At 42.4% G+C, this 255,663-nt stretch overlaps 11 protein-coding genes across 25 annotated transcripts; 5 read left to right on the forward strand and 6 right to left on the reverse strand.

Annotated features, from left to right (window-relative positions):
* The first annotated feature begins 2,738 nt into the window (after nucleotides 1-2,738).
* rogdi (rogdi atypical leucine zipper) lies at nucleotides 2,739-33,117 on the forward strand. Of its 2 annotated transcripts, XM_086132887.1 has the most exons (13): nucleotides 2,891-2,941; nucleotides 11,482-11,553; nucleotides 23,125-23,243; nucleotides 23,376-23,666; nucleotides 24,256-24,338; nucleotides 24,478-24,532; nucleotides 24,631-24,711; nucleotides 27,379-27,474; nucleotides 27,545-27,643; nucleotides 29,199-29,312; nucleotides 29,400-29,449; nucleotides 30,012-30,138; nucleotides 31,226-33,117. In XM_086132887.1, exons 5-13 carry the CDS (start codon nucleotides 24,277-24,279, stop codon nucleotides 31,265-31,267), a joined length of 726 nt encoding a protein of 241 aa, XP_085989013.1. In that variant the 5' UTR covers nucleotides 2,891-2,941; nucleotides 11,482-11,553; nucleotides 23,125-23,243; nucleotides 23,376-23,666; nucleotides 24,256-24,276; the 3' UTR covers nucleotides 31,268-33,117. The 2 variants fall into 2 exon arrangements, with proteins under 2 accessions (XP_085989012.1, XP_085989013.1); XM_086132886.1 differs by lacking the exons at nucleotides 23,125-23,243; nucleotides 23,376-23,666 and having other exon boundaries at nucleotides 2,739-2,941.
* A 2,219-nt stretch (nucleotides 33,118-35,336) lies between these two features.
* Nucleotides 35,337-39,964, reverse strand: smim22 (small integral membrane protein 22). 2 transcript variants are annotated; one of them, XM_086132888.1, is made up of 4 exons: nucleotides 39,859-39,964; nucleotides 38,480-38,621; nucleotides 35,860-35,927; nucleotides 35,337-35,646 (listed from the first exon to the last, which is right to left on the reverse strand). In XM_086132888.1, exons 2-4 carry the CDS (start codon nucleotides 38,607-38,609, stop codon nucleotides 35,599-35,601), a joined length of 246 nt encoding a protein of 81 aa, XP_085989014.1. In that variant the 5' UTR covers nucleotides 38,610-38,621; nucleotides 39,859-39,964; the 3' UTR covers nucleotides 35,337-35,598. The 2 variants fall into 2 exon arrangements, with proteins under 2 accessions (XP_085989014.1, XP_085989015.1); XM_086132889.1 differs by having other exon boundaries at nucleotides 38,480-38,616; nucleotides 39,859-39,952.
* A 1,798-nt stretch (nucleotides 39,965-41,762) lies between these two features.
* Nucleotides 41,763-63,042, forward strand: cog1 (component of oligomeric golgi complex 1). 2 transcript variants are annotated; one of them, XM_086132484.1, is made up of 16 exons: nucleotides 41,763-42,302; nucleotides 43,496-43,737; nucleotides 46,355-46,536; nucleotides 47,892-48,068; nucleotides 49,498-49,654; nucleotides 53,357-53,567; nucleotides 53,633-53,969; nucleotides 55,161-55,615; nucleotides 56,153-56,299; nucleotides 56,389-56,547; nucleotides 56,651-56,775; nucleotides 57,601-57,709; nucleotides 57,791-57,900; nucleotides 59,923-60,004; nucleotides 60,128-60,151; nucleotides 61,337-61,477. In XM_086132484.1, the coding sequence occupies exons 1-15, from the start codon at nucleotides 41,997-41,999 to the stop codon at nucleotides 60,134-60,136; spliced, it is 2,808 nt and encodes a 935-aa protein (XP_085988610.1). In that variant the 5' UTR covers nucleotides 41,763-41,996; the 3' UTR covers nucleotides 60,137-60,151; nucleotides 61,337-61,477. The 2 variants fall into 2 exon arrangements, with proteins under 2 accessions (XP_085988610.1, XP_085988609.1); XM_086132483.1 differs by lacking the exon at nucleotides 60,128-60,151 and having other exon boundaries at nucleotides 61,337-63,042.
* Nucleotides 63,043-63,302: 260 nt separating this feature from the next.
* On the reverse strand, nucleotides 63,303-76,208 carry rgs9a (regulator of G protein signaling 9a). The gene is made up of 17 exons (XM_086132485.1): nucleotides 76,012-76,208; nucleotides 74,599-74,695; nucleotides 72,689-72,739; nucleotides 72,476-72,582; nucleotides 70,894-70,945; nucleotides 70,683-70,741; nucleotides 70,374-70,450; nucleotides 69,359-69,440; nucleotides 69,196-69,255; nucleotides 68,405-68,434; nucleotides 67,759-67,820; nucleotides 67,386-67,499; nucleotides 67,063-67,178; nucleotides 66,843-66,930; nucleotides 64,369-64,507; nucleotides 64,092-64,174; nucleotides 63,303-63,891 (listed from the first exon to the last, which is right to left on the reverse strand). The coding sequence occupies exons 1-17, from the start codon at nucleotides 76,075-76,077 to the stop codon at nucleotides 63,735-63,737; spliced, it is 1,440 nt and encodes a 479-aa protein (XP_085988611.1). The 5' UTR covers nucleotides 76,078-76,208; the 3' UTR covers nucleotides 63,303-63,734.
* A 5,382-nt stretch (nucleotides 76,209-81,590) lies between these two features.
* gna13b (guanine nucleotide binding protein (G protein), alpha 13b) lies at nucleotides 81,591-110,366 on the forward strand. Its single transcript, XM_086132343.1, has 5 exons — nucleotides 81,591-81,945; nucleotides 91,710-91,939; nucleotides 94,395-94,445; nucleotides 101,155-101,355; nucleotides 105,798-110,366. The coding sequence occupies exons 1-5, from the start codon at nucleotides 81,591-81,593 to the stop codon at nucleotides 106,167-106,169; spliced, it is 1,209 nt and encodes a 402-aa protein (XP_085988469.1). The 3' UTR covers nucleotides 106,170-110,366.
* LOC147193302 (uncharacterized protein C7orf57-like) lies at nucleotides 104,808-115,328 on the reverse strand. Of its 2 annotated transcripts, XM_086132345.1 has the most exons (7): nucleotides 114,780-115,328; nucleotides 114,417-114,581; nucleotides 113,775-113,874; nucleotides 113,548-113,668; nucleotides 113,113-113,189; nucleotides 111,916-111,998; nucleotides 104,808-104,864 (listed from the first exon to the last, which is right to left on the reverse strand). In XM_086132345.1, the coding sequence occupies exons 1-7, from the start codon at nucleotides 114,895-114,897 to the stop codon at nucleotides 104,848-104,850; spliced, it is 681 nt and encodes a 226-aa protein (XP_085988471.1). In that variant the 5' UTR covers nucleotides 114,898-115,328; the 3' UTR covers nucleotides 104,808-104,847. The 2 variants fall into 2 exon arrangements, with proteins under 2 accessions (XP_085988471.1, XP_085988470.1); XM_086132344.1 differs by lacking the exon at nucleotides 104,808-104,864 and having other exon boundaries at nucleotides 111,843-111,998.
* A 7,703-nt stretch (nucleotides 115,329-123,031) lies between these two features.
* On the reverse strand, nucleotides 123,032-141,818 carry slc16a6b (solute carrier family 16 member 6b). 2 transcript variants are annotated; one of them, XM_086132928.1, is made up of 6 exons: nucleotides 141,696-141,818; nucleotides 134,104-134,337; nucleotides 129,037-129,180; nucleotides 128,204-128,332; nucleotides 124,888-125,775; nucleotides 123,032-124,791 (listed from the first exon to the last, which is right to left on the reverse strand). In XM_086132928.1, exons 2-6 carry the CDS (start codon nucleotides 134,333-134,335, stop codon nucleotides 124,532-124,534), a joined length of 1,653 nt encoding a protein of 550 aa, XP_085989054.1. In that variant the 5' UTR covers nucleotides 134,336-134,337; nucleotides 141,696-141,818; the 3' UTR covers nucleotides 123,032-124,531. The 2 variants fall into 2 exon arrangements, with proteins under 2 accessions (XP_085989054.1, XP_085989052.1); XM_086132926.1 differs by lacking the exon at nucleotides 141,696-141,818 and adding an exon at nucleotides 138,471-138,784.
* Nucleotides 141,819-149,988: 8,170 nt separating this feature from the next.
* On the reverse strand, nucleotides 149,989-183,180 carry wipi1 (WD repeat domain, phosphoinositide interacting 1). 9 transcript variants are annotated; one of them, XM_086132719.1, is made up of 13 exons: nucleotides 182,822-183,180; nucleotides 177,396-177,478; nucleotides 174,601-174,770; nucleotides 172,750-172,846; nucleotides 169,054-169,151; nucleotides 166,958-167,050; nucleotides 165,344-165,414; nucleotides 165,062-165,169; nucleotides 163,099-163,254; nucleotides 162,684-162,791; nucleotides 159,594-159,694; nucleotides 159,220-159,320; nucleotides 149,989-157,876 (listed from the first exon to the last, which is right to left on the reverse strand). In XM_086132719.1, exons 1-13 carry the CDS (start codon nucleotides 182,908-182,910, stop codon nucleotides 157,799-157,801), a joined length of 1,353 nt encoding a protein of 450 aa, XP_085988845.1. In that variant the 5' UTR covers nucleotides 182,911-183,180; the 3' UTR covers nucleotides 149,989-157,798. The 9 variants fall into 9 exon arrangements, with proteins under 9 accessions (XP_085988845.1, XP_085988846.1, XP_085988854.1 ...); XM_086132720.1 differs by having other exon boundaries at nucleotides 174,601-174,767; nucleotides 182,822-183,179; XM_086132728.1 differs by having other exon boundaries at nucleotides 149,989-150,698; nucleotides 182,822-183,179.
* LOC147193305 (uncharacterized) lies at nucleotides 151,769-155,703 on the forward strand. The gene is made up of 2 exons (XM_086132885.1): nucleotides 151,769-152,411; nucleotides 155,612-155,703. The coding sequence occupies exons 1-2, from the start codon at nucleotides 151,769-151,771 to the stop codon at nucleotides 155,701-155,703; spliced, it is 735 nt and encodes a 244-aa protein (XP_085989011.1).
* A 7,439-nt stretch (nucleotides 183,181-190,619) lies between the features above and the next one.
* Nucleotides 190,620-200,670, reverse strand: LOC147193306 (actin-related protein 2/3 complex subunit 1A-A). 2 transcript variants are annotated; one of them, XM_086132208.1, is made up of 11 exons: nucleotides 200,537-200,656; nucleotides 200,236-200,311; nucleotides 199,936-200,061; nucleotides 196,400-196,504; nucleotides 194,262-194,484; nucleotides 193,626-193,733; nucleotides 192,771-192,977; nucleotides 192,502-192,577; nucleotides 191,805-191,995; nucleotides 191,491-191,578; nucleotides 190,620-190,820 (listed from the first exon to the last, which is right to left on the reverse strand). In XM_086132208.1, the coding sequence occupies exons 2-11, from the start codon at nucleotides 200,252-200,254 to the stop codon at nucleotides 190,815-190,817; spliced, it is 1,149 nt and encodes a 382-aa protein (XP_085988334.1). In that variant the 5' UTR covers nucleotides 200,255-200,311; nucleotides 200,537-200,656; the 3' UTR covers nucleotides 190,620-190,814. The 2 variants fall into 2 exon arrangements, with proteins under 2 accessions (XP_085988334.1, XP_085988335.1); XM_086132209.1 differs by lacking the exon at nucleotides 200,236-200,311 and having other exon boundaries at nucleotides 200,537-200,670.
* A 637-nt stretch (nucleotides 200,671-201,307) lies between these two features.
* Nucleotides 201,308-220,587, forward strand: prkar1aa (protein kinase, cAMP-dependent, regulatory, type I, alpha (tissue specific extinguisher 1) a). Its single transcript, XM_086132211.1, has 11 exons — nucleotides 201,308-201,426; nucleotides 205,612-205,799; nucleotides 206,248-206,406; nucleotides 208,313-208,404; nucleotides 208,490-208,551; nucleotides 208,961-209,007; nucleotides 210,097-210,255; nucleotides 210,789-210,849; nucleotides 210,934-211,055; nucleotides 211,329-211,410; nucleotides 215,640-220,587. The coding sequence occupies exons 2-11, from the start codon at nucleotides 205,626-205,628 to the stop codon at nucleotides 215,810-215,812; spliced, it is 1,131 nt and encodes a 376-aa protein (XP_085988337.1). The 5' UTR covers nucleotides 201,308-201,426; nucleotides 205,612-205,625; the 3' UTR covers nucleotides 215,813-220,587.
* Nucleotides 220,588-255,663: the final 35,076 nt, after the last annotated feature.

A 255,663-nucleotide genomic window follows, 5' to 3' on the forward strand; every position in this document is an offset into this window, starting at 1 on the left:
GTGACCATAGATGAGGGTTGGGACGTAGATCGACCGGTAAATTGAGAGCTTCACTTCTAACTACTGAAATGTTTTTTCCTTTTAGTTTAAAATGCCTTACCTTAACTGTAATCCCATGTCGCACTGTGGTCAAAGATAGAATCCTCATCTGTTATTGCGCTTTGAGCCGCTGTAAATATTTGTAGTAGCATGCTAAACTGATTCGTCACACATGAGTTGCCCTGACGACTACTACTCGCACTTCCATTTCTTCTTCCTCTTCTTCCATTTTTTGTTCTTTTCATTCTTTTCTTTCTTATGCTTCCATTTCTTTTCACATTTCAACTTCAATTTATTTTCTTAATATCTTTTTGCGATTGACAAATGCTTTTGCTGCATTACCTCCACATTCTTTTAGCATGTGACGTCCCCGTGCTTCTTTTAGCGTAGCAAGGTGTCACTATACAATACAATACATCTTTATTTGTATAGCGCTTTAACATCAGCTGCAGCTGTAACAAAGCGCTTTACAGAACAGTTAACATAAAAGAATATAATACAACACATAAGACACGAGCAGTGATACAATCGTAACCAATGCGACAAATGTATTTTCCAACCACCAAGAGGAAGCAGAAGAATAAATGAAAAGTTGTATTCTTGGCAACTATTGTGGGGCGTATCACAGGTTTAGCATACAGCTTCTGTCAAAAAGTAATTTTGAATTAGCCGGAAATTTTGAATCCAACCGTAAGTCGCTCTAGTGGACTTGGTCTCAAATAAAAAGCGACTTCAGAAAGACCTTTTTTAGGGGGGCGGGGGGACTGTTGGGACTCGTACTCCAGAGTGACTGAAAAGTACGGTTGTCATTTGTTTTTGGTGTTTCTGTGTTAATTATGACCTTTCATGCAATAGGTGTGTCAGGTGTCTGGATGCAAGAATTCTCATGGATGAAACCTGCACAAGTACAAGGTGTTAAAAATTAAACCATCTTGCTCGCAAATGGGAATTATAGCCCGAAATATACAGAGGTCATATACCGTACAACTATTGCTGCGTTCATTCTTTGCAAGTCAGTTACCACTTAAAGATACAGCATGAATATGTAACTCAAGAACGCTACAGGCAGCATTTATTGTACACAAACGTCATAGTCCTTTTATGAGATGGACTTAGACCTGAAAATAAATACAGCTGACTAAATATCCACCTGGTAGTGGTTGCGTTTGTATCCAAAAGTGAATCGCAGATTCATTATGGGTAGGTTGTGGACAAGTAGTAAAAAACGATTGGGGGTTCTAGGTTAATGACTGTACAGATATACAAGTTATTGCTTTTCTTTTGTTTTATACAGGGTCAGGCAAAATGATCCGACACATTTGTAGGTTAAATAAAAGGCAAATAAAGTAAAGAAATAGTGTTTTTATTTTTGAAAAGTACATATAATGCCATTCTGTTTCATTATGTTTTAAAAATGAAATTATTTTCTGGAGCTCTGGCGGGCCTCCACAAGGTCGGCCGGTTGATTTTCGTTTCAATGCAGGTTCAGTAGCTCTGAAGTTGGTAACCCATATCAAGATCGTGTTTCGAGCTGGTACGGGATCATGTCCAAGAGTCAGTACCAAGATTGAAGTGCAAATGGAATGTTTTTGTCGTGTTGCAGTAACAGCTTCATTTGTTTTGATAAACGTTTCCACAATGAAAGCGCGATAAGGTGAGAAACAATTGGCATTAGAAAGAAACAAAGCAAAATGGCATTACAGTATATGTACACTTTTTTGTTTCTGTACCTTATTTGCCTTTTATTTAACCTACGAATGTGTCAGATCATTTTGCCTGACCCTGTATTAGTTTTTTTCAAACACAAATTATTTACTGAATGACTTAAATATTTAAATGATGGTGTACATATTTTCCAAGGTAATTTTATATCACCGCATGTGTATTTTAACACATTTTCTTTATTGTTCTTAACCTCTATAAAAGCGATTGTGATTTAGTGACTGTGGCAAATTGTGGGGTCTTGGGGTCAAAACAGTTGAGAAACACTGAAGAATAAAAAGTGCTCTTTTTATCTTGTTTGTTTTTGAGCTTCAGTGCAGGTAGAAATGGGTCACTACACTCACATGAACAGAATGAAAACGTGTATGCTTCAGAACAGAGAATGCATGTGGTATGTGTATTATTTTTATTTTTTACTCGTCTTGCATGAGCTACATGTAAGTATTCATACCAAAAAAAAAATAGGGGAAAAAATCCCAAACGCTTTCTCCTGGGTCACTGAACACATGCTTCGTTCCCTGATGCCTCGGGCTGCCTCTGGTCTTGACACATGATTTTTTTTTCCTACCTCGGAACCTTCGAATCGCAGCACAGGCAAGTAGCCAGCGATGGGATGCTGAAATCTTCCTAATAAGGATCAATGGGCGGTGTCATTTAATTATATGCATGTGACTACGATATGTTGGATTCATGGTTCTCCGCAATTTCTAATTCACCTTTTTCGTGTCGGATTCATCGACACATGTAATGTATTTTTTGTTGTGAATCGTTTGTTTTCAAACAGCAGCTTTTGTCCAGAGATTTCCCGAATAAAGTAAGTTGGCAAACCGCGTGATCAAGTTCAAATTAAAATGTAAACTATATTTTATGTATGTAATGTGACGTTTACACTTAGGAATTACGTTCAAATGTTGTTGTCAGTGTGCGCCAAGGCGTCCGTTTTCCATTGATAGTGTTCGCCTCTCTGGCGTCCGCGAATTCTCACTGCCTCTGAATGCAGCACCTCATCTGCTAAGCTAGGAAGAAAACGTATACACGTTCGGGGACATTAAAGATTCTGTTCTAAGGTTGTTATCGGAGTATTGCCCGCTGTTTTCTGATCATCATGCTCAATCCTCAGAAATCTCTCTCAGAACTACCCAAGATGTCGGCTGCCAGTCAAGTGGAGAGAGCTGTGCTGGTAAGATGATGATGTGTCTTGTCAGTCTGCAAGGCAGCGAATGCGTGAAGCTAGCCGCTTCACACATTCACATTCACTGGATTTGTTAAATTAAAAATGCCCACGCAGTCATTTGACCAAATGAGTGGTGCGGTGTGAAATTTGCTGCAAATCTGCAGGATCACGTCAAGAATGGAGTCAGGTCTCAGAGGGCGATAGAATGCAGGTCCAGTTACGGTAATTGTTTGCACTGTCACTTGTGTGTTGTGGTTGTGCTGGCGGCGGGCCCGGCCGAACCTAACAATCGTGGAATTGAGCGTGGAGCAACTGTGAAAAGCGGCATGCGACACTCGTGTCCACTAACTCGTGTCAGGCTTTTTGCAGACACGCAACAATTTTTTTTTAAAATCTAACTTCCGTCACTGTCACGGGCGCCTCCAGTAATTACATCAGAAATAAATGACAACTTCCTTGGGAGGACGCTGACAAGGCAACATTGGTCATTCGCAGTAATGCAATGTGCATGTTGTCGTTTTTGTTTTTTTTTTACAATAATTTATAGGATTTGCACAAATTAATTATTGCTCACCTGAAATGGAAGAGTTAGAAAGGCACACGATAATGACGATACAGGTGCATGCCAAAAAAAATTAATCTCGAGGGAAAGTCCGTTTATTTCAATAATTTGTTTCAAAACGTGACACTTGTATGTCATGTGAGTTCACAACTGACAACGTGAGATATTTCAAGCTTTTATTTGTTTCAGTTTTGATGATTAAGACAGAACCCCCCCTACCCCCCAAAAAATGCTGTTTCACAAAATTAGAACATTTCACGTGCTCAACAATAAGGGACTTTAAACTCAGAAATGTTGGCCTTCTGAAAAGTGTATTAAAGTAATAAGCCATCAGTACTTTGTTGGGCCCTCTTTTGCATTAATGACAGCATCAAGATGGCATGGAGGTGATCAGCCTTTGCCACAGTTCCGGTGTTATTGTTGCCCAAGATGCTTTGATATCGGCCTTCAGATTATCTGCATTCCACTGTTTCTGTTAGATTGGACTGTACAAGTGTAGTTCAATTTGAGTATTTATTTATTTATTTTATCCATCCATCCATTTTCTGATCCACTTTATCCTCACAAGAGTCGCGGTGGTTGCCGGAGCCTATCTTCGGGCAGTAGGTGGGGGACACCCTGAACCGGTTGCCAGCCAATCACAGGGCACACGAAGACGAACAACCATCTGTGATCATACTCACACCAAGAGACAATTTTGAGTGTTCAATCAGCCTGTCATGCATGTTTTTGGAATGTGGGAGGAAACCGGGGTACCCGGAGAAAACCCACGCAGACACAGGGAGAACATGTAAACTCCACACAGGAAGGCCGGAGCTGGAATTGAACCCGGTACCTCTATAATCTATCACAATAACAAAATAATATAACACAACATATAACATAAAAACACAGACAGTCATGCAATCCTCGCCACTTTTTCCTGCTTACGCTTTGTTGTTTGAAGCAGTTCTAGATCAGTGGTTCTTAACCTTTTTCGAGGTACCGAACCCAACCAGTTAATATGCACATTCACCGAACCCTTCATGAGTGAAAAATAAGTACAGTATATATGTTTTTTAAATTCAAGATATATTAAAAAAACGAATTTATTAAAAACAGAAAAAAGTAAATAAAATTTCAAGAGATAAGTATACAAATTTTTAATTTTAATTGAACGACATCCTATCACGACAGTCACATGTTGACTACTAAGCGAACTAAATTTCCCACAGCATTGATTGGACAAGAAATGTAAGGTGATCATTTGCAGCCAGTGATGGCCAAGCGGGAGTGTCATAACGAATTAACATGTTGAGTCGCTTGTGTCTTACCCTCCATAGCAGAGGCTCCGTCGAACCCCCGAGACAGACTCACCAAACCCCTGGGGTTTGATCGAACCAAGGTTAATGACCACTGTTCTAGATGAAAGAGGAGAGATTCAAGGTGTCCTATCACCAGTGGATCAGAGACGTCATGCGCAAAATATGCACGTCTGCCGCAAGCTAAGTTTGAAAGGAAACAAGAGGCTATAGTCACCATTGACGCAAAAAGAGATTGGTTCACTTCTCCTGTCCCATGTTAATCTGTTTCAACTCCAAGCGGCGACTTTCAATTCCAAATACTTAACTGCGCTCAGCGCCGACGCTCCTCTCTCCTCTCCTCATCCTCACCTCCACAAGCCATCCATCCAACCGCACCAGTGCAGACTATCCAACAGGGCCGTCATCTCTGTTAAACAAAACGGGGCTGCGAGAAATGCTTCCCAAGACAGGCGCAAAAAAGAAGCGCCCCAGGGCTGTCCAGCGGCGACAGTCAAGTTGCGCCGACATTCCTCCCAATTAATCAGTGATGGTACACGCATGCTGCCGAGAAGGCGCAACCACCAAGCACAGATTCTTCTCTCTTGACGAATGTCGTGGCCAAAAACGCTGAAAACAGTCCACCTCGGTGAAACGCCATTTGATAAAACAAAAAAAAAAACAACAAAAAAAAACTAACAAACAAAAAAAAGGAAAGCTCTTGAAAAGCACTTGCTGACTGCTGCCGACTAGGGCGCCATCTTGAAAAAAAAAAGTGTATGCCCGGGTGTCGTCATCACACAATAAGAGAGTGAAGATGTGGTTGGGCTGCTTTAATCCCGTCGCAGACACAGAGAGCAGCACAGGCATGCAGGCAAACAGGCACAGGTTGCAATGTGACACGGATGTGTGCCGTGTGTGAGTGGGTCTCGATATGTGTGTGCTTCTGCAATAAACGGAGACAAAGCAGCGTCTGAGTACAAATGCTAGGCTTTTGGGCCAACAAAACCTTTGCACGTGCTGCTGCGCTCTGCTTCACTGAAACCTGGCTCAGTGACCGCCACCCGGATTCCGCGCTACATCTACCCGGCTTCCGCCTTCTCCGAGCCGACCGCGACACGCAGCTATCAGGGAAATCGAAAGGTGGTGGGATTTGCTTCTATATCAACGAAGAATGGTGCACAGATGTCACGAAGCTCGCCGCACACTGCAGCCCGGACCTGGAGTCGCTGTCTTTAAACTGCAAGCCATTCTACTCGCCACGTGAGTTCACCTCCTTTTTACTAGTCGGTGTTTACATTGCGCCACAAGCTAACGCTAACACAGCGATACAAACGCTAGCTGAACAAGTAAACAAACTCGAACTAAAATACCCAGAGTCACCCCTGATCATTTTGGGCGATTTTAATAGAGCACATCTTAACCGTGAACTTCCCAGATATAAGCAGCACATCGACTGTTTCACCAGAGAAGGCAACATTCTAGACCACTGCTATACAACAATCAAAAATTCATACCGATCGATCGCCCGTGCAGCATTGGGTCTTTCTGACCACAATTTAATCCACTTAATACCTACAACAGACAGAAACTCAAATGTGTTAAACCGGTTGTTAAGACTGTGAAAAAATGGACAGATGAAGCAAAGCTAGCTCTACAAGAATGCTTAGACTGCACTGATTGGGGCGTCTTTGAAACTTCAACGGGCACACTGGATGAATACACAGACACTGTAACATCATACATCAGTTTCTGTGAGGACATGTGTGTACCAACGAAGTCCTTCCGCTCCTTCAACAATAACAAGCCATGGTTTACTCCCAAACTCAGGCAACTCAGGAAAGAGAAAGAGGCCGCATTTAGAAGTGGAGATCGGGCACTGTACAAACACGCCCGAAACCCATCTTCAACAGATCCCTGGAGCTGTGTGAGGTCCCATCCTGCTTCAAACAGTCTACCATCATCCCAGTTCCCAAGAAATCAGCAACATCGGAACTGAAGGACTATAGGCCTGTCGCCCTGACGTCTGTGGTCATGAAGTCCTTTGAACGCCTTGTGCTGAACCACCTAAAGAACGTCACCGGACCCCTGCTGGACCCTCTTCAGTTTGCCTAGCGGGCAAACAGGTCTGTGGAGGACGCAGTCAACATAGGTCTGCACTACATCCTCGAGCACCTCGACAGCACAGGGACCTACGCGAGGATCCTGTTTGTGGATTTCAGCCCTGCGTTCAACACCATCATCCTGGAACTCCTCACCCCCAAACTTCTCCACCTCGGTGTGTCCCCTACGATCTGCCAGTGGATCCTCAGCTTCCTGACGGGACGGACACAACAGGTGAGACTGGGAGCAACAACATCATCAACACGCACCACTAGCACTGGAGCCCCACAGGGATGTGTCCTCTCTCCACTGCTCTTCTCCCTCTACACAAACGATTGCACCTCAACAAGTCCAGCTGTCAAACTCAAAGTTCGCAGACGATACCGTGGTCATCGGTCTCATCAAAGACGGCGATGAGTCTGCGTACCGACAACAAGTGGAGCAGCTGGAGCTCTGGTGCAGCTGACACAACCTCGCGCTGAACACGCTCAAGACTGTAGAGATGATCGTGGACTTCAGGAAACATTCTTCTCCACAGTTGCCCCTCACACTATCCAACTGCCCTGTGTCAACCGTCGAGACCTTCAAGTTCCTGGGAATCACAGTCTCCCAGGACATAAAGTGGGAAGTCAACACCATCTCCATCCTGAAAAGGGCCCGGCAGAGGATGTACTTCCTGAGGCTGCTGAGGAAGCATGGCCTGCCACAGGAGGTGCTATGACAGTTCTACACAGCAGTCATCGAATCAATCCTGTGTTCTTCTATCACGGTTTGGTTTGGGGCCGCCACAAAAAAGGACAAAATTCGACTTCAACGGACAGTTAGGACGGCGGAAAAAATCATTGGCACCGCCCTACCCACTCTTGAGGACTTGCACACTGCAAGAATCAAGACAAGGGCACGGAAAATCCTCCTGGATCCCCCGCACCCTGCCCACCACCTTTTCCAGCTACTCCCCTCAGGCAGGCGCTACAGATCCATGCGCACCAAATCCAGCAGACACTTAAACAGCTTCTTCCCTCTAGCCATTAACTCCCTAAACAGTCACTGACGTAGTCACTCTTCTTGTACAACAAATACTGCTACTGGTCACTCTAAAATGGTTCAATGATTTTCTGCACCAACTGTACAAACTGTCATTGTATTGTATTCTACCACTGATCACTTTAGCTCTGCTTGATACTTTGCACATTGTCTCACAGTTGTCACTGGGTGGTACCACCGCACAATGGTGCACTTACATTACGAAATGTCCTTCCATACCTATTTGTCATGTCCTTGTTTACAATGATACTCATGCAGCGTGTTATACCGGAGACAAATTCCTTGTGTGTTCTACATACTTGGCCAATAAAGATGATTCTGATTCTGATTCTGATGTTGCAAAATACTGCAATACTTAACTGCCTCTTGTCAAATAAGATGGCGCCCGAGTAGGCAGCCGTCGGCAAGTGCTCTCATGAGCCTTGCTTTTTTTGTTGTTATTGTGTTTGTTTTGTCACTTTGTGTTTGTTGTTACGTCGTGTGGCCCTGATGTGGACTTTTTTCAGCATTTTTTGGCCACGACATTCATCAAGGAGGAGACTGTGCTTGGTGGTTGCGCCTTCTCGGCAGCATGGGTATACCAGCACTGTTTTTGACTGGAAGGAATGTCGGCGCCATTTGACTGTCGTTGCTGGACAGTCCCGGGGCGCTTGTGTCTTGCGCCTGTCGGGCAGCATTTTTCACAGCCCCGCTTTGTTCAGCGGAGGGATCGGTGCTGTTGAACGGTCTGCGGCTGGATGGATGTAAGGCTTGAGGAGCCGACAATGAGAAGAAAGGAGCGTTAGCACGGAGCACTGATACGGATTTGGAACTGGGAGTCGCGGCTTGGAGTTTGAAGCAGATTACGTGGGACAGGAGAAGTGAACTAATCTCTTTTCGTCAATGGATGCTACAGCTTCGTGTTTGCTTTCAAAACTTAGCTTGTAGCAGACGTGTGCACATTTTCAGCATGTCGTCTCTGACCCACTGGTGAAAGGACACTTTGATCCTCTCCTCTTTCATCTATAACTGCTTCAGACAACAAAGTGTATGCAGAAATGTGGTGAAGATTGCACGACTGTCTGCGTCCTATGTGTTGTGTTGTGTGATTTTTGTTATTTTGACTTCAAAATGGCGCCGCGAGAGTGGCTGCCTTTCCAGCAGCTCCTATATTTTGTTGTTCTGCTTCTTCCTTTCATAACTTTGCTGCTGTGAATTGGGAATTTCTCCATTGCGAGACTAATAAAGGTTTTCGTATCGTAATAATGAAAGTATGTTATCTTAGCTGTACACAATTATGTAAACTTCAAATACATAGTAAACCTTATTTAATATGGGCAACTTCCCCATGCTAATACACAGCTGAAACTACATCAAATAAATGTTAAATACCAGTAGTGGCCGACTATGGCGCTAATAAAGTGCACACGACCCAACTTCCGGCAGACTTGACAAGCCTAAGATGCACGAAACATGTAAATAAATGCACTATTCTTGTCTACACTTTTTGCTAGGTCGCTAACATACACAAAGGGCCATGTTAGCATCCACAAGTCGCATTTAGACTCAAATTAAATGCGTGACGAACTTCAAAGGGATGCGCCAGGAGCTGTCAATCAAATCGGCAACAAAGTTAAACAAGTCACAGAAATGGCAATAAACACAATGCGGCAACAAATATACACAGTACTGTATAAACTACGTATAGTAAATTACCATCTTGTGTACTCACTGTCGTTCAGAGACGCACAGGATTACTACAGCACTGAACACATCCTATCATGGCGGTGTCGTAATTCCGACTGCGCAACACTGTTGCAAATGAAGCCTCATGAAGCAATGAAACTTTCCAGCCAATTGATTTGCACATGATTCCAGTGATAATTTTATAGTTTACCCCCAGCGAGTCCCAGGGACTCGCTGATCAGAAAAGTGTGAGTCCCATTATGTATTTGGAGAGTCCCAAATTTAAATTCTGAAATGGTCTACTTATTCAATGGCATATGATAATAACACAAACAACAACATATACATACAATTATAAACAAATGCTGCAAAAATTTAAATAATTCAGTTGCAGGCCTGAGGATTTCGGAAATTCATGGTAAAGTGAAACTCCTCTAGAATGAAACCTACATGGGCGAAAATACCCCCTTATGTGAAAAAATCTTCATGCATTAACACCATTCCCATTCTCCTGACCCCCATAGGACGAAAAAAAAAAACCCTGTTGCGTTATACGAAATCATTTTCTCTGCTCTAGCCTCGTGAAGAGATTCACTACAACGAAGTCTAATTCAACAGCGACCTCTACTGCTTTGTTCGGAAACGGCAACAGCAACCACCACATTGGTTTACACAGCTCCGAGTTTCCTGAACGCAACATACTCATAGCTGCTCTGCCATTGGTTTACCGAGCATCATCCTGGCCTCCAATTGGCCAAGAGGGACCTCACTGTCTATGTGTGTAGATACTGTAGCTAGATCCGTGGAAGATAGAGTGGAATGCATCCGATTAGCTGCTCAGAGTAAATCGCTTATGGCTCGACGGACATTCAAATAAATGTTTCCTCGAATGCTTTACTTGTTATCATGCTTTAAACCTTGCGCTAACTGCAGCGCTAATTAGAGAGAAGGCTAGTTTCATCGCGCTAACTATGGCCATCAAGGACTACGAAGCGTCTCGTGGCTGGCTTAAAAGTTCATTGCATGACATCAGCTGAGCAACGCTGTCTTGGGTGGCGATCGAAGGGAGGTCGAGTTAGAGACAGTGAGATAGTGGAAAGAAAAGCCACCGGGTCCAGGAAGTATCTGTTATTGTTAGATTCAGATGCAGCATGAACGTTGCATTGCTAAAATGGCTACAAAACGGACCTTTGGATGTCAAGCAGCTAAGACAAGAAGTGCTCTGACGCTGGAAGAGAGGGTAAAAGTGATCAAAATGAAAGACGGAGGAAGCAAAATAAAATACATTATCTCAGAAATTGATGTAAGTGAATGCTGATTGTAAATTTCGCAATTTCTTTCCCTTTTTTGTTTCTACACTAACTATATAAGTGTCAAATAAGTGTGTGCTCATACTTATGCACTATTGGAATAAAAATAAAGAGTACACATACGATTGTGTGTGCGTGTACACATACGTTTGTGTGTGTGTGTGTGTTTACATCTGAGATCAAATTTGTAAAGTGAAAAAACCCCTGTTGTGAAAAATTTCTTGCTGCAAACATGATTTCGTTGTAGAGGAGTTTCACTGTCACAGTTTTTCGGTTCCGTCGGATAACCCTTAACCCGGTAACTAATTTTGGGGTTCGTAAACGTTCATCATGGGAACCCATTTTTCTATTTTGACTGATATTCATAATCAACAATTCTGAAACTCAAAAGTATAACGTTTCAAGACTTATCCATCCCTAACAATGTTCTCTGAGATTCTTAATGCTAATATTAACGTTATCGTATTGCTGCTTCTTTTGTTGAATCACATTGTTGTGACTGCTTGACTGTCCAAATAAAATATACTGTCATTTTCCTTTGTAATGCCTCATTTGCTGATTTTCTGATTCAATTTATACCAGGAGGAGGAGTTCAACTGGCTTCTTAAAGAAGAAGTACATGCTGTACTGAAGCAGCTGCAGGATGTCCTTAAGGTAAGAGTTGATAAGCTAACAATGTTGAATTTGTTCTCATCTCAATTTAAAAGGGATGTCAAGTCAAAAATGTTCTTTACAATAACATGTTCTTTGCGCCCCTACTCGTCTAAATGTGGCATTCTGATCAATTGTGCGTTTGTGGAATATTAATTAAGCACAAAAAACCCCCATCCGACTTTGTCTATCTCAGGGGTCAGCCATTTTGCCACTTGAGTTTGGTCACATGACGTTTGCAAGTTAAGCGTTAACTAACGTTCCCTAGCATTCCCTAACATTACCTAGCACCTAGCATTACCGTCCATCCCATCCATCCATCCATCCATTCTCTACCGCTTATCCGGAGTAGGGTCACAGGGCAACAGCCTGAACAGGGAAGACCAGACTTCCCTCTCCCCAGCCACTTCTTCCAGCTCTTCCCGGGGGATCCCAAGGGCTTCCCAGGCCAGCCGGGAGACATACATACCAGTGTGGCCTGAGTTGTCCCCGGGGCCTCCTGCCGGTGGGACATGGCCTCAGCAGGGAGGCATCCTAATCTGATGCCCGAGCCACCTCATCTGGCTCCTCTCAGCGTGGAGGAGAAGCGGCTCAACTCTGAACTTCTCACCTTATCTCTAAAGGAGAGCCTGTACACCCTGTGGAGTAAACTCATTTCAGCCGTTTTTTTCGGTCATGACCCACAGCTCGTGACCGATATATTGAGAGTTTCGCCTTTTGGCTCAGCTCCTTCTTCACTACGACAGACAGATACAAAGCCCCTCCCATCCCCCTTCTTAAAAAGAGGGACCACCACCTCAGCCTGCCAATCCAGAGGCACTTTCCCCGTTGACCACGCTATGTTGCAGAGACATATCAACCATGACATTACAGAACGTCTTTCTATACTTATGTCATGTCTTTGCTTTTCATATTTGCTTGTTATTGCAATACAGTAATCCCTCGTTTATCGCAGTTAATGGGGACCAAAACCACCCATGATAAACGAAAAACCGCGAAGTAGCGACCCCCCCCCATATAGGTACATGTACATAATATTTATAAGGCCAAATTTAATGGTATACATGCATGTAGAAGTAAATTTTGAAGTAATTAACATGACTTAATGCTGTATACTAATAGATTTAAACATGTATAAATTAGGTTAGTTTATGAAGAACAAAATACAGTAAACATTAAAAAAAATAATAATAATTTAAGTCCGCAAAAAGACCGCAAACGGTCCGCGAGAAGCTGCGAAAGTCAGCAAAACAACAGCGAGTCACATAGAACAACATATACAGTACTGTACTACATGTATATGATTTTTTTTTAAATTAATATCTTTGAAAAAATCTGCGATGCACTGAAGCCACGATAAACGAACCGCGAAATAGTGAGGGATCACTGTACTCGTGCAGCCTACACAACCGGAGACAAATGACTTGAGTGTTTTACATATATAGCTAATAAAGATGATTCTGATTCTAATTGACGTTAATACCATGTCATGGTTAGTGCTTGGTTATGCCACCACGTAAAGTGCACTTGGGTGAATACTGGTTCTGACAGGGCCACCACAACTCACTCATCAAAACATCATGTCAAACCCTGTTACCACTTACCTACAAACTCACTGTTAAATGGGAGTCATCAGTCATTTGAAAAGGACTGTGAAATACTTTTACACCCACCGGAGGGTGACTGTACTTGTTGATTGATGTCGCCTACATGTATCTCACGTCTACCCCATCAGGCTGAGGTGTGCACACCTGAGGGGGAAGGGTGCTACCTTTTGAACTGAAGTCAAGGAAAATTTGACTTATGTGGTCTTCACAGATCTGGCAAACCATCATGAGGTTGACATCCATGATTTAGTAGAGTCTTAAATGAGCTTCACATCCTTGTTTTTGGAATGTGGGAGGCGTCTGGGGGTAATTCATACAAGCACAGAGAGCGCATGCAAACTTAACACATGAATCCATGAGCCAGATTCAAACATCGGTCCTCTCGACCGGTAGGCAGAGAAACAAGTTCTAAAACAATCTTTCAACACAGGGACTGAGTCATTAGTCATTGAGTAACTACCAGTGACGACCGTATTTTCCACACTATAAGGCACACCTAACAACATTCAATTTTCTCAAAAGCTGGCAGTACGCCTTATAATCCAATGTGCATAATACTTTTTTTTCAGCGAAAACGTGCCAAATATTGCCAACAGTCATGCCGCTTTGTAACTGCGACTTCAGTAAACTAAAATACAGGTCCCGGCTACACATTAAGCAGGAGCCGAGAGTTGCTGTGTCCCGCTTCAAACCTCGCTTCGAAAAGCTGTGCATTGCAAAACATGCTCATTGTAGCCATGAATCCAGACATCATCTTTGATTTAAAAAAAACAAAAAAACAACAACAACAGCACAGATTATTTTATATATTTTTGTTTGCTGGTTAAAGTTTTTTAAAAATATTGTGCTCCTGAGATAATGTTGGTGATTAGTTTGAATGCATTATTAGTTATTGATTTTATTTTTCAGTATCTTATGGTTTGACATAGTCAGTCTAAAAAAATATTGTTAAATTAAGGATTTAATGTGATTTTTGAATTTCAGATGCACTTTAAATCTTTTCTGTTCCAGTTACGAAAGCTATTCTTTGTTGTAAGTTGGTCCATAAAGTTGGTCCATCTTTCTTTCTTTTTTTATTCTCTTATACGTGAATAAGGATAGAGTGTTATGCAAAGGACTACTTATAACAATTTTATAGACAAATTATACTATTTATAGTCGTGCGGGGGGGTGGGCGCGAGATGGTTTCCTCTTCCTTGGAGGGGCATGACAGAAAATAATTGAGAACCACTGTCTTATACGAACTGAAAACTTTTGTTTTTTTTTCTACATAAGTCCGCTTTTTGCTCCACCTTAAGTTATAGCATTTGGAGGAAGCATATCACTGGAAAGTTGCACAAGTTGAGTTTGTGAGTTTGTCACCTTTGCAAATAAATGACTATTGCAATGTTGGTTTAGTAATTTTGAATAAAACTGTCAATACAAACTGACAATACAATATGTCACGATTGCCACATGCATCTGCTGTGGGACATGAGCTGTTAAAAACCCAAACATCCACATCTTCAGTTCTGTTACACTAATGAGTTTTGAGAGTGAATAACGTCATCAATATATACTGTATATATACATATATATATATATAGGGCGGCCCGGTAGTCCAGTGGTTAGCACGTCGGCTTCACAGTGCAGAGGTACCGGGTTCGATTCCAGCTCCGGCCTCCCTGTGTGGAGTTTGCATGTTCTCCCCGGGCCTGCGTGGGTTTTCTCCGGGTGCTCCGGTTTCCTCCCACATTCCAAAAACATGCATGGCAGGTTGATTGGACACTCTAAATTGTCCCTAGGTGTGAGTGTGGGCGTGGATGGTTGTTCGTCTCTGTGTGCCCTGCGATTGGCTGGCAACTGATTCAGGGTGCCCCCCGCCTACTGCCCGGAGATGGCTGGGATAGGCCCCCGACCCTAGTGAGGATCAAGCGGTTCGGAAAATGGATGGATGGATATATATATATATATAAAACGGACACCCCTCGGGTGGTGTCCGTCCCTCATTCAGCTCGGGTCCTCTACCAGAGGCCAGGAAGCTTGAGGGTTCTGCGCAGTCTGCGCATCCTTGCTGTTCCCAGCACTGCGCTTTTCTGGACTGAGATGTCCGATGTTGTTCCCGGGATCTGTTGCAACCACTCATCTAGTTTGGGGGTCACTGCCCCGAGTGCTCTGACCACCACAGGCACGACTGTCACCTTTACCTTCCAGGCTCTCTCCAGCTCCTCTCTGAGCCCTTGGTATTTCTCGAGTTTCTCGTGTACCTTCTTTCTGATGTTTCCATCACTTGGGACTGCTACATCCACTACAATGGCTTTCCTCTGCCCTTTATCTATGATCACGATATCTGGTTGGTTCGCCATTACCATCTTGTCAGTCTGGATCTGGAAGTCCCACAGGATCTTTGCTCTGTCATTCTCCACCACCTTCGGAGGTGTTTCCCATTTTGACCTTGGGATTTCCAGTCCATACTCCGCACAGATGTTTCGGTAGACTATGCCAGCCACCTGGTTATGGCGTTCCATGTAGGCTTTCCCTGCCAGCATCTTACACCCTGCAGTTATGTGTTGGATCGTCTCAGGTGCCTCTGTGCACAACCTACACCTTGGGTCTTGTCTGGTGTGGTGGATGAGTGCCTCTGTGCTGTCCTTCAGGCCAGCCCTCTCAAGCCACTGGTAGGACTTCTTGAGATCAGCCACTTCAGTTATGGTCCGGTGGTACATCCCGTGTTGGGGCTTGTCCTCCCATGATGGTCCCTCTTCCAGCGCCTCATCCTCTGTTCCCCATTGTCTGAGACATTCTCTGAGTACGTCATTCGTTGGAGCCTTCTCCTTGATGTATTCATGGAGCTTGAATCTTTCATCCTGGACAGTGGCTCTCACACTCACTAGTTCCCGGCCTCCTTCCTTTCGGCTTGCGTACAGTCTCAGGGTGCTGGATTTGGGATGGAACCCTCCATGCATGGTTAGGAGCTTTCGGGTCTTAACGTCCGTGGTCTGAATCTCTTCTTTTGGCCACCTTATTATTCCTGCAGGGTATCTGATCACTGGCAGGGCATAGCTGTTTATTGCCCGGGTCTTTTTCTTGCCCTTGAGCTGGCTTCTTAGGACTTGCCTCACTCGCTGGAGGTATTTGGCCGTAGCCGCTTTCCTTGTTGCCAGTGCGAGGTTGCCATTGGCTTGTGGTATACCGAGGTACTTGTAGCTGTCCTCAATGTCTGCTATTGTTCTTTCAGGGAGTGAGACTCCTTCAGTGCCGACTACCTTTCCTCTTTTAGTCATCATCCGACTACATTTCTCAAGCCCGAATGACATCCCGATGTCACTGCTGTAGATCCTGGTTTTGTGGATCAGGGAGTCTATGTCCCTTTCGCTCTTAGCATACAGCTTTATGTCATCAATGTAGAGGAGGTGACTGATCGTAGCTCCATTTCTGAGGCGGTATCCATAGCCTGTCTTGGTGATTACTTGGCTTAGGGGGTTCAGTCCTATGCAGAACAGCAGTGGGGAGAGTGCATCACCTTGGTATATGCCACATTTGATGGACACTTGGGTAAGTGGCTTGCCATTGGCTTTAAGTGTGGTTTTCCACATCTTCATCGAGTTCGCAACGAAGGCTCTTAGGGTCCTGTTCACCTTTTACAACTCCAAGCATTCAGTGATCCATGTATGTGGCATCGAGTCATAGGCTTTCTTGTAATCAATCCAGGCTGTGCACAGGTTGGTATGTCGGGACCTGCAGTCTTGTGCAACTGTTCTGTCAACCAGGAGCTGATGTTTGGCTCCTCTGGTATCTCTTCCAATGCTCTTCTGTGCTTCGCTCATGTATTTATCCATGTGTCCACTTATCTTAGCCGCAATGATGCCTGACATGAGCTTCCATGTTGTGGAGAGACAGGTTATTGGCCGATAGTTGGATGGGACTGCACCCTTTGAGGGATTCTTCATGATCAAGATCGTTCGCCCTTCGGTTAGCCATCCTGGGTGAGTCCCATCCCTCAGCAGCAGGTTCATTTGTGCTGCTTGGCGCTCATGGAGTGCTGTGAGTTTCTTTAGCCAGTATGTGTGGACCATGTCCGGGCCTGGTGCTGTCCAGTTCTTCATATCTGAGACTCTTTCCTGTATGTCTGCCACTGTTATAGTAACTGGGTTCTGTTCAGGGAGGTTGCTGTGTTCCTCTCTCAGGGTCACCAGCCATTGTGCACTGCTGTTATGTGCAACCTCCTTCTCCCATATGCCTTTCCAGTACCTTTCAGTCTGTTGTTAGGACCCTGCCACTGAGCGTACACTTTCGCAGGTTGTGTTGCCAACAGCCTGTTTATTCGTCTGGCCTCATTCTCTTTCGTGTACCGCTTCAGGCGGCTGGACAAGGCTTTGGCAGTTTCGAGTGATTCAGGTATGGTCATCTGGATGTACCTCTCGGGTATCGGCCTTTTCATCACACCTCTCTGGGCCTCTGTCAATTGACTTACATCTTTCCGAGCCGCCTTGATCTTAGCCTCCAAACGTCTTTTCCATGGTGCGTAACGTATCTCATGGCTTCTAAGGTTGCTCTATAGCCAAGCATCTCTAGGATCACTTATGCTGAAGCGTATATCAGCTCATTGGTTTCCGTGATCGTTACGGTAGGGATCGCCCTCAGTGCTGCATTCACACTTTCCATGAGACTTTCAGGTGGTACTTCACATAGCCGTTGTAATCGGTTTCTAGGTTGCCCAGCTTTCATTCTTGCCATGATCTTAGCTTTCAGGTCAGTTGCTGCCTCGCTCAGCATTTCATTCATTGGGGCTGGCCTCCCAATCTCATCATCTGCATTCATTGGGGCTTGCCTCCCAATCTCTGGTATGACCTCCTCCTCTGATCTGGCAGCCTGGGGCCCTTCACCATGGAACCTGCGTTGTACCTCATCAATCTCAAGTTGTGACAGCAGTTGACGTTTGTGAATGTTCGAACACTGACTACCAGCTGTTTCGTGGTCAACCGTGACTGTGGGTTTTGAAGTAACCATTTTGCCCACATTCTCTGCATGTAACCCCTCTGACTAGGGTTGCTTGAGTAGTAGCATTCCAACAGAGCCATGATATCGCATCTCGCCCATCTCCGCTTTGTTCCAGTAGCCCATTTTTCATCAAGGTGCTCTGGTTCCCCAGCACCTGACGCAGACCTTTTTTGGCCGGGCGACGTCTGATGGTTCTTCGTTTTATTGTCTCTCATCATTGTATGAGGTAGGCATTAGCATGAAGGATCTTGCCCAAGGACCCACACTGGATGGTGTTATGTGCTCATTTTTGCCCCAAGCGGGATTCGAACCACCGTCTCCCGTACGCCAAACCGATGCCTTACCAACTGAGCTATCCAGCCGCCTTATATATATATATATATATATATATATATATATATATATTACAGCTGTCAAACGATTAAAATATTTCATCTAATTAAAAACAATATGTCACGATTGCCACATGCATCTGCTGTGGGACATGAGCTGTTAAAAACCCAAACATCCACATCTTCAGTTCTGTTACACTAATGAGTTTTGAGAGTGAATAACGTCATCAATATATACTGTATATATACATATATATATATATATAGGGCGGCCCGGTAGTCCAGTGGTTAGCACGTCGGCTTCACAGTTCGATTCCAGCTCCGGCCTCCCTGTGTGGAGTTTGCATGTTCTCCCCGGGCCTGCGTGGGTTTTCTCCGGGTGCTCCGGTTTCCTCCCACATTCCAAAAACATGCATGGCAGGTTGATTGGACACTCTAAATTGTCCCTAGGTGTGAGTGTGGGCGTGGATGGTTGTTCGTCTCTGTGTGCCCTGCGATTGGCTGGCAACTGATTCAGGGTGTCCCCCGCCTACTGCCCGGAGATGGCTGGGATAGGCTCCAGCACCCCCCGCGACCCTAGTGAGGATCAAGCGGTTCGGAAAATGGATGGATGGATATATATATATATATAAAACGGACACCCCTCGGGTGGTGTCCGTCCCTCATTCAGCTCGGGTCCTCTACCAGAGGCCAGGAAGCTTGAGGGTTCTGCGCAGTCTGCGCATCCTTGCTGTTCCCAGCACTGCGCTTTTCTGGACTGAGATGTCCGATGTTGTTCCCGGGATCTGTTGCAACCACTCATCTAGTTTGGGGGTCACTGCCCCGAGTGCTCTGACCACCACAGGCACGACTGTCACCTTTACCTTCCAGGCTCTCTCCAGCTCCTCTCTGAGCCCTTGGTATTTCTCGAGTTTCTCGTGTACCTTCTTTCTGATGTTTCCATCACTTGGGACTGCTACATCCACTACAATGGCTTTCCTCTGCCCTTTATCTATGATCACGATATCTGGTTGGTTCGCCATTACCATCTTGTCAGTCTGGATCTGGAAGTCCCACAGGATCTTTGCTCTGTCATTCTCCACCACCTTCGGAGGTGTTTCCCATTTTGACCTTGGGATTTCCAATCCATACTCCGCACAGATGTTTCGGTAGACTATGCCAGCCACCTGGTTATGGCGTTCCATGTAGGCTTTCCCTGCCAGCATCTTACACCCTGCAGTTATGTGTTGGATCGTCTCAGGTGCCTCTGTGCACAACCTACACCTTGGGTCTTGTCTGGTGTGGTGGATGAGTGCCTCTGTGCTGTCCTTCAGGCCAGCCCTCTCAAGCCACTGGTAGGACTTCTTGAGATCAGCCACTTCAGTTATGGTCCGGTGGTACATCCCGTGTTGGGGCTTGTCCTCCCATGATGGTCCCTCTTCCAGCGCCTCATCCTCTGTTCCCCATTGTCTGAGACATTCTCTGAGTACGTCATTCGTTGGAGCCTTCTCCTTGATGTATTCATGGAGCTTGAATCTTTCATCCTGGACAGTGGCTCTCACACTCACTAGTTCCCGGCCTCCTTCCTTTCGGCTTGCGTACAGTCTCAGGGTGCTGGATTTGGGATGGAACCCTCCATGCATGGTTAGGAGCTTTCGGGTCTTAACGTCCGTGGTCTGAATCTCTTCTTTTGGCCACCTTATTATTCCTGCAGGGTATCTGATCACTGGCAGGGCATAGCTGTTTATTGCCCGGGTCTTTTTCTTGCCCTTGAGCTGGCTTCTTAGGACTTGCCTCACTCGCTGGAGGTATTTGGCCGTAGCCGCTTTCCTTGTTGCCAGTGCGAGGTTGCCATTGGCTTGTGGTATACCGAGGTACTTGTAGCTGTCCTCAATGTCTGCTATTGTTCTTTCAGGGAGTGAGACTCCTTCAGTGCCGACTACCTTTCCTCTTTTAGTCATCATCCGACTACATTTCTCAAGCCCGAATGACATCCCGATGTCACTGCTGTAGATCCTGGTTTTGTGGATCAGGGAGTCTATGTCCCTTTCGCTCTTAGCATACAGCTTTATGTCATCAATGTAGAGGAGGTGACTGATCGTAGCTCCATTTCTGAGGCGGTATCCATAGCCTGTCTTGGTGATTACTTGGCTTAGGGGGTTCAGTCCTATGCAGAACAGCAGTGGGGAGAGTGCATCACCTTGGTATATGCCACATTTGATGGACACTTGGGTAAGTGGCTTGCCATTGGCTTTAAGTGTGGTTTTCCACATCTTCATCGAGTTCGCAACGAAGGCTCTTAGGGTCCTGTTCACCTTTTACAACTCCAAGCATTCAGTGATCCATGTATGTGGCATCGAGTCATAGGCTTTCTTGTAATCAATCCAGGCTGTGCACAGGTTGGTATGTCGGGACCTGCAGTCTTGTGCAACTGTTCTGTCAACCAGGAGCTGATGTTTGGCTCCTCTGGTATCTCTTCCAATGCTCTTCTGTGCTTCGCTCATGTATTTATCCATGTGTCCACTTATCTTAGCCGCAATGATGCCTGACATGAGCTTCCATGTTGTGGAGAGACAGGTTATTGGCCGATAGTTGGATGGGACTGCACCCTTTGAGGGATTCTTCATGATCAAGATCGTTCGCCCTTCGGTTAGCCATCCTGGGTGAGTCCCATCCCTCAGCAGCAGGTTCATTTGTGCTGCTTGGCGCTCATGGAGTGCTGTGAGTTTCTTTAGCCAGTATGTGTGGACCATGTCCGGGCCTGGTGCTGTCCAGTTCTTCATATCTGAGACTCTTTCCTGTATGTCTGCCACTGTTATAGTAACTGGGTTCTGTTCAGGGAGGTTGCTGTGTTCCTCTCTCAGGGTCACCAGCCATTGTGCACTGCTGTTATGTGCAACCTCCTTCTCCCATATGCCTTTCCAGTACCTTTCAGTCTGTTGTTAGGACCCTGCCACTGAGCGTACACTTTCGCAGGTTGTGTTGCCAACAGCCTGTTTATTCGTCTGGCCTCATTCTCTTTCGTGTACCGCTTCAGGCGGCTGGACAAGGCTTTGGCAGTTTCGAGTGATTCAGGTATGGTCATCTGGATGTACCTCTCGGGTATCGGCCTTTTCATCACACCTCTCTGGGCCTCTGTCAATTGACTTACATCTTTCCGAGCCGCCTTGATCTTAGCCTCCAAACGTCTTTTCCATGGTGCGTAACGTATCTCATGGCTTCTAAGGTTGCTCTATAGCCAAGCATCTCTAGGATCACTTATGCTGAAGCGTATATCAGCTCATTGGTTTCCGTGATCGTTACGGTAGGGATCGCCCTCAGTGCTGCATTCACACTTTCCATGAGACTTTCAGGTGGTACTTCACATAGCCGTTGTAATCGGTTTCTAGGTTGCCCAGCTTTCATTCTTGCCATGATCTTAGCTTTCAGGTCAGTTGCTGCCTCGCTCAGCATTTCATTCATTGGGGCTGGCCTCCCAATCTCATCATCTGCATTCATTGGGGCTTGCCTCCCAATCTCTGGTATGACCTCCTCCTCTGATCTGGCAGCCTGGGGCCCTTCACCATGGAACCTGCGTTGTACCTCATCAATCTCAAGTTGTGACAGCAGTTGACGTTTGTGAATGTTCGAACACTGACTACCAGCTGTTTCGTGGTCAACCGTGACTGTGGGTTTTGAAGTAACCATTTTGCCCACATTCTCTGCATGTAACCCCTCTGACTAGGGTTGCTTGAGTAGTAGCATTCCAACAGAGCCATGATATCGCATCTCGCCCATCTCCGCTTTGTTCCAGTAGCCCATTTTTCATCAAGGTGCTCTGGTTCCCCAGCACCTGACGCAGACCTTTTTTGGCCGGGCGACGTCTGATGGTTCTTCGTTTTATTGTCTCTCATCATTGTATGAGGTAGGCATTAGCATGAAGGATCTTGCCCAAGGACCCACACTGGATGGTGTTATGTGCTCATTTTTGCCCCAAGCGGGATTCGAACCACCGTCTCCCGTACGCCAAACCGATGCCTTACCAACTGAGCTATCCAGCCGCCTTATATATATATATATATATATTACAGCTGTCAAACGATTAAAATATTTCATCTAATTAAAAACGCAACTGTCAACATTAACTCATAATTAATCATGATTACTCACATTATTTTATCGTTTCTGAATTTCCTTATATTTCCATATATTTTTTTTGTCCTATTTTTTCCCGTTTTAATGCTCTCATCAACATGGAATCATGAATCAGTTTTCTCCGTGCAAAATGCAAATATTTACTGAAATAACAATTTCGATTTTCAATTTTACCTGAACATTTTTCACTTGGAGCAGTTATTCACACATAATCTCTCACACAATATTACTGTCCATCAACAACAGTGAAAAAAATATTTTGTCACAAAACAGCTGCTTTAATAGCTCTTTTTATGGAATCAAAACAGAGCAATATAAAATTATAAAGTGCACATCTAAGGTAAACTAGTACTCAGTTTATAGTGGATTTAAGCCATGGTTGCATACTTCGTTTTTCTCAAGTTTGCTTTGAACACAGCAGTCAGGCTATGTTGATTCTGTTGGTCCTTCTTGCGCGGAAGTCTCTCTATGGTTTTGTGTCGACATCATTTCGAATGACTACACTTGGTTCGATGACAACACTGGAGATGTTTTATTTTCAGTGTGGTCGCTAGGTCGCTACCACTGCACCGCTGAACTCTCGACGTGCCTCAGCGCACCGTCGCTGTCAGACGAACACAGAGAAGCTCCACCCCCATTACTTATATGGACACGGAACACGGTAACCTTCCACACAAAATAGTTCCAAACAAGTAACAATCATGTCAGTGGCATACATCGTACTCAACAGAATGCCTGCTCTTTATTCACCAGAGGCTCATCAACCTAGTCTCTTATTTGTCTCCCGAAACAGGAGGCTGTCGCTGGCAATCCGGAGTGGAGTCGTTAGATGCAATGCGAATGATTTCAGCTTGAGTCTGGCTGTGGACAATGTTGACAGGCTTGCATGCAGTAGCCATACATTTAGCTATGGCTTCAGCAAATTTGTTCTTCGTCATGTCATCCATTTTCTTCGCTTTGAAATGATCCATAGCTGTCTGTCTTAGACGAGGGGGCGGAGTACTTACATCAGCTGTGTGCTTCACCATTAAGTGGTATTTCAGACTCGACGTGCTATGATGATAGCTCAGTTTACGACATCCAGGTAACTTTGGTCTTGTCAGTGGAACTATCTGGCAACTTTTTAAAAGTAAATTTTCCATTCATAAACTCTTTAAGTATCCGTTTTCAGTGTCTCGCGCTGCCGTGGCTGGCAAAACAGACATGGGTGTGGACCTGTGCAGCGCGCTTGTTGTTTTATTTCTGGTATATTTATAGAGCAACGTAACATCCGCTGTGACGTGTGCCGCGTTAATCTCGCGAGAAAAAATTTAATGCCATTAAAATTCATTTAAATTAATGCCGATAATAACACGCTAAACTGACAGCTCTAATATATATATATTTTTACTCTATAAACTGATGAAGTTGTAGATGCACTTTTTTGCTCGAGCCCGTCCTTATTTATTAGTTCCAGATTGCCCATGTGTTCAGGAATTGTGCAGGTGAGGTTTACAAATCAAAGGTCAACCATCACTTTGTTGACACTTAAGCGTGGCCCTTTCTTTTGCACAGGTCAAAAGTCCTCCTCAATTAATATTGATCCTCTTTTGAGAGCATTGATTGCAACACCCCCCCCCCCCCCCCCCCCCGGTTCTCTCCTGATGTCTGCATTTTGTTTTGCTCTTTCACAGGAGGCTTCAAGACGTTTCACTATGCCGACGCCTGGCCTGGAGAGTCAGCTCAAACAGGAAAACTTCATCCTGGGCAGCTCAACGTAATGCCACTTACCATTGCTCATTTGTGATGGATTGTATTCGAGCTATCTATGGAGGTCATGACTTCCAACATGAACACATTTATTACATGTTGCTTTGGTTTGAAGTTATAAAAAAAAAAAAAGTGTTGTTTTACAGCATGGATCAGGTGAAAGGAGTGCTGACGCTACAGGGAGAGGCTCTGAGTCAGGCGGTGAGGTTGAGCTGGCCTGTGTTTTGTGGTTTCCTTCTATGAAAATGACATCACAATTTGCTCCAGCTCAACGACGTCTTTGTTTTGACTTGCAACAGGATATCAATCTGAAGGTGGCAAAGAGTAGTCAAGTGCAACACTTCCAGTTCAGGGAGGACAAGCAGTGGAAATTACAGCAGGTAAATGCGGCTCGATTCAACTCCATGGTTCAAGCCACGACATTTCAATGTTTTTCTACCAACCGAATTTTGGATGTGTGTCATGGTGTGCAATTATTTAGTTAATTAATATTTAATTATTACTACTTTTTCTTACCCCCCAAAAAAACATGTTGCTTGAGGGAGTAAAATTTGGGGTTTTGGTGAGCAGGAAGCGACAATCATGAAAATCACAACATCATGTAGTCATGTAATTTGTGTGAAATCAATTTATTTAGTTTCACTTTTTTCATTGAACTATCCATCCATCCATCCATCCATCCATTTTTGGATCCACTTATCCTCACAAAGGTCGCGGCGGTGCTGGAGCCTATTCTAGCTGTCTTTGAGCAGTAGGCGGGGGGACACCCTGAACCGGTTGCCAGCCAGTCGCAGGGCATGCAGAGACGAGCAACCATCCATGCTCACACTCACACCTTGTAACAATTTAGAGTGTTCCATTAACCTGCCACGCATGTTTCTGCAATATGGGAGGAAACCGGAATACCCGGAGAAAACCCACACAGGCATCGGGAGAACATTCAAACTCCACACAGGAAGGCCGGAGCTGGAAAATCGAACCCTGCACCTCCTCAATTTGAGGCCAACGTGCTAACCAGTCGACCACCGGCCGCCCTGTATTGAACTACAGTACCACAATAAAATACAATTTTCCACAATAGTTCAATTTATTGAGATGTACCTATTGATAATCACAATACTGTACCTGCTAACCAAGGTTTACCTGTGATTTAGCCTTCCAATCTATTAGTGATTACAGTATATCATAAAAATTAGTTGTTTACCTTCCAGGTTTTGGTGTTCATATTTGAAATTTCACAAGTGAAACTTTTTGTTACAGCTCTGCTCCCATTGATCTCACTACCTCTTGAATAAACAGGTTGACAAACATGGGCGATCAGTTGGACAAATTGTCATCAATTGCAGAAACACCTGTGGGAAAATACCAAGATTGTATGTTTTAATGATTATGAATAAGTGATCACAGAGCCCTGATCATGGCTATGGTTTTGCTTTACTTGCTGCAAGTATTGTATCTTGTTTCACACTGTCGTTAGGCTCCTGAGGCAGTTTGTAAAGTCAGCGTTTTCGTCAAAGTGCACACAAAGTGTTGTAGACTCACATAACGACGTTGGCATACATCCAGAACAAACTTAACATAGTTTGAAGAGCTTATGATGTGACATTGACAGTTGGCGGGCTGCATAGCACCCACGCAACCCCCAGGTCACTTACTACTGTAACCCGTCACTTTTCGGTAACCTTGCCTGCATGCTGAATTCTTGCGGGATTTGTGAGTTTACAAAACCCGGAAAATCCATTTTGTCCCGAGCTCAGATTGCGAACTCCTTTTGAGTGATGTCCATTATCAATCTGGGTCTTGCCAGATGATGAATCCAGGTGATTCAAATCATGCACAGTGGGAGAACTGAAATATAGGGAAGCTGACAGCTGCCACTCACCTCCATCAGACAGAACGCTTCAGACGTTTTTTCTACTCAGCATTGGCCGTTGAGCAGCAATGTGCCATGGCAGCTTGATACCCCTGGCCCTTCTCACGTCATCTCTCTCTGCAGCTGCCATTGTTTGGGGGGGTCACGGGTGGTAGTCAGGCCTGCCGAGTCTCCAACGCGCTTTTTTTTTAATACTCATCGCAACTATGATCTCACAATACTGTTCGAGTTTCAACATATTTTGTCGAAGGCAAACGCGATGTCGAGCGAAATGATTCATCTGGATTTAAATAGCTTGAGTCATAAGCATTCCACAGCAGTGATTGTTTTTCAAAACAAAGCAACTGCATGTATTCATCTAACTTTATTTATGTAGCACTTTTCATACATAAAAATGCAACTCAAAATGCTGTACAGTTAAAATATTCAAAACTTACAACATAAAGAGCCGCCTCCCCTCAACATACACAAATGTATATCCCACAAGCATGCCTACACACACACACAAACATATCAAACTTGCACACATACCATAATGATCCTGATATTAAAAAACATGGTAAGGCACAGAGAAACAATATGAGGAGAAAAAGCACCCGAGGGCAGCTGATCCACGCTGAGTGACAGCAACCATACACCCCCCCCTCCAAAGAGGAAACACTGGCTCTTGGGGGGAGGAGGGGGGGGGGATAAATGTAATTTAAATAAGCCAAGCTAAAAAAGTTGTGCTTTAAGCCTCCTCTTAAAAACAGCAACAGTCTCTGCGGACCTGATGTCGTCTGGCAAGTTATTCCATAGCTGGGGACCAAAATGGCTGAATGCAGCCCCGCCACATGTTTCGGTCCTCATCCTGGGAATAATTAGAAGGGCCAGTGCCAGAGGACCTCAGGAACAGTGCTGGTTGATATGATAAAAGCAGGTCAGATAAATAAGCTGTCCTTAGACTGTTAAGACATCTAAAAACTAATAAAATCATTTCAACCCCCCCGAACGTGAATGCTCTCAGAATAATCTGTGTTTTAAGCAAAACAAGATATTTGTGCATATCAGTTTGGATTTAGGCAATGCAGAGACCGAAGGGAAAGCTCCCTAAATCCCTTGCCCCCCTCAACTAAATTCACAGCCAACTTATCTCTCTCCCCTCTTTGCATGTATTCTTCCTTCCTTGTTTCAGATCCAGGATGCACGAAATCATGTGACGCAGGCACTTCAGTTGTTAAACAGCCATGATGAGAACTACGACTTCAAAACGGGGGCAGAGGTTAACAAGGTTTGTCCTGAAGAACAGTCTATCACCATGCACATATTATGCGAACCTCACCTTCCTGTTGTTGTTATAGCTAATGGATGCTGTGATGCTCCAGCTGACACGTGCACGAAACCGTCTCACCACCCCAGCGTCCATGACACTGCCTGAATTGGCCACCAGTGGACTGATGGTACAAACTATTTTTCACTTTAAACTCATTGGCTCCAGACAGAATTGGCAATTTCAGGCCGCAATCAATATTATTCGTCATCATAACTCATTTGAGGTTAGAATTCATAAGCCATTCGTCTATCTGTCTTTTTTCTGCTTGTCTGGGCTCGAGTTACGGGGGCAGCACCCCGAGCAAGGAATTCCAAATTCACCTCACCAAAGCTATCCCCAGCCCAGTCAAGAGAGTCTCCAATAGGGTCTCAAACTCACGCTAGTTTGAGACCCTCGCCGTGATCTCAAAGTTTAATGTTAGTGTGGCCCGCGAGAGTTTGATATGGGTGATGTATATGTTCGCACTATCTCCGTGCTAAATAGTGTGGTCTGTCTCATTCGGAGGCCCGCATGTAAAGTGAGTTTGAGACTCCTGGTCTGCAGTGTTTCTTGAGTCTTCTAGTGGGAGGTGCCAAAACACCTCGCCAGCGAAGCATCTGGGAGGAATCATGATCAGATGCGCGAGCCACCGTATCGGTCTACTGTCTAAGTGGCACGGCACCAGGCATGTCCAGTTTTGGGCACTGAGAGAAAAAACTCATTTCGGTCACTTGTCTCTGTGACCTTGTTCTTTTTAGTCACCACCCACAGCTTGTGGGAACGTACAAAGTCGATTCACCGAAGTACCGACAAAACAGAAATAGCAGGGCAACAACAAGCCAGGAAAACCAGATATGAATAGAAAGCGCCTGCAAACTTCAACTGAAAGTACTCAAAATGAAATGGCAAGAATCCAAACACACGAAACTTATATAGTCCAAAATGACTTGCGAACCAATAATAGAATCAAGCGAAACGAGCCACGATGAACAAGCAAGAGGTCTAGAACATATCACTTGAGCATAAACAAGTGAGCAAGGTCAATAATCCGACAGATTTGGGATTTTGGCAGTCCTTAAATACTTGACTAGTCTTGATTGGGAACAAGAAACAGGTGCGCTGCTGGAGAGGCACGCCTTCCTCCCCAGCTGATGCTAAAAGAAAACAAACAGACAGAGAAAGACCATCACAGCTTCGGTTCCTTCCAAAGATTTCTACTGGGTTGTGGCCACTCCAATGACCCTTTTATGCTTCTTCTTGAATCGCTTTGTTGCACTGGCAGTCAAACGCCTCACCAGTGTGTATTTTTTATTCTGGAAGAAGAGAACTGAAAATAAATTGTTAGCCTTTGCGTTTAAAAGGAAGAGAGAGAAAGAGAAATTCATTTTCACAATGACACAATGACATGAGGAAATGTATACTTTTGAATTTAACTGTCGGTATCGTAGGGAAAATAGTTCGACGAAGATCTACTCAATGAGTGGCAAAAGACATAATGCAATAATGAGAACGATATATTGGATTTATATCATGGAAGTGCCGTGAGTAAAGCTAATCCCCCCCCCCCCCCATCTGTACAAATAAAGGCAAATGTAAGTAAATAAAAACTGTGTGTGCGTGTTAACGATTGTCTGTTTGACTCTACAATGTACAGTAGTTTGCACAAGACAAACATGCCCTAACAAGGTATATTATTCCATCAGAAAATGTTCACTCCTCCCATGCCCGGTGACGTGATGGTGAATTTTTACATCAATTTAAGCAAACTGTGTCTCACCGTCTACCAGCTTCACGTGCTGCCGCCCAACACCACCAAGGTTTGAACACATGATGCCATTTAAATACTGTACTGCATAAGTTGCGTGAGCTGTAACGTAATCGTTTTTTTTCTTGTTTCTTGTTAGAATTTCAAGCCATCTGGAAGCTCTGTGTTGCACAATCCCGGGGCCATGTTGTAAGATGAAATCAATTTGTCTGTTGTCTTGTAGCAAGTCATTCCACCAATCAATCTATGAAGTTTATAGTGGTACACGCGGCAGCCTTTCATGCAGATGATGCAGGTTTGAATCAATTGCTCGATAAGCCCAGATTTTTAAAAAATTAATCATTTTGTCAGGATGGGCATCCATTTTGAGACCAATAATAATTTTGCCTGATTGGAATTCGTCCTAGACCAGGGGTGTCCAAACTCGGTCCTCAGGGGCCGCTGTCCTGCCTGTTTTCCAGCTCTCACACCTGATTCAAATAATCAGGATCGTACTCATGATGCTTCACAGCTGGCTGATGAGCCATTCATCTGAATCAGGTGTGTTGCAGCCGTGGGAGATGGAAAACAGGCAGGACAGCGGCCCTACAGGCCCGGAGCTGGACATGCATGTCCTAGACCATGGAGCTTTTTTTTTTTGTAGACAGCTAAATTGTGTTTCATGATCAACAACTTAAAGCATTGTTCGAAGTTTATAAACACTGCTTTGTGAATTTATTTATTTTTTTGTTGCTTCTTCTTGCCTCCTCAGTGAGCTCAACAACAACCGGTTTGAGGTGAGCCATGTGCATAAGGTGGAGTGTGTCGTCCCTTGGCTAAATGATACACTGGTGTTTTTCACCATCTCGCTACAACTTTGTCAGCAGCTCAAAGACAAGGTACGTGTGTGTGTGTGTGTGTGTGTGCCTCTTACTGATAGCAGTCGTTATTTAGTCTCCACCTAAACACCATGTTGTACCTCAAATAGGCTCTATTCTATAGTTACATAGATGGGTAATCCACATCCAGAATACAAAAACACTGCCACAGTTTGGCTTTACTCAACTCAACTAAGCCACAGGTGCTTCTACTCAACCGGAAGTTAAACAAGCTCATCTACCTACTGGTTGAGTAGAAACACCTTTGGCAAAAAACAAACTGTGGCAGGGTTTTAACTTCCTGGACCTGGATTTTCCATCTTTGAATACAATACGTCTTTATTTATATAGCGCTTTCACAACAGTGGCAGCTGTACCAAAGCGCTTTACAGAACACTCAACATAAAATAACAAAATAATATAACACAACATAAGACACGAACAGTCGTGCAATCCTAACCACTTTTCCTGCATACGCTTTGTAGTTTGAAGCAGTTCTAGATGAAAGAGGAGAGAATCAAAGTATCCTTTCACCAGTGGATCAGATACGTCATGCTCAAAATGTGCACACGTCTGCCACAAGCTAAATTTGAAAGCAAACAAGCTGTTGCATCCATTGACGAAAAAAGAGATTGGTTCACTTCCCCTGTCCCATGCAAATCCGTTTCAATTCCAAGCGGCGACTCTCAGTTCCAAATATGCATCTGCACTTTGCAACAGCGCCGACATCTCTGCTAAACAAAGCCGGGCTGTGAAAAATGTTGCCAATTATAGGTGCAAAATACACTCGGTCTGTCCAGAATACATAAAAGAAGTCCGCACACTAAATGCCATTATTATTTCCCTTGGTCTCATTTTTTTCCCATCACAAAATCCTGGCACTTGAACAGGGGACGTTTAGACTATTTATATCCACTCCATCTGTCTGTCCGTTCACAATGGATCTAAAAAGTCTACACAATTATGTTTGAATGCCTTTGCCGTGAAATCAAAAAAATGAGGCCAAGATAAATCATCGCAAAACTTTTAATGAGGTTTAAGAGATGATTCTTCTCTAATGATTCTAGATTCTAGAGATGATTCTAAGATTCTTCTCGTGTACCTGCAGATCTCGGTCTTCTCCAGTTTCTGGAACTACAGACTTTTCTAATCAGCTCACAGTCAACATCTGACCCAAACAAGTGTGAAGGACATGCTCTTATTTATTGGTTGATATTTATAAGCCAGTCATTCTATTTCAAGTGTTGCATGGTCGTCAGGAGCCAGTTAGGTGCGGCAGACGTGTTTGCTTTTCCCCATTTGTGCTTTCCAGTGTACCGACATTCCTCCGATGTTTTGCATTTCACAGGACTGACTAATACCTCTCCATGAATGTATGTTTTGGTTTTTTTCCATTTTAAACTTAGTTTTTATGTTCAAGCAATGTTGCTTGAACATAAAATGTCATCTGGTATTTTCTAGTCTTTTGTGGTGTAATGCTAATCACTACACTCAAGTGAAAAGAGTGGAAAGGGAAATACTGTACGATATGGACTGCATTCACAGTCATATGTCATAGTCATAGTCATATGGCTTTAGTGCTTCATGAATTCCCTAACTCGCAAAATTCTGGGAATTTTCAAAGTGGCAAACATTCCATGAGAATTACGGGGGATTTTACAGTCATTCGTGGGTATGCTAAATAAATAAATAAACCAAAAAAAATGGACACATTTCCGAAATGGCAAGTTGGCCTGTTACAAAGAAGCATTGTGAATATTTTGCAGTCTCATATTGGCCCAGAAAATACACATTTCATGTTAATGTGGTCGACTTTTCGTCCTGCACTACGCATCCCTCCATCCCTTTGACGTAGCACGCTACTGTGAATGGAAAGGCCATACTTGCTCCAGTCGCTACACACAGCAAATGGACTGAGGCCCCAACTACTGTCATCTTATGATGACAATTTTTTTTTTTAAATACACTACTTTTGTATTCTACATGTCATCCTTATCCTTTAGACAAATTGAAAACATTCTGGTGTTTTGCATCAATTACCCACCAAATTGCAGTCAATTCTCCTGAATTCACATGGGACTGACCAACAGAATATTTCTGAAATTTCTCAGCTACACTTTTTGTGTTTTCTTTTCATTTGTATGAGTCTGTGCATAAACTGGAAACTCTGGCAACACTTGTTGCCACGTTCTACGATTCAAAGGGGTAGCTGAAGTCATCCCCTGTCAGTGTCTTCACTGCATTCATGAAAACGACACGTGGTTCTGCCGTGGATTCTTGTTCGTCGGCAGCAGTCAAAGTCCGGCTTTACCTTGACGCCAAAGCTTGCAGGAAAACTGGAATGGTTCATGAGATGTGTGCAACCATGGACCATTACAACAATGCATGATGTGTGAAACGCATGTTCTGTGATCGATTACAAAGAATCGTTACTACCTTCACGACTGCATTGAGTAACACTATAGGGCACGTTTGTGCTGAGCGACTGGTGTGTCTGTTTTAATCTTAAAACGTGGTTCGTGGTGCAAATCTTTTGAAAGTTGTGAATGTGAATACAAATACTAACACAGCGTTAAGATCAACATATGCCCATTTTTGTTTTGTTATTAATCGCCTGATTGAGTGTAATTCATATTCTTGTTTATCAAATAAGCTAATCAATCATGCATGTATATATTATTTATTTAATGGTTTGCACATATGTTGTGGATTTCCTGTGAACCAAACAGTCATTCAAAAAGGCCTTTGTCCCAGCAGCCATTTGGACATATCACTTGAGGGAGTTCATCGGTGTCATTGATCAACTACTTAAAATGTTTTTTTAAAAAACATCAAAAAAATCGACACGAGAACTTTACAGTGACACATTTGTTTAACCTGCAGTGTCAAAATGACCTCTGAGATAATGACCTTTCGTGAACAAAATCATTCCAGTAAGTGTTACTGAGGAAGCAATGATTAAAATCTGTGCAATAAAAAAAATCTCTATATATGAGCAAATTGTCCATGTGTTACTTGACCGGCAGCACGGTGACCAACTAGTGAGCATGTCCGCCTCACAGTGCAGAGGTGCAGGGTTCGATTCCTTCCTGTGTGGAGTTTGCATGTTTTTACCGTGCCTGTGTGGGTTTTCTCCGGGTACTCCGTTTTCCTCCCACATTCCAAAAACATGCGTGACAGGCTGATTGAACACACTAAATTGTCCCTAAGTGTGATTGGGAGTGCAAAAGGTTGTTCGTCTACGTGTGCTCTGCGATTGGCTGGCAACCGGTTCAGGGTGTCCCCCGCCTACTACCCGAAGATAGCTGGGATAGGCGCCAGCACCCCCGGCAACCCTTGTGAGGATAAAGCGGATCGGAATATGGATGGAAGAAGGATACATACTTGTATTTTGGAATATGGACGTTTTTGGGGTTTTTTTGCACTGAAAGGAATTAGTTGTGTTTTGGGCATGCCCACCCACCTGTGCTGTGAGTGAGCCATTCTGTTGACTACTTCCGCCTCACGGTTATGAAGCAGTGGGAGTGGGGATAATTAACATAATAACCACTCCCACACAAAGTCAGCCTCAGCCAATGGCTTGGCACTGGCAGCTGCCAGACGTTTCAAAGCAAAAGAACCACTTTTCTGGGCGGGCAGAGCCCTATCATGTCAAAGCCAAAATACAGTATAAGCAAAGCTGCAATGCCAGCACAGATTAATTTTAGCTAACAGTGTAACCAGCATTCCGGTCATGTTTGGCTAAATTGTCTACATGGGCGTGAGGGTAGTTGTGTATGCTAATGTTATGTGCCACACAGCTACACTCATTAACAGGTGCAATATGGTCCCTTTGTGATGAAACGCTTTTAATGTGACAATGGAATGAAACCTGAAACTTAAATAAACCGATGATTACCTCGGTAAAGTTCTTGTGAATACACAGATTAGCGTTAGCTGTGTCAGGCCTCGACTGAGGCATCTGGTGAGACAGATCGGCCCCGAAAACTAGCTGATTTCACCATGGCAAGAAATATGCTAGGATAGGTGACCGCATGTACCCGCACACAAAAATTGAATGAATGAACCCCTCCATGAGCCGTCACCTTTCCGTGGTGGGGAGGGGCTGGGGGGTCCCAATCATCCACGAAGCTAAATTGTCTGGGGTTTTATACACTCATGGGGCTCAGCCTAAAGAGGCAACGTGGGTCCCCCTTCCCATGGGCTCACCACATATGGCAGGGGCCAAAGGGATCAGGTGCAAAGTGAACTGGGCGGCGGCCAAAGGTCTTTGGCGGTTTGATCCCTGGCTGCAGAAACTAGCTCCTCCGACATGGAATGTCACCTCTCTTGCAGGGAAGGAGCCTGAGCTGATGTACGAGATAGAGAAGTTCCAACTTGACAGAGTCGGATTTGCCTCGTACCTCTCGTACCAGCTCACCAGCTCGATCTGGTGTTTCACTCTGGTGTTGCCCACAGTGAGAGGTGCAGAGCAGGTGTGGTCATACTCATTGCCCCCCCCCCCTCCCCTCCCTGCTCAATGCCTGTACATTGGGGGTGACACCGGTGGACGAGATAGTAGCGTTCTTCCACCTTTGGGAGGGAGGGGGACGAGTCCTGACTGTTTGTGCCTGTAAATAAAGATGTATGCACCAAACAGCAGTTCAGAGTACCCACCCATTTTGGAGTCCATGGAGGGTGTACTGGAGAGGCACAGCTTTTGCCGTGGACCGTTTTCCGCACCTCTATTGTTGAGATGGACGATCGGAGTTGTGGCCGTAAGGTGGTCGGTGTCTGTCGTGGTGGCAATCCCGAACCCACTGGTGGACACCGGCAGTAAGGGAGGCCGTCTAACAGAAGGCAAAGCCCGGGGTCTGGATGAGATCCGCTCGGAGTTCCTCAAGGCTCTGGATGTTGTGGGGCTGTCCTGTTGGAGAGACGATGTCTCCCGGCCGGCCTGGGAGCGCCTTGGGATCCTTCTGGAAGTGGCTGGGGAGAAGTAAGTCTGAGCTTCCCTGCTGAAGCTGTTGACCCCGTGACCTGACCCCAGATAAGCGGTACAAAATGGATGGATGGATGAAGAATATGAAAAAACGTTTTACGAATGACCATTTGAAGAGTGGTGAAAAAAGTTTAACATGCTCCACTACTACAAGTGTGTTACTTATACCTGTTCCTACAATAAAATAAAACAAACCAACATTCTGTGAAGGAGTATACTCAAGAAGAATGAACCAACATTTATCACCTTTAGATTTTATTAAACATAGTTTAAGACAATGGGAATTGATTACATGTTATTCAAGACAAGAATCCATTCACATAAAGTGCAATCATAGCTAACTGTACACTTAGAGTGGTACTAAACCACAGCAGGTACAATAATCAGGTAGAAAATCACAAGAACGAAAAAGGTTTGTGTTGAAACAAAGTAAAATCCTATTTTGAAATGTTAAATCCAGGAGTTGATGCAAACTCAAGGTTGAGTTGTTTGTTCAGCTGTCATGGTTCCAAACATGTGTTCTCTATGCCAACTTTACGACGTTTAGGCTGTTAGAAGAGAAAAGAAAACGCAACAACACAATTCATCATCCCTTTTACATCCATACCACCACATCTAATGCTTAATTCAGTGTGCAGACAAACTATCTTCAGAACTACTTAGTGAACATTTCATGACATTTCTATTCATGGGTGCTGTTCTAACTTCCACCATGTGTGTGACAGACCCACAACACGTGTGCTCTGGGTGTTTTTTTTTACCTTCTCATCGCAGCAACAGCAGCAACAGCAACGGATGAGGACCAGAAGGACAAGTAGCACAATCAAACCTGCCACCACACACGGCCGGACAACATCAAAAATTCACCTGAGTCAGACTTTGCAGTGCAACCAGAGAAGTAGAAATTTGAAAAGTGGCTTCCACCACACTTGAATCTAGTCCTGTAAAGTATATTTATTATTTTAGAAATGCTACATGACAAGATTTTCCCATTGAATTAAACATTAGATTGTGATAGCCACAGATTAAAATAAAAAGTGAAACGCTGGAAAACATCCCACCTTACTGGTGTGCTTTGCAATAATTTACAATAGGTCTAGACTCTAGATCAGTGGTGGGCAAACTATGGCCCGCGGGCCGGATCCGGACCATTGGTCTTTTTAATCCGGCCCGCCGAAGATTGGTGCACAATTAAGGTTTGATTGCATTCATTTCGTTTGGACTTGTAATGACAGGTATTTCAACACCAGGTGGCGCAGTTACTTCAAGTTGCAGAGCACAGGGAGGGAGGGGAAGACGAAGAAAGAGGGAGAGAGTAATGACCATGGAAGGGAAAGTGAAATGTATCTGATTAAACGAAGCGGGTAACAAAGTACGAAACATTCAGGAGACGCCTGCAGTCGGAAAGACTCAAATCTACGAGACTTTGAAAATCAAGGAAGCGATTCTTACTCAGTCCGAGTCTGGCAATTTCCATCCTCAGAGTGAATTGCTTGTGGCTCGAGTAAATGAACATTTCCTAGAATGGTTTGATTGTTATCGTGTTAAAAACTTTCCGCAAACTGGACCGCTAATAAGAGTCGGAGAGCAGTCAAATGTGTAGAGCGTGAACAACAGGGGGCTCAGTACACATCCTTGAAGAGAACCGGTGCTGAGTGTGACGGTGGAGGAGAATATTACATTATTACTAGCATACAAAGACATTGTGCTATCTTCTTTATTTTCTATTTCTATTTCTAACTTTTGGCCCGGCCCTCCACAATATTTTCTGCTTCTCAGTTGGCCCCCCCAGGAAAATAATTGCCCACCCCTGCTCTAGATGTTTGACAACAGGGTTGGGCAAAAAAAATGCATATGTGCAAAATATAAGCTCTTTATATATTTCATTTTTCGTAATACATTCCTCAGTGCATGCATAAAAATCGATTTTTTTTCCAATTCTCGCATTAAAAAAATAGCCTTCAAGGATGGCACAAAACTGCAAGAATTCTTTTTTTGCATTTTTTTCCATAAAACTTAACCAAGACAAAATTGGAGTAGTATTGAAGTACAGCACTAAGTTTGTCATTCCAAATCCACCCAAAAATATTTTGCCTACTCATGATGTAGTAAATGGCAGTATCAGAGCCTGTGCGAGCTCATCTATGGTGAATGGTGCTATGGCTTAAAACTACACAGTGGAACCCCGCTATTTGCTGGAGAGAGGGACAAAAACAAAAGACACAATAAAAAAAAAATTCTATGAATGGTGCAAGTACTCCAGGGTCCACTGTCGTTGAGGAAATATTTTTACAATACGTTGATCCAATATGTTATTTCGGAAGTGTGTATCAAACTGGGAGCCCTCCGTACTCAGCAGAAGCCAAGAAGTACCTCTCACTTTTAAAAAGTATGGAGACCCCTGCACTCCAGCATTTCACAAAAGTGAGTACACAAGTCACATTATTGTAAATATTTTTGTTTTATCTTTTCATGGGACAACACTGACAAAATGCCACTTTAATAGAATGTATCATAGTCTGTGAGAAGCTTGTATCGTATTTGGTTTTATAAGACACCCAATATAAGACGGTGTTTTTGCATTGAAAAAAGTGGGGGTCGTTATTATATTTGGGGTCTAGACATTATACCCATTCACGACGCTAGATGGCGCTAGATATCATTGAAGTGAATGCTGAACTTGACTCCCCAGGCCAAAGTGAACCCGTCACGAAGAATAAAAATAAAAATAGCGGTAGCACGAAGAAGAAAAATTAAAATAGTGGTAAGAAAGAAAAGAGAAGATAATAATATAAGAGATAACAGAAAATTGAGAAACGCAGCAACAATCTGGAGAAAAGTGGGTCGAAGATCGGCCAGGTTAACTGGCAGTTGAGAAGTTATGATGTAATTTACATTTCAAAAACCAGAAGCCATTCATTTACGAATGTGATTGCACTTTAGTTTACATATTTAAATGTTCAGATATTAAGATTTGAATGAGGCAAAATAACATGCTTTTTCTCTCAAATATATTGTTATAATCATTTGTTTCAGATGTACTGTAATTATTTTCTGTATAAAAATTAATTTGGTGTTCAAAAAGTCTTTTTTCAAACTTGAGTCTTGAAAAAGAGGGGGTTGTCTTATAATCAGGGCTGTCTTATATTCGGGCCAATACGGTATATCAGTGCACAATAGGGTCACTTGAAAATAACTCCTGTTGAGTTATTGTGAGGGAACAGGAATGCACACTGTACTAATTGTACTACAACCCCACGGTGAAAATATCCAAATAGCAATTAGTAGAATGCTCTCAGAATCTCTATGGTCATTCCACGTCTATTTTGTTCAAAGGAAACACGGCAGTTTCAGTTTTTTTATCGTTAAATTGTCACTCACCAATAAAGACTAAGAAGACGACGGCAAAGCCAATGTCCCATTCAGACTGGAAAAACTGTTTGGACTCCAGTCTGGAAATCACATCATTGAACTGACTCTCAAAGTCCTCCTGGGTGTTTCTCTGTCCCATGGTACTGCTTTGCTTAAAAAAAAAAATATATATATATATATATATATAGTTAAAAAAAGTCCTATGCATGAAAAGAATTGTTAGTTTGGTTTTGTCTTCTTACACGGTACATCATATAACGCAATGCAACTATGGTTTACTTGTCATAATTATGATATATATTATGTGTTGTGTACGGGTATGGAATCTATTCTGAAGGTACTGTTTTAGAATAGTGAGGCCTTATACGTATACTAAAAAGGTTTCTGTTTGACATCCAAAGATGATTAGAATACAAGAGCACAAGTTAATCTTTGTTTCCAAGTACCATACTTACATTTGCATCCATCTGTGTCACAACATACTGTAGATTGATCCACACATTAATAGACAATTACTTTGAGAATCGAATAATTGCTTTGAGTTCTTGTTGAACTGACCATTTTCCAAATCCTGATTTTAGCCTTCTCAGATCTCTGTATTCCTTCATAAAAGCAGACCGTATACACTGGTCCACAAATTTTGACTAGATTTGTGAATCAGAGATGCAAGGAATTTTTTCTGGAATTTTGAACTTTTTTTTGTTTGCTTGTTTGTTTTTTAAACTAATTCTAAATCTGACCTTGTTTTTACCCCCAGCACATTAGGTGATGATAATAATATGTAAGATAGCAATATATTTAATATTTCTGAAATAAGGGTTAGGTTCAGCAACAGGTGGAAACTTTTCTGAAACGTCATAGCTATAAATTACGCATAAATAAATTGCATACTGTAAAATTGGACAACACCTACTACAACGACGCTTCAAAATGTTACCCTAGCACCCCCATTTCTGTGCGACAAGTGCCTGAACCAGGAAACGCCAGCAACACTTGTGTGAAATTGTTTTCTTTTATCTGAGTCACCTTTTTATGTCGAACCGAAATATTTTCAGTCTCCAAAAACCAAAGGACTTGGCCTCATGGTTGCAATATTTTCTGAAGACGGGTTGCCTTGCATATATTTAAAACACACGCCACTATACTTTTGAACCCAGGATTTGGGAATATTCTAGAGAAAGCGTCCCTAAATTTAAATAAAAATTAAATTTGACATGTAACAGTAGGCTATTAGCGCGATTCGTTTGTGGAGACCGCTACTCGATCGGAACCACTCTCAATTAACAAGAAAACACGGGATTGAAAGATTTAAATTAATCGTAATATGCTTCAAATTTCAATGTATACCAAATGGGATGAGTCTTTATTTGTAGTAGTTGTCTGCTTACCAGTAGCTGTCGTTCGTTTTGTTTTATTTCCTTCCGTGTTTAGAGTTGTACCTGATTCACCTGTTTGACGCAATAAACTCCGCCTCTGCTGCCTCAAATAAAATTAGAGCAGTAAATCTTTAACCAGCAGTCCGATAGTTAAAATGCGGGTTGGAGGTTGGTATGGCACAGCAGACGAGGAAGAAAAGGCAGGAAATTCTTTCAACAAATACTGTACAAATATTGCACAGTGCGATCAGGTGGGCGCAAAATTACGTTAGTTAAGTCAATTTAGCCCCCCCCCCCCCCATTATATGTCATATATGTTAAACAGTAGCATAGCAATTGTGCAAAATAAATTACATTGTCTCCAAGGTGGAAATAACCGTAGACGACGCCTCAACATGCTGGTTGGCATCATACGTCAACGTGTTCGCCATCTTGCGGCAGTCACTTGTCAAGACCTCAGCACTGAAACAGTCTGCCAGCCGTTACAACAGCTGCTTGTTCACCATATGTGTTTGTTGCACTATTATCAGCATTAAATATGTCCATATTTTTGGAATACACGGCGCACAACACCTCATGCACCTTAGACGAGCTGTCACAGAAAGCACAAACGAAAAAGTGCTGTTTTATGTGTACCTATGTTGAGACCGGCCGCCTCTCACATCCATACTAAAAATTCCAGAAAGTCCACAGAAAGCACAATATCAGTAGTGAAGTTATGTCAAGAAGGAAAAACAATGATGGCCACAAGAGGGTTACAAACGTAAATGCAGCAGTGACAATAATGAAGGAATGAACTTGTTTTTCTTCCTATGAAGGATGCCATTCAACACCTGGCAAGGACAGCCTTTCTCTGGCATCTGGATGACCAAATGGTAGGATAACTTCTGTGTATAATTAATGATGTGTGGGACAATGGGGATCTTCCAGATGAGTGTTAGCATTTTGCTGTTGTTGAATCCATCTCAAAACCCAGGAAAGATGTAGATAAATCCATCATCTAGCAGCTCTATTGTTCTACATTCTGTGATGTGCAAAATCATAGAGAGGATGATTATGGACAGGTTAGAGTACAGAAGGGATATTTTATACCTGCCTTAATTTTTTTTAGGGGTAAAGCTGCATTGAATTCAGTGGTAGTCTTCGACTGTGAAATTTAAAAAGTGATAATGAATCGTGACACTGTTTTAACAATCTTTTTGGATATTGAAAAAGCACATGAAACGTTGTGAAAGGAAGACCTGATATAATAAAGGTTTATGTGCTGGAATTCAAGGCCGAATATTGAACTGGATCAAGTCTCGAGTACATGCTGATTTTTTTTCTAGAATCTTTATTGAGGCACAGTCAAACATGCACTTGTTGTACAACAAATTGCATAAACATCATTGTAAAACGAGAAAATAAGCCACAGAAACAACAGCAACCACAACATAAGGCAGAGTAAACTTTAATTTGAGGCCAACTCGAGGTAATTCTCTAAGGAATTGCAATGTACAAGCACTTTTCTTCTTTGTTGATTTGAAAGCATTTACACAATAAACTCTTGAAAAAAGAAATGCTTGAAAATTTGGAATGAATTTGAACATTTTTAATTTGTAAAATTTGCCAAGTAACAGCATACGATTGCTCACAAAGGTCACAGACTTGACATCATGCACAAAACGTGTACAGTAATTATTATATTTTACATCACTTACCATATATGACCATTTTTTACACATATTTTTCAATGTCACTCATAAATTTTGACACTGGGCAATTACAAAATAAATGTAGATTCGTCTCTGAATCACTCTCGCAGATGGGTAAAACATTTTGCTTCTTCCCCACTCTGACGTATTTCCGTGATAAATGAACGCAATGCATCTTGGGATATTTTCCTAGCCAATCCTCCATAAGTGTGAAACTGATGTATCCTTGTTTTCAGCAAGCAGACAAGAACAACATCCGGGCATTCAATGTATTCATTTGGAACAGCACCCAGGCTGCGAATGATGACGTTGACGAGACCACAAGGACATAAGAACGGACAAGAACGCAAATTGTGGAACAACTATAAATTTGCTGACGTATAAAGCGGAAGTGTGCTTTTCTCATTTTCCGGGTTAAAGCTCCTTGTAGCTGTGTGAAGTTGTTTTGGAGTAGCAATGACTGATGCACCGGCATCGTCTCTCCGGATATCGGAGATTAAGGACCCGGTGGCTCTGTTCGAGCGCTACAGCACCGATGATATCCGCGGCATAGAGCGGAAAGTCCGCGGGGAGATCGAGCAGAAAAAGGAGGAACTGAGGCAGATGGTTGGGGAGCGTTACCGGGACCTGATTGACGCCGCAGACACCATCGGAGAGATGAGGCAGAACTCGGCGAGTGTTGTCCAATCCATCCAGGACATGTATCAATACTGCCACCGACTAAAACAAGGCAAAGTCCGCATCACCAGCCACACTCAGGAGGTGAACCGAACCTAGTGTTCCCCTGTTTTTTTGTTTGCTGCACCTAAACATCGAGGCACTTAGTTTAGAAATGAACACATTCTGGCATTCAGATCTTACAATCAACCCTTCTAGTGGCTCAAAATTATCTCCAAGAATCAACCTAGTCGTCATCCTCAGTTCTTAAGGTTGTCATCTCAGCATCCTACTACTGCGCTAAATTGTCCAAATTGTAAATGGTCTTTCACTTGAATAAGTACTAGTAAACTGTTTGTAGTAGTGAGGCGTGAGTTTAACGTCTCATTTATTTATTTAACCTTTATTTATTTAGGTCGGCAATTGAGAACCGATTCTAATTTGCATTGCCAACTCAGTTGCTGAAAGCAGAGTAAAACAAGGCAAAATAAAAGCAAACGCAAACTAAAACATATACAGCAAACTGTACATAAAATATATACTAAAAAGAATATAAAGTAATGCAAAAAATATGATCAGAAACAACCAAACAAAATTTTCACCAGTCAATATATCGCCCTTCACTGTGACACTACACATCCAGAAGGTGCAATTTTATTCCAACTTGTTGCACATGCAGATTTAGTGGAACAACTCATGTTAGTGAGTGGGTTACTTATATTTGACGTGCGTTCTGAGTACTACAAGTCAGGCGCGAGTAAAAATTTGATAATGCAGTTAGTCATATGATAATAGAAGCCGGTAGTAGAACTAATTACCAAAGAATGTGCCCTAGTCATTCTACTAGTGTTGAATTTTCCTACTTGTGATGAAAAGAGCTAGGATATTGGCAATTCAGTGTGATAGTAGGCTATTAACTAAATGCTCAGTTTGGCATACGATGAAGAGTTGAAGTCAAATAATTGCTCTTGAATGACGGGTTTCTGCTAGCTAAGCATTTAAAAGCATCTTCTTCTTTCCGGTAACATTCTTTCTTCTTTCTACCCACATTCTTGCTGCTGTAGGCTGTAAATTTCCCCAGTGTGGGACAAATAAAGGATATCATATCTTATCTTATCTTATCTTAAAAAGCAATTGAACACACCATTATTTATTTATATTTTATTAATATTTAACATATTGTGCAGTGATGTTTGGAAAAATAAGAAGACTGAGAAAATTGAAAAAAGGTTTAAACCACTCCGGCTAATCCATGCACTCACTACAAATTCGTACATGTTTGTGTCTTTGTCTCATAGAGTCAGTGGCAGGACAAGTTCTACACTATGGCCTCTCAGATCAAACTCCTTTTGGAGATTCCCGAGCGCATTTGGAGTGCCATGGAGGCCTCCCAGTACCTTCAGGCAACTCGTCTCTACCTGCTCTGTTGCCATCTGCACAATCTCCTTCAGTTGGAAGCTACTACAGGGGGTCATTACAGTCCTGCCCTGGCCCGCTTCCCGATCCTTGTCCGTCAAGTTGCCACAACTGGTCACTTCAGGTACTTGCTGCGTTTTCATTTACCTGTTATTGTGACACACAGGGTAATTTGCAGTAGTTGACATTGTGCACTATATGAACTTTCAATGTGTTTCGAATGGCAAGATAATGCATTCATTTGACAACGCAAGATAATTGTTTCTCAAAATGAATATATACAGTACTCATTAATCTGTGTACAAGCTAATAATAATTGTTTGAAATGTATTTAGTGGTACTAGTGGACCCTCTGAAATTGAATGCCCCTGAAATAGTTAAATTTCGTAATTAGACTCATCTGGAAGTACAGGTATGTTGCACAAAACATTAGTTTCCACCATCCTGCATGATACTGTGAGAGCTCAGCTAGCGTTACAAGAGTTACTCTGGGTGTGGTTTTTTTGTTTGTTTGTTTTTGGGGGTTTTTTGCTTTTAATTTTGATTATTTGTGGCTTTTTCACCCCTGATGTTTATTCAAAAGCACGAGACAAGCAATCATGCAAAATGCCAGCAAAACTTACAAATACTCCCTTCAGCAAGCAGCAATAGATTTCGTCTGCATGTTTTATTCATTTTTGATTATTGTGGACATCAATTTCAAAGGGAGACATGCTTAAAATGGATTATTGACGTAAGAATTACTTGAGAAGGCAAGACTGAAATTATGCGGTGTCCACATTTGTGTCAAGTCAATCAAAAATATTTTTGTAACACAAAGAATGTGAGGAATCTAAGTACGCATTTCCATCTGGATAATCAGGAAAATTACCTTTAAAAGCAAGTTTTGTCAAAAGCGTCCATACAGCTCGGAGAATTCAACTCAACTTTATTTATAGAGCACTTTAAAAAAGCCATTGCTACAGATGAAGTGTTGTACATGAAATAAAAATCAGTCAAACAATAACAATGACAATTAGAAACAACAAACTAATAGCACAAATACAGTAGACACACTAAAACACAGAGAAATGCAGACTGTCATGCTGAGTCAAAAGCCATCGAGTAAAAATGTTGTTTGCCAAACATTTAATGGAATGCCATTCCAAATGGAGGGATTGGCAAAAGAAAAGGTTCAATCCTGGGCCACTACTTAGTCCTCGGTACCTCCAGTAGTGTCCGGTCCGCAGACCTGAGCCACTGGGCATGTACATAGAGGTGGAGGAGCTGAAAGAGGCAAGGTGGGGCAAGACCATTTAAAAACTTGAAAACAAAAAAAACTTTTTTTAATGAACATGTACAGGGTGCTCCTGAATGGAGGCTAGAATTGGATTTATGTGGTCCCACCTACGAACAGCAGTTAGGAAGCAAGCAGCAGCGTTTCGGACCAACTGTAGACCCTTCAGGGATGACTGACTGACTCCAAAAAAAGTGCATTTCAGTAAACCAGCTGAGACGTAACATAAGGCATTGATTGCTGTTAAGTGCTGTTGGGAAAGGAGAGGCTTTTACCTTAGCCAGCTGCCTAAGATGAAAAAAGTTGAATTTAACAACAGCAACAATTTGATGATCCACTTTATAATCACTCTCCATTTTAAAACACAAATTCAGGATAACTTGTTTTCTTGTAATTGAAATTCAAGAAATTCAGGGCCATACAGGACTTGATTTCCTCCAGACAGGACAGAAGTGGCCTTAATGAGAAAGTGTCATTTTTGTTCAGCGGGACCTATGTCTGATTGCCATCTGCAAAGCAGTAGAAAGATGAAAGAAATATCACGTTTTCTTAAAATGGAACCCAGGAGCGGCAAATATAATTAAAACAGCAGTGGCCCCAAAATCGAGCCCTGTGAAACACCATGCGACAGAGGGGCAGAGCGGGATTCAGAGCAACAAAAAAACGTTCTCTCTGTCAAATCGGATTTTGGTGAGGTGTCTATTAGTTGTAAATGAATAATGGCAACTTTTTATTTTAGACATTCATGTGATGTAGGCACTTTACAACTTCCCAACTTCATTTCTAGAGCGCTTCAAAAAAGTTTGCTGCAGCTCTAACAGTGCTGTATTTGTTTACTGTTGGCTTTCAATACTGAGAAATGTGAGCAAAAGTTACGGTGTAGTTTTTACATCTCTTCCATTTTGTTTGGCAGAAAATGTAGCTCATATCATATGGGTTGTTACCAATGATGTTTTAATATTACACGATTGGACATAAAAAGTAATTTGCGTCAAACAGTAATGTGCGTCAAACATAGTTACAGTGACCCCTGCCGCAAATATAAAACAACGTAATAACGTTGATAATTGCTTTTAGTTATAATTTAAACTGTAAGTATACACAAACTATGATCCCAACAAGTTCAGTGTCATTTCAAATTTGTCTTACTTGTCTTCTCTCCAAATCTAGCTCTTCTTTGACTTACAAACCTTGTCTCTCAGTCTAGATTTGTCACTTCAACATAGTTCCTTGGCATTTAGATGCCATATCCCTGTCTAATACATAAGTGCCAAAACTGCTACATTTACTACAATAAATAGAATGATTTGTTGTATTTTGTTGTAGATGATTTGTTTGTCAAATATTCGTAATTGGATAAATTCAGGCTAAGCACACTAAATTCATGAGACTGCTAATCTTTTTTTGCCATATAACTATCATGAAGAAGGCTTTGTTACCTTTTTTTTCTTTTTTTTTTTACCAGGTCCACCATTCTTTTAGACAGCAAGTCTCTGCTGCGGGGTCGGGCAGTGTCTGACCAGGCCATCGCAGAGGCGCTCTTGTCCACGATGCTGCTGGAGGACAGCTCCCCACGCCAGGCACTTGCTGATTTCTTGTTAGCACGGAAGGCCTCCATCCATCAGTTGCTCAATCAGCCCCAACATGGTAATATACTGTATGATCTAACATGTTTTCCCCATTACTATGGTTAAATCTTAAGGGTGCAATAATATCAAACTCACAATACGATATCTTCACGGTATACAGGGTTGGTTTAGCTGGTTAAAGGGGTTGCAAAAAAAATTAATAATAATAATTAAATAAATAACATTGGGATGGATGCCATAATGTGGAAAATTAAGTGCCAGGATTGTCAAAGACAAAAATACGTAGTATCATTGAACACAAAATACATCACGCTCAAATGTTCTAATCATATTTTGCTGCCAAGTTGGTCGTCCGTAGTGCTAACAGGCATTTTCAAGTGCAAAGAGCGGTGCAGTAACACGAAGGACTGGGCGATTGATCAAAATTAAATCAGGATTTCGAGTTTGGCTTCTCACGATCACAAAAACATTCAACTGTAATCAAAGAGAAACAAAACCGGTATTATGCCGCATGATGCAGTGTGTATGGAAGTTCCTATGTTGTAAGAGCACCCTGAAGCTTGCCGCTTGCAGGAGCAAGCCTGAGACATATGGTGGTCTACTTTCCCTGAGTGTGCTTTAGATGGCTTATTGACACTCTAGTTGACAATTACCGTTTAAAACTGAACACACAACAAAAAAATGAATTGATGCATTGTATATTGAAGTGCTTTGTAAAACACAAACTTTGGTTGAGTTCGTTCCCGAAAATTGCTAGTTTATCGCTAAAACACAATGTACTATAAAACCCTACTGATGTGCTGGAAAGAATGAGCATTAGAGCTCAACAAATGTTCACACACAAATGCTGTAGTAACTGATACAGACGGGTAACATAACAACACTCACAGGCATGTATTCTTTCTACTCTGTGAAACATTTTTATATTAATAAAGTTATCATATGACATCCTATACCATGAAGAATTTTGAAACCCTTTGAGACTGTTTGTGATTAAGGGCTATACAAGTAAATGTGACTTGACTCGAAGCCACATACCACAATATTTACAATACTACTACCGGTACATACCTACTGGTTATAGTTAGATGTAAATCATCAAGAAATGACCAAATCAAAAGATTAACTACTTAATTTTAAGTTCACCCGCACCTCCCATTTTCATATGTCAGTATTAAGGAGGTACAAGACTTTCTCAAAGGTGACATCAGTGGTTCATCATTACAACTCCGTCATGGTGGCACATTTAAAAGAATCAAGATGCTCCTGAAATATGGCAGCATGAATATATGGATAACTTCGGTTTGCGGTCAACACATTGTTGAGCTTGGAGCGTTGCAATTAAAAGACTTGCCATTCATCCTTTGTAGAAGCTTCAAAAGATGTTTATTGATTTATTTATTTTTATGTCAGGAGCGGGGATTAAAGCTCAAGTGTGCAGCCTAGTGGAACTGCTGGTGACCACGTTATTTCAAGCGTATGCTGTTTTCTACATGCACCCCGAGGGGGCCCCCAGACCTGGAGAAACAACCCTGAGCTGTGGCCTGCTCTTTTCCATCCTGGAAAATGTTACCTCCTCTGCATCTGCAGGTACTAAATATCGCTGAGGTCCTGAAGTCTTGATGATAAGTAAAATACTGTATTATATATTGTCACTATGCAATGAAAATTTACAGTATACAGTGGTACCTCTACTTACGAACGTCTCTTCGTACGAAACGTTCACGTTACGAAACGCCTCAACAGGAATATACTGTATTGCCTCTTGTTATGAAATAAATTTCAAGATACGAAAGGTAAAAATACAGTATGGGCTGCTAATCGCAGCTGTGAGTTTCTTGAATGCAACATACTGAAGCTGCTCTGCCATTGGCTATTACCTAGCATCTTCTTGGCATCCCATTGGCTAAGAGTGTGTCTGTGTGTGTAGATAGATATGTGTCTATGCAGCGTCCTTGTGATTCGCCCCTCGGGCCATGAGTGTTAACCAGTCAAGCGATCGCTCACTATGCTGATGTTTGCCTTCGACATTTCCAAAGGATTGTTAAAAGCCGACAAAACCAAACGTCCTTGGATCAGTTCTGTCCAAAATGCCAGGCCAAAGCCACTTCTGACAGAGAACATGATCTAAAGAGGGCAAAAACCTATATGATGCAGTTAAAAGTTAAATCACCATCATTTTTTTTCATTCTCTTCTTTGTTTTTTACTTGACAAACAACTTATTGTGCAATAATCTAATTGTAACATGTATTTTTAGCTATTGAGATGCATTTTTATGCTTTAGAAAACATGTATGTCTGAATTTTTGGGGCCGCTTGGAACGGATTAGGGCGTTTACATGGAAAACGCGTCTCTACTAACAACATTTTCTAGTTAAGTCTACCTTTGCAAACATTTGCTAATGTTCAGCCAGATTAAGTGTGCTTCAATTTAAAATGAGGAGGTGAGACGGATAACAGCTCATCCATGAAGCATAATTGCTCTGTTGGCCACAAATTTATTTGGGTGGTGCTTTTTGATAAATGCCTTGACAGCTGAGACGGTTCACCTAACGAAACATGTATGTCACTCGCGGCAACTTTTCCACAAAAAAATTGTGTGTAATTTGAAATGTTCACAAGAAGGTTTGTTTGTGACTCTTTCTCCTGGCCAGTGTTCGGTGTTCAAATGAGTTGAAACCTGTTTCTTGAATTTGTGCTGTCCATATGAAAATATTTGAAATAATCAAGCAATTAAGATATCCTTTATTTGTCCCGCAATGGGGAAATTTACAATACAATTTACAATAGAGCACACAGACAAGAAAATCTAAAATCTTGGTAGGCAATGATGTAGCAATGCATCCTGTAAAAAAAAGAAGGAAAAAAAACACTTATGAAGGCGCCATCAATTAGCGACCGCCGTCACGGTAATATTATTAATGTCATCTGCCTTCAAATGCAGCTGCTGAATGATGAAACCCCAAATTGGGACACAGCTACAATCCTGCCCCTCAATTCTGTCTCTCTCTCTCCTTAGCGAAAGCTAAGAATGTGCTTCAGGAATACACAAGTACAGGAAGCTGGTTCAAGTATCTGCCCCCCTCTGTCACTGAGTTCCAGCCGACACTTCGAGCCCTGGCACAGCCAATCCAAAGAGAGCACCTGCGGGACGCCTTACAGCAGTGGATTGAAACGTATGCATCAGTCGTTCAAGTGCACAACAAAACACAAGCAATAAGAAATCCTGAGATCGGCAATACGCTTCTCAACATAAATCCCTACATCCCCAACGGATTCATTCGAAAACCCTTCCCATGTCTTTCTCTTTGTATATGTACTTCAAAATACTTCTTCTTCTCCTTTCGGCTTGTCCCTTTTCAGAGGTTGCCACAGCAAGTCATTAATTTCCATCTTTCCCTGTTCTCTGCATCCTCTACTCTGATTCCAACTACCTGCATGTCTTCCCTCACGGCATCCATGAATCTCCTCTCTGGCCTTCCTCTCTGTCTCCTACCTGGTAGCTCCATCTCTAACATTCTCCTACCACTGTCCCTCCTCTGTACATGTCCAAACCATCTCAGTCTGGCCTCTCTAACTTTTTCTCCAAACTTTCCTGTCTGAGTTGTCCCTCTGATGACCTCATTTCTGATCCCGTCCATCCTTGTCACTCCTAAGGAGAATCTCAGCATCTTTAACTCAGCCACCTCTAACTCTGCCTCCTGTCTTTTGCCTATTGCTAGTGTCTCTAGACCGTACATCATGGCTAGTCTTACAACTGTTCTGTCAACTTTTCCCTTCACCTTAGCTGACACCCTTCTATCACAAATCACTCCTGACACTTTTCTCCAGCTGTTCCATCCTGCCGGCATTCTATTCTTCACTTCTCTTCCACAGTCTCCGCTGCTCTGCACTGTTGATCCTAGGTACTTAAATTCCTGTCCCGTCGCCACCTCTGCTCCCTGTAACCTCACCGTTCCACTGGTCTCCCTTTCATTTATGCACATGTACTCTGTCTTACTCCGACTGACCTTCATTCCTCTTCTCTCTAGTGCAAACCTCCACCTTTCTAGGTTTTCTTGTAGCTGCTGCCTACTCTCACTACAGATCACAATATCATCTGTAAACATCATAGTCCAAGGCGACTCCTGTCTGACCTCATCTGTCAATCTATCCATCACCAAAGCAAACAAGAAGGGGCTCAGGGCCGATCCTTGATGCAGTCCTACCTCCACCTTGAAGTTTTCTGTCCGTCCAACTGCACACCTCACCACTGTTGTACTATTCTCATTCATGTCCTGTACCAACCTAACGTACTTCTCTGCAACCCCTGACTTCCTCATACAGAACCACAATTCCTCTCTTGGCACCCTGTCATAAGCCTTCTCTAAATCTACAAATACACAGTGCAGCTCCTTCCTACCTTCCCTGTACTTCTCCATCAGCATCCTCGGGGCAAATATTGCATCTGTGGTGCTCTTCCTCGACTCGAAACCATACTGCTGTTCACAAATCTCCACTTCCTGTCTCAACCTGGCTTCAACTACTCTTTCCCAAACCTTCATCGTATGGCTCATCAACTTTATCCCCCTGTAGTTGCTTCAACTCTGTACATCGCCCTTCTTCTAAATTGGTACCAGGACACTCTTCCTCCACTCATCAGGAATCTTGTTTGTGTCCAATATTCTATTAAACAACCTAGTCAGAAAATCAACTGACACCTCCTCTAAGCACTTCCATACCTCCACTGGTATGTCATCTGGACCACCTGCCTGACCACTCTTCATCCTTTTTAATGCTTTCCTGACTTCATCCTTTCTAATGTGATCGACCTTCTTCTTAATCCTCTCTGGCTCTTCATTCCTATGTTCCCTATTGTTTTCCCTCATTTAACAACATTTTTTATTTTTTTATTTTCATTTATTTATTTATTTTTCCGCATGTTCGTTTTGGCAAAAGTTTTACGCCGGATGCCATTTCTGACGCAACCCTCCCCATTTATCCGGGCTTGGGACCGGCACTAGGGAACAGTGTACCGCCAGGGGAGGGCACTGCTTTCTAGTGGCTGGGTTATGTACTTCAAAATACTAATGTGGGTATTTGATTGTGAATGTCATTTGCGCTTGAAATTTGATCTCTTACAAATGTAATGTTTTCTAAAGGCTGCACTTTAAGATTCATTATTCAAGCGAATATTCATTTATGTTGAACAAAAGAATTCACTGTGATGCCAGCTAACTGCAACACGCGTTTACTTGTGATGTCTTGCTGTCAAATCTCGCCTTCCCCAGGGACTAAAATAGCCCCTGACCGCTTGTCGAGCAGGGGTGCCCAACCAACCTTTTTTGACGGAAGAGCTACTTTTCGATCAACCAACCTCTTGCGTACGCACGCATTTACACACGCATGCCAGTATGAGCAACAGCCATAATGGCCGCTAAGATGAACGAGGCATGGGATGTACTTTTGCAGTGTTAAAAGTACCTCACATGTACCATTTAAAACTCTTCTCTCAGCCATCCGCATTCCCACTCTTTGCCAGTACCCTCGGTGAATTGTACATGAAATGCAGGGTTTTTTTTGTTTTTTTTTTTTTTTTCACAACAGCCACCAGCCTGGCATCCCATCCTGCTAATAGAAACGTGTGTCGCAGGATATGACATAAATCCTTGTTGACAGAAAAGTTGATATTTAATATTTATTCGACACATTTTTAAAGCATTGGAAAACATTAAGAATGTTTGCGTCATATTTGTTCACCTACAGAAACCATATTAATTAATTTTTTTTATTAAATGTCTTTTTTTAAATTAAAATTCATTCAGTACCAGCCAATTCTAAACCAAGTCTGAAAACACATATAAAAACGTCTTGGGAGTGAATGAGTTAAAAATATATTTCCCTCCCCCATCTTTTTCCATTTTGAAACATTTTTGAAAAAGCTCCAGGGAGCCACTAGGGCGGCTAAAAAGCCGCATGCGGCTCTGGAGCCGCGGGTTGCCGACCCCGACCCTACTCCATAGCAACGTGAAAATTGGCAGAGGACCAAAATTCTTTAAGCTGGTAACAAAAGAAGACACGCGCAGGTTCAGAATGCCTTATATCATGAGTGCCAGTCGCTATCTTGAATCAAGTTAATTTCCGTATTGAACAACCTTAGCAGAAATAAGAAATAAATCTGATCACGCCCTTTTCACAGCAACTCCTCTTCCTCAATGATTTGTTGCAATTGTAAATACCTAGATATATTTAAATATTATTGATATGATCGCAAGGACTCGTTTCACGTGAATTTAGAGCCAAAGTAATTCATCTGATTTTATCTGGCGAGTCGGATCAAGCGGGATTTACTGTCACATGATTGAAAATCCATGAGGGAAGTCTTTAATAAAAATGACAAAAATGGTGTAAAGAGAGATGAAAGATATTTAATAAGATAAGAAGCAAGACAGCAAAGTGGAAAAGAAGTTGATAACAACATGGTAAAATAAATGACAATAAAAGAAGAGATATAACTGGACTAAATGAATTCTACCCACACGCAGCTTGGGTAGAAATGGCTCAAAATTATCAATGCAGTTAAAATCCTCAAATATTTTCAATTGCTTTTTCCATAACCATGGAATGCCAATCATCATAATCAACCAAGCGAGGTTCTATTCCTGGGTACAAGAGAGAGTAAACCCTCTATGTAGGCACTGTTACGAGAAGATGGTAATGCCTCTGGCATATCCTTCTGATATTCCACTAACAAAGGGTGAAGCGCTCCGCCTCGCTTCAACACTCGGACACATTCATCCCTTTTCTGTGTTAACTAAATTCGGTACTGCAAAGTCATTTTATGACCGCTTTGGAAAACCTAAAGGCTTTGCAAAAAGGTCTGTACCGCTTGCTCTCAGATGTAAGGAGGACATCTGCCATGGTGTTGGTAGCCTTCTGATCTTTGTGAAGAACTTGAAGGGATTGGCTGCCATTCGAGATGCTATCTGGGACCTCCTCTCTGCCGACTCCATCAATCAGCACTGGGACACAGTGTGCCAGCGGCTGCTGGAGCGCCGCTTGCCCATATGGGATGACTTCCTTCAACAGCTCTTCCTTCAGCGCTTACAGGTTAGCATTCATAAAAATAAAAGTATACTGTCTTGATTTCATTCTATGTATTCGTGATCCACAAGGCGATCACCAAAGAAGAAACTGAAGGCATCTCGCTGAGCTGCGTGCAGCTCCTCACCTCTGCTGTCAAGGATCTGGAAGGACAAACCGCCAATAGCCGGGAGGCCCAGTATGAAATCGACGTGTCGTCCTATTTGTGGTCAGAGTCTCCAGGGGACCTGCCGAATGATGCGGGTTGGGTTGGTGTGGCGCAGAGGGGGGAGCGACAGCTAAAAAGTGGTCTGGCCATGAAGACGCAGGCCCTGACGCCCTGCGTTCAAAATTTTTGCTGTTCCCTGGACGCCAAGCTGAAAGCACGGCTTGATGACCTCCAGCACTACCTTCCGTCCAAGTATGCAGGTTGGCGTGGCTGAAAATCAGTCTTTGTATTCATTTATTTATTTATTTTTGAGTCAATTGTCATTTTCATATTTTATACACTCTCACGAGGAGACATTCAATTTATACTGCTCTATATATTTGTTACACACCACACAGAGGGTGGGCCTCACATACTGCGTACAATCACATGGTTACTGCCCACTGATCCAGGGAAAGCACGTAATTCAGGAAATTGGTATAGACTGTAAATATCTCGGCCCTTCAGATGGGGCTAACTCAGTGGTGGGCAAACTACGGCGCGCGGGCCGAATCCGGCCCGTTGGTCTTTTTAATCCGGCCCGCCGAAGGTTGGGCCACAATTAAGGTTCGATGTGAATGATTGCATTCATTTCAATTGGACTTGTAATGACAGGCATTTCACCGCCAGGTGGCGCATTGACTTGAAGTTGCAGAACACGGTGGGGCGGGGCAATCTTTTCGACCACCTAGTAGTACCTCTGTATTGCTCTACTTTTACTGGTCTGATCACAACCCATCTGCAGCGATGCACAGGCTAAAATAGGTCATCAACAACACTTTTGTCATTTAAAAAAAGTATATTAATACCGTACTTTCATGCTTTTGTTCTGTTGTTTGATATGGACTGTCAACAAATGCAGTTTTTTGTAATGTACCACAGCTCGTGCTGACCTGGCCCTTCTGTCAAATTTTAAAAGTCAATGCGGCCCCCGAGCCAAAGAGTTTGCCCACCCCTGGGCTAACTCAATAACAAATTGCTGGTGCTATGATAGCGTACTAATTCAGACTGCTACCATTGCACCTATTTATTAACATCCACCATTTCCTGGGAAAAAGACATAGTTAAAGTTACACTTGGATGTACGCTGTGGGTGTTTTATTTCAAATACAGTAACATTCAATCTGATCCTGTTTACACAGCACATGAGCAATTTGGGGCTTTTTGATAAAAAAGGAACATTACTATCGTAGTCTGCGATTGGCTGGCAACCGTTCAGGGTGTCCCCCACCTACTGCCCGAAGACAGCTGGGAAAGGCTCCAGCACCCCCCGCGAGGATAATGCGGATCGGAAAATGGATGGATGGATACTATCGTAGTTTTACTATACACATAACCCACTACAATTAATCGTGATGCTGAAATCTTTTAAATACATTTTTTTTTAAATGTTGTTGTTTTTCTTTCAACAGGCGCTGACTCCATATCAGTCACACTACCGGCATCAGGTCCTCCCGAGGGCTCGTCGGCATCCTCCTTCAACCGCTTCACAGACACGCCAGCGGTGGAGGAGGCTTTACGAGATGGCTGCCTGGCCTGCATTCACCACATTCTCTCCGCCGTCCGTTCCGAATTTGCGACCGTTTCGCCAGATCCCAGCCCAGCCAGCCTGAATTCAGTCCTTTTCATGGCAAGGCTGTGTCAAGCCATTGGGGAACTGTGTCCCAATCTGAGACACTGCATTTTGGGACAACAGAGCGGGTGCGAGGCCGCAGCTAAAGTGACACCGAGGCAGAGTAAGAAATTGCGCAAAGCCAAGGTGGCCCCGCAGTTCAGTGCTGCTCAGGCCAAGTGGGCGGAACTAAAGGAGGAGCTTCTCAACTGCAGCATGGAGACCTACCGTATCTGGATCTCTACTCTCTCAAAAGTCAGTCCATACCTAAAATTGTCTTTTCTAGATATTTTTCAGGTATCTACCTCTACGTCCGTTAAATATGCCGAACCGTGAGAAAACCAATACTCGTGTATTCGTTCTTGGTATGTTGTTTGTCATGTGACTGAGTTAGTGAACAGCCTACCCCAAATCAAATTGCTTCGCAGGGCCGACGTTTAAAAGGCAACAGCCTGGTACTTTTGGGCTGACAAAAAGTGTAAAGATGGGCAGCATTGAACAGATGGCGCATATGTGCACTTTGAGCTCAAATGTACTTGACTGCATTCTCATTATGAGAGAGTAACCGACCAGCTGCAACATGTGGTTGTCGTGGTTTTGAACTGGACTGCATCATAGCAGATGTTAGCACTATTTTGATTCACTTGTCCTATAGCTAGATGAAACAACAAAAATATTGAAAACAATGTCAGCATAATGCAGTACAGTTAAATAACAGTTTGCATAGCTTGTCTGCATTGATTGTCTCAAATTGTGACATTGGGATTTGAATGGTGTCCTCTGACTTTTCAGAGGTTGCTCGAGCAGTTCCGAACAGCTCTTCACGCAGATTCCGCCGGTGCCATCTTGACAAATGCTACAAACTGGGAAGATCTCGAAATCCAAGAGGAGGCTGAATCAGGAAGCAGTGTCACATCTAAAATTCGTCTTCCTGTCCAGGTTGGCCATTCGGCTTCAACCTAAATTAATTTGGGAGCATTGAAAATATGTTAGTTGATATTCTCACGGGAACTTTACACCTTCTGCAGGCATCTTTGTTCGTCCAATCGCTACTCTTCGACCTGTGTGTGGAGGTGAACCGGGTGGGTGGTCATGCACTGCCGCAACCCGCCCTGCAGGAGCTTCTGCAAGCCTGCTTGGATCAAGCCTTGCAGCACTATCAAAGCCTCACACAGCGAGTACCCCGGGTAACTCACAAAAGCACCTCATTCCCACAAAGTTCTCAAAATGATGACACTGGATTTGTAAACTTTCTAAGTCACTCATGATAAAGTGGGCGTCTGCTTTCAGGAGGGTGCATTTCCAATGACTCAAAACAGAGCATTGCAGCTGATGTTTGACCTTCGTTATCTTAACGCCACTTTGTCTGCAAATGTGGAAGAAGGCAAGACTACCAAATCCTGTCAAGATCACAGGTAATAAGAGTAAAGTAGGTGTCAAAGGAAACATCCATATCAAGATTAATTGCCGTGTGCACACAATAAAGTATTGGAACACATGTTTTAAAAAGCCTAAAGGAACATTGACAAGTAATTTAACATTGCTGGGTTCAAGTGGGAGCGGGACTGGGAGGATCCAGTCGTAGTTTTTACTTGGACTCACCTTGGAACTCACTCAAGTAGTTTGGATTTTTTGTTTAAACTGGACACTCAATTTGGATATTTCTCTCACACCAAGCATTTAGCACAGCGGGGGATACAAAGACGTGATCGGCATGTGTTACGGCAATTGGCCGGTTGGGTCCAAAACTCTACCTTTCAACAAATTCATTAATTCTTTTGACTACACAGTTGCACACTAGGGCTGATATATCATTATCCTATTGAAATTCAGATATGAACATTGGCTTGTGCAGGGTTCAATTCTCCCCGGGTCTGAGTGGGTTTTCTCCGGGTACTCCAATTTCCTCCCCCATTCCAAAATCATGCTTGGCACGTTAATGGAACACTCGAAATTGTCCTGAGGTGTGAGTGTGAGCATGAATGGTTATTTAATTGTGTGCCCTGCGATTGCCTGGCAACTAGTTCACGGTGTATTCCCCCTCCTGCCCGAAAACAACTGGGATAGGCTCCAGCACACCCACGACCCTTGTGAGAATAAGCGGATCAGATAATAGATGGATGGAAAGAAGACAGTATTATGCACCTTGGTTGTTGCTGATTGGTTAATCCTGTAAGAGCCAGTGGCAGTAGTAGAATTTTATCACTCCAAAAGGATCTAAAACCTGTGATGTCTTTCAGGATGCAGGAAGTCTGTGATTGGCTGGAGCGCCACATTGACCCTTTTGACCTGGATGTGTTCACACCGCCGCTGAATGCAAACCTCAGTCGTCTGTCCCAAAAAACATCGGTAATCTACTTAAAACTTTTATCAATAAAAAAAAAAAAAAGGGTGGACTTAATGTGATTTGTGTCCTTATTTTCTGTACAGGTGCTGTTTGGGCTGGTGACTGGCTCAGAGAAGCAGTATGCCCCGCGGAGCGGCAGTGTCAACACTCAGGAGCCTTACAACATCCTTCCGCTGGCCAACACTCAAATCAGGTCTGAGTCACGTGAACCTTCCACAGTACACTGAGTGTCAATTTAAAAATAGAGTGCTGACAAAAAAATATCTGCTGACAGAGTGAAATGTAAATGATAATCAAATTTAATATTAAACCCAATTTGATTCCACGAGGCAGTTCAAAGCACCTACAACAAACACTGATTCACAAGAAGTTTGCCTGTCGAATAAAACAAAGAACTGCAGTGCGACAAGGATGTAGAACACTGTATCTCACCGAGGATCCTCAGATTGCAAATTCTTATGTAAAATACAGAGCATGAACAAGGTCACTGGGGTCAAATGTTATCCCAGTGTTTTTTTACATATGGGTGTTCAATATTTTCATTCGTACCACGAGGTATATCGAAAAAGTAAAATATCATGAAACAGTTCAATATTTTTGTCAAGTCATGCAGAAAGTGAAGGTGCTATTTTATATTGATTGATTATAACTACAACTATAGAGTTAAGCTTTTATTTCTTTTACATTTTGATGATCCTGGCTTAAAGATAATGAAAGCCTAAAATTCAGAGTTTCGTGGGGGGGAAGAAAAGCTTATAAGACCAATTGAAACAAAAAGGATATTTTTACAACTACTGAAAAATATGCTCCTGTCTTTGTACTCAATACTGAGTTGGGCTTCCTTTTGCATGAATTACTGCATCAATGCTGGCTAGGAGATGATTAGTTTGTGGCACTGCCGAAATAATGGAAGACCGAAGACCGGTTTGCTTCGTGTGGAGTGACCTTTGTTTGGTCTGGTGCTCATCTTCCTCTTGCAACAGCCCATTGTTGCTTTTCTGTGGGGTTCGATTCATTAAGCCTTAGAAACTTGGAAGCACTGGACTTGAAGCAATGTGGATTCTGTGCCTCTCTATTCATCCTCCCGAGATCTTGATTTCGGAATTATATTCAAAATTGACTTACATCCTAAAAGAGGACTTTGGACCAACAGGCAACAGTCCAGTCTTTTTTTTATCCTGAGCCCAGGTGAGACGCTCCCAACATTGTCTCTGGTTCAGAAGTGTCTTGACACGAGGAATGTGACATTTGTAGCTCATGTCGAGTATTCGTCTCTGTGTGGTGGCTGTAGACGCACAGACTCCAGCCTCTGTGCACGCTCTGTGAATCTCCCCCAAATTCTTAAATGGATTTCACTTGACAATTCCCTCAAGACTGCTGGTGTACTTTTTCCTACCACTCTTTTCCCTTCCACAAAACGTTCTGCTTATGGCTCACACTGCAAATGCGCAGCTGTGGGTGTCAATTTTTGACAATAAAGTTGTTTTCAATTCAATTCAATTTTGTGTGTCACTTTGTGTCAGGACAGTCAACACTTGAATGAAGGGACTCTGGTGGACACTGTTGGCACTCTGCACGCTTGTGAACAGCCCGTTTCTTTAGTCATGGCATTTTGTGGATTATCTTGTGAAGATTATCGCAATATTCCAATTTTTTGGGACACAGAATTTTATTTTTCACCATGGTGATCAAAACGGCAAGAAACAAAAACGGTGTCCCACTTGCGACTTTGCGGTACGGTTCTTGCGGATTCACTCCGTTCGTTCATTTGTGACCATAACTTAATGTATTGCGGTTTCACCTCGCTATTTGAAGACTCAGACAGTTGTTCATATGTGCCGTTCAGTTCTTCTGAATGCCCCCCCCCCACACCCCCAAAAAAGGGAGCCCAGTGCGGGCACTATACAAGGAATGTAAAAAGATGTATTCATAGAATAAAAATCCCACCCAGAATAAAATTAAATTCACATTTAAAAAAAAAAAAAAAGGCCAACCTCTACATTACAGAAATTTGCCTATTATGGAACATATCACCTACAAAAAGTTAGAGAACACTATTTCAATCTGTATGTGATGAAATAATTCGATTAACTTAATGAAATGACTGACAAAAACTCGAAGTTTTTCATGATATTGTGTTTTTTTTTTATTTTTATGCACATGTCATTAAAATGTGACACTGTACCCAATCTCCCATCGATTTTGTCCTCCATAGGTTCGAGTTGCTGCCTCTCAGCATGTCTGACACGCATAAATCAAAGTCGACCAGCAAATGCTCCAGTGAACCGCACCAGTTGGTGAGGAACAGCTCTGCTCTTTGTTAAATTAGGACTGAAGTCACCGTGGAAGATTCTCAGTTATGGTTTGGTTTCATTGTTGTGTTTAATCCCGCTAAAATGTGGTCTGTTCAACTTTCCCAGACATTTTGAGTGCGAGACAACCAGGCAAGTCCATCAGTGTGGCTTTAAATCTGCGTGTTTTGGGGTTTGCTTGTTTTGTGTTTATCAAGGGGCTGTTTTTCTTTTGGTGTGTTGGCAGAATTTGATCATGTAATGACTTCAAAACTGATTGTAATTGGATGAACGGAAACTCTAGAACGCTCTTATGCTTTGCTATTATTAATCTTTTCATGCTCGTAAAGTAGCCTCATGTAATGGCAAAAACCTAAGCCGAAGCTATCAGAATATGCAGTCGGCCATAATCAACTTCTGGTTTTCAAAAAGCATTGTACCAAATGATTACCGGTACTTCCAATCCAAAAGAGCATAGTGGGCCTTGTGCCGTTAATTGGTGTCTCTATGTTCACAGTTGATGCTCATGGAATCCATTGTGTGATTATACAGTATGAGCTTTTGTTGTTGCGTTTTTGTAGCTATACAGTACATTTTAAATACTCCAACTCGAGTGCAGTTATGAGGGTAATTCAATAAAGAAGATGATTTTTTTTTTCAGGGGAAAGGACTTCTAAAACAGAAGCTTACGTAATCTCCCAGCACTGTCACTTTCAAACTTCATGCCTCTCGTGAACGCTTTTAAGGGACCAAACGGGTGAAAGTCTGAAGAGCAAGGTCGGGACTGGAAGGGAGGGATGTGGGAACAGTTCGCAGCCCAGTCTGCACCTTTTAGGCTGCTGTGTGAGGCCTTGTGTTGTCATGATGCAAGATGACCCCCCGCATTTGTTCTTCATGTCTTTCTTGACCTGCCTCGGCAGTTCACAGTAGTCGGCGCGAAGTTTGAAAGTGATGAAGTCAAAAGTGTTGCGAGCGAGTGGCTGAGACATCAGTCCAAAGATTTTCACGCTGAGGGAAGATGGAAGCTTGTGCTCAGGTAGGAAGTGTGTGACAGTGCCGGGAGACTACGTTGGTAGAGAAAAAAAAAAGTAAACTTCTATCTGTATTAGAAATCCTTATCCCAAAAGATAAAAATGACCCTTGTATGATGTGTTTTGCAACAGCAAAGGTGCTCAGTGGGCTGCCATTAGAATGAGAAAAGCAGTACTTCCCCAGAAAGGGAATTGTTTGTAACCTGTACAAAATCACAGCAATTATGGTTCGCCTGGATTTTGTTCGGTTTTCTGTCCATTTCACCAGTCAAGATGAAGAATGAGATGTTTTTGCTCCCTCTTGCAGCCTATCGCATCCTCGTCAGCCGACATTCAGGAAAGCTTCCGGCCAGGCAGCCTTTTCCGACAGATGGCAGAAGAAGACGACACCACCTCTCAATCTTTATTTAAACTCAGTTGGCTATCAGGCATGACAAAATAACGTCGCACTACACAAAACTTGTATTCTCAGAATCTGCATCATCTTTACTGGCCAATCGGGGGTGCGTTCGGAGATTCACTCTGACAGCCTGACACCACTTAGAGGGTGTTTGCGGTGCCGAGGAAGAGCGCTCTCCCCTCCTAATAATTTCTGAAAGCAGCCTGTTATAAACCAATCCATTTTCCAACTGGACCATCTGACGCACTGCACGCACCGGGTCCCCAGTTATCGTGCGCTGCATGACTCATTTTTTGAGGCGCTCTAAATAACCCAATGGCACTTTTGAACAGGACTCTGAATGTCAGAGCGGTCAGAGTGAAGCAGTGCGCTCAAAGCAACTTGTCGATCGCCCTTTGTCAGAAAAAAGCAATGAATTTATCTCTGATAGTTTGAGCCACATTTCATGCTGCACCCATAAAACATGAATCCCAAATGTGTATTATTAAGGCTAATTAACTTTTTTTTTCTCTCCCCTCTCAATGCTACACCTACAATCAGGGCCTGTTGAGCCCCTGTCTAGCCTCACGAGGACTGGACTTGGAGATCTTTGCCTAAAACTAATAATCTTGCAAATCTAAGAATTCACCGTCATAGCTAGTGCTTTTTTTATACAGCTAAAAAAGTATATTTTTAATGGAATATGATTGAGTATATTATGAATATCAATTTGACTGCTGGAAAATTCTGGCCATCACAACACCTGATTCAACCTCAAACATATGTTACCTTCAACACAAATATTGAGCAGAAGGCCATTTCCTACCACATTTTTAAATTTAAAATGTTTTTTATTTCTTACGGAGTATTCTAATTTCTAGAGGTGGTGAATTTGTTAACTTTAAGCGATAATAATCAAGATTCTATTAAAAGAAAACTCAATAAAATCATGGAATTTCACTTTGCGTGGCGTGTATTTTCATAATATGGGTTTCACAATTTCCACTGAACTGAAATAGGTTTCCACAAGATTCAAAATTATTAATTGTGTACAGTGAAAGGTTGAAAAGCCACGTTTTTGTACGTTGCACTCAATGATGTAGCGCCAAATTATATTAACTGGCATTGGTGTTCCTGAGCCGATGCGGCAACTTTGACACATTGATGTCGGTTTTTGATGCAGTGCCGTCCGAGGGATCGAAAGTCATGGGCGGGCATTCAATCTTGCTTTTCAGACTTGCTTCTTCCGTGCAGTGATTTTTTTTTTCAAATTTTCGGAACCTCTTGATATTATGAAATGCCTAAATTCCTTGCAATTGTATGTTGAGGATTAAAACTGTTGAACAGTTTTCTCACACAGTTATTCACAAAGAGGTGAACCTCACTCGATCTTTGCTTGCGAATGACTGGGGCAATTCAGGCCAGCTCCTTTTATACCCAATCATAGCACTCACTCTCATAGTTCCCAGTTAGCCTGTTCACCTGTGGGATGATCTAAACGGGTGTTTGATGAGCATTTCTCAACTTCTTTTGCCACATATCGCAGTTTTTTTGGAACGTGTTGCAGCCATAAAATTCTATGTTCATGAATATTTGTTCAAATCAATAAAGTCTTTATCAGTTGTAACATTAAATGTCTTGTATTCAAGTCAATATAGGTTGAACATAATTTGCAGATCATTGTATTCTGTTTTTATGTTTAACACAACGTCTTGGAATTTGGTTTGAACTTAATGTTGCTCTCATAAAGTATAGTGCTCCGCTGAGCTAAGTGTGAATTCACTGAAGGGTGGAGCTGTAAAAGCAGCCAAATATTCAACTGAGCAGAGCATTTGTCCATAGCAAAATGTAGGTATTATGGTCGTATACTAAACAAAATTGGCACCAAACGTAATTATAATGTTATATTTAATGTCTGTGTTTCTAATACATTTACACAAAAACAGGTCGGCTGTCTTTTTCCTCTTCATCACAGATAGAGAGCTCAATTACAAGTTTTGTAAATTTTTTTTACATTTCTGGAGCTTGAATGTGCCACATAACTGATCATATATTGATGTCATGTCCGGATTTGACTTAACTGTCAAGAATATACGTATACTGTATATTGTTTTTTAAAGCATCCAGACACACAGAGAATTGATAACATTTTGATACCAATTTCACAGTATTCCAACAAAGTATACTGTCTGCCAGCACAAGTTCAGCACCTAGAACTAAATAGGCAACTAGTGCCGTTACGAAAAACGTTATGTCATTATTTCAGAGAATAAATTATTTTTGTACTCATTGTACCCATACAGCAACACACAAGTATTCTTTTTCTTTATTTCTTTCTGTCAATTTTACTCATCATGGCCTTGACATCAACGGGGGCAGCGGCAGCAGCAGCCTTTGCCTTTTCCTCCTCTTCTTGCTTCCAAAGAATGGTTGGATGGATACCCGGGCTTCGGTTCTGAGCGTTTTGCTCTAACTGGGCTTGACTACATAGAAGTAGAAACACGATTACTCTTCCCAACTGTAAGTGACTTTTGGGACTGGATAATATTCACCATGATTTGGTTTGACATGAGTTTCTGTTCAACTGTAGATACAGTAAGAGATGCCACAATTGTGACAAGAACCGGCCCTTCTTACATATGGAATATTAGTGGTACAGGACATGTTTACATCATTCACTCACCTGAAGTTATGAGGCTGCGGGTTCAATGACTTTTTTTGGATGTCCTTGTACACTGGCGACTTGAGGTAACGGAAAAAAGTGTCCTATATGAAAGATATCGCGTGAGATAGAGAACCAATTAAAAAAGAAACTAGTTATTATTTAAGTTCAACACAACGTCCTAACTTCATTGGAATTGGGTTTGTTAAATTAAAAAAAAAAAAGTCAAATACAGTATCCACTACATTTGATTTTGGAACACGACTGCAATCATAATGACACCATGCGATGCGGTCACCTTTTTCATGAGCAAGAAAACGTGTGTCTGCGCAGCCTCCAGCACATAGCGGTGAGGATGGTCCAGGCCTTTCACAGTCAGACCCATAGTCCTGCCATCAATGTTGATCCAGCGGGGGGCGCCGGGGGCCAGAAAGGTCCTGAAACACATTGAAAATAATGCAGATGAAAATGACACTGCAGTAAGGAATATGTGGGTCTTTAGGGATTTCCATTTACAACTGGCAATTCTTCCAGGGTACACCGGCTCTCACCTATAATCCGCTGGGGCTGGGATAGGCTCCAGCTCACCCACGACCCTAATGAGGATAAGACAGTGACGTGCAAGAGGAACGAAGGGGATGGTGTTGTTAGCCTCGGTTATCCACCTGAGTGGGTGGCAACCAGAGGCCTCCCATTCACCCAAAGAACTTTAGGGGGCCAGGCAAGATGCCAGATGCATGTGCATCAACCAGCGAAATCTTCTAGCCCCATGTAATTTCTTTAGGGTTATCAAACAATTTTAAGGGGGATCAATCTTGGACACAAGCCTGTGTAAGAGTAGTTGTATATAATTTATCGCTCAGAATCAGAATCAGAATCATCTTTATTGGCCAAGTATGTAGAACACACAAGGAATTTGTCTCCGGTATAACACGCTGCATTAGTATCATCGTAAACAACAAAATCATTGAACCATTTTAGAGTAACCAGTAGCAGTATTTGTAGTACAAGAAGAGTGACTACGTCAGTGACTGTTTAAGGAGTTAATGGCTAGATGGCTTAATGGCTTAATGGTTAATCTGCTTTTAGATGCATAATCAACTTACTAGTGTGGTATTCCAAGGATTTAATTGAGGATAAGATACCAGCCTCAGGACAGCGCGGCCGTGACGCATCCACTGATGCTATCACGAACCAACCGTCAGCATGACTCCTCTGTTTTTCTAGCAATACCTGTACCTTTAGAAATTTGTGTATTTGGACACTTCCCAAGACAATCAAAGGGGGGAGACGAGCCAAGTGTTTCCAGAGCTAGTCGTAGATTGTAATGGATTACACTCGTTCACTCTCCTTGTGCACAAGTAAAAGCCAACTCTGCTTGACTCCTAGTCTCTCGTGCGTTTTAAAGTTTATCTTAAGGGTCTGATTGCCTGATAGACCTGACAGCCTATCAGGCGGCCAGGTGACAGTCACATGTTTGTTCAGCCATATCAGGTGCGCCGGACGCTTGTCAAAGGAAATGTCGGTACATTGCAGTCATCCAGAATGGTTTGATTGCTCAAATTCCCAAACATCAGCATCGAGAATTGCATGGACACAAAAATCAGGATAAGCCAAGTTTTTATGCTCAAGCGCAGCTGCCGGGTCTATCAGGCGCTTGGTTTTACTTGTGGACATGGCTGAGTTGGAAACAATGCAGCATTTTTTTTAAAGTCAGATATGACAGTAATTACGTGGACTGGTGTTTTGGGAAGGCGTGGCAGCTTTAGAACGTCTTGTTGCCGGGCATACATGCAAACACTGCACTGAGAGAAGGCGTAAAAAGTAAGAGGGAAAAAAAGACCGACTCGACAGCCAGGATGTGGACAGGGGCTTCATGTTGGCATGGATGCTTTAGAGTGCCTCATTGTCATACTGTGGAAAAGCCCTGTGATTACATGGTGGGATATAATCCCTCCACCAGAGGATTTCAGATATATTTTCGTGGCTCGAACATGTTGGGATATGTTGACATAAGAGAGATGCTAGATGTGATGGTATTTGATTGACAGCTGAGAATTGCGGTTTCAGCAAATTATCACAGTGTTTGAGAGCGGAGAGAAAATTTATATTTTCCACAATTTTGAAAACTCATTTTATATAGTTGGGGATTTTTTTTTTTAAATCAGTCAAATTTGATGCGGTTGGTAAATTTTTTCTGTGTTGCATCTTTTTTTTTTTCACTTTAAAGTGATGTGTATGTTTTACAATATCCATTTCCGATCCGCTTTAACCTCACAAGGGTCGCGTGGGGTGCTGGAGCCTATCCCAGCCGTCTTCGGGCAGTATACGGGGGACACCCTGAACCGGTTGCCAGCCAATCGCAGGGCACACAGAGACGAACAAACATCCGCTCTCACACTCACACCTAGGGACAATTTAGAGTGTTCAATCAGCCTGCCATGCATGTTTTTGGAATGTGAGAGGAAACCGGACTACCCGGAGAAAACCCACGCTGGCCCAGGGAGAACATGCAAACTCCACGCAGGGAGGCATTGTACCTTTGCACTGTGAGGTCGAAGTGCAAACCACTGGTCCGCCCTGGTTTATAATATTTTTAAACTATTTAATCGCTGGAATATTTTTAAAAAAAAAGTAAATTATTTCCTCACTCTGCTTTTATGCAGTTTTAGAGTCTCATCAGATGTCTTTCCATTTTTTTCAACTGGCTTGGTATGTGAAGATTACACTATGTTCTCTCACTTGTCTTTCAATTTTTTTTTTGTGGCTTACTTGAAGATGGTCTCAGCTTTAGTTGACATGGATGCTGCAGTTCCCCATTTAAGTTCCTCAGCTGCTTCCCAGAAGGCTAAATTCTCCCCTAGAATAAACAGAATTACAAGTAATACACTAGTGTGAAAATGTAAGCAAAAGTGCTCCCTCGAAAGCACTGGGAACAGTGAAAATGCTTAGTCATAAAGCAATATTAAGGAAATATCATGGAAAAACATACCGCTAAACTCCTTTTTGAGGAAGATCTTGAAGTCGTCCCGACCTCGCAGATCGGTCAATAACTCAAACAAGCTGAAGGACCAACGCTCGACTCGCATTTTTGTCGGGACGTCAACCCTGTTCACAAAAAACATTTAACCCATTCAGTACCAACCAATTCTAGACCAAGTCTGAAAAGACGTGTAAAAACGTCTTTGGGAGTGAATGAGTTAAGATATACTGTACATCCAAGGTAATCCTTGGGGCAGATGGTGAGCTACACTCTTTTTTTTAATTTTACATAATGTAGTATGTATCACATAATATTTGCTGTGATGCTCTCACCTTCTCATATTAAGATTCCAGTATGAGTCATTGTCAGTCTGCCAGGGATTGCTGGGTAGGCAGGGTGCCAGAAAGGGATCATGGTTTTTGTAGGTCGTGATGTACTTCACCAGTCTGTTAAGCGACAATTATTAGGAGATGCAAAAAATGTACATTTCCAAACATACATTTTATGTTAAAAGTTTCTCAATTGATCTAATTTAACTCTTTCAGGGACAGTGGTACTACAGCGGACATCTTATCATGTTATCAGATTACAGGGGGCATGAAAGGGTTAATATACAACTGTAATGATAAACTAACTCTCCTGATGGTGTTCATGGTGGTCTGTAACTTGGAATTTCCAAATAGAATTATTTCTGCAAGAACTTACGCTCCAAGCGAGACACTGGATTTGACTTTTGACCTCATGATGGCTTGTTGGTAGAACATGTTCTACAATAAAAGAAAAGAGGGAAGAAATTTCATCTGTGCTGTATGTTTCACATCCAGTACATTTGACAATAAAGTTTATCCAATCCAATCCAATCCAATTTTAGTTAGCATTTGAGAAATTATAATGGAGGCATAAAACTTCCGTTTATGTGATCCGTTCTCTGCAGACAAGATACACTGAAAGAAACTCTACACAATTATTACTATGTACCATTTCAATACTGTAATAGAAATCGTGTGCTTTTGAATCTGTTTCTGATCACTCAACTCAACTCAACTGTATTTATAGAGCACTTTCAAACAGCCACCGTTGCATACAAACTGCTGTACATGGAGCAACTAACATATACAACAAACAGTAAAGCAAATCGGTAACAAAGACGGTAGAAAGCACCGAACAGCAAAACCAAGAACAAATCTGAGTCATGCTGCACATTTGGTCTACTGTTGTTTTGTTTCTGCCCTGTTGGCGTCACTGAAAATGAGTGCTTGTCTTTATTGATCTCCTGTGACAGAATATCACACCATTACAGTATTATTATTATTATTATTATTAATGTAAAAACCCACAGCTCGACACTTACCATGCGTCTGTATTGGTCAAATGAGATTTTCTGGAAGACAAATATATTAGTTCGACAACAAATTGGAAAATTGAGTTTGAATTGGTCCACACTTACAAATAACTGATGAAAAGCTTGTTGAGGAATAACAAACACATTTTGTGATTACTTACTAAACTACTGCAATTATTTGGAATTTTATTGGATGCGTTTTGCTATGTGGTCTGCTATTGTACATAGATGGGAATTTACGCAACTGGAGTTCACCCAGAAAACTGTCACACTCTCATCATCATTATGAAAGGAAGCCTGAAAGAAAAGAGAGAGACAAAGCAAAGTGAAGGAGAAGTGTGAGCGGAAAAAGTGCGGGCACTGAAAACTTTAATCTGGAAAATTGTGGGAGCTGCAACACCCGACAGGTCTGACTCCTCTCTTTGGCCCAACTTGCCTCAATACCTGTATAGGCTGATTTAGTTTTCCCACATTAAAAACAACCCCCCCCCCCCCCAAAACAACAACAAAAAAAACTGTTGGCCTATTAGTCACATCACTTGGGTCACTTGTGTGCATTAACAACAGAAATGGAGGAAAATATACAAGTTATTTTCCCCATTTTTCAATGAACTGTAAAATCGAAACATACTCTTACAATTTAAAATTCACTTAAGAGACACAATGTCAATTACATTTAACAGCACATTATTTGACTTCTAAACACATCAAAATCTGATCTGTTACCATACATAAAAAGTATTGATTGAGTGAGTGAGTGAGTGAGTGAGTGAGTGAGTGAGCGAAAACTGACCTGTTACCTCATCTGTGGGATCAATAAGGCGGTCCGGTCCAATGTCCAAAGCGCTGTGAGTACGACGCTAGGCACATACATAGGAAAACATATTTGTAACATAAAAATGCATTTTGTAAAATGGCTTTTCTCACACACACACACACACACACACACACTTAGACACTGACCGGTGGCCTGTTCACAATCCAGTAAGCTCTCTCCTGGCAATCAAACACAACACGATCTGGCTTCTTTCTCTCTCTAGAAGCCCTAACACACATTAAAGAAAAAACAGGTGACAGTGTTAAGACCTTCAATAGTTGATAACACTTGTCAACAGCAAATATTAATCAGAAATGTGTTCCTACATGTAGATTTGACGCTGATATTGTCATGATTGTGTTCTTGTGTGTCTCCAGCCGGTGGCAGAGGAGGGTCTTCCCTCCAGCGTGCACACCTGCTACCAATGTTCATCAGTTAGCAATGTATTGAAGGACTGCCTAATTGCCAAGTCTCTGTTGGATTATTGACCTTGTTTGCCGCTCATGCTCAAGTGTTGTTTTCTAGAGCTTTCGATCTCCATCATTGTTGTTTTTGCTCTAAAGTCTCTTGTTTGTAAGTATTGATATGATTTTGTTTTTGATCTTGCTTTTGTTTTGTTTCGTGTACTCTTGTCATTTCGTTTATATTCTCGGCTTTCCTATTGCCTTGCCTTTTGAAAGCGCTTTTTGTTCAGGCCTTGTTTTTCCTGGCTCCTTGTGACCAGCAATTTCTGTCCATACTTTGTCGGTGCCTGCGATTGGCTGGCAACTGGTTCAGGGTGTCTCCTGCCTACTGCCCAAAGACAGCTGGGATAGGCTCCAGCACGCCCCGCGACCCTTGTGAGGATAAAGCGGATTGATGGATGAATACTTTGTCGGTGCGCTTTTTCATATTTTTGTTACAGATTTTGTTTGTGTCTACATTTGTGGGATCCAATCACCATTCAGTTTGTCTATGAACTGTGTCAGGTATTTTAAAAAAAATCAAAATTCTCGCATCTCAGTTTTTTCAGATATTTTCCACTAAATGCTTGCACAATATGAATTTTACAGTGCGTTGGAATTTAGAGCCTTGATGTTTCAGAAAATTAAAATTTAGAAAAAGTTTTTCCGTCCATGAAAAAAAAAAATCAAACTATGAAAATAAGATTGAATCACATACTTGTATTGCTCGGTGGCCTGCATCACAATAAAGTCCCACTTGTGGAATAGCCATTTATGCAAGCGGTTGTAATGTGCCTGTTTTGAAAATGGATGCAGGAAGTTAAAAAAGATTAGCTCTTTGTAGTGACCCATTACATGAATGGTCAACAATAGTCAAAAGTCAACAATAACAATTTTGATTATTTTAATCCAATGTATTTACAGATTAATCAAATAACATCACTCAACTCACGAAACATAACTTCTATGAGAGTAAAAATGCACAATTTGATGCCTAAATTAAGGACACTAAAGTTGCTTTCTGTACCTGTTCATAGGGTTCCAGCATGCCTTTCTTGCGAATGTTTCTCTTTGCCAGGTAAATGGCTAAAAGCCGAAAAATAATCAGAAAGTATTTTCAAAAACTGCTTGCACTGAGCTTGAAAATATAGGTAACATCAGATACTTGTATTTCATTTTAATCAAAGCCCCTCAGTGAGCTGCTGTATACTTTCAACAAAAAGTATGTGTTCACCCACCATAGTCAGTGTCATCTGCAACCCATTTCTGTGTAGGCCAAAAGTATGGAGTCTAGAATGGTAAACATTGAGAATAAAACGAGAAAGCTGTCCGTCAGTATGTTGACATACTCAGTGGCACACATAAATCTGGCTGCGACCGACATGTTGTCCCCGTTTTTATTTTTATTTTTTAAATAAACACTCCTAAGATGTCGTGATCCTGTTCTTGTGTGCCTCCAGCAGGTGGCAGAGGAGGGCTTTTCCTCCAGTGTGCACACCTGCTGCTAATTTGATAATCAGGTTAAGTCAAGTATTTAAGGACTGCCAAAATGCCATGGCTCTGTCGGATTATTGACCTTGTTGCTGCTTTTGCTCAAGTGTTTTCTAGACCTCTTGATCTTGTCATTTTTGCGCTCTAGCCTCTTGCTTTTTATTTATGTTGTCTTTGATCTTGCTCATATTTTTGTGAAATTGGACTTCCATCATTTTGTTCATATCTCGACGTTTCTTTTTCCTTGCCTTTGCAAGTGCTTTTTAAGGGATTGTTTTCCTGGTTCTTTTGACCAGCAATTTCTGTTTAGACTATCTCAGTGCATTTTTGTATTAAATATTTTTGTATGGACTTTTGTTTGTGTCTACGTTTGTGGGTTCCGATCGCCATTCAGTTTGTCCCCGAACTGTGTCATCAGTGAAGTCGCTGTTTAACGTGCACTGGGTGCAATAATTGGACCCTTGGCCAAAGGTTATTTGGCTCTTAGTTCCTTTCAGCACTTGCAAGTAGGTTTGCTGCTACAAGGTGCTTAACTGGTGAACCGGTGTACCGATTAAAGGCATAGGTGGCAAAAGTACTCTTGCGCTGTAATTTAATAGCAGTAAAGGTACCTGTGTGGGGAAAACCCCTGGTAAAATTAGGACTGATTCAACTCACTTAAAAGTGAATCTACAAAAGAAAAAGTACATTTTATTTTGATTGTTTTACCTGTTTTAAGAAGTTGGCACAATGGCTTGTTTTGGGAAGACGAAATCAATTACAGGACGCAGCTTTACAGAATTGGCGCCATTCTAACGGACTGGAACTGATCCTACAACAGGTCCTGCATGTGGATACGCTTTGTCTGTTAAATTCGCTAATGATGGCTGAAATATACATTCGACCTGAATATATTCTTTCAGACAACATACAAAAAGGCCACGAACCCTAACACTTTTACAAATACTGTAAATGGAATCGCAAAAGTTAGGCTGGCAGAGGCAAATTGGGCACTTCTAAACTGGAGCTGTCCTTGCCATCAATCAATTTTAGCCAGCAGGGCAATACTCACTCACTACTGACATCAATGCCGAACAGAGCCGGGTAATAAAACACTCTTCTTCTATTCTACTGGTTTGATTTATTGAAGTATCTTTCCAATGGCTGATTTTGGCATGCTTGCTCATATCTTGATGTTGGAAAACAATAACCCAGTATATATTTCCACCCACAGTCTGCTTCAGAAGCGCCCAAACCTCGGTGCACTCCAATCTCTCTTTGTGTCCATTTGACAAATGCAAATGATTTTGAACTACTTGATCAAGTATCATGAGGCATGTGGTGATTTACCTGGAACCGGTAAAGGCTGCTGTCATTGCACATGACAAGCTTCTTGTGGTTCTGCAGGGCATAGATGTAACCGTAGGCCACGAACATGGTGCCAAAGGCCTGGGCTTCTACAAGACCAACGGTAGTTGGACAGTTATTGATCAGTGATGGATATGGCAAACCTTTCTTAATGAGAGGCTTGTTGGCAAATTGATGTCATTTTTTTCCATGTACCTTCTACGGTGATCTTCATCTTGTTGGCAATCCATGCAATGATGTCTTGACCTGTTTGAAGAGCCGAAATACTCAACAAGAGCAAATAGACTAAACACAGTGAAACACAGAACAAAGTAAAGTCATGAAAGCTGAATTGAAGAAGACAATAATGCAACCCCGTGCACTGAAAATAAATAAATGAAAATTGATTTTCGTTTGGTCCAGCTTTGCTGAACAGGCTATCCTGAACCTTCATGAAATCTCAAGACTACTGACGCAAAACACCCAAGAATGACCGAAAGCAATATTTTGAAGCCCTGATCTGAATCTTTTTGAACATCTTTGAAAGAAGCTAAAACTGCACTGAAAATGGAGTCTGGAGAAGGGACCCTTAAATGCTGAGAATCGGCTCACGGGAAGTGGGGAGAATTTACTGTAGTGTATAGCTGCCGATATGTATAAAGGTGTCATTGAGGGTTACAGATTTGCAGTGATTACCTCAAAAGGTTGCGTGGCAAAATATTAGTTAAGGCTACCTTCAAAAAATAAAAAATAAAAAAGCCAGATTTCTTCACTTTGTCTTACCTATACTGTATGTGTGCAAATAAAATAGACCATTCATTTTATTTTGACTGGTATATGAATTTTTCTGCATGGATTTAGATCAGGGGTGTCAAACTCATTTTTGTCGCGGGCCACATTGTTGTTACGGCATCCCTTGGGGGGCCATTATGAAGGTGAATTTTGTGAAACCACATAAATGTTTAATCACCTCTACATATTACATACACAGCACACAATAAATTGATGGATAACTAGTTTTAAAATTAGACATCAAGAATAATGACTTGTTTAAACATTGTTTACATTCATGTAATAAGAGGTTTGGTCATGAGAAAATGTTTGCAATATGTTATTATGGATTACATATGACAATTTGAAATTTCATTTCAGACTTTAGCAAGAATCATGGAACTTGACATGCTGGATTTGCTTTCGCTGGCCACATAAAATGATGTGGCAGGCCAGATCTGGCCCCCGGGCCTTGACTTTGAAACCTGTGATTTAGATGGAACACAACAATAATCCAAGAATACCGAAAGCCACAATTATACAGTTTTACCTTGACGCATGTTTAAATACTTTCATCGACAGGAGGTACAAAATCCAACAATGTGCGGCCACCTGACGTGTGACGAAATTGACCTTTTCACCCCTCCAGATCTTTGCCCAGATTAAAATCCCACTTTAGTTTCTAAAGAAGAGTCCAGAGCCCATCCAATTGAAGCTTTCCTTATTTAGCCCGTTGTAGGAGCTTAGACAGCCATGACAGCTTGTGTTCGCTCTCAGCTTGGTAAAAAAACAAACATGTAAGGTAGATCATCTATTTTATTTCCCCAGAATTGCAGTTACAGTCTAAAGATTTCTCCACTTCTCGCTAAACCAGGCATGTCCAGCTCCGGGCCTGGAGGGCCGCCGTCCTGCCTGTTTTCCATCTCTCTGGGCTGCAACACACCTGATTCAGATGATCAGCTCATCAGCCAGCTCTGAAGCAGCATTAGAACGATCCTGATGATTTGAATCAGGTGTGTTGCTCCTGGAAGAGCTGGAAAACAGGCAGGACAGCGGCCCTTGAGGACCGACATTGGACACCCCTGCCCTAAACAGATGTGAATGCAAATGCTGAAGATGGTCTAATTGGCACTGAACCTGACTATTAATTCAATGGAAAGTGATCCTACCCCCTTAGAGCTCTTTCATTTCATTGGGATTTGTATTTAACACCTTTTCCTTTGGTGAAGATCATTTTCTGAGATTACAATTGCAAATATTGACAAGGAAAGACGATAACAAGAGGATTTTTATATGAAAAGTTTAGGGGGTGATCGAAAAAGTTTTAGAATACGACTGGATTTTTGGTGCTTTACCAGCAATGACATGTGGAATGGTGGTGACGTTGAGTTTCTGTTCGGAGCCTTTAAGTCCACTTTTTGGGTCTTGCATCTCAACCACAATCGTCTCCAACTGTAAATGACAGCCACAAAAATTCAGACAGTGACAATAAATCAGATTGAAGTGGGAGGTCAACACCAACTCCATCCTGAAAAGGGCCCAGCAGAGGATGTACTTCCTGAGGCTGCTGAGGAAGCATGGCCTGCCACAGGAGGTGCTACGACAATTCTACACGGCAGTCATCGAATCAATCCTGTGTTCTTCCATCACGGTTTGGTTTGGGGCCACCACAAAAAAGGACAAAATACAACTGCAACGGACAGTTAGGACGGCAGAAAAAATCATTGGCACCGCCCTACCCACTCTTGAGGACTTGCACACTGCAAGAATCAAGACAAGGGCACGGAAAATCCTCCTGGATCCCCCGCACCCTGCCCACCACCTTTTCCAGCTACTCCCCTCAGGCAGGCGCTACAGATCCATGCGCACCAAATCCAGCAGACACTTATCAGAATCAGAATCATCTTTATTGGCCAAGTATGTAGAACACACAAGGAATTTGTCTCCGGTATAACACGCTGCATTAGTATCATCGTACACAAGGACATGACAAATAGGTATGCAAGGACATTTTGTAATGTAAGTGAACCGAGTGACCAGTAGCAGTATTTGTAGTACAAGAAGAGTAAACAGCTTCTGCCCTCTAGCCATTAATTCCCTAAACAGTCACTGATGTATACTCCACTGCACCAGACAATTCAAAGCGCTCAAGGACATCTGCACAATTGCACACTTCTTGTACTACAAATACTGCTACTGGTCACTTTAAAATGGTTCAATGATTTTCTGCACCAACTGTACAACTGTCATAGTATTGTATTCTACCACTGATCACTTTAGCTCTGCTTGATACTTTGCGCATTGTCTCACAGTTGTCACTGGGTGGTACCACCGCACTACGGTTCACTTACATTACGAAATGTCCTTGCATACCTATTTGTCATGTCCTTGTTTATGATGATACTCATACAGCGTGTTATACCGGAGACAAATTCCTTGTGTGTTCTACATACTTGGCCAATAAAGATGATTCTGATTCTGATCACAATCAGACATATTTCATGAAAGAAAGGAGATCTCTTATTTTGAGGCATGAGTGGAAAAAATTTCACATCTGCGTTCCGGCTAAATACAACGAAGGATATTTTATACTTTATTGGCTCATTCACTTTCAAGGTCATTTGTTGTATTCCAGATTAATTGTAATTTTGGAAAATTGTTAAACGTAATGATATAAAAGATTGGCAGTTTTAAGAAAATAAAACACACTTTAAGCACTAAATAAGCACCAATACAACTGATAACATGAATGGTGATTCAACACCCACCTTTTTGAGACAGTGCAGACGTCGAAAATGTTGTACTCGGTCTGGACGGGCTGTTCTGATTGTCATACTTGCATTTGATGAAAAAAAACACTTGCCTTGACAACAATGTGGAAACTTCACAACAATAAATAAGAACTTTCCCTTGACGTGTATGCGTGTAGTAGATGTTAACACACTGGTCCTAAGTGGGGATTGTTAGACAGAAGGGAAGGAAGGATTTAGCCACCAATTAGCTGCAGAAAGCCTCTTCATCCCTCCACAGCCTGTTGGAGCAATTATTTTAAGAGGCGTGTAGTCACAAGAGAAACCTAATATTAGATGGTTTTGTGTTTTTGGTGGCTATGTGTAAAGGTGTATGCTACAAAACACTTATCAATTAACATTATCATTAAATTAACCCGTTCAGGGACAGCGGTTACTACAGTGGACAGCTTATCATGTTATAAGATAAGATAAGATATCCTTTATTTGTCCCGCAATGGGGAAATTACAATCAGAATTCAGAAAGGAAAAACGCTGGGTAGGGAGAGGGAAAAAAAAAACACGCTCGAACTATCCTCTTCCGAGGATAATTTAAGTCCAGGATAAAAAAGACCCTAGCACATGAATAAGCATTAGACAGTTACAACAAGTCACAAGACATAACATGTATAAGGGGGGGGATGAATGGGAAGGGGGGGAGGGGGGTAGGGTAGGGTAACCGCGACGCGGCTGACGATGACCAGCCGCACGGTCACCGTTGCGCTCCGCATCATCGAACCACGTCACGGGGGAAAAAGAATCGGAGCGATGAAGACGGTGATAACAAGGATGTGTATGCGCGTGTGGTTGTCCAGTTGTGTATGTGTATGCGTGTACAGGTCATAGCTGCTTCGTCGAGGTCTGCTCATCATGAAGACAGTCCCGGCTTATCAGTCCATGGCCGAGAAGGAGGGGGGTGGTGGTGGGGGGCCCTAGACTCCATGCGTATTTCCATCCAGGGGAAAGGCCAGATAGCGTTGTTTGTTTTGGAGAGACGGCTGCCAACAATTCCAGACAGCCTTGAGTCCTTGGTCTGTATCTCTCACTGGCGCCGATCAGCCAAACCTCAATTCCTTTTCGAAGCGAAAATTCCAACGTCTCCATGGTATTATCGATCGCGCGGAGTCGCTCCAAACCGCAACAATATTGCGGTTGAGCTCAGTCACCGCTTGAGTCTGAGTGTTGGACATTCGCGCCAAGCCATCCAGAGTGACCGGCAGCTTCTTCACTTCCAATAGAGCTGCTCCTGTCGGTTGAATTTTGCAATAGAACAGCAAGCTGCCAACACCAAACAGCAGCATACCTGTTATCAAAAGGCCAATAATGTAGATGTCTTCCACGTCCTCCACGGACAGTACTGTCAGGCACACCGGTCTCCACTTTCTCCATGGATCCAGGGCGTATCCGGCAGCAAGTGTCCCCGGAGGGCAAGCAGGCTCCCCACTGCCCGCTCTTTCCGTCGAAAAAATTTTGTCAATTACATCGAGAGACCAGCCAACTAATTCCATGGTTAGTTCTTCGGATGAAAACACGGTAGGAGGCTAGGGAAAAAAGTTGGACAAAAGACAGCACAAGAAGAGTAAGTGGCGAGCAGGGAAAAAAAAAGGTGGGGGGGGGGGCAGGGAGCAGAGCAGAAGCGTCCGCCTTCGTCGAGAGCCAAGCAGAAAAGGTTTATCAGGTTAAAGGGGGCATGAAAGGGTTAAAACCAGTGTTAGCCAAACACACACACACAAAAAAGTTTAGAGGGTAGCAGACGTATAATACTAGAATGAAAATATCAAAACAAAATCTTTTGAAACTTTACCCCCCCACACCCACACATACAAAATTGTTTTTTTACACCGGAGAAAGCCAAGTATAGGAACTACAGATGCTTCGATCAATTGGCCACCGATCATGACCGGTTGATTTCCATGGAAAATTACATGCAAAGTCCGAAAAATTATCAGCCGCAGCTCATACTTTGCAGCCTGCAGCCAACTAGAGACCAGCCTGTGTGCAATGTAGCATCCCCATCACCCTTGCCTTAACACTGCACGTTATAGACCAAACCAGCCACTGAATCATAACATATGTCAGTGCATTTCTTGCACTGCTTTTGTGTAATAAAATGATAGAAAGTTGATCATGTGATTCAGCAATCCAAAAAAGAATTTAACCCTTTCATGCACCCTGTAACCTGATAACATGTTAAGCCGTCCACTGTGGTAAGTGCCGCTCCTGAAAGGGTTAAAGATAAATCAATCATTGAAATAATAATTGGTGAACAACTCTTAAATAGAAAAGTGTACAGCTAATCGATGTGCTTGGTATCGCAATCGGTATCGGGCGATCTCATTCATGGATGAGTCGTATCAGAAATGTCAGTATAAAACCCTGGTCAGAACACCACTCGGCGGAATATTGAGGAAAAACTTGGAGAGAAACTTTTTATCATTGAAAAGAAAAAAAAGAGATTGGTTATGCAGGCTAAAAACACCAGGGTGCATCTCATGTCTTTTGTGTAATAACATTTCCATTCCCTCTCGCTCACTCAGGTCCTCATCCTCATCCTCCCTCCACCTTTCTCTACCCTTTGCCCATCTCAGTACAATGGGGTGCAGAGCCTTCAGCCGCTCTGCCCCCAAACTCTGGAACTCACTTCCACCTAATATTCGTAATATTGACTCTCTTCCTATATTCAGAACCCAGCTCAAAACCCACCTATTCGGACTTGCTTATCCACCTTAAATCTTTCTCTTCTTTGTTTATCACTTTATCTGTGGTTTTATTATTTGCTCTTGGTTGTAAAGTGTCCTTGGGTGTTGTGAAAGGCACTTGCAAATAAAATGTGTTATTATTATTATTATTATTATAAATCTTCCATGTCAGACGTAAGGCATGCAGCAAATTACAATAATATCCATCCAACCATCCATTCATTTTCCGATCCGCTTATCCTCACAAGTGTCGTAGTTGGGTGCTGGAGCCTATCCCAGCCGTCTTCGGGCAGTAGGCGGGGGACACCCTGAACCGGTTGCCAGCCAAATTACAATATTGTTCACAATATTTTGTCCTTGACATTACAGTAATGACAAATACATCATTTGATGGATTGTGGTCATGGTCCGGCTGATTGTAGATTCTAACAAGAAAACATATCTTAACTAAAGAATGTATCTCACTGAGTGGTGAAGGCTTCGTTCGCAAACGGTCGCGGAGATGTTCGCAAAAAAATTTAAGGAGGTTCCAAACTGTTTTTCTTGGTGATGGCGACAAAAAAATCTGTTTGCAACTATTAAAGCTGTTGGGAATGTCTGACGAATGTTTCCAACACTGAACAAACCCTGACAAAAAAAACAAAAAAAACATTCACCTCATGCATATACATTTGCAAACCAATGAGCCACCATGCAATGCATTCTGGGAATGAACATTTTTGTTTTTTTTGGGGGGGGGGTTGTTTGTTTTATTTACAGTTAGTCCCCGCTATTCGTGGGGAGCAGGGACCAGGCCAGCCTGTAAATCTCCATGTAACTGATGCCTACTGAAATGCTTTGGGGGAATAAATAATGTGACTTTACGCATTGTATACTTGTTCGCTAATCCGTATTTTTCTCTGTCAGGCATCAGCATCGGCCTAAAAAAAATCCATATCTGTTGGGACCTACTAATGTCATATTTTTTAATGAAAGGATGTATACCAAAGACATTTTTCAATGAATTAACTATTAAAATAATCGCCAGTTGGAGCACTACTTGCTTTTATTCATGCTGCTGACATCAGAGTGAAACAGACAATGTCAAAATGTGGTCGAATCCATATGTTTTCACAAACCAATACTTTATTTTATAATAATAAAGTATTTTAATATGTTATTTTTACAAATTATTCACCGATATAAAGTCTGGAAAATGACTTGCTCTCTTTGACAATGCAATGTTATTGACTCAACAATCGTGAGTTTTTTTTTTTCCTGAAAGTTGTTGGTTTTGGAGTTGCAAGCGTTACACCAAACATTTCTTTTACTGTAGTGTGCGTGACATGCTTGGTATTCCCTCGGAGACATATTGTCATCGTGTTCCCTTGTAAAGATAACATTCAAGACTGATTTGATTTGTAGCTAGCCAATCGGTGAATGAGATAGCAGCAGACTGAGAAAAAAAAAGCATAGCAATGAATAATAGGCAACATTTAGTAAATTAAGCTCAGCGAAACATTGCTTTTTACAAGTTTATAAGTATGTTGAGCGAGTTTCCGGATATGTGTGCATTTTATTTCATGAAACCTTGATTGTGGATGGCATGATAAACAATACCCTCTCAGTGACAGTGAAGGGGTTTCGGGACATGTGAATGCACACAAGGTGGCCCGGTGGTCCAGTGGTTAGCGCATTGGACTCAGAGTGCAGAGGTTGTGGGTTCAATCCCGGCTCCGGCCTTCCTGTGTGGAGTTTGCATGTTCTCCCCGTGCCTGCATGGGTTTTCGCCGGGTACTCCGGTTTCCTCCCACATTCCAGAAACATGCATGGCAGGCTGATTGGACACTCTGAGTCTAAATTGTCTCGAGGTGTGAGTGTGAGCGCGGATGGTTGTTCGTCTCTGTGTGCCCTGCAATTAACTGGCAACCGGTTCAGGGTGTCCCCCGCCTACTGCCTGAAGACAGCTGGGATAGGCTCCAGCACCCCACCCCCCCCGTGACCCTTGTGAGGACAAAGCGAATCAGAAAGTGGATGGAGGAATAAATGCATAAATATGCTCATCTTGTCACCTCACAGTGAGTTGTTGTGTCATCTGGCCACCACACTAAAATATTTCTGGCTAAGTCCCTGCATGCCAATGATTCACTCCTGGCAGAGCCTGGATGCTAAAACTAAATGAGTGACTCATTTTTATGTAGATAAGTCTGAAAAAAAGAAATCTAAAGATAGTTGTACCTTTTTGGATTTTACTTGAGGAGGCAAGGTGTCATCACTAAGCCGCTAATTGAGCCACTGATTAACTTGAGCAGTGGTTCATTCTCAACTGTTGTCACGCTGCGACCCACATTTTCCTATTGTTGCAAAGTTGCAACGCATTTTATAGAAGTTAAGAACAATAAGACTTTTTTAAAATGTTTAAAAATACCCTCTGTAAATAGATGAACGGTATGTTCATTTTTAAACGCATTTTCAAATTAGTGTGACATACCACCAAAACCACACTGCTATGACGTCTTCTTGCCAAAGGCTGAGAGCTGCGCTGTATTTCTTGACAGTAGTACAATTTCCTGATGTCTACCCAATGTTGGTGCATCTAAATTATTTTCCGAAAAAATACGAATACAAATACACATCGTTTTTTACGATGTGTCCACGACCCACCTAAAATGGGTCCACGACCCATTTTTGGGTCGCGCCCCACCAGTTGAGAATCTTTGAATTCCGGTGCGGTACCTCCATTTTTGTCATGTGACTTTATTTTTGTGTATTTCATATGGAAGTAAAAATAGACCTAAAAAATCCAAAGCATAAGCGGCAATAAAAATCCTGTTTACACTGAAGCATTGTCATTGAAAGTGGGGATTCCTATGGCTGTGAATGCATCAGTGGCAGCAGCTTCGGCTGCGCTCAGTCTTCCTCGTTGTGTGCATCGATGAAGTTGTTTCAAAGATGGCGGACTTCCTGCCGTCCCGCTCAGTTTTATCTGTTTGTTTCCCAAACTGTCTCCTCACTAGCGGAGAGGCAGAGCAGCTGCGGAAATCGAAAGAAATAGATAAGTGTCTTATTCGAGATAAGACGTACGTTAAAAGGCTAGTTAAAATCCTCTTACTTGGAGCAGGCGAGAGCGGCAAGTCTACTTTCCTTAAACAGATGCGCATTATCCATGGGCAGGATTTCGATCAGAGGGCCAAAGAAGAATTCAGAGCCACTATTTATAGCAATGTTATTAAAGGTAAGACTATGACAAATACATTTGATCTCTCCCGAATTGTTGTTGCTCTGTTTGCCACATGCTGTAGGCGATTTCGCGTGTAAACACTGATGGTGATGTTGGAAGCTATGCTAACTGCGCTTTGAGATGACCGGGGCCACTTTCTGTTCTCTGCTTTTTTGCTGCACGGGCGAGCAAGAAACGCCCTTGTTATTTGTGTTCGTCTCCACGGTGGGTTCGGCGGGGGACCAACCGTGACCTGAGCTCGTGCAATTGAAGAGCTCTGGAATAAAAAGCTGTCCTCGATTCGTGTTAGGCGTGTATTGTACGTTACGATGGTGGCGGACACTGACGGTTATCGTCTGCCTTTCTTTGTGGGCAGATAACGTGACAGCATCATGAATACAATGACGTATATTTACTGAAACGATCGCCACACGTCGCCATGGACGTTACTCTCCAACTAGACTCCGGACTTTGAATGGTGTAGCTCATTACTAGGGGTGGCATAAATAATTGATTCTTAGCTATAGATGGAAACATTGTAAATCAATTATTGCGTTCGAATAATAATTTAGTAAATAATGTATTGCATACGGAACAAGCAAAAACAAAATCAAAAACTTAGAATGTTTCGGATCTAATTACGATTACCCTCACCCCCACCTCAATATTGCGATGTAATATGCAATTATGTTTTTAACAAACAAGCAATTCATCTTTATCAAACAATAAAATATATATCTTAATGCCCTTCAATGGGGAAAGACAGATGCACGCAGTCGCTGATGCAATCTGTCGTTTTTTTAATAAACAAAAAGAGCAATAACACACACATTCATGGGAGTTGCTGTTAGCCACAACTCACGCCCGTGCGCTCCACACTCGGATTCACTACCGGAGCCAATATTTCCCCCAACCAGACTCCTCCCCTCTCTATGGTGTCACACAAATACAAGAAACAGATATTACAATATTATACATGACAGTGCGGCCCGTGAGTGGTTCGCGTGTCGACCTCACAGTGCAGAGGTCGTGGGTTCGATCCCAGCTCTGGCCTTCCTGTGTGGAGTTTGCATGTTCTCCCCATGCCTGCGTGGGTTTTCTCCGGGTACTCTGGTTTCCTTCCACATTCCAAAAACATGCATGGCAGGCTGATTGCCCACTTTAAATTGTCCCTTGGTGTGAGTGGGAGCGTGAATTGTTGTTCGTCTCTGTGTGCCCTGCGATTGGCTAGCAACCGATTCAGGGTGTCCCTCGCCTACTGCCCAAAGACAGCTGGGATTGGCTCCAGCCCCCCCGTGACCTTTATGAGGATAAAAGCAGATCGAAAAATAGATGCATGGATATACATTACAGTATTGTAGACACATTTACTAAATAATTTGACATGCAGTCTTGAAAGTATTGCCCAGGACACCACTTTATGACCACACAAAGTGTCGCCTTAACATATAATGCTCACTGTATTGTAAATCAATAAGAAATAACACGAATTAAAATGCAACTATAATAATGCAAATACATCTGTGGCTTTACCACTTATTGACTAAATGAAGTTCATCTGCCTTCAGTTTCTTTCATGAAATTGGGTGAAGCAACATCTGGGGCCACATGCGGAGGAATTTCTTCTTTTAATATGTGGTAACCACTGACCACTTTTACAGTGCTTTGCCATTTTCATACTATTTGACCAGAGGATACTCACTCAGTTCTTTCACAAATATGTATATTTTCAATGTTAGATATTCGCCTCAAAGTCCCATGAGATGGAAAACCCATGGAAAATTACACGCACCAAGTACCACTGGGTTTAATTTCAGCATTGACATCTAAGCGAATCACTAAATGTTATTGACTTATTTAGTCGACTAATCATCAACAGTAGTCGTTGTTAATCGACTAATCGGCTCATATGTCAATCGTGCCTTTTCACACCAGGTAGTAGCTGCTCTTATAATAACCATCACTCATTTGTGTTGATGATTCTCCAAATGTAGTCTTTTTATTTCATTTGCTTAATTTGACATTTTAATTCTGAGGCATTGTGTTCTTTTTAACTCAAAGTAAAGGTAACAAGTAATAGATGATTTTTTTCAAATCCAAATCCAAATTTTGTTATATATAACTCATAACGTTTACCACAAAGATTGGAGATTGTTTGAATAAGTGCTCTTTAAACAAGCATTTAAACTTTAAATATCATGAACACAACACTTAACAAGAAATATATTAAGACCCAGGAAAGGAGTTTTTTTCCATCAGTCATCTGAGCTTTAATGAACTTGAGTTGATAGGTGACTGTTGTGATTTTGGTGCAGCTGTGCCACAGGTTAGTGATCAGGGAATTAAATTGTAAAATGTTTCCATGGTGCAATTAAAGGGAAGTTCGCATCATATTTAGTATGTTTGGTGAAATGCACCCAAACCTTTGGATTCTGTTGCTAACACAGTTAGCCATGACACTGCTTAATTAACAGTGCTTCTGTTTACATACCCGGATGACCCGGATTACCACGACTGCACGTCACAGACAAGGCATGCAGCCAAAGCAGCAAATAAATAAATAAATACATAACTGATGAATCTTTGACTATTAAATTAACAGTCGGCCAATTTGATCGTTGACGTCATTGTGACTAGTCGACTAATCTTGGCAGCCCGAATGTTGAGACAGGCATCAAATTGGTGTCATAAGCACAATGAGGACGTGGTTAAATCTGATATCGGTATCATGCGATGTAAAATTTGCTAGGCTAGAAAATATGCCGAGATTTCTTGAAAACTTGTCTCTTGTGGTGGCTCGTAGGAAGGTGAACCTTACATGCTGGTCATGTCAAATCATGGTGTGAGCATTTGAATGTCTGCAATGTCCGCATGAAAACCTTTGTGAGATTGCTTGATTGTTGTGGATCATTTGTGAATTGTTTTGTGTGTGATAAGTAGGGCTGTGCGATATGGCCCAATTATTATTATTTTTTTAAACGCAAGAGTTTTATTTTGAGGCGGCCCGTGGTCGACTGGTTCGCGTGTCGACCTCACAGGGCAGAGGTCGTGGTTTCAATCCCAGCTCTGGCCGTCCTGTGTGGAGTTTGCATGTTCTCCCCGGGCCTGCATGGGTTTTCTCTGGGTACTCGGGTTTCCTCCCATATTCCAAAAACATGCATGGCAGGCTGATTGAACACTCCAACTTGTCCCTAGGTGTGAGTGTGAGCGCGGATGGTTGTTCGTCACTGTGTGCCCTGCGATTGGCTGGCAACCAGTTCAGGGTGTCCCCCGCCTACTGCCCGAAGACAGCTGGGATAGGCTCCAGCAACCCCCGCGACCCTTCTGAGGATAAAGCGGATCAAAAAATGAATGGATGGATTCCAAAAACATGTGTGACAGGTTAATGGAACACTCTAAATCAGGGGTGTCAAACTCATTTCACATTGTGGGCCACATACAGCCTCGGTAGATGTCAAGTGGGCCGGACCATTAAAATTATACGATACTCAATAACTGCTATCAATAACCAACATCATGTCTTTCCTTTGTTTTGGTCTAAAGAAGCACAAGAACATTAGGAAAATGTTGAAATTTAATGAACATATCTTTTACCAAACATTTCATGAAGCACCTAAGATTTCCTTAGACAAATGTGCAATTTACTTTTATCATTCACATATATGCATTGCTACTGATCCCAGTGATTGTACAAAAGCACAAAACTTTAATAAGTAATTGGTATTAAGATTAAACAAGATTCACAAAGAAAGGAATTTTGAAACAATTTACACATGTGCATATAAAATCTAAATGTAATCTGTGCCTTACAAACTAAGGAGAGTGCTATTAAATGTGTAAAGAATAAATTACTCACATATCCTTGATAGCGTCTGTTATGTTGTGTCTGTCTCAGTGACAGACTGAGACTGCTGTTGTCTTCTTTTCTGATCAAAACCATGTTGTCCTTCCTCTGATCAAAACTGTGTGTCCCCTAGTGGATACCCCATGAATTGCAACTTATAAAAAATATTCATTCTGTGTCTTTTATGCATTTTTTCACTTTTAAATGATGCTGCGGGCCTGATCGAACATCCGGTTCCGGCCAGTGGGCCATATGTTTGACACCAATACTCTAAATTGTCTCTCGTGTGAGTGTAAGTGCGGATAGTTGTTCATGTACTTGTGCCCTGCGATTGGCTGGCAACCAGTTCAGGGTATCCCCAGCCTACTGCTGCCAGAAGACAGCTGGGACAGGCTCCATCATGTGCAAGCGGCTCAAAAAATGCGTGGATGATGCATGGGGGGATGTATGTGTGTGTGTTTGTGTGTGTGTGTGTCACGCAAGTCTGAAGAAAATCAGCCACTGTTCTCATCTGCTGTGAGGTGACAAAGATAATTTTCATTTTTATTTGAGAGAAGCACTTCAAGTATTACAAGTGCAGTTAAAGCAAACCGTTTGCATTGTTTCAGATGTGTTCTGCAGTGTTTGACAGTAAAACCAAATCGGAAACTTGAGGGTCCCGCGATAAAATTTAAGTCAGGAAATTCAGCCAAATTGTTCTGGAAGTGAATTTCAATAGGTTGGCAGTTATGGGTACATCATAAACAGTTACATTTATTCCCATTCGCACAGTTTGTTGTTTGGTAAAAGTAACTTACTTTTCTGTGAAAAGGAGCAAATAGGGAAGTGTGATTTGAGAGGGTGGAAATGCGTGAAGGGGAAATGACACAGTTGATGATGTTTACACCAAATAGGAAACTTCATGTCAGTCTCCCTCCTGAATTTGGTTGCACCTCTGTTTTGACTAAGTTGTCTGACTCATGGTTAACACACAGATACCACCTTAAAAAGAGACATTTGAATAGTAATAATAAATAAATAGATGAATCTAACACTATCTTTACTTTGGCGTGTCTAGTTAGAACCTTGTGAAATGTTGGTTGCTGTTAACCAGTAAGCAATAGAAAAATGATCAAAACTCTTATGAAAGGGTGAAACAGATACAGTAAAAGCATGGCTACTTTTATTGCTATGGATTTACATCCAAGTGCTCTTGTTAACAAACTGGGCTTTTGTGCTCTTGTAGGAACTCCCAAAGTGGAACTATTTTGTGAAATTGATTCCACCAAAGTAAATAAAAGTAAATTTATATTACTGGTGATAGAGAATCCTGTTTTTTTATGAAAATGCATTACTTTGGACACAGTTATTGTTTTGCACTGAAGGAAGGTAACTATTAAGCCTTATTTGTTGTGAATAAAAGTGGTTTTGTTGTATAGATCGTTGCTATAATCACACTTATTTCCTATTGGTTCCTTTTGAAATGATTTGACGTGAAGACGTGAAGAAAAAAATAACGGAGAAGAAATTGTTTGGTTCCTGTATTTGGATGGATACTGACCAATAAACCCTGTGTAAAAGTATGACGGAGCCACAAAATGAGAAAACCCCCCCAAGTTGAATAGTTGAATAATCGGATCGTAGCACTCGGAATCGTATTCTAATCAATCGGTGAGGTGCCTTAGATTTCACACCCCTAATCAATTTATAGGTAGAACAGGGGTGGCCAACACGCAGCTCGCGAGCCGCATGCGGCTCTTTGGCTGGTTCAATGCGGCTCCCGGGCTTTCACACGACAATTGTCGAAAATGCCTCGGCGATGGCGCTGCCATTCAAACAACGGTGCTTAATACACAGAACGTACTACGTCAGCCTATCATAAATCCCGTTACTTGATAGACATGGAGGGCAACCAATCAGATGACTGAATCATCGCTCATGCGCAGACAACGGCGCTAAGTGCTAACCTAGTCAGCGAATGCGAATTACCTCTGTTTTTCTCAACTCAACTAAACTCAAATGTATTTATAGAGCACTTTCAAACAGCCATCGCTGCACACAAAGTGCTGTACATGGAGCAACTAACATATACAACAGTAAAGCAAAACAACAAATCAGTATCAAAGACGGTAGAGAGCACCAAACAGTATAACTAAGATCATAATTTGGGTCATGCTGAGTCAAACGCCAAAGAATACAAGTGAGTTTTGAGGCGGGTTTTAAAGATTTTGAAACACTTTCACAATATTTTGTTACTCCAATATTTTATTTACTCAAGCAGGATCGTTGATAATAGACACGCAGAAATGAACACAAGACACTGAACTTTGCTAGAATATGAGCGCCATTTATTCCGCCACAAAGAATCAGCACAGCAATACAATCACAAGTTGGTTCAATGCAATAAGTACAATCAAACTCTCACCGTAACACACTGGGAAGGAGAGCCAACATTCCCGGCAGAGTGTGCATCCAACCAGCTGGGCGTCCGTACGCAACCCGCAGTAGACTCTACCAGAGTTTAGCTCCCAATTCCTTTTCTACGCTCAAATGTTCATGTGCCACAGAGGGGAGGGTGGCAGGCCCAAACTCTCTGGCACCACTGAACAGCCTTCTTCTTCGATAACAGGTGTCATACACATCTGAGTCTCAAAATAATCATGTTTTGCTCAAGCAATCCCACACCTCATTCCCAAGGGACATGCACATCTGTTTCCAACAACATTGTTTTACCCAAACAATCATGCACTGCTTTCTCTCAGGGAACACTGACCACCCCTGATCGATTGGATCCATAAATCAACCGCAGCCACTATTGTAGCTTCTATTCTATACACCTTATAATCCAGTGCGCCCTATATGTGAAAACAGTTTCAAAATAGGCCATTCATTGGAAGCGCACCTTATAGTGCAGAAAAGATGGTAGCCATACCTACCATTATCTACCTTCCCTTGTATGATGCACAGAGGCACTGGCTAGGGCTGGACAATTAATCCAAATCTGATTGTGATTTTGATTTTGGCTCCTACCGATATTTAAAATAACAGCATAAATATAATAGAGACCACTATCTTGTCTTAGCTGTGTGTGTTAATGCACAGCATGTTTGCATGCATGTTTGCATTGAGGATGGAGAGGAAGAAATTTCATCTATGCTGCATGTCATACATAAAGCATATTTGACAATAAAGTTGACCTTGAGATAAGGATAATGCTTATTCTAGGTTCCAATGTGTGAAAAGATGCAGGGCATCAAATATGTGGATGTAGCAGCACGAAAACGAAAGAGGGTTGAATTTCACATGATATTTACATGGTCATGATGCTACAATGATAGGTTTGAGTAGTTGAATTGGAGTAGTTGCAAAAATCCTAAATTTTGAAAGAAATGAATTATCATTTCAATTATTATTTTAATCTCAACCAAAATAATCGTGATTGTTATTTTTTCCATAATCGTCCAGCCCTAGAGCTACACAATTGGAGAAGTAGCACAGAACAGATCTTTCTGCTCATCTATGACAAGTGCTGCCTAACTTCCCAACACTCCCTTTAGCAGTTTCCCTTTTCTTTTACTTGACTTGTTTAGCAACAATTCAACATGTTGACCTGGCTGAGGCTTACTTCTGCAGCGCAGCTGCTTCTGGCATCTGTGATTGTGTGAATATATTGTGCTTAGGTGGAACTTAGGTCTCTATTTGAGCACTGGCAACAAACAATTGTTGTCAACGTGCCCCGACCCCCAGGCAAAAACGTAGGCAAAGCACGGGACATTTAAAAGAAATAAACAAGATAAATTATGGCCAGCGGATGGCAGCCTTATTATCTCTTGTTTGGGATCGAAGAATGCGGAAGCATGTGAATATGGCAAATCTTTGATCAATCACACGCTGCTTTTAATGGTCACATTTCCAAAGTGTTTTTTTTTTAGCTAAATATGCAACAGTGAGTGTCGCAAAACACAAAAGAGAATAAAGATACATTTAGAAATGGAAGCGATGATGCAACACACACACACACACACACACACACACACACACACACACACACACACACACATACACACACACACTATCAAGTTCGTAAATTGTCAAATGCAAAAATGTTACACTCATGGCTATTTGGAAACACATTACTGCATTTTGCCATAAAAAGCACTTTTTCATTGTTGTTGTGAAGAAATGCTCCATTTCACACACTGGAAATATTATTATTATTATTTTTTTTTTTATGTAAGTGAAATGATTTTCGGATGTATTTCACCCCGTCAATCACAAATGCAGTGGCTATTAGATTTTTGTTGGTGATTGTCAATGCATGGTATGGTTAACATGCCGGCCTCACAGTGCAGAGATCCTGGGTTTGATTCTGGCTCCGGCCTTCCTGTGTGGAGCTTGCATGTTCTCCTCGTGCCTTTATGGGTTTTCTGCGGGTACTGCGGTTCCCTCCCACATTCCAAAAACATGCATGGCAGGTTAATGAACACTCTAAATTGTCGCTAGGTGTGATTGTGAGCATGGATGGTTGTTCGTCTCTGTATGCCCTGAGATTGGCTGGCAACCAGTTCAGGGCGCACCCCGCCTACTGCCCGAAGACAGCTGGGATAGGCTCCAGCACGCCCAACAACCTTTGTGAGGATAAGCGAATTAGAAAATGGATGGCTGGATGATCAATGCGATAGTCTGCCTCGCGACATGGGTACATAGATATTTTGACGTGATTACGCTGACATTAACCATTCGTTGTTTAATTACATACCCAACAATTCAATAACATGCATACTGAAGATAGTATGACTACATTTGCTTCACGTCAATCATTTGTGATTGGTTGATCGAGGATGCGGAGGCAGAACATCCGCCAACATATGCAACTGCCCTAGTCACATAAGGATACAAATAGTTTTCCGTTTACAGCCAAGAGTTCGGCACAGAGCCAGTGATGGTTACGCACTGCGAGAACAAGCACAACACAGAGTCATTCACTTGTCTGCCCAGAAAAAATATATATACTCCAGTGAAACTCCTCTACAACGAAACCTACATGTGCGAAAATACACCCTAGTGTGAAACAATCTTCATGCATTAAAGCCATTCCCTCTTTTCTGCTTCCCCCTACAACGAAAAGTCCCACCGTTGCGTAATACGAAATCCTTTTCTCCACCCTTGCCTCACAAGGTTCCCTACGATGAAAACAAGCCTCCCGCAAAAGTCTAATCCAACCTCAGCCTGCCACAGCCACTGCTACTGGTTTGCTAGGAAACGGCAACAGCAACCATCACACTGGTTTACACATGTGCAGTAGTACAGGAAGCATTTGTTATTGTTAGCACGTGGTTAGATATTTCACGAGTAGTTTCAGACACAGCACGAACGTTACATTGCTTGGTTTAAAATGGCTACAAAACGGACCTTTGCAGACCAAGGCTCATCACAAGGAGTTCACAAAAGAAAAGATTTAACACTTGAAGACAGGATAAAAGTCATAAAGATGAAAGATGGAGGAAGCAAAGTAAAAGACATTATGCAAGAAATTGATGTCAGTGTCAGTGAAAAGTGAATGCTGATCGTAATCTTTTTTCTTTCTACGTTGGCAATATGAAGTGTCAACTAAGTGTATGCTCTCATACTTATGCACTATTGGAATAAAAATAAAGAGTACACTTACCTGTATACGTTTTGTGTGTGTGTTTGTGTTTACGTCTAAGATAAAATTTGCTTTCATGAAAAGTCCCCTGTTGTGAAAAAAATCTGGGTGCAAGCATGATTTCGTTGTAGAGGAGTTCTACTGGTCATACATTTTTTGTGTAAACCGAATCGTTCATAAATAGAGCCGAGGTTTCACTGTATTTGTAATGTCCGTCAGTTTGTTATACACGCATTTTCACTGCACTACTTGTCATAGCATGTGATGCCAAATGTAATGAGAATTAAAATAAGTGTTTTCTCATTGCAGGTATTCGAGTCTTAGTGGATGCTCGAGAGAAGCTTCACATCCCATGGGGAAACTTGTCCAATCAGCGTCATGGTGATATGTTGATGGCGTTTGACACCCGGTCTATGATGGCCCACGGCCATGGTATGGTGCAGCCCAAAGTTTTTCAGCATTACCTGCCATCGATCCGGGCCCTGTGGACTGACCAGGGAATCCAGAATGCCTATGACCGCCGCAGAGAATTCCAATTGGTAAGTAGACAAAATTTACAGTTTATTCATGGGGCTGTACTGGTCCAGTCTTAAAATTTAGAAAATGCCAGATTGTAAGGAACAAAACTGTCTCGTCTTTAAAATGGCAGAGCTGCAACTTGCCCATAGGGTTTGTATTTCCGTTCCTGCTACAGCCGTATGAACTCAGTGCTGTGCTGTTAAAAAAAAAAAAACTCGGGCCTGATGGCATCACTTGAAAATGGCAGATCATCACCCAGCCAAGCTTTACATGTCATTGGCACATAAACTCAGTGTTGGAAGGTATATCATCAAGAATTGATTCTGAATGGCTTACTTTTAGATGTGCTTTGGGGGTCTTTGGAGTGTACAGACAAGCTTTGACAGTAACAGAGAAAGCCTCATCCTGACATTTGATGGAGCAGAGCTGCAGCTGCTATGCAAACAGAGATGCACACAGGAAAGCAGTTGAAAGGGAGCCTTATTTTTCTGCTTTCTGTCACTCTTCCCATACCATGACTTCATCAGGCAGAGCCACTGGTCCAAATGCTCGCTGCCACTGGAGCATATTGCTCCTCTTTTTCTGTGACTCAACTCAGCCCGTAAATGTGTCGGGTAACAAGTGCTCTCCTGTTTTGTTTCACAAATTGTACATCATAATACAACCTGGAATCAGTTTTTGCACAATAGAAAATTGAGCATCAACGCTTTATCCTCATGATGGGCGTGGGCGTGCTGGAGCCTATCCTTGCTGACTTAGGCGGTATACACCCTGAACTGGCAGTCATATCTAGGTTTAATTGAGAGTGCTCAATTTACATACCACGCATGTTTTTGGAATGCATGAGGAAACCTAAACACCCAAGAGAAAACACAGGCACGGGGGGGACCATGCAAACTCCACAAAGGAAGGCCGGTGCCCGGAATCGGACCCATGACTTCTGCACTGTGAGGCGGATGAGTTGAACATCCGCCCACTGTGCTGCACTAAACAAGACCTTTATCCTTCCATCTGTCCATCCATTTTCAACACCGCTTATCCTGTACAGAGTGGCGGGGGGTTGCTTGAGCCTATCCGAGCTGACTTCAGGCCAAAGGCCGACTACACCCTGAACTGGTCACCAGTCAGTTGCAGGGCACATATAGTGACAAAAAAACATTCACGCCACCCCCATTCACAGAATCGGAACCAACCCCACGCTCCCCACACACAACTTAGGTGAGTGTACTACACCATTAGTGACTCTAAACAAGATCTAGTTCAGTTTAACCCTTTCATCTCCCCTGTAACCTGAAAACATGATAAACTGTCCACTGTAGTAACCGGTGTCCCTGAAAGGGTTAATTGAAGTCTTGTTTGTTTCCCCACCCCTTGGAGCGGTTCAGTTGTACAGCTGTGAACAAAAGAATCTGGTGCAGACTAAATCAATCAGTACAAGATCTTGTGCTTATTCATGTTGTGCGTGCCAGTAGCACCCGACCAAATAGTATATTCACATCAATGCCTCGGCACACAATTATTTTGAAGTTGTCCCCGGCTGACTTTATTTTGAAGTTGTTGTGCGTAACAGATGACTTGACTCATCTCCTATTGACGTCAATACCACAATGTCGTATTCAGTTAAATTAAGCCCCATTAAAAAAATAATAATAATAATTATGCTGACTCTGTATTGTACAGCGCCTGTTGTCAGCGTTTAGCACCGGTGCCAACGTTGGAGACTAGCTTGCCAAGCAAGCAAATCAGCGAGTTCCGTCGGATCAAAGCCAGTTTAATAGACTTAAATAACAGTATGACAGTCACCTTTCCTGCTGATCACTTGTTGATAATCTAAAACAGGGGTGTCAAGCTCATTTTTGTCGCAGGCCACGTTAAAATGATTGTTTACCTTGGAGGGCCGTGATGACTGAAACTTTATCAAGAAGTCAACAATAATGTTTTGTTCAATTATTGTTTCAGTAACTGTAATGAGGGGTTTGGTAACAAGAAAATGGTTACAATATGTCACTGATTTATTGCATATGAAATTTGAAAATTTGGTCGAGATTTTCGAAAACATCATGGAAGTTGTCATCTTTGACTTGCTTTCGCGGGCCACTTAAAATGATGTGGCGGGCCACATCTGGCCCCCGGGCCTTGAATTTGACAAATATAATCCAAAAAATGAAAACCAGTTGGTTGTTCATTATTAAGCAGAAATATGTTTGTCTTCTGTATAACCAAGCAAATTATACTACAACAAATATATGTTGTGTGTAAATATAAAACCTGCGATTGGCTGGCAACTGATTCAGGGTGTCCCCCGCCTACTGCCCGAAGACGGCTGGGATAGGCTCCAGCACCCCCCGCGACCCTAGTAAGGATCAAGCGGTTCGGAAAATGGATGGATGGATAAATATAAAACCGATGGTAAATTGTGAAAATTTTCAGGAAAGACAATTAGTTTTTCACGCCCTCTTTTTCTCTCTGTCTCAGGGGGAGTCCGTCAGGTATTTCCTGGACAATTTGGAAAAACTCGGACAGTCGGTAAGTCTCAGAAGTCTCTCAAATGGATGCCACTTTCCAGTGCCGCCCTAACAGTAAAACCCCTCTACAAAGAAACCTACATGTGCGAAATTACCCCCTAGTGTGTAAAAATCTTCATGCATTAAAGCCATTTCCTCTTTTCTGCTTCCCCCTACAATGAAAAGCCCCCCTTTGCGTAATACGAAATCCTTTTCTCCACACTTGCCTCACAATGAGGTTCACTACAACGAAAACAAGCCTACCGCAAAAGTCTAATCCAACTTCACCCTGCTACAGCTACAGCCACAGCCACTGCTTAGCTAGGAAACGGCAACAGCAATCACCACACTGGCTTACACATGCGCAGTACTACAGGAAGTATTTGTTATTGTTCGCACGTGGTTAGAAATTTCACTAGTGTTAAACAAATACAATACATCCTGATTTATATAGCGCTTTCACAACAGCAGCAGCTGTAACAAAGCGCTTAACAAAACAGTTAACATAAAGTAAAATATTAAACAACACAGAATATAAAACATGGACAGTCGTGCAGTCCTAACCACTTTTCACCTCATACGCTTTGTTGTTTAAAGCAGTTTGAGATGAAACAGGAGAGAATCGTGTGGAGCGTTCACACGTACAAAGCCGCTGAGTGTATCAGCACCGGCACAGCGTCGGTGCAGCCCCACTTGCGTTCACACGGCAGTTTCTGCAGCGGAGCAAAATGACAGTAAACAAATGAGCTGTCGTGTTGGTTCTTTTTAAAACGTATACACAACTCAAGCGACTACTCTACAGGCACGTCCTTCTCCTTCTCGGTCTCCGTGCCTTCTGCTTGAGAGTGACCGCCCCCGAAAACGTAAATCAACGATGACTTCAATGACACTCAGAAAAGCAAACACGTAATGCGCCAAACAGAAAATCAAGAGAGGAAATCACAAAATAAATTATATGGGGTGCGGGGGGTTGTGAACACACAACAAAGGAATAAACTACACAAACAACTCCGAGACAGTCCAGTCTCCTACAAAAGGAAAGATATTACCAGCCAAGTCTTGTGTCGTTATTAAACAAACACATGACGGAAGTCCAACAGAGCACGAAAGCAACGCATTCTCGCCGTGCGTAATCAACTCTTCACAAGCATTTGCTCTGGAGCAAATTTAACCCAGTTGCGTTCACACGTGCAAATTCATATCGGTGCTGCTTCGCAAACGAGCATTTGCTCTGGAGCAAATTTTTAAACCACCTCCTTGAGGTGGATCAAATTTGCTCCGGTGTAAGCTGTTTTCCGGGGCTAGGGCGGAGCTAATTTGCACGTGTGAACACTAATGGGGCAGTCCCGGTGTAGCACCGGACCAAATCTTGCCGTGTGAACACCCCTCATGTCTCCTTTCACCAGTGGATCAGAGACGTCTTGCTCAAAATCAAATAGGTGTATGCTCATACTTATGCACTATTGGAATAAAAATAAAAAGTAGACATATGTTTTGTGTGTGTGTTTTCGTCTGAGATAAAATTTCAATGTAGAGGAGTTCTACTGTAATATAAAACAAATGTATGTTAATGTTAAACAAAATCAAATAAATGTATGCTCATACTTATGCACGATTGGAATAAAAATAAAGAGTACACATATATGTTTTGTGTGTGTGCGTGTGCGTGTGTGCTTATGTCTGAGATCAAATTTGCTGTAGTGAAAAGTCCCCTGTTGTGAAATATTTCTGGCTGCAAACATGATTTCATTGTAGAGGAGTTCTACTGTACACAGTAACACAGATTCTGAAAAATAGCATGATAATGTTCGGGAAAAAAATGCACTTGTATCGTTGTCATGACATTGGCTCTTAAATCACCCAAAGATGGCGCTCAAACCAAACGGAAGTGCAGAACAAATGCTTTTTGATTTTCAATCACACTCAAAAACGTGTGGTTGTGGTCAGTCACAAATTACCTCAAAGTAAAGAAGAGGCCATTTTTATTGATTACACTTTATTGCTTATTTCTGAGGTTGTTATAAGTCAATTGGCTGTCAAATTATATCTATCAGTTATTTAATCAACCAAAAGAAAGTGACATTTGCACTAAGCACTAGGTTTTTGTGCAGTTCATCACAATTTTTTTGGGCCAAGAAATTTCCAGTCATGCTTTCTTTTCGACCAATGTTGTGTTTAGCTTCTCTGTGTTACACAGAATATCACAGAACAAAAGCGACTGTTATTTGTCATCAAATCCAAAGACATGTCATGATCCATTGCAGCGTGCTAAAACCAGTTAAATGTCTTTGAATCCTCCTTCCATCATAATTCAGTCTTAAAATTTGATTTCTTCACATTCTGTTCACTAATTGGGCTGCAGTGTTTCCTGACCCCCACCCCGCAGGTGTACCGACATGTACCAATGTGACCGGAACCTCAACATTGGAAAAATGGGACTGCTGGGATTGAATTGTATTGTACTTATTATTCTTTAGTGACATTTTCAACATACAAAAACAAAGAAACCTGGATTTGCAATATATATATATATATATATATATATATATATATATCAGTGAACAATTAAAGCTCACACAGAAGAGTAGAATGTTGCCCTACTGTGAGATTCTTTGTGACTAATCCTGTCTCCATCTAGTTGTACTTCACCTTCTTGGAAACTTGGTGGGGTGGGGCTAAAAATAGTACTGTAAATAGGGCTCGATATGCATTGGAATCCACAAAAGCCGCATTGTGTCAAATCAAGGCCTCATGATGGAAATGTACTAAAGGGGTGTTCACACGGCAACTTTTACTCTGGTGTAGCACCGGTGCTGCCCCCGTAGAGCGTTCACACGTACAAAGTTATACTGCTGTAGCCCCTGAAAACAGCTTAAGCTGGAGCAAATTTAACCCTGCTTAGGGGGTGGTTTAAAAATTTACTCCGGAGTAAATGCAAGTTTGCGGGGCAGCACCGATATAAAATGGGAGGTGTGAACGCTCCACGGGTAGACTCACTACGCGTGAGAAGAGTTGATTACATACGGGTATTCTCGGCGTTTGGTGACGCCATGGCGACCGTCCACATGGCCATGAATGACACGATGTCGTCGATTTGTTGCCCGAATGAATCGTAGAATGCGTTGCTTTCATGCTCTGTTGTACTTCAGTCATCTTTCCATTCTCTCTCTCATCCCTTTACGGTGTCTGATAGACCACAGCCATCTCGTTACCTCTGCGTCCCGCGTCCTAGACGCACAATTTTCCCGCGGGACGCACAGTTCCAAATAATGTGCGTTTTTGGGACGCAAGGAAATTTCTCAGTCAAAACAAAACAAAACAAAAAATCTACGACACACACACACACACGCAGGCTAGCGATCCCTCGGCTGTGCAGCAGACAACAGCCGTGTTTATGATTCGTCAATTAAAGATGATTAGACAATTAAGGATGGAAGAGACCTGCTTTTGTTCTTATAAGCCTCCTCTCTGTCTGTCTCTCGCTCTCTCTCTCTCTCTCTCTACCACGGCATGCCACATGCACGCACATGCGCGTGCACACACACACACACACAAAAGCACACACTAGCACGCATCGTAAACAACACTTAGCCACCGATTAAAGATCAAAGAGTAACCCACATAAAACAGAAAGAAGATGCACAGCCAATCAAAATTGCTTTGCATCTTCTCAGTCCCCCCCCCCCCCCCCTCACCCCACATGTACCGTATTTTCACGACCATTCGGCGCACTGTATTGTTGGGCGCAGTCTCAGTAAAGGGTGCTATTTCTGTATTTGACACATACACAAAACGCACTATTATTGGGCGCAGCCAGGCATGGTAAAACAGACGCCATCTTAAACATACGGCATGTTAGGGGCGTGCCTTTAGCGTCCTCTTACTCGCTCACCCTTCACTCATTGGCGACTGGCACCTGCTAGGGGCGTGCCTTTAGCGTCCTCTTACATGCTCACCCTTCACTCATTGGCGACTGGTACCTGCTAGGGACGTGCCTTTTGCGTCCTCTTACACGCTCACCCTTCGCTCATTGGCGACTGGCACCTGCTAGGGGCGTGCCTTTAGCGTCCTCTTACACGCCCACCCTTCACTCATTGGCGACTGGTACCTGCTAGGGACGTGCCTTTTGCGTCCTCTTACACACTCACCCTTCACTCATTGGCGACTGGCACCTGCTAGGGGCGTGCCTTTAGCATCCTCTTACATGCTCACCCTTCACTCATTGGCGACTGGTACCTGCTAGGGACGTGCCTTTTGCGTCCTCTTACACGCCCACCCTTCACTCATTGGCGACTGGTACCTGCTAGGGATGTGCCTTTAGCGTCCTCGTACACGCCCACCCTTCACTCATTGGCGACTGGTACCTGCAAGGGGCGTGCCTTTAGCGTCCTCTTACACGCCCACCCTTCACTCATTGGCGGACTTCCACATGCCTGTCTCCTTTTCTCTGTATAAACAGCGTGTCGGCCAGAAGTGCTCTCAGTCAGGCTTTGGAACTCGGCGCATACACTAGACGCTCCTGTCCATTATGTAGAAAATTTAAGGCTTTTAATGGCGCCTTTTAGTCGTGAAAATACGGAACTGTATATGTTGCTCTATGTGACTCACGGTTGTTTTGCTGACTTTCACTGCTTCTCACGGACCGTTTACGGACTTTTTGCGGACTTCAAAAAAAATTGTTTTAAAATATTTTTTTTAGGAATATGTTTGAAAAAAATCTGTGATGCATTGAAGCCGTGATAAACGAACCGCGAAATAGCGAGGGATCACTGTATAGGCTAATCGCTATGAAAAATATTATGAAACAGGATTGGTTATTCTGTAATTTACTGGTTGTACCATGGTAACTTTAGGAATAAAACATTTGTCACAACGTGTAGTAATGCTAATGTTAACTGTTGGTAGAACTCATGATGACGTGTGTTAGAGTCTTTCGTCAAATTGATAGTAGATTACACATGGCATCATTTTGGGAAGAGGATGTCAAGCCACATCAATACTTACCTGTATTAATGATTACCAGTAAATTAATCTTTGCAGTGTGAGATTGGAAAAAAATACTCAGATTTTGTTGTATGTTGTATTCATGATGCCATATGAGTACAACATATTTTGATCCATTTATTTAATTGAATAAACCTGGAGTGCACAGCTACTGATGGAATGTTCATTGTTAATGCATAGTTTTCAAACATTTATAATAATAATAATTTACCCTTGAAACATTATACTTTTGAGTTTCAGAATTTTTGATTATGAATATCAGTCAAAATAGAAAAATGTGTTCCCATGATGAACGTTTACGGAACCCAAAATTAGTTACCGTGGTATCCCATTGGGTAATCCGACGGAACCGAAAAACGGTTACCGTGAATTTCCGAAATCCTCAGGCCTGCTCCTGAATTATTTAAATTTTTGCAGCATTTGTTTATAATTGTATGTATATGTTGTTGTTTGTGTTATTCATATGCAATTGAATAAGTAGACCGTTTCAGAATTCGAAATTTGGGACTCTCTCAATGCATAATGGGACTCATACTTTTCTGATCAGCGAGTCCCTGGGACTCACTGGTGGTAAACTGTAAAATTATCACTGGACCACAGCGTTGATTTGTCTGGAGAAGTATAAACCCTGGTTTTTCGATATGTCACAAACAAGGCGGGGAAAAGGAAGTACACTTTACACATACACGTTTTATTTCCATATTATTCCATTCATCGTATTGCACGGCCGCAGAAGCGGCCGTGTGAATGCAAGTGGGGCTGCACCAGGGTTAACACGCTTCTCTTTCGTCAGCAGCTTTATACATGCGAACGCTCCATAAAATTTACACCGGTGTAAGATATTTTGCAACAAAATACATCGGTGCAGCACCGATGCAAATGTGTGCCGTGTGAACACCCCTAAAGACAGTTAGCCAAAAAGAAGAGCAATTCAAAATGCTGACTTCAAAATGTGGCTTCATATTTGATTATTAATCACTCCTTCCATTTCCTTTCCAGTTGGCAGCTCGGTTTCTGATGAATGACCAGTTGAACGTGAACTTAACATATAACTTAAGCGAACGATACCATGATGCAAACTTGAACAGTCAGAAACAATGGAGTAATAGCACACAGCTTAACAACTTGAAATTCATAATTTTTATGACTTCAAACACTTGCTACAAGCACCGTACATTCCCGACGTAAAGAAAAGACCCTGACGTGAAAAAAATGCATAAGGTAAAATGACTTCGATTTAAATTTGTCACAGGTTAAAGGTAACGATTGAAGAGGCCTCATCAAAAGCTCCAACCATAGCTTCCATAATGCAATGGTGGCTTATGTTGACCAGTGCGTGCCGTGATGCACTGTGAAAGTGGGTTTGGAAAGCAAGAATCGATGTGGAATTGGTCTGGCTCACACATACGCGCGCACACACACACACACACACACACACACACACACACACACACACACACACACACACACACACACACACACACACACACACACACACACCGCACATCAGTATGATCTTGGCCAATGCTGTGTCGTGTCCGGAATGCAATACACACACGCACTCTCCAAAAGCCCGTCATTTGTTTATGTTCTGTGGTATTCCAGGAATGCTGAGTTTTAAATGGGGACATGAACAAAGCAACACAAGAAGTGAAGGCACCGCATTTATCTCGACTACACAGCAACTGACGGGCACGGAAATGTGAATTTGGTTTTCTCCTTTCCAGGACTACCTCCCCAGCCAGCAGGATATCCTCTTGGCCCGAAAGCCCACCAAGGGCATCCACGAGTACGACTTTGAGATTAAAAATGTGCCTTTCAAAATGGTGGATGTAGGGGGTCAGCGTTCAGAGAGGCGGCGCTGGTTTGAATGCTTCGACTCAGTCACTTCCATCCTTTTCCTTGTGTCCTCCTCTGAATATGATCAGGTGAGTGACATTCACAGCCTTGAAAGATTCAGATTCAGGTAGTTACAGCTTTGGATAAAATTGAAGTTCTTTTGTCGACTACAATATCATCCGGGATACTGGTCCAACTCCAATTTTTCTGTACCGTATTTTCCGCATTATAAGGCACACCTAAAAGCATTCAATTTTCTCAAAAGCCGACAGTGCGCCCTATATTCCGATGGGCCTAATATAAAGAGACTGTAACCCTCTTTCTATTCCCCATTAAGTTGTTTCCCTGTTAGTGTTCCGATGCCATCTAGTGGTGATTATTAGCAGGAACCAATTGTAACCTAAAGGGGTTCTGCCGAACACTAATTGACAGGTGCTTTCGCCAACACTCAGACTACTACTTTGTGAGCTATAGGCAGCCATTATGAAACAAAGATAATACCAAAAGCATAGTTAATTACTGACTAAACGAAGGAAGAAGGAGACAAGCAAGCCTTATTATAGTTATACTATTTAGCTCCTTATGGATGTGAGCCTATGAGGTTTGTATGCCTTTTTGTTGAATCGATTGTCTTCATAACTTTTGTCTTTTCATTTATTGTTTTGTAATTCCATTTATGTTTCATTTCCGTGTTTGTGACCAGTTCTCATTGTTACAGCTACAGCGGTTGTGAAGGCTCTATATAAATAAAGCTATATTGTATGGTTTTCCCTTTAGCGTAGCACCACAAAATGGAACCACAGCCACTTTTATCACTTCTATGCGCCTTATAATGCAGTTTTAAAATAGGCCTTTCATGGAAGGAGCATTTTATAATCCGTAGCGCCTTATGGTGCAGAAAATACGGGGTTTTTTTTTTCAAAATTAGAGATATGTTACAGAGTCAAGCTCAGTCAAACATTTTACTGTAGTCATTATCAACTGCCAGGTTTAATATGAAGTTAACTATTTTTGAGAGACAAAAACAAATAACTGCAGAATGTGAGATACAAGTTTAATTTGTTCCTTGACCATGCTTGTAACTCAAAATACTAGTATCTCAACTCATCTATCCCAGCTTCCCAAAAACATAATTTCTAAAGAATAAAAATTGCTTTGTATTTGTGTGTTGCTGTTTATAATAACTTCAGTAACTTATAAAAATCTGTCGATGTTTAGCCAGCATCGACAGAAAACAAGTCCAGCACTCGTCAATGTAGTTGGCTCGCGGGGCAGGCACATCGATTAAATAGATTTATCATTACACCCCTTTTTATGAATTGTAAAATGCTATGCCTTTATTTAGATTCCACCCACTTTGGCTCATTAGTTTTCAATGTATTTCTTTGTAATTTTTTGAAAAATGATTGTTCAATTGAACAATTATTAGTTTTTTGATGCATCAAATTATGTAACAAATACATTAGATTAGTTAGATTATTGCAAAATCAATGAGAGTTGTGCATAATGTAAAAAACAAAGAATAAATGATGGTCATTTAACTTTTAACTGCGTCCTCATTGTTTTTTGCACTCTTTAGTTCATGTTCTCTCTCCTTTTGCCTGGCGTTTTGGAAAGAACTGATCCAAGGACGTTTGCTTTTGTCGGCTTTTAGCAGTCCTTCAAAAATGTCCAAACATCAGCATAGTGAGCGATCTCCCAACTGATGAACACTTGTTCTGGGTGATTCACATTTACGTAAAAATATCGGAACGCCTCATGGCCCGAGGGGCAAATGACGAGGGCGCTGCATAGACACGTCTATCTATTTATCTATCTACACATAGACGCATACGGTAGAGGTCCCTCTTAGCCAATGGGATGCCAGGAAGATGCTCTGTAATAGCCGATGGCAAAACAGCTATAAGTATGTTGCGTTCAGAAAAAAGAATGAAGCAAAGTCATCGCTCCCACTGTGCTCCAAAATCATTTTGGTGACCTAACTATTGGTGGGCTCACTGATTGTGTTGGAGTCGCGGCTCACTCACCTGCCTTCCTTGCATGCAGTATGACTATGTTAATGCAAGTGTGAATGATTGCCTGTCTCTTGTCAGCTCGGATAGGCTCCAAGCTCCCCCTCAGCGCTCAAGTGAATAGTTGGTATCCAAATAGAAAAATAGATGACCTCACGTTCAACATCTCAACTGAGAGGTTCCTATGTATCTTCCACTCAAAGAGCCAAAAATATACAGAACAGCATTAAAATTCAAGGCTGCATTCTCACAGCTCCACACATAAAAAAAGCTGAGTTAGAGACTTGTCGTTCCAGGAACTTGTCTTTAGTGTGTGAACAGAACAGTCGAAACAAAAGGCTGTGGCAAAGGATGCATGCCAAATTACAGCCTTGTTCTGTTTTGCTGTGGTTTAAGCTAAGCAAAAACAGAGTCATTTTCCTGATATCTGATTGGTTTGAATAAGCCTGCCGTTTTCTAAAAATTAGGTCGAAACATATGTACTTGTACTCACATGTTGCATTAAACTGACTATGCTGGCCCTTGGTGGCACAGTTTATATGTATCAAGAGTCTAAAGTTCCAATGGAACATGTACATGTATAGTCTGAATGTTTTGATGTAACGCATATCTCTCTATGTTCATTTATACTGAATTTACTGCAACAGTAACCCCCACCCCCCAAAAATCAATCTTAATTAGTCATTGGCCAACATTTCACACTTGGGTCACATTTTGAATCAATAACAAATTACCAAAAGAAGGTGAGCATGAAATGTGCTGTTGCTCATGTCAAGTCAACATCTGCTTTTTCTTGCAAGCTGGCATCAGCAAATCTTAATCACTCTCTCTCTTTTTATCATTGATTTTCCCTTGGGATGGATGCATGCAAAAGTTTCGAGTAGAGAGAAAAGATAATGGAAATTAGAATCTGCGTTATTATGAAAAGGGTTAAGGTCTCAGAGAGAAGACCACACAGAATTGACTTAAGACCTTCTCAAACTCACAACAGTCGCGCTGTGCGACGACCAGATTAGATCGTTCTGTGTCTTGGACCGGGCAAGACGTCACACTACAAGTCCATCACTGACCATTCCCTGCCCAATCATTGCGTGCCTCAGTCAGTAATCAACTCATCGGCGCAGGTCTCTCAGGGAGGCAGGACAATAGCGAGGTCGAGATGTCCCTCGAACAACTGCCACGGAACCCGCCATCTCTTCCTCACCTGCCCACCCCGACCACGAAACAGAATGCCCAACGAGCCTACAACAGGACTTAAACCGATCACCGCGTTGCTTGTCACAAAGATGAAATCATGCAAGTTTAAGTGCAGACTGCCTGTAAACAAAACTTATCACCTTTCCCAAGTCTTTGTATGACCGCAAGGACTCACCATTTTAGTTCTCCCCATCTGCCGTTGTGGTAGTCGTCAAAAACACGTGTTTGGGATCTGGAATATCCAACCTGTCCAGTTTGCATCTGTATCTCCTTTCATTAAAGTGAGATGTGACTTCACTTGGACGAAATGTTGACTGATGTTGCTAATTTTATCACCTCTCTGCACTGTAAATCCTTCGCCTGCCGTTGGTACTATGTTGGCAGGATGGCTGCGAAAACATGCACACAGGTATCAGTCACGTGATGTCTCTCGTTGGTTTTCAAAGAAGTGGGGTTGGAATGGGAGTAAATTCTCAGCACACTTTTTCTACACACTATACTGCAGTGGTTCTTAAACCTGGGTTCGATCGAACCCCAGGGGATCGGTGAATCGGTCTCAGGGGTTCGACGGAGCTTCTGCCATAGAGGTTAAGACACACCCGACTCAACATGTCAATTAGTTATGACACGGCCGCTTGACCATCATTGGCTGCAGATGATCACGTTACATTGCTTGTCCAATCAGTGCCGCGGGAAATGTAGTTCGCTCAGTAGTCAACGTGTGACTGTCATGATAGTCCGTCGTGTGATTTTTGTTTGTTTGTTTGTTTTAGAATGTTTTAATACATGCTATGTTGAGCAAAAAACAACAACAAAAAAACCAAAACAAAACAAAGTGGTCAGACGAATATGTACCACTTAGGTTCGGTACTTCTAATAAGGTTAAGAACCATTGCTATAGAGACAATATAAGGAAGATTTTTAATAAAAATTTCAATTTAGTATTGAGAGATTCATTGCCAACGGGGTGGCAAAACATTCGATAAACAAAAGGTGGCAGCTGCCATCCTGTAAAACCGCCTATGCATGCTTTGGATTGAACACAAAAACAGCAACTACTGTCTGTGAGTTTTTCAGCGACCCCTTGGGGATATGTTACAAGAAGAAAAAATCTTCAAATATTCAGGGGAAAGCTGTACATAGTTTTTTTTTCTCTTAAATTAAGCATGATATTGAACACATTTGAGGTGTGGCCCGGAACAGCTGTTCCAGTTTCTCGCGTGGCCTCTTGGGACAATGAATTGTCCACTTCTGTCGCACACCAACATCATCACAATAACCCGCTAACCTCAATAACCATGTACGCGTGTTTGCATCTCCAGGTTTTGATGGAAGACCGGCAAACCAACCGACTGAGCGAGTCCCTCAACATCTTCGAGACCATCGTCAACAACCGAGTGTTCATCAACGTCTCCATCATCTTGTTCCTGAACAAGACGGACCTGCTGGAAGAAAAGGTGAAACAGGTATCCATCAAAGACTACTTTGGCGAGTTCTCTGGCGACCCCAAAAGCCTGGCAGACGTCCAGGCCTTCTTGGTGGAATGTTTTCGCAAAAAGCGGCGAGAGCACCAGCAAAAGCCTTTATACCACCATTTCACCACCGCGATCAACACTGAGAACATCCGCCTGGTCTTTCGCGACGTTAAGGACACCATCCTGCATGACAACCTCAAGCAGCTGATGCTGCAGTGAGGGGAGGAGGAGGAGAAGGAGGATATACGGGTGTGCCACACTTAACATGGACCACAGGAAGACAGACAGATGCGGGGTTTTAGGGTGCCGTCTTCCTTACCCCGCCCGTCGGCCTTTAAGGGGAAACAGACATTGTTCCCCCCACCCCCCCTTTCTTATAGACTGAATCAAAGCCACCACTACTACCAACACCCCCCCCCCCCCCCTTTTTGCTTATTCATCATAGTCATTCTGACTTGTAACAGTTGCCATTCGCCAGTCTGGACCCTTCCAACCACTGTAAATGACCTTGACCCCCCCCCCCCCCCCCCCACCACCCAATTGCCGCTCTCCAATGGATCTCCTCACTCTCCTTATTAGTCGTGCAAATTGTCACACTGCTTTTATTTTTCCTTTAGCTTTTTTTTTCCCAATGCTGCTTTGAGCACTGTTGAAAGGGTGCGTAGTGGGAGGGTCCTGTTTTGACTTGGTGTTGTCGTTATGGCTGCCGAAGGGCATCTTTCCCCCAAGGTCTCGCTTTGCCTTTTCAAAACCACTTTTTTTTTTTACCTGCTCTCTGACGCACTTGCTTGCATCACAGGGGCTGTCCTTAGGTTTTTGGGTGAACGGGAAAAGATGAGGGCCTTATGTACAGACACACACTGTCAGCCTCATCTGTTGCGTAGTTTCGAATCATGTAATTCCTTTTCCTAACACCAAACAAATTTATATGTATACCTATTCATTTTTGGTTAACTTATATTTTATAGGGTTTCTACTTTTTGGATTTGTAACTGCTGTTGGGCTGTGTATAATCAATGGAGTGGGGTGGAATAAGGGGGGCTGTTGAAACATCACAGACACAACCACTTGTCAAACTGTCCAGTACAGCTTTTTTTTTTCTTTCCTGATTTGCTGTTTCTCAGGGCACTTTGTGAACCACTTAATTCTGATTTGAAGCCAACTGTCTCTTATGTTCGGCCTTTGCATTCACCCGTTCTGCATCTGGCCACTTAATATGCACATATGACTTGGAAACAAGCATGTCTCATGGCTTGTGACTTTTTTTTTTTTTTTAGGGACCAATGACATGAGTTTTAAGAACCAAGACCTTGTTTTTTTTCTGGGCTGTCTGTATCGTACACAAGGTAAACATGGCTTGAGGAAAAACTTGCTCGCTGCAGCTCTGGCTCAGTCGCATCCCTTTGGGTCACGTGTGCTCTTGTTCCTTAAATGAGCTCAATTGTAGCTTTTCAACATCTGTCTGACCTTTTCAAAATGTCGGCCACAATGTTAAACGAGATGCGAGATGAAAGTGACCCCGCGGTGTTCTTCAACTGGATGAAGATGAAGTTTCCACATGTGGTGTGAACAGCCAAGCCTAAAGTGTGCAGCTTTGTCAGTTTGAAATAAAGTGGACCCTCCAAAGTCAAATGCCCTCCATTCGAATTTGTTTAAATGTTAAAAATCCAATCCGACTGAATCTACCGCTATCATAAAATCTTTATCAAACGATCCATTTCTGCAACCTTGAACGCAATTTGACTGATTTTTGGAGGTCCATCTGCGACGAGTTAACCTTGTGATCCAAACTATGAATGTGATGTAGTGAATATAAGATGCTTTATTTTAAATTTAGGGGTTAACTAATGTCAATTTGTGCTTCCCTTTGACTCTTGGGCGAAACAAAGCCAATCCTTGTGTGAATGTTACCATCGAAAGATGTTTGTGAAAATACAATGCACAAGACACAGCTTGGAGCATTGGATTGTGTTGTATTTGGTACTGAGAATTAAGGTCATGTAATCTTGTGTGAAGAACTAATTATTTAAAAACGGAGTGAAATTGCAGAGGGCCTGTCATTGATTGTTTTTTTTTTTTTGGGGGGGGGGGGGCTGATCGTTTTTCATTTTAGCCCTTTTAAATCTTGGTTCCCTTGCATGCATCCGAAGTTGGAAACCAAAGGCTGAAAGCCAGGATATGTGTTCCCAAATGAGCAGTTTATCTGTCTGGTCAGGATTTTTTTCACCCCCATCTCTCGCTGCCAACGTTTCGAGAAGCCCATACAAGCATCCACATTGTAAATATGTTTGGTCATGTCTTAACAAATATTGGCACCTGAGGTTTAGTTTTGAGGTGCCATTTGATGATGATGATGTTGAGGGTGAGTCTTTAACAGTTCCGTTAGGATTAAAATGACGTGTCTTATATTTCATTGTGAACCGAGGTTCCGCTGTTTTACCGTTAAATGTTATCTCATCCTGCGTCAGCGTCTCTGTTGTGTCATCATTCTCTCATCCAAACGGTCGTCTTTCGCAAGAACGGTAAATTAACATACATGACAGCACACACTATGAGATACGTAACACCGTTTAACATTTGTATCCACGCATCAACAAACGTGGCTGCACATCGTCCAGTAACTCCGCATTACTTGTGAAAGAATTTATTGCAAGTTATTATTATTATTATTTTTTAATAATTCAAGGATCCAGTTTAGTCCTTTCCGTTTGTTCTCTTCAGCCGTTGTTGTTGACGACCATGCACGTTAGCTGACGTACAAAATGTTGTTTTCAACCGGAGCGCTTCCATGAGGATATTAGAAGAGCCAAGCAAATAGTTCGCTTGACGGTACAACTTGGCCCAGAAGACGCGATGAAAAGATTGGAGTCTTCAAAATGCTTGGAAGCCAGAAATAAAGTGGCATTTGTGAGGAAAATGCTAACACGTCTTAAAAGCTAGGTGTATTGTTTGTAACGCTCGCTAGGACCCGCACTTTTTATTGTCACTTGTGATCGGAATCTCATCTTTGGGTCCAATTTGGTAGGATTTGAAGTTGTAAACAGATTCAACCACGTTTACATTTCTTGTATAGGACAATGAAGGAACTATGATAAAACTAGTCCAATAAAAACTAGGAAAGGGCATTTGATTAGTTTTCTTTGACTGATTTTGAGGAAAATGAAGCATAAACTCATTGTAAAGCGGGAAAAAAAAATGATAGAGTACCGTTCATGTTCACGTGTGGGCCATCATAAACACGATTTCCTTGGTAGCCGTCAGTTCGTTTTTTCTCAACTGCTTGAAGGTGTAAGTTCGCCGTATCCTGAATGGGACTGCGTCTTTTCAAAACACGTTGGCCCACATCCATGGGATGAGGGCTCATATGAAAGTGCCAGGAATCGTATGCTTAGGCCTTCACCAGACAGATAGATTTTTCTGATTGTTTCCGTTTACTCTATGGCATTCCTCATATTGCCTGGCTAACTAACTTATTGGGGACCAGATCCACAAGATACGCACGAACGTTAAGTGTGCGTTAGTTAAATCGCATGACTGTTTTGATTCCAGGCATCTAAAAGAATGAAGTTCTGTTCAATAGCATCAATACTGTATAATCATGCCTGTCCTAACATATGGCCGACCACTTCGTCGGCGTCAAGACAAGCACGGAAGAAACTTGTCGTTTTGCCAACACTTGACACAAAGGATGACATCATACCAGAACAGGCCAACACGCTCAGACAGCAATTGTTCATGCGGAACAAACTTTAAGGGGAAACATTTGACTGGGGGAAAACTAATATTATAATTATAATATATTTCCCTTGACCAAAGTCTAAACAAGAACCGGTGGCGGTGCTAGGAGCAGCATAGTATTTCGCTTGTGCTCATGAGTGTATGCTCTCAACTTGAATCATGGATGAAATCGGAATTTTGAGAGGCGCAACATGCTTTTCTTGAAGCACGTCGAGGCCTCGGGCGGCCTCGAACCCACACCACGGCACGTACGCATAACCCCATATGACATAGCTGGAAGCCAGAGAAGTGGTCTTGCCTTCCAACATTGCGCATTTCTCATGGTGACTCGTGCCAAATCTGTCTCGGAGTCTCATGTAATTCCAGATTAAGTCGAAGATGCTGGTCTGTTTTGGTTTTTCAGCTCTTGTGAGAGCAAAGTGTAACAGTGTCAACAAAGAAATGTAACTTGCCCAAATACTCATGTTTTGTGCCTCTTTTGCTAATTCAGATTTTCACAAAGCTTTTGTAGTTTTTCTAAAATGTTACACTGGCCGTCTGATGTCCTCATATATCAAATAATTGTAATAAGCTTCTCCTGTGATGTTTTTTTTCCATAAAGCTTTCATTGTACAGTCTAACTTATGCTGTCTCACCACTTTGCTCCTCAATAAATCAAATTGTTTTGTTTGTTTTTAATTATCATTGTAAACTGTCTTTATTTCTTAACTTGCTACATTAACTGGCCACCAAACCTCATGAGGAAAGCCTGACATTTAGAATGATCTGCTCCACTTAAAAGTTCTCAGGTGTCTTCGATTGGATTGACACTGCAAGTGTCCATTTCCGATTTCATGCAATCGGATCCTATTTTTTTGAATGATCAAGTTACAAGTACCGGTAGTTTGTTTCACGTATCGGATATGGTTGTGTTTACACTGGTGGAACATAAGCAAGCACCTTGCTTAGTGAAAACCGCATGTGCAGATATGAGAGGCTGTCACGGACACGTACACACTGCTAAAATACTCACACATAAGACAGTTTTTTACACATCAGTGAAATCCGTTAGAATATTTTACTGAAAAATGCATTCCACGAGTAGTTTGCGTGACAGGTAAACCTGAATCATGTCCCTGACGGCCCCATCATATGCAGATGCCTATATTACACTTTCAGAAATTCACAAGCAACAACTCGGACATTAACATCCATCCGTCCATTTTCTGATCCGCTTATCCTCACAAGGGTTGCAGGACTGCTGGAGAATCCGAGCCGTCTCCGGTCAGTAGACGGGGGACACCCTGAACTGGTTGCTAGCCAATCACAGGCCACACATAGCCAACAACCATTTGTGCTCACAATCACACTCAAAGAGAATTTAAAGTGTTCCATTAACCTGCGACACATGTTTTTGGAATGTAGGAGGAAACGAATACCCGGAGAAAACCCATGCGGGCCCGGGGAGAACGTGCAAACACCACAGAGGAAGGGCCAGGCTGGAATTGAACCTTGCACTTCTGCACCGTGAGGCTGACGCACTAACCACTGGCCTACCGGGCCACCCTTGGACGTAAACAGTAATGAATAAATCATACAAATATTAAACGTTGAAAACAGTTTAGTTGGCCAAGGCAACCTCTTCCCCACCATTGATTCAAATTACGGCAACCTGAGCATCACATGACTGTTTTTTCTCTCTAGTGTACCATATTTACATGTTTAACTCATTCACTCCCAAAGACGTTTTTAAACGTCTTTTCAGACTTGGTCCAGAATTGTCTGGTACTGAATGAGTTAAACTCCCATCATTCAGCCGGCCATTTTCAGACCCTGCCTACCCTTTGCCGACGTCTAATATGAACATATTGAACATGCTCAAAATTTCTTTGCAAGGAGAAACTGTTTGCAACCTTTGACAACTGTTTGTGACTCAAGATCACAAAGACGTATAATATTTTAATATTTAGAAGTCTGAAAAAAAAGTCAAGCCCCTGAGACCGATTCACTGAACCCCTGGGGTTCGATCGAACCCAGGTTAAGAACCACTGCTCTAATGGTATCGCAAAATATTGCTTCAGTTTGGTTTGAAGTCTTTTTAATAACTTTTTAATAACTGACTAAAGTCAGATGCATATGAAAAAGCAAGAACATGATTAAAAAATAAATGCCTTTACATTATTATTATTAAAATGACTTTAAACTGTAAGTGAGCTGGACAATTATGTAGCACTTGACTCAGTCTCACTCGTCGTTGGTTTGTCCTCGTCGACGTAACCGAAACTCAATAGCTTCGACATGTTGACTGGAGAGGTGTTCTTGGTAGATACACTGTGAGGGGGGGAAAAAATTACTTAGGGTATAGCAATTATATTTTCTGACAAGAGCACTGGAGCCGATTCTGTGAAATGTCACGACTAAAGAGAGTGACAGACAGTCTGCAGACTAAAGGTGCACAGAGTCAGTAGGTCGTTTTTACATCATTCCATTTTTCGATCAACTTCAAATCTGTTTTTCGTGATGGTGATTTCCTACTGGATCATTTGTGGATTTTATGTCGAATGTCATTGTCATGATCTTGTTCCTGTGTGTCTCCAGCAGGTGGCAGAGGAGGGATTTCCCTGCAGCGTGCACACCTGCTGCCACTGCGTTGATCAAGTTAGCCATGTATTTAATGACTTCGTAATTGCCAAATCTGTCGCATTATTGACCTTGTTGCTGCTCTTGCTCAAGTGTTGCTTTCTAGACCTCTCGATCTCGTCATTTGTCGTTTTTGTGCTCAAGCTTCTTGCTTTGTCTGTATTTATGTGTTTTGTCTTTGATCTTGCTCATGTTTTGGATTTCGTGAATTCGGACTAGTCATATCCTTTGTATCTCGGATTTTTTTTCTTTTTTTGTTAATGTATTGTTTTCCTGGTTGTTTTGACCAGCGATTTCTGATTGTCGGTGCGCTTTTGTAAAAAATATATTTTTTTGTATGGACTTTTGTTTGTGTCTACGTTTGTGGGATTGGACCGCCATTCAGTTTGTTCCTGAACTGTGTCAAGTCTTCAGCCTGTCTGCATCAACTGTGTGTCATGTTTTAAAAATCGAATTTGCTGGTTGAGCGATACAGAACTCAACTACAAAACGTCCACCTTTTTGAGCAATAACCTTTTATCACTTGTCTTCCTGATGGCAGGTGTCAGACTGCCTTCTGGGCATCTGTCATGTCAGCAGTCTTTGATTGCTACTAAACCAAATTTAGGGACAACTTAAGGCCCAGGAGGCCTTTGCAGACCGTTTAAGTTAATGCTTGATTAGAATGTGACACTCAAAATTTGCAATATTTCAGTTTTGGACTATTCAAGTGCCTTTATTATCCATAGATAGGACCGCTCTGTTCTTGTAACAATAAATTCAGTTATAATATAACAGCGCCCTCTTGTGAGAAAAAAATACCTACGTCCTCCTGAATTTGCTTCCTCCATTGTTTTGACTAGACGCCTGCCATTGCACAAATTGTTTCTCAGGAACGGGTTTCTGCAAAACATTAAGTCACAATGTCTTAATGGCTCATTGTTAGGAAAAATTATTGTATTTGGTCATGATCAAGCTCCATCCATTACCCCCCCCCCCCCTGCCCAATTCTAACTGCTGTTTGTGGTACCTGCTTATGATATTATTGAAATAATTTCTCTTTTGACTTCCAGTGTCTTTCCAATGTGGCGCAAACAAAACATGCTTGAAATCTGATGTTGATTTGCCTCTGTCATTATGGACAATTGCTAATTTATTCCTGGTCACCAACTGCCTCATGAATGACATCACCACTGTACAGTGTATTTACTTGATTGCTGTTCTCTATAGTTTCTTATGGTGTGTGTGCAACGATATTTACCTTCTCCTTGCGAGGGCTGCCATCATCCCGCTCCCATGCAGACATATTGTCTGTCCAAAAAGGAGGTAGTGGCCTTTGTGAGAAGGCTTTCGGGCTCTTCCTCTCTTTTGTGCAAATGACACTAATGGGTTAAAAGCAGAATAAGCTATTGATATTAAAACTATCAGACCCAAAATGAACAGGGTAATTCCTGGTGGTTGAAAGTATCTTCACGTGTCAACATGCACCTTTGGTTACCAAGAGCGTCTATTGGACCGTCCAACAGGGAATCTGCGGCGTCGAACGAGTTGGGCTTGGATGTAGGTGTTTCATCAAAGTACAGAAGCCCTGTGGAATACGTGTTACTAGTGAGACAAAATTGTGCTCAAGTTCACAACTACATGCAAATAGTACGGCCCCTGACTGTCCACATGCTCATAGTACGACCACGACGAGTTAAAAGCTAGCGCTTGACTAATTGTACTAATCGTGCAGAAATCTGCCATCCATCCATCCATTTGCAAGACCGCTTATCCTCACAAGGCTCGTGGGCGTGCTTAAGCCTATCCCAGCAGTCTTCAGGGTACACCTTGGACTGCTTGCCAGCTAATTGCACCGCACACATAAATGGGCAACTATCCGCGCTCACACTCACACCTAGGGGCAATTTTGAGTGCTTTATTAGCCGATCGTGCATGTTTTTGGAATGTGGGAGGAAACTGGAGTACCCGCAGAAAACCCACGCAGGCACAGACGAACATGCAACTCCACACAGGAAGGCAGGAGCCGGAATCGAACCCTGCACCTCGGTACTGTGAGGCTGGTGTGCTCAGTAGTCATGCCGCCCGAAATCTGCCATATAAGTCTGTAATACAGCAAGATGGCAGTACCTTTGTGGCCCCCTTGTTTTGCAAGCTTGACGTATTCCGAATCTGTGTCAACAACTCCAACCCTTTTCCCTATCTTCGTCACATCACCGACTGTGCTGATAACTGGGGACAGTCCAGGGATTTGTGAGATCTGGCCTGTTGTTCCATGGAATCCTTTTTTACCACCTGCGATGTTAAAACACACACGTACACATATGCAAACTTACGACAAAGAGTTGATTGAAAACATTGCTACCTATCAAGTAATGCCAGATGGCAAATCGCGGCATTTTCCCACTGGGTAAAGGGTGTCCCTGAAGGCAATACACGCAACGGATGTTCGTGCGTGACGTATGCTAAACTCGTATCAATCGTTGTACTTGCCAGATTTCTCCGGTTGAACGTCGGGACTCTTAAGACCTTTGAGATTTCTAGTAGAGATGGAAACAAAACCCAGCACATCAACCTTTCCGACGTTAGCTAGGGTGAGCTCATTTAGCATCAATTGGAATAATGACGTTCAATGGCTCTTTTCAATCCCAACAGAAGTGAAAAAAAAAACATGCACTTGCACTTCAAATCACCAAAAGGAAATGAACACCAAGCTGTTGGTCTGGGTTCGTTTTCTTACTTAGAATTCATTTTGGACGCAAAGGAAAAGGGCTTCGCACTGATTCGCTGAATCGTTTGGCGTCTCGTTGCCGTGGAAACGTGGTATTCTTGCGCCTGCTCACTTGTCTCAACTCTAACATATGTTTGTCACGAATAAGGCAGCGTTTCCACCGATAGTTATAGACGGCATCTTCCTGACGGGTCCGCTGCCGCATGTGACAGCTGAGCAATCGTTTACTTTAATTGTTCTCGCTCAAGGACGCATGCGGCAGACAAATGACAGCGATGAGACAACATGAAAGCCGCGTCCTCGGGTTCGGTGCCTTGATTTCCGCATCGTATTCTGACGTCGGCACACGTGATCGCGCACTCGCGGCCGAGGTTTTCAGTTACGTGGGTTCACGGCTGAAATCGATGACGTTGCTTTTTCTTGATTACTTTTGTCAGTGCTGAAAATGTGTACACGCCAATGTTATTACATTCAACGAAATAAAATAGAAGAAGAAAACTAATGAAACGACATCTTACGTTAATAAAATGAACTTAAAAACTACTGTGCAACTACAGTGAAAATGCCCTTCATTTTTGTCTGTCAACTGATATCATTCATAAGCGTTCAGGGTTCATTTTAAATGTATTCATTATTGTATTGCAGTGCTTCTGTCCAGAAGAAGACTTGTTTGTAGTGTACTTTATTCCATAACATTTTTGACCTTTCCTTTTTTTTAAATCTTGCACTCAGCAAATACTGCATATATTAAAAAATAATACAAATAATTGAAAAAAGATCAACTAAAACTAATGAAAGCATAAGTAAAATGAAGCATTTCTGAAAAATAAAAAATAAAACAAAAATGAACAAATCAAACAAACTCATTGAAACTACATTTTAAAAGTCAAAACAAAATAAAAACTAACAATAATGAAAAATCCAAAATTATTAGTACCCTGGTACACACTATTGAAACACATTCAACTTTTGAAATCTTCTCATCCATGCAACGAAAACATACTCATGCACACTACAAAAACATCAATGTTAATATATTACATGAACATATTTCAGAATATTCCATGATAATATTTCTGAGGTTGTGTGTGAGGATTTCAGTTGCAAAAGTGTGTGTGTGTGTGTGTGTGTGTGTGTGTGTGTGTGTGTGTGTGTGTGTGTGTGTTGGGGGGTGGGGGGGGATGAAGGAACCCGGACCTTAGCCTTCCTTGGATGTTGACACAGGAGGAAAATTGAGATGGGCACGATGAATTGTAAGAATAAAGCCCAGGATAACCTCCAAAGAAATTGAAGGTGAACTCCACGGCGAAGGTACATCAGTGTGAGATCGCACTACCCATTGTTGTTTGAGGCAAAGCGGACTTTGTGGGGGACAACCAAGGAGGGCACCACTGATGGGGAAAAAAAAGATTTTAAAAAATTGCCAAACTTCATGATGAGTTGAACACGCTGTCTGGAGAATGCACCCTTTCACTCTGAGACAACTGGAATGGGTCAAAATACCTGCCGACAATTGTAAAAGTTGCAAGAAAGATTTATTTGATAGCAAGGTTGTTTTTTGGGCCTGTTAATTTTTTGTTATAATATTTTTTTAACCACATCAAAGCAATGTCTGTTTTTCAGTGGTTAATTCCCATTAATTCCCTACTTGTTACTACTTTTGTGAGATTCAAGGTATTTTTGTGACGCCTGTGGGTTTTTGTTTTAATCGCAAAGGGGTATCAACAAATTTGTCCCTGTGTAAACCTGGCACAGTGACGCCACAGTAGCATGATTTGGCTCACTTTTATGAGTTAACCTTTTTCCCCCGCACATGCAGTTATTTGAAGTCCAAATAGCATTCCATCATGACCGATGATCATTTGGGCGTGTATACAAACATCCTTTTGAGATCGTATCATTAGTGTGATAATTTGTGTTTAGCGCTTGTTTCATGTGGTGTATGGGTGGGTTGAACACGCCCACCCACCACTGCTGTTCCAAAAATAATTTATTTTAATCGCAATTCCAATTAATCTGATAACTATAAATGTAAGATTTGTTGGGAAGTCAACTGCTCCCCAAAATTAGGAATCCATGAAGACCAGCAAACAAAAATGTCTGCATGTGATACCGTGCCATGACTTTATGACGATGTCCTCGAGTCACTTGTTTGTTCCAAGTCGATGTCCTGAACTCCGTTTTGGCTTGAATCAGTGGATCTTAAATGGAACTCATTCAGGCACAGTGGTTACGACAGCGGACAGCCATTCAAACATTGTTTTCCCTTATGGGAATGAATCTTAATGTCACAGTTGTGCAATGCACATCAGCCAGACAATATACTGTCATCCACTGGTCAGGTTTGCATTAAAACATTTTTTTTTTCTGAAACAAGATGGCACACGGAAGTGCAGATGTGCCGTGCAGGGAAGGAATAACTATATTCCTTTCATTCTAGGAGACCATTGCAGATAGACATATTGGATCACCGGGCGACAACTAAGGAGTAATATAATTGTTTAAATATCCAAGTATTGATTTTGTGATTTGAGGAAATTGCGATTGATCATGTGTCCACTAAATTGGACATTGTGCATCATTAGCTACAGTTTGACTACTGTTTATAGTATTACTGCAACTTCGTTGCTTTTGAAAATACTTTATCTGCAGTCACTTCCATCCATCCATCCATCCATTTTCCGATCTGCTTTATCCTCACAAGGGCCATGGGTGCGCTGGAGCCTATCCCAGCTGTCTTCGGGCAGTAGGCGGAATACACTGTGAACCGGTTGCCAGTCGCAGGGCACACAGAGATGAACAACCATCCGTGGTCACACTCACACCCGGACAATTCCGAGTGTTCAATCTGCCTGCCATGCATGTTTTTGGAATGTGGAAGGAAACCAGAGTACCCGGAGAAAACCCACACAGGAGATCATGCAAATCAGAGTCGCGATCGAACCCACGACCTCTGCACTGTGAAGCCGATGCGCTTAGCACTGGTGCACCGGGCCGCCTCTGCGGTTACTCACACACTGGAAATAATTTAGATTTTTACTGTCGCAATATTTTATGGATTTTAATCTTCATATGAGTGTAGTGATCAGTGTCTTTATGTTTTGTCGTGGTCAGGTGCAGAGCATGCAAGCAAAGCCTACAGGATAGTCCACCATCTGACTCAAGTGAGGATGATGTCAGCAGCGTTGATGATGAATGGTTACCAAAAATAAAAGAGAAGTCGCAAATGGCAGCAGTAGTGACTGTGAAGATGAGGATGCTGAGAAAAATGAGGCTTTTGAAGCTTAGTCCTCGCATGGTGGGATGCCTTCCAAGTGGCGCGAGGGGGGACGCCGGGGCTCCCGAGCCCCTGCTGCGGCTGAGTGCCCACTAGCCGACGGGGAAGGAGGAGGGACCTCACCAGAAGGAGAGACACCCAACGCTCGCCCCGCCGGAACGGAGGGAAGTGGGAGTAGCCGCCCCACAACCCTCCTTAAAGACATTACACCCCAATTATGCTGATAAACTGCTTGAGTTTTTTTCAGCGAAAATGTGCAGAATATTGCCAACAATCATGCCGCTTTGTGACTGCTAGTTCAGTTACCTAAAATACAGTACAGGTCCCGGCTACACATTGAGCAGGAGCCGAGAGTTGCTGTGTCCTGCTTCAAACCTCGCTTCGAAAAGCTGTGCATTGTGCTCATCGTAGCCATCTTTGATTAAAAAAAAAAAAAAAAGCACAAATTCTTTTATATATTTTGGTTTTGCTGGTTAAAGTTTTTTTAAAATATTATGCTCCTGAGATAATGTTGATTAGTTTGAATGCATTACTAGTTATTGATTTTATATAATTTTATTTTTCAATATCGTATGGTTTGACATGGTCAGTCAAAAAATATTTATTGTTAAATTAAGGATTTAATGTTATTTTTGAAATTCAGATGCACTTTAAATCTTTTCTGTTCCAGTTACTAAAGCTATTCTTTGTTATAAGTTGGTCCGTATTTCTTTCTTTTTTTTATTCTCCTATACATTAATAAGGATACAGTGTTATGCCAAGGTGTACTTATAACCATTTTATAGGCAAATTATACAATTTATAGTCGTGCGGGGAGAGGGGGGACGAGATGCTTTCCTCTTCCTTGGGGGGGGGGCATGACAGAAAATAATTGAGAACCACTGATCTAAGGGAAGACAAAAGAGCGAGCGAAGCAAATAATATTACGAATGAGGTGCCTGAGAGGGAGGAAATAATGGAGGCTATGAGTGAGATACGAGAGTCGGCACCGGGAGAAGATGGGGTGAGAAATGGATATGTACGGAGTGCGTGTGAGGAAGTGATAGAAAGAGTGATCGAGATCGTGAGGAAGATGTTTGAGCATAGAGCGGACCAGTGGGATGGAAGCGTAAAAGTGGGACTGATGGTACCGTTACACAAGAAGGGGGATAGGAACGATAGAAGCAACTACAGAGGAGTGTGCCTGCTGAGTATGTGTAGCAGAGTGTTAGGAAGAGTGTTAGCGAAGCGATTGAGTTGGTGGGCCGAACACCTGAGGCTCCTTGACGAAAATCAAGCGGGCTTTAGGAAAGGGAGGTCCACAGCTGACGTGATGCAAATGATGGTACGAATACAGGAGGATGTTGAAGATTGTAAGAGGAGAGTTAATCAGGAAGGGGTGAAGGAAATGAATGATGATGACTGGCCATGTGCAAGACTGCTAGATTTGCGAAAGGCATATCCGAGAGTGAGTAAACCGGCGTTGTGGATGCTGCTGGAACGGTATGGTCTGAAAGGCAGATGTCTGGAGACTATTATGGACCTGCATGAGACGAGAGAGTACAAGGTGAGGGGAAGGGAGGGAGTGAGTGGAGGATGGATGCCAGCGAGAGGGTTGCGAGAGGGATGCTCCACATCACTGATCCTCTTTAACATCTACCATCGGGCGGTGATGAGGTGGGCGTTGGCGGCGAGGAGCCAAGATGATAGAGACGCTGCATTAGTATCATCGTAAACAACAAAATCATTGAACCATTTTAGAGTGACCAGTAGCAGTATTTGTAGTACAAGAAGAGTGACTACGTCAGTGACTGTTTAGGGAGTTAATGGCTAGAGGGAAGAAGCTGTTTAAGTGTCTGCTGGATTTGGTGCGCATGGATCTGTAGCGTCTGCCTGAGAGGAGTAGCTGGAAAAGGTGGTGGGCAGGGTGCGGGGGATCCAGGAGGATTTTCCGTGCCCTTGTCTTGATTCTTGCAGTGTGCAAGTCCTCAAGAGTGGGTAGGGCGGTGCCAATGATTTTTTCCGCCGTCCTAACTGTCCGTTGAAGTCGAATTTTGTCCTTTTTTGTGGCGGCCCCAAACCAAACCGTGATAGAAGAACACAGGATTGATTCGATGACTGCCGTGTAGAACTGTCATAGCACCTCCTGTGGCAGGCCATGCTTCCTCAGCAGCCTCAGGAAGTACATCCTCTGCCGGGCCCTTTTCAGGATGGAGATGGTGTTGACTTCCCACTTCATGTCCTGGGAGACTGTGATTCCCAGGAACTTGAAGGTCTCGACGGTTGACACAGGGCAGTTGGATAGTGTGAGGGGCAACTGTGGAGAAGGATGTTTCCTGAAGTCCACGATCATCTCTACAGTCTTGAGCGTGTTCAGCCCGAGGTTGTGTCGGCTGCTCCACTTGTTGTCGGTACGCAGACTCGTCGCCGTCTTTGATGAGACCGATGACCGCGGTGTCGTCTGCGAACTTTATGAGTTTGACAGCTGGATTTGTTGAGGTGCAATCGTTTGTGTAGAGGGAGAAGAGCAGTGGAGAGAGGACACATCCCTGTGGGGCTCCAGTGCTGGTGGTGCGTATTGATGTTGTTGTTGCTCCCAGTCTCACCTGTTGTGTCCGTCCCATCAGGAAGCTGAGGATCCACTGGCAGATCGTAGGGGACACACCGAGGTGGAGAAGTTTGGGGGTGAGGAGTTCCGGGATGATGGTGTTGAACGCAGAGCTGAAATCCACAAAAAGGAAGGTTGAAGCTTAGGGACCGGAGTATTGATAGAATAAATTTACAGAAGGTTATCCCATATTTACTCTTACATTACTACAAAGCGGGTGGTCCGTAAGTCCGGTGGTTAGCGCGTCGACCTCACAGTGCAAAGGTACCAGGTTCAATTCCAGCTGCGGCCTCCCTGTGTGGAGTTTGCATGTTCTCCCCGGGCCTGCATGGGTCTTCTCTGGGTCCTCCGGTTTCCGCCAACATTTCAAATAAAACAAGCATGTAGCAAGCTGATTGAACACTCTAAATTGTCCCCAGGTGTGAGTGTGAGCGTGGATGGTCTTTTGTCTGTCTGTGTGTGCCTTGCGATTGGCTGGTAACCGGTTCAGGGTGTCCCCCCGCCTACCGCCCGAAGACGGCTCCAGCACCCCCCGCGACCCTTGTGAGGACAAGCGGATCGGAAAATGGATGGGTGGATTACTACGAAGCATTTATTCAGCAGTATGGCCTTGCAATGTTTAACTGAGAGAGACACTGAGAGAGACAGCCGGTTCCCAAGCTTGGACGAGATAAGCCATTATTAAGGAGTGGAGGTGCCGACTGAGAAATGTGGAGCCCCATGTTGTGTTCTGGATTTGGAGGCTTCACCAGCATTCTCAGGCTGAAATCAGATAACAACCTATGAGGAGTGGAAGTGGCTACCTTGAGACGGCGCGTTCGTGACGTGCTCACGCAAATGAGCTTGTGAACTCCTCTAAGCACGGGAGTTCATTGTGTTCCGACCAGACATCTTTGTGTGACCTTCATCAATGTTTCTGACGTATGTGTGTTGCCCTATTCCTTCCTTTTAGAAGATCGTGTATCATATGTATACGTTTGTCTTTGGGGTCTGACAAGTATATCCCACCAAACAAAGCACCCAAGAACCCCAAAAAACAGACTTGTCTGGGAAAGCAAAGACAATGATTTGGAGTGACATGTACCTCCTTTTTTCAGGGAGTGGAGAGTGAATATTGAGATTCAGGCAACCCTGAACCGGTTGCCAGCCAGTCGCAGAGCACACAGAGACGAACAACCATCCGCGCTCACACTCACACCGAGGGACAATTTAGAGCGTCCAATCAGCCTGCCATGCATGTTTTTGGAATGTGGGAGGAAACCGGGGTACCCAAAGAAAACCCACGCAGGCATGGGGGAGAACATGCAAACTCCACACAGGGAGGCCGTAGCTGGAATTGAACCCTTTTCACTGTGAGGTCAACGCGCTAACCATTGGACCACCCGGGCCGCAATATGTAGTCGTAGGCCTGTTTATTTGTTATGCTTGGAGATAATTTTTCTTTGGTTAAATGTTTTTGCAATATATTCGCCAGTATTGACACATGTTAAAAATACGTGAACACAGTGTTAAAGATGAAAAAAAAAACATGTTTTGTAGTGTTGTCATTGTTTTCAGACAAACATCTTTAAACATTAGTTAAAATGCACATTGTCCACCCTAGTGGACATGTCAGCAACTCCTTGAAAAATCGATGTTAAAAAGATTGTTTCCTTGCCCTCAGCGTAACAAAACAAAATCCTGCTGTTGGTAATCATTATTTGTGAATGAAAGGTTGAATATCAAATTTGTTTGACATTGCATATGGTTGTGCCTTCAGATCTCTTCTCAAAACTCTTGTGTCTTGTATTATGACTTACTTTTTGTTCTTCTACTTCCTTCCTTTCATAACTTGCTGCTGTAAATTGGGAATTTCTACATTGTGAGACGAATAAAGGTTTTCTTATTCTTATCTCAAATCATCTTTTACCAATGAAACTAATGTAAAATGCCCTTGATCCATTCCAGCCGTACCCCCTCAAACAATTGTAATGTGTACTTAAATGAGGAAAAATAGCAATAATACGTTATAAAAAACACACCATATGTCATGATAGCTTGCCCCCTTTTGACTCAGCATATAGCCAGCCCTGCATCACGGTACACCGTTACAACAATAAATCATGTCAAAACAAAAACCAAAAAAAACAACAAATCACCCTCCACAAAACTCTTAAGACTTGTTTTTAATTGAAAAACCACAACTATGCAATCAACACATAACAGGCAGCTGGCTGCAAAGTGTTTGTTAAAAAAAGACTGGCACTGAAAATAAACAAATGATCATTCGAAACAGTATGAATAAAAGGTAAACAGCAACTACAGAAGGGTTTGGGAACTAAACTTCAGGTGAGGGTGTGCACTGTCATGAGAGGGGAGGGGCAACATCTTTGTCCTGACAAACATTTCATTCACACATATTGCATAATGAAACATACATGCCCATCTCGTTCAACGTGTACCAGTGCATTTAGGTCTGTATTAGGTCCCCCACTATTTGTAGGGGAAATATCGGACCAGTCCAACAATAGTCAAAATCCGTGTATGAATGACAGCCATTGAAATGCATTCAAAAAAGATAAAATACAATAAAATAAAAATGAACCCCCCCCCCCCAAAAGTGTTGTAAAGCGGTGATATACCACCGACAAGCTTTCTGTACAAAAGCAAAAGGTTGCCTCTCACCCGAAATCTTATTTTTTAATCCTGAACCCCACCCCCCCCCAAAAAAAAACAGGTATGTGCGTATGCAGGGCTCCACTGTATTCTGAACGCTGATATTTCAGATCTTCATCGCTTTTCCAACACGTATGCTGTTGTGTAACAAGGTCATTCTAATGGCAATGAATACGAACAGAGTAACAAGGTACAAATAAAATCAATGCCTTCGAGTGAAAACAAGAACTAACGTGCTGAAGTTTGTAAGGCTTGTGCGAAATCTTGAAATGAACACTCGCTGCCTTTGGGATCCCCTAACACAAGTTAGCAGGAGCTCCCTGATTTAGTCAACGATTGCAAATATTGCTGTGACTTGAAGACGTGAAATACATTTTAACACAGAAGTCAGACAGGCTGTGTGTTTCGACGACATTACAGTTGACTTTCTTTTAAAATTCTCATTGCATCATATGCACTCAGGTAGCAAAAATCGCACAAGAACTGATGTGCTGTTTTATCTTTCGGTCTTTTTCTGCGCCGACATCTAAATCTTGATGATCACGGACATGCAGACGGGTTGCACGCCTTAACATGAGCAGGGTTCTTGCGTGCACTGCATAATTTCAGTCTTGCGTTGTGCTTGCTCATGCGGGGTCTTCATGAGTGAGGAGTGTGGCTCTAGACCTGCTCCGTGCGGAAAGTGCCCTGACACAACCTCTGTTGTGATTTGGCGCTTATATAAATAAAATGGAATGGATCTGGTGGCAGTTACAGAAGCCTGTGAAAAGTGTTTATAAGCAGACCGTGTGTCAGAGTCGACAAAGATTTGAAACCATATGCTCAGCATGGCTGTCTTTGGTCTCCTTTAGATTGAGCTTCAAGCTTGTCAGAGTGAGCGACACCTGAGATTGGAAAACGAGCAGCAGCTGTAGATAGGTGATGGAAATTTGGCGGCCTCCTCCTCCGTCTTGGATTTGTTGTTGTTTTTTTCATCTGCCGAGGCTCTTCCGGGCTCATATTACACAAGCGTTGTCTCCGGACATAGACTTTTTCACGGGGCTGTCCTCGACTGCCATATCCACCTCCAAAAAGTCCGGCAGGTCGTTGTCCTGGAAAGTTTTCTCTCCCTCCTCCGCAAATTCACCTTTCCGCTTCCGGCACATGCCAGACTTGACTGGACCGACCAGAGCGAGACAGACGGCGCTGAGCCCCATCCCGACGGCACAGGAGTAAAAAGCAGCACCGTAATTATTGGTGATGTCCACCAACACACCTGGGGAGAAAGGGAACAACATTTTAGGATGGAAATCCAGCCGAGCGATGAAGGTCAACATAATTTGCCATCTGACAAAGCCAAACAATGTTCTACCTCCTAGAGGTGGTCCGGCAAGTCCAGCAAAGCTCTGAATAAAAACGTAGACTCCCACAGATGTGGCCATTTTGTCAATGCCCACCACGTCCTCCTCTGCCAGCATGGGGATGTGCGTGGAGCCCACGGTGCCCAGGAAGTAGCCGTAGATGGCACAGCAGACCACCAGGCCCCAGAAGTCCCGTACGATGGTGAAAGCCACCAGCACCAGACACAAAAAAACAACACACCAGAGCAACACCAGGGTCTTTCTGCAAGTGACTTTGTTCAGCAACACGCCAATGGACAGACGGCCAAAGATCTCGGCCACCGCCATCACGGAGAGCATATAGGACGCCATGCTGGGCTCCACGCCGTGGCTTTTACTCAGTTCGACGATGTAGAGCTGAGGGGCAAAAAAGCCCAGAGTGGCAAAGAGGCCGAAGAGCGAGTAGCAAATGAAGGCACCGTCTTTCAGGACAGAGAAATCCAGCAGTTTGGATTGGGGTGACACGTTCGACTCAGAATACACCTTGAATGGGGAGGGAGGTGTGGACGATGACAGTTCCTGGTTCTCTTGGCCCTGCAGCTCCCACTCCACCTCGATTTCCGCTCCTGCCATCCCCAAATCCACATTTGAGGCAGAAAGGGACGTGACGCCTGAGTCCTGTGAACTCTGGGAACCTCCTGAACTGATGGAGGTTCTGGTTTGCTCATTTTCCAACTCATAAACCTCCTGCAGCTGTTCCAGAGGGAGTTGCTCGACCATTTCATTGTCCTCCTTTTCAAGCTCCGGCCGGATGAGGATTGGACGAAGAAGAAGGCCACAGGCAATAATACAAGATTGAAAAACTCCAAGGACAATGAGACAGCGCCGCCATCCGATGTGCTGCTTCAACTTCGTGAAGGCTGTGGGGAAACAAAACAAGTTTTGAGTTTCGTGTGTGTCAAGCATTCATATTGAGGTTTTACATCCTCAGTAGACATTTTTGTTTCGGATGGGTGTGTTATGATTGTACTCAGTCCAAAGTCATTATTTGGTCTTATTTCCCTCAAGGCAAGAAAGTAAGTGAACATGAAAAACAATGACGCAGCAAAGTTTAAAAGGGCAACACCGTGAGATCGTGGAAAGTGGACATATCGCCAGCCTCGGAGGTCACTCTCCATTCTCTCATCTATGAGAGCACTGTTATAATAGTAATTCATCATTTTGAGTGGCTGTGGTGTTTCCTGCTGACTGAGAGGCAGAAATGCTGTCAACAACTGCATTGTGCAGCCGTAGCGTTTCATCAGAAAACGCCCGACCCCAATTTTCCACTGGTAGCACTGGTGCGACCAAATTTCTCAGTACAGTGGTACCTCTACTTACGAACGTCTCTTCATATCAAATTTAGGAAGAAAAAAAGTTAGGAAACGCCTCAAAAGGAAAATATTGCCTCTTGTTACCAAATGAATTTCAAGATACGAAAGGTAAAAATACAGTCTGGGCTGCTACTCGCAGCTCAGAGTTTCCTGAATGCAACATACACATAGCTGCTCTGCCATTGGCTACTACGAGTGTCTTAGCAGCGTCCTCGTCATTCGCCCCTCGGGCCATTAGGCGGTCCGATAGTTTTACGTAAATGTGAATCACCCAGAAAAAGTGTTCACCAGTCCGGCAATCGCTCACTATGCTGATGTTTGCTGTTGGCCATTTTTGAAGGGTTGTTAAAAGCCGACAAAAGATCAGTTCTAGACAAAATGCGAGGCAAAAACCACTTTGGAGAGAGAACATGAACTAAAGAGGGCAAAAAATGATGAGGACGTAGTTAAAAGTTAAATGACCATCATTTTTATTCTTTACTCCATTCTTTGTTTTTTACATTGTGCACAACTTTCATTTATTGTGCAATAATCCAATTGTAACATGTATTTGTAAGATATTTTGATGCAATTTTATGCTTTAGAAAACATTTATGTTTGAATTTTGGGGGGGTCTTGGAACGGATTAGGGCATTTACATGGAAAATGCGTCTCTACTTACAAAATTTTCTAGTTAAGAAATTTCTTCCAGAACAAATTAATTTCGTAAATTGACCGACCACTGTATACAACAAATTCTCAACATGCCTACCATTATCGATTTTGAGCTGATTTTTCATTAACATGCACTAGAGAGGCATGCACTACCATTTGCCTGGGCATGCTTCAAACTGCACTAAACTGTTGAGATGTCAGTGTCATAAATTATATGTTGGTTGAGTGTGTGGTTTTGTCACCAGTTTTCAGCAGGCTTATAAAATATTTGTTATGTTAACTGGTTTGTCGCGCTTTGTTACAGCTGCAGCTGTTGTGAAAGCGCTATATAAATCAGGATGTATTGTATTGTATTTTTTTTATCATCCCTTTCAGGGATAGCGGTTACTACACTGGACAGCTTATCATGTTATCAGGTTACAGGGTGCATGAAAGGGTTACATTGTTTTTTGGATTGCTGAATCATATGATCAATTTCTTATCCCTATGAAAGGGTTAAAGTTTTTATTACGTTTGACTTTTGTTTTTCAAATCCAGTTTATTTCGATTTGTTTTTAGAGCTGGTTTGTTAGTATATAAAGTAAAGTGCAGTTGTGCCGTAAAGTAATACGGAAATAAATGAATGTAATATAAAATCAATGCCAAATGCTCATGAATGAAATAATGAAATTAATTGTCAAAAATGAAAACAATGGACATTTTTGCTATAATTACAGATAGTTTTATAAACTTAAAATGTAGTTTCAGTTTGTTGTAATAAAAAAAAAACAACAACAAAAAACGCCATCAACCACACATGCAAACAGCGCTTATAAGAAAAGATATGCTAGTATACCAGTCCATTATATTTGTTATAAAAACTACAGAAACTCTGTTTATTTTCACTTTTCATTCCATTTCAATCATACTGCAAATGTGCTTGCATGCAGCGTGTTTATCAATGGGCTTGCGTGGATGAGTGCGTATGTATGGAGCCATGTCGATATGACTCACATGTTGCTGTACAAATGGAATAACCTCTGTATCCGTAGTCCACATGCAAGTCCAAAGTGTATGCACAATGTGGAAACTATGAAGGACTGAAAAAGGTGACTTTAACCACAAGGTCTAATACAATGCCCGTGTTGGAGGGACCATTAAAAAATATGCACTTGCACAAACATGACCAGATAAGATGAAATTCTTATTCGCACACACTTAGAGGCAAAAAGGATCGCATATTGTGGTCTCAATTGGATTATAGAAGGAACACAACAAATGTCAATATTTTTGATACAATTGTTTCTGTCTTCTGAAAGTGTATGACCTACTGAATCCTCACCTGGTGCAAATGCAAAGATGGCGAAAGATTCCCCAGAAGACGCAGCAGAGGTGACGAGGGCCCGACACCTGGAGAAGTACTGGGCAAGAATTGTGACAGTGGGGAGGAAGGTAAGGCAGTAGCCAAAGCCTGTAAACAAAGAGGAGACAAGAAAAAGGGGACATGACAGCCACTGGCCCGCATGGTAGGAACACAGCACGGCTAGGGGGTTGGGTCAAAGGTCAAGGTGTCAGGTCACTCCTGTGTCAGAGCTGGTGGGTTGCTTGGGAGGGTTCAGCTTTACTACAGCAGCAGCTGAAAGACAAATGCATGTAAAGACAAAAAAAAAAAAAAAGAGACGGGGAGAGAAGAGAAAAGGGATTGTCGAGTTAGTTGTGGTCAGTTAAAAGGGAGACACGGCAGTCAGGGTGGGAGAGCTAGCAGTGCTTTCTGTCCAGAAAACAAAAAAAAGAAAAAAAACAAAACAAGTTCACATCCACATCTGATTTCACGAATTAGCTCATCATCTGCAAAGGAATTTAGAATCTATTACTTTCATACAGTCAATGTACAGTACTACGTCTGAAAATGTTTGTTGTCGTAATTTGCAGCAGAAGTTGTGTCCGTCTTTCATAGACAGCGAGGTACGCGTTCACTGGACAGTTCTGGAAGAAACGGATTTGGCTGTTGACACTGCTAGAAGTCCCTTTGGTTCAAAATAAATAAGGTGTCAGACGAGACATGTCTGCAACAGTACGGCCCTGTAAATGTCACAAAGCCGCAGGACAGACAGGCATACGACACACAGCTGGATGCAGAGATAGCTGCAGAGAAACGAGGCTCATATGAACTACCTGAGACTATGCCAATGGTGATGTACATCTCGTTGATGGAGTTGGTGAAAGCAGAGGTGATGGTACCCAAGCTGATGAGGACGCCCCCGAGCATTACGATGATGCGATGGCCAAAGCGATTGCTCAACATGGTGGACAGGGGGGCTGCGGGGAAGAAACAGCATGGGGATCAATAACTTCATCGTGGCTGAGACCACAACAAAGTATTTGTTTCCAGATGTATCAAGTCCATGTATCATCCATCCATCCATCCATTTCATCTTTTATCTTCACAAAGGTCGCAGGGGGCGCTGGAGCCTATCCCAGCTGTCTTCGGGCAGTAGGCGGGGGACACCTTGAACCAGCTGCCAGCCAATCGTAGGGCACACAGAGATGAACAACCATCACTCACACTCACACCTCGGGACAATTTGGAGTGTTCAATCAGCCTGCCATGCATGTTTTTGGAATGTGGGAGGAAACCGGAGTACCCGGAGAAAACCCACACAGGCCCAGAGAGAACATGCAAACTCCACACAGGAAGGCCAGAGCCGGGATCGAACCCACAATCTCAGCACTGTGAGGTCGATGCGCAAACCACTCGACCACCAGGTAGGTATCAAATCATGAAGCATAAAATACTTTTACTCCTACATTTTCACACAAATGTCAGTTTTTTTCTTATATTTAAAATTTCGGATTGTGTTCATTGCAGCTAGTCATTGTTAAAAAAAAAAAAAATCAACATAAAGAAAAAATAAAGGATATGGAGAAATAACGCCAGGAGAGTAATTTGATAGCATTTGGAAGAAAAGTATACACATTCCGACACAATTCTGGTTTGTACGCGATTCATCACACCTGCCCTCGGTATGCTGATGACTTTTGGCCATTCATCTGCAGCCTTCACAGATTCCTGCAGCGTAGTTTGGATGCAAACTTACCTTGCAATAAAAGTTATTCATAAGATGCCACTGAAGTTTGACTTTATGCACTCTTGGAATATTTAAGGTAACAAGTCATCATATGTTCCGCTACATGAAACACACGTAAATGCTCAGTTGTACATTTGGTTCTTTAATGCATTTCAACTGTAGGCCGACTAAATGTGATCATTTTCAATGGGTATCCACAATACAGAATATACAGTTGAAACAGGGAGCAATGAACATTTTTACTCTTTTGGGGGCAGGGGTTACTACAGTGGACAGCTTATCATGTGATCAGGTTATCATTATTGGTGCATGAAAGGCTAAATATAATATTATTGTCATTATGGCCTTTGGGTGTCCCACTTCAAGATATACTTTTTGTGAGCTTGTGATGTTGGTTGGTTAGTCCCCCCCCCCCCCAAAAAAACATTGCGAAAATAGCATTCCACAGCATTGCAATGTGGATTTGAATTTGATGACTTGTTCAACCCCCCTCCGTGAGTCGTCACCTTACCGTGGTGGAGGGGTTTGTGTGTCCCAATTATCCTAGGAGCTAAGTTGTCTGGGGCTTTATGCCCCTGGCAGGGTCACCCATGGCAAACAGGTTCTAGGTGAGGGGCCAGACAAAGCACGGCTCAAAGACCCCTTATGATGACAAAAATATATGGACCAAGGTTTCCCTTGCCCGGACGCGGGTCACCGGGGCCCCCCTCTGGAGCCAGGCCTGCAGGTGGGGCTCGTTGGCAAGCGCCTGGTGGTCGGGCCTACACCCATGGGGCCCGGCCGGGCACAGCCGGAAGAGGCAACGTGGGTCCCCCTTCCAATGGGCTCACCACCCATGAGAGGGGCCAAAGGGGTCGGGTGCAATGTGAGCTGGGCGGCAGCCAAAGGCGGGGACCCTGGCGGTCCAATCCTCGGCTGCAGAAGCTAGCTCTTGGGACATGGAATGTCACCTCTCTGGCAGGGAAGGAGCCCGAGCTGGTGTGTGAGGCAGAGAATTTCCGACTGGATATAGTCGGACTTGCCTCCACACACAGCCTGGGTTCTGGTACCAGTTCTCTCGAGAGGGGTTGGACTCTCTTCCACTCTGGAGTTGCTCAAGGTGAGAGGCGCAGAGCAGGTGTGGGCATACTCATTGCCCCCCGGCTCAGTGCCTGTACATTGGGGTTCACACCGGTAGACGAGAGGGTTGCCTCCCTCCGCCTTCGGGTGGGTGGACGGGTCCTGACTGTTGTTTGTGCATATGCACCAAACAGCAGCTCAGCATACCCACCCTTTTTGGAGTCCTTGGAAGGTGTGCTGGAGAGTACTCCTGCTGGGGACTCCCTTGTTCTGCTGGGGGACTTCAATGCTCACGTGGGCAATGACAGTGAGACCTGGAGGGGCGTGATTGGGAGGAACGGCCCCCCCGATCAGAACTCGAGTGGTGTTTTGTTATTGGACTTCTGTGCTCGCCACGGATTGTCCATAACGAACACCTTGTTCAAACATAAGGGTGTCCATATGTGCACTTGGCACCAGGACACCCTAGGCCGCAGTTCGATGATCGACTTTGTAGTTGTATCATCGGATTTGCGGCCGCATGTTCTGGACACTTGGGTGAAGAGAGGGGCGGAGCTGTCAACTGATCACCACCTGGTGGTGAGTAGGCTCCGATGGTGGGGGAAGATGCCGGTCCGTCCTGGCAGACCCAAACGTATTGTGAGGGTTTGTTGGGAGCGTCTGGCGGAATCCCCTGTCAGAAGGAGTTTCAACTCCCACCTCCGACAGAGCTTTTCCCATGTTCCGGGGGAGGCGGGGGACATTGAGCCCGAGTGGACCATGTTCCGTGCCTCTATTGTTGAGGGGGCCAATCTGAGTTGTGGCCGTAAGGTGGTTGGTGCCTGTCGTGGCGGCAACCCCCGTACTCGATGGTGGACACCAGCAGTAAGGGATGCCGTCAAGCTGAAGAAGGAGTCCTATCGGGCCTTTATGGCCTGTGGGACCCCAGAGGCAGCTGACGGGTATCGACTGGCCAAGCGGAACGCAGCTTCGGTGGTCGCCGAGGCAAAAACCCGAGCGTGGGAAGAGTTCGGTGAGGCCATGGAAGCCGACTTCCGGACGGCTTCGAGGAGATTCTGGTCCACCATCCGACGTCTCAGGAGGGGGAAGCAGTGCACCACTAACACTGTGTACAGTGGGGATGGGGCGCTGCTGACTTCGACTCGGGACGTTGTGAACCGGTGGGCAGAGTACTTCGAAGACCTCCTCAACTCCACCAACACGCCTTCCTTGAAGGAAGCAGAGCCTGGGGACTCTGAGGTGGGCTCTCCTATCTCTGTGGTTGAAGTCACCGATGTGGTTAAAAAGCTCCTCGGTGGCAAGGCCCCAGGGGTGGATGAGATCCGCCCGGAGTTCCTCAAGGCTCTGGATGTTGTGGGGCTGTCCTGGTTGACACGCCTCTGCAACATCGCGTGGTCAACAGGGAGAGTGCCTCTGGATTGGCAGACCGGGGTGGTAGTCCCTCTTTTTAAAAAGGGGGACCGGAGGGTGTGTTCCAACTACAGAGGGATCACACTCCTCAGCCTCCCTGGTAAGGTCTATTCAGGGGTGCTGGAGAGGAGGGTCCGTCAGGAAGTCGAGCCTCAGATTGAGGAGCAGCAGTGTGGTTTTCGTCCTGGCCGTGGAACAGTGGACCAGCTCTACACCCTTAGCAGGGTCCTCGAGGGTATGTGGGAATTCGCCCAACCAGTCTACATGTGTTTTGTGGACTTGGAGAAGGCGTTTGACCGTGTCCCTCGGGGAGTTCTGTGGGGGGTGCTTCGTGGGTATGGGGTACCGAACCCCCTGATACGGGCTGTTCGGTCACGATACCACCGATGTCAGAGTTTGGTTCGCATTGCCGGCAGTAAGTCGGAATCGTTTCCAGTGGGGGTAGGACTCCGCCAAGGCTGCCCTTTGTCGCCGATTCTGTTCATAACCTTTATGGACAGAATTTCTAGGCGCAGCCGAAGCGTTGAGGGGGTCCGTTTTGGGGGCCTCAGTATTGCATCCCTGCTTTTTGCAGATGATGTGGTGCTGTTGGGTCCTTCAAACAGGGCTCTCCAACTCTCACTGGAGCGTTTCGCAGCCGAGTGTGAAGCGGTTGGGATGAAGATCAGCACCTCCAAATCTGAAACCATGGTCCTCAGTCGGAAAAGGGTGGAGTGTCCCCTCCGGGTCGGGGAGGAGATCTTGCCCCAAGTGGAGGAGTTCAAGTATCTTGGGGTCTTGTTCACGAGTGGGGGCAGGAGGGAGCGGGAGATCGACAGGCGGATCGGTGCAGCGTCTGCTGTGATGCGGACGTTGTATCGGTCTGTCGTGGTGAAGAAGGAGCTGAGCCAAAGGGCGAAGCTCTCAATTTACCGGTCGATCTACGTTCCAACCCTCATCTATGGTCACGAGCTATGGGTCGTGACCGAAAGAACGAGATCCCGGTTACAGGTTTTCTCCGCAGGGTGTCCGGGCTCTCCCTTAGAGATAAGGTGAGAAGCTCGGTCATCCGGGAGGGGCTCAGAGTCGAGCCGCTTCTCCTCCACATCGAGAGGAGCCAGATGAGGTGGCTTGGGCATCTGATTCGGATGCCCCGTGAGCGCCTCCCTGGTGAGGTGTTCCGGGCATGTCCCACCGGGAGGAGACCCCGAGGAAGACCCAGGACACGCTGGAGAGACTATGTCACCCAGCTGGCCTGGGAACGTCTCGGGATCCCCCGGGGAGAGCTGGAAGAAGTAGCTAGGGAGAGGGAAGTCTGGGCTTCCCTGCTAAAGCTGTTGCCCCCGCGACCCGGCCCCGGATAAGCGGTAGATGATGGATGGATGGATGGTTGGATGGACTTGTTCAACCCCTAAGTCTTTGTCAAACTAATCAGCATTTATGTACAAAGTTACTTAGAATTGGTAAACACGCTTAAGTACCCCCAGACCTTTGTATACTTTTATAAACATCAGTTTGCTCTTTCGTCATGACACACACCCGAAACAGGCTTTTGGATTTTTGATGAATACTGTTTAACGCTTTCAGGGACAGTGGTTACGACAATAGTTTATCATGTCATCGGGTTACAGGTTATCATTATTGGTGCATGAAAGGGTGAATATGAGAAGAGAGCGACCAAAAATACCACTCTAAAACAACTCACCGGTAAAAGTGAAGATGAAGATGCAGATGGAGATGACCCATGAAACCCGACTGTTACTCTCCTCAAATTCCTCCATCAAATCCTGGAGAAAGATCCCCAGGCTTTTGAGAGCCCCATAGGTGCAGATCTCCACGATGAAGAAGGTGGCAGCTACAGCCCAGCCCCAGCCACCTTCGGGCACCTCCGTGTAGACATTTGGACCCAGGCAACCACGGGAAATGGAAGCCTTCATGACTGCGACAAGAAAAGAATACATTAGCACTATAAGGCCCGTGTAACGGATTTTGACAAGGCGAATTTCAACGGGTGGGTTTGCTATGGTGGAGTGTGTCATTGTACTGTGTCACGACGGTTGAACCATGTGTTTGGCATGTTATACATGGCAAGAGTTGTACTTTTTGGTTCTGTCTTTAATTTTCTATGATTGTGTCTTCTTTTTCTGGAGTTGTGCGCCAGTATCTTTTACCAACAATGACAATAAAGGCTTTCCATACTGTCCTATGCTGTCACGTTGCGAGGTGGTGGTGGACCCCAAAAAGCAGGCAAGAGTGAGGAGCAGGGTGTACTTGACAGATTGTGTTAAAACACAGAGAAAACAAAATCCTAAACAAACAAAGTCCTGAAAACAAAAAGAATCCAAAGTAGCAAACAAAACCATGACTGAAGCAAAAACTAACCATGACCGAAACATGACTGAGACTTGACAAACAAACAAACAATGACCCGACAATGAGTGGTCGGGCGGGAGTCCTTTTAAAGCCATAATGACCTAACGACCAACAGGTGTGCAGCTGCAGGGAGAGCCCTACAGTGCCATCTGTTGGTCACAAACCGAATCATGACATATGCTAGTCATAGCGAATAGAATTTCATGATGCATGACTATTTCACATACATTTGATGTGACATTTTGGGCAAGGTATGGCCATTCAAATGTACTGTGACATGGTCAATACAAACCAACCCAAATCCTCCATCCTCAAATCTACGAGCACTGGTAGCAGTGGCGGGCCGTGCATTTCAACCTTAGGCCTTCAGTGACGTCACATACATACACAATATCGGCTCGTTAAGCAGCACTTAATTTCAGGAGCATTTAAAACCATGTATTCACAATTAAGAGCAGGAAACAAAACTTACAGATATTGTCAAAAATAAAAAGTGTAAAAAAATAATATTTGGTGTTGTGTGAAAAATGAAATACAAATTCAAATCTACCCAAGGCTGGGCAAGACTAGCTAATAATGTTTCATTGAAAACAAGAAACAAAACCCAACTTAGTTTCTTTCTCTGATTTGACAAAAGACCATCATGGGACGAGACATAAGTGAGCCTTAACTAACCAGTGGAACATCTGATAAACACCAATTGATGGGATCGGCTTTGATTACTGACCTATTCATTCATTTTTATAAAATCTAGCAATTTATTTCCTTATCACGCAAGACAATCATGGGGCACCAAAGCACACTTAAAAAACACAGGACAACGTTGTTGGAATATGCGTGAAAAATTGGCTTAAAATGTCACATGAAAGCCAAATGTATTCCGTGCTCAGCAGCACTTCATTAACCTCTACTGCAAAAATGTCCCCAAATAAAATCGAATCATCCAAAACATGGTCGAGTTGAATCTCAACCACTGTATGCCAAACTACGGAAAGCTACGCCTATTAATAATGATTGGACCTTTAACTTGGGAAGCTAAACTTGATAGCATGACTGAGAAGCAGAACTTGGCAGAAATTACTGTACAAGACACGTAGATTTTATCAAGCGGAGGCTGGTGATACCTTGAAGAATTTGACAAATCAGATTTAATTTCCTTTCAGAATACACTTCTGTTACAGTAGCTTAAAAGTTTATTTTGTTGTTTCGCTCCTTTTTTGGGCCTTTTTAAAACTATTTTGTATATTTGCCTGGTATAAGATCGCAAAAGCTACACTGCTGATTTTTGAAGAGAAGCTAAAGTTTATTTAGGGTTGGGGACGAAATCGTTTCCGATTGACCGTGAACCGCAATAACATTTGAAACTGTTAGTGTGACCGTATTTTGCGTCTGTTGTGGTGGTAGTCAGCTTTTGGCTTCTATCAGGTGTGTGCCGCAACAGAAAACATGGAAGAAGCGAATCACAAATTCTGATAATGAGTCTGACTTATTTTGTAAGGAAGATGTTGCAGACAAAAAAAAAAAAGGCAGGACATTTATGTGGATGAGCAAGATAAACTGGTTGAGGTATTTCCATGGGACATAGTCAATGAACTGCAATACTTTGCTGTTGATAACCACAAACTTGCGGGGAATGACATTTTCTGATAATCTTGAAACTGTCTGCCGAAACATTAGCTTTACCTTTTTAGTAGGGGTGGGACAGTAATCGGGTATGCGTGGGCTGCTGCACGATAGAATGTGCCTTTATGGACTGTGCTTTTTTGGTTTTGGACGACGGCGACAAATTTGAGGCAAGATACTGAAAAAAAAACATGGTTTTAATGTGTTTGGTGAGTCCCCCCCAAATTCTAAAAAGTGATTAGTTTCTTTCCTGTATTTCAATCATGTTTAGTTGCCTCCTCCACTCACAAAGCGCAAAACCGTCTTTTAAATTTGGGTACGAGTTGTCAGGCTGTTTTGCAGGCTTATTGCCGGTCATTCCAAACAGTCCAGGGTTCTTTATTCTTTACACATGGTAATTGGTAAATTGTCCAGGTGTAGCTCTTTTCTACCTTTGAGCTTCTCAAAGGTTTTTATTACTGTCTTCCATTCACCGACTGATGATGCAGCATCAGGAGCAACTGCCAAGATCTGAAGTGCGCCATTGATCTGGTGTATGTAATCTACTATCAAGTGGATGTCTTTATTTAACATCAACTGTGACCAACACGAGGGGCTAAAATCCGAGCAGCTCGCTTCGAGGGGAAGTCAAGTCAAACATTCTCTTTCCAGTTTGTTCTGTGTCCAGTCCAAACACTGAATTCTGATTAATATGAACCCTTTCATGCACCCTGTAACCCAGGAGTCGGCAACCCAAAATGTTGAATTTATTGTGTGATTTTCTCGCTTGATTTTTTTGTTTTGGTGCATTATTTTTGCTTTTCTTAGTGTCAGTTAAGTAATCATGAATTTCCGTTTTTCGGAGGCTGTCTTTGAACGCCTCTCGAGTTGAACAAGAAGAGAGAAGGCACGGAGTCAGACACAGACGTTTCTGTGTTTGTCGAGACTGTTAACAGCATAAATAAAGTGTACGTCTTAAAAAACTAACACCACAGCTCTCCTTTTTCGGAGCTGCAATATATATCTATATCTATTTGAGCTATATTAGCCTCCTATCAAAATCATTTTCCATTCTCAAACATTTCTTATAAAGCTCCAGGGAGCCACTAGATGTCGATAAAGAGCCGCATGGAGCTCTGGATGCCGAGTGTTGCCGACCCCCACTGTAACCTGATAACATGATAAGCTGTCCACTGTAATAACCGCTGTCCCTGAAACGGTTACATTTGTGAAATATGACTTAAGCAGAAACATCCACTTGTTTTTTATCCATCTGAGTTTGTGTGTGTGGGGGGGGGGGGGGGGGTTGACTTGACTGTTCTACTTTAGGCCAGGGGTCTACTTCGGTCCTTGTGAGCCACTATCCAGCCTGCTTTATATGATAACCTGATTCAAATGATCAAGATGATCCTATAAAGCAGGCTGGATAGGGGTACACAAGGACCAGACTTGGAGACTCCTCTTTGAAGCAGAGGGAGAGAGATGGGCAGAAAAAAGTTGAATAATCTATCTATCTATCTAGCCATCCATCCATCCATGTCTGTTTGCTGAAGTAAGTCACCTTTTTGGAAATGGATGTACTGTGATGCATCCCACTTGGCACATAGTGGGTGTCGAGGTGGGATTTCTTCGCAATCTAGGCTTCCACAAGCTTAATATTTTGTTCTTTTATTTTGTGTCTTTATAGTTTGCAAATGCGGCCATTAAAGCAATGCGTGCTATGTGGTTCAGGACATCCGCAGTGCAGAAGGGATGGTGATGCAAGTATGCGGCATCTCAGTGGTTTGTGACCATGCAATGCAGGCTACAGGATGACTCGAAACAGCCCGCAGCACTTACTGTCCTCTGCTGTTTGTATGGAGTGACAGACATTCCGACATTTACCTTCATTTTACACCCACAATTCACTTAAATGTGAACCTCGACGCGGGCACTGGTGTGTGTGTAATTGTGCTCTGTTCTATACGTTGAACCTATGTAATAGACAAAGCGCATCCACACGAACACTAGTAACAAAGCAATCCGCCGAGCGAGAGCAGCCGACTGAGACCAGACAGCATCCAGCAGCGGCGGTCGCGAATATAACTAGTGACTTACCGGCAGAGCGGTGACCGGAGAATAGCTCTTGAACAGAGGAAGTGTTGCCAGCTGGTGGAACTAACACAAATCCTTCCTCATTGCTTTGCTGCTCTACTCGATCGTGAGGAGTCGTACTCGAGCCTGCCCATAAAACATCTGATTGCCAACGAGGTTACTTGTCGCTGCGGCTGAGATATGGACAGTCGCTAACAATTTGGTTTAAATGACAAATGTGGCGGCGGAAGCGGCGGCATCTTCTCATCCGCGCCTCTTGTAGCCGGTCTGGCAGTCAACGTACTCCTGCCTGTTTTGACAGCTCTTTACCGGCTCAAGCTGGTATTCAAACGCGGACGCGCAAACTTGTCCGTCATGAACGCGCAGAGCTCAGAAAGCGGTTGCGTGCAGCTCAGAGAAGCACGCAAGACCTTCCTCATGCAACGTGGGACAAATTTTGTAGCGTCCAGCTTTCTTAAAAATTATTATTCTTATATATGATGTGGTAAAACCACTACAATTCTTTTGTATTGGTCTTATTAGTTCGGTATTGCGTTCTTTTGAATATGGCGTGCTCTTTTGTATTGTTTGTTCAGTCGTCGATTTCGTTTAAAAATATATATATTCTATGTACTGTAGGTAATACTGAGATGCAGAGGAGTATCTAATTGAAACAAAAGTCCTATTCTTGCGACTAGCCGAGTGCAGTATTTCGCGATTTCAAAACTCGCCTCTTTTGTGTTTTGATGCTGGTTAGCTGAACCATACAGCAAAATGTAGTACGTACACGGCAACATCAAATTGAGGCGTTTGATCTATTTCTATAGCGCATTGAAATATGAATCCATGCCAAACTCCGTTTTCCCGGGTAAAATAATTAAGCGCACAAGGAGACCGAGGGTGCACTGGTCGAACAACTAAGACGCACTCGACGATTGACTTAGAGTGCATTATTCGAATGACCACTAAGCTGCACTAATACGCCGACTATGTTTTACGAGTGACGTTTTTCCACTGCTGTTATGCATAAAGTATGGCATTTCTGTGCACTCGTACAGTTGTATCAACCTTTTTTCAATGATGCCCCCCCGCGAAAGATTTTTATTTTTAAGCCAAGTACCAACTAACCGCCGCAAAGCATTTTGGGATGGGGAATAAAGAGTGCAGTGCCATCAGGGTCTGATTTATTAACTTAAAACATGAACTTAATTTTAAATAAAGGTCAGAAACTGCTTAAAACAGTTATACGGATGTTTCTTGAGACGTTTTATTGTATTTGGCCATTAAAATGTAATTTTTGGAATATAATTCGTATGTGCACAATATCGACTCAAAACCAGACTCCCAACAAAACTTCTCATTGAAATTGTTCCGACCTACCCTAAATGGTGTTAGTTGCTTAGCTCAAAGGGAGTAGGAAGATGTACAAAATACCAAAACCTACCTAGTCCTCCACCTTGTTCTGTATATCTTATCCATCCATCCATTTTCCGAGCCGCTTAATCCTAAATAGGGTCGCGGGGGGTGCTGAAGCCTATCCCAGCCATCTTCGGGCAGTACTTACTCAGCTCAAATTATTAGGCTAGTAGGTTTTTATTTACAATAATGTATTCCAAAATAAAAACAAAACAAATAAAATGAAATACGCTACTCTTAACATATATACAAATAATTTTACATATAAGTGCGACTTGTAACCCCATATATCGTTAATGTGAAAAACATGCCTGTCCATTTTGGTCATGTTTAAATTTTTTACTTTGATGGGCGGCGGCACGGTGAACGACTGGTTAGCAAGTCCCCTCGCCCCACAGTGCAGAGGGGTGGGGTTCGAGTCAGACTCCGGCCTTCCTGTGTGGAGTTTGCATGTTGTCCCCGTGCCTGCATGGGTTTTCTCCGGGTACTCCGGTTTCCTCCCACATTCCAAAAACACGCTTTGTAAGTTAATGGAACACTCGAAATTACCTAGGTGTGATTGTGAGCGTGAATGGATGTTCATCTGTATGTGCCCTGCGATTGGCTGGCAACCAGTTCAGGGTGTACCCTGCCTTCAGCCCGTAGACAGCTGGGATAGGTTCCAGCACACCTGCGACCCTTGTGAGGATAAACGGATTAGAAAATTGATGGATGGATGGACGTTGATGGGATGTCTGAAATGCAGACACCCCACTACCATAAAACTTTTTAAAAAATGACAAAAATAGCCATACATGTTTTTCACAGGATAGCCACAATTTGAAAACAAAATAAAAGCCCTTTATACACATGGACTGCTAATATTATCAATGGAGAGCACGTGTATAACAAATTTTGCATCTAATTCTACATGTTCCATTTTTAGTCATATTTGTACCCGATGAACATATTTTGTAACACTATTTTTTTAAACTCTTTTAAAATATGTGTGTGTCTGAGTGGGGCAATGAGAACCACTAACTTTGTACACTTTGTCGCTTTATAAAGTTCAGTCCACTGACTTGCACATAGTTTACGGGCAGAGTTGCCACATTTAATATGGCGGATGCGTTTACGTAAATTTGTACAGGGATCATTCCACACAAGGCGGGGTCTACCTATGTTGACGTCTATGAACTAAACAGGTTTGCTCCAGTTGAGAAGCAATAAACCGGCTCACGCCGGCTTTCGACGTTCGCTGGAGGAAGCCAGATCCGAGAATTAAATGAGTCATCACGTGTGAAGTGGTGTAGTTGGAACAAAACGTTATCCTCTTTGAAATTCATTTCCCCAAACGTGAGTCAGAGTCTGACACTGACGCACAATTACAACGATGCGCTGATGTGTGGGATGAAAAACAGCACCAGATGTTGTTCAGCGTAAAAACCCATCCGTGGTCCATTCATTGTAAGGTCCAACCAACAACGTTGCGCAGACACAATCAAACCAGGTTGCTGGCGAGTGTCTTCTTCACACATTTGGTAAAATAGTTCGTCAGACAAGTTTTAGAAAATTTTAAAGAAACTAAGATGCATTTTTACTCAGTTTGACACTTGATTAATATATTTACAGCGCCAGAAGCCCCCCCCCCCCCAACAATACCTTGTTAAAATATACAATTAAAACTCATTAAAAAATATACACCAACTCCACAACCATCTAAAAGTGTGTGTAAACTTCTGCTTTTTCAAATTAGGACATTTTTCAATAATTTCTCAAGTACATATTGTATGCAATTACTTTACAGTATATGTATTATTACTATTAACAGTGTATACAGTACGAATCACTCACCTGCTATTGGCTGAGGCTAATTCTTCTGGTATGTGACCCAAAAGAGCCCTAAACTACGCTATTGCTTCAGTTTAAGTCAAAAGAGAGCGATGAGAAGTGGGCATGTATTGAAATGTCGGCCAGCCCTCAAATCCGATTGGACCTCGAAATACCCATTCAAAACCACTGACAAATGCCCAAATTAGGTTGGGGATTAGGAGGAGTCTTTGAATGTGTGTGTGTGTGTGTGTGTGCGCGTGTGTGTGCGCGCGTGTGTGTGCGTGTGCGTGTGTGTGTGTGCGCGCGCGTGTGCCCGCGCGCACCTGGGCGGGGGGAGGGGGCGGAATCAAACCTTGATTCCAATGAAGTTGGGCAGTTGTGTAAAACGTAAATAAAACTGACTTCAATGGTTTGCAAATCATTTTCAACATACAGTATATTCAGTTGGATTTGCTAAAAACACAAGATAGTTAATGGTCAAACTGTTAAACTCTTTGGGGTTTTTTGTTGGGTTTTTTTGGGGTTGCAAATACCAATTTTGAACTTGATGCCTGCAAAACATTCCCAAAAAGATGGAACAAGGGCATGTTAATCACTGTGTTATATCACCTTCCCTTTAAAAACACTCAAATAAGCATTTGGGAACTGAGGACACTCATTGTTCCATTCTTGCTTGAGTACAACTCCATTGTCGTATTTTGTGTTGATAATGTGCCACGCATTTATCAATACTGTACAGTGAAACTCCTCTACAACGAAATCATGCTTGCAGCAAGAAATTTTTGACAACAGGGGGTTTTTCATTGCAGCAAATTTGATCTCAGATGTAAACAGACACGCACACACGCACGCGCACACAAACGTATGTGTACTCTTTATTTTTATTCCAATAGTGCATAAGTATGAGCATAAACTTATTTGACACTTCATATAGTCAGTGTAGAAAGAAAAAAAGGGAAATAAATTGTGAAATTTACGATCAGCATTCACTTTTACTTACATCAATTTCTGAGATAATGTATTTTATTTTGCTTCCTCCGTCTTTCATTTTGATCACTTTTACCCTCTCTTCCAGCGTCAGAGCTCTTCTTGTCTTAGCTGCTTGACATCCAAAGGTCCGTTTTGTGGCCATTTTAGCAATACAACGTTCTTGCTGCGTCTGAAATTAACAATAATAAATACTTCCTGGACTACTGCGCATGTGTAAACCAGTGTGGTGGTTGCTCTTGCTGTTTCCGAACGAAGCAGTAGAGGTCGCTGTTAGATAAGACTTTGTTGTAGTGAATTTCGTCGCGAGGCAAGAGCAGAGAAAAAGATTCAGTATAACGCAACATGGTTTTTTTTCGTTGTATGGGGGGCAGGAGAGTGGGAATGGTGTTAATGCATGAAGATTTTTTCACACTAGGGTATTTTCGCCCATGTAGGTTTCGTTCTAGAGGAGTTTCACTGTATGAGACATGTCTGGACTGCTGGCAGCCCAGGCTGTAACTCACACTCTTTTACCACAAAGCCATCCTGTTTGGATAGTCGCATCTGTTGCTTCAAAGCCTGTATGTATCTTTCGGTATTAATGGTGCCTTCAAATCTGTAAACGTTCCCCATATGTTAGACGCTCATAACACCTCCCTTTACCATCACAGATTCTAGTCTTTGAACTTTCCGCTAACATTCCTGATGATCCTTTTTCCTCTTTGGCCTGGGGCAGGGGTGCCCATTACGTCGATCCTGATCTACCGGTAGATCTAAGACTGGTCCCAGGTAGATCCGAGGAGTGTCGAGGAGAAAAAAACAAACAACCATTTGTGTGTCTTTGTACATGTTACTAATATATTTTTTGTGTTAATGTACGCTGCACCCTAATCATCCTATCAGTCTCATTTTCACAAAGAATATAAATAAATAAATAAAAAATAAAATAAAGCAGGTAAATCTTGAATTTACAGTGGCGCGTGATTACATTACCGGAAGTTGTTCGCGCTCAGCAGTCTGCAATTGCAGTTTGTGATTAGAGCGGTTGCGCTCTATCTTTTATCGTCATTATTCTCATTCAGAGTTTGCTTCGTGTACAATTCACAGAGGGCATGGGCAAAGAATAGGAACCTAGGAGGGCCCAGGGAAGCACTTTAAAACGGTACGTGTGAGCTACGTGTGAACTACGATAATTAACAGGCTGCAAAAGTGCATTGCATGCCTCAGTTTCAGGCTGTTTCTGTGTGTGTGTGTGTGCGCGTGCGTGTGTGTGTGTGTGTGTGCGTGCACGTGCCAGTAAGGGTAGATCCCGGGAGGTTAGTTGATCGAAAAGTAGATCTTCGGTCCAAAAAGTTTGGGCACCCCTGGCCTGGGGGGATACGACAGCCATGATTGTGATATACTGTAGCGACTAACTGTTACCTGCGAACGTCTTTTCGAAGTGTTCCTGAACCCATGTGGTATCCTTTCCATAATCATGCCAGTTTGTCATGCAATGCTGCCGAGGATTGAAAATCACGGGTATTTGATGTTGATTTTGGGTCTTGCTTCTGAAGTTCATGTCTTGTCTTTGTCATGTGTTCAGTTGTGTTTTGAAAATGATTTTCATATCATTATGTGTTTCACGCAACGTCTCGATCACTGTAATTGTGGTTTGTACTTCTGAATGGAAAACTATTCCAACCAATGCACTGTCGTTTCGATTATTTTAATCGCAAATAAACTCATCGACCTAAGTGACAGTTTGTGTGTTTGGCTTATATAAGATAAGATAAGATAAGATCTCCTTTATTTGTCCCACACTGGGGAAATTTACAGCCTGCAGCAGCAAGAATGTGGGTAGAAAGAAGAAAGAAGAAAAAACAAACAAACACCGTTCAATTAAGTGCAATATAAATACAAAATGGATAAATCGCAGTGCTATTTACAATTGTTTTTCACATCATTTAATTATTATTATTGTTGTTATTTTTATTCAGCAGCCTGACAGCAGTCGGTAAGAACGAGCGTCGGTATCTCTCCTTCTTGCAGCGCGGGTGTAACAGTCTCTGGCTGGAGGAGCTACCTAGTGCTGTCAGGGCGGGCTGGAGAGGGTATTAGAGGGATATAGAAGTCGATCAAGTACATTGCTGTCTCAGCGCAGATGGAAGTGACTGCTGTTACGCAGTCCAAGTTCAATGAGTGAAAGGTTCACACAGGCAACTGTCCTATAACTCCGGTGCGTTGTTATGTCAGAGCTTTGTGATTGTTTATGTAAGTGCATTACAAGGCTGACGAAAGACCTGTCAATGTACGGTGACATGATAGAATATTTTTTCATCAGTCATTTGAGTGTTTTCTTTATCCTAAGAATTTGCCCTCTCTCAGCAGTCTGTCTCTCATGTGTTGCCTAAGTTGCATTATGCAAGACCAAGCACACGCTGATAACCAAAATGCTTTCTGTTGAGGCCTAATCTATACAGCCAAAAGAAAAAATGAGAGCATACCTCTCATAAATGTAGAGAGGACTATTGGACTTGAATGTGGATGAAATGTGATAGGTAATAAGGACATAGTGTTATGTCATGGTTACCATCTTTTGAAAACAATAGTCAAAAGTGCAATACTTACTGTGATTTCTAAGGTGTTTTGATTTAAAAACACATTTTACGAGAGGAAATAATATAAAGTGAATCAGTTCTGTCCAAATTGGTGCCATCATTAAAACTGTAATGTTCATAAAGTAATGTTTTTAAACCAGTGTTTTTCAAACCCTGTGCCGCGGGAAATTATACAATACATATGTATGCCTGTGCAGTCAATCGCCTGGAAGAGTAACCATGTAGTACTCTTCCATACAGGTAGGGAGCAGCGGCAGCTAGGAAATTACCTTATGCTTCGAGACAAGCAAAGTTTCCGATGCGAGGCAATACAATGAAAGGTATCTTTCATTTAGATTTACGTTTACCGGAGATGCAACTGCAACGATGTTCCCTCTAAGCCAGGGATGTCAAACATACGGCCCGCGGGCCGGAACCGGCCCGCAAGGAGGTTTGATCCGGCCCGCAGGATAATTTAAAAGTGAAGAAAATGCATAAAAGACACGGAATGAATATTTGTAATAAGGTGCAATTCATGGAATATCAGAGAAGAAGACAACAGCAACCTCAGTCTGTCACTGAGACAGACCCAACACAGCAGACGCTATCAAGGACATGTGAATACTTTATTCTTTACACATATTATAGCACTCTCCCTAGTTTGTAAGGTGTAGGCAGGGATTACATTTAGATTTTATATGCTTGTGTAAATGGTTTAAAAATGCCTTTCTTTATAAATCTCATTTAATCTTAAAAGTGCATTACTATATTTTTCAATACCAATTACTTGTTAAGGTTTCGTGCCTTTGTACAGTCAGTGGGATCAGTTGCAATGCATATATGTGAATGATAAAAGTAAATTGCACATTTGTCTCAGGAAATCTTAGGTGCTTCATGAAATGTTTTGCAAAAGATATGTTCATTAAATTTCAACATTTTCCTAGTGTTCTTGTGCTTCTTTAGACCAAAACAAAGGAAAGACATTATTTTGGTTATTTATAGCAGAGTATGGTCTAATTTTTAATGGTCCGGCCCACTTAACATCTACCGAGGCCGTATGTGGCCCACAATGTGAAATGAGTTTCACACCTCTGCTCTAAGCTACGCAACTGCGCACTGGTCGCACACTCTCAGCGCACAAGAAAACCTATCCAGCGCAGTGGACGCACTGCAAATGAATTACATATGTCACCTTTTTTGTATCTATTTGCTGTGTAATTCAGTGAGTGACAGGTGTCCAGCCAATCACACGATACGATGCAATGACACTATGCAGCCAATCACGGCATTGACAGTACTTACGCATGTTCTCTGCTCCATAACAATAACAGTGCGTCGGTGATAAGTGACGTTAATGCTAATCCTTTATCATAGCGAAACGACCGGGCAGTGAAATTCACTGAGTGAATGTGATACGTCGACTCCCCAAACCAAAATAAGAATGAACTGCGGTTCTTTTAAGTTGGAATGGCTGTCGGAGTATGTGAAAATAGAAGAACAAGAAGTGAAACTGCGTGAGATATTGTCTTTTTCGAGTGAGAAAGGTATGCTCTGCAAAATACGCAGCAATGCTAAAGTTGAAAGCGAAAACTATGGATTAAATGGAAGATGGACTACCTTAAGCGACACATTCAGCATAAAAGTCATTTGAATGAATTATACAGACTCAAGATGGGAAAAGGGATCGGTACAATATTGCGGGAGAGCGCAAACGACCGGGAGAAAAAGACCGGCTCACACAGAAAAAAATCGGACCCTGAGCGAGTTAAAGTTCCAATTGACTATATTTTATTTGCCATTAAAACGAATGCACCAAATATTGGATTTATGTTGATTTGATTCCTATTCAATGTGTTATAATATTGCTTTAATTTTCAATGTTAAAAAAACAAAACACTAATAGTAACAATATAACACTTAATTGTTAAAATACGCCTTTTTCATATTTTCAGGTAGTGGTGTGCCGCGGGATTTTTTCAATGAAAGAAATGGGCCTTGGCTCGCAAAAAGATTGAAAAAACTGTTTTACACAACCATACAAGTACAATAATAACAAAAGCTACGTATAAAATCTTACCGATGCAAACACCCGATATTACATGAAATGGAGAAGGCAGAGGTGTTTGTAGAGTGACACCACCCAATGGCTTTTGACACAGTACAGTATGTATTACCGCAATGAATACGTCTTGTGAACTGTCTAATGCATGCATTTGTTCATTTGAAATCATTGATTGTAAGGGTCATCTTGTAAAGGTCAAGTTCAGGTTCTTTGGAGTTGCTGTTTGAATCCATTGTGTCTGTCCCCAGTGTTCCACTGTGTGACTCCTCCCTCCCATTCGGTTTGTAGTTGCCTCTCTCTAAATTCATTTTGGGCAGGGCATCTCCCCAATCAATGCACCTGTCTCACCCACACACCTGCCGGTCTTCACCTCGTCAGCCACAGTCTCCTCGTCAGCATAAAGGCCAGTTTGTCAGCTATCTTCCCTGTCGTACTCACTGCTGCCTAGCTTTCAAGCCTTCCTATACACCTTCGTTTGGTTTCTCTGCCTGCCTTTGGTTCCTGCCTCCTTGATCTGGCCCCCTGCCCTGACAATAAACCTGTACTGAGTTCATTGTGTCTGCCCGTGGGTCCTGTGCTCATCTTAAACCAGGGGTGTCCAAAGTCGGTCCTGGAGGGCCGCTGTCCTGTCTGTTTTCCAGCTCTCCCAGCTGTAACACACCTGATTCAAATGATCAGCTCATCAACCAGCTCTGGAGCAGCATTAGAACAATCCTGATGATGTGAATCAGGTGTGTTACAGCTGGGAGAGCTGGAAAACAGACAGGACAGCGGCCCTCCAGGACCGACTTTGGACACCCCTGTCTTAAGCTAAGTTTAACAGTTGCAGCCTTATTCCATCTGACAACGGCGAGAGGTGGAGTACACTCTGGACTGCTTGCCAATCAGTTACTGGGCATTCATACAGAGATGAACAACCTTCCACACTTCCAATTCACATGCCACCAATTACACAGAAGTCACACAGGCGAACAGTGACTCCATACAAGTGTATTTTTTTCTGACCATTTTGGCTTGTTAATGAAGGTTTATTTTATTGAATGGGTAGATATTACAAATCCAATGAAGTCCAAGATGGCGCCCGAGTAGGCAGCCGTCGGCAAGTGCTCTCATGAGCCTTGCTTTTTTTTTTTTTTTTTTTGTGTTTGTTTTGTCACTTTGTGTTTGTTGTTGCGTCGTGTGGACCGGATGTGGATTGTTCATCAGCAGTTTATGGCTCCGACATTCATCAAAGAGGAGACTCGGTGCTTGGTCGTTGCGCCTTCTCGGCAGCATGCCATTTGACTGTCATTGCTGGACTGCTCTGGGACGCTTGTGTTTTTTTGCGCCTGTAATTGGCAGCATTTTACACAGCCCCGTTTGTTCAGCGGAGAGATCGGTGCTGTTGGACGGTCTGCAGCTGGATGGATGCAAGGCTTGAGGAGCCGACGATGAGAAGAAAGGAGCGTCAGCGAGGAGCCCCGATGCGGATGTTGTACTGGGAGTCACGGCTTGGAGTTGAAGTGGATTACGTGGGACAGGAGATGTGAGCCAATCTCTTTTCGTCAATGGACGCTACAGCTTCGTGTTGGCTTTAAAAACTTAGCCTGCAGCAGACGTGTGCACATTATCAGCATGACGTCTCTGATCCACTGGCGAAAGGACACTTTGATCCTCTCCTCTTTCATCTATAACTGCTTCAAACAACAAATTGTATGCAGGAAAAGTGATTAAGATTGCACGACTGTCTGTGTCTTATGTGTTTTGTTGTGTTATTTTGACGTCAAGATGGCACCGCGAGAGTGGCTGCCTTTCCAGCAGCTCCTATTTATTTTGTTCTTCTACTTCTTCCTCTCATAACTTTGCTGCTGTGAAGTGGGAATTTCTCCATTGTGAGACCATTAAAGGTTTTCTGATCTTATCTTATGCTGAATAGAATGCAGGGTTTTTAAGCAGGTTGGCTGCTATATGTGGACGATGACTGCCGCTGCACTCCGAGCTTTTCGGTCTGAAGATGGACAGGAGACTGGCGCAGTGGTCCGGGACGCCCGGTGTTAATATGAACAACTTGTTGCCTCAGCTTTTTGCTTTGTGCTGACACTGCTATTTCCAACTGTTTCAAACTCCTCCCACCTTATGTAAGGCCCCAAGCTGGGGGGGGGGGGGGGGGGGGGGGGGAACAGCACCAAAGCATAAAGCATTATGCTGCCATGCTCGTTATGTTTGGGGTACACACCCTTTGAAATTATGCCTCAACATTTTAACATTGCTTCATCGGACCATTCATTGTGCAGTTTTACACGTGTTTGGGAGATGTTTATTTTTGACACGGTGTAAGAAATAAGAACAGTTTGATATGTCAGATCTAAAAGTAAAAGAAAGGAAAAGCCTCAACAGGCATCATAAACAATGGCAATCGACATCTTTTGTTTGCGGAATTGATTCACCTTTGTGACTGGAAACAAAAAGGATATATGTATGTTCCCAATGACCTCTGTTGAAAAAGACCAAACTCATGTTCAACTTTGGACTGTAAATTGGATTTTTTTTTTTTTTTGCTGACAGCTAAACATACTTCTGCAACAATGGTTAACACCTTTATGTAAGCACTAAATCTTTTGAAATTGGACCTGTGACGGATCTTGTTTAATTCACTAAATAAACCCACAGCCGTTTTCATACAATACTGTTTTGGCTTGTTTTTACAAAAAAAAACATTTACCAATTATATGCCACTTTGTTTATTTGTTTTGGTCTTGTGCAATCAGCAAAATACTTTGCTTTGTTATATAAATGATAATAGTCACATACAACATACAGTACAGACACATTTCCTGACCTGTTTTCAGGACACCAGCACTTGACCCATGTCAACACGGTAAAATAAAATACAGATAAAAATGAGATATGTGATGAAGACGAACCAAAGATATTATTTAAACATGTTGCTACTATAATACACCTTAATAAAATATTTGTCAAGTAGTTGAGCTTTGCAAATTATGGTTAACGGGATATTGCTGTCCCAACATGCACCTCAAATATTCATAAAATATCTAAGCATAAACTCCCTGATTTCCTTTTAAGTTGCCATTATTGAAAAAAAATTAAACCTCCAACCTCACAGGTGATATTTTGAGTATGCTTGGAGAAGGTTTGAAACCACTTTGACAAAATCTGATTCATATCATTGTGGTATTGTTTTGGAACATATTACCAAATTGGCACATTTCTCAAACTACAATTGTACAGGAAATCTTTAAAATTGTTAGTGCCTTGTTTCAAAGGGTTAAGTCTTCTATTTTTTTTCATCACAGACAGACAAAGTAGCTTGGCACCATGAAAATGATATTCCTGCTCATCTCCCTTGCTTGGCTTGTATGTGACCTCTAGAACCTCATGAGCTGGCCAACTTCAGTCCCATCCCGGCACCAACTAATCTACCAAAACACATGAACAGATTTATTAGTTTTGTTTCCACAAGATAGGAAATACACTTTTCTCATGATGGACAAACCTAAAAATGTAACTAAAAAAATCTTAAATAATTGCACAAAACTATAGGTTTGCTTTCCCTCTTTTTTTTGGTTTGTTATTACAACCTTTTTTTTCCCCAAAAACAAGATGACCACGCATGACATATTGCTGGGGTTTTCAGTGTATCTCACAAGACCTTGGTTGAGCAAGTCTCAAAGGATTAACACTTTACAGTAGTTAACACCCTTTTATGGTTGTGTAATATTGTTTAAAAAAAACTGAGGCATGAGGCATCTGACTCTCATTTAAGACTATTAAAAACATTTTCAAACAAATTTGATTACCGGTTAACTAGTTTTAGACTTGTATCACAGTCAAGGATGTTAAAATGTTTTTACGTTTTATTGAAGCTTTATGGTGACAGTTTGACCCTAATAGGATTATTACCATTTGCAATTTTTTAAAAAACGATTTGAAATGGCAAAATCTGAAAAAATGATAGCTCGTTTTTGAATCAGTCTGGGTTGAACTACTTTTGTGTTTTTAGGTTAAGTTAAAGAGTACTGTGTAAAATTAGAAAGTTAATAAACTGATAATGTAATATTGCTGCAGATTAGCATGCACCATGTTTGGAATATAGATGTACAACAGTATTTATAGAACAGCTATAAAAAAATGTGAGCGTCTGCTTTTACTGAAACTACAAATATTTGTGAGTACTTGAGTACCAACTAATATATACAGTGGGGCAAGTAAGTATTTAGTCAACTACCAATTGTGCAGGTTCTCCGACTTGAAAAGATTAGAGAGGCCTGTAATTGTCAACATGGGTAAAGCTCAACCATGAGAGACAGAATGTGGGGGAAAAACCCAGAAAATTACATTGTTTGATTTTTAAAGAATTTATTTGCAAATTAGAGTGGAAAATAAGTACTTGGTCAGCTACAAAGAAGCAAGATTTCTGGCTGTCAAAGAGGTTTAACTTCTTCTTATGAGGTCTAACGAGGCTCCACTCGTTACCTGTATTAATGGCGCCTGTTTTAACTCATTATTGGTATAAAAGACACCTGTCTACAACCTCAGTCAGTCACACTCCAAACTCCACTATGGCCAAGACCAAAGAGCTGTCGAAGGACACCAGAGACAAAATTGTAGACCTGCACCAGGCTGGGAAGACTGAATCTGTAATAGGTAAAACGCTTGGTTTAAATAAATCAACTGTGGGAGCAATTATTCGAAAATGGAAGACATACAAGACCACTGATAATCTCCCTCGATCTGGGGCTCCATGCAAGATCTCACCCCGTGGCGTCAAAATGATAACAAGAACGGTGAGCAAAAATCCCAGAACCACATGGGGGGACCTAGTGAATGACCTACAAAGAGCTGGGACCACAGTAACAAAGGCTACAATCAGTAACACAATGCGTCGCCAGGGACTCAAATCCTGCACTGCCAGACGTGTCCCCCTGCTGACGCCAGTACACGTCCAGGCCCATCTTCGGTTCGCTAGAGAGCATTTGGATGCTCCAGAAGAGGACTGGGAGAATGTGTTATGGTCAGATGAAACCAAAATAGAACTTTTTGGTGGAAACACAGGTTCTCGTGTTTGGAGGAGAAAGAATACTGACTTGCATCCGAAGAATACCATACCCACTGTGAAGCATGGGGGTGGAAACATCATGCTTTGGGGCTGTTTTTCTGCAAAGGGACCAGGACGACTGATCTGTGTAAAGCAGAGGTGGGCAAACTTTTTGGCTCGGGGGCCACATTGATTTCTAAATTTGACAAGTGAGCCGGGTCAGCACAAGATACGGTACATATAAAAAAACTGTATATGTTGACAGTCTACACCAAACATCAACAGAACAAAAGCATTAAAGTATTCCCACACTTTTTTTTTAAATGAGAACAGTGAAACAACTATGGTCTATGTCCTGTATGAACGTCCAAGTATGTTAACAACATACATGTGAGAACACAAGCAACAAAGTGCAACAATATATTGCCCAACAACTGCAGCACACAGTACAGGTATATGCCAAAATATAACAAAGTTAGGACTATTTGCTACAAAATGAGACGTGTAAGAGACCTCGTGGCTTTTCTTTCCACTCACTCATTGTCTCTGACTTGACCTCCCCTCGATCACCACACATGACAGTGTTGCTCAGCTGATGTCGTGCAATGAACTTTTGAAGCCAGCCACGGGACGCTTCGAAGTCTTCGATGCTCCTAGTTAGCGCTCTGGAACTCGCTTCCTCTCTTATTAGCGGTCCAGTTTGCGGAAAATTTTTAGCACGATAACAGTCAAACCATTCCAGGAAACGTTTATTTACTCGACTGTCCGTCGAGCCACAAGCAATTCACTCTGAGCATGGAAATAGCCAGAATCGGACTGACGTTTTTCAAAGTCTCGTAGATTTGAGTCTTTCAGACTCCAAGCGTCTCCTGAATGTTTCGTACTTTGTAACCCGCTTCTTTTAATCAGATACACTTCACTTTCTCTTCCGCGGCCATGACTGTTCCTTTTCGTTTGGATGCCAAGATCTACAGGACGTAAAAAAATTCACAATTCCAGTAAAACTCACTGCAATAAAGAGTCACTTGCATGTCACTGTTTTGGATCCAAAGATAGAAAATAGCGGCACGGACACAGTTATTCCGTTGTATCGAGCGGGAGTTGCTTGAGTTGGCGCTACTGCGGGCTTCCGTAAGGTCTCCCCCTCCCTCGCTGTGCTCTGCAACTTCAAGTAACTGCGCCACCTGGCATTGAAATGCCTGTCATTACATGTCCAAATGAAATGAATGCAATCCTTTACATCGAACCTTAATAGTGTACCAACCTTCGGCGGGCCGGATTAAAAAGACCAATGGGCCGGATCCAGCCCGCGGGCCGCAGTTTGCCCACCTCTGGTGTAAAGGAAAGAATGAATGGGGCCATGTATCGAGAGATTTTGAGTGAAAATCTAACTTCCATCAGCAAGGGCATTGAAGATGAGACGTGGCTGGGTCTTTCAGCATGACAATGATCCCAAACACAGCCAGGGCAACAAAGGAGTGGCATTTCAAGGTCCTGGAGTGGCCGAGCCAGTCTCCAGATCTCAACCCCATAGAAAATCTGTGGAGGGAGTTGAAAGTCCATGTTGCCCAACGACAGCCCCAAAACATCATTGCTCTAGAGGAGATCTGCATGGAGGAATGGGCCAAAATACCAGCAACAGTGTGTGAAAAGCTTGTGAAGAGTTACAGAAAACGTTTGGCCTCCGTTATTGCCAACAAAGGGTACATTTTTTTTTCCCTCTCCCTACCCAGCGTTTTTCCTTTCTGAATTCTGATTGTCATTTCCCCATTGCGGGACAAATAAAGGATATCTTAAAAACAAAGTATTGAGATGAACTTTTGGTATTGACCAAATACTTATTTTCCACCATGATTTGCAAATAAATTCTTTAAAAATCAAACAATGTACCGGTAATTTTCTGAGTTTTTTTCCCCACATTCTGTCTCTCATGGTTGAGGTTTACCCATGTTGACAATTACATGCCTCTCTAATCTTTTCAAGTAGGAGAAATTGCACAATTGGTGGTTGAGTAAATACTTATTTGCCCCACTGTATATATCAGTGGTCCCCAACCGCCGGTCCGCGGACCGGTACCGGTCCGCAGGGCATTTGGTACCAGGCCGCACAGAAAGAATTTACCTTAATTCCATTTTATTTATTTCGGAATACGAAAGATGTTTTATTTTGAAAAATTACCGGATTCTCCGTTACATCCGTCTGTGTCACGCTTGACACGCGTCAAACCACGCTTCTGCGTCACGTGACTGACTACGCAAAAAAAAAAAAAATGGAATTGAAAAACTGCTGGAGATCGCAAATGACGGCGGCCTAAAAAGGACACTTGAGACAACTGGATTAAAGTTATGGCTGAATATTCTGAGATCGCCACACATGTTGTTATTTCCGACATGCTACCTGTGTGAGGCGGGGGTTTTCTGCAGCAACGGCGACTAAAACAAAATTACGAAGTAGACTGGACATAAAACAAACACTTGAGGTGTCATTGTCTCCTATTACCACGAGATGGGACCGTCTGGTTGCAGAAAATCAAGCTCGGGGCTGTGGTGAGTCGTCATTTTCACACACTTTGAATTTGCATTGTATCGTATTTTGAAGGCATTAAACATTACCATCGCGATCAGAGTGTTGCGGCCAGATTATACGCTCCTTGTGTTTATTGTTATTATATTTTGAAAACGCCACAGTTTTCATGCAGCTCATACCATATTATTTTGTTGTATTATTTCCGCCACACCTTAAATGCCGGTCCCTGAAAATATTGTCTGACATAAACCGGTCCGTGGGGCAAAAAAGGTTGGGGACCCCTGGTATATATAATAACATTAAGCTTATTTCCCCATCTGAGCCGTCATTTTACAGTGGTGGAGGGGTTTGTCTGACCCAATGATCCTCGGAGCAGAGAAGTTTTCTGGGGCTTTATGCACCCCGTATGGTCACCCATGCCAAACAGGCTCGAGGTGAGAGACCAGACACAGCACGTTTCAGATGAATAACCCAAATTAACAGAGTTTGTCCTTGCTCGGACGCGGGTCAACGTGGCCCCGCTCTGGAGCCGGGCCCGGATGTGTGGCGTGTTGGCAAGCACCTAGTGGCCAGGCCTGCACCCATTGGGTCCAGCTGGTCTCAACCTTTAGAGCCCACATGGGCCCCTCTTCCCCTGGGCTCACAATGTGTGGGAGAGGCCATAAGGGTTGGGTGCTTTATGAGCTGGGTGGTGGCCAAAGGCGGTCTAATCCCTGGCGACAGAAGCTTGCTCTACGGACATGGAATGCCACATCTCTGGCAGGGAAGGAGCCCAAGCTGGTGTGCGAGCAAGAGAAGTTTCAGCATGATATGTCCTTTTTCGCCTCCATACACAGCTTGGGGCTCTGGTACTAGTTTTCGAGAGAGGGGTTGACTCTCTTCCAGTCTGGAGTTGACCATGGTGAGGCGCAGAGCAGGTTTGGGCATGCTTACGGGTCCGGCCTGTTTGCGCCTATGCACAAAGAGGACCCGCCCTTTTGGAGCCCTTGGAGGGTGTGCTAAGGAGTCTTCCCCCTGGGGACTCTCTTGTTCTGATGGTATTTCAATTTTCAGGTGGGGTGGGGGTGGGGCGGCAGATGGAAGATGTGGCTATGAGGTAGTCAGAGACTGTCATGGCGGCAATCCCCGAACCTGCTGGTGGACACCAGCATTAGGATACCATCAGGCTCAAGGAGGAGTCTTATCAAGCCTTTTTGGCCTGTGCGACTCCGGAAGAAGCTGACGGGTACTGGCTGACCAAGTGGAACGCAGCTTTGGGGATCACTGAGGCAAAAATTTGGGCAAGTGAGGAGTTCGGGGAGGCCATGGAAAACGACTTCCGGATGGCTTCGAGGAAATTCTGGTCCACAGTCTGGTGTCTCAGGAGAGGGAAGTAGTTCACCAGTTTTGCTATGTATACTGTAGATGGAGCACTGCTGACATCGACTCAGGATGCTACGAGTCGGTGGGGAGAATTCTTCCTCAATCCCACCGACAGGACTTCTTTTGAGGAAGTATAGTCTGGGGACTCTGAGGTGGACTCTCCTGGAGTTTAAGTCACTGAGGTGGATAAAAAGCTCCTTGGTGTCAAAGACCCAGGGATCAGGATGTTGGGGGTTTGTCTTGGTCGTCATGCCTCTACAACAGGGGTGTCCAAAGTCGGTCCTCAAGGGCCACTGTTCTGCCTGTTCTCCAGCTCATCAGGATCGTACTCATGCTGCTTCAGAGCTGGCTGATGAGCTGATCACCTGAATGAGGTGTTTTGCAGCCGGGAGAGATGGAAAACAGGCAGGACAGGGGCCCTCCAGGCCCGGAGCTGGACATGCCTGCTCTACAACATCAGGTGGACATCGGGGAAAGTGCCTCTGAAGCAGCTGACCAGGGAAGTGGTCTCCAGAGTGTGTGTTTCAACTACAGAGGGATCATACTCAGCCTCCCCGGTAAGGGGTGCTGGAAAGGAGAGTCCGTCGGGAAGTCGTATGTCAGATTCAGGAGAAGCGGTGCGGTTTTCATCCTGGCTGCGGAAAAATGGACCAGGCATTCAACTGTGTGACTCGGGGACTTCTGTGAAGGTGCTTCAGGTGTACATGGTCATGCCCACCATAATACGGGCTGCTCCGTCCATGTAGCATCAATGTCAGAGTTTGGTTACCCACAGTGAGTTAGATTATTTTCCATTGAGAGTTGGAGTGCGCCCAAGATTGCCATTTGTCACTGTTCATAACCTTTCTGGACAGAATTTCTAGTTGCAGCCAAGGCGTTGATGGGGTCCAGTTTGATGGCCTCAGTATTACATCTCTGCTTTTTGCAGATGATTTGACACTGTTGGCTTCTTCAAGCCGTGATCTTTGACTCTCACTGGAGCGGTTGACAGCCGAGTGTAAAGCGGCTGCGATGAAAATCAGCACCTCCAAATCTGATACCACGGTTCTTAGCCGGAAATGGGTGGTGTACCCTCTCCAGGTTGGGGATGGCACCCTGCCCTAAGTGGTTTTGTTCATGAATGAGGGCAGAATGGAGCGGTAGATCGACAGGGGGATTGGTGCAGTGTCTCCTGTTATGCAGATTCTGTATTGATCTGTAGTGTTGAAGAAAGAGCTGAGCCGAAAGGTGAAGCTCTTGGTTTATTGCTTTATGTATATCCTAACCCTTAGCTATGTTCATGAGCTGTGGTTCATGACTGAAAGAACAAGATCCTAGATACAAGCAGTCAAAAAGAATTTCTTCTGCAGGGTTCCCATGCTCTCCCTCAGAGATAGGGTGAGAAACTCTGCCATACGCGAGGGACTCAAGAGCCAAGCCGCTGCTCCTCCACATTGAGAGGAGCTAGATGAGGTGGCATCTACTTTGGATGCCTTCCCGGTGAGTTTTACCGAGCATTTCCCACTGGAAAGGGGTCCCAGGGACGACCCAGGATACGGTGAAGAGATTGGAGAGTCTCCAGGCTGCCCTGAGAACGCCTTTGGATCCTTCAGGACGAGTAGAAAGAAGTGGCTGGAGAGGGAGAAGTCCAGACTTCCCTGTTAAAGCTGTCGCCCCCGCGACCTGACTATGGATAAATGATATAAGATGGATGGATGGATCTTATTTCTTCTTACATCAAAATTGTTAACTCCTTCAAAACAGTAACATGAAGAAGCCTGAAAATTTGGCAAAACTTGTATTGCCCCTGCATGTTTCTCACCAGTTCATCTTATGGTGGGGCACTATGATTAAGCCCCAAATTCACTTGAAACTTCTCACACAGCTTTAGGTCAATGAAGAATGAAATACAAAATTTGAATGGTTGGTTCTGCAGATGAATTTAGAATACTGTAAATGTATGTATTGATAAAACAATTCCTTTTGACCCTTTTTTTTATTGTCACACAATCGAATCCAAAGGTTTAGGGGAATAACCCCAACAGTCTAAGGTCGGAGCAGGATTTGTTTAAAAAACATGTCTTTAGTAAAATATCTTAGAAGATTCCACAAATTGGCCATAACTCATTAACCCTTGAACCATTCTCAACATCTTGAGAACATTTTGAGCATTTCTTTCAAAGCATTTTGATCCTAACCCACACCAAGGATGATTCGTTTATGAGCTACCCTAACTACTTCTGTTGCATTACATTTTTCACCAAAAAATAACTTAGTTACGATTCCAACACAACCTGCTTTATGATTACATTGTGTAAGAAGATTGACAAGTCAAAGAATATCAATACTGTTTTTGTTCAAACAGTACACGAAGGCAGTTGAATTTGGTAGCTGTGCTGTTTTTTGTTTTTTGCTTTTTTTAAAATTCAGTCGTTATTCTTGGATGCGGGCGGCCCGGTGTTCCAGTAGTTAGCGCGTAGACCTAACAGTGCAGAGGTCGTGGGTTCGATCCCGGCTCCGGCCTTCCTGTGTGGAGTTTGCATGTTCTCCCCGGGCCTGCGTGGGTTTTCTCCGGGTACTCCGGTTTCCTCCCACATTCCAAAAACATTCATTGCATGCTGATTGAACACTCTAAATTGTCCCTAGGTGTGAGTGTGAGCATGGATGGTCATTCGTCTCTGTGTGCCCTGCAATTAGCGGGCAACCGGTTCAGGGTGTTCCCCGCCTACTGCCCAAAGACTGCTGGGATAGGCTCCAGCACCCCCCGCGACCCTTGTGAGGTTAAGGCGGATCGGAAAAAATGGATGGATTCATGAATGTGATTTTACTGGGCTTTTGCATAACTCCTGGATCCTAGACCTAGGTCTTGTTTTATATCATTTCTACTCCATTGCTGTTTCTTAAGACTGTTGAAACTATTGGTTGGAGAAAACATGATAAATAAATACATTCTTGTCATTTTTACAAAGTAGATTGTTACCGGCTTTACCACAACAGGAACTTGCTTAGTTAGCACTTCTGGATGCTCACAGGAGGAAACTCGTTCTCATCATCCAGACACACGGGTCCATCGGCCAACTCGTGTTCTGGGATGACTTCACCGTTCTTTGCTCCACCATCTTCAGAGTAGCCTGGAGTGGAGAACAAATGATGGAAAACAGAAACGACTCAAGAACATTTTAAAAATGACTTCTACAACTCTTCAATCCATCCAGCCATTAGTAGATATTTTAAGGTGATCATTTACTGTAGGCACACCAGGCCGCAAAGGTAAAGCAAACAAGAAATCATACAACAAAAGGATTACACTGAACTGGAGTACAGTCAATAGTTTTCTTATCAGTGTGAGTCAAACTCGTTGTATATTGGACAAACTAATTGGCAGACATTGTATGGCTACTAACCAGTGAGAGTTGCTGTGATAGGACTAGAAGCTGGTAAGGCAACAGTTGCAGCATATGAGGGACATGCCTGTGCTACCATCGGATCGTCAACACCAAAAAGCCTAAAAGAGAGAGAGCAAATTTCTTGATGAACAACTCATTGTCTCTGTACATAGACCGAGAGTATTTATATAGGTCTGTTTCATGAACTGGTGGGGTTTTTTTTCTGGTTGCAAATGCTAAGATTATCTCAATGAATGTCCTCCAATAGAGAGCAGTACAAATCTGACCACAATTCAATCTGAGACGCTTGATTCAAATTTTAATGTGGTCATCTTCCAAAACAACATTCCCCAATGAGATAAATTATATTTGTTCCACAGCCCAAATTTACACTATAAAACCTTTATTTACTGTGCAGGCAATGTGTATGTCAAAATTTCAAAATAAATAATTGTCACATACATATAAGTAGACTGTCATGATAAATGATGAGGCGTAATAAACTTTATTCTGTGAATGTACCTGACCTAGGGCTAGGCAATAATTCAATATCAATATATATCGCGATGGACACCTGATCAGTATCAATATAATAGCGCTGAATATAATAATTGTTGTGACTACAATGGTACCTCTACTTAAGAACGTCTCTTCATATGAAATTTTCAAGTTACAAAACGCCTCAACAGGAAAATATTGCCTCTTGTTACGAAATGAATTTCAAGATACGAAAGGTAAAAATACAGTCTGGGCTGCTACTCGCAACTCCGAGTTTCCTGAACGCAACATACTTGCTGCTGTTTGGTGTTGGCAGCTTTCTGTTCTATCGCAAAATTCAACCGACGGGAGCGGCTTAATTGGAAGTGAAGAAGCTGCCGGTCATTCTGGATGGTTTGGCGCGAATGTCAAACACTCAGACTCAAGCGGTGACTGAGCTCAACCGCAATATTGATGCGGTTTTGGAGCGACTCCGTACGATCGACAACAACATGGAGAAGTTGGAATCCGCGCTGCGGAAAGAGATTGAGGATTTGGCTGATCGGCGCCAGTGAAGAGATACAGGCCACGGACTCAAGGCCACCTGAAATTGTTGGCGGCCGTCCCTCCAAAACAAACAACGCTATCTGGCCCTTTCCCCTGGATGGAAGTATGCATGGAATCTCGGGCCCCCACCATCAACCCCCCCCCCCCTCCTTCTCGGCCATGGACTGATAAGCCGGGACTGTCCTCATGAGCAGACCTCGACGAAGCAGCTATGACCTGTACAAGCATACACATACACAACTGGACAACCACACGCGCATACACATCCTTATTATCACCGTCTTCATTGCTCCGATTCTTTTCCCCTGTGACGTGGTTGGACCTGCAGAGCGCACGTCCGTGCAGCTGGTCAGGAATGCCGCGTCGCGGTCACCCCCCCCCCCCCCCCTTCCCATTCATCCTCCCCCTTATTACATGTTATGTCTTGAGACTTGTTGTAACTGTCTAATGCTTATTCATGTGCTAGGGTCTTTTTTATCCTGGACTTAAATTATCCTCAGAAGAGGATAGTTCGAGCGTGTTTTTTTTTTCCCTCTCCCTACCCAGCATTTTCCTTTCTGAATTCTGACTGTAATTTCCCCATTGCGGGACAAATAAAGGGATATCTTATAGCTGCTCTGCCATTGGCTACTACCGAGCATCATCTTGGCAGCCCATTGGTTAAGAGGGACCTCTGCCGTATGTGTATATGTGTGTAGATCAGTGGTTCTTAACCTTGTTAGAGGTACCGAACCCAACCAGTTCATATGCACGTGCACTGAACCTTTCATTAGTGAAAAATGAAAAATGTTTTTTTTTTTTTTTTTTTTACAAATTGAAGACATTAAAAAACACATTTATTAAAAACAGAAAAAAAAGTAAATAAGATTACATGGCCTAAGTATAGTTTTTAAAAAATTGTATGACGTACTATCACGACAGTCACACGGTGACTACTCAGCGAACTGAATTTCCCGCAGCACTGATTGGACAAGCAATGTAAAGTGATCATCTGCAGCCAGTGATGGCCAAGCGGGCGTGTCATAACTAATTGACATGTTGAGGCAGGTGTGTCTTAACCTCCATGGCAGAGGCTGCGTCGAACCCCTGAGACCGATTCACTGAACCCCTGGGGTTAGATCGAACCTAGGTTAAGAACCACTGGTGTAGACAGATAAATAGATGTGTGTCTATGCAGCGTCCTCGTCAATGACCTCACCGGCCATGAGGTGTTCTGATAGTTTCAGGTAAATGTGAATCACTCAGAAAAAGTGTTCACCAGTCGGGCGATTACTCACTCTGCTGATGCTTGCCTTGGACATTTTCAAAGGATTGTTAAAAGCTGACAAAAGCAAACATCCTTGGATCAGTTCTTTACAAAATGCCAGGCAAAAACCACAGACAGAAGATGAACTAAAGAGGGGACAAAACGATGAGGACGCAGTTAAAAGTTAAATGACCATTTTTATTCTTTACTTTATCTTTTGTTTTTTTTACATTATGCCCAACTCCCGTTTATTGTGCAATAATCTAATTGTAACATGTACTTGTTACATGTTTTGATGCATTTTATGCTTTAGAAAACATTTATGTCTGAATTTTGGGGGGACTTGGAACGGATTAGGGCATTTTCATGGAAAACACGTCTCAACTTACAACATTTTCTAGTTCAGAAATTTCTTCCAGAACCAATTAATTTCTAAGTAGAGGTACCACTGTATTGCCTTCTGCTTGCTACTTCTGTAATTATTGGCGGATTCTGTTTATCTGGGTCTGTCTCGGTGTGGCCCGGTCCCAAATGAGTGGGCCATGGGCCGGTGATTTGGGACCAGTGTAGTTTGCCACAAGCTGCAAACTTATATTGGTACAGAATTGGTAGATGTATACAAGTTACATGGCAAGATGACACAGGTTGATCTGGTGTTCACTCAAAATAACAAAATAACAAACTAAAATTGGAAAAAAAAACTAAAAATTATGCTGAAACTAACAAAACAAAATAAAACGGGCATTTGCAAAAACTAATAAAAACTAACATTAATGAAAATTCCATAAACTATTATAGACGCAACCCTATGGCCTGACCTGTGATTGTACGCCAAGATGCATTCGCCTCCGTCCTGTGGGTTCACATTGTAGATGAAAAGTTGGCCATCAGCTGTAGCCACCAGCAAACGTGGATGCTTCTGGATCCTGCAAAAATGAACTGGATTTTGAAACAGTTATGCCCATCCAGGGGTTAACCCAAATAGTCAATTGTTTGACAATTTTAGGTCAGCATGCAGGGAGTGTCGGTCTGTCTGAATGAGACTAGAGTTTTGAGAAAAACAACAATGACGATGACCCGATTATCTTTACCTGAAACTTGCCGACAATTTTGAAGTTGTTCAAACCTGATAGCCACTTAATACAGCTTGTCATGTGAACCAGGGAAAGGTAGGTAGAAATGTCTTAAAATTTTTAAAAATCACATCATTACAGCATGAACTATGAGGCTTACATGGCAAGAGCACAAACATTCTTCTGGCCTGACGTGACGAGATGAACTGTGGCAAAGGCGCGGTCCTGGCTCATCATACCAGATACCTGAACAGGTAGGTAGCTGCTGGCTGCTGTGAACATCTTCCCCACATAGGCTGACCAAGTCTCATCTCCACTGTATGCGGGAAAAAAGTTTGCTTCAGATACAAAGAGAGGAAATTGGCATGTGTTTTTGTGTATTCTGGGTGTCTACCAATAACACAAAGACCGAGCGCCCTATTTCACATGCACGGCCGACATCATCCGCAAGGGGAGAGTTTGCAGTTTACCTGCCAATGTCATGCATAAACTCCAACGATTCTATTTCTGTTTCCACAACGTCAAACACGGCGTACTCGGATGTGCTGCACTCCGACCGCCCTGAATTTGATGCTCATGGGGGCTGCCACGTGGATTGGCCAGGAAAATATGATTTCCATCCTGCAACCGCGGACAAAGGCACAAACGCCCCGTTCCGAACAATTTTACCAAAGTTGAGCAAAATACCCAAACCAATGAAAAGTCCACCCATGCATACAGTTAGACTGCGCTTTGCACGAGACCTGCGCTGGGCACAAAATTACCGACCCAAAGGCACAAAAGTACCGACCCAAATGTGTTTTTTATAATTTCGTGATAAGTGGCAGAATGCACGCATCTCGGTGCATCTGTTCCGCTCTCGAGAGAAGATAAAAGAACATGTGATCTTGAAAACACAGTTGCTTCTCAAATTCTGAAAGGCAGTGGCGTAGTTTCCCATTAGGCAAGGTCGGCAATTTGCTTGGGCCACCCAAGGCAGCAGGGGCCACCCTGAAGGGCAGAGAGAGAGAGAGAGAGAGAGAGCCACGTGTGCTGCTGTTGGCTCTTCTTACATGAATAAATAATGAGCGGCAGATTATCAGACAAGATGAAGAAAAACTTTCCCTCTGGGAGGATAAAATGAAAGAAGAAAAGAGAAAAGACTACAAGACAGTGCTGACTAGTGAGTGTAATAAGTTGGAGTTGTTTCTGACTGTCTGTGTTACTGTGTACCTGCCACAGCATCCATTGCCACCACAGGCTTATGTGCAGGAGCATACAGAACCCCATTCGTCAGTTTTCCAGGCCATGTTGACTTGCCTTTCGCAGCTGCCTCAGCAAATTGGCACAGTAATCTCCAATGATAGTACGACTATCTGAAGGTAGTCAATGGACACAAAGACCTTTGCATCCCACAAGTAATCTGATTATGTGGGGCTTTTTTTTGTAAGTGTAACAGAATACAGTCACATCTTTTTGTATTCTGAATATTACTGGTACATAAATACAAAGGATGGAAGAAACAATACAATTAGATGACTAATGAACAGACTGTAGCCGACTTGAAATTTTTCGCTTTCAGTGTTTTTAATGTGTCGAGTCTCACACAGGGACGTGCGGTCAGGTGAGGCAGATGTGAAGAGCAACAAAAAACATACTACCAAAAATATTCAAGAAAATGATTTCCCATTTTAGTTCTTGGACTGTGCTTTCTTTTCAAATCAACATTCATTCAGAATAGGACAGATCAAGACTTTCGTTATTGGGAATAATAGATGGAGAGACTTTTGAAGTTCAAAGAAGAAAATCAGAGAAAAGTAACAAAAATAAAGGTTAAGACAATTTATTGTTTTATATTTGCAAATTGCAAAGGCTAATAAGATCACTCGAAATCCCGGAAACTTTTCTTTGTGGCTGGCAAATATTAAGAGTAAAAAGAATGCACATTTTTAATGTTTGGGTGCTAATTTTAGGGCAAATATGCCATTCTGTTTGGGTCAGGAGTATGCAAAATTTGATGTGGTTTACCGACAGTATGTGATTTTAATTACCGGTACAACTACGTGTGTGCTTGTGTAATTTTAATCACTGTGTGTGTGTGTGTGTGTGTTTGCGTGTGTGTGCATGCATGTGCGCACGCATACCTTGGTCCCACTTGCTCCAGTTTAAAGATATGTACTGTTTCAGTGTTGCTGGAAGCACAGAGGAACTGGGCGTCAGGGCTGAAGGACAAAGAGCTGATGTTGACGTACCTGCAGACAAAACACAAAACATAGACACGTAACGGTATACAAAATTTTAAAGCTAGTTTCATCAGAGTGATGACTTTAAATTGTTTTTTTATTTTAACTCATGTGCGTATATGTCATGCAGTGATTTTACAAAGTGATGCAGTATGTAGATGCAAAATGCGGTAGATGTCTGACCTCTTCATGCCACGACGGAACTCAAATAGACGGAAGCCCTCAGGAATGGAAAACACTCGGATTACAGTGCCCTAAAAGACAGTGAGGATGATCTTTACCCTCCTTAAACAAAGAACAACACACATTATGCCACATGCTGAGGAAAACGAAACAGGGACTTGCAACTGTAAATACTGCTGTCACCGGGTGTGTAAATTGCAGTACTGTACACATATGTACATGTAGCCTTGGTATAATGGTAAAGGGGCTTTCACTTGTATAGCGCTTTCCCACCGACAAGGCATTCAAAGCGGTCCTCATTAGCCTATTGATGACCCAGCATCAGGAGCAACTGGGGGTTCAGTATCTTTCTCAACGACACTCAACATGATCACAGGGGCTGGGGGATCAAATCCGCAACCTCTGGGCTGGAAACTGAAAACCATTGAACCATGCCACACCCACATTTGCAGTGGAACCTCAAAGTAGGTACGATCCTTTTTACAGGTTATGCACAATTATTATTATTTTTTTAGAAGAACTGTCTCTCATTTCATACGTTTCGTTATGTGAACTATCACAGCATAGATGAGCAGACAGATCTGTGTTGTACTTCTCGTAGGTTCTGTGCATAGCTCATTGTCGTTTTTTGTTTTTTGTTTTTTTAAAACTTTTTATTAGATCTCAGAAAGACTTAAAGGTTACTTTTGGGTGTATAAGCCACAAAAATGAATAAATAAATAAATAAATAACAACTCTACGTCTGCTCCTCGGCAGTAAATGTGACAAATGTGTGGGCAGCCAGAAGTTCCGGCTCGCTACCCACATGCTTCTTCCAATCACAATTCAACAGTACAATGCGTTCGCTTGTGTGGATACACTTTGGATTTTGAAAGAAAGGAGATTGTCTTGACCAGGCAGTTGCAATGTAAAGCCATTGCAAATGGCGAGTGAAATGTAATGGGGACACCACAATTTGTCAACGCATCTCGACCGACACAATGGCATCATACATAGGAACAAACCTGAATGAATAAACAGTGGTGGCTGCATGGTTTAGTAAATGAAGTCCGTTGAGAGCATGCAGAGAAGTGTCTTAGTGCCAGAAAATATAAGTTCTATGTATATCGTTTGTATGTTTGTATGTTCTCCCTGGGCCTGCGTGGGTTTTCTCCAGGTACTCCGGTTTCCTCCCACATTCCAAAAACATGCATGGAAGGTTAATGGAACACTCTAAATTGTCCCTAAGTGTGATTGTGAGTGTGAATGGTCATTCGTCTATGTGTGCCATGCAATTGACTGGCAACCGGTTCAGGGTGTCCCCCACCTTCTGCCACGCCTGTGACCTTCGTGAGGATAAACCGGTTAGAAAATAGATGGATAGAGAGGTGTGTGTGTGCGCGTGTGTGCGCGCGCGAATTCATATACTAAGTACAGTACTGTATATGTCAGTAAAATTAAATTATAGAAAAAGAATCTATTTTTACAGACTGACTTTTTTTGTGGTTAGTATTTACATATAGTAGACCTCTAACCCCCCCCCCCCACCCCACCCCCCATTAAGACTCATCAATTTTAACACAACACATATCAGATTTGACTTGACCAGATATTGCGTCTATCGGTCGGAATTACCCGCTCCGAGGCGCTGGCAAGTTTGGTGGCTGACGCATTGAAGCAAAGAGCTGCCAAAGGACTGTCGTGCGCCGGGACCATCGTCACTGTGCTCTGAAATGAACAACAGGATTTTACAAAAGATATATATTATAAATCACACTGGCATGCATTTATAAAAACTCTACTTAATTCGGGCCCGAGTAGTGACCGCTGCGAGGTCCCCATTGTTTTTATAGGAATTATTCCTCTTCTTATTCTTAAGCTGAAGACTTACACTTTTTAGGAGCAAAACATGCACGAAAACTCACCAAAATTTGTACAGTCATCAGGCCTCAGGAAAAATGTGATATTTTAAATTCATCATGCGTTACAAAAAAATAGCTCTTACAAAAAATAGCTCTGTACCGCCGCCGAGAGTGGAAAAACAAAATCCAATCGCAGTACATTTCACCTAGGGCTATGAAAATTGGGATGCACATGCAGCACCCGCTGGATGAATGGAAATCCTGCCGTGCTATAGTGAATTTGGTGGCTCCATTAAAAACCATGCAGTCAAAAGGTAGACCCAAGCCATGGTTTAATGACAGAATTCACATAGTTTAACAAGAGTGTTCCGTGTTCAGCTGTGTTAAATTCTTTTTAAGTTGCTTCCTTGATGTTTTTAGAGGATGTGGTTTGCCAGACTAAGCCATCTGGTTTCCTCTTAAGACTATTCCTCAGCATTTCTTTAAGGAAATTCTCCCGAGTATTGGTAAATCGGTCTTGACCATTATCATTAGCAGTATGTCTGAAGAAAACCCGGCCTTGATCAAGATGTACCGTCAAATTTTAGACCTATTTCCAAGTTGCCTTTTATTTTTAAAAAATCTGGACAAAGTGCTTCACATGCAGTTAAAACATTTAGATAAACATAACATCATGGAGGTCTTCCTGTCAGGTTTTAAAAAGATGCACAGCATAAAGTCAGGCCTGTTGTGAGTTTTTAATGACTTGCTCATGCCAAATGACACGGCGACTATGTTTGTGTGGTTTTGTTGGATTTAACTGCAGCGTTTGATATGGCTGATAACAATATTCTATTGGCTCGTTTGCAGCACCTGGTGGGCATGAGTGTTAGCGTCCTTGAGTGGTTCAGATCCTATTTGACTGACAGAACTTTTTGTGTTGCCTTCTTTGCTCTGAGTCCTGCCCTGCTCCACTGTCATACGGTGTTCCACAGGGTTCAATTCTGGGGTGTCTACTGTTTTCATTGTATCTGTCACCTTTGGGTTCCATCTTAAAGAAGCATGGCATTTCCTTCCACTGCTATTCAGATGGCTGTCCAATGTATGTCGCGCAAAGCAAAAATCACACTTTCTTATTGTGGCCACATTTTTATCTGGATGGAGGAAATCAAGACCTGGAAGGCACTGAATTTTTTAAATTTCAGTAAAAAGACAACTGAAGTTATGGTGTTCGCTCCCAGTCGTCCTTGTACATCCCATTCTGGTTGTTTTCAAGTCTATAAATATAGTTGAGTTGAGTTCGGTGCAATACAGTCTGGAATTACAGCTTGCGACCAGAGCCGTTGAAAAATATCAATTTTTTGTTTATTATCATTCAAACTTTGTTTGTTCTGCAATGCACCGAAGGCATTGTCAAAGAAAGGGAATCTGGACTTCCAGAAGCAGCATTTTAAAAGGGTACATGCGAGCTACTATAGTGATGATTCTGCACTAAAATGCTACAAAAGTGTCTCTGCCTCCATGTGTCAGGTCTCCCACTGAGGTAGGCAGTGATTTCCTTAGTAAAAACTCAGTCTCGTCTTGTATCCACTTTATTTTTCAGTTTTGTTGATGATAGCGTCCGTCGTTATGGCTGTTGCTCATAATGGCATGTGTGTGTACATGTGTATGTGTGCACGTGCAGTCACGGGTCGGCCGCGGGAGGTTGGCTGCTGGAAAAGTAGATCTTTGGTCAAAAAAAGTTGGGCACCCCTGAGATAAGGTTTGTATTCATCCTATTTGGTCACACCCCTCTAGACGTTGTTGTCTCACACAGTATTTAATAAAAAATAATAAAATAACTTTCACAAGGTGGTATATTTGTTTTCTGTCTTCAGATTTTTTTCTTACCATATTTTTGGCATCATAAACTAATATTTCTCCCATCGTAGCGCTGCCGGGGTATGCCAGGTAGGAGTTGGAATGATTGGTAGATAGAGCACAGAGGCCTGAAAAGAAGGGATTTTAGTGCAAAAGTGTACATAAGAAGCTAGAAGAAAAGAGCTTTTGTGTTTTTGCATTTTACACAGAGAACAACAGTGTCAAAACAATAACTGTTCACACGGAAACACTGACATGTATATGCCAAGCCAGTACCAGGTGTAAGCGCTGCAACTTCTTGTTGTCATGTGTTATCCAAAGTTATCCATATGTCATTAACAATTTGAGCTCCCTGGGTGTCTCCAATGGCCATCGCAAGTTGGGCACTTATTATCCTGAGTAGCAGACAAGCAACAATATTGGCTAACAAATTTGTTATTAAAGACAATTTGCGAAATAGCAAAACAGCGAATCCAAAATGCACGCTGGATGGGGGGGCTTACTTTATTTGAGTTATGCAAGTCTCCACCATCCAAAAAAATATAACTATCATTTTAACAATGCGCCAAAACGCCAATTTTTCTTCTTGGAAAAATAGCTCTGAAGTAACCCATGTAATATCACTTGAAACTATTTTTTAAAAACTTTTTCGACATGTGGCAGTCTTTGTTTCTGATGATCCAAAGCACCTAATACATTTTTTTTGTGCAACAAAATGGTGACAGGTAAACTTTTGAATTAGGACCCAACAGATTAAAAGCACAGTGTTTGCTGTTTCGGGCATTGTTTTTGTTTGAGTCCCCTTCCTTCCTCAATGTGTGCAGATTGTCCAGCAATAAATTACACAGGTTATGTCTCAGTGGACCCATCATTGATGTACCCGTTTGTTGAAAATTTTGTCAGAAAAGTGAAATACATCAATATAGAGGTGTATTTTTCAATTCTTATCTGTTTTTCCAAGCAAAACTAATTCATTATTACCAATCGGGCCACAAATGTAAAATTAAGGAAGCCTTCCTTGAAATAATCCATCCATTTTCAACACCGCTTATCCTGAACAGGGTCGCCGGCTGCAGCCTATCTTCCATTTTCAACGCCGCTTATCCTGAACAGGGTCGCTGGCTGGAGCCTATCTCACTTTATTTTGGACACGAGGGAAGCAACACCCTGAACTGGTCACCAGTCAGTCGCAGGGCACGTACAGAGACAAACAACCTTTCACACACACATGCACACCGTCAGTGAGCGGGAACCGATCCCACAAGTCAGACGAGGGTACCACTACACCATTAGCGACTTTGCTTCAAATATATAGAATGAAATTTGCTGCTAAAGGTATTCTATGGACTTGTCAATCAAAACAAAACCGATCTTAATTTGTCCAAGCAATGCTTGGGTGAACTATGCAAGTTGTGCAAGGAATTAACCTGGATGTCACTATTTTACACACAACCTTAAGTAATGGGTTTGTTTAAAATGAATAAATAAATAAATACAACAAAAACATAGTCCAACATAAATCCAACATAACTGTGTTACATAACTAGTACACATTCAACTAGCGGTAACACAAACGCATATTTGAAAGGATTAATGTCCTTATGTCTTGAAAGGCGCTTATAAATAAAATCTATTATTATTATTATTATTATTATTATAACTTCATTAATTAAATGCATGACACCACACAATGCATTCTGGGAACCGAAAAGAATAGTGTTTTTTTTTTAAACAGTACTGTAAATTCCGGGCTACAGACCGCACCTGATTAAGAGCCGCATGTTCAGATTTATGAAGAAAAATCAATTTTGTAATTATACTGTATGCGCCGCACCCTAAGATAAACCGCTGGCCAATGAGTGGGCAGGGGTTTGCTTCTGCGTCCCTGCCGCCGTGGAGCGCCTCCAGGTGCGGTCCCCTGCTGAACCCCCACAGAAAAAAACCCGCAAAATTTCTTCAGGTGAAAATAATCTCCATATTTTTATGAGCATGATAAATGCATTTGCACAACGAAATTACGCTGAAACACATAATAAGAGGCCAGACAAAGAGAGATCTTGATGTGCATTTGCGTAATTACGAGGAGAAATACTGCAGCCCACTAGGCTTTAAATAGAATAATGCAAATCATATAAATGGGAAAAGATATATGAAATTATTTCTATAGTCAGCCGCTTAAAAATGATCATCGGTGGCAGCTTTAGGCCTGATGCTGCGCGGCACAAAACACAGGTCAAATGTGTTCTCTCGTGGCCGCTTGTTTTCATTATGACGGAGGAGTCACCTTTTTTATTTACAGTCCGAGTGAGGGGCAAATCAAATGTCAGAGGGTCTTCGTCCATATTTATGATTTCATCTGGGCTGATGGAACTCTCCGCTATCTTTGTTTGTGTGAATGTGCGGAACGAAGCAAGTTTGTCCTCGTAATTGGGAGGGAGCTGCTGACATAACGTCGTGCGTGCCCTCATAGACAGGCTTCCATTTCATGAATCTATAACACCACGACGGCCCACCTTTAAAACCTTTAAAAGCTTTGGTTGTCTTTTTACACTGGCTCAGTTCTTGCCGGAGCCTCCACCTTCGCACCATTGACTCGTCTATGCCAAGATTACGGGCAGCAGCTTGATTTCCTTCTTTAACTGCCAGAGTGATCACTTTTAGTTTAAAAGCTGCATCATATGCTTTTCGTCTGGTATTCTCCATGTTGATCAGGGTTAGAAGAAAGATTGAAATAAGGAAGTCGTGATTACCGGTAATCATACAATTTCATTGGACCCCTGTGTACTACTCATTCATTTTATTGGTCGACTGTTGCCGGGTAACACATTTTTCCCCCGCTACAGCAAAAAGAGCGGAAGTTGTGATTAGTCATACAATCTCATTGGACCTCAGTGAAAGACTCATTCATTTTATTGGTCCATGTTTTTCCCGCGATGGAAAAAAAAAATTAAAAAGCCGCTTCATATTACACGCCGCAGTGTTGAAAGTGTGGAAAAAAAGTAGCGGCTTGTAATCCGGAATTTACGGTATATTTAAAGTTGACCCCCTGTATTCATGGGAATAGGGACCAGGCCAGCCCGCAAATATCAAAAATCTGCATGTGATTGACGCCCACTGAAATGTATTGAGGGTGAAATTTTTATTTTATGCATTATATATAAGGCGGCCTGGTGTTCAAGTGGTTAGTGAGTAGAGGTCCAGGGTTCAATTCCAGCTCCGGCCTTCCTGTGTGGAGTTTGCATGTTCTACCCGTGCCTGTGTGGGTTTTCTCCGGGTACTCCGGTTTCCTTCCACATTCCAAAAACATGCGTGGCAGGTTAATGGAACACTCTAAATTGTCCCTAGGTGTGAGTGTGAGCATGCATGGTTGTTCGTCTCTGCTATTGGCCGGCAACCAGTTCAGGGTGTCCCCCACCTTCTGCCTGAAGACAGCTGGGATAGGCTCCAGCGCGCCCGCGACCATTGTGAGGATAAAGCAGTTCAGAAAATGGATGGTTGAATGGATAGATGCATCTTTTTTTTTTTAATTAATGAGCCGATTCGTCAGTAATCTATACTTTTTCCCGCCTAAAATCTGCATCGGCTTAAAAAATATACATATCGGACCCTACTATGAATGCAACTGATGGATGTTCAGGGATAGTATGTTTTGTCCCTAAGTTTCAGTGGTGGTTATAGTGCTGAAACAGTCAGCGTTTACACCACGTACGTGCCTATAAGTCTTACCTGAAGGGTTGGACGGAATGTTGAGCAGAGTCTTGAGCAGCTTCATGTCTTTGATGTTGTGGATATAAATGGATTCTTCAAGGCACACAACAAGCCTCTGCAAAATAAAAACAATGACATTCTCCATGGTTATACTACATAAGCGGTGGTTTCTGTGTATTCCGGACCTCCATTACCCCTTCCCACAAAACTGGACCCGATAAAGACATTGTGTATTAGCAACATACAAGATAAAACCTCTTTTTGGACAACATTTACATAAATGGGATGACACAATATTGCTATCTGAGTAATCTGAGCTACTCGAATGATGGAACATCTGATTTTAGATGGTTGGTTTGCTTTAATGCTGATGCTGAGTAAAGCAGCCTGTTTAGCTCATTCACACCAAGAAGCATTAGCGAATGCAATTTTGGTACTTCTCTGTTCCCACATTCAAGGAGCAATTGGGCATCAAACCAGTAACCTTCTCGTTGTGAGACAGCCAGCTTTGATGTCACCCTGTTTTACACACCTTATGATAACATGCACATGACTCCACTGGAGTCAATTTCACTGGAGTTAATTAAAAAAAAAAAAGGAACATGCATGTTTTTTTAAATGTCATTTAATCTGGTTAATCACAATCCATCCAGCCATCTTCTATAGTGCTACCGCCTAGTTGAGTAAGAATTACCGGTAAGTAAAAACTCCTCTCGATTACAAAATATCAATCACCAATCAATTTTCATTTTTGAATATTTTAAACAGTAACAGAGCATTTCATACAAACGGAAAAGCCAATGTTTCCTTGAATGGTTCAAACAATTATAATACAATAAATTAAGAAGTAGGGAAATTTTCAAATTCAAAACTAGACAAAACAACTCAAAACATTAGCATATATACATTTTCCTAGAAGCACGCTTTCACAACGAAACATGCCACTTGCTGTCTGTGTACAGTGGTACCTCTATTTACGAAATTAAACGGCTCTGGAAGAAATTAATTTTGTCAGTAGAGATGCGTTTTCATACATAAATGTTTTCTGAAACATAAAAATGCATCAAAATATGTAACAATACATGTCACAATTAGATTATTGCACAAATGAATGAGAGTTGTGCACAATGTAAAAAACAAAGAATAAAGAATTAAAAATGAAGGCCATTTAACTTTTAACTGCATCCTCATTGTTTTTTGCCATCTTTAGTCCCATGTTCTCTCTCAGAAGTGGTTTTTGCCTGGTGTTTTGTAAAGAACTGATCCAAGGACATTTGCTTTTGTCGGCTTTTAACAATCCTTCGAAAATGTCAAAGGCAAACATCAGCATAGTGAGCGATTGCCGGACTGGTGAACACTTTTTCTGGGTGATTCACATTTACGTAAAACTATCGGAACGCCTCATGGCCCGAGGGGCGAATGACGAGGACGCTGCATAGACACATATCTAACTATCTACACACATGGGCAGATGTGGTAGAAGTCCCTCTTAGCATCCAATGGGATGCGAGGATGACACTTAGTAATAGCCAACGGCAGAGCAGCTACAAATGTTACGTTCAGGAAACTCGGAGTTGCGAGTCGCAGCCCACACTGTATTTTTACCTTGCGTATCTTGAAATTTCTTTCGGAACAAGAGGCAATATTTTTCTGTTGACGCGTTTCGTAAATTGAAAATTTCGTATGAAGAGACGTTCGTATGTAGAGGTACCATTGTATTTGAATTGCGACTTCTTCAATCTAAGGAGTGGAATGGGAAGAGAACAACAACGCTAGATCATGGCATTGAACCAGTTCACAGCAAGAGAAAGCTGACAAGGTGTGGTGATTCATTAGTGGTAAAACGTTTTGACACCACCCCCATCTTACATGTCTGTTGAGCTTGACAGCCAGTATGTTGTTGGGGTAGCTGTAGTTACAAATCTCTGTGCCTTTCTTGAAGTGGTAGATATTCATGCGTTGCGGCGAGGTGGTGCTTACAACAACGACCAGACTGCTAGAGAAGAGACGCTCCACGATGTAGACATCGGAAGCCTCTGCTGGGACAACAAGAAGCAGACATATGGGCAGCAATGAGGACGATTAATAAAGTAGTGCTTACCCTACAACAACACAAGCCAATGAGATCCAAAGATTTGATGAATAGCTCTAATTTGTTTTACATATGCTCTACATACAGTAATTATAAAGAAGTGCCCAGTGAGCACATATCCCAATGTGAGATATAGCCCCTTGTGAAGACAAGCGGTTTGGGTAATAAATGAATAGTATGGTGATTTGTGGATATCACATCAGGACTCGTTACTACTGTATGTTGTCATTCCATATGCATCCATCCATTATCTGAACCGCTTCTTATCCTCATGAGGGTCGCGGGCGTGCTGGAGCCTAAGCCAGTTGTCTTCAGGCAGTAGGCGGGGTACATCCTGAACTGGTCACCAGCTAATCGCAGGTCATTACATATTAACTGTTAAAACTTGACTATTAAATCTCACTTCTGTTCATTCAACTTCAATTATTCTCCTTCCAGTCAATCCCAGTCAGCACAGGTGTGCCCCTGGGCTCTGTTCTGGATCCTTCCTGTTCATCATATCTCTTGTTTTGATCAGTAATATTTTCCACAAATACAACATCCACTTTCAGTGTGCTTTGGGTGACAGCTATTTCTACTTCTCCAACAAGCACATCTCTTCTTTTCCCCTCTCTTACCTTACTGAACTTCTGTACTGGTTAGTGCAAACTTCCTAAAACTCAACAGACAAAATCTACACCAAAAACCCCCCAAATCAAAACAAAAAAAAAAACGTAACTGCTTATCTGTTACTATAGACCAGGGGTCCCCAACCGCCGGTATGCGGACTGGTACCGGTCCATAGGGCATTTGGTACCAGGCCGCACAGAAAGAACTTGCCTTAATTCCGTTTTATTTATTTCGGAATACGAACAATGTTTTATTTTGAAAAATGACCGGATTCTCCGTTACATCCGTCTGTGTCACGCTTGACTCACGTCAAGCCACGCTTCTCCGTCACGTGACCGATTATGCTAAAAACAAAACGCAAAATGAGTTAAAAAAACTGCTGGATATTGCAAATGACGGCGGCCTTAAAAGTACGTTCGAGACAACTGGATTAAAGTTATGGCTGAATACTCTGAGATCGCCACAATAGCACTGTTGCTATTTCCGACATGGTACCTGTGTGAGGCGGGGGTTTTCTGCAGCAACGGCGACTAAAACAAAATTACGAAGTAGACTGGACATAAACCACACACTTGAGGTGTCATTGTCTCCTATTACCCCGAGATGGGACCGTCTAATTGCAGAAAATCAAGCTCGGGGCTGTGGTGAGTCACCATTTTCATGCACTTTGAATTTGCGTTGTATCGTATTTTGAAGGCATTAAACATTACCATAGCAATCAGTGTTGCGGCCAGATTAGACGCTCCTTGTGTTTATTATTATATTTCGGAAACACCACAGTTTTCATGCAGCTCATACCATATTATTTTGTTGTATTAATCCGCCACATTTTAAATGCCGGTCCCTGAAAATATTGTCTGACATAAACCGGTCCTCCGGCCTCCCTGTGTGGAGTTTGCATGTTCTCCCCGGGCCTGCGTGGGTTTTCTCCGGGTACTCCGGTTTCCTCCCACATTCCAAAAACATGCATGGCAGGCTGATTGGACGCTCTAAATTGTCCCTAGGTGTGAGTGTGGGCGTGGATGGTTGTTCGTCTCTGTGTGCCCTGCGATTGGCTGGCAACTGATTCAGGGTGTCCCCCGCCTACTGCCCGGAGACGGCTGGGATAGGCTCCAGCACCCCCCGCGACCCTAGTGAGGATCAAGCGGTTCGGAAAATGGATGGATGGATAAACCGGTCCGTGGGGCAAAAAAGGTTGGGGACCCCTACTATAGACCATGGGTAGGGAACTGCGATTCCTCAAAAGCCATGTTTTAGATCCTGCTTGACTTCAACACACCTGATTCGAATGATCAGCTCATCAGCAAGTTGTGTAGAGGTCTAAAATGATCATTAACAATTGAATCAGGTGAGTTGGAGTCGGGAGGGATCGAAAACAGTCAGGATATGGCTCTCAAGGAACCGGAGTTCCCTACCCCTGCTATAGAAAATTCTTCCATTTTACCCTCTGCAGAAGCTAAGTCTGGCTGCACCTTATTATTTGTAATGTAAGTACAAATAATAAGGTGTAATAATGTAAGTAATGTTGCGCCAGGTACTACTACCAATATAGTACTATGCATTTTCGCCTTCGAAAATGACAATACGAACATTTCCAAATACTGGTACTTGGGGAAAAAAAAATAGCAATTATATGTCAAGCAGCGCTGGCGCACAGCACAACCCTTCCATCCAAGACACACAAATACATAAATAAAGGGTGGAGGTCTTAGGGCTTCAAGTTGTTGGGCCACGTAGTTAGACATTTCTTGGACTAGGCCAGTACAAATATATCCACTTCAATCGATCATGCCAAGGAGTTGCTTAACACAATAAATATGTATCTAAGTCTGAATGTGTACTAGGCTACGTGCACGGCAATCTAACTTTACTAGCAATTTACTTTTCGTATAGGACGGTGAATGCAGTGAACCCTCACTATCATGCCGTTCACCTGGGTCGGAGGTTTAAGACCCATACTCACCACTCTCATGAATGCAGTCCAGTTTATCCACTGTGGTCAAAGAAAACAGCTTGTACCCAGTCTTTGTTCCCAACGCCAATGACCTGCAAAACACACACATGCACGGAAGGGCTCACACACACACACACACACACACACACACACACACACACACACACACACACACACACACGCACGCACACACACACGCACACACAACAATTAGTGCACAGAATCAAATCTTTCTCAATATATTATCCATCCATCGATCCATTATCTGAACCATTTTATCCTCACGAGGGTCGCGGGCACGCTAAAGCCTATCTATCCCAACTGTGCACTCACACCAGAGACGTTGCTATTTTCTCAAACATGAATCACATGCTGACATTCTGTAAATATTTTTTATGAATGTTTGTGACATATTTAGTCACTCTTTGTTAGTCCAAAAAAGCGACTCCAAATGCACACTGCAGCCCAGAAAGTACTGTGCCACTGCTAGCATGTGGCGTGGCAGTGCTGCTCTCTATTGGCGCATGATGTAGAGGAACCCATAGACAACAACCACGTGAGGACACCTCGGATTTTTGTGAATGAGCAGACCAAGCCGTCATCTTTAACTGGGCGTCCCTAACGAGATCTTCCATTCACTTGAATTGAGGTTAGCTGTTTGGCTCTGATAAGTCAAGTCATGTCAAGTACAACTTTATTGTCAAATGTGCTGTATGTATGTATAACATAAATTCAGCACAACTTGTCAAATTCTTTACCGAGTTTGACACGGATTGGTTTGTTAAAAACATCAGACATGCAGTTATGATAGCAGGCACCTAGGCAATGTTATAATTGCCCCTTCCATATGATATTAACCCTTTCATGTACCCTGTAACCTGATAACATGATAAGCTGCCCACTGTAGTAAGCGCTGTCCCTGAAAGGGTTAAATATAAAGGGAAGACCAAATGCATTTTTTTAAAAGCGAGATTTGAAAAAAATTAACAAAAATGAACTTGTTTTGATTTTTTGTTATGTTTGCTTTTCTTCCTATCACATTGTTAAACATTATGGAATTGATTGAAACATTATTAAAAACTGAAAACTTTATTTGAAATGTATGTTTCAGTGAAAGTCAAAACTAAAATGTAGACTAATCTTACATTTTGGGCTCATATTTTTATATCCGACTATAGAAGGGTAGTGCCTCAACAGTCATGAACCTCACCGCACGCGCATCACTGATCTAATGTGACATGATGAGATAATCCTGTAATTGTAGCCAATATGTGACCTGACATGAGGGGAATTTGTGTGGCTTAAAATAAAGTGCGATGGGAGAAGTCTAGAAGTATGTGACATGATACGATGACACACAAGGCACTGTTTATTGACTAACTTGCTTGTTTTCTAGGTTGGGCGGGAATTTAAATAACACTTGCCATTACTAATCATTAAGCTCATTGTGAAGTAATGACTCCTTGGTAGAACTGCCCCATGATTAAATGTCAGTCCTGGAATTCACACATACTGACGATGTGGATCTCTTCTAGAACAGGGGGAACAGATTTATGGTAAAAAAGTTCAGCCTTGGTTTAACTGCAACACAGCACATTTTCCGACGTATTTGAGAAATTTGTGTTGAAAATTTTAGGCATACAGGGATCCCTGGCTATTTCGCGGTTCGTTTATCGCGGCTTCAGTGCATCGCGGATTTTTTCAAACCTATTCATAAAAAATAATAAAAAATCATATACATGGAGTACAGTACTGTATATGTTGTCTATGTGACTCGCTGTTGTTTTGCAGCTTCTCGCGGACCGTTTGTGGACTTTATTTTATTTTAATTTTTTTTTATTTTAAAACATTTTATTTTATTTTATTTTTTTAACCTGTATATGTTTATTGGTCGCTACTTTGCGTATTTTCGTTTATCGCGGGTGGTTTTGGTCCGCATTAACCGCGATAAACGAGGGATTACTGTAGTTCCAAAATCCATGTTTGCCCCAAACACATCATTGATCATCACCAAAATAACACGATACCCACGATGAAGAATAGCAATGGCATTGATCATGCTTTCGGACTGTTTTTCTTCAGCATGGCCCGGTTCCTTAGACAAAGTGGCGGGAATTATCAACGTTTCAAAATAACAGTCAGTGTTAGCACAACACCTTAAAGGCTTCTGCTCCAAAGCAAAAAAAATAAAATGAAATGAAACAAATCAGAGGCACTTTAAATGGTGGCAGGTATGTGCTGACTGAACAAATTTGAATGTGAGTTGTTTATTTTGAACATTGCCGCATCCTCAATTATAAGAGGGTGTGCACACTTTTGCAACCACAGTATCTCAGTTGCTTACCTTTACGTCCCCTGTCCATAACATGTTTTAAATTGAACTATACAGGTTACAGAACACAGAAATGATAGAAGAGGTTGTGAAATTATTTACAATTTATATTGATCCTGTTTTGTTGTGTATTTTGTTACAGTCACCAGCTGGAGAGTCGATGTTCCCTCACAAGTCGCACCTGTCTCGAAGCTGATTGTCACAACTGACTATTGGATTATTAGCCTTGTTCACGACTCTGTTTCCAAGAGCCTAATTTTCGAGACATTCTTGACAGTTTTGCCCCATAGCCCCGAAAATATTATGAAATAACCATAATATTTTCGTTCTTGTAATGTTCTTCGTATATTGTAATTTCTTGTCCTTTAAATTGACAAGCAATTTACGTTGATCTCGGTCCTTGCCTTTTGCAAGTGCTTTTGGTTTGTTCTCGCCTTTTCCCGGTTCTTTGTTACCAGCGTCCTTCGTTGTACTTTGTTGGTTTTGCGTTTTAGTTAATATTTTTGTGACCAAAACCTCTTATCTGTGTGTATGCTTTTGGAATCCTCATTCTTTATGGACTTTGTCCGGATATTTTACACTTTTTTTTTTAATATCACACCAGTGTAAGCTGTCTAGACTTTTAGCTAACACACTGTAGACTGTCAATACAACACTGCCTTCAGCGCCCATCAATGTTCTGCCTATCCACCTTATTGGCCAGCATTGTGTTACCTACCCTGCTAATATTCATGTTTGCATAACATCTGTGGATTTAGCAAACATAAACATGACTGTATTTGACTGACATCAGTTCCTTTTATGCATTTGCTTAATGGCTTCACTCTTGAAGAGTGCAAGATATGTACAGTACATTCCTGTCCTGCCTCATCCCGTTCACATCAAGTCTTCTGCAGAAATGCAGAAAATAGAAGGCGGAAAGTAGGGGCAGTGTGGTGTTTTTAATTTGACTACTGTATACATCAAGTGTCAGATAAAAACATCCATCCTCCCATTGTATAGTCTGTTAACTGCCTACAGACAACCATTCACACCTAATAAAGGACAATTTGGTGTCTTCAACGAACCTAACAGTCGTGTTTTGGGAACCCATGAAGGCATTTGGACACATCTATATGCTGTGAGGCAGCATTGCTAACCACTCACCACTGTGCTGCCACAGGGCATGATGCAATCTTCCGATTTAAAGGACTGCTCTTTAAAAACAGGTTGCTGTTTTTGTCTATGACCAGATGGACTGGATATGAGTAGGCTTGACCAGACAAACAGCTTGGAAATAGTACTCGTATTTTTCAATGACTCAAGTCGTTGAGCTCACTGCTTTTTTTTCATGCAAGAGGCACCAGTGGAGCTTATAGCTGTTGCCGAATGCTCTGGGGTTGAAGAGGAAAAACACACTCATAGGGGAGTCATTAATGATTATCATGTCAAAATTGCTTTATTTCTTGATTGTAAAAAGTGCTTTTTTCCTTGATCATTCCAAAAAAGGGATGAAAATTGACAACAAGAGTAAAACAAATCCAGGTATGTTAGCGTGGTTGTGAGGAAAATTAAGCGGCAACCGCAGTCAGTGCTTTTGAAAATTCATTCATTCATTCATTCATTTTCCGAACCGCTTAATCTTCACTAGGGTCACGGGGGGTGCCGGAGCCTATCCCAGCTGTCTTCGAGCAGTAGGCGGGGGACACCCTGAATCAGTTGCCGGCCAATTGCAGGGCACACAGAGCCGAACAACCACCCACGCCCACACTCACACCTAGGGACAATTTAGAGTGTTCAATCAGCCTACCATGCATGTCTTTGGAATGTGGGAGGAAACCGGAGTACCCAGATTTAATCCACGGAGGCCCGGGGAGAACATGCAAACTCCACACAGGGAGGCCGGAGCCGTAATTGAACCCGGTACCTCCGCACTGTGAAGTCAACGTGCTAACCACTGGACTACCGGGCTGCCTCGCTTTTGAAAAATTTGCTCCAAATTAAAGCCAAACATGGACCATACGACAGTATATCTTACCTTAAAGATGTTTAAAAACTGGAACTATACCACTCTCAAACAGGATCTAATTACTTAGACAGACATCAAAGATTAAAGATACCCATTTACAACGGTATAATGTGGTCCTAATTTAATGGTATATATACCACTCTGTTTGGCTCACAAATGTGTACGTCTGACTAAAATGTCAGATGTCAGTGCCCCACCAGCTTTGGACCTTACAGAATGAACTCAAAATCACTTTTGGAAAATGTAGCTAAACTGATCCCAGCTCTTCTGAACATGTAGCCCTGCCTCTGCCACCTGTGTTTTGTTTGGACTCACAATAGCATTAAATTTGTTCAAGACATAGAGGTGACATGTAAAATGTATTTTTTTTTTTTACAAAGGACAGATGTGAGAAGGTATGAGTTTCCCACCCCTACTCAGCACTTCTGGGGGAACAAGGACATTATGTCATCATGTTTAATATGTGATGAGTAAAAGCATTTACACAATTTAATGTCTCCAGTTGTATCCGCCCATTACGAGTTATATATGCACATGTTACACCCAAGCATTTTTGGTAGCCTGCCATCACCGAGCAAGGAAATTAGACCTGCAGTTTGTGTGTGATTATATTTCACACACAAATGATTACGGATTAATGGGTAATTACTGAAATCCTCTTAGTGAAATGTAGCTTTCATCTTTAAAGATAGCATACCCGAGGAAGCACAGGCCCTTTTAAAGTGCAGAATCACATCATAAATGCATGTACTGTATGTATCGAGAACCCTTCTCGTTGTAATATAGGTTTTGCTTAATTCACAAGCAAACATAACGATATACGGTAGGCGAATATGTGACATCAGTCATTTTCACAGGCTTGAATGTTGTACCAGCATCATGCAGGTGTTTTTATAGAGGATGGCCCGCTGCAGCAGGTATGGTGTAAAAACAGAAATGCAATGACATGTGTACCGTGGGGGGGAAAAACACTAATCAGCTGGAATTTCGGTGTTTCTGAAGCGCCTATACTGTCTAAGCATCAGACTACGTGTAGGATGAATTTTAAGACGGAAGCCCTAAAACAAAGTCACCCATTCGTGTCTGCTTCCTTACGTGGCGTCTTGGTTGAACGAGGCGCATCCAAAAGGGACGGCCGGTCCGTCCGGTCCACCAGGCCCGCTGGCACCCACTGCTGACTCCATCCCGATTCCCAGCGACCTCCTTCCCTCCCTCCGCCGTGGATTGGAGGCCTGGGATCGGCAGCACCTCTTCGCTCGATGTTGGCGGAAGACGACTCCAATGTGGCAGAAAAGTGAACCAGGAATTGTGCGTGTAAGTTCCGAAACGAAGTGGAAAGTTTTCTCCGTTGGAAAAATGCTGAAATTCTGTTTCAGTCCCGATGTTATCCGAGGACGGTTTTCGGACCTTCCAGAAAAAGAAGGGCGGAAAAGAAGCAAAACAAGAACAGCTGGCTGCCAACGTCACAAGCCCGCCTTTTCGGATTGGTTTGTCGTGGAACATGTTCTTATTGGCTAGGATTATGATTGGGCAGACGTGAAGGAGTGTGTTTTCATAGGCTACCTAGCGGTAGAAGGCATGTGTTTTTGTCAACCCATTCACTTAATGCAGCTGCATTTCTCCAGCACAGGCAAGACGTTCTGGCAAATTTTGTTTTCCAAAACGAGAATCATATTCCTATAAACGAAACGTCATTTAAATGTTTGGACGCACGCCTTATCATTTGTTTGTGGCAGGGTCCGGTGTTTGGGTGTTGTGACGTCATTAAAGTCGAAAGATCAAACAAACGATGACTGTCCAAATTCACCGCATGACGTCACCGTCGGCGCGTCTCAACCGCACGAGAAATTCCAATTCTCGAAAGACAATTCGCAGGCTAGGTCCTTCGATACCTTCAAAGGTACCCCCTTATGTGACCCCAGTGGCGAATTTGGACAGGCTTAACCTGAATTTGGACACCACTTGCGGTCAAGTCGCGCCAGAAGTGACGTCATGTAGCCGAAAATGCTGTCTTCTTCGGACCCAGGCTGTGAATTTGGAAACAACAATGTGTTTGCCAATTAAAACACAGTGATCTGTATGGATTAATGAACCGCCATTTACAGTAACATCTCCATTTCAGTGTTCAATGTAACATTTGGCCTTTACCTGAAAATTCCAGGAGATCTCTCTATCCCAAACAAAAATTGGTACCAGATTGGACAGAATAAAACGACAGTGTTTGTCGGAGGTGGGGCCCAACTACCAGCGCAGCTCAGCACAGCACAGAAAAAGCGGGGGAATGGAAGGGAGAGATTAGAGGAGGAGGGCAGTTGAAAGGAGTGTCAGTGGTGAGCAGGTCGCAAAATTAATGAATGGAGAGAAACAGCGTGAGTGGTTGCAAAATAACAACAACTGCACAACATTTTTCTTTTCTTTTCACCCCAGCCGTACTGGACAGTGCGTGCCTGATACTGGCGCACAGCTCATTAATACTGAGGCACTTGCCCTTATAAAAGGGGTCCGGCAATGCCCCTGGCTTGAAGACTGCAATCCTACTGCAGACCTTTTTTTCCGAACCGCTTGATCCTCACTAGGGTCGCGGGGGGTGCTGGAGCCTATCCCAGCTGTCTTCGGGCAGTAGGCGGGGGACACCCTGAATCAGTTGCCAGCCAATCACAGGGCACACAGAGACGAACAACCATCCACGCCCACACTCACACCTAGGGACAATTTAGCGCGTCCAATCAGCCTGCCATGCATATTTTTGGAATGAGGGAGGAAACCGGAGCACCCGGAGAAAACCCACGCAGGCCCGGGGAGAACATGCAAACTCCACACAGGGAGGCCGGAGCTGGAATCAAACCCGGTACCTCTGCACTGTGAAGCCGACGTGCTAACCACTGGACTACCGGGCCGCCTACTGCAGACCTAAATATGGAAATTGGATGCTCATAAGATTCCTGTGTGCTGTTCAAGTGCTCTTAAGTTGGAAAAAGAACCCCCCACCCACCCACACCCACACCCACACACATACAAGCTGGTGCCTCCCCTACAGTACCCCAGGTCATTTGGGGGCCCGAGCAAAATAATGCCAAGGGGCCCATATTTTTAGTGCGCCATTTAGTCACAGAGTACTGTGCAACCCATACACCCAGATTTCTCTTATTTGTCAGATATTTCTGCACTGTAAAATAATTCAAACCTTTCATCCCAACAGATTGTCACTAGTTACAGTAGATGGTCAGTGGTGTAATGGGGATTTTTTTAAGTGGGTGTACGCGATTCTGGGATGTTCTATATATACATACAGAACATCAATCATAGGCTACAACACCAGTTGAACTAACGTTAAATTTAATGTTTTACTACTCCAAAATAATCACAGGCCAACGTTATTAAGCATAACTCGCATTAGGGCTAAAACTGAAATAAAAATTGAATGTGGCGTTGGGAGAAGTGGGTGGACGGCGTACCCCCGTGTACCACGCCCACTACACCCCTGTAGATGGTGCTAAAACTCATTCTAAAATATGAAAAGAAAGTTGTTGTGCTTTTGCTTTTTTTTAAATCAGTTTTTGGTTATAAGTATCAAAACTCACATAAATATAAAAGTCAAATAATGGACGCTGTAAAAAAAAAGGAATATAATTAGAACTACGGTTCACAACCTACTCTATAATCACAATCACCAGAACAACAGTGCGAGGTGAATAAGGTGAAAGAATTGAAATAAATATCACGACAGTCATACAGTAAAAAAAGAAAATTACGGACTGTAAACTAAAACCAAAAAAGTGCTTAAGAATTTTACATTGTTTGGTGGTTAGCGACTGAAACAAATGTATTGTTGAACAAGAAATCAAGACTAAGCATACAGGTGAGAGCAGTTTCAAATCCAAACAAATGTCAAAAAATGCGGAAAGTATAATCCTGCAGTACTTGAAGTCTCTGATGGTGTAGTGGTACACTTGCCTAACTTATGAGCAGGCAGCGTTGGATCGGTTCCAAATCAGTGATGGTTTGGATGTGGGTGTGAATGGTTGTATATGCCCTGCGACTGACTGGCGACCAGTTTAGGGTGTAGTCTGCACGAAGTGAGCTGAGATTGCCTCCAGGACCCCTGCGTCCGTGTTCAGAATAAGCGGTGTTGTGAATGGATGGATGGATGCAATAATTACAGCTACAGTGTGTGGAGTTTAGTGTCATCTAGTGGTGAATTAATAGAATGCAACGACCATAGCTCCAAGCGCGTGTTTTGAAGCATGCCCACTACTGTGCCCCGTAATAGAGCAGGGGTGGCCAACCAGTCAGATACGAAGAGCCAATTTTTTTACTGAGTTACTGCAAAGAGCCACATCACACCTCATTTCCTTAAATCATTCACATTTAACACTCATGTCGTTGAACGACCCACGCCTACCCCCCACTCCCCCCCGCGCCCTTCCCCCCGCCCAGGTGCGTGCAGGTACACGCGTGCGCGCGCGCGCGCACACACACACACACACACACACACGCAAACCTTTTTGGCCAAATGTTGCAGCTCCGAAACAAACAGAGCTGTCATGTTGGTTTTTAGAATATGCACTTTATGAATTAGTTTCACACTGAAACGAAAACAGACACGTCGATGTTGGACTACGCGCCATCAATAGGCTGACGGAGTACGTTCTGAGAAGTTGGCGCCTTGTTTGAAGGGCATCGCCGCTGCCGAGGCGTTTTCGACTCTTGTCATGTGAGAGCCTGGTAGCCGCATTGAACCAGCCAAAGAGCCGCAGGCAGCTCGCGAGCCACGGGTTGGCCATCCCTGTAATAGAGAGTAAACTTCGCAAGCCTGCCACGAATATCTTCAGTAGTTGTGCAAGCAAAATGTCATCCCAAACAACTTCTATTTTTCCCTCAAGTGACAAAGGAGGTTAATGGCATTTGTTACACATGCTGTTGGTATCATGTTGAGGAACTACGTACGCAAATTTTTTCTGCTTTGGGTATTCATAGCAGAAAGATAGTTTGAATACATGCCAGCCTACTGTAGGGGAGGCACCCTATGTAATATAATTAGCGATTACTTCACATACAATGACATTAAAAAATAATAATAAATGATGTGATAGAATAAAATTCCTCGTCTCACCCCCCTCGGGTGGTGTCCGTCCCTCATTAAGCTCGGGTCCTCTACCAGAGGCCAGGAAGCTTGAGGGTTCTGCGCAGTATCCTTGCTGTTCCCAGCACTGCGCTTTTCTGGACTGAGATGTCCGATGTTGTTCCCGGGATCTGTTGCAACCATTCATCTAGTTTGGGGGTCACTGCCCCGAGTGCTCCGACCACCACAGGCACGACTGTCACCTTTACCTTCCAGGCTCTCTCCAGCTCCTCTCTGAGCCCTTGGTATTTCTCGAGTTTCTCGTGTTCCTTCTTTCTGATGTTTCCATCACTTGGGACCGCTAAATCCACTACAACGGCTTTCCTCTGCCCTTTATCTATGATCACGATATCTGGTTGGTTCGCCATTACCATCTTGTCAGTCTGGATCTGGAAGTCCCACAGGATCTTCGCTCTGTCATTCTCCACCACCTTCTGAGGTGTTTCCCATTTTGACCTTGGGGTTTCCAGTCCATATTCCACACAGATGTTTCGGTAGACTATGCCAGCCACCTGGTTATGGCGTTCCATGTAGGCTTTCTCTGCCAGCATCTTACACCCTGCAGTTATGTGTTGGATCGTCTCAGGTGCCTCTTTGCACAACCTAAACCTTGGGTCTTGTCTGGTGTGGTATATCTGGGCCTCAATGGCTCTGGTGCTCAGGGCCTGCTCCTGAGCAGCCAGGATTAGTGCCTCTGTGCTGTCCTACAGCCACTGATAGGACTTCTTGAGATCAGCCACTTCAGTTATGGTCCGGTGGTACATCCCGTGTAGGGGCTTGTCCTCCCATGATGGTCCCTCTTCTAGCGCCTCATCTTCTGTTCCCCATTGTCTGAGACATTCTCTGAGTACGTCATCCGTTGGAGCCTTCTCCTTGATGTATTCATGGAGCTTGGATGTTTCATCCTGGACAGTGGCTCTCACACTCACTAGTCCCCGGCCTCCTTCCTTTCGGCTTGCGTACAGTCTCAGGGTGCTGGATTTGGGATGGAACCCTCCATGCATGGTTAGGAGCTTTCGGGTCTTAACGTCCGTGGTCTGAATCTCTTCCTTTGGCCACCTTATTATTCCTGCAGGGTATCTGATCACTGGCAGGGCATAGCTGTTTATTGCCCGGGTCTTATTCTTGCCATTGAGCTGGCTTCTTAGGACTTGCCTCACTCGCTGGAGGTATTTGGCCGTAGCCGCTTTCCTTGTTGTCAGTTCGAGGTTGCCATATGCTTGTGGTATACCGAGGTACTTGTAGCTGTCCTCAATGTCTGCTATTGTTCCTTCAGGGAGTGAGACCCCTTCAGTGCGGACTACCTTTCCTCTCTTAGTCACCATCCGACTACATTTCTCAAGCCCGAATGACATCCCGATGTCGCTGCTGTAGATCCTGGTTGTGTGGATCAGGGAGTCTATGTCCCTTTCGCTCTAAAATCTATTATTATTATTAACATACAGCTTTATGTCATCCATGTAGAGGAGGTGACTGATTGTAGCTCCATTTCTGAGGCGGTATCCATAGCCTGTCTTGGTGATTACTTGGCTGAGGGGGTTCAGTCCTATGCAGAACAGCAGTGGGGAGAGTGCATCACCTTGGTATATGCCACATTTGATGGACACTTGGGTAAGTGGCTTGCCATTGGCTTCAAGTGTGGTTTTCCACATCCTCATCGAGTTCGCAACGAAGGCTCTTAGGGTCCTGTTCACCTTATACAACTCCAAGCATTCAGTGATCCATGTATGTGGCATCGAGTCATAGGCTTTTGTAATCAATCCAGGCTGTACACAGGTTGGTACGTCGGGACCTGCAGTCTTGTGCGACTGTTCTGTCAACCAGGAGCTGATGTTTGGCTCCTCTGGTATCTCTTCCAATGCCCTTCTGTGCTTCGCTCATGTATTGATCCATGTGTCCACTTATCTTAGCCGCAATGATGCCTGACATGAGCTTCCATGTTGTGGATAGACAGGTTATTGGCCGATAGTTGGATGGGACTGCACCCTTTGAAGGATCCTTCATGATCAGGATCGTTCGCCCTTCGGTTAGCCATCCTGGGTGAGTCCCATCCCTCAGCAGCTGGTTCATTTGTGCTGCTAGGCGCTCATGGAGTGCTATATATGTATATATATATTACAGCTGTCAAACGATTAAAATATTTAATTAAAAATGGAACTGTCATAATTAACTCAAATTAACTCATAATTAATCGTGATTACTCACACATTTTTTATCGTTTCTGAATTTTTATATATATATTTTTGTCCTATTTTTTCCCGTTTTAATGCTCTCATCAACATGGGCTCATGACTCAGTTTTCTATGTGCAAAATGCAAATATTTACTGAAATAACAATTTCGATTTTCAATTTTACATGAACATTTTTCACTTGGAGCAGTTATTCACACATTATCTCTCACACAATATTACTGTCCATCAACAACAGTGAAAAAATATTTTGTCACAAAATAGCTGCTTTAACAGCTCTTTTTATGGAATCAAAACAGAGCAATATAAAATTATAAAGTGCACATCTAAGGTAAACTAGTACTCAGTTTATAGTGGATTTAAGCCACCGTCTCCCGAATATATATATGTATATTCTATCACATCATTTTAATTATATATATATATATATATTTTTTGCATACTTGAGCCTTCTCCATTTGGACTTGAATGGTCCAAATGGAGTAGGTGCCCGACCTGGAGAGAGCACTCTACCCTTTTCTGACGACCATGGTCTCAAATTTGGAAGTGCTGATTTCCACCCCAACCGCAAAAGCAGAGCTGCAATACTGAGGTCACCAAACTGGACCCCCTCAACCCCTCGGCTGCAGCAAGAAATTTGGTCAGGTTTTGTCAGACTCGGGTAAGGGGGGGAACAAAGCCATTTACCAAAAAAAAAGTGAGGTTGACACTTTATTGCTTTTATTTGCTTGTAAACTCCAGGCCTGCCCACAGGCCTGGAGTTTGACACCTCTGCATTCACAGTAATTAATAACATTTAAGGCAGGGGTGTCAAACTCATTTCATATTGTGGCCACATACGGCCTCGGTAGATGTCAAGTGGACAATTAAAATTACACCATACTCTGCTATAAATAACCAAAATATCATGTACTTCCTTTGTTTTGGTATAAAGAAGCAGAAGAATATTGGGAAAATGTTGAAATTTAACGAACATATCTTTTACAAAACATTTGACAAAATGACTTGACTCTGTTTCAATTGGCTGTCTAAATCTGTTGATAGGTCTGAAATCCTCTCTGGTATAGTTTTCCTCGTAAGGCAAATATTGGCAAAAGCTTGTCGCTTCTCAGGATTAACAAATTCAGCTGCCTTCATCAGTGTTCAACAAAGTCTCTGTCAGAATACGGCTTTGATGCTAATGCTATTGCGCTCGCAATTAGGTAGTTGGCTTTTACTGCTATGTTGGGTCTGTCTCAGTGACAGACTGAGACTGCTGTCATCTTCTCTGATCAAAACTGGGATAATCCATGAATTGCATCTTATTAAAAATATTGATATTCTTGTATGCATTTTTTCACTTTTAAATTACCCCGCGGGTCTGATTGAACCTCCTTGCGGGCCGCTTCCGGCCCGCGGGCCGTATATTTGACACCACTGATTTAAGGCCTGCTTACATGTAAGACTGCAGACTTGGCAGAGTGCTGAAGCCATGATGTGTGCGCCTCATTTGTGTGACCATTAAAGAAATATTCTGTCACGAACTGAGGCACAAGTTGAGGTTAAATCCAAACTGGGGGGAATAGGTTTTATGAAATCAACTTATTTCAAAGGTATTTTATTGAACAATGATGATACAGATCATTCTGGCAGTATTATCCAATATTCAAAATCAGTGACAGTAGTATATCACTTTAATGTTGGTTATTTGCAGACGCAGTACAGTCAACAGCAGAGGAGTCTCACACGTATTCAGTGGTGGAACGAGACCCATCACCAGCAGCCTGCTTTTTTGCCTCAGTGCTGCAAAACAAAAATACATGTTAAAATTCATCTCATTTGCTAATCGGGTGATGGCAGTAGTTAAATAACTTGATGTTGTTGTTGACACTAGCTGCAGGCATTCAAACAAAACATCAACTGTACATTCCTGAAAAAAAACAATCATTCAACAAACAATAGAAAAAGTCGGATAGAAATGGGTGATGGGTATTTTTGTCTCCCCAAAATTTCAATTTTCCTAATAGTAGCAAAACTATACCATCATTAAAATAAAAAAAATTGTGTGTATATATATATATATATATATATATATACACACAATTTTTTACTGTATATCTACAGTATATATTCCAGACACTTTCAGAACCGAGTGCATACAATGCTCAAACACATTCTTGGAAAGCATTGGAAGTTTCACTGGTCTTGGCAAAGTCATTTAACTACACACGACTCATCTACAGTGTGTACACATTACCGATTGACATCACTTGTTTCATTTGACCTGGTTTTCTATTGTCATTTTGTCTATATTTTGTCCTTTTTCCAATGTGGTGCATAATGACTATTGCGTTATGTAATCAAGAGAAAACTGTGGCGACAGGTTATGTCCTGTTTGAATGCATACAAAACATTTGACTTCTCTTTATTCTTTAATTTTCAATGATATTTTGCCACATAGAGTATACCCTACCTTAAAATCCCACATAACCATGCTTCCATCCAGTCCCACACTGCTGTACACCTCCACTCTACCTTTTCCCTTAACAGCACATAACTGCCTGCAAGATATAACAGATGTGCACAAAAGACATGTGAATGGGGATTTTATTTATGATTCCAAACAAGTAATGTGTGGTAATGATAATTATAACTGTACACATACATGTGGATGAACATAAGCATATTCATACACTGTGTTAAAATCCAGATAAAAAATGTTTTTTTTTGTATTGGTTTTTTTTTTAAGTCAAGGTTAATGAAATGGGAAACAGCAGTTCCTCTTACGTGATGCTGTTCTGGTGAAGGGTGTGAAACTCGTTTCTGTCTTCCTCTGTAGCCCTCTTATCCAGGTTACGGAAATGCTGCATGGCTGAAATGCCACTTTTGGATGATTGCTTGGGAATGTCTAGCTTCTTGACAAATCCCAGAGAGCCTGGTCCCTTATAGGTGAACTGGTAGGGACAGCAGTCATGCCCCTGAGAGACATAAATGGGTGTTAAAAAATCCCATATCACAACAATATTGTGTTTAAACAACAGCCATTGTGTTAATGACGTAGTTAATAAGAAAACGGTGAGTGTCTATTCGCAGGAGCTGAGCCATGAGTGTGGAAAAAAAAAAACGTATAGCTGATAAAAGCATTTTAACTTGTGATGGCAACATTTAGTGTGCTGATCTGTGCATGTGATGCAAACAAATGGACTATCGCCTTATTGAGACAAACTCCCTACTAAAATCCAGGGAGGTGAATTTTTTTTTGACTGGAATTAGCTGAAAGAAGCAAACATAAAAAGCTCAACAAAGCTGGAAGCAACAGTACAGTGGGAGTCCTCGGTCGGCGTTCTCTCATCAACCAACTTTTAGTCAAGTATGACACACACACATGCCCGCGTGCGTGCACACACACACACACACACACACACACACACACACACACACACACACACACACACACTTGCACTCATAGCAAGTCACTAATTACCGCGGCAACAATTTCCGTGGGGCTGACATATAGGATGCTCAGCAGTGGAAGACTGTCAATGGTCAGCTGTGTTGCCCTGGACAAACAAAGTGATCAACAAATAACAGTATGTCAACAGACAAATATGTTTACTGCACATTACTGCCACCAGCTGTTTACCAGCGGAATAGCATAAAACACACATTTCTGGTTAGGCTACAAGAAAATGTCGCACGCTGATAGTTCCTGTCCTGTATTGAAAGTGAATCTTTTATCTCAGTGGTACTTACTCCTTTCCCCGGGTAGCATCTGCCACAGTGATGCTGCTGTTGTGGGCCACCCAGGACAGCTGGTCTCCACTGGGGGAGAAGGAGACACTGTGAACCCAACCGCCACATTCCTTATTCTCAAACATCACCTCCCCAAAAGGCATTTTGGCCCCCCAAGCAGTGGGTCCAGGCTTGTCCTCGATGTCCTTTATGTAGGCTGAGAAAATCCTAAAAACATCCAAGTAGAGTTTTGAGTTAAATTCAATTTTAATTTGGTAAATTGGAAATAATTTCAAGGGTAATGCGGTTCGGAAAATGGATGGAAATACTTTCATTTAAAAAATATATATATTTTCTCTACATTTTCCAGTACATAGAAAAAGTTCCATGCCCAAAATTATACATATCATTTCTTAATACGGGTACTGTTTATCCATTGTTCTAAATTTTAAGTCGATCAGAAAGCTATCTGTCTGTACAATGTCTATGTATGTCATATTAAGTTTGTACAGAATGGTGTAAAAATTTGCCCCCTTGAAATAGGCATGGTCATTAACAGTTAAATTTAAAAAAACATTCTCTACTCTAACAAACACATTTTTTGCTTTGATTGAGGGTATGAATTAGTTTGCTCTTAACCGTATGTTCGAGATATTTACATTTTAAAATGCAATATCCACACTCAAAATACTACACACGAATAATGCACACTCTTCATACTACTGAGAACCATATCTGGTTGATATTTTGTCAAAAACAACTGGTGTATTATTTCACTTGGGCATTTAGTCATACTTGAAATCTTGGGAGTGTACTTAGCCGATCCAATAAAAGCACTTTCCTCTCCTACACAGTTCAATATGGGATAACAAATACCTGCAGTGGAGGTCTGCAGACCCAGCTGCCAGAAGAATGTTGTTGGGATGCCAATCCAGGCTCAGAATGGTGGAGCGAATGGGCTTTTTGATGTGCTTACTGAGCCACCTGTGGGTAATAAGGGAAAAAAATTCAAAAAGCTGTCGTGACACACTTAAAGGAAACTGTAAAAGGTGAAATGTGCTGAGCTGTAGCAATCTGGAGCTGTGTCAGTGTATCTATCAGAAGTATTTAACGGCCTGCACGTGATGTCTGTGTTTGACTTGTGCTGAAATTAATCACACAACACCATCAGTTACTATCTTATGGACCAAGAAGCAGTATTCAAATGTGTACTGTAAAGCAACGTGGAAACTGTGCATTTCGTAACAGACTACTGTGTGGTTATGGTGTGGTAGTTATAAACCTGTAAAATCTGGTTGGTGGGGATTTAATTTCCACAGTAAATTTCTGTGCCGGTGGGGCCTTCTATTGGACCCAAGCAGTAAATGTAGCATCAAATTTGTGCAAAATTATAAGAGTACCATTTTGAAATCAGAATTTTGTGAATTATTGTTTGTCATTTTCTTCCAAGAGAAAAGGTACAGTATGTATACTGTAGCAAAGAAGGGCTGTGTGTTTCCAATTTGTTATTACCAATCATTTTCCTTCTCAAAATAGCAGACAGAGATGAGTCGAGCTCCACTGCCCAAGGCAAACTTGTTCTCCAGGGGTGACCACTTTACACAGGTGGCTGCACGGTTGATTCGTACAAGGACCAGAGTGGGCTTCCACGAGCCATCCTTTAGAGTCCACACGTAGGCGTTGCGGTCAGAGGCACAGGTGACGATGCGATTGGACTCAGGAGCCCAGTCAATGCCTGTGAACATGACGATGAGGTTCCATTAAAGAATAATTAATGATGTGAAGCTCAAATACACAAATGCTTGATTCACTTTCAATGTACATAATACCGTATTTTCCGCACCCAAAGGCGCACCTAAAAGCATTCCATTTTCTCAAAAGCTGACACTGCGCCCTATAACTCGAGGCGCCAAATCTAAAGAAACTGTCACTCTCTATACCAGTGTTTTTCAAACCCTGTGCTGCGGCACACTGGTGTGCTGCAAGACATTGTCAGGTGCGCCGCGGGAAAATATCCAATTTGTATGCCTGTGCGGTCTATCGCCCAGAAAGTAATCATGTAGTACCCTCCCATACCACGAGGGAGCAGCAACAGCTAGCCAATTGCCTTGTGTTTCTCGACTACTCGAGACAAGCGAATTTGTGCTGCATGAATGCAGGACGACAGTGAACCAATACATATGAAAGATACTTTATTCTTTGTGTTCATTTGATTCCAATTCAAGCTGTTATAACGTCATTCTTAAATGTTAAAAACGGTTATAGTAACAATATAACACGTTAATTGTTCAAATAAGCGTTTTTTTCTCACATTTTCAGCTAGTGGTGTGCCGTGAGATTTTTCAATGAAAGAAGTGTGCCTTGGCTCAAAAAAGTTTGAAAAACACTGCTCTATACATTCCCCATTGAGTTGTTTCCCTGTTAGTGTACCTATGCCATCTCGTGGTGATTATTAGCAGGAACCAATTGTAACCTTAAAGCAGACATGTCCAGCTCTGGTCCTGGAGGGCCACCGTCCTGCCTGTTTTCAAGTTCTCCCGCCTGCAACACACCTGATTCAGATGATCAGCTCATCAGCCAGCTCTGAAGCAGCATTAGAATGATCCTGATGATTTGAATCAGGTGTGTTGCTCCTGGAAGAGCTGGAAAACAGGCAGGACAGCGGCCCTTGAGGACCGACATTGGACACCCCTGCCTTAAAGGCTTCTGCCCAACATTAATTGACAAGTGCATTCGCCAACACACAACTACTTTGTGAGCTCTGCGTAGCCATGATGAACCAAAGATAATACCAAAAGCATCGTTAGCTACTGACGAAAACGAAGGAAGAAGGAGACACACAAGGTGTGTGCCTTTTTGTTGAATCAGTTGTCTTCATAACTTTTGTCTTTCATTTATTGTTTTGTAATGCCGTTTGTATCTGTGTTTCATGTCTGTGGTTGTGACCAGTTCTCATTGTTGGAGCTGCAGCGGTTGTGAAGGCACTGTATGAATAAAGATGTATTGTATTGCCTTTAGCATAGCACCATCTAGTGGGTGCATACTGCAACCGCAACCACTACAGTAGCTTCTATTCACTGAAGGTGAGCCTTATAGAGCAGGAAATATAGTAAATATTACATTCATTATGTGGCTTTCCTCTGTTTCTTTCAGCCATGGGAACACATAGATTGCCTGCCTGATTTGCTGATGTTACCTGACCTTGTCTCACTAAAGACTTTTCCTGATCATCTGAAACTTACCTCTGCCAGCCTGTCTGATCTGCTGATACTACTTCACACTACCCATTGCATTAACGAACGTGGCTTTCTGCCATTTGGGCCCAAAAACTGTGTCGGACCTTAACATTTGCACTTTTAAAATCCCACCTCCAAAGCCAATCATTTTTAGCATGGAGTTGATATTCTGCCGTGCAATTATTACACATTATTGCTGTAAGTCAATTTAAGTTGACAGATGCCACAGCTGGATACAACGGTAGGTTGTGGTAATGTATGGCCTTCGGGATTGAGCATCAGAGTTTTTGTCACACAATGAACTTGGGAGAGGTAATAAATGTAACTGAAAAAATAAAAAGAAGACACGGTTAAATATTTGAAGTGGAAGCCACCCTTCCCTCAGGCACTCTCAAGCGATACAAGCTGTTATACCTGTGATACGTCCACTGTGCTCAGTAAGCTCATGGATCTTGATCCAGTCTCGGCCTTTCTTTTCATAAATGTTCACCACATTGTTGTTGGGGCTTACTGCAATTTCTGTAGGGAAACAAGTATTCACAACATTTTTGTATAGGATGTACAGGTATTTCCAAATGCATTTATGGAAGGACTTCATTTCATGGAACAAAGCAGGACAAATTAAGAGTCTAAAATCTTGTCATGGCTAAACCTGGCAACGTAATGGGATCATACAGTACAATCTTACTGGTATATCTTTTCATCTATAAACCCATTTAATATTTGATACATATTATATACCTCATATATTTGTTTTGAAAAAGACTGTTTGCTCCTGTCATCTCACCATCAAGTCGGGATCTTCCCTCTCTTTTGAACTTTCTCGGTATTAACAAAACACTGACACACCACAGTTAAGACAATTTATGTGTCAGTGTTTGGTTTAGTTTTAGTCAAACCAACTCAATTACAATGCATCATTAAAGGTGCAAGTCTGTGCTTTGTAGTTCAAGCCTTTGGTCAGAGCTGTCATTTACTGTGTCTGTCTGTCCATCTGTCCATCACTGACAGTTGAGCAAAATTTGTTTAACGCACACTTCATACACCGTTATTTTCACATCAAACATAGACAGTAAAAGTGTTGTATTGGGAACATTGTAGTCAGTTAGCTAGTCTGTCTTTTATCACTGTAAGGCATGATGAACATTGTGTACAAGAAAAAGCAACAATACACTCTGCAGTGCTCAGTGGTATCTTCAGCTGTGATCCCATCAGTGAACCTCTTTAGTCCATTTGCTGTTTTGGTAATCAGATTCCTTGTGGTTCCACAGGCAGCATTAATGCAATTACGGGATAGAGAAAAAGCATCTGCAATACACCAGTGACGTCTCTGCAGTTGGGGCCAGTGGGGCCTGGTCCCATCAGACAGCGCTGTTGAGCACTACGCACGCTCAAAATAACTGTGAACAGAATTGGTCTTTATAGATCATAATTTATTAAATATTTTAGCATGAATAACAATATTCAATAAATACCAGTTTTGTTACAAAGACAATTTCGTTACAAACAATTATGCATAACACAAACGCTTTACCAAAGTCAATTTCAATGGTCTAACTTCTTAAAATACGACTGGAATAGGGCCGGTCCATGAGTGCTTGTTTGAGTGACGAGCCACTCAAATCATATCGCACACATCCAAAACTGCTCTCAGTAGACGGTCATGGGGCTACATTAACTGGGCCCATCATCCAATTAAAATTGATACAGTATATGTGACGTGTCGCTAAGACGCAATCAGCACATGCTCAGTTTTGGCGGATGGCAGTATAAAGGAGTAGGCTTGGTTTTCATCGGGAGCAAAAGTACAATAATAGTAATTTTATAAGGGGGAATTTTAGAACTTTGCCACTTACGCAAAAAAAATAATTATATATATATATATATATACATATATATATATTAGAGCTGTCAAACGATTCAAATATTTAATCGTATTAAAAATGCAACTGTCATAATTAACTCAAATTCACAAAAAATTAATCGGGATTTCTCACGCATTTTTTATCGTTTCTGAATTTCCTTTTATAGTTTTTTGTCCTATTTTTCCCTATTTTAATGCTCTCATCAACATGGAACCATGAATCAGTTTTCTAAGTGCAAAATGCAAATATTTACTGAAATAATTTCGATTTTCAATTTTACATGAACATTTTTCACTTGGAGCAGTTATTCATACATAATCTCTCACACAATATTACTGTCTATCAACAACAGTGAAAAAAATATTTTGTCACACAACAGCTGCTTTAACAGCTCTTTTTATGGAATCAAAAGAGAGCACTATAACATTATAAAGTGCACATCTAACGTAAACTAGGACTCAGCCTATAGTGGATTTAAGCCATGGTTGCATACTTTGTTTTTCTAAAGTTTGCTTTGAACACAGCAGTCAGGCTATGTTGATTCTGTTGGTCCTTCTTGTGAGGAAGTTTCTCTATGGTTTTGTGTAGACATCATTTCGGATGACTACACTTGGTTCGATGACAACACTGGAGACGTTTTATTTTCAGTGTGTTCGCTAGGTCGCTACCACTGCACCGCTGAACTCTCGCCGTGCCTCAGCGCACCGTCACTGTCAGACGAACACAGAGATGCTCCACCCGCTTTATTTATATGGACATGGAACACTGTAACCTTCCACACAAAATAGTTCCAGACAAGTAACAATCGCGTCAGTGGCATACATCGTATTCGACAGGCTACCTGCACTTTAAAAAATAGTTCCAGACAAGTAACAATCGCATCAGTGGCATACATCGTATTCGACAGGCTACCTGCACTTTATTCACCAGAGTCTCATCAACCTAGTCTCTTATTTCTCTCCCGAAACAGTGTCTTCTCCCACTTGGTGTACCTTAGTCTTCTCCGCGACATACAATCTCTGTACACAGCTTGTAATGGAGGCTCTCGCTGGCAATCCGTAGTGGAGTTGTTAGATGCAATGCGAATTATTTCAGCTTGAGTCGAGCTGTGGACAATGTTGACAGGCTTGCATGCAGTAGCCATACATTTAGCTATGGCTTAAGCAAATTTGTTCTTCGTCACTTCATCCTTTTTCTTCGCTTTGAAATGATCCATAGCTGTCTGTCTGAGACGAGGGGGCGGAGTACTCGCGTCAGCTTTGTGCTTGGCTATTAAGTGGTATTTCAGACTCGACGTGCTATGATGATAGCTCAGTTTACGACTGCAAAACATACAGGTAACTTTGGTCTTGTCAGTGGAACAATCTGGCAACTTTTTAAAAGTAAACTTTCCATTCATAAACTCTTTAAGTATCCGTTTTCGGTGTCTCGCGCTGCCGTGTTTGGCAAAACAAACGTGCGTGGACCTGTGCAGCGCGGTTGTTGTTTTGTTTCTGGTTTATTTATAGAGAAACGTAACATCCGCTGTAACGTGTGCCGCGTTAATCTCGCGAGAAAAAATTTAATCCCATTAAAACTCATTTAAATGAAGGCCAATAAAAACGCGCCAAACTGACAGCTCTTATATATACAGTATATATACACACACATATATGAGAGAGAGAGAGAAATTAAACGTCTGGAAACGCATCAGCCGGTGTATTAACATTGTTCAAACAGGAAAGGACAAAACCCGCTCTTTCAACCTGCGTGTGCGATGTGAAAATCGCTTTTTTGCTTTCCCTGCCTGCTGTTCGGCGAAGACACTACACGGTCTAGAGTTGGATTCCAAGATTTGAACACTTCAAAGCTTTTATTCATGGCCTTAATTTGGCTTTGAATTAAATGGATCGTGGTCTTGATTACGACTTTATTGTGTAGGCTTTACTGCTTGTGGATGTCAAGTACCCACTGTGGTGCCCCACTCAACTTTTCATGCCAGAGACTCACTGATTACCACAGTTGTGCATATCCACAAAGGTTTACCTCAGGTGTTACTCCAAAAGAAAGTACGCCGGTACAAGTGGTTGACAGTGTTTCACCTACGTGTCCTGTCTTTATTCCAGGTGTGGCAAGAAAGTGGCTCCAGACCAAAACTGTAGCGTGACATGTCTGAACAAAGATGGGAGAAGCTGTTGGAATGTGGCTGCCAGACCAGATGGTCTCCTGAGACTGAGATCAAGGAGGAGCACAGGGAGATACTTTGTCATAAAAGAGACAAAAGAGCAACAACATCCACTAAATGTCTTGATCAATATCTGTTAGCACTCTTTCATATTTATTCTGGTGTACACACACATTTTTTGGTCCTTCATGAGCAGACTTGTTTGAGAAAATAATACACACCTTTTGAGGAGTGGTGCATACTATGCAAACAGGATTTGTCTTTGCCCTTACTGTACTATCTGTGCACCCTCATCCCCTGGAACAAGAAAACGTTTACTATTTGTACTTATCTTGATTGTCCAAGTGCTACTATAAAGCGGGGGTATTCATTTTCAGCCTTCCTCAAGCAGGTAGAGGCAGCAATAATAATACATGTAGTCACAAGCTCCAGGCAGACTAAACGTTTTTCAGCTTCATGTATCAAATAGCAGAAATGGAATTCGCTGACTCGATGCGACGAAAAAATGTAACAACCACTTACCTTTTGTGTAGTTCAGATGAGTAGTACACTAGTTAGTGGCTGTAGTGTATATTCGTGGACTCTGGACAGTCGACACGAATGGAGCTGAGCAGTCGTACTACAAGGAAGTCAGTATGTTATTACCCAAAGGAGTGAAGGAAAAGTGGGTGTGTCTAAGTGTCAGGGTTGAGGATTGGGTTAGCATCTCATTTGGACGGAGCAACATACAGTACAGTACACTCTTACTAATAATGTAGCAATCATTTCAGATGTGAATGTATGGGGGGTACGTTTATTTATTAGTGAGAGTTGGCAGGTCAATTTAGTCCGCACTGAAGGTCCAGGTCCAAAATGCACCACCCACCACTGGTTGCCAGAATGTGGGGAAGAAGCCAGAATAACCACTCCGCCACCCACTTTATTGAATGATTGAACAACTCTGAAATGGTTGCCAGTCAATTGCAGGTTAATTGACTGTGGGTGTGAATGTGAACGTTTGTTTTTTTCTATATATGCGCTGATATTGGCTGGCGACCATTTTAGGGTTACACTCATCCTTGCCCAGTCAGTTGGGATAGATGGTAATAATGTATTAAGCAATAAATACATACGCAAACAAATAAATTTTAAAAAACTAAAAGAAAGAAAGAAATGAAAAACGAAAGAAAAAAGTTGCAGTCATATTTATGATCAGAATCCTGAAGAATACTCCGTCCATTTTCAGAAGACGGTCCACGGCGGCTTGAACTCGGATCGCTTGAACGTTACGTAACTGAGCACATCACACAGAAAGCGAACAGACGCTGTGCAGTACTTCTGAAAACAGGAAGTTAGCGTGAAACCGTGTTAGCGGAAGTAGTTCTCTACGGCCCGAAAAGAAAACAAACAGGGAACGCTCCGAGCGGGACTTGGTAAGGACTTTTGTCAAGTTTGCATTTTGAGCTGCAACGTGTAAAAGTTTTTGAATAAAAGAAGTGGATATTATAGATGTCTGCACTTACCACTTCCCGTCGTCTTTGGTGTTAGCTTATGTGGTTTAAAAGTTAGCTTTGCTCGGAAAATAAACATTACAATATTTTATGTCGATTATATGACTTACTTTCAGACTTGCATCATTGTAATTTTGTTATCATCTCATAGACATAGTTTATAACCCCCAAAACACCGACAGTGGTTTGTACTGATAATAAACTTTATTATAAGTATGCAAAGAGTTAGCCTGAAGAAAGTTAGCGATACCAGATCAGTTCAGTTACTCTGTGAGCGACCGCTTAACACTTGGTTTTCTTCGCGTTAGTTTTTAAAACGCGTAACGTACAATTAATTCAAAATGCGTAAATTCAATCAATCACTAATATTCAATAATAGTCATAAAGAAATGTATATGTAATGCAAATAAATCATTCTTGTTAAATTTAAAGCACTGGTGCTGGGACGTGAAATTGGAAAACTAGCATAATGACCGTAGAATGGTATGACTTGATGGGAAAATACAATACAGTAATACTATTAATTTGCTACCATTTAAGATGTTGTTACAGTTCCATACTATTGTGCAGAGATAGGCACTTTACCCTGTTTTGCCGGTCCGTCCTCCGTCCGTGACCTGGGCACCCTTCCGTCATCGTCCCTCCGCCCTTATTAATAAAATAATCGTCTTCTGTTGCCGTACATCCTCGTCCTTTCAAAGAGCTTCTGTCCTTTAAATTCACCAGTCCCCCACGCCCCTCGCCAATAAAAAGCGTCTGTGCATGACACCGTGGGAGAGAGGCTAACGGCAAAGATTTCAGAATTCATGAACATTATTTAAAGACCATTAGCTGGCTCATTTCCTATTCACATCCATTTACCGGACGGACAGGCCGTTTGCCACACGTATGTGCACTCTTCCTCCACATAGATACACAGTACAGCAGTATGTCTTGAACTCTTTTAATTAATGGGCCAGTGCACGCAAGAGCATTGCAAAATATCATTCTGTTCCGAATGCAAATATTTAAATTCCATATTTGAATGCTTTTCCACTCACACGCGAATCCCTATTCGAGTCACCACCATTTTAAGACCGGCAGTAAAAAAGTGTACAAGAGGCTAGCACACAATTGTTTGAACCAGTGTGGACCACTTTACACATCAATGATATAAATTATGAACAGTGTGGACAATTTAACACACACAAAAACATACTTTATTATTTTCAGTTCGTATTCGGCCTCCTGTTGCTTCTTCTCAAACTGCCTTTTGAAGGTGCGGTACCCCAATAAGGGACATGTTCTGTTGAGGAAGACCAGCTTGTCAAAGCTGGCACTGACCCTGACGGTCCTCTTTGGCCAGCGGATGTCGCTGGCTGTGGAAAAAACCCTCTCCACAGATGTTGTATTTAATAGATAAGTCCACCCACGCCTCCCTGTGCTCCGCTGGCACGTTCCCTATGCAGTACGTGTGTTGTGTGAGCAGTGGTGTGCTTGAAGCATTCCAAGGCAATTCGAATTTTTGTCCTTGGCACATTTCACCCGAGTAAGTTGAAATGAACTTTTGGCCACCTCCCCACGGGGTCGAAAGCATACGTCACACGCATACACATGAATAAGCAGACGCAGCTGAATAAATTTAAACAAAGGGAAAAAAAACCCTAACACACTTATGGTGTGCACAGGACAGAGAGGCAAACAACACAGACAGCTTTCTTAACCGGCTTGATTGAATTGTTCACAACTGTGTAAGTGCCAACCAAGATAGCTCCCAACACAACCACCGTCAGCCACTCGACTCATTGGTGATGTGTAAACCTTTTTTGAACGGAGGATGAGTGGTCCTTCTCTTGTCCGCTTGGAGCAAAGCGAAGTCACTCCCTCACACATACAAACACGAGACAAGGTGCATGTCGTGATGTTTCACATTCGGGTTGAAGTCGTGTATTAGCGGATAAAACGCGCAAATCAGGCTGGACGTGTTTCTGTCAGTCGTTAGTGAAATGGGCATCTGTGGGTACATGACCTGGTTAGGAATGATTACGAGGATGGACGAAAGCCCACTTCCGTCCTTGCTTAATCCATCTTAAAAAAAACAACAAAAACTTCTTGTTCTCCATCCCCAAAATGGGCGTCTGTCCGTCTGGGACGGATGCAGGGACCGTTTCGTCCCAGGGATGGAATGCCCATCTCTGATTTTGTGTGATCATGGATAATGTTTCCATGTTGTTGTTTTTTAATTGCAGTTATAGTAAGAACATTGACACAATACATAGAACACTTCCTGCACACCTGATAATGGTTGTATGATCAGGACAGTATTCCTCTTGACTCTTATTTCTATTCACATGGTTTCCTCCGAAAATCTAGTTTCGAACTTTAAACAAATTGAAAGAACACATTGTTTTTGCCCTTCCAGGTGCAATATGCAATATTGACACTAACAACCCTTGAAGCATTGTAAGCTAGTTCTTTTAACAGGGTTCGTACGGGTCCTTAAAGTTCATAAAATTCCATAAAAAAAGAAGTTGTAAAATTATGTTCTTAATTGTCATAAAATTTCAGGGAAAGCTTCTAAAATCAACAAAAATCCATAAAAATGAACCTGTGGTGTTCATTTCATTTGTGTATGTCATTTTCTCCACCCTTTCAATTTATAGTTTTGTCTGAAAATGCAGGACCTGGTACCCTCTCTGCTTTTCCCGCCGTCGCCCATTAGTTCCGACGATGATCACATGATCACTTTGGGTCATTTCGGGTAACAACAATAGATCGACGCCATGCTGGGGCAGTGAATGGATGGTTTGGTTGCCAGCTCTGCGAACAATTACCGTATTTTCTGGAAAAATGTATTCATCGAAGTTATTGATCTCAACAAGTGACAGACAAATATGTAGCGATGCCACTCGAACGAGCGCACCTCAGCAGTCGATAGTCCGCTGCTCTGTGCTGTGTGTGCGTCAGCTAAGCTTCGCTGTTGTCTCGGCTAGGCTAGCTTATCTGTTGTCGTAGATCAAAGCGTCTTTGAGCTGTGACGTCGGTTGCGTCGGCGCTGATTGGTTGAAACCAAAAGACGTACGCGTGAGTACATGTTCGCGCGGACGCACACAGCAGAGAGCAGTGGACTTTCGACTCCTGAGGCGCGCTTTGCTCGAGGGGCGTCGCTACAAATATTCCAGGACAACGCTATTTTCAAGTGGCTTGGCTGGACAAGGAGTTCCATGATTGGGTCCCGTGATTGGGTCGGAAAAATTGCTGACGATAATACGTCGGCCTCCTGCGAGTGTGCAAGAAGGGCATCTCCTTGAGAGGTAAAACTTGTCATAGCCTCCTAGGCAAATCAAATGCATTGAGGCACACAGCAAAACAGAAGAAAATTGATCTCCAAGAACTTGCAAAAGAGATTGAGGAGAAAACTAAGTCACTGTCTGCGATTCCCTAATTGTCATATCAGTTTCATATTTGTCATTATAAAACATGTCTGATCATTGAAAGTGGTATGAGGGAAAATAATAGGGTTGTACCATTTGGGATTTAGACTTCTGACATGCATTTCAGTTGTTCAGGTATACTGGATAATTCTAAGTTGGGCACGCAGTACTACTGTGACTGAAACCAGATTTTTCTAAACCCTGTACAGGTGACCCATATGACCATTAGCTCTGTTCTTAGTGTTGTGTTTATTCGAAAATAAATTGAAGTTTTATATTTTGTAAGTTTAAATTTTTCTTTGTGTGCTTTATTTGAGAATTAATTCAAAGTTTTTTTTCATTTTCCTACCTGTGATACAGGTAGCAAAGTGAACATTTGACATATAGTATGTCAAATAAAGGGTTAAGTTATTGCCCCTAAAAATAAAGATGTGCCCTTCCTTTGGCAGCAATGATTTGAACACCAACTCAGTGATAAGTGGCTTTTTGTTCAGCCCGCGTATTGCTGAGCAGGCATTAAATCCACCGTGAATCCCCTGCTGAATGGAGAAAAGTCCTTAAAAAGGGCTAAATTGGTCCTCAAAAGTCATTAAAAGGCCCATAAATAAAAAGCAAGTGGAAGAGTGGGAACCCTATTTAAGCTTTTGTCGTTTCTACTACCACGAATTGTAATTTCTCTCTGCTCCTGTTGTAGATCACAAGAGAAGGATGGCTTCCTGTAGTACAAACAAAGAGGATGAGCGTAAGCTGCGGGAGTGCGAAGTCTATGTTCAAAAGCACAACATTCAGCGGGTGCTGAAAGACTGCATTGTCCAGCTGTGCACAGCCCAGCCCGAACGACCCATGGCGTTCCTCAAGGACCTCTTTGAAAAACTGGCAAAGGTTGTTTCTTATGCAAAATACATCTATTAAAAGCTGAGATAGACTTCATCTTACCTGTGACCTTCAAAACTGGTAAAAGAAATGTAGGGGTGAATGAAATTTTGAAAACAAAAAAAATATTTGATTTAGATTTTATTAGCGTTGTGTTGTTTCTCCAATCACAGTGGGACAATGTGTGTGATGACACCTTTGACTGTGAAAAATGTGTGTAACCGCTTTTCCATCCCATATGCTGGCTTGTTTTGTATAGTCTATTGTTTAAATTGTTGTATGTCATGCCACATATTGTTAATCATTCGCGTGTTGTAATGAATAAGGTGCAATCACAGCAGCATTTTGATAGCTGCCATCCCTCCTGAGCAATGGTGCTGTGTCCAATTGTGTAAAGTAAAATAGCTGTCAAGAAAATGAACCCCCGTGACACTGTTGATGCTCTTTCCACCAACAGGAGGAGGTCCAGCAGATGGTGTTACAGCAGAAGTCCACGGACTCGCGTGAAGATGAAGTTTCACCACCTATGAATCCTGTGGTGAGGGGCAGGAGCAGGAGGGGCGCTATCAGTGCTGAGGTGTACACGGAGGAAGACGCTGCCTCGTATGTCAGAAAGGTCAGTGCTAAAATGCACCGCTGCAAATCTGCACATAGAAGTGAATGCTGGACTAGCTTACCTTGCATTGGGCATTGAATGTTTTTGGTCTTTTCTGTTTTATTTTGAGAATGTTCTCATTTGTGTGTCATGTAAAAATGTCACATGGATGTTTGAGTTGGGCACCTTTTGTCATGTTTGCAGTGTAAACTGCTTCACAGCAAAGTGTACATCTGATAACCAAACACTGGCAGTAATGCGCAGGATGAATTGGTCACCGACCAAGAAAATAATCCTTCTGTCTGCCATATATTTTGCAATTTATCTTCACTGGTTAAACTGAAAGAACCGTAAATCTCTCCAGTGAGAATACAACACACATCCCTGTTTTACACAAGAGTTGGTCAAGGTAGATACTTTGCAGGTCAAAATTTGCATGTTGTGCATCATTAATAAACATTGAATAGCAAAACTGAGAATCACAGAATTTGGACGCACTCATGTTAATGCTGCCGCGACGCCCTAATGTCACCTAGGCACGGGACGTAGGCCGTCGAGGCAAGCTCGGGGCTGCTTCGGCCACAACCAGCTAGATAGCAACAAGTTTTACTGGCTACTAATTGTCAATAATCTTCACCTCCATGGTGGTGAATTAGCTACAGATCTGACAAATATCATACTGAAGGGATGATGAGGAAAAACTGAGAAGCCACGCTAATTGCTAGGCTAACCTAACACTGACACAAGTAGTGTGTTTTTAATGTCAGAATTAGGTGTTTGTAATGTTTGAGTCCACTTTAAACAGATGTCTGTCTGGAACCTTGTTAAAGGCTGTGTTTGTGAATGTGGAGGTTTTTTTTTTTTTAGACTAAATTGTAGACTGAAATTGGCCAACATTGAGTAACAAACTAGCAGGACAATTAATACCGGTAAGTGTCTCGAGATAAAACCTACTTGCTGAACAGAACTGGAACTGAAAATGTGTTACGATATGCTACGCCATATGTCAAACAGGAGGAGTTGCCTATAAATGTCAAAGTATATGACTGTACAAGTAGTATAACATATTTATAATATCAGTTGCAATGTTTGTTTGTTTTCACAATAGAATATAAGGTGCTTCGAATAATGGCCCATTTTAAAACTGTTTTCATATATAGGGCGCACTGCATTCATTATAAGGTGCAGCTACAATTAGTGGCTGCGGTTGTGCTATGCATCCACTAGATGGTGCTATGCTAAAGGGAATACAACACAATACAGCTTTATGTAGATATAGCCTTCACAACCAACAAAGCCATGAGAACTGGTCACAAACACGGACATGAAACATATAAATACAAATGGCATTACAAAACAATAAATGAAAGACCAAAGTAATGAATACCATTGATTCAACAAAAAGCCACACAAATCTTGTGGCATCACGTCCACAAGGGCTAAATATCCTGAGAAGTCTTACTTGTCTCCTTCCTTCGTTTAGTCAGCAATTAACTATGCTTTTGGTATTATCTTCGGTTCATCATGGTTGCGCAGAGCGAACCAAGTAGTTGTTGGTTTGAGTGCGTGTTGGCAAATGCGCATGTCAATTAGTGTCGGGCAGAACCCTTTTAGGTTACAATTGGTTCCTGCTAATAATCACCACTAGATGGCGTCGGAACACTAACAGGGAAACAACTCAATGGGGAATAGAAAGAGAGTTACAGTCTCTTTATATTAGGCCCATCCGATTATAGGGCTCACTGACGGCTTTTGAGAAAGTTGAATGGTTTTAGGTGTGCCTTGTAGTGCAGTAAATACAGTTAATACATTCTGGATTATCCTGACAAAATTTGTCATGAATTTCCACACTTGACATCACTCATCTCTCCCTCTTGCAGTCTCTTTCAGTCACACTCTGTCTTTGCTTTCTCTCTTTCTCGACCAGGTTATTCCAAAAGACTACAAGACGATGGCAGCTCTGGGCAAAGCCATGGAAAAAAACATCCTATTTGCCCACTTAGACAGCAACGAGAGAAGGTATCACATCATTCTAGTCGGTGCGCCGCGAACAATCCTTGACGAACATTTCTTGCTCATCAAACAATTGTTTTTGGTCTTTCAGTGACATATTTGATGCCATGTTTTCTGTCAACTACATTGCTGGAGAAACAGTCATCATTCAAGGTAGGGCTGGGCGATACGGCTGAAAACTATTTCATATGAGTCAGTTCATAAGATAAGATATGCTTTATTTGTCCCACATCTAATTAATATTTTTAACTTAATGAAAATAAGAAAACATAAATAAATACAATAAAAGACCATCTCTAGAGGAAAAAAAGCTAGTTATCAAGGAATGTACACTCTTGTGTATATTTTAATATAGTGTAAGGTGCAGTGTTGTTTACATCTCTGCTTTCCGAGCAGTGCCGTCAATATGTATTTACGAATAAGGTAAAGGTGTTTCCCCAAAAATAGCGTTGATTCGGTTATATTAAAATCCACTCTCTGTTCATACAGTCTAAGTGTCGTGCCTAAAAATCACTCGTCACACAAAAACTCACAATCACCTATTATTTTTTTCCTGTTTCAGGTGATGAGGGAGACAACTTCTATGTTATCGACTTGGGAGAAATGGATGTAAGATTACTTTCATATTTTTGGGTGCAACTGTTTACAGCATACATTTGTTAGGCTTTTCATAAGGCGGCATGTCAGAACAGTTTGGTGTGTGACTCTTGTCCAAATTCCAACCTCATCTTTCCAGCTTTCGTAGGGGTTTCCTTCTTAAAAAGGTGGCAGAACTCTGTGTTTGCTCACCATCCTCTGCTACCGGCGTTACCTTGAAAACGAACTTGTATTTCAACTCAAGACCTCTTTATTTAGCAACTGCTCTCCTCAGATTCATTACAACCACCGAACTCCCTCCAAACCCCGTGCTCTCTCTCTGCATCACCGAAGTAGCACTGCCTCCTAGTAGTGTCGCATGTGAAGGTTATTACTTAAAATAAAACAACACCAGACGCTATCATGCAAACAGAGTAGTGAGGTGCAAGGACATAGTTAATTGCAGATAGCAAAATGCGACAAGCCCTCTCTCCTCCAGTCTTAGTTTGTACTGCTGACTTTTGTGTGTGTGTGTGTGTGTGCGTGTGTGTTTGTGTGTGTGATGCTGGCTTAAACTAAATTTTTGCATAGGTGACGTCACTCTCTGCAACTAGATCTCCCAACTATTTATTCAGAATAAAAAAAATATATTTTAAACAATTTTCTTTCCTTTATTGTACATATTTCCAATTAAATAAAATTCATTGTCATGGTGTTCTCATGCTTTTAGGTGTGCCTTATAGGGCGGAAAATACGGTACATGTCAAATAAGCTGTTTTTTTCGCAACACACTACCATGATTCAACGTATGAAACATAAAGAATGACGTCAAAAAAGATACTCCAATGCAGTAGCGACCAACCCTTTTGAAACTGAGTGCTTATTTTAGGAGTGGATAGGTCTGACTCAGAATTGCATTTTAAACAGTAACAGGCAGATCTTCTGAGAAACCCACTCTAACAGATACGTTTGAATGTATAGTGCTCTATAACTGGGTAACATTTTCAAAAATGCCAAAAACAACTGTACCCAACAAGATCATGTACATTTACACATGGATTTAATATAACACTTAATTGTGGTGGATAATAATGACTGCAAGCTTGGTGCATCTCCTTGCAGGTATATGTGAACAACGAGTGGGTGACCAGCATTGGTGAGGGTGGAAGTTTTGGGGAGCTTGCTCTGATCTATGGGACCCCACGGGCAGCTACTGTTCGCGCGAGGTCCGATGTCAAGTTGTGGGGCATTGACAGAGACAGTTACAGGAGAATACTTATGGTAAGCAGTGCTTTTTCACAATGCATGCTAATATTAATAACTGCATTGTTGATTAAATTTTATACACGCATGTACACATGCATACGGTACATACATACACTAGGCCTTGGGTGTCAAAGTCAAGGCCCGGGGGCCAAATCTGGCCCGCCACATCATTTTATGTGGCTTGCGAAAGCAAATCAAGCATGTCAAGTTCCATGATGCTTGCTAAAGTCTGAACCAAAATTTCAAATTGTCGTATGTAATCCACAATAACAGTCATTATTCTTGACTTCTGATTTTAAAACTAGTTATCCACCAATTTCTTGTGCGCTATGTATGCAATATGTGGAGGTGATTAAACATTTATAGGGTTTCCCAAAATTTATAATGGCCCTCCAAGGGAAACCGTAACTACAATGTGGTCCGCGACAAAAATTTGACACCCCTGCACCAGGCCCATTATGTACACGAACATATTATACATATATACACATATACAATATGTACACATCAACTGTACATATCAAAGATGTTTTGTATTTGATTTGTAGGGAAGCACTTTAAGGAAGCGGAAGATGTATGAGGAGTTCCTGAGCAAAGTTTCAATTTTAGGTGAGTGTAAATATTTGTTTTGCATTTAGACATTAAGTTTCCCGTTTTTAGTGCATGCTTCATATTTCCTGACCATGTTAACAGAGTCTTTGGACAAATGGGAGCGCCTGACTGTGGCCGATGCCTTGGAGACGGTGCAGTTTGAGGATGATCAGAAAATTGTTGTGCAAGGAGAGCCCGGTGATGAGTTTTTCATCATCTTGGAGGTAAACACCATCTTCTGAGGCTGATTTTGCACTGCATATCCCAGTTCACAATTCTGATTCAATATTCACCCAGCTAAAGTGAGAGGGATGACCGGCAGCTATTGCAGAAATCAGCATTCATGCCAGACACCCTTCATACACCGTAATGTAATGATACATGTATAGATTGCGTTTACATTACATCAAGAGGTTGCGATTATACCCTCCACCTATTATATTTTCACATTACATTTATTTGAAATGTAATTCAAGTAATGATTGATGTGGTATTAGGGGACAGCAGCAGTGCTGCAAAGGCGGTCCGAGGATCAGGAGTTTGTGGAAGTTGGCAAACTTGGACCATCAGATTACTTTGGTAAGTTCCAGTCAAGCAGAAAACCTTTACCTCTACCAAACCCTGTCATTAATCATCTATTCTACAAGGGAATCAATACAGTTTATAATTTTGAACTATCGAGTATCTTAAATACATCACTTGAAAACATCCCTAACACAGTGTGTCTCAATACATTTATACATACTTTGACACATCTTCCCATCCAGGCACCCTGCCACAGCAAGTTTAATGACACAAAGACACAAACTCATGTTGCCTGCCACATCACTGAGGGCCGCAATAGGACATTCTTGTTTATAAAAGCAGTTTCGAGACCCACATTTTGAATTTAGCTTTGAAGTTATGTTTATTTTATTTACAATTTTTAACTTACCGTAAATTCCGGATTACAAGCCGCTACTTTTTTCCACACTTTCAACACTGCGGCGTGTAATATAAAGCGGCTTTTTAATTTTTTTTTTCCATCGCGGGAAAAACATGGATCAATAAAATGAATGAGTCTTTCACTGAGGCCCGATGAGATTGTATGACTAATCACAACTTCCGCTCTTTTTGCCGTAGGGGGAAAAAAATGTGTTACCCGGCAACAGTCGACCAATAAAATGAATGAGTAATACACAGGGGTCCAATCAGTGGCGTTCCGTCAGGGCCAGCAAGGCCTTCTCTGCTGGCCTAAACATTCTCAGAAAAGTACATTTAATACATTTACTTTTCTGAGAATAACAAATTTAATTTGTTATTTTATTTTCATAAATATGGAAACAAAATTATTCTTTGTATTCTCTACGTCATATTATTTCCACTTAGTCGAGTGGCTTTCAATGTTATTTTAAATAACATTGAAAGCCACTCGATAAATAATTTATTTATTATGGTAGAGTTTTTAACCAATCATATTTCAGCCAGCTTGTGTTGCGAGGTAAATTAAACTTGCTCGGGGCCTTCAGATTGAACAGAGCAGTGTGCGCTGTAAGTGAACGGACACAGTCAGGTTGCAATAGCCAATCAGATCACGAGTCTGCGTACCAGGGCCAGCTAGAAGGCCTTACGTCGAGACTGGACGTACGCATTCGGTGATTGGATTAGCTCCTGCTAGAGCTATCCCTGCATTTTAACCCAAAATGGCCGACGGAGAAGATGTTGATCTTGTTGCAGAACTACTTTCCACACAATTTTCAAGACAGACCTTCCACGAAAAGCTGGATATTGTGCGAAGAGGTCGCCCAACTCCTGCGCTAGCTAGCCTGTCCCAGCAAGGAAAAGGGTTTGTCCGTCATTTTCAGACGAGCAATTATGAACGGTACCCGTGGCTCACAGCCTCTGAGAAACGCTGCAAATTGTACTGCTGGGAATACCTATTGCTTGCAACGGACCGATTTGGTGTTTGGAGCCACACTGGATTTACCCATTTAAATTGTTTTACCAAGGCAGCAAGGAAACATCAGAGCACGGCTGGGCACTTACAAACTACGGTGTGTTTAAAAACGTTTGGGGACACTCGCGTAGATGTGCAGCTCAGTGAACAGACACTACATTGGTGAGTAAATGAATTTTACATTTCTTGTCATTTTATTTCATTAGTATTAAATTAATGGCAACGAAATAAAATGACAAAGATACAGAAATGTATCAAATAAATCTGCTCACCTGCCATTTATAATGGCTCATTGTAGTCACCTTCATGCACAAAAGTTCGTTCAATCCCAGCTGCTCAACATTTTATTTGCTGTTGTACAGCCGATTCTCAAAATGCAAATGATCTGTTTACTTTATTTTCAAAGAATAGTTTGTTATTGTTTGGTTGGTGTCTTATATGAAACTGCGACATTGCGCAATTTATTGGACAGACTTGTTTCAGATCACAGCGTAATTTGGGTGGCATTTTATTTCGTATTTTTAAATCATCTTTTTATTTTTAACAATATCTGTAAATTTAGTTTTCTGCTCTTAATTGTGAATGCATACTTGATGGTTTTAAATGCTCCTGAAATTAAGTGCTGCTTGACGAGCCTGTATTGTGTTAATGTAAGTGACGTCACTGAAGGCCTAAGGTTGAAATGCACGGCCCGCCACTGGGTCCAATGAAATTGTATGATTACCGGTAATCACAACTTCCTTATTTCAGTCTTTCTTCTAAATCTGATCAACATGGAGAATACCAGACGAAAAGCATATGATGCAGCTTTTAAACTAAAAGCGATCACTCTGGCAGTTAAAGAAGGAAATCGAGCTGTTGTCCGTAATCTTGGTATAGACGAGTCAATGGTGCGAAGGTGGAGGCTCCGGCAAGAACTGAGCCAGTGTAAAAAGACAACCAAAGCTTTTAAAGGTTTTAAAGGTGGGCCGTCGTGGTGTTATAGATTCATGAAATGGAAGCCTGTCTATTAGGGCACGCACGACGTTGTGTCAGCATCTCCCTCCCAATTACGAGGACAAACTTGCTTCGTTCCGCACATTCACACAAACAAAGATAGCGGAGAATTCCATCAGCCCAGATGAAATCATAAATATGGACGAAGGCCCTCTGACATTTGATTTGCCTCTCACTCGGACTGTAAATAAAAAAGGTGACTCCCCCGTCATAGTGAAAACAAGCGGCCACGAGAGAACACATTTGACCTGTGTTTTGTGCCGCGCAGCATCAGGCCTAAAGCTGCCACCGATGATCATTTTTAAGCGGCTGACTATAGAAATAATTTCATATATCCTTTCCCATTTATATGATTTGCATTATTCTATTTAAAGCCTAGTGGGCTGCAGTATTTCTCCTCGTAATTACGCAAATGCACATCAAGATCTCTCTTTGTCTGGCCTCTTATGTGTTTCAGCGCAATTTCGTTGTGCAAATGCATTTATCATGCTCATAAAAATATGGAGATTATTTTAACCTTGAGAAGTTTTGCGTTTTTTTTTTTGCGGGGGTTCAACGGGGGACCGCGTCAGCGGCCTCACCCGGAGGCGCTCCAGGCGGCAGGGACGCAGAAGCAAACCCCCGCCTACTCATTGGGCAGCGGTTTATAATATGGTGCGGCGCATATAATTACAAAATTGATTTTTCTTCATAAATCTGAGCATGCGGCTCTTAATCAGGTGCGGTCTGTAGCCCGGAATTTACGGTACTTTGATTTTCATCATTTTATTTTAGTTTTATTTCATCTTCATTCTGTTCTTATAATTACAGTCAAACCTCGGTTTTCGAACGTCTCTGTTTTCGACTGTTTATATTGCAAGTTTTGCAATATTCTTTCATGTGATGAGGCCCAACTATATCTAATCTCTCACACCAATTCATTTTATTGCTGTGATTCAAAATTTCTGTTTCAAAAATAACGTTTTCATTTACCAAGCAAGGTCCAGTGGGCTCCCTGCAAGCTATACCAAAACGGTGTATATATTGTGTTTTACAATAATACATAACGATATTTATCATGTCATTTTTAACTCTGGCAAACAAATTGAAAGTGTAGAGAGTATCTTGCCCAAGCACAGTAAATGAATGGGTCTTTTATTGTCAACAACCTTTCAAATATCCACACTCTCTAATTTATTCCTGTTCGTTTGTTCTTATTGTATTTTTACTATGTAGCTGCAGTGGCCAGAGCAAGCCACTTTTCCCCCCTTGACAATTGTGTCTTGTTTGTTGTTCAATAATGTAATGCTGTGTGTGGCACATCCAAACTTTGTTTCTCCATAAGAACACCAGGGGTCGCAGTTTAGCCATTGCAGCAAGTCACCTGGGTACAGGGGCCCTGAAGTGCAAATCACAAAAACAAATCATGTCTGTGCTTAGGCTACCAACCTATGTGCTGAAACCTTTCACAATCAGTCACACTTTTTCCAAGTATCCACTGTGTGGCAGGTCGGTAGTACTTTGACTACTTTTGTGTCTGACCGTGATTTGTGGCCGATGACATCTGCTTTCAAGGTTCTCATTTTGCATTTACGTGTTTGACTGTTTGTTTTCCCTGCTAAAAAAAAAAAAAAAAAATTGGCCAAGACCACCATGGTTTTGTTGTGTTCCTGTCCTGGTCCTGCTGGTGTCAGCAGCAAAATGAAAAAAAAGTCTACCCTGTTTGACATTGAGATTTTAACACGAACAGTGCTACTGGTAATTAATTAGAAATCACAGTACAGTCCAAACACAGTTAAAGAATTTTTGATTTTAAAAAATTGCTGATCATAAGTATTTAAAATAGCATAACAACATTTTATGTACCAGTGTTAAAGTGTGTCTATCTTATTTTCAGGAGAGATTGCCCTACTGATGAACCGGCCTCGTGCCGCCACTGTTGTTGCATGTGGACCCCTCAAGTGTGTCAAATTGGATCGGCCACGGTTTGAGAGAGTCCTCGGCCCCTGCTCCGACATCCTAAAGAGAAACATACAGCAGTACAACAGCTTTGTTTCCCTCTCTGTCTGAATGGCTTTCCTCTAGTTTCAGATCCACTGACACAGGTTCGGTTTATTTTGTATTCTACCCCTCTCTCCTCTTTTTTGTCTTTTTTTCAGAGTGCACTTTGAATACCTTTCAGAGCTTTGAAGTAGTTGCTGTGAATTACTATTTTCGATATGGCATTGGGTGGAATCCTCATATCTCCAAAAATAGCTCTTTTAAGGAATTATCAAAATAAAGAGGGCAAGTTTGTAAAAAGAACAGATACACTAGGGTGCTGATAGAATTGTGAAAAAAAAAATTAAATTGACAACATTTGGCCATTGGTGGTGTCTGCCCGACCTGCACATACGCATGCACTCATGAATCCACACACCACACCAGATTTTTCGGACTTTTAAATCACCCCAGAGCATAAGTCGCACTTGGCAAAAAATGTGTCATGAAGAAGAAAAAAAACCATAAGTCGCTCCGAAATATAAGTAGCGTTTTGGGGGGGATTTGTTTAAAAAAAAAAAAAAACCAAGACCAAAAACAGGTGAACTGTAACTTGCACCCAAAATCCCTGTACCCTAGTTATGGGTGCATTTGGAAATATACTCTGGAGTGCTATTTGGTCATTCAGAGTGCCCCAATAAGCCTGAGCCCAGCATATCAGGCAGTATAAGGAAATGAAACAGTTCAAGCACGAGCTGCTGATTGCTTTATAACATGGACTGCATTCAGAAATTAATGGGAGGGGAGCGAGCTCAGCCTCTCAGAACACACGCACTCTGTCTTGTTAGGGCGTCAGAGTGAATTTCCGAATTCAACCGTATTGATGGTCGAAAACTTATAAACATGGAAAGGTTTTTCTTTTTAGTTTAAAATGGCTGATCTTAACAAGAATCCAGAGTCACATTGTGGCCAAAAGTAGAAGCCTGTTCAAGTGATTATGCCTTTTAGTGTTGTAAATCCTTGTTGTGGCATTGGGAAACGCTGAATGAGCTATATGTCACACATTTGTTGCCATGACTACTCTTCTTCAGCTTCCTTCTCTTCTTCGACACTCTTTTGGTGCTTGGCATATACTGTTAGTGCATTACCATGCTATAAAGAAGGTGGCCACCGGCAGTCATCCAATATTACTTTGACGATGACTACTACTATTACTACTACCTCTCCTTCTTCCTTGTTTCCCCTCTTTATTTATTTTTATTTTTTTTTTCTGTCTTTTGGTAGTTGGCAAATACTTTGAGTGCATTACCACCAATGAAAAGAAGGTGCTGGTAATGCACAGAAAGTGAACATGATGAGGGAACGGGAATTTTGGGTGCCAGTCTGAGCTCAATTTTAATATATATACAAGTTGTGCTTCAAACATAAGGATATAAAGTTAGAAATGTACTTTTTTTGGTGAAGAAGCAACACCAAATTGGACACAGTTATGAAGTGGAATGAAATTCATGGGATATTTTAAACTTTCTTCAAAAAAACGGAAAAGTGGCACGTGTTATATTATTCGGCTCTTTTACTGTTATTGCAGTCAACACACTCCAGAAGGTCCTTAAGGATTTCTGAATGAGCCAATGTTGACCTAAATGACTGATGGAGTCCAACTGTGTAATTAATTTCAGGATAAATGCACCTGCTCGATGATAGTTTCAGAGGTTTAAAACACACCAAGTACAAAAAAGACTTAAGGGACACACCAAGGTGGTTTAAGTTACGGTTGTGGATAAGTTTAATGCAGGATTGGGATATAAAAAGCTTACACAAGCTTTAAACATCTTGCAAAGCACTCTTTGAACATGTATTTTGAAATGTATATTCTTGGCTGCTGATTAAATCGGAGGGCTCCCACTTTGATAGTATGCACTTTTGAAATTAATTTGCTCAAACTCCCTTTGTTATAATTAATGATGAATGATATTCATTTCTGAGAAAACACTGCTCACATTTGCGATTTCTCACAATAATGAGAAAAATGAAACAATTGGCCACACCTTATGATAAATGTCTGCTAATATTCACATCTTGAAATGATCGCTTCCACAATATCCCTGGAGAGTCACAGTGTCTAATCCAGTGGTTCTTAACCTTTTTAGAAGTACTGAACCCAACCAGTTAATATATACATTCACCAAACCTTTCATGAGTGAAAAATACTTTTTTTTTTTTTTTTTTTTACAAATTCAAGATATTTTTTTAAAAAACGCATTTATTAAAAACATAAAAAAGTTAATAACATTTCAAGACATACGTATACTTTTTTTTTTGGATTGTACGATGTACTATCACGACAGTCACACGTTGACGATTAACCGAACTTAATTTCCCACAGCACTGATTGGACAAGCAATGTAATGTGATCATCTGCAGCCAGTGATGGCCAAGCGGGGGTGCCATAACTGATTGATATGTTGAGTCGCGTGTGTCTTACCCTCCATGGCAGAGGCTCCGTCGAACCCCTGAGACCGACTCACCGAATCTCTGGGGTTCGATCGAACCCAGGTTAAGAACCACTGGTCTAATCACTGGTGAGCTATTTTTGGAATAGGCCCGCGGGCGACTCATGTAGTCCTTCAGGGCTCCTTGGTGCCCACGGGCACCATGTTGGTCACCCCTGCTCTAAAAGTTCAGCCCAGACAAGGAGAGCACTGCTTAGAGATGCAGCCAAGAGCCCCATGATCACTTTGAATGAACTGCTGCGATCTACTACAGAGGAGGGGTAATCTGTCCATAGGACAACTATTTGTTGTATACTGCACAAATCTGGTCTTTATGGAAGAGTGTCAAGAAGAAAGCCATGACTCAAATGCTACAATAAAAAGTCCAATTTGAAGTCTGCCATAAGCCACCGGGAGACAAAACAAGCGTGCTCTGGTCAGACAAAACCAAAATGGAACTTTTTGGGCAAAATGCTCAACTTTTTTTTGGTGACCACATCACCTTCAATGTCAAACATGGTTGTAGCATCATGGTCTGGAGCTGCTTTTCTTCAGCAAGGACTATCAGAAGATGGTTAAAATTAATGGGTAGATAGATTGGTCCTGTATTTGGCTCTTTTTGGAAGAAAACTTGTTGGAGTCTGCAAAAGACCTGAGACTTGGGCAGACGTTTATCTTCAAACAAGACAATGATCCTAAACATAAAGCTAAATGTACAATATAATGTTTCAAAACTGAACAAATCCAGGTTTTAGAATGGCCAAGTCCAAGTCCAGACCTGAATCCCATTGAGACTCTGTGGTAAGATCTGAAAACTGCTGATCACAAACGCTCTCATCTCTTGCAGCTGTAAATGTAGAAAAAGTAGATCTGCAACGTATTAAGGGGGCTGAATAATTTTGCACTCCCAAATTTTCAGTTTTTCATTTCTAAAAAAGTGCAAAGATTGTGAATTTTGCTCCACTTCATTAATGCCTCCCACTTGAGGTTCATTCTTTTCAAAAAAAATCCAACTTGATGTCTTTACGTTTGAAGCATGACATGTCGCACAAGGACAAAAAGTTCAAGGGGGCCAAATACTTTTGTAAGCCACTGTACATACAACATAGTTTTTTTGTTCCTCTGTTCATTCATTCATGCTTTAAAGTAAGTATAGGTCAAGAAGAAGCTCATTCAAGAAGCACATTTCAAGTCAAGTTTATTTATATAACCTTTTAATCACACAGCATTCGAAAAGGGGATTCACAAACCAATGCTGAGAGATCCAACAACATCCCCTGATCTAAACCCCCATTTTTGGGCCAAGGAAAATTCCCCAAATCTATTTTGGATAAAGGAAAAAAAACCTTAAGAAGGGAAAACAGGGGAAATAATGCTATTCACTGATAGATGAAACAGCCAATGAGTTTGCTTAAGGATATGAAACGTAGATAGCCGATGCCTCTGAGGAAGTGGTCCGCCTCAGGTCCCGTCCTGGTTGTTAGATGCTGAACCCTCCACAGCACTAGCGACAGCCTCACTTTGCTCATTGCCACCTCTCTTGGTGGTGTTACAAAATAAATCATGAAAACCCCCTGAATCTAAATATATAGATTATGATGGACAGTGAAAAGAAAGCATGATTCATTAGCTCAAAGTAAGGTCATAATCACCAATGTGCGACACTCACTGGCAAGTATGACCACAGATGGCCTTTCCGGTTCATCAAGATAGAGCCCACCTTGATTTGGGGATTCGGGTGTCAACATGGCAGCGACTGGATGTGGCAAAGTGGAGCTAGTTGTGAACGTGTCTCATTCATTTGTCACTTTGCAATGCAAAAACGGTTTTACGCTCAATTACAGAACAAATGTGATTACGACTCAAGTTTTGATTTGTATTTAGCCATTGTAACATCATTTTTGGGAATACAACCTAGTGAAGATGAGCGGTTAGGAAATTGAATGCAAAAATAATTTGCACATTTTCCAGCGAATGCTATGGCCACATTCAAAATGGTGGACGCGCTGAATGAGATATCAAAAGGGTTTTGTGGCTCCCGTGTTGTCTTATCTGGGGGAAATGGGTCCAAATGACTCTGTAATCATTTATGGTTGACGACCCCCTGCCCAAGATCAACCGGAAGGCAAATATCAAAATCAAGGTGATGTTCTTTTAGTACATGTATACTTCCTGTGTGAGGAGTTACGTTTTCATTGATCCCGATGCTGTTAACATTTCTCAAGTTCAGGTTTCTTCCGTGACTTTATTTAATTCCACATTTTAATGTTTGTGTCATTTTTAAACATCACATGTATTATTTTTCATTGTTACATTCCCCTTTTCTTTATTTCACTTGTTTTGAATAGTAGTGAATAAACAATGTAATCCTCATATAGCTGAAGCATCTTTCCTTTTATTCCTTGCATCTGAATTTGTTTAGATGTGTTCTAAGAAGTGACATCTCAACTGTATTTATAGAGCACTTTCAGACAGCCATCGCTGCATACAAAGTGCTGTACATGGCACAACTAACATATACAACAGTAAAGCAAATCGGTAACAAGACGGTATAAAGGACCGAACAGTAAAACCAAGAACAAATCTGAGTCATGCTGAGTCAAATGCCAAAGAATACAAGTGAGTTTTGAGGCAGGTTTTAAAGATGGGCTGCGAGGAGGCTTGCTGAAAGTTCAGTGGGAGGTCATTCCAGAGAGAGGGACCAGCAACAGAAAAGGCTCGATCCCCTCTGAGCCTCAGCCTAGTTCTCGGTATCTCCAATAATGTCTGGTCCGCAGACCTGAGGCGCTGGGCAGGTGTGTAGGGGCGGATGAGCTCAGAGAGGTAAGGTGGTGCGAGGTCATTTAGAGATTTGAAGACAAATAATAGGATCTTGAAAATAACTCAAAAATGTATAGGGAGCCAGTGAAGGGATGCCAGAGTAGGAGTTATGCGCTCCCTCTTACGAGTACCAGTCAAGAGGCGGGCAGCGGCATTCTGGACCAGCTGAAGGCGCTTAATGGAGGACTGGCTGACTCCAAAGTAAAGGGCATTGCTGTAATCGAGCCGGGATGTGACGAAGGCATGAATTATTGCCTCAAAGTGTTCATGAGAGAGGAGAGGTTTTACTTTGGCCAGCTGTCTAAGGTGAAAGAAGTTGGATTTAACAATAGCACCAATTTGCCGGTCAAGTTTGAAATCACTGTCCAGAGTGATTAAGACCCAAGTTTGAGACTGTTGACTTAAGATAAGGGGACAAGGGGGCCCAAGTCTACAGGATCTCTACAATATATCCTCCTCCATGCAAATCTTAATTTATTTTAAGATTTAATGTAAAAAAACTGAACAGCAAAGGCTAGGAGATCCTGTCTTAGCAAATGGACCTTTTGCTAAAATTCACCCTGGGCCACGCTTATGTCTTAGCGAAATTATTTTAAAAATACATTCATGTCCCTACATTTTTATCCAGATTCTCACCAAGTTTTCTTACTCATGCATCTTTCTGCAAAGTTTTTTTGAAATTAGGTTTGTTATTTTTTCTTAATCGTGCTAAATTGATCTGTCTTACCATCCATTCATCCATCCAATTTTCGGATCCGCTCTATCCTCACAAGGGTCGCAGGGCGTGCTGGAGTCTATCGCAGTTGTCTTCGGGCAGTAGGCGGGGGACACCCTGAACCAGTTGCCAGCCAAACACAGGACACAAAGAGATGAACAACCATCCGCGCTCACACTCACACCTAGGGACAATTTATTGTGTTCAATCAGCCTGCCTATGCATGTTTTTGGAATGTGGGAGGAAACCGGAGTACCTGGAGAAAATCCACGCAGGCATGGGGAGAACATGCAAACTCCACACAGTAAGGCCAGAGCTGGAATCGAACCCGGTTCCTCTGCTCTGTGAGGTCGACACGCTAACCACTGGCCCACCAGGCCGTCATCTGTCTTACTGTTTTCTGATTTACATTCAATTACATGGCGTGATTAAGGTTACCGGTAATTACAAAACAATGTTAGTGGCAACCGAAGACTAGCACAGTGCTGTATATCAGATGAATAGCAGTTGAACTAATTGAAGGCAGTCAGTCCTTTGAATATCAATGAAATGTCTCTGCGGTCAATAGTGCACAAAGCTACTCAAAGACATAAACGTGAGCAATTAAGTGATTTACTGGAACGACCGTACCGGTAGGTTTAATGTAATGTAAAGACATCAAAGGGCACCTACCAACACCAAAGCTCTCGTCACTCACCAGTGCAAAGGATGTGAAAAATAAGTTCGCTTGGGAATGACTATAGATCAGCCATGCATTGACCCTGCAGTCACTCAAAGGTCATTGATCATATGTTCAAGTCATTGATTTGCTATTCACAGTTGACTGTGGAGTGATCGATGGTTCCATCCAAAATGAATGCCTCACTCTTGCTGGCTATTTAAAATCGACAATCAAATGAAGGACTTCCCTCATCAATAGAGACCGGGGTTGGGCACGCACTGCATCAGGGTTAATCTTTGCATTTCATCACTATGTACCGGTAATTAAACTGCGGGAAACATGGAATGTCATTGTCACACTTAACAGGATGTTTATTGTTGTTGTAGTTTGCTGTGGCGTTGATGCAAATTTTGGTGTACCTTGAAGTCTGTATTCTGCTCATATTTGGTCTGTACTCTGCACTAGAGGTAAGATCGGGCCGCCTTTCCGGTCGGGCCTTAAAATGTCAATCATTGCTTCGGATTCGGGTCGGGTCGGGCTTCTCTCTCGCTGACTTTTTTTTTTTCGAGGCCGTCAATAGTTTTGGCCACGAGAGACCGTGGTTCGCAAAAAAACAGAAGTCGCCTCATCACAACATGTACTGTACTAAATTCTTGCAATGACAATTCAAAGAACTCCTTCCTGTCTCTGTCTATGATCCACCCATCATTATTATTTTTTGTCTTTCTGCTTCTCTCTCTTATAGTGCCGCGCTAGATTCTTAAGGACGTACTGCTGTGGTGGTTTACGGCCCAATTTTCAACACGTCAAAATGACGGATGGCCTTAAACTTTCCCCGTCCACTCTTAAAAAAAATCTGTAAATGATAGAAAATTGTCGGTTAATGTAACCTCTTCGGAAACAGAAATATAAAAGATGTAAATGTTTATACAGTCTTGTTTAACTTAGATTTCGTTCCAAAAGACAGGCTTTGTTATCAGAAATCACCCCTCCTCCTCCCGAGTCCTCACAAATAAAATATGAAATGTCGGGTTTGCTTCGGGCTCGGGCCTGCAAATCAAGCTAAGTGATTGGGCTCGGGCCGGGTCGGGCTTAAATACCCTCGGGCCGGTTCGGGTCGGGCTAGATTTTTTAGGACCGATCTTAGCTCTTCTCTGCACATACTTCGCCATGCTGGATAACTTTCCCATGCCCACAGTGTAGCTTGGCGTCCTTGTAACAATCATCACCTAGAATTGGAATACAGTAATCCCTCGTTTATCGAGGTTAATGGGGACCAAACCCACCCGCGATAAACGAAAATCCGCGAAGTCGCGTCCAATTAACATAAACTGGTAAAGAAATATATATATACCTGTATATATATATTTTTAAAGTCCGCAAACGGTCCGCGAGAAGCTGCAAAACAACAGCGAGTCACATAGAGCAACATATACAGTACTGTACTCCATGTATATGTGCAAAAATATATATATATTTTTTTAATATGTTTGAAAAAATCCGTGATGCACTGAACCCGCGATAAACGAACCGCGAAGTAGCGAGGGATCACTGTACTCCCTGCTGAAGACGCACAAACTTTGGAATGCGCCAAGCTGAGAATCGGTTTTGGAGAAACGAAAGTTATGAGATCACACCTTGCGTCCCGGTACCGCCCTTCTGATGATATAAAAATGCTGTGATTCTCTTCCTGCTTCGCACTCGTGACCATCGCAGCCATTGTCTGTAACCGCGGGTGCCCGGAATATTCTGTCATTAAAAGTTTGAGGAAACTGTTCATCAATTCCAGCCTTTATTTGAAGAACCAACATTCTCCTCATCCGAATTTCAACGAACACGCGGGGAAGAAGAGGCCGCTCTTCCCTCAACAACCTATCCTGTACTTGTTCAGCAAACAATTATAATTATTATTGCTAGAGCATCTTTAAAAATGAGTCAAGTGATATCCAATCCGCAGTAAGAAAAATCGTAACAAATGCATTATTCATGAAATAATATAAAATAGTGCAGCCCGGTGGTCGACTGGTTAGCCTGTCGGCATCATAGTGCAGAGGTGCAGGGTTCGATTCAGGCTCTGGCCTCCCTGTGTGTTGTTTGCATGTTTGCACATCTGATGTAAAAACTGGAACCACAATATTGTTGCGTTTTGTGAAATGAATATCAATTGGACAGTTTCAATCAAAATTAAATTTGCATCGGCAGAATATTTGAATACAAGTAGGTCTTGTAGGTCTGGTATTGAATTCATTTAGACTGTGCAAGTGGACCAGCAGAAGCATCTAGCGAATGTACATTAACAACCTGTACCATCCCGCAACCCCCATGCTTTACTTATGTAAGTCCCAAGACAGTCACGGAAAGGAGGCCACAAGTTATCATCTCATCTCTTGGGACATACTGTATAGTACTTCATAATGTATGTGTGCCTGCGTGCAAGTCATTCCCATCAATGCCAGATGAGCTTTTCTTCACACAGGCACTGAAAAGAAAAGCCTCTCTTCCTGAATCCAATTAACATCAAATGCTGATCCAGTGTGTAGCTGCAGCTAAAGGCTGAGTTCGACTGATGACTCAGGACAACTCATGAAAACTGGGAAGTTTTTGCTCAATATTTTGATGAACAAAAGAAATTGCAGTTGAATTGCACTTAAATTTGATTTTTGAAACATGTTGAACTTGGAAATTGACGTGTATGCCATGATGTAGTATCATTTGACAACATACGTATTTACTAGTTTTTGATATTACTCACCATGGTTGTGTTTGGTTTTGACTGGAACACTTTGATGTTAGCTGTTGGTCCAGGATGTCAGGGAGTTCATTGCCACCTGTCTCATCTGTTGTCGAGCCCCATGGGTCTCCTGCAACCTCGACCCCTCCCCAGCTATCTCAGGTCCCACCCGTCAGTCGATTTCGTCTCTGGTCTGCCTCACTCCATGCACGCACGGGGAGAACATGCAAACTCCACACAGGAAGGACAGAGCCAGTATCGAACCCACAACCTCTGCACTGTGAGGTCAGTGCCCTAACCACTGGACCACCGAGCCGCTTGATTTCAAATGAATTCAAAATTAAAATTACATCAACTCAGAATTGTAGATGTTTCATTGCGCCACACATTGCAGACAAAACGCAAAGCAAAGATTCAAATAAGATCCCATGTCATTTGAGTGTCATTATATAAGGTTGGTTGTCAGTCCTCAGGCAAGAAGCAGTGTGGGTTTCAGTTTCCCCTATCACTTATACTCCACAGACCACTCACTTTCACCCGTGTTCATTGGCCCATGTTCCTTTTTTTTCTCTTCTTCACTTCAAATTTGTCTAATCTCGTCTCACTGTTAATTTATTTCTCCACAATGACTCTGATCGTCGTCCTGTCAGCTTTCATTAAACTCTGTTAAACTCAGGAGTCTAATAGGGGCATGGAGTTGTGTAAATGTCAATGATAAAAGAATGGGAAGAGGCAGTTGACCTGTCTTCTGAGGACAACACACTGTAGAAAAGAATATATATATTTTTTGTGCCTCATTAATTTTCAAATTCAAGATCTCCCTCATCACTACAGATCCACGAACAGGACGTGAGACGGCTCTTCAAGCAGCAGAAGATCAAGAAAGCTGCGGGGCCCGACAAAGTGTCCCCCTCCTGCCTGAAAGTCTGCGCTGACCAGCTGGCTCCGGTCTTCACACAAATCTTCAACAGATCCCTGGAGCTGTGTGAGGTCCCATCCTGCTTCAAACAGTCTACCATCATCCCAGTTCCCAAGAAATCAGCAACATCGGAACTGAAGGACTATAGGCCTGTCGCCCTGACGTCTGTGGTCATGAAGTCCTTTGAACGCCTTGTGCTGAACCACCTAAAGAACGTCACTGGACCCTCTCCAGTTTGCCTACCGGGCAAACAGGTCTGTGGAAGACGCAGTCAACATAGGTCTGCACTACATCCTCGAGCACCTCGACAGCACAGGGACCTATGCAAGGATTCTGTTTGTGGATTTCAGCTCTGCGTTCAACACTATCATCCCGGAACTCCTCACCCACAAACCTCTCCACCTCGGTGTGTCCCCTACGATCTGCCAGTGGATCCTCAGCTTCCTGACGGGACGGACACAACAGGTGAGACTGGGAGCAACAACATCATCAATACGCACCACCAGCACTGGAGCCCCACAGGGATGTGTCCTCTCTCCACTGCTCTTCTCCCTCTACACAAACGATTGCACCTCAACAGATCTAGCTGTCAAACTCATAAAGTTCGCAGACGACACCACGGTCATCGGTCTCATCAAAGACGGCGACGAGTCTGCGTACCGCCTACAAGTGGAGCAGCTGGAGCTCTGGTGCAGCCGACACAACCTCGGGCTGAACACGCTCAAGACTGTAGAGATGATCGTGGACTTCAGGAAACATTCTTCTCCACAGTTGCCCCTCACACTATCCAACTGCCCTGTGTCAACCGTCGAGACCTTCAAGTTCCTGGGAATCACAGTCTCCCAGGACATGAAGTGGGAAGTCAACACCATCTCCATCCTGAAAAGGGCCCAGCAGAGGATGTACTTCCTGAGGCTGCTGAGGAAGCATGGCCTGCCACAGGAGGTGCTACGACAGTTCTACACGGCAGTCATCGAATCAATCCTGTGTTCTTCCATCGCAGTTTGGTTTGGGGCCGCCACAAAAAAGGACAAAATCCGACTTCAAAGGACAGTTAGGACGGCAGAAAAAATCATTGGCACCGCCCTACCCACTCTTGAGGACTTGCACACTGCAAGAATCAAGACAAGGGCACGGAAAATCCTCCTGGATCCCCCGCACCCTGCCCACCACCTTTTCCAGCTACTCCCCTCAGGCAGGCGCTACAGATCCATGCGCACCAAATCCAGTAGACACTTAAACAGCTTCTTCCCTCTAGCCATTAACTCCCTAAACAGTCACTGACATAGTCACTCTTCTTGTACTACAAATACTGCTACTGGTCACTCTAAAATGGTTCAATGATTTTCTGCACCAACTGTACAAACTGTCATAGTATTGTATTCTACCACTGTTCACTTTTGCTCTGCTTGATACTTTGCACATTGCCTCACAGTTGTCACTGGGTGGTACCACCGCACTACGGTTCACTTACATTACGAAATGTCCTTCCATACCTATTTGTCATGTCCTTGTTTACGATAATACTAATGCAGCGTGTTATACCGGAGACAAATTCCTTGTGTGTTTCTACATACTTGGCCAAAAAGATGATTCTGATTCTGATTCTGATTCTCATACTGTATGTATCTCAGTATCCCTCTCTCTTCTCACAAGTGTCCTGTTACAACTTGACTACGTGAATTCTGCAACTCATTCAATTACTGAAGTGTATCCAACTTTCCGCACAAGGATGAGAATCTTGCCAAATGCGTGCCACTTTTGACCGGCGCAGAAGAAGATGACAGTACATCCTGTGGTGGGTGGAGTGGGTGATGTTGGACAGAAGAACATCAGTGGTATTTTTGGTTCTGTTGCACTCATTCTGAGTAAAACAATTACAGTTAGACAGCATCAGGCGGTCCGCTGGTCGACTGGTTAGCGCCTTGGCCTCACAGTACCGAGGTGCAGGGTTCAATTCCGGTTCCAGCTTCCTGTGTGGAGTTTGCATGCTCTCCCTGTGCCTGGATGGGTTTTCTCCGGGTACTCCGGTTTCCTCCCACATCCTAAAAACATGCATGGCAGGGTAATGGAACACTCTAAATTGTCCCAAGGTGTGAGTGGGAGTGCGAATGGTTATTTGTCTTAACTGGATATTCATGTGTGCAACACGAAGAACATTTTAAGAACTGAAGAAACACAAAGTGTTTCGGCCAATTCAGCACAACCACGTTTGTTGGCACATCCAATCGGCCTAATTTCCAAATCTGATATTTCAAAGTCAAAGCAATAACTTACTCATATAAAATGTATTATTATTATTATGTTGAATTTTACCATGTGATGTTTTTTGAAGTTGCATTCCTGTTCTACATGACCTCCCATAAAGTAGGCATGTATGCCATGAAGAATGTTGCAGACAGTTAGTTCTCTAACACAATAAAATAAAGCCATGCATGGGAATCCACTGAAAATGATAACCACCCCAATGACAAGGAGAACCGTGTGCCAACCACACACTTTACCTCAAATGCAGCTCCAACTTTAAAACGAACAATGCCATTAAAAAATATATGTTAACGAAGTGTCTCTTCAGCGCACAAGGGTTCATGTCAAGCACCAGCACGAAGCCCACGCAGAAAGCCACTTACTGGCGCATTCTGCCTCAGCCCACTTCTCACTAAACCAATGTGTGAAAAAAATTAAAAATCCCGTCCATCTCAATACATGTGCTCACGTGGATGATTCTGTGCAGGAAGAAAGCGGAAAGAGCTTGTCCGTGCATGTATGTACAGTATATGAGTTCTATGAGTGAAATTCCAAAGCTTAGTCATTCTAGTACGAATGCAATGGTTTGACTTAACATGCAAAGGGGGACATTGACACTGCAGAAGCACTGGCAAGAATGGAACGATTGCACAGTGAGGAAGTGGAAACTCCCTGCTCTGTTTCATCTTTCTGACAAATTGTGTGTGTGTGGTTTGTTTTGTTTTGTTTTTTTAACCCTTTCACGCACCCTGCAACCTGATAACATGACAAGCTATCCACTGGAGTAACCGCTGTCCCTGAAAGGGTTAATAAAGCAAAGCTATCTTTTGTCGCAACCCAGCAAGCCAGTTCTATTTTTTTTCTTGCCTGCTCCCTGACTAACCCTGCATTTCATGTCATGCAGAGGCTCAAAACCAGCATTTACCAGGGCGGAAAATTACATTCTTCTTAAAATAAACAAAATGGAATCACAATATCATCCAAATAATGTGAACACTGAATATAACAAAGACAGAGGCCAACAGAGAAGGAGAGCTTAACATACTGTGGTGTGAAAAAGTGTTTTCCCCTTTTCTTATTTCTTTTTATTTTTTTATTCATCACCCTTAATTGTTAGCAGTCATCACACAAACCTAAATATTCGTCAAAGACAACACAAGGAAACACAAAATCTAGTTTTTGAATGGTTTGAATTATTAACCCTTTCATGCACCAATAATAACCTGAGTAGGTGTCCACTGTAGTGACCGCTGTCCCTGAAAGGGTTGAGAGCGAGAAAAGAAATTCACACTTTGCCCTACACTGAATAACTGGTTGAGCCTCCTCTTCAGCAACGACCAAAATCTGCATTTTCTATAACTGGCAATGAGTCTTTCACATCTCGGTGGAGATATTTTGGTCCATTCTTCCTTTTGCAGAATTAGTTTTTTCAGAAATTCAGCAACACTGGGAGATTTTCTAGCATGAACAGCATTTCAAGTCTGGACTCGAACTAGGCCACTCCAAAACCTTGGGTTATTTATTTATATATATATATATATAGCCATTCGAAAGTTGACTTGGTGATGTGTTTTCGATCATTGCCATCATGCAGAACCCAAATGCACTTCAGCTTAAGGTCACCTCAGGATTTTCTATTAACGAGCAGAATTCACAGTTCCATCTATCACAGCGAGGCATTCGGGTCCTGAAGTAGAATTCATGATTTAACAAGAGGGTTGATACTTTTTCAGAGAGGGCCAGGTCCATCCAGCCATCCGTTTTCCGATCCGCTTTATCCTCGCGGAGGGTGCTGGAGCCTATCCCAGTCGTCTTGGGGCAGTAGGCGGTGGACACCCTGAATCGGTTGCCAGCCAATCGCAGGGCACACAGAGACGAACAATCATCCACGCTCACACTCACACCTAGGGACAATTTAGAGCGTTCAATCCGCCTGCCATGCATGTTTTTGGAATGTGGGAGGAAACCGGAGTACCCGGAGAAAACCCACACAAGCCCGCGGAGAACATGCAAACTCCACACAGGGAGGCCAGAGCCCGGTACCTCTGCACTGTGATGTCGACACGCTAACCACTGGACCACCGGGGAAGGCCAAGTCGCTTAGAATATGTTTTCCCCTTAAATAAATCAAATCGCCATTTAAAATTTGTATTTTATGTTTACTGAGGTTATCTTTGTCAGAGCTTTACATTTGTTGCCAACACCCCCTGCACCCCCCACCAAAAAAAACCCCTGGATATTAGAAGAATCAGACCATGATACAATAGAAGAGTGGAAAATGATTGAAAAATGTACCAATTCACTCATTTATTGGAGATGAAATTGTTAGGAAGGGGCCAGCCAGGCAGCCTCCTCAGCCAGGGTGCTCTGCACCTCACACCTGATACTTGCCAGCTCATCACCCACCTGTAGCCCATCTGCTTCTTTAGACTGGTATAAGTTGGCTCCCAAACCATTCCTCAATGCAAGTTTGTGCCGTCACCACCTTAGTGAGCTCTGTTGGCATCACCTGCAGTTTCTCGTTTCCTGTGTGGACATTCCCCTGTGGGCTCCTCGTGCTTCTCCCTGAGCGTTTTAAGTCAGTCCCAGTTTTCTCCCTGAGTGAGGTTTCGTTTCCTGTCTGGACATTTTCCCTGTGGCTTCTTCGTGCTTCTCCCTGAGTGAATTTGCAAAGATTCTAATAGACATCGCCAAGTATTGGCTTCCACTATACCTGTCTGTTGTCGTGCAATTGGGGTCACATACAAACCCTCACAGAAATGATTTCTCAGCACAAAACGAGTGACACAAAGTATCTTTGAGGATCTCCCACAATAACAGTTAACTTGTGGTGTCTTAAGTACAGTTCAGGACAGGATATTTCTAGAGAATCATGAATCACAGCCTACATATTTAAATGGATGCTGGAAGGTGACCACTAAACATCTACCATGCACACGACAAATAATAGTTTGAAAAAAAAACCTGTGATAGTGACCACGACGCATTTGCTCAAGAGTATATGAGAAACTGCTTGTGTTTAAATTGGAAGATGACAGATCATTTCTTAATTTGCAATTGCCAGTCCCATGAATCATTTTTAAAATCTGATTGCTGTGCACTGCACATTTGTCTTGGATTACAATCGAGATGGTCAGAGCATCACATTTACGGACAATTCTTTACCAAATCACTTTTACGGGAACATTATAGAATAGATTGGATTTTTTTTTTCATTCTTTGCAGAATTTCGAAAGAGGGATTTCTTCTTCACGCTCAAATAAAGTATGTATACACACACATCGGACACATCTGTGTCAGTAGGGGTCCCAGAGGATCTCAGTTCATCTCATGGCCCATAAACTGAAGCTCATTAGCCCCCCACCCCTGGCAACCCCCAAAAAATCATTTTAGCTGTGCAAGACACCATATGGGTAATGAGGAATTTTAATGTATATTTCATCTCAGTTCCATCAGATCATGAATTAAAAACGAGTTATATATGCTGATGTCCAGCAAGGATGGCATGAAATATCAATTCTGGAAATCGAAATTGTCTGTCGTACAATGTTAACCCTTTCGGGGACAGCGGTTACTACAGTGGACAGCTTATGTTATCAGGTTGCAGGGTGCATGAAAGGGTTAAAGTCATGTTAGGCAGCAAAAGTACCGTATTGGCCCGAATATAAGACGGTGTTTTTTGCATTGAAATAAGACTGAAAAAGTGCTGGTCGTCTTATATTCGGGGTCTGGACATTATACCCATTCATGACGCTAGATAGCGCCAGATATCATTGAAGCGAATGCTGAAGTTGACTCTCAGGCCAAAGCGAACCTCTGTCACGAAGAATAAAAATAAAAATAGCGGTAGCACGAAGAAGAAAAATAAAAAATAGCAGTAAGAAAGAAAAGAGAAGAAAATAATAGAAGAGATAACAGAAAATGGAGAAATGCAGCGACAATCTGGAGAAAAGTGGGTCGAAGATCGGCCAGGTTAACCGGCAGCTGAGGAGAAGTTATGATGTAATTTACATTTCAAAAACCAGAAGCCATTCATTTATGAATGTGATTGCACTTTAGTTTACATATTTAAATGTTCAGATATTAAGATTTGAATGAGGCACAATAACATGCTTTTTCTCTCAAATATATTGTTCATTTCATCATCAATCAATCATTTGTTTCAGATGTACTGTAATTATTTTCTGTATAAATATTAATTTGGTTTTTTCAAACTTGAGTCTTGAAAAAGAAGGGGTCGTCTTATATTCGGGCCAATACGTTAGGTCATTGAGCAGGTAAAATAAACAACCATGCCATTGTGTTCATATTGCTTTTTTTTAAACTGTGGAATCTGTAGTCTCCCTCTCCACTGAACCCTATTCCCATTCTCCTTATACTCTCATCGATCTCATTATCATGAAGCCGATTGAGAGAAGGAGGATTTCCTGCTCTCGTGAAGTGGATTAGCGTCCCAGGGGGAAAAATATGATGCAATATATGATGCCATGCTTTTGCCTGGTCTAGTGAATGCATTTGAAGACAAGATGAATGATAAGGGAAGACAACCTCACTCAATCGAGAGGGAAATAAACCAGATCATTAAGCTGTGCCTCTGGGTAATAGCAATGACATCACATGGAGGCAACACAGAGGAAAATAGAACCCTTGAACAGAAACAGATGGCAAGTTGATGGGAAAGTACTTTGAAGATGTGTGGAAGTAATTAAATACAGTACTGTATATGGGTAAGGGATGTGGTAGAGCGCAAACAGAAGCAGGGAAACACAGCTGGTGAGATGTGTCAGAAAAGTTCCAGGATTGGCGTCATCCAAAAGATTTCTTTCAAATCCAACTTTTTTCTTTGCAAAGGCGTCGTTCACTCCTGAAAGGATTCTTCTGGGATCCTCCACAGCTCACAGACACTTTGATGTTGTTCACGTCTTCAAAACAATCCCTCTTTGATGACCCCCCCCCCTCTCTCTCTCGCCCCCTGGATCTTGGGGATAAAGGAGGAAAAAAACAAAGGAGCCAGGCTGAGGAGGAAGATTGCCCCATCAAGACTTTGTTCTTCTCAGCCAGGACGTGTCAGACACTCTTGTAATTGTGCGCAGGCGCACTGAACAAATCAAACGTACTTGTCCCTGCGTCACTTTGCAGGTAGCGTGGGTTTCATTTCTGCCAGCCTCAAAATACCCATTTATTGAAAACCTCACATGTGGATGAATGGGGGGGCGGGGGGGGGGGGGGGGGCTGCGGCGGGAAAAGCATCTCAACATGTGACAATAATAACCAATATTTAAGACCGATATGTGAGAAGACAGTGTGAATTCAATGAGCTCCCTGTACTTTGATAAAGTAAAAATAATAATAACACAGTAATCCCTTGTTTGTCGCGGTTAATGGGGACCAAAACCACCCGCGATAAACAAAAATCCGCGAAGTAGCGTCCAATTAACAGACAGGTAAAAAAAAACGTTTTTTTTAAAAGAAGTCCGCAAACGGTCCACGAGAAGCTGCAAAACAACAGCGAGTCACATGGAGCAACATATACAGTACTGTACTCCATGTATATTTAAAATATATACTGTATATATATATTTTTAGTTTTTTTATGTTTGAAAAGATCCGCGATGCACTGAACCCGCGATAAACGAACCGCGAAGTAGCGAGGGATCACTGTACATTTTATTTAAAAGCCTTTCATGCCACCTAAGGACACTGTACAGACAATAAGGAAATACAATGTAAAAATAGATAGGAGAAATATATATATATATATAAAAACAGGACATAAAATCACAAAACATAGTACTGAAAGTACTCAATCAACACGAAAATGACAAAACCCAGAATGTTGTTTTTCACTGACATTAGCTTAAATTGAACCACTTGGGGTCTGATTTACCAAGATCTCACAAAACAAGCACTAAATTACAACATTGCGCTCACGGTTGTTGGGCACGTTGCGCACCGTTTTAATGATGTCTTTGTAACTGCAGAATGAACGATGTGCTTGTTCGCCCCACTTGTTAACTTTGTGCTAATTGCTGTTATTAGCAGTGTTCGAGTTGTGGTCAACAGGACGAAGATGAGGAGGTGGATGGTGAATAACAGGAAGAACACACACACACACTACACACACACACACACCCAAGGGGAAAAAAATACAGTGGTTCACAAAGGTTTACTGTTGTGTCTGTCTGCTACGGCGGACAACTGTCACAATCTGTTTTTGTTCACATTTTAGGTTATCTGGCGTTTTCCTGTCTCCCGTTTGAGCATACTTTGTTTGCTCATCATGTCTGTGACTACGTTTACATGCAGTCAATGATCCTTTCAATACCCAAATATTAGCAATATTCAGGTTGTGCGAGGCCATGTTAAACACCCACAAAATCCTGAATATGTTCTTATTTAGGTTTTTAGAACACCAATTCACACACTTGGATGACCCCTTTTCTAACCCGAACATTTGGTCATAAAAACGCATGTTGAGAATTCCTTCACTGAAAGGAACGTTGGTTTGTAGGGATAGCATATTTTTGTGCACTCAAGTCCAAGTCCAAGTCACCTGATCGTGAGGGTCTTCTGATCCCATCCTCCAGGTATTCCAGGTCATCTTGCTCAGATAGGATAGGAAAGGAAACTTCTCTGGCAAAAACAAGAAATCAGCGAGGCCCATTCGTGAATTTGGACACAGCTTTAGGATTAAAATGAGGGGTGGTCAACTCTTTAGCACGCCGGCCTCACAGTGTAGTGGTGCAGGGTTCGATTCCGGCTCCGGCCTTCCTGTGTGGAGTTTGCATGTTCTCCCCGTGCCTGCATGGGTTTTCTCCAGGTACTGTACTCCGTATACATTCCAAAAACATGCGTGGCAGGTTAATGGAACACTCTAAATTGTCGGTGGGTGTGCGTGTGAGTGCGAATGGTTGTTTGTCTGTGTGTGCCCTGCAATTGGCTGGCAACGAGTTCAGGGTGTACCCGCCTACTGCCCGAAGACAACTGGGATGGGCTCCAGCACCCCCGCGACCCTTGTGAGGATAAACTGATTAGAAAATGGATGGATGGATGAATATTAAGTTATAAGTATAAGTATCAGTTAAAAATAGGATGAAAGATGAGGAAAGACAGCTTCCCCAGAAAAGCATGCGGTGGCGTAATGAATGTATTTGAAGGGACTTCCTCCTCCTGTCTGCAGCAACCAACAGATGTCCCCAAGGAGCCTGTTTTTGCAATGTGGATAAAATAATGTGCTTAATGCATTCTGCACACCAGGAGAACAGCCAAGAGAGGAAGAAGCAAATACGGAGTGGACAGTACAGAGTGTGTGCGTGTGTGTGTGTGTGTGTGTGTGTGTGTGTGTGTGTACGCGGTCATAAAAATCATTTTTTGTTGTTACAAAAAATAATAATAATTCATTTTATTTAGAGCTGTCAGTTTAGCGCGTTTTTATCGGCATTAATTTCAATGAATTTTAACGTGATTACATTTTTTCTCGCAAGATTAACGTGCCATACGTCGCAGCGGATTTTACATTGCTCTATAAATAAACCAGAAACAAAACAACAAGCGCGCTGCAGAAGTCCATGCCATTGTCTGTTTTGCCAGCCACGGCAGCGCGAGACACCGAAAACGGATGCTTAGAGTTTATGAATGGAAAGTTTACTTTTAAAAAGTTGCCAGATAGTTCCACTGACAAGACCAAATACCTGGATGTCGTAAACTGAGCTATCATCATAGCACGTCAAGTCTGAAATACCACTTAATGGCCAAGCACACAGCTGACGCGAGTACTCCGCCCCCTCGTCTCAGACAGACAGCTATGGGTCATTTCAAAGCGAAGAAAAAGGATGACGTGACGAAGAACAAATTTGCTGAAGCCATAGCTAAATGTATGGCTACTGCATACAAGCTTGTCAACATTGTCCACAGCTCGACTCAAGCTGAAATCATTCGCATTGCTTCTAACGACTCCACGACGGATTGCCAGCGAGAGCCTCCATTTCAAGCTGTGTACAGAGATTGTACGTAGTGGAGAAGGCTAAGGTACACCAAGCAGGAGAAGACACTGTTTTGGGAGAGAAATAAGAGACTAGGTTGATGAGACTCTGGTGAATAAAGAGCAGGTAACCTGTCGAATGCGATGTATGCCACTGACGCGATTGTTACTTGTTTGGAACTATTATGTGTGGAAGGTGTTCTGTGTCCATATAAATCAGTGTTTCTCAAATAGTGGGGCGTGCCCCCCTGGAGGGGGGGGGGCGAGGCTCCATCAGGCGGGGCGCGTTTGACCTTGGGGAACATGCTTTTTTTATTTTTTACTGTCCTAAAATAATGTGCAGTTGCACCTCCACTACATTAGGGGGCAGTGGCGCTCTCATTGGCAGAGTTTGCGCAGGGAGCATTCTCAGGGAGGAAATATGACAAGGCGTTTGTAGCGCTTGGCTTCAATGTGACTGCGGTGGCTGACGAGGAAAGATCGACGTGCTTACTGTGTCTAAAAATTTTGGTAGCGGACAGCCAAATAAATTAAGGCGTCACTTATTACACCCCAATCACGCTGATAAGATGCTTGAGTTTTTTTCAGCGAAAACGTGCCGAATATTGCCAACAATCATGCCGCTTTGTGACTACTTCAGTAAACTAAAATACAGGTCCCGGCTACACATTGAGCAGGAGCCAAGAGTTGCTGTGTCCTGCTTCAAACCTCGCTTCGAAAAGCTGTGCATTGCAAAATGTGCCCATTGTAGCCATTAATCCAGACATCATCTTTGATTTTTTGTTTTTAAAAAGCACAAATTCTTTTATATATATATTTGTTTTGCTGGTTAAAGTTTTTTTTTTATATTGTGCTCTGAGATAATGTTGTTGATTAGTTTGAATGCATTATTAGTTTTTGATTTTATGTAATTTTACTTTTCAGTATCGTATGGTTTGTCAAAAATATTTATTGTTAAATTAAGGATGTAATGTTATTTTTGAATTTCAGATGCACTTTAAATCTTTTCTGTTCCAGTTACTAAAGCTATTCTTTATTGTAAGTTGGTCCATAAAGTTGGTCCATATTTCTTTCTTTTTTTATTCTCTTATACATTAATAAGGATACAGTGTTATGCAAAGGTGAGATGTTTTCCTCTTTCTTGGGGGGGCATGACAGAAAATAATTGAGAACCACTGATATAAATAAAGGGGGTGGAGCTTCTCTGTATTCGTCTGACAGTGACTGTGCGCTGAAGCACGTCGAGAGTTCAGCGGGGCAGTCGTAGCAAACACACTGAAAATAAAACATCTCCAGTGTTGTGTTGTGCCTCAAAACAAGTGTAGTCATCCGAAATGATGTCTACACAAAACCATAGAGAGACTTCCGCGCAAGAAGGACCAACAGAATCAACATAGCCTGACTGCTGTGTTCAAAGCAAACTTGAGAAAAACGAAATATGCAACAATGGCTTAAATCCACTACAGGCTGAGTACTAGTTTACCTTAGATGTTCACTTTATAATTTTATATTGCTCTGTTTTGATTCCCTAAAAAGAGCTGTTAAAGGAGCTGTTGTGCGGCAACATATTTTTTCACTTATAGAGGGGGGCAGGTTGAGCCTTGGTCAATTTCCATGAAACAAACCCGGGCCTTCCGAAAAGTACAATTTCAGCAAGGCTAGAATATTCGCAATGTCATTTTTTTTTCCGGTAGAAGTGCAGTCCATTCTAAAACAAAGTGAAGTCACATCACTGGTGCCAAGATGTCAGTTCCCTTCGTAGCAGCCCCGTACTGCCGAGAATGTCCATTGCTTCGGAGGCCGCTGGCTATACACTGGTGAGCACTCCCGTATTTACTGATTCAAAAAGCCAAACTGGTCATTATAGATTGGTTTTGTGATGTTCCGCGAGACAACTAGTTTGATGTTTATTTGGCCAATTTACTGCCAGCAATAACCATTTGTTGTCTCAAATATAGAGACACTACAATATGATAAATATCAAACATATTGGAGAGTTTTAGTGGGGGGGGGGGGGGGGGGAACGTTTTTTTCACCATGTTACAGAAAGTCTGAAATAAGTGAGGACAATTTGCATTTTTTTTTCTCAATAGGTGAATTCGCAAATGCTGAGTTGCAATTTGGTGGAGGTTCACTCTTTTTTATTTTGGTATGAAAGGGCATTATCAAGTACAACTTTATTGTCAAATGTGCCGTATGTGTAACATACAGCACAGATGAAATTTCCTCCCTCTTAAACAGACAACAGACAACAAGAGGAGCCGCTGCGGGTGCGCGCGCCGTCATCAAAAGAACACTTCACATAAAATGACCAAATAATACAACACAACACATAAAACAGACAGTATTGCCATCTGAACCACTTTTCCTCCATTCACTTTGTTGTTTGAAGCAGTAATAGATGAAAGAGGAGCGAATTATGACCATTATACCATATCACTAAAATGTCTTTATTCCGAATGTACAGTAGTACTCATAACCCTCCACAGAATGAGTCAACAAACCCAAACGCTTATTTTTAGTTTTGAAATTTGTCTTCTTTAACAGTTGATTTGTCCTTTGCCTACCCTCATGTACTCATTGACTGACTTGTCATGTGGAACTCAAATTCAGCTCATGAAATTTAAGAACAAGAAAGGAAGTAAAGAAGGAAGCATCAAATAATTTTTTTCTTATTTTTATTTTTTGAAACTCTTTTTATGTATGGAAAGAACATGTATATAGTTAGCGGTTTCTCTCTGTGGTTTCTGGAGGCCAAGAAATGTCACCATGATCAAATAGGGATTTTGTGACCGCTAAAGTATCGCCTTCCTGCATCTGTATTCGATAACAATATTGAACAGAATGCAGATGTCACTTACCATAAATGGAAGCAGGATCCAATAATCTATTTGTCATTGCGGAGACTAAAGAGAAGAACACTGAGAGTCACTGATGGTGTAGTGGTAAACTTGCCTGATTGGTGAGCAGGCAGCGTTGGATCGGTTTCCCACTCAGTGACGGTGTGGATGTGAATGGTTGTCTGTCTCTATATGTGCCCTGCGACTGGCTGGCAACCAGTTCAGGGTGTAATTCGCCTCTCAACCAAAGTTATCTGGAATAGGCTCCAACACCCCTCGCGACCCTGTTAACTCATTCACTCCCAAAGACATATTTATGTCTTTTCAGACTTCACACATTCAATCCCATGTACTTATGTTTTCTTTTTTTTCCAAGACAGAAAGTCCATTTTTTTTCTTTAAACGGGTCTGAAAAATGGCTGGTACTGACTGAGTTAAGGATAAGCGGTGTTGTAAATGGACGGTAAGACTTAAGATAAAACTTTGTTCAGCTGTCATCAGTCCTATTCTGCAAATCTGCTGTGGACTGTCTATCTCAATTCTGACACTTTTCTTTTACAACTTGTTGATACTATTTTGATTTACACAGACACACAGTTTTCCATCCATCCATTTTCCGATCCGCTTGTCCTCACAAGGGTCGCGGGGGGTGCTGGAGCCGTCTTCGGGCAGTAGGCAGGGGACACCCTGAACCGGTTGCCAGCCAATTGCAGGGCGCACAGAGACGAAGAACCATCTGCGCTCACACTCACACCTAGGGATAGTTTGGAGCGTTCCATTAACCTCCCATTCATGTTTTTGGAATGTGAGAGGAAACCGGAGTATCCGCAGAAAACCCACACAGACACGGGGACAACATGCAAACTCCACACAGGGAGGCCGGAGCTGGAATCGAACCCGGTACCTCTGCACAGTGAGTTCGACACGCTAACTACTGGATCACCGGGCCGCCCGCAGAGTTGTCTTTTTTTTTAATTCTGTCTGCGTATACAGATAAATGTGACTTTAAGATTATCATGAAAAGTATTTCTCGTATTGAGCTATTCTTGGTTTTGTTGTTGTTGTTTTTTTTTTTGGTAAGTGGATTTATTTTGTCCTTTTCAGGCAAGCAATTTATGTTCTCGTTAATTCCCTTGCTGTTTGATTTCTATTTATTACATTTTCTCCTGGTTTATTGTTACCGGCATCATTGTTTCTACTTTGTGGGATTGATCTATCTTGGTCTACGTTTTTTTTGGGGGGGGGGGGGGGGATCCACTCGGATTCTTGATTTTCAGAATTCGTATCAATTACAATGCATGACAGCTGAACAGCTGGAGGGAACACCATCCACTCCAGTTTGAGCTGAAAACAAAAGACAAAACAGATGTCCCCAAATTTGTCATATTTATAAACGATGTACATAATAAATGTTGGGTTTTGTCATTGCAACATTAATGCAGTTAATGTTGTTAAATTTGTCAATTAAAATAGAGTGCCCTTATTTTAGAAATGAGTAGAAAAAAAATTCTAAAAAAAAATTCTAATATAAGTCTTGAAAGAAAGTCCTTTTTCTTTTCTTAAAATTAAAAATAAGTAGCAAATATATGTTCAGTGAAATCCTGAAAATACTCGATATCTTTTACATTGAAGTGATGATCGAAAGTCTTCCATGTCACTGTAAAAAAAAAAAACACTTTCATTTAAGTGGAAAAATCTGATGACAGTTTTATTCTGGCAGTGTTGTCAGTATCTGCTGAATGTAACTATTCAAGTGAACTTCGAACCTAACTTAGTTCCTTTTTGAAGAGATTCATCAGTAGAGCATCAACGTTCTTTTTTAAGGCAAGTAATATAGAGCGAAGAACTAAGTTACTTTTTCAAGGTAAATGTGGCAACACTGGACAACCCAGAAATGACACGAACATGGACAGAGGCATCCAGAGACTCACATAAATAAACATCGCAGTTCCACCCAGCGATTATCTTCATGCTGTGGAGACTCCGTGCGGTCTAATTACAAGGAGACAAGGTTGACTTCCTGATCTGAGTGTAAACACTGCAAGGAAATTACAGATATTTTGAGCATCTGTGTCGGGGTTTAACAAATGGTTTTGTTCTTTTGTTTTGTTATTTTTGCAGGTACTCCCCCCCCCCCCCCCCCCCCCCCATGCGGAAAGGGTCACGAGAGTGTTGTCGAGTGTATCACAACTTAGCCTCTCACATCAACCATCGTGTCTTCGTCTTGTGCTCCTGAGATGAGATGAATGGAGATGTTCTTATTTTTCGAAGGAATGTCTGCACGGTGTTCTCTTGTGTTTCTGAGGTCAGAATATAACACTGTCACAGTACGAGAAAGTTTTGGACCAGACTCCCTGGAATAGTTTTATTTTTTATTTTTTAACAGTACGAGACCATCACTCCTCCCTCTTGGTAAGGGTCACACACTTGGGACTGGCATCGCAAAGTTAAATACATGAATAAATAAAGAGATAAATAAATAAATAAAGTATTGTCATATTAACCATTAGATCAATTAATAATAAAAAAAATACAACTTTTAAATGACAATACCTTGTTTATTTTAAAACTTGTCAAATGTACATTCCCAATAACGCTTAGAAGAGATTGAGATTTGAAGTACTTCATCTGCAATGCTTAACAGTTTCATCCGTCCAACCATTTTCTAATCCGCTTCTCCTCACGAGGGTGCTGAACAGTTCCTGTTACCTTATGCTACCACACTACTGTACGCGAGTTTGATGTCGTGACACTGCATACAGACGATCAGCAGTTACAACAGGGTCCCAGTGCACCAACTACAGTATTGCACTGCACACTGGTACTTGCAGTGTCTGTGCATTATTTGCTGTCTGGGAAGTTTGGGTAGAGCTACGTATTCAGATATATTTCAAATTTCTAATGGTAAGAAGTCAATGGTAGAACATCAGCTGTTTTGTTGTTACTTTTCTGTTCTGCCATTGACTTAGACATTGTAATTGTATCCCAAGTTTGGAATAGGTGGGTAATATTTTGCAACTAAAATACTGTCCTGGGGCAGCCCGGTGGTCGATGGTTAGCACGTCGGCCTCCCAGTGCGGAGGTGCAGGATTCGATCCCGGCAGTGGCGAGCCATGCATTTCAACCTTAGGCCTTCAGTGATGTCACATACATCAACACAATATAGGCTGGTCAAGCAGCACAATTTCAGGAGCATTTAAAACCATCAAGTATGCATTTACAATTAAGAGCAGGAAACTAAATTTATAGATATTGTCAAAAATAAAAAGATGATTTAAAAATACTGAATAAAATGCCAACCAAATTACGCTGTGTGATCTTAAACTTGTAATATCGCAGTTTCATATAAGACACCAACCAAACAATAAAACAAACTATTCTTTGAAAATAAAGTAAACAGATCATTTGCATTTTGAGAATCGGCTGTACAACAGCAAATAAAATGTTGAGCAGCTGGGATTGAACGAACTTTTGTGAACGAAGGTGACTACAATGCGCCATTATAAATGGCAGGTGAGCAGATTTATTTGATACATTTCTGTATCTTTGTCATTTTATTTCGTTGCCATTAATTTAATACTAATGAAATAAAATGACAAGAAGAAATGTAAAATTCATTTACTCACCAATGTAGTGTCTGTTCACTGAGCTGCACATCTACGCGAGTGTCCCCAAACGTTTTTAAACACACCGTAGTTTGTAAGTGCCCAGCCGTGCTCTGATGTTTCCTTGCTGCCTTGGTAAAACAACTTAAATGGGTAAATCCAGTGTGGCTCCAAACACCAAATCGGTCCGTTGCAAGCAATAGGTATTCCCAGCAGTACAATTTGCAGCGTTTCTCAGAGGCTGTGAGCCACGGGTACCGTTCATAATTGCTCGTCTGAAAATGACGGACAAACCCTTTTCCTTGCTGGGACAGGCTAGCGAGCGCAGGAGTTGGGCGACCTCTTCGCACAATATCCAGCTTTTCGTGGAAGGCCCTCCTTGAAAATTGTGTGGATAATAGTTCTGCAACCAGATCAACGTTTTCTCCTTCGGCCATTTTGGGTTAAAATGCAGTGATAGCTCTCGCAGGCGCTACTGTAAATCCAATCTTTTTTTTAAGAAACTTTATTGAACAAATCAGGACACAATTCTCAGTAAACAGAAAAGGCGCAAATCCAATCACCGAACGCGCACGGCCAGTCTCGACGTAAGGCCTTCTAGCTGGCCCTAGTACGCAGACGAGCAATTGCAACCTGACTGTGCCCGTTCACTTACAGCGCACAGGGCCCTGCTCTGTTTAATCTGAAGGCCCAGAGCAAGTTTAATTTACCTGGCAACACAAGCTAGCTGAAATATGATTGGTTAAAAACTCTACCATAATAAATAAGTTATTTATCGAGTGACTTTCAATGTTATTTAAAATAACATTGAAAGCCACTCGACCAAGTGGAAATAATATGACGTAAAGAATAAAGAGAATAATTTTGTTTACATATTTATGAAAATAATATTATGTTAAATAATTTTATAATATTAATAAAAATAATGTTATTTTCAGAAAAGTTAATTTCTGAGAATGTTTAGGCCAGCAGAGAAGGCCTTGCTGGCCCTGACGGAACGCCACTGGATCCCGGCTCCAGCCTCCCTGTGTGGAGTTTGCATGTTCTCCCCGTGCCTGTGTGGCTTTTCTTCGGGTGCTCCAGTTCCCTCCCACATTCCCCACCCAAAAAAAACAAAATATGCATGGCAGGTTAATGGAACACTCTAGTCTAATATGTTCCTAGGTGTGAGTGTGAGCGCGGATGGTTGTTTGTCTGTGTGTGCCCTGCATTTGGCTGGCAACCAGTTCAGGTTGTCCCCCGCCTACTGCCCGAAGACAGCTGGGATGGGCTCCAGCACGCCCCACGAACCCTTGTGAAGATAAACAGATCAGAAAATGTAAGGATGGATGAACAAGAAATAGCACAATGAATGAGTGAGCTGCAGATACACACAATGCATTTTGTCTTTTTTTTTTCATGTTTATCTCCTCCGTTCCCTTAGATTTAGAAATGGGTTTCAGTGTTTGCGAGAAAGTGCATTTCTGTGTGTGTGTGTGAAAGTGCATTTTACTGAGTACTCATCTGTTTGTTAAATCAAGGGTAAATATATTAGTCTAGACTGGAGTATTGAGGCTAATTTTCCTCTCCACTGATGTAGAAAGCAGGCTGCTGCGCCGCCAACAGGAAAAAGCTTGTTCCTCCTCTTTGTGCGGATCACATTTTAGCAGAAGGGATTTGACCTAACTTTATGTCTGGCAGTAATTTAAACAGATTCAATGAGGAAAAGAGCTTACCTGTTCATTTTCACTTTGTATATGCCACGTGTTAAGCATAGCAAAGTAAAACTGAAAGGTTTAGTTATTCCATGGTAAAAGACCAATTAAAATAAAGCTTAAAGAACAAATGGTGGTTTGTTGGGGGCAGCAGTAGTTCATCTACAAGGCTTTATGACTGAAAGGCCACGATCTGCATATAAAAAAATAAATAAAACATTTCTAAATAAAGGCGACAAGATGTTGGAGCGGCGCCTTTCTGCTTCCGGACAACTGTTGACTACTTGAAGAAGGAAATGACCTACCCAGCCCTCTAGTTTTGCGCGGCCGTTCACTCTGATGTCGCCTTGCATTCCTGCATTCATGTACACACAAGAACAAAATGTTACACCTCTGTTAATGAATGCAAATGAAAAATAATGGCATATAAAGAAAGAAACAAAAATAACAATACCATCCATCCATCCATCCATTTTCCGAACCGCTTGATCCTCACTAGGGTCGCGGGGGGTGCTGGAGCCCATCCCAGCCATCTCCGGGCAGTAGGCGGGGGACACCCTGAATCAGTTGCCAGCCAATCGCAGGGCACACAGAGACGAACAACCATCCACGCCCACACTCACACCTAGGGACAATTTAGAGCGTCCAATCAGCCTGCCATGCATGTTTTTGGAATGTGGGAGGAAACCGGAGCACCCGGAGAAAACCCACGCAGGCCCGGGGAGAACATGCAAACTCCACACAGGGAGGCCGGAGCTGGAATCGAACCCGGTACCTCTGCACTGTGAAGCCGACGTGCTAACCACTGGACTACCGGGCCGCCCTAACAATAACATAACTGTAATAATATATAAATATCTCAATGTAATGAAAATTAACCAATGAAAACTTGGAGACTCTTCTGCTTGAGGTGCTGATGGTTTTGAAAAAAAACATTGTGATGGGTAGCACTATGATGTTCATTTTGTCATCTTATTAGTTGAAATAGGTTTAAAGTTTCTTTTTTATCAGACAGTGGTCTTTTTTTTAGTGAAGAAAAAATATACAGAGTTGACAGTTTTGGCTGTTCAGCCTTCTTCTGAGCTGTCACTGCTTCTGTGTGACGTGGCGAAAAAACAGCTGACTGGGTTGGGGAACCTTCAAAATAAGGCTCCCCGACTTAGTGAAAAGCTGCGAAGCGGCCCCCTGCCGTCGCTGAAGTTCCCACACAATGGTAATTTGTATTCACCAGAGTCCTTTGCTTTGGGAAAAAAAAAAGCTTATGGTTATTTTGTTGTTTTCCACAAACCCTTTGCTGGTGAATAACGGATCTTTTACACATGCATCGAGAAATGTATTTTTAAAAAATGAAATATATTAAGAGCACAAATTTTGCATGTATGCACTTATTTGGTCCCTATTAAATATTTTTGTTCATACAATTGGTTTGGAAGCACGTGGTCTTCACATGACTTGCCAGAAGCACTGAATGCAAAACTGTGGCGCACTCCATCAGTTATGTTGCCCATCCCTGGTTCAGAGGGTGACTGCCCTGACAGACACCTTATGGCACAGCTCCGGGTGGTCGCTCCAGCAACGACACCACTCCACCTCAATGCCCCTCCCCAGTTTCATCAGCAGGGTGTCTGACCTCGGTCATCTTGCAGTGATTCATTCAGAGTAGAGTCCTTATCAAGAAGAGCCAGATGATGTGGCTCAACAACTTTCTGGTTGGCCTGCTCTCTCAGAAAGCTAACCAAAGGGCTAACCCAGGGGTCGGCTACCCAAAATGTTGAAAGAGCCACATAGGACAAAAAACAAAAACAAAAAACAAATATGTCTGGAGCCGCAAAAAATTAAAAGCCTTCTCTAAAACTTACAATGAAGGAAACACATGCTGTATGTATGTAGGAGACTGGACTGTCTCAGAATTGTTTATGTTATTCATTCCTTTGTTGTGTGTTCACAAACGCCCCCATAGAATTTATTTTGTAATTTCCTCGCTTGATTTTTTTGTTTTGGTGCATTATTTTCGCTTTTCTTCGTGTCAGTGAAGTGATCGTTAATTTCCATTTTTCTGAGGCTGTCTTTGAACGCCTCTCGAGTCGAACGAGAAGAGAGAAGGCACAGAGTCGGACACAGACGTGTCTGTATTTGTCGAGACTGTTAAAAGCATAAATAAAGTGTACGTTTTAAAAAAACAACACCACAGCTCTCCTTTTTCGGAGCTGCAAATGCATCTATATCTATTTGAGATACATTAGCCTACTATCAAAATCTTTTTCCATTTTAAAACATTTTTTATAAAGCTCCAGGGAGCCACTAGATGTCGCTAAGGAGCCGCATGCGGCTCTGGAGCCGCGTGTTGCCAACCCCCGGCTAACCTATTTGTAATATGTGTAAAGTTGCTCCAAATTCCACTTAACACAGATATATTTTAGGATTATCCATTACATTACATTACACCCACTTTATTCGCCAACTTTTTTTTCTTGGAAAATGACAACTTCATGCAAGCACATTTGAACTTTGTTCTTACAACTTCAATCATGTCATCCTATGAATTTAGCAGGATTTTTTTTTCTTTTCAGTGTGGTCCTAATCCTTCTTCGTACTTATAAAACGGGCACATAAAGTTGACATAATGTTGGTTTAGTGACTGTACAAGATGAGACTGCCAATGACTTTAGGGGTTGTACTGTGTGCGGCTTTGACGTCGTCATTGTTGACACAATGAGAACGAGAAGCATTCGTAAACGTTTATAGGAAAGACATCCTTGTATCATGCTAGCTTTGTTTCTCCCTCCGTCACCCAACTACTAATGGTGAGCAGTCCACCGTTTGCTGACATGGCAATTGCAGACGGGGATAATTGGCTAAAAGATGGAGGAATGAGGGCATCAATGTGTAGAAAAGGGGAATAATCTCTCTCTCTCTCTCTCTCTCTCTCTCTCTCTCTTTCGTTGTCTCCCTCACACCTCAGCAGCTCTTATCGCCGAATGCCAAACAAAACCTGTAAAACTGGGACCCTTTCAACAAAATACAAGTCAAGCGGTCTTTGTGAGCAGGCTCATTCAGTGTCAGGGCTCTAATTCTAACAGCAGCACAGAAAGAAAAGAGCAGGGGGCAGCAGAGGAGAACAGAAGGTGTTACCTCCTTTGTGAGGAAACTATAAAACTGGTGTCAGGGGGCCTCATTTTATGACCTAAACTGTCAGACTCAGAGGGGGCAGGTCTAAAGACAGCCAAAAGGCTCCATGGCTGTGTGTGATTATGTGTGTGTGTGTGTGTGTGTGCGTGTGCGTGGTTTATCAGAGGTCACAGAGGGCTCTCAAAGATAATGAGGACTGCAAGTAACATGTCTGCTGTGATGAATGTGTGGAAGCAACACTATGTTTTCAGGAGACGGGATCTCCCTCAATGACAGCAGAAGCAGACACAAAGTATGAGTGTTGAAGAAGATAATTTGTTTTTATCTCAGGGATTTCAACCACCGCCAAGCTGCTGGAACAATATGTCTGTGCTGGGTTATGCATGGAACCGCTTCGTAATTTAATTTAATTGCCCCTGAGAGCTAAAGTGTTCATTGCCTTTAGGTGGATGGATTTTTGGAAATTAGTTATTTAGCGCCACCCTGGTCCAATATGGAGGCACTGGTCTTACTGTCATTGACCCCCCCCCCCCCCCCCACCCCCCAGCAGAATAAATTAGTTCCAAGCAGAATGTGGGAGGAAGTTTTAGCCTCTCATAACCCAAAAAAAAAAACAAAAGCCTAAAAAAATTATGGGAGGAGGTTAGCTCTCATCTACTGGGGGGAACCCCAACATACAAGCACCAAGCTCGCTCTGGAGCATGAGCTGTTTGTTGAGGCTGACAATCAATCCAGAACCGCTTGGCTTCACACACCACTCCTGTTAGCAAGGTCATGTTCTATGTTCCTCGAGTCATTTTCTGTAGCTGGGGATCGGACCACGAAGGTCCCCGCATTGTCAATCTCACACCGCGCCTGACCACCTTGTCCCCTTCCAAAGGTGGTGAGAACTTGGAAAATGGGACCCACGTTGTCTCTTCTGGCTGTGCCCGGCTGGGCCCACTGGCCTTTCTTGAGATTGCTGTGTACAGGTGAAAGAAAACATTTTTTTTAAATAATCACGAGTCCTGATCAGTGCTTTGTCCTTGAACATCGGTCTCAAACTTGCGGCACGCGGGCCAAATGTGGCCCACAGGACGCTAGTTTGAGGTCCCCGCCTTGATCCATCTATCCATTTTCCGTTCCTCTTTATCCTCACAAGAGTCCCGGGGGGTGCTGGAGCCTATGCCAGCTGTCTTCAGGCAGTTAGGCGGGGGGACTCCCTGAACCGGCTGCCAGTCAATCGCAGGGCACACAGAGATGAACAACCATTGGCGCTCACACTCACACCTTGGGACAATTTTGAGTGTTCAATCAGTCTGCCATGCATGTTTTTTGGAATGTGGGAGGAAACCGGAGTACCCGGACAAAATTCACGTAGGCCCGGGGAGAACATGCAAACTCTACACAGGGAGGCTGCACTGTGAGGTTGACGCACTATAAATGCATTTTTTGGGAAACCTTCCTCACCCAGACCCGAGCTCCAGTGGCCCCCAAATAAATTGAGTTTGAGACCCCTGTCCTAGAATCATTGGGACGCATGATACTTTTCATCATGATGAGGTGACGACTCAAGGTGGAATAAGTAACCAAACTGCCATTGAAGACATGCAATAAATCTTACCTTACTGTTGCGCTGCAGAGTTCTTTTATTGTTTTCTTATCCTATACAAGATATACATCAAGGGTCAAAGCACATTAGGTATGTTGCTCACAAAGACATTTCATGGCTTCAAACTGTCGTGGGGTCATACTGGTTGAGTGGTCCATCCCCCAATAGCCAGTAAATCATTGGTCAAATCCTCCAATGCCCCCTTACTGCTCAGGCAATCCAATTAGATTGACTGGAGACTCCCTCCTTCTGCGACTTAGCTGTTGGAGCAATAAGGATTAGTTAGTCAGCAAAACTAATAGGAAAGCCCACTAAAGACCTAAAGCAAGGGATGGGCAATGATTTTTAATCAGTGCTACTCAGGGGGCCCACATAGGACCACGCACTTCCCAACGCAGTCATGGGGAACTCCGGTTTCTCGACAGCCAAATCCTGCCTGTTTGGGATCTCTCTCTACTTCAACACACATGATTCAAACGATCCGCTCATCAGCAAGCTCTGTAGAAAGGATCAGGCAGGACAGAATCGAACAGTTCAATAAAATATTTAACGTAGAAACTATTCCTACTGAATCGACATGAACACTGGAATATGCTTGGAATTTTCTTTAGCAAATAGTGTTGTGCTCTAGACGGTGCACAAGGTTAAAAGTTAATGGCTGTCTAGTATAACATGCTTTTTGAAATGAAATAAAAAGGGTAAATTTCAGCAAAAATTAAAATTTAAAAATCCCATTCCCTTTCATGACTTGTATTAACATACACACTAATTGTGGATGAATACAATGAATGAAAGATCGTCACGATATTAATGGGTGTGTTTATATTAATGGGTTTCAAATGACCACAATTTGATAAATTATGTCAGGTATTTAATGTATTGGGTTCATTGTTGCAAATATTTGATTCGTGAAGAGCCCTTCTGAAATCGCACGAGTAGCAGGTGAGTGAAATCTGACTCCTCTTATCAGTGGTTGAGAACAACGCTTACAGTGCCCAACTAATTAGCTCAGCAAGCCGTAACACATTCTGGATTATAACCAAGCCCTTCCAGATGTTTGTTTTTTGTTTTGTTTTTTTGCTTTTATTTTACTTTTGTAGCATGGACACCTTAGTTAACTGTAGTTGGACCTCTCCATTTGATCAGACCACTGTTTTTGTCCAAATTTACATGAATTGCAGTTAATTTGATGCAGGCGTTGTCAGGTTCTAAACCAAACCGAATGATGTTTTGGATTCCAGAAATGCGGGCTCAGACAAAGTGCGACAAAAAAAAAAACATTATTCCAAAAAAGCGCACAAAGTAAAAATTGAAATCGCTGGTTATAAGGAGCCAGGAAAAAAAATAACGCATAAAACAAAAGGCGTTTCCCAAGGCAAGGTACAAGAGAGAACCGAAAATACACAAACAAAATTGTATTATTGTTTACTATTATTATTATTATTGTCATTACCATTATTCTTAGGAAAAATGAGGGCAAACTCGTAATCAATGCAAAAAAAGTTTACTTTCATATCTGATTTTAAAAATTTGTAAACATATGTTGACCAGTGTTACATATGTGCGCAATGATACTACACCTACTTTGAGCTTACTTAGAATGCAGTACACTAACAAACAGATCACCCGCTTGATCTCTCTTTTAGACAAGACGCTGTCTGGCTATATATCAGCGTGTCGATTTCTCTGTATTTCGGTTGCTTCTTCCGTGAGGAACAGCAAAAGGAAAAGGAGTCTATTGTTCATGCCTCCAAGTCTAAAAAAGGTCTGGCGAGTTAAAGGGAGGCTCCTTCCACACATGAGCACATCTAAAACATATCATTATACCTCTTTGGAGTTAGAAGTTCAAAAATAGGTCTTTCTTTACTTCTTCAAAGAGTTGTTTCAGTCATGCTATGCGAGAAACAGTGCTGGAGAGAGCATTATTCCCATTACTGCTACTACTGCTCATTATTATTTTATATGAGTTGTCTTTTCAATCAATGGAAGTGTATACATGCAAGCGGAATTTGGTTTACAGTCAAATTTCGTCATCCAGATTGAGAGTCAAATTGGGCTGTTTTGCATGTCGTGTGCCAAAACCCCAATTCCAATGAAGTATATATGATTGTTTCTAGCAAATAATCATTCATTCTGAATCTTATAGCTGCAGCACATTCCAATGAATGGGACAGGTGGCAAAAAAAAAAAATGGACAAATGCTCATCAAACACGTTTTTGGAAGATCCTACAGGTGAACAAGCAAACTGGGAACAGGTGGGTGGCATGATTGGGGATAAAAGGTGATTCCATGAATTGCTCAGTCATTCACAAGCAAAGATGGGACAAAGTTCACCCCATCGTGAACAACTTCATGAGAAAATCATTGAACAGTTTGAGGACAAAGTCCCTCTGGTTCCAGTTGCAAGGAATTTCAGGAGTTCATCATCTACGGTCCAGAATATCATCAAAAGGTTCGCTGCATGTCAGCTTGTGAATGACTGAGCTGACTCCTTTTATCCCCCAATCACGGCAACCGTCTGTTCCCAGTTAGCCTGTTCACCTTTGATATGTTCCAAAAAGGTGTTTGATGAGCATTTCTCAACTTTCTCAGTCTTTTTTTGCCACCTGTCCCAGCTTTTCGAACATATTGCGGCCATAAAATTGTAAGTCAATCAATATTTGTTAAAAACAAAGTTGTTTATTAGTTTGAACATAAAATATCATGTCTAGTGTATTTACTTACTGTAAACATAGGTTGCAAATATATTTTCAAATCATTGCATTCTGGTTTTATGTCCCAATGTCATTAAAATTGGGTTTGAACTTTATTGATGTGGTGAAATCGTTTTTGAAAGTGGATGTAAATGTCGTGACCGTGGGTTCTTCCTCACATTACGTACTGTACTGACATGCATGGGACAGTAGATGAGTCTTGAGATCAGTCGTTTGTCTTGTCTATTTAAGTTCGCATACCACACCTTAATTGACATTATCTCGTGGAAAGGTCACAGATAACATCTTTCCTGTCACCATGTCAAGCATGTGAAAGATTTCACCTATGTGCTGCTGCGCCCTGCCTCAGGCATGAAGAATTAAATTTAAAAAAAGAAAAAAAGAACACAAAACAAAACCAAAAAAACAGTGTATACAGTATTTCTTTTATGTTTAGCAATGAAATTCGTGTTCATTCTATCCTTAAGAGTCGGTTACATTGGGTTTGCCAAAGGCAGCGTAGTATGAATGCTTCCATTAGCTGCCACGCATGTTTTTTTTTTTAACATGGGCGTTCCCAGAGAAAACCCACGCAGGCATGAGGAGAATATGCAAACTCCACACAGGAAGGCTGGAGTAGAATTGAACCCTGTACCTCTGCACTGTGAGGCCGACAGACTAACTAGTCGACCACCGGGCATGTCCATGTGTGTGAATTCCCACTCTACACTAGCTGCGCCACAGGTCAGGGTTTAAAAAAAAATAGAATCAAGATTATAATAATAATAATAATAATAATAATAATACGTCATGAATTTATTTCTACGTTGTACGCTGTTATATTTATAAATGAAATACGATGCCATCCAGCACACATATCAACAGAGCGCAGCATCCGCCTGCGCTTCGATCAAATCCACTAAAATTGTGTTCAACGACCTGCGCCACAACTTAGACCTGTTCTAGCTGGTTTAAGGTCTAGTCTACTAAATGGTTAGGTGGATCAGGGGCCTGTTAAAAAAAAAAAAACACCCTTGGTCCATTTGAACGCGCAGCTCAGTCCAAACATGGTAACTCGACTCGCCCCGTCACAACTTTAAAGGTGCGCCAGCTTTTACGCCATGCGCCTGAAAATTGAGACCTTTGTGCTTCACCACTTATTGGGATTTTAGTTATTTGTAGCAAGTAGTCTGATATAAAAGACTGCCTGCTTGACTGTTCGTCTCTTTGTGAAACTGTCCGGGCAGGTCGCGGAGGAAGCCAGACCATCACACTCAACAAAGAATGAAATATATTGTGATTGTTTAAATTTTATTTATCCTCTCAGAAATTTCAGGTTTTTACACAAATATCCAGTATACAACGATACAAACAATATGTCCAAATCTTTAGTCAGTCAGTAGAAACCAGTGGAAACCTCAAAGATAAACCGAAGGCAACGGCACGGCACGCACGTGTGCGTCTTCCCCCCCCCCCCCCCCATTGTTATTCAATTCTTTGCATTTTTCTTGTCGGTGGAACAACATGATGAAAGATATGCGATGAAAGGGTTGTACGGCCACGCCAAAGCTTCACCCACCTGTTCGTTTAACGTTTAGGTTTAGAGAACAAGTCGGTCTGGAAATACAGCACAGACATCATCAAGGTGAAAAACTGTTAAACGAGCTGACCTTCACCGACTGACAGAAGGTTTGTATATTTTGTCAAGGAAATGCATCACATCCCGTGCAGATGGATTCATTCAGAATCTTATCGCTGATGAAGCATTTGATGGTCCAAAACAACGTTTCGACACTTTCACTGGAGCTGTGTTTTAGGTTTAACCCTTTCATGCACCTTGTAACCTGATAACATGATAAACTGTCCACTGGAGTAACCGCTGTCCCTGAAAGGGTTAAGGAGAAAGTCAAGGGCGCAGATAGAAACTCAACAACTCCAGCTGTGTGTGTGACTTAGGTTCCAATTGTACAAAGAAAACCATCGTAAAAAAAATAAAAATAAAAAGGATGAAATAAAATAACACCTCTGAATCTGAAATGTTTTCGTACACTGTGGACTTCTCTGAACATCTGGCAGAGTGCGTTTTGGCCTGTAGGACTTGGGAGCTGTGTTGGGTACCTGCCGGCCAGTCAGAACGCAGCATCATCACTTGCTAAGGACATTGCATCTTTTTATTGGCATACCCGGATAGTGGTGGTCCCCCTTTTTAAGACCGGGGACTGGAGGGTGTGTTTCAACAACAGGAGCAATCACACTGCTGGTAACATCTATTGAGGACTTTGAAAGATCCATCGGAAAATCAAATCTTGGATTCACCGCAATTGCTGCCTGAGGTTGAAAGTCTGTCATTTGATCATTTCGACGTTGATTAAAAAAGATTCCTTTGTTGAAAAAGTCATGTTTGTTTTCCCTCCTTGTTTGGATTGTTATCCACCGATTCCTTTCTTTTTTCTTCATCCTGTGGGCTTGCTCAATAACAAGTTCCAGCTCGCCCGTGACTGACGGCTGGATGAAGGTCAAACAACAATTGGTCAGAATTACTGCTTGCTGGGCATCAATTAAATACAGAGTATTAACCCTTTTGTGCACCCCATAACCAGATATCACGATAAACTGTCCACTGTAGTAACCACTGTGCATGAAAAGGTTAAAGTGAGAACTTCAGTGTTGCATGGTGAACTTCGCAGATAAAATATTTTTTTTAATTCAGTTTTGCTTGCAAGATGTTACATTTCACAGTGAACAATATCATCATTATCATCAGATTTAATGTTCAATCCTTTCAGGGACAGCGGTTAGTGCAGTGGACAGTTTATCATGTTATCAGGTTACAGGTTATCATTATTGGTGCATTAAAATCCTTCAGATTCAGAGTTATATATTTGAAGGATTACATCATGTCCAAGGTCACACTGCACACTCATCAACCGTCTCCAGCAGTGCTCGCAACTCACCAAGGTTGTGCTTTAGTGCTGAGATACTTGGTGGAAAAATGTGAGTCTTAACCACTGCAGATTATGGGTATGTGCAATCTTGTGGCCTGTTTGATGACTTGTCCTGAGAGCCAAACCAAACTGCCACATCTGCATTTACCAGCTGTGTGGAAAAAAAAATGTTCAGAGGAGCACAACACGTGGACACAGTCCGCCCTGTGTTTCTCATCTGAGAAACAGCTGCTAAAGTCCGTTGGTCGTGATGGGAGATTTTACAGCATGAGTGTGCAGCATGAGGTTTGTGATTATGTCAGGTGGACTGATGATTTGTTTCTTTCGTTTCATTTCCACTGCTTCCCCGTGATGTTGAAGTCCTTTGTGTGTGTGCATGAGTGCAAGAGGTTTCAGGAAAAGAAACCACATTGGCAAGCCCTCATCATCTGTGATCCATGTTTATATAGGGGCAGTAGTTGCTCATCTGTTCGGAGCTGAGCTTGGGAGCCAGACGCTCACGGTTCAAGTCCTGCTACAAACCGAATGCAAAAAACTCCCGACTTGTTGTTGGAGACATGCTAGTTTGCTCCTGGCTGTTGTTGAAGTGCCTTTGAGCGAGGCACTAGATTTCACTCTTACATCTCTCCTTGCATGCATATCTACATATGTGTGATCTGATTCTTTGTGTAGGTTGAGAGATTATAATGAGACCGTAAAATTGACTTCTGAACATCAATGCTGCAGTGACAATGTATATGGCCATTCAAACAACTTTTTGGCATGGTGGACAGTATTTTCTCTTGATCACCCACAAATAACAATGATATTTTTCTTATACGAGCATCCCAAAATAGTACATTTGAGAAATCTTGAGCCATCATCACCTGACATGACA

This window comes from Hippocampus guttulatus, chromosome 16 (genome assembly GCF_054856545.1).
Source record: "Hippocampus guttulatus isolate MCC_2025c chromosome 16, RoL_Hgut_1.0, whole genome shotgun sequence".
Lineage (NCBI taxonomy): Eukaryota > Metazoa > Chordata > Actinopteri > Syngnathiformes > Syngnathidae > Hippocampus > Hippocampus guttulatus.

Coding starts and splice junctions, on each gene's coding strand:
- prkar1aa (XM_086132211.1), top strand. CDS start 205,626: ATGGCTTCCTGTAGTACAAACAAAGAGGATGAGCGTAAGCTGCGGGAG. Junction 209,008..210,096: donor TCGACTTGGGAGAAATGGAT/GTAAGATTACTT, acceptor ATCTCCTTGCAG/GTATATGTGAACAACGAGTG. Junction 211,056..211,328: donor AGTTTTTCATCATCTTGGAG/GTAAACACCATC, acceptor ATGTGGTATTAG/GGGACAGCAGCAGTGCTGCA.
- LOC147193302 (XM_086132344.1), bottom strand. CDS start 114,897: ATGCTAAATGAGCTCACCCTAGCTAACGTCGGAAAGGTTGATGTGCTG. Junction 114,582..114,779: donor CGTTCAACCGGAGAAATCTG/GCAAGTACAACG, acceptor TTAACATCGCAG/GTGGTAAAAAAGGATTCCAT. Junction 111,999..113,112: donor GGAAGCAAATTCAGGAGGAC/GTAGGTATTTTT, acceptor CCCCCCTCACAG/TGTATCTACCAAGAACACCT.
- cog1 (XM_086132483.1), top strand. CDS start 41,997: ATGACTGATGCACCGGCATCGTCTCTCCGGATATCGGAGATTAAGGAC. Junction 43,738..46,354: donor GCCACAACTGGTCACTTCAG/GTACTTGCTGCG, acceptor TTTTTTTACCAG/GTCCACCATTCTTTTAGACA. Junction 46,537..47,891: donor GCTCAATCAGCCCCAACATG/GTAATATACTGT, acceptor TTTTTATGTCAG/GAGCGGGGATTAAAGCTCAA.
- rogdi (XM_086132886.1), top strand. CDS start 2,867: ATGCTCAATCCTCAGAAATCTCTCTCAGAACTACCCAAGATGTCGGCT. Junction 27,475..27,544: donor CGGGGGCAGAGGTTAACAAG/GTTTGTCCTGAA, acceptor TTGTTGTTATAG/CTAATGGATGCTGTGATGCT. Junction 29,450..30,011: donor CACAATCCCGGGGCCATGTT/GTAAGATGAAAT, acceptor TTGCCTCCTCAG/TGAGCTCAACAACAACCGGT.
- LOC147193305 (XM_086132885.1), top strand. CDS start 151,769: ATGGCGCCTGTTTTAACTCATTATTGGTATAAAAGACACCTGTCTACA. Junction 152,412..155,611: donor ACCCACTGTGAAGCATGGGG/GTGGAAACATCA, acceptor CATCTCTGGCAG/GGAAGGAGCCCAAGCTGGTG.
- gna13b (XM_086132343.1), top strand. CDS start 81,591: ATGCATCAGTGGCAGCAGCTTCGGCTGCGCTCAGTCTTCCTCGTTGTG. Junction 81,946..91,709: donor TTATAGCAATGTTATTAAAG/GTAAGACTATGA, acceptor TTCTCATTGCAG/GTATTCGAGTCTTAGTGGAT. Junction 94,446..101,154: donor TGGAAAAACTCGGACAGTCG/GTAAGTCTCAGA, acceptor TCTCCTTTCCAG/GACTACCTCCCCAGCCAGCA.
- LOC147193306 (XM_086132208.1), bottom strand. Junction 192,978..193,625: donor TCTGCAGACCTCCACTGCAG/GTATTTGTTATC, acceptor GGATGTTTTTAG/GATTTTCTCAGCCTACATAA. Junction 191,996..192,501: donor CCACGGAAATTGTTGCCGCG/GTAATTAGTGAC, acceptor TATGTCTCTCAG/GGGCATGACTGCTGTCCCTA.
- smim22 (XM_086132888.1), bottom strand. CDS start 38,609: ATGGGACAGAGAAACACCCAGGAGGACTTTGAGAGTCAGTTCAATGAT. Junction 35,928..38,479: donor CGTCTTCTTAGTCTTTATTG/GTGAGTGACAAT, acceptor GTGTGGTGGCAG/GTTTGATTGTGCTACTTGTC. Junction 35,647..35,859: donor GCTGTTGCTGCGATGAGAAG/GTAAAAAAAAAC, acceptor CTCTTCTAACAG/CCTAAACGTCGTAAAGTTGG.
- wipi1 (XM_086132719.1), bottom strand. CDS start 182,910: ATGGAGTCAGCAGTGGGTGCCAGCGGGCCTGGTGGACCGGACGGACCG. Junction 169,152..172,749: donor CATTCCGTCCAACCCTTCAG/GTAAGACTTATA, acceptor CCTTCTTTTCAG/GCCTCTGTGCTCTATCTACC. Junction 167,051..169,053: donor TTTATGATGCCAAAAATATG/GTAAGAAAAAAA, acceptor TGTTCATTTCAG/AGCACAGTGACGATGGTCCC.
- slc16a6b (XM_086132928.1), bottom strand. CDS start 134,335: ATGAAGGCTTCCATTTCCCGTGGTTGCCTGGGTCCAAATGTCTACACG. Junction 125,776..128,203: donor CATCTTTGCATTTGCACCAG/GTGAGGATTCAG, acceptor GTTTCCCCACAG/CCTTCACGAAGTTGAAGCAG. Junction 124,792..124,887: donor TGCCGGACCACCTCTAGGAG/GTAGAACATTGT, acceptor CTTTCTCCCCAG/GTGTGTTGGTGGACATCACC.
- rgs9a (XM_086132485.1), bottom strand. CDS start 76,077: ATGACAATCAGAACAGCCCGTCCAGACCGAGTACAACATTTTCGACGT. Junction 69,441..70,373: donor CAGGCCACCGAGCAATACAA/GTATGTGATTCA, acceptor AATGTGTGTTAG/GGCTTCTAGAGAGAGAAAGA. Junction 64,175..64,368: donor TTTTCTTGCTCATGAAAAAG/GTGACCGCATCG, acceptor TCTTTCATATAG/GACACTTTTTTCCGTTACCT.